Below are 288,358 nucleotides of genomic sequence, written 5' to 3'. Positions count from 1 at the left end.
AAATCCTTAGGACTATAAAACAAACCACCCTTCGTTCCTCTAGGATAGCCTACAAACAAGCGTACTTCTGTACAAGATCCCAACTTATCAACATCTCCCAACACATGTGATGGGGTACCCCAAATCCGAATGTGTTTCATACTAGGCTCACGCCCGGTCCATAATTCTGTTGGGGTTTTAGGTACTGATTGAGAAGGTACCAGGTTCAGAATGTAAGATGCTGTTTCTAAGGCATATCCCCAAAACGAAATCGGTAAATCCGAATAACTCATCATCGATCTAACCATTTCCATAAGAGTCCCGTTTCTCCTCTCTACTACACCATTCTGTTGGGGAGTCCTAGGTGCAGACATTTGGGATGTAATCCCAACCTCTGATAAATAATCCCTAAACTCTCCTAAGAGGTATTCACCACCACGATCTGATCGTAGTGACTTGATACATTTTCCATGACGTTTCTCCATCTCAGCCTTGTACATTTTGAATTTTTCAAAACACTCAAACTTACGATGCATCAAATAAATGTACCCATATCTTGAATAATCGTCAATGAAAGTGACAAAGTATTCAAAACCACCTCTAGCCTGGACAGTCATGGGTCCACATAAATCAGAATGAACCTGTTCCAACACATCTTTGGCTCTATACCCCTTGGCCGTGAAAGGCCTTTTTGTCATCTTACCTTCCAAGCAAGATTCACAGATAGGAAAAGTTTCCACTTTCAATGAACCCAAAGGTCCATCGGCTACTAATCTCTGAATCCTCCTCAAGTTGATATGACCTAATCGTAGATGCCAAAGATGTGTTTGGTTCATTTGAGAAGGTTCCTTTCTCTTATTTGAATTAGAAGATGTGTTATTAATTTCCATTTGATGCACTGTGGGTGGAATATGATAAATGATGTATAAATTGCCTTATAATGTACCAGAACAAATAAAATGCTTACTTTTCTTAATGACTACTTTGTCATTAAAAGAAACAGAATATCCATCCTTAATTGCCATAGAAACTGAAATTAAATTCTTTCTAAAATTAGGCACATAAAGGCAATTCTTTAACACCATAGTCTTATTTCTACCAAAAGATAAACAAACATCTCCTACTGCAACAACCACTACACTACAACAAACTGGTTCTTTAGTGACAAAAGTTTTAGTGATGCTGGAAAAACGTAGGTAATGATTCTATTTGGCGACGTTTACAAGCGTTGCAAGTAAACTTTTGTCACGGTGTTTAAAACCAATATTTGGCAACGTTTTTAATGTCGCTAAAAGTCATAATCCAAATTCTGTAAAATAATAAAATTGAGAGTTAGTTTTCAGCGACGTAATGAGCATTGGCAAAATCTTTTGACATAAGGCGACATTTAAAAACGTCGTCATTGGTGTGGTTTTTACACAACATCGCGAATCTTATAGCTTTTGGGACCAAAATTTCATCAAAAATAATTTAGATCTTGCCACCTGGGTTTTTGTATCTTGCGCCCTCCTTTTGTTTTGGCAGTATAACGAAATAATTTGAATAAAAAAAGAAAATGGAAAAATAGTATATCCGGCCACATAAAAGCATCAAAAAGAAAATAAAGAAAAAAACCTAAAAGCTAAGGAAACAAACCACCACTGTCTCTCCTCTCTCACCGTCGTCTCTCCAAGAAAGGAAACAACACCGTCACTCCAATGAAGTCTCTCAAAGCAACTGGAAAGCACGTCTTTTTCTCTCCTCTCACACCTCGTTATTCTCTCATTCTAGCTAGTCTCACTCACTTGTGAGTTTTCCCCACCCTTAAATCTAGAATATTTTAGATTTATAATTTCTAATAGTTTTGGTTTTAATTAATAGTTTTATTTTTGATTAATTGGTTAGGGTTATATTTAATTGAATTCGGTTTCGATTGTTTGTTGAGATTTCTCTATGGTTAAGTTTATGTTTGATATACTCTACCTTTATCTTTGAATTTGGGTTTATTCGCCCAATCCAAGAATTCTAGTAGCTTATTTACCTTTTTTATTCTTTCAGCTAATTTGTGGTGCTAAAGTTTGGTTTGGGTGTGTCTTTGCAGTTTATGCGTTACTGTTATTAGGTTTTTTTTTTTTTTTTTTTTTTTTTTTTTTTTTTTTTCTGGAATAGAATTTGGTTTCCATTTGGTTAGTCTCATCCTATTTTAGTTTGTTTCAGGTATATATATAGTTGTGACGTTGTAAGGTGAGAATATATTTTACTTTCCATTCATCTTACTCGTTTGCTATCTAGTTAATAATGTCGGCTAATTCTTAAACTTTGTCTCCATGGAAACCAAGTTTTTGCTGAAGAGCTTAGTTCACTTTATGGAGCTTTTTGAGCTAATGGGGTTGGTCTGAGGTATAGACATTTTCAATAAGCGATTTTAGACTTGAACGGAGGAGTTCTTAATTTTAACTTCTGCTAGATTAGTATAATTTGGGACAGATTCTGGTTGCTTATTAAGACTACTTTCATCTTTATATCTAGTGTGGCAGTGACATTTTTGCTTAGGCCTTGTAATTTACTTATCACTTGCACACTAAGGGCGTCACCTCGCCCTCTTGGCTACAAATTGCAAGGTATATGATTGATCACCTTAATTATTATAACAAAGTCTATTGCCAACATGTAACATTGGTGGGAAATTTTCAGGTTGTTGATCTAAGGCTCACACAATCGGTATTATGTTGCTTGCTGGTGTGGCTTAGGAAGTATATAGAGACTACGACTATAATGTTGTTGCTCAATGCTGAGGAGATGAGTGTGTTTAGGGTACGGTGTGTTTAAGAGCATACCCCTTAACCTTTAAGAGAAATGTTGAAATATCTATTATGCTCTTAATATGATGATTCCCTAACCTTTAAGAGCAATGTTGTCCACAGTAAGGCCATTGTTATGCTCTTTTTGTTATTGATGCTTATAAGACGTTGGTCCTCTTCCCCTTGGGTCGTTAATCTTATTTTATATCTAGAACTTTGGCCAAATTCATGCAGTTTGGTTTCATTTTTTCTGTCATAGTTGTCTATATTTACATGCAGTGAGTTGTATTGCATATTTTCATGTAGCTTAACCGTGGAGTAGCTGGCAACTGTTATTCTCTCATTCCTACATAAGTTGTCTGATTTAGGATTCGAACTAACTGAATTTATCGGTTCAGTCTGATTTGTAGATATGTAGAATTTATTGGTTTAGTCAAATCTATGAAGTATTTGGAGTTTCTAGCTACCTGTGCTGATTGTTCTGAATGTTTCTTATCATTAAATTGCAGGTCACCGTTATTGATCCCCGGCGATGTGGATGGCTTACAATATGCCTTTGGATCGAGAATAATGCAAGTGGTCGGGCTTGTGTCGAGAATGTATGTTCTCTATCGCGTGCGTGTAAAGTATCATTCTTATCCGGTGGCAATATTTTATCTCGGGTATCTCTTTTCTTCATTGAATCTCCAACCAACCCATACCTCGGTGTGTTGATATTGAGTTAGTGTCAAAGCTTTGCCACAAAGAAAGGAGCCTGTGTTTGTATTGATGGAACCTTTGCTACACTTGTGAACCGTAAGGCTCTCTCTCTTGGAGTAGATATTGTTCTTAACTCTGCAACTAAGTACATTGGAGGACATAACGATGTGAGTGGTTTAGCCTTACAAACGAGTACTTCTGCCAAAAAGTTATTGTTGTGGACTGTAGAACCTTAGTATAGATTATTAAACAAATTCACCGTTCGTTTTTAGGTTATTGGAGGTTGCATTAGTGGATCTATGGAAGTGATTGCTAAAATCTGTAAATTGCATCATGTTTTGGGTGGTGTTGTGAACCCGGTAAGCTATTTCATATTCTGGAAACACACTTGGTGATGTTCATACACCAGAGTTATATAATTAGTTTTGACTAATCTGCTAGTTAAAAAGCACAGATATTAAGTTATGTTTTTGCCTCCAGATTCTAGAGTATATAATAGGTGTGATTCCTAATAGATGATTTTTTAGGGTAGTCTTTAATAGCTTATGTTTCCCAGTCATTGTTGCTTTTTATGCTTGCATGGATTGCTACTCACATCTCATGGGGCAAGCACTTGATGTATGTTCACCTTTTGTATCGAGAATCGTCGCCTACCATTTCATCCGAGGCATCAAGACAATGAAGACATTACATCTTCGTAAAAAAAAGAAAATTCAATAACATTGGAGATGGTCAAGGTTTTAAAGGCACAACCCAAGGTACTTGATGTTTTGTATATCGTACGGTTCTGTTTTGTACTTCGTTAGTTAAGCTTGAGTTGTACTACTACACTGAAACTTTATGTACACTATGGGCACAGTGCTTCTATTGCTATATGAAAATTATAGGTTAGCAAAGTGACAGACTGGGTTTTAAATTTTCTTTCTGTTTTTGTCAAGTGAGATGGTAAATAATAATTAGCTTGACAGATGCATTCTCTCTGCCTCGTTTAATGGCATTCATGTGTGGTGTGTTTGTGTTTAAGTGCATGCTGAAGCTTTAAAGAAGTTCTTAAAATGTTACCAATTAAAAAAAAATCTAAAATGCTTGGCTTTAAGGTCCTTGAATTGTCCCCGTCCCCCCCGTTTTAGCTAATTAGTAAGTAGTGTTGGTATTGTCTCAAGTTTGGAAAATGTTCTAAATGGTTAAGCACTAGTAGTTTGTTTTCGTAAGTTAACTAAATCGTACTTTTGTGAGATATTTATATTTAGTTGTTTTCTTTTTAGGAGAGAATGGTGGAACTCCAAAATCAACCTATACCGGAAGGTGTAATTTTCTACTATATTGCATTTTGTTTTATTTCACATGACTTGTCCTTGATCTGCATGTTATAGCGTTGAACTACTTGTAACCTTTGCTTTTGCCTGTAAGACTGCTACCGGTCAATGAGCACTTAACTGACACTATTCCAGTGAGTATATGGGCAAAACAAAAAAAAAAATAATATAATCCTTAATCCTTCATCTTTTTTTTATTTTGCCGATTGGATATCAACATTGGCAAATGGGTGTAAGTGTATTTATATGTCTCTTGGTAGTGGTGCTGCATCATGTCTGGTGGCCTACCTTAGTTGAATTCTTGCTTTCTTAGTTTTGTTCACTTGATTTTAATTTTGACGTGATGAAACTATTATATTTTTGGTTTCACATTTTTTTTTTGGTGATCTAATGGATGACATATTAATGTGCAGATAATCTTACGTCAAAAGAGAAGTGGTATTATTTTTTATGAAGAAATTGTGATAAGGAATTGCAAGAGGCTTCCGATGAATCTAAATGCTATTGGTCAATTTTTTATTTTTTTATAAAAACGGTTTCATTCACACTTTACTTGAGGGATGTTTAGAATTGTGTTTGTTTAAGTTAATACTTTTATTAAGATGACTTTAGAAAAAAAAATTATGAAAGGGGATGATGCAACTCTCTTTTGTTTTTAATTGAGTGAATTGACTCATTTTTATTTATTAAAATTTTGTTGTGTATTACATATTATTAAATAATTGATGTTCTAGTTGTTTTATTTTAGGTTTATTTGTTGAATGGTAATTGGATGGGAGGGGGGACAGGTGAAAATTGTACAAATGGTGCAAAATTAATGATAATATTAGTAATGAAAATAGTTTCATATCTATTGCCTCTAGCGACGATTAGAATGTTGTTTAAAACACTCAAAATTCCAATATTTTAGAGCTTTGACGACAATAACAATGTCGCTAAAAGCACTAAAAATTTAAATATTTTAGACCTTTGATGACGATAACAATGTCGCTAAAAATACTAAAAATTCAAATATTTTAGACCTTTGACGACGATAAAAACGTTGCTAAGAATACCAATTTTTCAAATTTTTTGGACTTGTAGCGATGATCAAAACGTCGCCAATAATACTAAAATTTTCAAATTTTTAGGCATTTACCGACGATAGAAACGTTGCTAAGTAAGGCTTCATTATCAATGATTTGGCAAACGTCGCAAAACATTCACCTTTTGCGACGTTATTGTATTGAGAATGCAAAAAAAATTAGCAACGAAATTCGGACACTAGCGATAGTTACCATCATCGCTGAAGATGCCACGTTTAGCGACATTACAAAAGCGGGACTCTATATAATTGCCGACTATATCATTGGCTACGATGTGGAAACACTCCAAAAATTGTCCCTAAATATCGTGGGCGACGTTTTATCAATATTCGGCGACGTTTATTTTTGTCGCTAAAGACCCTCTTTCTTGTAGTGCTACTTTCGTAGCATCCCCCAAAGATATGGTAATCTCTCCAGCACTTAGTTTTCTGGTTTCTTGGAGCCCTTGCATTGAAATGCACACATGGTTAGTGGCTCCTGTATTTACACACTAGGTATTGGTAGATAACACCGCTAAACATGTTTCAACAACTAGTGCATAAGACATACCTCCATTATTCTCTGTTTTGAGAAGAGGACCATCTCCCTTCCAGTCTATGTTATTAGGGACAATAAGTTTGTTTTCCTTAAGAATAATTGCTAGTGGGTTGAAAATAACCATTTTGAAAACCTGAGAATCACATAAAATAACTATTATGTAGGGCAAAAACTTCTTGAGTTAATAACAAAAATTAATTAATTAATCAACCTATCACATGTACCCTCCACATCGAGAAGTAGTAAGCCACGATAGTGTGGACATTTACCATTCTACATTCATGGAAATACTTATCGAGTTAACTTAAAAATTAATTAATTAACCCGTCAGCACCCTACACACCGAGATGTAGTAAGCCACGATAGTGTGGACGTTTACCCTATCTACATTCGTGTAGAGAGGTTTTTCCTATTAGTTCTACTTCTCGTCAACTTAACAAAGACACCACTTTCGTTAGAGTGGACACATGCCATCTAGACAAGTAAAACTAAAATGCTGACCTTCTTTGGTCCTACAAATAATAGCAGTGACTCCGATGGGGAGGATACCATTACTTGCACCTAAGTGTATACCATTACTCAACTTCTTAGTCCATTATTTGTAATGAATCCCTTCAGATGGAGAAGTGAATCTATACATTAATAACTTCATATAGTTGTCCTTTAGAAGTTTGTTCTGGTAATTCGTAACTAGACTCATCCGATATGGAGGAACGCACTAAAACCGACGCGCAAGTATAGTTACATTACCAACAAACCAGTAATGGAGACCGTGGGATTTATACGAAACTAAATTCCCGCTCCCATTTAGTTATTTAGAACTGAGGATCTTTCTATTTACTGGTCAGGCCTATGTCCATGTTATCTATTATTCATTTGGGCTAAGTTTTTAACAAACATCCATAAATAAAAACATGCATATAAAGTGTCCATGTTATCTATTATTCATGTGGGCTTAGTTTTTAACAAACATCCACAAATAAAAATATGCATATAGAATAAGCAAATATGAACAATAAAATGGAAAACAAATTCCCAACTGTTATGGCCCATATTCATTGCTCCATCCTGTTCGCCGAACTCTTTTAGTTTTTATTTTTAATTTTATTTTTATTTTTTATTTATTTTTTAAAGAAATAGTGACCTGTTTCCTTCACTGGAAACCTCACGAAATCACTTCATAGACCCTGAACAACAAACAAAATCATCTAATCTTAGAGAAAAAAAATTATTTTTCTGCCTTGAAGGGCGCGACCCGTGCTCCAAATATACCAGATAGGCGTTGCAGATTTCATACCTTCAATGACTTCTAGGCATCGGTAGCGACCAGCTCCACTTTTTTGTCAAAGGCGTGGCGTGCTCACTTCCAATTTCTCTCTTTCTGGCGTTAAGGGCACGACCCGCGCTCACTTCCAGGCGCTTCAGTGCGACCCACGCTCCAGCGAAAAATTCAGATCCAGATTTCGATCAATCCAAATCTTGATCTTTTTGATCTTTTGATCTTTACAATAGATTACATCAATGATAAAAACAATAACACGATACATATCGTGATTTAGATTACATCCATTGATAATCAAAACTTGTAAAAACGATTAATTTTTCATAAAATAAAAAACGATCAATTTCTTTCCAGAAATCATTCTTACCATAACAGTTGGTCTAGATGCCTGCAAAACCATGTTAGAACAGTTGTACATCTACCAACATCTACATGCTCCGATACCAATTGTAGGAACAGTTATTTCATAACGAATATTTCTACAAACCACGAGAACCCACGCGCAGCGGAATCAATGGGGTTCTCAAGATTTTGGATAGAGAACATACCTTTTGAGAATCGTCTTTAGATGTAATCTCTGAGAATCAAAGCTTTATCAAATCCGAAATCAACCCCTTGATCTTCTGTTGTATTCCTTTAGAATAGATTGGATGTTGTGTCGGCAACGATCTACCAATCCCCTTCTTTCTCTCAAAGCTAGATCCAATTTTGGATCTATCTTTCCTTGTCTCTTTTTCTAATACAGTGAATCGTGAATTTCAGCCAGAGTGAGAGTATTCTATTTATAGGCTACAACAGGGACCATGAGGAGAAATTAGGGTTGGGCCTCCTGACGGGCTTGGGTTTCCCATGTTCGCCCAGAACACACGGCCCAAGTCCGTCAACAAATGACTTATTCAACTAAAGGCCATTGTTGCATTACCGCCCTAATCCCAAATTACGTGTCAGCGTTTATAGGCTCCATATTATATGCTCCTTGATCTCTCCGTGTTTAAGATATGGAATGTCCGTTAATTAAGTCAAGTTACTGACAACTACATTAATCAACTTCTTATGTCCTTGAGTAATACCACTCAACCTCATTGTCATGTCGGAATAAATCCACCTGCAAGGTTTACATGACAATATTTTTGAGCTCCTCAAGGGGACATCATCAACCCGACTTCCTGCGGGTCACGGATTCCTTCTATAATCAACAGCACACCTTACATACAATGTCATTACCCAATCCATCGAGTTTGTTGATTCACAAATGAATCTCACTCATTGATGATTTAAAACAATGTACAATGCACGTAAGTTCCTGTTATTATATCCAGATTAAGAGGACAAGCATCCATAAGAACAGAGGCGTTTGTTCTCTTATATAGTCAGTATAAGGAGAAACAACCTCACTTGGTCCTGTTCAATACACACAAAGTGTACTAGTAGTGTAATCATAATGTCAAGATAGACTAATACCAGATTATACTACAACCGTAGTAATGGTTTGTCCAAATCCATCTAGATAGTGAACGATTACTTATATTTTATAAGGTACTGATGATATGATCTTCTGTATGTCCACACCATATCATCTACAACATAAAGTATTAGACACATGCATATAACTAATAACATATATAATATGCATAACATTTGCCCATATGATTCTCATTCAAAATATAAAGAATTAGAGTTAATACAAAAGTAATGCTTTTAGAATATAACCCTATCAGATAGTTCAACATAGGATTCATTTGGAAGAGGATTCCAAGACTTCTAAGCAACCACAGAGGAGGCTTAATTCGAAGATAAAGGAAGTAGTTTGAGAAAAGGTCGTCAAACTCCTTGACGCCGACATTATCTACCCTATTTCTGATAGTCAATGGGTTAATCCAGTTCAAGTTGTGTCAAAAAAGTCCATAACCACAATGATCGAGAATGAGAACAATGAGTTGATTCCAACCAGGATTCAGACTGGATGGAGAGTTTGCATCGATTACAGGAAGCTGAATAGCGCATCGAGAAAAGATCATTTTCCATTGCCATTCATCGATCAGATGTTAGAAAGATTAGCTGGACAAGCTTACTACTACTTTCTTGATGGTTACTCAGGATATTTTCAAATCCATATTCACCCTGAGGACTAAGAGAAGACCACATTCACATGTCCGTTTGAGGATTGCCTGCACCATCTCTCCTTAGTCCTTCAACGCTGTTGCGATACCAACTTAGTTCTAAACTGGGAAAAGTGTCACTTCATGATAAAGGAAGGGATAGTATTGGGTCACCAAGTTTCAAAGGAAATAATTCTAGTAGATCAAGGGAAAAGGTCTACAGGAAGTAAGCTAGGTTGCTGTAAGAATTGCCATTCTAAAACTTGTCCTGGGTTACAGCCATTAAGAGAAAATTGTTGGTACAAGGTATACTTTTGTCAATCACCTGCTGAGAGAGATCAGAAGAATTCCTACAAAGTGAAACCTAGTGGGTGGGAATACTAGCCTTGAGGATCTGACTATAAAGGACTTAAAAGTCTTGAGAATCTGACTTTAAAAGACTCACATTACGTCTTGGGGATCTAACGTAAAAAGACCGATTTTTTTTTTTCTTGAACTAATTCTGATATTCGGTATCAATGGTAATATCCTACCTTTTTCTCATCCACTTCATTTACTTCTTTATACATTGAAGTCAATGGATGCATAAGTAGGGGGAGGGTGTACTTGAGAAATGAATTTCGAAAATTAGTTTTCAAAAACAAAAATATTTTTGTTTCTATATCAGTAGCATGAGAAAAATAAATTTTAATGATGAGTTTGGGATATATATTCTATACTGCTGAGTGTTGAGTTTGATAGATAGTTGATATTATTGATTTCATTACCGCTTAGACTATTTATTATGCTCGGACATAGTTCTTGTTGATAGAATTCTTTCTCAAGGCAACACCATAATACTTGGTCAGTTTTGTGTACTTTTGCTAGAAGAGAGATTCAAACCCCTAGTAAACTAGAAGTAGAATTTTTAGACTTAGCCCGTGAGACTTGAGCTTTATACCCATTCTTTGGAGAGTTCTTACGAAAAATCCGAGTCTTAGTGACTCAACATCTTTCAATTCTTTATGTTATTGTAATATAGTCTCATTATTTGTTGATTTGGTTAATCACGAAGTGACATCAACTGGGGAGATAGCCATTAGGTCTTGTAGTCTATTCGAAATAGAGTATCATACTGATAAGTCAAGTAGTGAACCTATTCAGCCTTTATCCCACCTAGTAGGACCATCATGTTAAACCTTTTTGAGCCTCATAATAAGCCATTTTCTTTCATAAAACCCTTTACCCTTTACCCAACTCCAGACAAGGAGTATAGCCAAAATCTTTATCAGCCATACTGATAAGAGCCCAAAACTGTAGTTTTAACCCCTTAATAATCATACTGTTAGACCAATTATGTGAATAATAAGTAAGAGTTAATATCTTGATTAAGTGTTTTTATGCATTTCGGGCTTCAAAGTCCATTATGTGCGAAATGTGCCACTTTAGCGAGATAAAGGAGCAAAAGTCGGCAGAACTTCGAATGCCATATCTTTGGACTCAGACTTGGATTGAGGCCTACCTTATGTCAAAACGACCGGCTCGGAAAGAGCTTTGCAATGGTCTAAGCCTTGACCCAATCAGAGGAGCAGAAGTGGACGAAAAGTCTGTGGAAGCCAACTGCAGCTGAAGAGGCCTTTTGATTTGAAAAGAATTGGGTTTTGGGCCTGATTCTCTGGCCCAAACCATGGCTCCAAGCCCATGCACGATTTTTGGATCTGAATGTATAAAAACAAAAGCTTAATTCTTTGTTAATGGTAGAAAAGTAGTGAGAAAATAATAGTTAGCTTAGAATAGAAAGTAGCCATTAAAATAGCTTCTAGATCTAGTTTTATTTAATTGTTTTTGATTAAGTATAGTTTCAATATCTAATTCATTTCATTAGATTAAACCTTGAATCTTGTTCTTCATTTGATTAGATCAATAAAGTAGTATTCTTTATCCATTTCGATTTTGTCAATTCCAATTCTAGATCTAATTTCAATTCATGTCCTTAGTTCAATTTAGTCATTAAATTAGATTTCATTATTGTTTAATTAAATAAATTTCAATGCTTTATATTATGTTTAGTTTTAATATAAATGGAAATGATTGCGGAATGATTCAAGGCTAAACCTCCATTAGAGGGGTTGTGAAGCCTTGATGAAAGCTTGATTTCGATTATCGTAGAGTCGCCGATTTTCTATTCCACTCTAGAAATGATTAGTTCACCATGAGAATGGGTTTAATTGTTCACATGCTAGTTATGAATTGGTAGAAATGCCATGTATAATTAGGGATTAGGAATAACCAATTGTTTGCGGGCGATTCAATTCGGATTCTGACGATTCGTCGTTAGTGGATTAAGTTGAGTTATGGTGGAATCAATCCCCTCTAACTCCTTATCATAGAATCAACGTAGCATTCCCCCTTAGTATTACGATAACCGACTAGTTGCATCTTGTGGGTAGTTGCATCGTAGTATAATTCCCTTCGTAAAACTCTCATAGACTTAAAAACGACTAGTTAGATTAGAAAACATCCATGCTAGAGCACTAGGAGTGGAACGAACTTATCTACTCCACTATATCTCATAGGATTGAGAGTAGAAATCTTTGATAAGTCAAGCACGTAAAAGTATAAGTTTTAGTTTACTTACGGATTGAATTCATCGTTCATTTCGTAGGTAGACTATTCATATTTTATATTTATCAAAGTATAAATACGTCTTATCAAATGGCGCCGCTGCCATCTTAGTTGCACTTTAGCATTGTTTTCATAATAGAATTAGTAATTTTTAAGTCCCATTTCACCCACCCACCCTTGTTTGATTCATACTGTGGTTGCCGTTTCAGTTTTGGAAAAATTCGAGGAAATACCGAAGCGCGCCAGCTTCAACAAGAGAGCGCGACCAGCTATCTTTTTGGAACTCGTTTAACCGAAGCAACGCAGCAAAGAGAGCGACCCGCTAAGTTCTTGGAATTTCGAATTTCGAAGCGCCCAGCTGTAAGATAGAAGAAGCGCGCCCTTAGCTGAAATTTCCGGATTTCCACAGTTTGCTTCGAACTTCGAGTTGTCAAGTTTTTCAGTGTTTTATTCTCTTATATACACTGAACACGCGTACACAAGACGCTATTCATAAGCGAAAAGCAAGGGCCTTAATCAGGTATTCCTTTCTTCCACACCTCGCATCTCCTGTTAGAGGTTTATACTAGTACATCAGAATTGTTTGGAGTGTTGCATGTTTAGTTAAGCTCGACTTAGCCTTGCATGAGATTAAGGTCTGGCCGAACAAAAACACCTAACGTAAATACACAACAACATCAACAATCAAGTCTATCTAGTATACCACACACTACACCTCTAGCTACTATTCCACACACACCACCGAGATAATGGGGAAGAAAGAGAGACTCTCTCTCGGACTTCTACAAAGCCTTGGCGATAGCCCCAAATCTTGCATCGTTCTAGCAAACCCGGTGGGGATTTTGAGAATCCCTCCAAATATTTTTAATTTGTTACCCGCTTTTCATGGTTTAGACCATGAAAAACCTTACCAAACATATCGCGTAGGATTGAACAAGTCCTAACAACATTCCACCATCCTACGGTTGGTTGAACAAATTAAATTAAGGGTATTCCCTTTCACCTTACCCGATAAGGCGGCGTCTTGGTTAACTGCCCAAGCCTAATTACGTGGACTCGTGGGCTAAACTTGTTGTTTGTTTATGGAACATTTTACCCACCCCTAAAGACGGATGAGATGCTTTCCAAGATTCATTTCTTTCGACAAAATCCTCATGAATCATTTTCGAGGCTTGGAATCGTTTCACCGATCCGCTTATAGAGTGTCCACACCATAACTTAGCAAAGACCGTTAGTTCGTGCCTTTTTCAAAGGACTTCAACATCACCATAAGGAAGTCCTTGACATAATGAATGGGGGTAGTTTCTTAAGTAAAGGAGCCTCGGAGGCTTATAAATTTTTAGAGGATCAAACTAAGCGAAATAACAACTGGGGGGGTAGTGATGATATCCCCCGCTCCGCTAGTTCTTCTTCCACAGTTAAGACTACCAGTATGTTTGAGGTTAAATCAGATCCTGAGCTTAAAACTCTAATAGATGCCCTCACTAAAAAGGTAGATGCCATATCTGTACAACAAAAGCCAATCCCCGTTATGAATGTAAATTCAAATCCATGTAGTTTCTGTTGAGTCCCGAGCATCCCGATTCCCATCGGCCCTATAGCCTATGAACAGGCTTGTTCCATTAATAGTGAACCTAACGCCCCTTGGAGACAAAATCCCAACTTCGGTTGGCGGAATAACCAAAACGTCACACCTCAAGGGTACAATAATCAATATGTTAGGCCTACGCAAAGCTTTAACCAAGGCCCACTACGACAAACAAGGGTGGGGGTAATTTTAATAATTATAACAACCAAGTGCAACCTCGACAAGGTCAAGCACAAGGTCAAGGTAATTATAATAATTATAATACTAATAGAGGTATCGTTTAGGTAAATAATAACTATCAAAATCCACCAATAAATAATTCACGAAAATAGTTCGATCCACACCACCCGTGACCACTACACCCACACAGCGGATCGCCTTGACACCTTTATACAAGTGAGGCAAAAACTTTTCCAAACCATGGCTCAATCCAACCAACGGCTTCTACAATCCGTAAATAATTTAACCCAACAGTTGGCTCAAGATAAAGCCCCAACCCAAAGGTGTGTTTCCGTGTAACGCAATACCTAATCCTAAAACAACAAACACAGCCTTTGAGGTCACCGATAATACTAGTAATGAATATGAAAATGTAGGTGAGATAAATGCCATCACCACTCTCCGTTCTGACAGAGTGGTTGATAACAAAGTAACTATGCCTATAGTTACCCCACCAGTAGCCCCTACACCTGCTATATTACTAGATGCGAAAATAGAAACTGAAGAGCCTACCATCGTAGAGGTCCCGATTACAACACAACTTAAGAAACAGAAAGCCACGGTTAAACATCCAGGTGATACCATTGCTAAATATCGACAGAAACCACCGTTTCCACAAAAATTAGCCATGTTAACTAGAGATACAAATTACGAGGAGATTAGGGATGTTTTCAAGAATCTAACTATAAACCTTCCTTTCCTCGAAGCTATAAAAAAGCTACCACACCATGCTAAGTTTCTTAAGGAATTGTGTACTACTAGGCGTAAGACAAATATACCAAAAGACTTTTTTAACGTTAACAATTCCCAACCTTATCGAACATAATGGAATTGTTAAGTACAAGGACCCCGTCGCCTCATCTAATACAATGCACCTTAGGAGATTCCTATCGACCACCGGCGTTATTAGACACGGGGGCTAGTGTTAACTTACTCCCATTTTATTTGTATAGACAAATAGGTCTAGACAAAATGCAACCCACTAAAATGACGCGTTGCAATTAGGCGATCGGTCTATTAAGTACCCTAAGGGTGTAGTCGAAAAAATGTGCTTGTAAAAGTGCAGGATTTCTACTATCCGGCTGATTTTGTAGTCCTCGATACATGGAAATTAACGACTCTGTCCCGATCATTTTAGGGCGTCCTTTCTTGGCAACTGCCAATGCGCTCATTAATTGCCGTGATGGTTCAATGTCCATGTCTTTTGGCCATCTTGCTGTTGAAGTCAATGTTTTTAAAACAAGGACACAGTTACCCGATTCGTCTATGGATGGAGAGGTTAGCATGATCGAGAGCTTTGCTCGAGATTATTTCAACAACACGTTCCCTGATAGTCATATGCCCAAAATTCTTTCCTTTGGAAAGTCAGACTCCAACATTTTCATCCCTACACTAGTCGATACACATATTATTGATGAGGACGGGATAGATGACTTTCTCAAAGATGTAGAGGACTACCATAGTAATGTGGATATGACCAATCTAGATGAGGAATTTGATGAGTTTCTTCGAGTAGGTGACAATTCACCCTATCAAGAACTAACTTGCACAACAACCACCTCGATGCCCCTCCTTCCACCCTTTCAAAGGAATCTCGAAGTTTGCACTTTCGATCCCGTTGTTTTCTTCGCGGCTTCATAATTTTTAAATCCTCCTAGCAAAGCGGATACTTGAGGAAGGACAACCTATTTGACACCTTCATTTTCAGAATTGAGGCAGTCCCTACACACACACAATGAATGAGTTCGATGCTAAAACCACATCCTCATTGTGTACAAGCTGCCTTTCTAAAACTTATCCATATCCACCATATCCTTCACAACCATTCACTTTTCCACACTTATTTACTAGTACACCCACTCATTCAAAAAATGAAAAGAAGGTGCATGATAGGTTACACAATAGGGTTATCCGACTTCGTTTGGATTCCACTAGGTCGTGGTCGCATTTAAATCTTGGTGTTTCATTGTGTTTGGATATGTTTCCTCCGATATTTATTTATGGAATGATCCACAACTATTTAGGTTGTTGATATATGATCAACTGCATGTTCATACATATGTTTTAGATAAAGTCTTGAGTATCCGACTATAAACGACTCAAATTTCTGTGTTGGTGCAATTCCTTTCATTCCAATATATTGGTGAGTGCACCATTAAGGTAACCGGCCCTCCCTATGGAGTGTGTGGCTGTAAGTACGGATCCTAAGTCCACGGTTCACATAGTTCACGCGTTTTCCACTCTTGCATGTTTTTCTCGTTTTTTTTGAGTCATGTTTCTCTATGGTGTGAATTATGTCTTTATTGCTTATTGTTTTTCCTTCTAAAACTAAAATAAAAAATAAAAATAAAATAAACATAGTAATCTATGAAGTCGGGAATCGACTTTAAAAGACCATCGCTAAAACAAATTTTCTAAGCTTCGTTGTCAAAAAATTTGTTTGGGGTCAAGGGGTGTTTGTGTTTCTGTACTAAAATGTTTTATGTCCCATTAGAGTTGCTTAGGCCGTTTTATTGTATTACGATTCGGATTGACATGATCTATTCATTTAGATTTCATTCGTCGCATAACTTACGTCATGCACGCACTTCGAGGCGTTTTCCACTATCTCGTATGTCATCCGACGTCGGAATAGAGTGTTTTATGGATCATTGGATAGGAAATTCTCTCCTGATCATTTCCATATCTCATTCGCAAAAATCGGACATGTAACGAAGCGGGAATTTTGATTTGAAATTCGCGAAAAAAATCGAAAAATCGAAAATTTCGATTTTGGGCTTGGGCCCAACTCGCGCCCACCCGCGCCCATGGAGAGCGCGCTCGCGCTCTTACATTCTCACGCAACAGTTCATCTTTTCCATCTTCCACCGCCATTAACAACCTCCAAACCTAGAAAAATCAAAATTAAAAAGAAATACCATAAACCCACGCCAAAAATCAAATCCCAACCCCAAATCGACTTCAAACACCAATCAAAACAAACTCCACCAATTTAACCCAACAAAAACGACCAAAATTTCAAAAATTTGTTGCTGCGCCGCCACCACTCCACCACCACCACTTTTCTTTAGGTCGGTCAAGTTAAACCACAACTACCACACCCTCTACAAACCCCAAACCGTAATCAAACTCTAAATGGCTCAACGCCGAATCATACCGAAAGAGTTTTCCTCCGGACCATTTTCGCTACCGCTTTTACGGTGGCTTAAATGGCTAGTAGAGACTGGGAGTAGTGCGTGTAATTTCGACCAAGACTTCTACCACGAAGACTTGGTCCGACGGTTCTACAACACCAGGGAGTTGGAGGAGAGTAGGATTTTTGTGATGGTAAGGAAGAAGAGAAGGGAGTTGACTACGGGACTGTTGGCTGAGATTCTAGGCATTCCGCCTAGAATCCATCTCGAGGCCACTCTACAGGAGCCCCGGTTTGACGGGTAGAGCCGTTGATGGGCGTTATCGTCATCAATGGGAGTTACAATCCAAACTCCCATTGTGTGCGCGAGCATCCACGAGGACCAACCCCGGCTGACCCGGTGGATTGGTCGGAATGTCCTAGGGAAGGTCAAGGTCGGTGACATCGGTCCGACTGCCTCCATCGTGTTATGGGTACTCCAGGGCGCGGAAGCACGATTTGTGTATCCCGGAGTTTTCTTTGAGCATGATCGGGGGTCGGAAGGTCTTTGGCACCTCTCCCCGCGGCTTATTACTAAGATCATCTTTGAAGATGAAGGCAACTCCGACTTCGAGAGGATTTACATTACCCCCGCACAAGAACCCGCGTATCTATAGGAGTGTGTCCAACAAGTCTGGTTGAGGGCTGAGGATAGAGATGAAGAGGATCTTTGGAGCTGGGAATGAAGAGGAGGCTGGGGGACAGCAGGATGATTCGGAGGAGGATGAGGAGGATGGCACTTGCTTTGATACGGATGCCTTCGAGGTGTTGGTTCGATCTTTGGCGCATGACTATGCTACATAGAGGCATCGCGTTCACTCAACACTCTCTGCATGTGAGACCGGACCGGACTCGACAGGCGACCATTCACCACAACTTCGAGATCCGCACCCAGAGGGAGGATGAGAGATGGGAGCAGACGAGGGCTGAGATAGAAGCCCAGCGCCAGTTTAGAGTGGATATGCTAGCACGCTTCCCACCTCGGACAGACTCTGCCACTGAGGACACAGCTACGAGACATGAGCGTCGTCGACGAAAAGACGATCTGCTCTTTGGACCTTCTGGAGCCCAGGAGCCACCACTCGAGTCTGTGCCCTCCGCCACCAGTGGCGAGGGTGTTTAGAGAGGATGAGGAGTGATAGTCGTAGTTATTTTTGTTTTATAAGTTGTTGTTTTTTTTACTTTGTTTGTTTTATTGTAATGTAACTTTTATTTCCGTAATTTGAATTTTGTAAGTGAAAGGACCTCCGAATGAAAATTTTAATATAAGGGGTTATTTTCAGTTTGTGTGCTTGTTTCATATTGACCCCACCTTCCCAACTTGTTTGGGGGTGGTTTCATTATGTCAAGTCGTATTTTTATAAAACCCTACTTGTTAGAATTTCATCATGAGTAAGGTGAAAATATGGTAGTTTAGGCATATCCGTGATTGAGAATCATTGTAGGATGAAATCTAGATTAAATAGGTACATTCGGTCATAAAATCCAAATAAGAGATAATGGGTTTGAATTAGAATCCGGAGATGAGTTGTTTCGCTTTTTTCGAGTTTGGAAATTTTAGGATTCCGAAACCGCCGTAATTAGTTTTGGCAACTTTCCGATCCATTCTAGCAACTTTAAACCTATATAAACTTGATACAATCTATCCTCACAACTCACACTACACCTAAACTCCATCACTCACCCTTCACACCCGCGATTCCCGCCCGTCTCCATTTTCACAAAATCGCACCTTCGGGGCGCCGCCTACGCTAGTCTAGTTGAAGGCAGCGCCCTAGACTTTGTCGAGAAAAATTTGCTCGAGCGCCACGCTTCAAGTCAGCGACCAGCTAAGTTATTGGAATTTAAAATACATAGAAGCGCCAGCTGGCCTCTATTTGAGCGCCAGCGCTACCGACTCGACTCACGGACCAGAGAAAATTTCCAGTTTTTGGCGTTGTGCCGGTCGTTTTGCAACTATTCGAACGTAGTTTTGAGATGACATCTCCCATAATAATACCGAACAGTCTCTTCGAAGATTTGTTCCAAAGCACTACTTACTACGGTGCTTGGTTTTCATGAGGTGATCACATACGTTGGTGGGAACCTCTTATGGTAAGACCGGTGAACTTTATTCTCCAAAGACTTGCATTTTATTTTTATAATAACTGCATTTTCTTTGAGAGACCGGATGGAGAACAAGTGTTCTCCATCACCATTGACGATGAACCAATGGAAATTACCAGGTTCTTGCTAGCATTTGTTCTTGGACTTGCTATGCCCGCTGAGATACAAGACCCATGGTGCTATTGGGTCGATAATATGCATGTCTATACTTTATGAGTCTTTGCACGAGGCTTTATGGGGCAGGCATTTTTCAGATTGAGGACCAAGGGGACTATAACGTTGTTCCCTTTGGTAGCCCGTCCATGAACATAGGAACTGTTATGTTTTGGATTATGCTAAACATTTTAGGGGAATGGCGTTTTTCTTCTGTGAATGACGCCACTTGCAGCGTTTTCCTTGCTTTAGCCAATGGACGCCGGTTCTATGACCTTCCCAGGACTTTGATGTCTAGTTTAGCACGAGCCCATACCATGAGGCATAAGTACCTTCTTATGCCTGTTCTAATTTCACGTATTATGCTATGTTTCTTTCCTGTTTTTTGTACACGTTTCACGGATTGGATTAAGGTAGACACGGTGCGACCCACCAATAGTATTATTCGATCTTTCCGTGCAATGACTTGGCATGGGTGGCGGATACAACCTCACCAGGTTGCACCCTACACCCCATCAGACCAAGTGGCACTTAATAGGTTAGCAACCATAGATGATAAATGGCGTGAAGCCTGGCAAATTATCATAGCATGGAAAGACGCGAAGGAACCTCACTTCTTTATAGAAGTAGAGGATGACGAAGATGACGAATAACAACGGGAATGGAGGTAAGTTTTAGTTCTGTTAGTGTCTGCTTATGTCCCAAGCAATTTAATTATGTTAACCCCATAATGGGTAGAACTCTTATAGAGTTCATGGTCAGTTTTATTTCCTATATTAATACGTTCTAACTTTGTTTTGCAGATGTTCCTGAATTTCCACGGCGTTTCAATGGTATTTTTCCTACCCTCTTTATTTAAATGCTTTGAGGACAAAGCATGCTTTTTGTTGGGGGGGGCATAGAAACACGGTAATTAAGACATCCGTTACGATATAGATAGACATAATATGCATTTGTTTTCTAGTTAAAATTTCAAAAATTTAAAAATATAAATAAATAAGTCATGCTATACACTTAGGAATATTGGTATTGTTTCTTTCTCCATGCTTTTAACAATCTAGAAGTCACACATAGGCTGTTGCATCGGAATAATTGTTAGAAACTTAGGTTAATCGTAGGTAATAATCTTTGCATCTATCTATAAATATATTACATGAGTATCTATGATTGTTAGCAGATGAAGTTTTTGGAAATCTAGGCTAGAGTACTTATTCTACAAATCCCGTGGAGAATATAGCCTAAAGCCTTATATGAGCTAAACATTTGAGAAATGACACAAGGGAGAAGTAAAATCCGGATAGAGAAATCACACGGCCCACTTGCTTGATCACTAAACCATATCCTAAGTGAGAATTTAGGCCGCTTCTTTGGATCGATATAGCCAGTAAATTCAAACCTATGAATTATTTTCCGCTAGTCGCCACTGAGCCTTTCATTAGCCCTTCCATACACCACAATTCCTTTACCCCTCGTTACAAAACAAAACAAAATAAAATAAAAAAAAAAGAATAAATCAACCTACCCAATTTAGAATAAGTCCGAGAATAGAATGAGTGAAGAAAAGAAGAAGAGAAAACCACGTGGAAAAAAAAAAAAAAAAAAAAAAAAAAAAATTTGTTACTTGCTTAGAAAATAAAGAAAAGAAGTTTCCATCCAAAGAAAAAGAAAAATAGAAATAAAATAAAAACTCCAAAAAAATAGAATAAAAAGGAGTCAAAAGCCAAGGAAAAGAAAAAAAAAAAAAAAAAAATACTAAGGATGGAAACAAAGTGTAGAAGCAAAAGAAAATAACAAGGTTTTCTAAGTTAAGTTAATAATCTGAAGACTCTATTATCTCAGACTTGTCCTTTTGAATATCCATTTCCTTCCTTCTTAAACCATCTCCTAATCCCGTAACACCTAATAAAGACCTCTAGCTCAATTAGGAATAGGTTAGTGTGATAGTAAGTGGCAGATGTGTTTGATCGACCCCGGCTTCCTTGTTGTCATTGAGATTGTAAGGTAAAGTGTACCCACTGTATTAATCGGAGTAGCTTAAACTTGAGTGGAAAAATCAGAGTGTTGTTTCTTGACTATTATTGTGAGAACCTACTTAAGGACGCTTATTCGAAGTTTTTAAAACAAACCCGCTAAACATTTGATAGTACTACTCATTGTATATATGTTTATTGTAGATGATTGATTATTACGCATATATTAACTTAGGGTTTTGACTGGTTATTCTTATGTAATTGCTAGAGAGATGTATAGATAGTTGAGCATGAATAAGGAAACAATAGTTTTATTTTCTTAGTCGCCAGTAGTATAGATGAAGTTTGTGAGTACCTTCATCGGAAAACTCTCACGAGGTTATAACTCGGTCCACTAGGGAATTCCTAGTGGTTTAAGGCCTTGTTGCATATGGTCAATGCAATCGCACTCAAATAAACGAGATTAGGTAGAACTCCATTTTGGTCACTTATTCTAATTTCTCATCTTTGCTTGAGGACAAGCAAAATGTTTGTTTGGGGTGGTTTGATAAGAGCCCAAAACTGTAGTTTTAACCCCTTAATAATCATCTTGTTAGACCAATTATGTGAATAATAAGTAAGAGTTAATACTGATTAAGTGTTTTTATGCATTTCAGGCTTCAAAGTCCATTATAATGCGTAAATGTGCCACTTTAGCGAGATAAAGGAGCAAAAGTCAAGAGAACTTCCAATGCCATATCTTTGGACTCAGACCTCGGATTGAGGCCTACCTTATGTCAAAACGACCGGCTCGGAAAGAGCTTTGCAATGGTCTAAGCCTTGACCCAATCAGAGGAGCAGAAGTGGACGAAAAGTCTATGGAAGCCAACTGCAGCTGAAGAGGCCTTTTGATTGAAAAGATTGGGTTTGGGCCCCGATTCTCCGCCCAAACCATGGCTCCAAGCCCATGCACGATTTTTGGATCTGAATGTATAAAAACAAAAGCTTAATTCTTTGTTAATGGTAGAAAAGTAGTGAGAAAATAATAGTTAGCTTAGAATAGAAAGTAGCCATTAAAATAGCTTCTAGATCTAGTTTTATTTAATTGTTTTTGATTAAGTATAGTTTCAATATCTAATTCATTTCATTAGATTAAACCTTGAATCTTGTTCTTCATTTGATTAGATCAATAAAGTAGTATTCTTTATCCATTTCGATTTTGTCAATTCCAATTCTAGATCTAATTTCAATTCATGTCCTTAGTTCAATTTAGTCATTAAATTAGATTTCATTATTGTTTAATTAAATAAATTTCAATGCTTTATATTATGTTTAGTTTTAATATAAATGGAAATGATTGGAATGATTCAAGGCTAAACCTCCATTAGAGGGGGTTGTGAAGCCTTGATGAAAGCTTGATTCGATTATCGTAGAAGTCGTCAGATTTTCTATTCCACTCTAGAAATGATTAGTTCACCATGAGAATGGGTTTAATTGTTCACATGCTAGTTATGAATTGGTAGAAATGCCATGTATAATTAGGGATTAGGAATAACCAATTGTTCTTGGCGGCGATTCAATTCGGATTACGACGATTATCATTCGCCGTTAGTGGATTAAGTTGAGTTATGGTGGAATCAATCCCCCTCTAACTCCTTATCATAGAATCAACGTAGCATTCCCTTAGTATATTCGATAAATTTAACTAGTTGCATCTTGTGGGTAGTTGCATCGTAGTATAATTCCTTCGTGAAAACTCTCATAGACTTAAAACGACTAGTTAGATTAGAAAACATCCATGCTAGAGCACTAGGAGTGGAACGAACTTATCTACTCCACTATATCTCATAGGATTGAGAGTAGAAATCTTTGATAAGTCAAGCACGTAAAAGTATAAGTTTTAGTTTACTTACGGATTGAATTCATCGTTCATTTCGTAGGTAGACTATTCATATTTTATCATATTCATTAGAAATACGTCATTTTACATTTATCACATACCCATATGTTTCTGAGAATACGAGGGGCACAAAGAAGAAGAAATAGCACAAAAGGAAGATTACAAGGAAATACTAGAGAGATACAATGAAGACCATCATTCTGTTCTAAGTGAAAGAAGCTAGTGGAAAACAAGCATATCCAGTACTAATCAAGGATATACCAATGAGCTAAAAAAAAGAAAAAATAAAAAAAATAATAAGTTGAACAGAATGGATGGAAAAGCTAAGACAAAGGAAGAATTTTCTCTGCAATACAGAATTTGAAGAAATCTTCCAAAGAAAGAAGCGAAACCCTTAGTGTTTTCAGAAACAACCTTAGAATCCTTTTTACCTTTCCTTCATAAACCAATACCCAGGCCAAGTTACAACCCATGACTTATCACTACAGTATGGTACGTTGTCTAGAATAGGTGAAAGGATGCTAAAGTGAAGGACCCAACACTTCATATGTGATTGACATTCTTTCCATGAGACTATTGTTATCTAGAAGTCTGTTTTTCAAAGTAGTATGTGGGATGTTCATATTCATTATTCTTTTCCCCACATACATGAGGTAAAATAGTATACCATCTTCTGAGAGATTCTTTTCTGAAAGTATGACCAGTGAGGATTGAAAGTTGAGATTATCTGTCTAAAAGTAAACTAGGGATTCCATTTCTTAGATAGGAGAGTATAGGAGATTGACTAAGTACACACATAAGCCTTGATTGAGAATTTTGTCAATTTTTACTATCTCCCATCATAATCTATGAGTCTTTGCAAAGAATGTAGTTAGCAATGGAGACCGCCTGTTGGAGTAAGCACTAAGTGGGTAAGGAATTTCTCTCTGAAAAAAAATACTATCATTCTTGAACATGCTATTGATAGATTTTGTGGGTATATCACCTGAAAACCCTCACGAGACTATAACTCGTCCTTTTTGGGGAACTTAAAGGTTTAAAGCCTTGTTGCATATGGTAAATGCAATCGCGATACCTGCGAAAATGAGTTAAGATTTTATTATTAGGATGTGATTTTGATCACTTATCTATTTTTTATCTTATTTGCAAAGAGACTAGCAAAAGGCTAGTTGGGAGTTGTGATAAGTGCTCAAAAATGTAATTTAACCCTCGATTATGCCTCTTGTTTAGCCATCTTAGTGGACTAATAGTGTTTGTATGTTATGTTTTATGATTCTACAGGTGAAAGAGAGAGTTTTGTGGAATATTAGAGGAAAATGGGTAAAACGGAGCAATTCGGAGCATTAAGGATCACATGGGAAGCCCGTGGACAATCATGGAGAAAGCCAAGGAATTGAAGCTATTAAAGATGCGACTTGGACCTATTTTAAAGCCTATTTGGAAGCCCAAGGCCAAAGGATTTGTTGCTTGGACCAAAGCCCATAAAAGATAATAGAAGGATAGAGCAGAAGAGATAAAATAGAATTCCGCGTCTGGGACGCATGGATCGCGCGTCCAAATGCATTGCTCATATTTGAGATGCATGGATCGTGCGTCTAGACGCATAAAACGACATTGTAGAAAATTCCTTTTCAGTTTTGGAGACGAAATTGGACTCTGAAAGAAGTCTATTTGTATTAGGAAACAAATGCCAGTTTGGAATGCTTCTAGAACTCATTGTAACCCCTATAAATAGAGGACCTAAGTGCATCATGTAATTTGCCAATTCACTTATATTCTTGTCTCCAGAACTTGAGGCAGAGAGAGATTAATAATAAAAGATTTGGTTTTAACTATCCTAGTCTTAATAAATTAGTCTTTTCTAGTCTTATGTTCTTCGACTCTCCTTCTTCTCGTTTTTCGTGTTCTTCCTTCTTTATGGAAGACTAATCTTCTCCTTCAAGGGAGGAGATGAAGCCAGTGCTTAAGGTTTAATGATTCTTCTGGTTCATGGTGTTATTCAATCAAGTTAGTTCTTTATGTTTTTAGTTATTAGTTCCATTGCCCACACTAGGGGATGGAAGTATAGAATAGGGTTTATGTTTTGCAATATTAATATCATGCTAGTGTTCTTTACTTTTCTTCTAGTAGTATAGTTCTTTAGAGTTAGGGAAGTATTCTTTGTGTTGCCTTAGAATGGGTAGCTCAAGGAGTGGCTGCCTAGGGGAAGTACTATTTGTATTTGCCTTAAGTGGTGATTCATTGAATAGCCGCCCTATTAGGAAGTACTCCTTGATGTTGCTCTCGGTACTACATTGAATGGCTGCCCGAGCTTACATAAAAGGAAAGAAGATATTAATAGCATAAACATAGGAACAACCTTAAGTAGAGTTAATTAGTAATGATGTTTCGTCTAATAGGGCATCGACACTCGCTCGATTGCCTAATTGTAGTCTACTTGTAAGAATAACCATGAAGCAGAAGGTCATAGATTAAAAGTATTGGTGGATTCTAATCTCTTGAATTCTCTCTCTTATAAATTCTCAATAGTTTAGTTAATTTAGTTTAGTTTAGCATTAGAATCTAAAATCTCTACAATCATAGTTTTTAATCCCTTAAACCCCATTTCCAGTCCTGTCCTTCACATAACATACACTTAAAAGTGGAACGATACCTTACTCATCCTTTACTTATTAAGGGATAATTAGGTTTTGATATGCTTCTATTTTGTTCAACGACCATCACCTATATACATCATTTATCTATATCATCCACATCCCATATACCATCTCATAAACATAAAAAAAAGGCAAGGTCATGCGCTTAGAAATTGCCTAGGTAGGGTGCGAGTCCCACTCTTGCCTGACTCGGAGTCCAGGCACTTTAGCGCGGGGTGCGCTTCAAATTTTCCTAACAAGGGCACGGGGTGCGCTCTTGCCTTGGACATTGTCCATGCACTTTAGCGTGTGGCACGCTAAGAAAATAGGCCAATGAGGCGCGGGGCGCGCTCAGTGTATTTATGTGAGAAAAAAAATCAATTCTAAAGCAAACAACCACAGGTAGAACCAAACAAGGGTGGGTGGATTTAATGGGACTTTGGTAGGATTAACACTACTTAAGGGAAATGTAACTAAACACAACTAAGATGGCAGCGGTGTCATTTGATAAAAGGGAAAACAATAGTTTTACCTACGAATAAGTGATGAAACTCAAATGTAAGTAAAACTAGAACTATTTTTATGCTTATATATCAAAGTTATCTACTCTCGTTATCAATGCAATATGTTTAGAGTAGAGAATTCATTCCACTCCTAGTCCATTTAGACATGAAGTTTCCTAGTTCGTGTAAGCTAACAAAGTCGTGAGAGTAATGGATTGAATTTAACTACGATGGTGAATCAACAATCAAGATGATATAAATCAAACTACGGAAATACTAAATTGACAATATAAGGAGGAACTAGGGGAATTTGATTCCAGCGTAATTCGACTTAATAAACTAGCATAGGATACGTTGTAATCCTAATCCATACGTTTTCACATAAAGGTTGGGTATTTCTAATCCCTCTAATGGAGGTTTTTGCCATGTGTCATTATACTATCATTTCTAAAACAAGAACAATAAAAATAAGTCATTATTGAATAAGTAATTAAACTTTATAAATCTAATTGAACAATAGTCTAACTATTGAAATGAATTAATATTGAATTAAAACTAATTTAGAACTTGAGTTTATGACTAAACTAATTATGAAATTAAGACAAAACTAAAACTAACTAAGTATTGAATTAGAAACTAAAACTTGAAATATAAACTAAGTAATTGATTTTAAAAACTAAAATTCTTGTTCTAAAACTAATTTATTGCTAATTAACTAGATAAAAACTAAGTTTTGGAATGTAAAACTAATTACTATTTATAAAACTAAAAACTGATTCTACAAACTCATTCCTTTATCTAAAAAACAAATTTTTGGAATGTAAAAACTAATTCTATGAATTATGTCTAAGTAACTTAAGAGCTAAGGCTTAGTCTCTTTTTATAGAAGAGTCTTGATCCACAATTTCGTGCATGGGCTTAGGAGCCATGTTTTGGGCCGGGAAATCAAGCCCAAAACCTCATTACTTTAGTCCACAAAGAGGTTTCAGCTGGAAATGACTTCAACAACTGTTTTGTCCACTTCTGCTCCTCTGAATGGGTCAAGGCTTGGACCATTATAAAGCTCTTTCCAAGACGGTCGTTTTCATATAAGGTAGGCCCAATTCCAAGGTCTGAGTCCAAAGATACGGCCTTCGAAAGTTCTACTGACTTTTGTGCCCTATTTCTGCCCAAGTTAACTTTGACTTTTCAGCATTGATCGGGTTTTAAAAAACTTTTTTTCCTTGAATCTTGGCTTTTAATCATAGAAATTCTTAGCAACCAACCTTTGCTCCTATAGCTCGCAAAAAGGACGCATTTCTGCACATATTCGACTCCAATGCCTGAAATACATAAGAACACGATAACAGTACTAACTCTTACTTATTAATCACATAATTGGTCAAAAACAATATTGTTAAGGGGTTAAAACTACAGTTTTGGGCTCTTATAAGTATTCCTTTACAAAAAACACAACTGTCTTATGGTCATTAGTACGGCAAGCCATGGCCTCTATCCATTTGGAAACGTAGTCCATGACAACAAGAATATAAATAAAACCGTGGGAAACAGGAAAAGGACCTATGAAATCAATGCCCCATACATGAAAATTTTCTACTACCATAATGGGATTTAAAGGCATCATATTACGTTTAGTGATACGCCCAAGTTGTTGGCAACGAACACACATCTTGCAGTGAACTTGGGCATCTTTAAAAAGGGTAGGCCAATAAAAACCACATTGAAGAACTTTAGCTTCCGTTTTCATACCACTAAAATGGCAACCACACTCTTTGTCATGACAGAAGGATAAAATCTCATTATATTTCCACTGGGGAATGCAACGACGAATAATTTGATCCACACAATACTTAAAAAGGTAGGGTTCATCCCATTAGTATAGCTTAACTCTGGCAAAAAATCTTTTACGATCATTTCTTAACCAAACATCAGAAATAATATCAGAAGCTAAATAATTCATAATGTCGGCATACCAAGGTGCAGAAAAAAAAGAATAAAGATGCTCATTAGGAAAAGAATCAGGTATGGACTCAGAATCACTATCATTGTCATTAGTTAGTCTAGATAAGTGATCGGCAACTACATTTTCGACCTCTCGTTTATCCTTAATCTCGAGGGTAAACTCTTGCAGGAGAAAAATCCATCGGATCAATATATGTTTTTCATCCTTTTTCGCGAGAAGGTACCTAAGAGCTGCATGGTTAGTGTAGACTAAGGTCTTGGAACCAACCAAATAAGGGTGGAACTTATCTAAAGCATAAACCACAGCTAAAAATTCATTTTCCGTAGTGGTGTAATTTCTTTGAGCATCATTTAAAGTTTTACTAGCATAATAAATAACGGTGGACTTATCATCTAGTTTCTGGCTAAACACAACACCAACAGCATAATCGCTAGCGTCACATATAAGCTCGAAAGGTTTAGACCAATCGGAAGGCTATATATTCGGTGCAGATATTAAAGCGGTTTTTAAAGTTTCAAAAGCCTATTTGCAGTCATAATTAAAATCAAATATGACATCTTTTAAAAGCAGATTAGTTAAAGGCCTAGCTAATTTGGAAAAATCCTTGATAAAACGTCTATAAAAACCTGCATGGCCTAAAAAGGCTCTAATGTCACAGATAGTCCATGGTATAGGTAGAGACGCTATTTTATCTAATTTGGCCTTATCTACTTCTATGTCGTCGCTATATACAATATGACCTAACACTATTCCTCTTTTTACCATAAAATGACATTTTTCCCAATTTAAAACTAGATTCTTTTCCTCACACCTCGTCAACACCTTGGACAAGTTTGATAGGCATTCACTGAAAGAGTCTCCATATAGAGAAAAATCATCCATGAAAACTTCCATGAAGCACTCTACCATGTCACTAAAGATGTGAAGCATACACCACTGGAAGGTACCAGGAGCATTACAAAGGTCGAAAGGCATTCGTTTATAGACATATGTTCTATAAGGACATGTGGAGGTAGTCTTGTCTTGGTCGTCAAGATCAATAATGATCTAAAAATAGCCCGAGTTGCCATCTAAAAAACAATAATAAGCATGACCAGCTAGACGTTCGAGCATCTGATCTATAAAAGGTCAAGGAAAATGATCCTTTCGTGTCATAGCATTTAAGCGTCTATAATCAATACATATCCTCCATTTCATGGGAAATTATGTGAAAACATATTCACCCGTAGCATTACGTATAATGGTAACCCCCAATTTTTTAGGAACTACATGAATGGGGCTTACCCATTCGCTATCGGAGATGGGATATATGATACCCACATCGAGTTACCGTAAGACTTCTTCCCTGACTACATCTTTCATGGCAGGGTTCAAACGATGCTGAGGTTCGCATGAAGTCTTCGAATTATCCTCCAAATGTATGCGATGTGTGCATACACTAGGGTTAATCCTCTTAATGTCTTATAGGGACCAACCGATCGCAGAACGATGTTCCCTAATCACCCTAATCAAACATTCCTCTTCATCAGTAGATAATTGAGAAGATATGATCACCGGATGATTACCATTCGGATCAAGCTGGATATATTCCAACTCAGCAGGAAGAAGTTTAAGCACAGGGGTGGGAGGAATGGGGAAAAAGGCTTTCGGAGGGTCCTCGTCTTGAGTAGCGAAGACTTGTTTAGGTAAAAGGTCTTCAAACTCGGAAGATGGAGCTACATAAGGATCTAAGATAGGAGTAGACTCGAAAAGGGCGTTGACTTCCTCTAAGTAGGAGTCATCGGTGAAGTCGGAACTTCCGAAGGAAAGGAATTGGTGCATCTGAGATTTTGGAAACGTATTGTTAAAATAATCCTAAGTTAAACTCTCGATCATGCTAACTTCTCCATCGATAGTCCTATCAGGTAACTGTTGCATTATTTTGAAGACATTTCAACAGAAAGACAGCCAAAAGACATTGACATCGACCCATCGTGGCAGTTTATGAGTGCGTTGGCAGTTGCCAAAAAAGGACACCCTACGATGATAGGAATATAGTCGTTAGCAACTTTTGTGTCGAGGATAACAAAGTTTGTAGGGTAGTAAAAATCTTGAACTTTAACCAGCATATTTTCAACCACACCCTTAGGATACTTAATAGAACGATCAGCTAATTGCAACATCATTTTACTTGGTTGCATCTCCTGTAGACCTATTTGTTTATATAGATAATAAGGGAGTAAGTTAACACTCGCCCCCAGGTCTAATAGTGCAGTCGTCATGTGTCTATCCCCTAAGGTGCATTGTACAGTAGGACGACCAGGGTCCTTGTACTTAACGATTCCATTATGTTCAGATAGAGTGGGAAATTGTTCAGTTAAAAAGGCATCTTTTGGAATGTTCGTTTTCCGCCTAGTAGTGCACAACTATTTTAGAAACTTAGCATGTTGTGGTAATTTTTTAATACCTTCAAGAAAATGTTGGTTTATCGTTCAATTCTTAAAAACTTCCCTAATCTCATCAAAATTTGTATCCTTGTTCAACATGGCTAGTCTATGGGGAAACGGTAGTTTCTCTCTATATTTAGCATAAGGATCAATAGGAGTTTTAACCTAGGCCCCTTTTCTCTTGGGTTGTAGTTTAACTGGTACCTCTACAGGAGTAGGATCTTCAGTTTCTATTTCGGTATCTAGTAAATTTTCATTCGTAACAACAGGCATAGTTACGGCGTTATCAACCACTCTTCAAGAATGGAGAGTGGTGATGGCATTTAACTCACCTACGTTAAAATTATCATTACTAGTATTACCAGTTACTTAAAAGGCTATATTTGTCATTTTAGGATTTGGGATAGCTTGACCTAGAAACACACCTTTTGGTTGAGCTTTCTCATGGGTTAACTGTTGTATGGATTGTTGAATCTGTTGTAGGACCTGTTGTTGAGCTTGCATGTAGGCATTGAAATAATTCGGTTACGGATGTGTAGTGGCCACAGGTGGTGTGACTAAAACTATCTCACATTGATAATTAACGGGTGGGTTGCGATAGTTGTTATTAATCAGAACGATACCTCTATTATTATTATAATTATTACAATTACCTTGTCCTTGTCTCGGTGGAGCTTGGTTGTAATTGTTCGCTGGCCTAACATTTTGATTATTAAACCCCAGAGGTGTAACTTGTTGATTATTTCACCATCCGAAGTTTTGTCTCCAAGTTACGTTAGGTTCTCTATTAATGGAGCAAACATTATCCGGCTGTGTAGATGGGTGTTCATAGACGAGAGGACAATAGGAGTCGGTGTGCTCAAGGCTGTAACAGAAATTACATGGAAGAGAGTTGATGTTCTTGACAGGAGCAGGCTTATGTTGAATAGAAATGGCTTTGACATTTTTTGTGAGAGATTCGATTAGAGTTCTAAGCTCGGGATCAGATTTAACCTCAAACATACTGGCAGCCTTAACTGTAGAAGAAGAATTAGCAGAGCGGGGGATGTCATTACCCCCCCCCCCCTCCCAGTTATTATTATGCTTAGATTGATCTTCTAAAAACTTATAAGCCTCGGAGGCTCCTTTACTAAGGAAACTACCCCCAGTCATTATATCAAAAACCTCTTTATGGTGATGTAAAAGCCTTTTGAAAAAGGCACGAGTACGCTTGTCTTTCGTAAGGTTATGATGTGGACACTCGATAAGAAGATTAATGAAATGATTCCAGGCCTTTGAAAAGGATTCATGAGAATTCTGACGGAAAAAATGAATCTTTTAAAGCATTTCATCTGTCTTTAGTGGTGGATAAAACTGTTCCATGAACAATTGAACAAGTTTGGCCCATGAGTCCACAAAATTAGGCGTTTAGGTAGTTAACCAAGATGTTGCCTTATCGGCTAAGGTGAAAGGAAACACCCTTAGTTTAATTTGTTCCGATCTTACGGTAGGATGAAGAAATGTCGTAAGAACTTGTTTTATCCTACGCTTATGCTAATAATGCTTTTCGTGGTCTAACCCATGAAAAATCGGTAACAAATTAAATATATTCGGAGAAATTCAAAAATTCCCTATTGGGTCTACAAGAATGATGCATGACTTAGGGATATCGTTTAGGGCTTTGTAAAAGTCAGAGAGAGGAGTCTCTGTTTCGTTAGCCATTAATGTAGGTGTAGTGTGTGATATTCTAGATAGGAGTGTGCATTGACGTTTACGATAAATAATAGAAGATGGTTTACTCTTACCTAACCTTAATCTCATGCAAGGCTAAGGACAATATGAATACAAACCACTAACAGCAGTCAAACAACCCTGATATGCTAGAATTAAAAATCCTCAAACAGAAAAGACGAGTAAAGGAAAGATTACCGGAAGGCCTCCTTGCTACACGTATGAATAGCATCCTGTATACGCAATCCCAGTGTATTTAAGAAGTTTAAAACACTGAATAGTAAAAATAATTTGAACAAAATGAGAACCGGTAACTAACCTGCGAAAATCGGGTTATTCTTCAGAGGGGCGCGGCCGAGCTCAAAGTGCTGTTCGCAAATTTTTTTCCAGTAACAAGAGGGCGGGCGCGCTCAAATGATAGAGTTAAGAGGGCCCGGGCACGCTCCGAGTACTATGTCGAGAAAAAATTTCTAGAGAAAAACCAACACATTCAGAACCAAACAATCGGGTGGGTGGGTGAAATGGGATATTGCTAGAATTTTAAACACAACGAGAAACTAGTCTAACAAACTAAGATGGTAGCAAGGCCATTTGATAAATGTAAAAACTATTGTTTTACCTAATCTTAACTAATTATGCTAAGAATAAGTAAATGCATGAATTTACCCTTGTTGTTATCAAAGTTTCTACTCTCGATTATCTTGCGATATGGTGGAGTAAAGAATTCATTCCACTCCTAATTTCTTAGACGTAACAATTTCACTAAATTAACAATTCTATAATATCAACGAGAGCAATAATTAAATTATACTAATATGGTGAAAATAGCTGATTACGATATGCAAATTTATACTATGGCAATTTGATTATAAGATGTGAATGAGAAGAGAGGTAGTAGGGGGATTTGATTCCACCTTGATTAAACTTTAATAAGCTAGCATAGATTTGTTGTTATCCTAATCTTTATGTTTTCACATAAAGGTTGGGTCTTTTTAACCCCTAATTATTTATGGCAATCTTTACCAATTAATAATTAGCATGTGAGGCAATTTAAACCCATTCTCATGGTGTATTAACTACCTTCTAGAATAGAATAGATTATTATAACTTATTCTACACTAACACATCAAGTACTCATCAAAGCTTCATCAAACCCCTCTAACGGAGGTTTAGCTAAGATTCATTAGACTATCATTAATAAAAAAAATAAGAATAAGAATAAGACATAATTGAAACAATATAAATAACTTGGCTTTATTAATGGTGATTAGGCTAATAAAATAATAACTAGGGTTTTTACTTAAGAAGAAAACTAATTTATGATCTAATTTATTAACTAAGAAGGGTTCTTTTGAGTTTAGCCTTAGTCCTCTTTATATAGGAGAGGGATAGGTTTACAATTTCGTGTATGTGCTTTGGAGCTATGTTTTGGGCCATTCAATCAAGCCCAAAACCTAATTACTTAAGTCCAAAAAGGGTTTCTCTACTTGAAATTACTGCAATAGCTTTTTCATCCATTTTTTTCTCCTCTGATTGGATCAAGTCTTAGACCGTTAGAAAGCTCTTTCCGAGATGGTTGTTTTGACATATAGTAGGTCCAATTATGAGCTATGAGTCCAAAGATACGGCCTGTGGAATTTATGTTAACTTTTATGCTCTGTTTCTACCCGCGTTGATTTTGACTTTTTAACTTTGACTGGGCTTTAAAAAGGCTTTTTTCTCCTTGAAACTTGGGCTTTAATCATATAACTTCTTAGCAACCAACCTTTGCTCCTTTCTCTCGCAAAAGTGACATATTTCTTAACATATTTGACTCCAATACCTGAAATACACAAAAACACATAAACAATACTAACTCTTATTTATTATACACATAATTGGTCGAAATATAATATTATTAAGGGGTTAAAACTACAGTTTTGGGCTCTTATCAAGGTGCCAATGCTCTCTTCTCCTTGTCCAAATATATTGTCTCAGCTAGTCCAGTAGAGATGCTGGTTGGTTTGAAAGGTTTGGTTGAAGTTGCCAATCGTGAAAATAACCAATCTCATAGAGAAGCAAAGAAACGGGATATCAACAAATCAAGTCCTTCTTATGTTCACAGTGGTGTCTCTAGAGACACCAACCATCTGCGACCTTTTGGGCTTCATTTGGGTAAAAGGAAGAAGGTTGGTTTAAGATCCAAGGCTCTTAATCTTAGTGGAAAAAAGAAGCTAGAAGTACCAACAGAGACAAATGCTAAAAGAAAAGGTACGTATGATATTGTATGTATACGTATCATTTTTTTTAGGTTATTTAGACTTTGGTACCATTTTTTAGACCGATATTAGGAGATACTACCACATTTCAAATAAATTTGGAAATAGTACCAATTATGTTAGTTGACCGAGTTGACCACCGTCAAACTGTTTGGATTTTCACATTGTCCACAATACCCTTTCAACGTGCCTTTCACTTAAAAAAAACATAGGGTTTTTTAGGTTTTGGTACAACTTTTAATAGTGACATTAGGAAATAGTACCACTTTTCAAATAAATTTGGAAATAGTAAAACTTCCAGAAATATTGTAACCTAGAGTTTATGCAAGTTGCTTTCAGCTCTCCAACCACGGATCTAGAAGAAATCATTCATGGCAAGCTAAGAGCGTACGTGTATCGATATCTGTTACAAGTTCCAAAAAAATACTTGGTGTACATAGAAAATAACTAACCCCATGGACATCGTTTAATCAATACTAGCAATAATACACGTGTTCTACATGTGGGTGAAAAACATACTAAAGAGTAAACTTTGAAATTGATCAAGCTAAAACTATATGAACTTATATGAAATGATAAAAATATATACCAAATTTGTAAGATAGGATATGATTCTTGTTTATAGAGTGATGACTAGAAAAATATTACAAAAGCTGCCACGTTGTTCTAGAGGTGGAGCCATGGTTGGTCTATAAAAAAAAAAAATAAGAAGTGAAAATATAGAATTGTGTTGTTGTCTAGAGCCAAAGTCTTAATAAAATAAATAAATAAGAAATAAGAAATACCTCATAATGAAGTTTGTGTTTTCTTGTCAATGCATTTACAGGTTTCAGAACATAAGAACGTAGGTGTTGAGCTAAATCAACTATTCATAAAAACATCATACATAGAACACCAATTGTTATCCACATCACCTAAAACTCTATTTGTAACAGACATAAACCATATTATAAGAACATCACCCATTTAAGAAAGTGTCGAATTCGTAATCATCTCTTTATTAACTTTATACAAACCACTTCCAAATCACCAAGCTTGAAATAACAGTAGCGAAGATACTTGTTGTAAGAAGACTGGTGCTTATGGCCGGCCAAAGGTGTCAATTCCTTTGAACACATTTCCCATTAGCCTATAACCTACTCTTACAAGTTACAATTGAACTTCTACTACATTTGACGACATTTCCCATCTAGTAGAAACTATCAATCAAAATGTTGTAGCTATGAATTCTGCAACTCTTCTTTCTTCCATAAGTGTCATAGGTTCACTTACCTCTTATAAATCAATCGGCACACATCCATCATACACAATGAAGTAGCTCTCACATAACCATTAACCACCAGGCCATCATTAAAACTCCATAGATGCTACAGTTAGTGTCATTTAGAAAAAAGAACATTAGAATACTATGATCCTATAAGACAAAATCTTCCAAATCTTATTACAATTGAGTAGATAGAAGAAAGCTCTACTAACTTCATAAAAAGAAAAGAATGAAAAAAACTTATTAAAAAAACCCTGTAAGTACATAATGCATTTCCAATAAGAAGAAGACATTTCCAAATCTTATTACAATTGAGTAGAAAGAAGAAAGCTCCCATAACTTCATAAAAAGTAAAGGATGAAAAACACTTATGAAAGAAAGCGGCCTATATTTTACTAATCTACATATACGTGATGCAAAACAGGAAACAAATGTCACTTAATAATCTACAAATTATTTCTAAAGCAGAAAAAAGTTTGGTGTTGAATACCTTTTCCAGGGGAAGTTGCAGAGATATATAAATCGGATGCAACCGCCCACATGAAGAATGCCAATAGCGGTAAAATTTTCAAAAAGTTCAGAACCAAGGGCATAAGAAAGGGGTTAGGATTCAGTTCGATTAAAGTCACTGAAGCGCGTTGAAACTAAACAATGCACCTATAAAGTCTTAACATAATTTTACACTTTGTAGAGCTCAATAATGAAGGCTCTTATAATGATTTTCTCTTAAAGGTAAACCTTTGGTGTGTCAATTGAAAATGGGAGGCGGCCCCAAAGCTACACCCTTGGAACTTGGTTTTTTATGTTCAAACTAATTCCAAATCAGTTTTCATCAATTGGAAAATTCAATATTAATATGAAGCTTCCAATTTTCAGTGATAAAACCCAATAGGCTGAAAAACACCATCATGGCAGAGAGAGTTGGGCCAAATGATGAAGTTATATAAGTTGCAAAGCTACAACAAAAGGGATAGCATTTTGATAATGTGAATATACCTTTTGCGAAATTGTTCCATTTGAGAAGATAACACAAACTGATGTTGTTCCAAAACCAAAATGATCATTGTAAACAAACACTCTAACTCTATTGATTGACGTTGTACGTCACCGGCCTGTAGAATAGAAAAACATAATTAAGGATGTGGAGTTCCAATTTCCAGCAATAAAATCCACCATCTTCTAAGAGAAATTAAGAACAATCTACAAATCAATAATAAAAACTAATTGATAAAGAAGATAAATGATACCTGTTGGTAAATGCCAGATTCAGACATTTTTACTCCAACGAAAATACCCTGTGAATTTGGAAAGTGTTCTGAAAACTTTCGGGTGGTGTCACAAATCCGATCATATCACTCGATAACTTGAAGCCTTTTGCCAATTGGAAGGGTCGGCATCTACAATCTTATGCTCTTATAAGAAGCACGATAAGACGAAATGTTAACTGGGAGTATTATTCATTTATTCATATAATTCTTAAACAATAATGAGGCAGGTATTACCTCCAAGTGAAGAAGATATAGATCTGAGTCTAGACTTAAGTTTCATCCGATATGATCCATCTGTTGTGGAATTAATTGACCAATCCAACCCCGTCCAATTTTGATTTGATGTTACCAGTGCTAACCGGAACACAGATCAAAATCAGAAGAAGTTGACGCCCTTTCGCAATTTTTAATGGCTCTTGAATAATGCAAAACAGAAGTATAAATGTGGATAATAAAATTGTGAGATCTTCCTTAAGTAAGAGTAATTGAGATCATTGAGATATTAAAATGTATTACTTCTTTGATACTCCCTAAAAAAGGATCCATTGCTTAAACCAAATTTTAATTTGCACAGAACACACAGGGTGGTAGAAACTTGCTAGAAACTCTTTCTTGTTAGTAGATAAACCATTTATATCTAATGTTTTCACATTTGTCTCTAATGGCCTCCCTCTTTCTATATCAGCCTTAAGTGTGCAAGAAACTCATTTATTTGTATATTGACCTAAATAGCTACTAATCTATAGAGAATTATGAAAAAGTTAACATCAACGCCGAGTTTTTAAAACTATAAAAGTTAAAAAACTCAACAAAAAGAATGTACTGTTTCAACAGAAAATCCTCATGAATCATTAAAACCGAATAGATTAAGTCCTACTACTATGAGATGTAAGTAAAAGTGTGTTTTTTGGGTAAACTCTAATGACCGAGAACTAAGATCCGTAAGATCAAATCCCACCTTCAACGGGAAAAGGAACTTTATTAGGGGAATAATGTTGTAACTATATAGGGTATCAAACTAAGTCAAAATTTAAATTTATGGAATGAAAACTTACCATATCCGTGTAGTCTTTGAAATGGTATAAAGTGAATACGATGAGGGTCTGAGAAGATCACATGCCAGATGGAGGAAGCTCTCTTTATTCATATTTACTAATAAGGAACGTTTGCTACTTCGTTTGCAAATCTGTAGCCAAGTTAGTGAGCTCTTCCTCACATAACAACTTAAAAAATATGAGTTGGTTATTCTCTAATGGCAGCAAGCGTTTGAATAAAACATTTGGTTTATAGATCCAACACTTATGAGAGAATCATCATAAGACAACATCTAACAGGAAATGCACTAACAATGTTTTGACTTCCCTAAGCCAATCGTTGATTACTTCCTCAACCCTTAAAGTGAATTAAAAAGATTCATAAATATAATAAAGTTTGAAATGATTCATATCCCTATCTTGAACTACTATTTATCATCAACTAAGAGGTATGCTACGAAAAAGGGCGTAGTAGATACTCTAAACCAAGCACCAAAACAAATTAGGAACACAATAGACTATAAGTCCTGAAGTCTATCCTTCTCTCATTACACTTAAAATGACAAAATAGAAGTCTGTAACAATATATGCGACATTTTATCAACAAAGTGATGCCTCTCTATATGGTTGATGTCTTTAAAGTAGACAACCCCTTTGGTCTGTTAGTGTACTTGAGTTTCATGGGAGAAGCTCAGTCATTGTCCTCTGCTAGCAGCCCCCTTCCCTTCTCGTTTGTGGTCATTTTTCGGAATCAACGCCGAGTTGGTTCCCAGAAAAAGAAAGAAGAAAGAAAATGAACCATAATTTGTTTCTGAAAGGAATTAAAGGCATGAAATAAAATTATGTAGCCCTGCCTAGTGCTTACTATATTCATCATGCAATGCCTATACTGTTAGTGAACATTAAGGTAAACTATATATATGATGAACTTGGAATAGTTGGAGAAACAAAAACAGTTGGAATTTGGACATAATTCATCATTCAAAAAGAACAATCCAGTCACTAAAAACGTCAAAAATCAAAACTTCAAATTTGAACAGTTTTAATTAGAGGTGATACCATGTATTGCAATCAAATTTTCATCATATTAAACAGTTTCTAAACAATCCTTATATAATTCATTTTTACATACCTCATATTTGTGTTTGTTCAATTCCTTTCGGAGTTGCACCTTAATAGAATATACCATAAGGTCGACATGCAATCATTTCCCTTGTTTAACACATCCTTTAACCAACAAACAATAATAAAACATTAAGATCCTCCCTGAAAAATTCATGAAAGAAGGATTGAGTTGTCTATATCTAGTAGGTACTCACCAAGCACCGTAGAGATGAAGTCTTACAAAAAGTGAGTCGGTCGCTATATGTAAAACTTGCAAAAAGCCTTCAAGCAATGAAACCAACGTATTGAAGCCAAAAATAATACAATGAGGAAACTACTTTTGAGTAAAAAAATATAGTGTGTTATTAACCACAAAAAGAACATAAAGACAAAAAAAAATGTTCTTCCATTTCAAATCTAACAAAAGCAAAGAATCTTAATGGCATCAATTGTCATTTAAAATCTGTAGACTCGTCACTGCTAAGATAGCTCATGGTCATTTTTGGTACTGATTAAAGGACCAGGAGTAGTTTCAAAGAAGAAACTATGGAAAACAGAGCACTACATCAAAACGAAGCCCAAAACATGTAACTAATCTGACCACAAGGAAGGTATGGATGACTAAATGTATATTTTATGTTACCCGTTTTGGTATCTTGGATCGAATAACTTTCAAAGCTACCTGAAAAAATAATACTACATACAACGTACATGGTGAATAAGTTATCCGATGTGGATGCAATCTTGATGTAATTAGCCAAAAGAGATCAACTACTTTTATCTACCTCCCAATTCAATGGATCAACCGATAGATAAAAACAACAAAGGACCTTATGATAGTGCTTCCATGTTATGGTTATGGAGGGTGGTGACTGAGAGATTAACCAATAGATTGTACCCTGGAGTATAGGATTCTGCCCCATGATCAAACTAATAGATATACCTCATCTGTCCATGAATTGGTCTTGCATCCACCAACTCATAGAGGATGAAACCTCCACAAATCCTGTTTATATAATAACCTGTCAGAAGCAAAGCTTTCCTCCTACTACGATTATGCAATCATCAAGATATACGTGCAGCTGCTAGTGCATAAAGAACAAAGTAACAAACTATATGATATTTTAGGCAAATTATAGACTCGGCCAAACGGAAAAACCATTGCATTAAATATAAACATAATAGGCTCAAGTGAAATTGAGATAACCCATCATCCTAAAAGAAAATATATGTATTTGTGTTGAAGGCTAAACTGCAAATATAACAGGTGCATTTTGAAAAAAATTCAAAAAATGGGAATGACACACAAACACTTTAAAATGGCAAGCTTGCTTTTGAATCCCCAAATCCATCCTGAACCACTTGTTTTAGTATTTGGATGGTGTTAGTGGTAGGTATTGAAACATGAATAAACTACCTCTTGACGGTTGCAGTGTCTTTTCGAATGGAGGGAGAAAGATATTTGAGGGCACTGGAAGTAGAGGCAACGTTGAAGAAATTTCATTGTAAAGAGGCATTAAATGAAAACAACCCTTTGGGAAGATGCACAACCCAAGCAAATTGTCCATTACTATTATTTATTTTTTTCGTTTCTTATGCACTGATCTTTTAGAAACCCAATGTTAGCACATTTACTCGAATGTGTAATGGTAGGAAAAAAATAAAACAAAGATAGAATAACCAAGAACTTTAACTTGAGCTCATAGCATCCCTTAAAAATGGTATTTTGGAAGCCGGAAACTAAGGTAACCTAATACCACATCACCTTAATTTATTGAAGGGGCATAGAAAAAATACCTGGGCTTGAAAGAGTGTTAATGTGAAGTTGTTGTATAAAGCGCGGTAGCCAATCAATCAACTATGATGCTTTTCCCATTTTTGCTAATCCCTATAACATGTAAGAATTGAGACAAATAGTTAAGCACATTATGATATAAAAAAATAAAAAATAAAAATAAAAATGAATGGATGTGAAAATGGCAAATAGGTGTGAAAGGAGCACTTGTTATGCTGCTTAGTAAGGCAGCCAAAGTAGACATCCAAATATCGTAATAGAACATTATTCTGGCTAAAGTATTTGCAATTTGTTCAACGCAAGTTAGGAAAGAAAGCCACAAATTTAAAAAGGGGAAAAAATGGAAAAACTAACCAAGAATTTGTTTGCACTCGAAACTGATGAAAAACAATCTTATGCCAAAGTACAGAAGTGGTTGCAATGTTGCATTGTTATCTCTACTATCATCTATATCAATTCTCAATCAATTAGGTATAATTGATTCAAAACCACAATCTTATATCAAGATATATCATCTCTGACAATATGGAACTAAACTAAGTAAGTTTTCCCCAGAAATGATAAAAACCAAAGAACATAGTCATAGGCATACTTGTACTGCAATATGTAAGATTCAATCTCCTTGATCTGACCAACCCTTGTTTTGAAAGAGGAAGCACTCACTTGATCCTATCCAAAAACCTTCTGACCTACAAAAAGTTTTAAAAAATACAATGAAATCATCAGAAATCTTGTTATTTATGAATAGATCAGTCGACTTACCACCAACGAAAAGGTCGTTGTGTCTAGTTGATTATTATTTCCTATATCAGCCTAGGAATTTCCAAAGATGACCATTCCTGAACCTTTTGCTCTAGCATAAACAATGTAAAAATGGATTTGGCAAAAGAAGTCATAGCATGGCACCATCGTTGGATGATATGTCAAATGCTTTTAGAAATGTATGCAAATGAACTACTATGACTAGTAGGCATTAAGGGCCTAAAAAAAATGATAATAAGCTTAATGAGTGGTGTCTCAGTAATAGTTCCACATAATAATAAAGTAATACATGTCTAACTTCATACACATCTGATTGAATGGGCAATCTCCCTCAGTCCCTTGTATTCTTGAAATGAACATGAAGATCAAAACCCTTAGCCTTGCATGATTTGGTAGGATCATCATCAAGCTCCTTCGAGTACTTCACCATTGTTGCTTTTTTTCTTCTGTCTGTCTTATTCTCTCACTCTATGTACAATGAGAATTCAGAATTGAAGAAGAATTAGATGTATGTTGATAAACTATAGTAATCAGAAAATTTTACAACTAAAATGTGATAGTTTTAGTTTCTTTTGAACTATATATATATATATATATATATATATATATATTTGTTTGGTAAGCCTGTTTTAAATGAGATCAATAACTATTTGATGCTGGCGGGATTCGAGCCCCAGACCTCTGGTATCATCACCCAAAGATTTTACCGACTTTGCTAGTTGGCACCTGCAAAACTAAAGTATAGATAACGCATGTCAAGAAATTTCTTTTGAACTATTAACCCAAGGTTTTATTCTTCCAATTACTAATTTTTTTTGTTCTAAACCCACCCCACCAATTTTTACCAAATTCTTTAACCATATAATGTACGAACTTGTCACACTTAAAATACTGCAAAATCTGCACTTACTAATTAGAGGAGCCATAATCCAATCCAATAAGGTTCAGAAAAATTGAAAGCGTCTCTACCGAATGATAAAGGTCATTTGACTTCTCGTTCTTCAAACTCCCAATTTTATGAATAGCACATAACTTATAAAACTTTTAACACGGCAATTCGATCGATCACTACAAAAGCATATACTTAGAAACTTGGCAGATTATAACATGCATGGAAATTCAAACGTATAAGATTATTATATTCACAATACATCTCAAATTCAATTCAACGTATATGCTTTGTTATCTAAAACTTACTTTTCAAGACTTCTTCAATAGTAATTTCCTCCGATTCCTCTTTTATGCTATTAATTTGCTAAGGATAATGATAAATCAACTTAGGCATACATGCCTTTGTTATCTTTTTCATAAGAGTTCAAAAAGTATACTCTAAGACTTTAACTAACTGTTTTTGGAGGAGTTAGATAGGGCATAGGCGCAACATGATTTTTTGCTTGCACTTGCAATGCTACGTAGGTAACTGAACTTCGGGTGCTGGAATTAGCCTAATGTCTAGAGGCTAGACCCAAAACACCTCTTGCTTAGCGAGCATCATCATTATAGATTAACAATTGGCCTTGCATGTATGGGGCAAAAATCAAGAACGCAGACAACAACAATCATATTCCATGGCCAGAAAAAATAATTTTCAAGTAAGAAATAAGAAGTGAATGGCCAAATCAGATAGAAAACATGAAAAATATTTCATTATAAAATTCAAAGACAAAAAGTCCAAAAAAACAATAATGGAACCAAACCTGGGGGTGCTACAAAGTGGCAACGACTCCATAACAGTGGCAGAGGTTGGCCAGCTTTGGTACATATGTGGAGTAGAAGACCACTGCGAAAATGGGCAAAAGCTAACCATTGAAGTACTTCCATAATTAGTAAATGCGGTTGAGTTTGTTACTTTACAAATAAGATCGAAGTGTTTTGCACTGGCAATGACATAAAGAGCTCTAACAATTTACGAAACTAGTTAAAATATGTCTATTTTAAGAAAGCAAACCCACACGGCCACACACACGCGTAGATAAGTTCCAATCTAATTATGCACACTGACTTTTGGGGGGTTAAAGAAAAAAAAATCGCATATTTCTGATAAATATTTGTAACCTGTATGACCAGGATGGACCAACCAGGCATCATCTTCCTTTCACCTCATTTGCTATCTTTCACATGGACATACACTCACGCACACACAAAAGACATACAATAATGATTTAAGAATGTGATCTTGAATGTCTTACGGCAGGTTGAGTTGAGAAACCATGGCATACAATCATGATCAAGAATGTGATCTTGTTTGGCTATAATAAGTTCTGACAATTGATTAGTACTGATAAGCATCTAGACAAACAAAATGATGATCCAGATTAAACCAAATTAAATCAATGCGTGAAGGCAGTGAAGCATACATCTAAACTGCTTTTTTTAGTTGTAGGAAAAGGAAAACATCATTACATAGTTCAAAATACAGCCAACACAAACCTTGAGTCTGCTAAAGACCTCACCAAGCAGCAGCAACAACAGCTATTAACCCAAACAAAAGACTTATCGTATTCACCACAATGCACTGTGTGAGCATGTCATTAAGGGTTTTTAATAGGAGATAACTCTAAGACCAATAAACCTATCTAAAACTACTATAACCAACTTTAACAATGGCCATGGAAGTGTAATGAACTTGACCAAGGTTCAAAAGTCAGTTAATGTGGCTGCATTGCATTTAATCCGATAGGTTGTACACTTGTACCTCTTGAACCTTTTCCCAGCTAATGGCCTCTCTAACCGCTCGAATCTTTGTTTTCCATTTGTAAGAGTCCTAGCCAGTTGAACCTGTAGTTGTAGTGATAACCACAATTCATCATAAAAGAAGTATTTGAATCTTCTTTCCTATCTCCCTTCAACCCTCACAATTAAATTTCAACCATCTACACAGTGCAAGGCCAGAGTTGAGTGATTTCTAGAATTTGCTATCTGTGTTTGGATGTGAGAATAGTTGTGTATATACTCCACTAGGCATTTCGAGATAATTTACTTTGATCTCCAATATCTACTCTAAATGTTTCCCCACTCCAGACATACCAAAGAGTGGAAAACGTTGTTGTCAACAGGACAATTCACCTTCCGTCGACACAGAAAAGGCCGAGCTGATAACTTCATACAACTTTTTCTAATAGGGCAAGACTCATCATATTAGGGCAAAATTTTATCCCAAAACCCAATTTTAGAAACTAACAAAAAGTCATCAAGATATTTCATGCTTCTTATAAAAAAATCATAAATCTTCAAATAATGATTAGAGGCTAGTAGAACGAAACTAACCTTCCTGCCAAAGTAGCGAAATAGTTGCAGATCCTCGAATGAGTAATTTCCAATCTATGAAATTCTTGAATGGGTTAAATGAAATATCTTACCTTTTGAAATAGAGATATTATTAGGGCAGCATTGTTTTTTTTTTTTTTTTGGTTGTTACCTTTTAGGAGAAAGCGAATGAGGAGAGATTTGAGAGAGAAAGCGCCATAAGAAGAGAAAAGAAGAGAAGACGACTGGTTTCCTTACAATAAAGTCGGTATTAATGGCCCTAAAGAAGAGAAAAGAAGAGAAGACGATTGGTTTCCTGACAATAAAGTCGGTATTAATGGCCCTAACTTGCGAACAATTGATATAGTAGCGTGTAGTTGATTTCCGACTTGAATTTACATATACATCCTTAAGGGTACTATATCATCTTAAGGGTATAAATGGTAGTAAAATTTGAAATTACAAAGTAGTCCTTCTTAAAGGCATTGAATAATTTGTTTGAATATTTTATGAAGGGTATTTAGTGGTAGAAAAAAAGCTGGTCCAATTTAAATGTCCATGTTAATTATGATGTACTCTACTAATTGAGATATCTTTCTATGACCTTTAAGAACACCCTCATTTGCGTATTTTGCCAAAGCTTGTCGTGTGACATCAACAAGCTAAGGTCATATATGAGAAGATCAATATATAATAGTCATGACGATCAAATGTATGACATCATAAATTGAATACCATAGATGTGGCTAATCATATGAATAAGTTAATTCCTTCACATGCCATAATTAAACGTGATATTAAATTTGATGCTTTTCATTACAATATACATCTTCTAGTGAAATAGAGAAATTGATCAGCATCTGGAAATGCAACGATCCCATCTTTGTTATTATTTTGTTCAAAATATCAAGAGAAAGAATCATAACCATGATATTATATGTTCTTGTTAGGAAGAATTATAACCATGATATTGTATCCTATATCTTTTCATAAGTTTTAATTCATAAACCAGATGTAGGAGACTACATTCTCAAATTCCATTGCACTGATGATCTTAAACCATGCAATTTCGTGATTTCTAATTCTAACATTGTATATTATATGCATCAATTTCCTGCAAGAAAAATGAGATGAAGTTAGTTAAGGATATTTAGATTGAGTGTGAGGTAGACGTAGTTGTATTGCATAGATCCTCAAGTACCAAAGACAAAACATTTATGATAAACACATTTTTATGATATGGGCGTTTTCTTTTAGGCTAAATTGTATTATATAGTTACTACTCAAAAGTTGTACCAAAACTTAATTATTTCTTAAAAAGTGGCACTAAAACCTAATTACTTAAAATACGTTAGATGCACGCTGAGGGGGTAATATTGCCATTTTGAAAATACTAGCGAATTGACCGTGGTCAACTGACGGTCAAGAAAAAAAGTTGTACTATTTCCTAATTTATTTGAAATGTGGTAGTATTATCTAATATCGGTCTACAAAATGGTACCAAAGTCTAAATAATTTTTTTTCTTTTTTTGCTAAGTAGGCTGAGAATTGTATTAAGTATAGGAAAAAAAAGGGGAGGGAAATTACAAAAAGTGAAGGTGTAAAAGAAAGAAAAAAGAAAACCAAAATCATAGAGTGAAATTTTCTTAGGCATTAATACTTGAAGAAGTGAATTGCAACCCTACTAGGTATCATCATCCTATCAAGTTATTGAAATTTGTAACAATTTTTGATTTTATATGTTTAACTTTCAATTTCTACAGCTGGTATTGGTGCATGATAAACACCCAAAACTGTAATATAAAATCCTGTAGAGACATAACATGTTGGTTAATTATGTGTTTAATAATCATGAAATAATTGTATTTTTCGTATTTTTACAGGTTTTCGCACTCAACGTAAAAATAATGATAAAGCCAATATTTAAGCACGGTACTCACAAACTTCACTTATACTACAACGACTCGGTAACAAAGACATGTGAATTGTTTTGATCTCTTGCCTTTGTGTCATACTAAGTTGGAGGTCTTACGAACTGCCTCAATCAAGTGATATCGTGTGAGTGCCTTGACGAAATAGTTGCTCATCGAGGTTGCTAGTGATGAGAAGTCCAATGGTAGGTTTACCCATGTTGAAATTGCAAGCCGAAATAATCATTGCAGATCAACTACAAATATTCATAATAAAAAATATAATAAAAAAAAGAGAGGTAGAGAAACTTATTGTGTTCAGGAGGTGGTTTTGTTCTGGCAATTGGAATTTGATCATGGAGATTGTGTTGGCAATTGGCATTGTAGCCCTCGGTGTGCAAAGCAATTGAACTTAAATCTCAATTTACTCTAATGAGATTCGGTGTTGTACTGTTCTCTAACCAAGCTGCTGGATTAATGGTTTGAACGATTTGCAAAGGAACGAACTAGCGAGTCGTTCAGTTGTTGGTGTTTAAATCGGTTCCCAAAACGATAGGAATTGAATTTTGCACTTCAAAGAATGAACGACTTGAGCAAACAGTAAATTGATGCCTAAATCAGATATAGATGAATGACGCTCTGAGCAATCAAGTTAAAATCAAGTGACGAGATATCGAGTCATTTGGACGTGTTCCTCCTGCATACTTCAAAAACTGTATGCAATCTTCATATAACGGCAAGCGACGGTAGAACGTTCTGAGAGGGCTTATGAATTGCCTTGAAAAATAAAATCAACTTGAACTCAATAAAATGCGAGCTGGAGAAGGCTTACGAATTGCCTTGATAAATTGCGAGCTGGGAAGGCTTGTGAAGACTGTAGTGAGTCGAGAGAATAAATCAAGAGTGTAGATTTTGTATATCTCTGTGCATGGTTGGTGAAGTTCTTTGATCATGAGCTTGTTTGAATTTTGCTAGATGTATGGCAATAGACCGAACGAGGGCTTACGAATGCCTCGTAGTGTGGTGCATATTTTGACGGAGTGGCATGTTGCGCTTAGTTCGAAAGTTGATTCTCGATCGTGTCTTTTGTGGTCAGGGTGGTTTGCGCGGCTGTAATTGAGTGAATGCCTTGAGCAAATAATGTCTCTTTCATGAGGAGAAGCGCCTACAATTAATTGAGCTATACTAGAAAATATCACTCATGAGAACAGCTAATTTGGTTGGTATATAGGACGTCAGTAGAATAAGATAGTGCAGGATGTTAGTGTTTCTTGAATAGTAATTTTAGAGTATGACGTTGGTGCTAAACAAACACATTTTAGAGTAGGTGATAAGAGCCCAAAATTGTAGTTTTAACCCCTTAATAATATTACATTTAGACCAATTATGTGTATAATAAATAAGAGTTAGTACTGTTTACGTGCTTTTGTGTAATTCTGTGGACTCATGGGGCAAACTTGTTCAATTGTTCATGGAACAGTTTTACCCACCACTGAAGACAGATGAAATGCTTCAAAATATTCATTTCTTCCACCAGAATCCTCATGAATCCTTTTCAAAAGCCTGGAATCGTTTCACTGATCTTCTCATCGAGTGTCCATATCATAACCTTGCGAAAGACACGCTTGTTCGTGCCTTTTTAAAAAGGCTTTTACATCACCATAAAGAGGTTCTTGATATAATGACTAGGGGTAGTTTACTTACTAAAGGAGCCTCAGAGGCTTATAAGTTTTTAGAAGATCAATCTAAGCGTAATAATAACTGGGGGGGGGGGGGTAATGACATCCCCCGCTCCGCTAATTCTTCTTCCACAGTTAAGGCTGCTAGTATGTTTGAGGTTAAATATGATCCCGAGCTTAGAACTCTAATCGAATCCCTCACAAAAAAGGTAGAAGCCATTTCTATTCAACATAAGCCTACTCCTGTCATGAACATCAACTCTCTTCCATGTAATTTTTATTACAGCCTTGAGCATACTGACTCCTTTTGTCCTCTTGTTTATGAACAACTATCACAACCACCATCACATCCGGATAATGTTTGCTCCATTAATAGCCAACTTAACGCACCTTGGAGACAAAACCCCAACTTCGATTGGTGAAATAATCACCAAGTTACACCTCCAAGGTTTAATAATCAAAATGTTAGGCCAGCAAACAGTTACAACCAAACTCAACCAAGACAAGGACAAGGACAAGGACAAGGGAATTATAATAATTATAATAATAACAATAGAGGTATCGTACCGGTTAATAATAACTATCACAACCCACCCGTTAATAATCAACGTGAGATAGTTCCAGTCACACCACATATGGCCACTATACCTTCACAACCAGATCGTTTTGAAGCCTACATGCAAGCTAACCAACATATTTTACAATCCATTAATCATTCCATACAACAGTTAACCCAAGAGAAAGCCTAACCAAAAGGTGTGCTTCCAGGTCAAGCTATAATTAATCCTAAAATACCAAACACAGCCTTTGAAGTAACCGGTAATACTAGTAATGAAAATTTAAATGTAGGTGAGTTAAATGTCATCACCACTCTCCATTCTGGCAGATGGGTTGATAATGGCGTAACTATGTCCATTAATCCACCTCTAGTGGTCGTAGAAAATAAAAACTTACTAGATACCGATATAGAAACTGAAGATCCTACTCCTATAGAGGTACCAGTTAAACCACAACCCAAGAGGAAAGAAGCAAAGATTAAAACTCCTATTGATCTATATGCTAAATATAGAAAGAAACCGCCATTTCCCCAGAGACTATCCATGTTAAACAAGGATACAAATTTTGACGGGATTAGGGAAGTTTTTAAAAATCTAACAATAAACCTATCTTTTCTTGAAGCTATTAAAAAATTACCACAACATGGAAAGTTTCTAAAAGAGTTGTGCACTACTAGGCGGAAAACAAATATACCAAAAGATGCCTTTTTAACTAAACAGTTCCCAACTCTATCGAAACATAATGGAATTGTTAAGTACAAGGACCCTGGTCATCCTACTGTACAATGCACCTTAGGGGATACCCACACGACGACTGCGCTATTAGACCTGGGGGCGAGTGTTAACTTACTCCCTTATTATCTATATAAACAAATAGGTCTACAAGAGATGCAACCAAGTAAAATGACGTTGCAATTAGCTGATAGTTCTATTAAGTATCCTAAAGGTATTGTTGGAAATGTGTTGGTTAAAGTTAAAGATTTTTACTACATAGCCAACTTCGTTATCCACGACATAGAAGTCGCTAACGACTCTGTTCCTTTCATTTTAGGGCATCCTTTCTTGGAAACTGCCAACACGCTCATAAACTGCCGCGATGGTTTGATGTCCATGTCCTTTTGGCCACCTTTCTGTTGAGGTAAATGTTTTCAAGATGATGCAACAGTTACCCGATACGACTATCGATGGAGAAGTTAACATGATTGAGACCTTAGCTCAAGATTATTTCACAAATACGTTTCCAGAGAATCAGATGCACGAATTCCTTTCCTCCGGAAATTCTGACTTCGATGATGACTCCCTTGATGCCATAATAGAAGAAAAAAAATTCACCCTCTTTCCCAGTGATTCTTCTAACCCACCTATTAAGGAATGTCTTGCATATCTAAAAGCGTCTGATGCACTAGAACTGAGAGCACTAGCTAAGCACCATTGACACACCTCACATCATCCTGTCACTCACTCACCTACAATCAATGTTCCCTATCCTCCATCTTTTCAAAGGAACCTTGTGTTTTCACTTGACCCTCTTGCTTCTCCTATGCTTTATGATTTTCTAAAATCTCCTAGTAAAAGAATACTATCCAAGAAAATATTAAACAAGCTAAATAAACAACCACCTGACCTTTTCATTTTCAGATGTGTGATTATACCAACCCACGCCACCAATGAGTTTTGTGCTAAACCCACATTCTCATTTTTTCCATTCCTTACTTCTAAAACTTATCCATATCCAACATATCTTCCACAAACATCCATTTTCTCACGATCATTCACTTGGCCACCCTTTCATAAATTTAGATTTCTTTTGATCACATAACTTATGTCATTCACATACTTCGAGGCATTTTCCATCTTCTTATATGTCAACCATAGTTAGAACTGAGTTTGATATAAATCATTGGATTGCATTTTCTATGCTGATCATTTTCATAGCTCATTCGTAAAAAACGAACTGTTAACGAATTGGGGATTTCAATTTTAAAATATACGAGGCATGGGACATGATAGGTATTATCTGTTTTGTTTTAGGCTTGGGCCCAAAAAAAAACCCATACCAGGTCACGTGCCACGCACGTGACCCTTTATTTAAATAAGAAACCCATGCATTTCTTCTTCTTTTTTCACCTCCATTACTGAACACCTACTGACCTTAAAATCTTTGAGCATGCACGCCCTCTGACTAGGACTAATCAAAGCACACCTGCACCCTTACCTCTACACAGCTGCCCCCCCAAATTTGAACCGAGTCATTTTCATCCATAACACACCTTTACCATCACCAAAAATTTCAATTCCAGATCGTCATGAATCCTCAAACCACTAAAATCCTTCCCGAATAAGTTTTTATCAGTGCTCAGTTTACACCGTTTTTTTATACAGAAATGCGCATTAGGAAGTGGGATGGGTTGTGGAATTCGACTGAGGATTTTTACTATCCGGATTTGGTCTTGTCTTTTTACAAGAACAAGAAAAAGAAGATTGAAGGTAATAGGGTTTTTGTGGATTTGGATGATGGTTGGAGGGAATTAACTAGAGGGAGGTTGGCTGAGATAACTAGCATTGAGGAAAGAAATGGTGTAATCACAATGCAACAATCTAAGTTCGGGGGTATAGGATCGCTGATGACGGAGACAGTCTTGGAAGGACATTACAATGTGGGTTCGCATTGTGTTTGTCAATCGTCTCTGAGGAGGAACCAGCTGGCTATGGCTCAGTGGGTTGGTAGGAATGTCATTGCCACCATGAAAGCCAGTGACATCAGTTCGAATTGTTTGCACATTCTATGGACCCTGCAGAACAGAAGTTATGAGTTTTGTTTGCTTGAGTTTATAATGAATGAGATTATCGAGTTGGTGGTACTACTGCCCCTTTCCCTATTTTGATAACGAAGATAGTGTTGTTGTGGGGATGTGTGCCGGGTTCGGGTAAGGTTAAGTTGAAGGTGCATTAGAATGCACAGATTTATAGAGAGTGTGTTCAGAAAGATTGGAATATGCCTGAGGTGTTAGCTGCTGAAATGGAGTCGGAGGAGGAGGACGATGCTGCCTGTTTTGATGTATGATCTATGGAGTTCGCTACTACTGATAGAGCCCGTTTCTCCTTACTTCACCGAGGCCTGGAAACTCTCTATACTCAGTATGAGGCGATTTGAACAAGCCAAAGTTCCCTGGATGACCTCTGTGAGGCCTTTCAAACTAGGTAGGGTACCATTATCAGTAACCAAGTTAAGTTGCAGCAGAATAATCAGTTGCTCAGTGATAGTCACCAGGATATCCAGGATAACATGGAGACTCTCACTCTGACTAATAAGGAGCGTTAGGAAGCCATGGATGTTTTAATGGAGCAATAACACACGTTTCAAGAAGAAGTTCTACAACGCCTAGCATCTCACGATGGTTCTTCATCTTCTGGCTCTAGAAGGCGTGAGTGTCGTAGACATAGGACGGATGGTTCTGGACCTTCCTCAGCACGTGGCTAGTTCATTTGTATTATTTTAAAGATATTTCCCTAATTTAGTTATTTTTATTCCCAGTTGTAGTTAAGTAGTTAATATTGAATTCTGTGTTTGTTTAATATTTAAATTTAAAGTTGGACTAATTTTCAGCATTTGTTATGTTGTTTATCGTGAATCCCACCCTTCTAACTTGTTTGAAGGTGACATTATTAATTTAGCAATGTGTTTAATCATATCCATGGATTTTTTTCAAATTATTATTGCTTGCTTGATAAACTATCGGTTGTATGCGCACCATGCTAATAAGAAATAACTAGAATTAGATATTCTTGGGTTGTGCAACCTTAAGGTTTCGAAATTGGATGATTGCTATTTGTAATTCCAGCCGAAAAGCTATCAGTTTGAATTCCAAGGTTGCCTCTTGTCTGTTTCTATTTTTGGTTTTAGAAAAATTTTCTTTTTCCATCATCTTGCCTTCACAATTTGGGCAACTTGTGGAACTTAGATTAAGATACTTGAGTGATATAAATATGTGGGTTGCTCTACACATCACACTACACCCCTATTTTCCATCTACACTTCACACCACCCCTTATTTGCATTAATATAGAGTATGTCTGCCTTTTGTGCCTAGTATCGCATAATTTTTCTTCTGTCAAAGATAGCGCGCCCGCCCTTTGAAAAAGGCTATTCCAAGAGCACACACGCCCTCAGCTCAACATACCACCAGTTCTTTTTTCTGGGATTTTCTGCACTCACTTCATGGAGTCCAGTATTGTAATTTTTTTATATGAAATCTCCTCAAATCATACCGGAGCAGTCCTTTGACGAATTGCTCGGTAGTAACACGTATGGATATTAGTTCCGCGACTGGATTGTGTAGTCAGGATGGCAGAATCTACTAGCAAGTGCCAATGACTCTTATTATCCTAAACTTACTGCATATTTCTATGATCATTGTAAGTTCTTTTATCAACCAGATGGGGAACAAGTGTTCTCTGTCACCATTGATGATATAATAATGGATTTCAGCAAGTTTTTGGTAGCCTTTGCTATTGGAATGTATATGTATGCTCCACAAAACTCATGGGGCTATATGTTTGATAATATATACCTCTATAACTATGAGTATTTCCAAGAGACTTATGGGGCGGGGATTTTTCATGTAGAGGACCAAGGGCATCTTAATGTATTCCTCGGTAGCCTGTCCCTTAACGTATGCACTATCATGTTTTTTATGATGCGGAATAACTTAGGAGAATGGCGGTTTTCTTCTATGAATAACGTCGCCAGTGACATCTTCCTTGCTTTAGCTGAGGGACGTATGCTATATGACATTCCCCGGACCCTAGTGTCCAGTTTAGCACGAGCCCATAGTATGAAGCATAAGTACCTTCTTATGCCTGTCTTGGTTTGCCGCATCATAGTATGTTTCTTTACTGATTTCGCATTCCGCTACACGGATTGGGTTGGGGTATGCGACCCACCAATTGCATTATACGATCTTTTCGTGCTATAACTTGGTCGAGATAGAGGCTACAACGTCATTGGGTTGCCTTTAACACCCCATCAGACCGAGTAACACTGAACAGGTTAGCAAGGGTTGATGATACATGGCATAAGGCCTGGCAAATTATCATGGCCTGGCAGGATGCAAAGGAACCTCACTTCTTTATAGAACAGGAAGACAACGCTTAAATGATGGATATGAGGTAAATTTTACTTTTTATTAGTGTCTGTGATAAGCACGTAAATATTACATCATTCACGCCCAATTTTATAGTAGTTAGTCTGTTTATTTTATTTGTTTGATTTAGTTAGTGTATTTTAAGTGATTTTGCAAGAATTGGAGTTATTGATTAAAAGTGTTGAAAGGATCGAGAATCGGGATGTCGCATGAGTTTCCCTAGTTTGGTTGGCCTAACAAAGTTGTGCAGTTCAGTGGAGGTGCCCGAAACAGTATTAGTGACCTACTGGGTTATTATTTACCTTTGGATGGGCTTGTGATATTAGACCGAATTATGAAAAGAGGCCAGAAAAGAATATGGGCTTAAGTAGTCACGTGAAGACATTACCATGATTCTCTAGCTTGGACAGATGGACCTTTGGTACCCACGTGGCCAACAGCTAAATGGAATGCATTGGTTTTGTTTTATGCTCATGAACATAAGAACCTGCATAGAAGGACCAGCACCCAAATAAAGCTTGTTTGCTTTTCACTTGTTCCAGTGCTCACCATTTTATACCCAAACCCGCACCACCTGATCAAGGTAAAGCCCACTATGTTTTCATAGCTTCAATTCTCACGTAGAGGAACCCGAAAAGAAAACAAACACTTCACCAGTTACAATACCGATCCAAACCGAATCTCTCGTCACTGAATTAGACAATTCCAATTCTAATCAAACACTACCCCATACCCTATCCGAACCATATATATACAATGGAAAAAACCAAGCTGGAGAGGACAGAAAAGAGAAAACAGGGAGAGACAGAAAAGTGGAGCTCGAGTTAGTATGCATATTAAAGCTTAGGGACAAGACGAATTGGAGGAGAAGACTTCAACGCGAGACTACGGTTTTTGCAATGATTAATTCTTCTTTTGATTTCGTTTTTCCATTCATTGTTATGTATAGCTAAACTCAAGTCTAGGGCAGATGAAGCCTTAGGCTAATGTTTGTGTTTTTTTGGGATTAATTTCGATGATTTCCAGTTAGTTTAAATTGCTATATTCTTCTAGCTTCATGTATTGATAGCTAGCTTACATCTTTCATATAGTATGTCATGCATGCTTTATAGTTCGATATTCGTTGCTATTAGTTAAGCTTGTTTTAACTGTTGACGTCAAATTTAGATATTATTCGTGCCGTAAAATGACGAGTAATCTTTTAAGTTTGATCTGTGGTGCCGAAACTTTAGAAGATACATGTTTACTTAAGAGTTGTCACGATCATATTTTCGAGAAAGAAAGGGTTACCTTTCCCTCGTACTGCTCGTATAAAATCTGGAATATTAAAATTACTCCTAGAAATATAAACAGAAATCTAAGGTGGATTCAACAGTCCTAGAATTCTCTCCATTTGATAAAACCCAATTATTTTGTTTATAGTTTTCGTAGTTTAAATAGTTTAGTGAGTAGTAATTCAATTTTCCATAAAAAGAATATTGTCTGAATTAGTTAAGTACAATTTTAATACTCATTTGTCTAAAGTAGCAATTCCTGTGGGATCGACCCGTTCACCGCAACTGTTTGCAACGAGAGCTGTGCGCTTGCGGTTTAATTATAGGGTTAGATTAGTCTATTAATTTAGACTGACTAATTTCCTATCAGTCTGCTTATGTCCCAAGCAATTTAATTTTTGTTATTCCCATAACGGGTGAAACTCATATAGAGTTGCGTCTGTTTTTATTTATCTATATTAGTATGTTCTAAATTTGTTTGGCAGGTGTTATAAAATTTTCAAGCGTTTCCATGGGATTTTCTATCCTTTTTATTTATGTACTTTGAGGACAAAGCATATTTTTGTTTAGGGGTGGCATAGAAACAAGTATAATTTAAGGCACCTATATATATATATATATATATATATATATTTATATATATATATATATATATATATAATATAATATATATTTATATATATATATATATATATATATATATAATATAATATTTTTTATATATATATATATTATATTATATATATATATATAATATTATAATATAATATATATATATATATATATAAATATTATATAGTATATATAATATATATATATATATATATATATATATATATATATATATATATATATATATATATATATATATAATATGCACTTTTTTCTAGTAAAAATAAAAAAAAAAAAAAATATAAATAATAAGTATTTATACTATGCACTTAGGAATATTGGTATTGTTTCTTTCTCCATGATGATATTAGTCTAGAAGTTTCACGTTAGCTCTTAAATTAGAATAGTTTTTAGAAATTTAGGTTAATATGTAGGTAATAGTCATTGCATCTTTCCATAAATATATTGCATGAGCATCTATGTTTGTATTGGCAGCAAGTTTTTGAAATCTAAGCTAGTATTCTTATTCTACAAAACCTGTGAAAATATAGCCTAAAAGCCTTATATAAGTGAAATATTTGAGTAATGACACAAGGGAGAAGTAAATTCCGAATAAAGAAATCACACGTCCACTTGCTTGATCACTATACCATATCCTAAGCGAGAATTTAGGCCCTTTTTGGATCGATATAGGCAGAAATTCAAACATATATGAAATTATTTTCCGCTAATCGCCCCTCTAAGCCTTTCTTTAGCCTTTTCATAAACCACAAATCCTTTACCCTTTTATAAGAAACAAAACAAAATAAAAATCAGCCTACCCATTTTTGAATGAGTCTGAGAATAGAGATGGAAAGAAAAGAAAAGAAAAGAGAAAGACCTGTGGAACACCAAGAATTTATTAGTTGCTTCAAATAAGAAAAGAAAAGAAATTTTCCATCCAAAGAAAAGAAAATAAATAAATAAAATAAAAAGTTAGAACTCCAAAAACATAATCAAATGAGTCAAAAGCCATAAGAAAAACAAAAAAATGGCTAAAGATGGAAACAAAATGTAGAAGCAAAGTAAGAACAAGGTTTTCTCTAGTTACATATTTTGAAGACTCTATTATCTCAGACTCATCCTTTTGAATATCTATTTCCTTCATTCTTAAACCATCACATAATTCCTGCAACACCTAATAAAGACCTCTAGCTCAATTAGAAATAGGTTAGTGTGATAGTAAGTGACAGATGTGTTTGATCGAGTTCGACTTCCTTGTACGTCATTGAGATTATAAAGTAAAGTGTGCCCACTATACACTGGAGTGAGTGAAACTTGAGTGAAAAAATCTGAGTGTTTTTCTATTGACATAGATGTGAGGACCTACTTAAGGACGTTATTCCAAAGTTTTAGAATCAGACCTGTTATTTCATTTCATTATATATATATATATATATATATATATATATATATATATATATATATATATATATATATATATATATATTTATCCGTAGATGATTTATTATTATGCACGTATTAACTTAGATTTCGAATTGATTATTCTGTATTCATTCCTAGTGAGATATATAGATATCTGAGAATAAATAAAGAAATAGTAATTTTATTTCTTAGTCGTTGTAGTATAGATGAAGTTTGTGAGTACCTTCTCTGAAAAACTCTCACGAAGTTATAACTCATCCACTAGGGAATTCCTAGTGGTTTAAGGTCTTATTGCATATGGTCAATGTAATCGCACTTGGTGAAACGAGATTAGTTAGAACTCCATTTTTAATCACTTATTTTAATTTCTCATATTTGCTTTAAGACAAGCAAAATGTTATTTGGGGGTGGTTTGATAAGAGCCCAAAACTGTAGTTTTAACCCCTTAATAATATTACATTTAAACCAATTATGTTTATAATAAATAAGAGTTAGTATTGTTTATGTGCTTTTGTGTATTTCAGGTTTTGGGGTTAAATATGTGAAGAAATATGTCACTTTTACAAGAGAAAGGAGCAAAGGTTGGTTGCTAAGAAGTTCTATGATTAAAGCCCAAGTTTCAAAGAGAAAAAACATTTTTTAAAGCCCGGTCAAAGTTGAAAAGTCAAAGTAAACGCGAGCAGAAATAGAGCATAAAAGTCAATAGAACTTCCGCATGCCGTATCTTTGGACTCAGACCTCGAAATTGGGCCTACTATTTTTCCAAACGACCGGCTTGGAACCAATGGTCCATACCGTGATCCAATCAGATAAATAAAAGTGGACAAAAAGGCTATTGCAGTAATTTCCAACATAGAAACCCTTTTTATAGACTTAAGTAATTAGGTTTTGGGCTTGATTTAATGGCCTAAAACATAGCTCCAAAGCCCATGCACGAAATTGTAAACCTAGCTCTCTCCTATATAAAGAAGACTAAGGCATAACTCTAAAGATGTAGTTTTTAGTTTTTATATTCTTTCCCATTAATTAGAACTCTCTTAATGAAATTAATTTCTCTCTTTCTCTTTAGTTTTAACCTAGTTTATGTTCTAAAACCTAGCCTCCATTAATAAAACCAAGTTATTATTATTGTCTTCATTATGTCTTACTCTTATTCTATTAATGATAGTCTAATGAATCTTAGCTAAACCTCCATTAGAAAGGTTTGATGAAGCTTTGATGAAAACTTGATGTGTTAGTTAGAGTTATTGCTTAATTGAAGAGTTTCAATCTAGAGGTTAGTTTATTCACCATGAGAATGGGTTAAACTTCCTCTCATGCTAATTATTAGTTGGTTAGAGATGTCATGAATAGTTAGGGATCAAATACTTAATCTTTATTGGTTAAGGTTGCAATAATCTACACTAGCATATTAGGAATTTATTTAGGTGGAATCAAATTCCCCTAATCCCTTCTTCCCAATAAAAATCTTCGTAGTAATTTGCCATAGTATAAACTAGACCATTAAATCTTTGTAATTAGTTATTTTTATCATATTAGTAAAATTACAATCCATTGTTCTTACGGATATACATAGAATTGTTAAAATTAGTGAACTGTTACGTCTAAAAAACTAGGAGTGGAACGAAATCTTTACTCCATAATATTGCATGATACTTGAGAGTAAAACTTTGATCTAATTGTAGAATCTAACTATCTTATTCCTAGCAGTAAATCAAATTATTATTAGGATAGAAAAGACGATTTCTAGCTTATCAGTAGGACATTTTAGTGTGGTCTGTTTTCCAAGTAGTTATTCGCAAGCAACGTGCTGAAGTGCTAAGGGGCATGGGACTGACTATTACAAATCATGTGTAAACACAAAAAATAATGTGAGTGGCGGATCAAATTAACAAGAAGAATAAAGAACTTATTTGGTAATGACCGATCTTTGAGATAGCAGTGGCTTAAATAATGCAGTATCTTGAACGCCTTATATTTATTCTGCGAAAACTGGTCTAAGCAAAAATATAATGTTGTTGATAATAGGAGTTAGATGTTCAAGGTCACTCAAGAGGACAAGAGAAAGCTAGATAGGACTCCATAAAAGTCAATTAGAGTCCTTAGTTCTTTACGGTTTGCTGGTACTATGGTGTTATATCTTGTCATCAGTCTGTGAGATGTTTATCTTATATAGGACGCTCCTGCAGATCATTCACACGATGGATATGGTATGTGGGTGATTATACATGCCAGCGAACAAAAATGGAAATTGAATTCTAAAGTAGGACGTGCTGGAAAGAACTCAATATATAGTGTGTTGAAAAAATAGAAATTGATCTCTTGAAACATATCAAGAGTAAAACTATAAAGGAGAGGACTTAGGTCATTCAAATAGACCTTAACAAGAATGTGGTATTGCATAAGACGTCATATCACACACAGAACAAATAGTCAAACCAAAAAGGGGTCAAATACCACAAGCAAAAATTAGGCTCCTCATCTTCTCTGAGTGGTGTTGGAAATAAGGTTGGATAGACGCCCACCAAGATAAGGATAAACCACTGAGTATAGGACTCTATCCTATCAGATATTAGATGAGTATATGACTCTATCCTATCTGATATTAGATGAGTATATGACTCTATCCTATCTGATATTAGATGAGTATAGGACTCTATCCTATCCAATATTGAGGAGGTGGGAACCTCTATAAATAGACCCCCCACCTCTCACATATTAATAATCTGAACAACAAGAAAAGCTCTCTCTCCTTTAATGGCAGCCTCCAACATTTTCTAAAGTAGAAGCCAGTAATTTGTGGAGATTCCATAGGTGGTATCCTCCCTAGCCATTGTCAGTTCTTGGTTCTTAGTTCGTGAAAAAAAAAGGTTGCTTCCCGTTCGTGGTTGGAACTTGACTCCAGCAAAGTTAAGAAGAAGAAGATCTTGAGTGTGCCAAGAACATCTTCTCCTGTAGATCAAAGCTTGGAACTTCAAATTGAAAGTTGTGACCAAGGTAACGATCTTTCTTTTCGGCTAGCTATTTTATGCATGTGGTATAACGTAATTGTATATATCGTAGGAATCATGCATGAGATATCAATAAAATCCTACATTGGCATCGAGCCAGTTTTCCATGGTTTGCATGCTTTTGTTTGCGGTTTTGATCTTGTGATCTACAATTTTTGAAAAACTGCGTTTTTTTCAAAATCTTTTAATTAATTTTTAAATAATTAGGTTGTTTAAAATTAATTAGATATTGCTTAATTTTTTTGCAAAATAAATTATTTATGGGAAATAATTAGTGGAAATTTTTTTCTTAGAAATTTTTACATGGAAATTTATTTCTGAGATTATTTCTCTATAAATTTTAGGATTTTTTTCCACATGTATTTTTCCACAATTAAAAATTGACATTAGGATTTTTATTTTTACCATGCAATAATTATTTGAATCTGGATTTTTACTATTGCATGTATATAAAATTGTTTGTTTTCTATCAACGGTCATATGAAAACTAAGGCACAATGCCTAAGTCACATAGACCCGAAACTTGTAGGAAAACTAAACCAGATCTTGGGAGACGGGCTTCTAAGAAACGCATGACTGCTAAGTAATATAGGAGAACTTTCAAGAGTACTGTCTTGAAATCTGATAAGATAGAGACAGAGCCACCATCACACCAGAATATATACCAAAGAGCCCCAAAGTCCTATTCCGGGATAGGAATGAGGCTCGACCACTTAAATCTCTCCTACATCGATTATGGGACGATGCTAAGGAACCAAATCCATATGATGTGTCATCGGGGTTTATTTTCCCACCTCACGGGAAACAGAGGAAGTGGCTAGTAATTTTCAAATGGTCGATAGTATTTGTGAGGATGAGGATGACTCCCAGGCACCCGGGACGCTTCTATGTTCATGGTTGACTAGCTCTGTTTAGTTCTACATTGTTTTTTGAAAGATAGTAAACTCATTTTTGTAGAAACAATTTTATGAAATGGAAATTTAAGTAGTAGATTTTTTTTGCATATTCTATGTTATTGATAGTCAAATGCATTGATTTTATTTAATGGCTAGAATCTTGCTAGTAGATTATCATGATCATCTCATATGTGAAAATGTGGATTACTTAGATTTAATTTAAGAGATGATTCTTATTAAGTAGTATCTTATTTTTGGAATTCAAACTTGATAGAATGGCACCCGATGGAAAATCCCGTTCACGATGCTACCGAAAAGGACTTGTTAAACGATAAGAATTACGAACTTTGGTCTAGGAAAGTTAGGCTAATTTCGCAGATAGGAAGGTCATTGATGTAATAACCGAGAGGCGAGCGAGAACCTACATTTGAAGGATTAACACAAGCTGCTTATACTGCTGTACTTAAAAAGTACAATGAGTATACAAGCAAAGATAAAGTTGCCCGAATTGCCATACTTGGCACCATGAGGAATGACTTCATGATGCGGTATGATGGCCTTGGATCGGCTAAAGAGCTATGGGAAGTAGTAAAGGCGGACCTTGGGGGTAGGACTACTGCACAGCTGAGGAGGCTACGAATGAGTTTTGACAAATTTATCAAGCTGCCCCATACCTCTATGACACAACATTGCACGGTGATGAGAAACATGGTTGCTGAGTTAGCCCAAGCAGGACAGGTCCTGTCAAATGAACAACAAATTCAAGATGTCATTAGGTCTTTACCTAAAACTTGGGAACAATTTCGTCTTATCTTGACGCATGACGACAGTATCACAAACTTTGCACAGGTGTAAAGGAAATGTGAGCTTGAGGAACAAAGGCTTCTCAATGAAAAGCCTGTTGTTCAAACTGAAGCAAATATTGTCAACTCCAAAAAGAGGAAGGCTCCTTGGAACAAGAAAAGTGGAAAAGGGAAAGGCAAGGAAAAGGCCAAGCCTAACCCACGACAAAAAGAAACCTAGGAAGTCGATAGACATGACTAGTGTTGAATGCTTCCGTTGTCATCGGATGGGACACTATGCTAGGGCATGTCCTTCTCCGAGGTGAGTTTTACTTTTAAGATCATGTCAATGTGATAAGTATCGGCCATGTCTTTGTCGATTCATCACAATATTGGATTGTAGATTCAGCAAATGACACACCACATAAGCGGGATAGGTCCCTGTTTGAAGATTTCCGAAAACTTCCATAAGGAACTCGGAGAGTCCACATGGGAAACCAAAGTGTAGCTGATGTTTTGGGCACAGGCACTTGTAGGTTGGATTTTGCGAGTGGGAGATCCATCCTTATTGAAGAAGTACTCTTTGTACCCTCAATTAGGAGAAATCTTTTATCAGTTTTGAAATTACTTCAAGAATCCTATGTGTTTAATTTTTCCCACAACTCGCTTGAGATATCTTTAAATAACAGTTTGATAGGTCATGCTTATTTAATGAATTCTTTTATAACATTAAACTAAGCACAAAGTGAAGTTTTTATGTCTAAAATGGTTGGTTGCCAATTGTGGCATGCTAGACTAGGACATATTGGACACAGTAGGATAGACCGCTTAGCAAGGGGAGGATTGTTAGGTAACTTAACCTCTGTTAAAATGGAAACCTGTGAAAGTTGTCTTGCTGGAAAAGCCACCAAGAAACCTTTTGGGAAAGCCCAAAGGGCAACTTATCCTTTACAACTTATTCACTCAGACATCTGTGGACCAATGAATGTAACAGCAAGGCATGGGGCTTTGTATTTCATTACCTTCACAGATGACTATACACGTTATGGGACTGTGTACTTGATGTCTCACAAATTAGACTTTTAGACTGTTTTTAAAAGTACAAGAACCTAGTTGAGAATCAACTTGATAGGACAATAAAGGCCTTAAGAACTGACCTTGGACGTGAATATCTTTCGATGAGTTTAAGGAACTCTGTGAAAATAAGGGTATAGCTAGAGATGCCTAACTATTCCTTATACCCCTCGTGAGAATGGTGTCTCGAGAGAGAAAGAATAGAACCCCTTGGACATGGTTAGATCTATGATGGCTCAAGCTAACTTGCCTATCTCATTTTGGGGTGATGCATTGTTAACGGCCGTACATACTTATACTTAACCTAGTTCCTTCAAAAACTGTTGACAAAACACCCTATGAACTATGGACTGGTAGACAACCCGTTTTGAACTACCTTAGACCATGGGGGTGTGCAGCTTTTGTCACTTCTCAAAATCGAGAATTTGGAAAGTTGAGTGCTCCTGGAAAGAAGTGTATCTTTATAAAGATCACGATTGAGACTTCTAAGGGGTATGTCTTCCTAGGGGAGGATACTTAAGGGCATGTCACAGAAATAGAAGCACGTAACGTCAGATTCTTAGAGGATCAATACCCAATGAGGGGTGAGGTTGATAAGGATATACAACTTTACGAAGTTGATAACCTTATAACTGCTGATGAACAAGGCTTAAGATGAAACTTTCATCAACCCCGATTCTAGTAACAATGGCATTGGTCAAATGATTGATCAATCCCAACCTCGTATAAGTGTTAGAGGCCATATCCCCAAACGCCGGTTTGAGATTGAAGGGAGATAAATATGACCAATGCACTTACAGAAATATCTGATGAACCTAAAATGTTCAAGGAGGCTATTTCTGGGTCCAATACAAGTAAGTGGATGGAAGCTATGAAGCAAGAATTGGAGTCGATGAAGAAAAACAAAGTATGGGACTTAGTTGATCTACCTCCAAACAGGAGATCTATTGGGAACAAGTGGGTTCTCAAGATCAAGAAAAATGCGGAAGGGAACATAGACAAATTCAAACCTAGGCTTATTGCAAAAGGTTACACCCAAAAAGAAGGAATAGACTATGAGGACACCTTCTCACCAGTAGTGAGATTTGCCTCCATACGTCTCCTCTTGTCAATGGTTGCCCATTTAGATTTAGAGCTTTACCAGATGGATGTCAAAACGGCTTTTCTCAATGGAGAATTACAAGAGGAAATCTATATGGATCAACCCACTGGTTTTTCAATCAAGGGTCAGGAACACAAAGTGTGTAAACTGAACAGATCCATATATGGTTTAAAACAGGCCTCTAGATAGTGGAATTTGAGATTCCATGAAGCAATGCTTCAAGACAAATTCGAAATGGTGAATGAGGACCATTGCGTATATGTCAAGACATCTAAAAATGGTTTTGTGATTCTATCTCTATATGTGGATGACATTTTGTTAGCAGGTAACAATAAGGCATTGATAAATTCCACTAAGGAGTGGTTGTCATTAAACTTCGAAATGAAGGACATGGGTGAAGCTAGTTATGTCTTAGGAGTTAAAATAACTCGTGATCGGCCCAAACGCTTGTTATCTTTGTCTCAGGAGACATATATCAAGAAGGTTTTGGAAAGATTCAACATGACTGATTGTAAGCAAGTGGATCTCCCAGTAAGTCTAGGAGAGTCTTTGAGTTCTAAAATGTCTCCCAAGAATCCTACTGAAACTCAGGCTATGAAAAATGTACCATACTCAAGCGCAGTCGGAAGCCTTATGAATGCAATGTTGTGTACAAGGCCAGACATCTGCTATGCAGTTGGGTTAGTATCAAGGTTCCAAACAAATCCTGGGGTCACACACTGGAAGGCTGTCAAGAAGATAATGAGGTATCTAAAAGGCACCGTGGACTACTTACTTGTCTACCAAGGGAAAGATCTTAAGTTGATTGGGTACTTTCGGATGCCGGATCGGGTCGAGACCTTGATGAGAGGAAGTCAACTTCAGGATATACCTACATAATGAATGGAGGTGCTATATCCTGGAGTAGCAAGAAGCAAACTTCCATAGCACTTTCAACTATGGAAGCTGAGTATATTTCATGTTGCTCTCGCCCACCGTGAGGTCGCGGTGGCTCGGACGATTCATCAAACACTTGTCGGTGTTCTCAAGAGTCTTGAACCGGTTCACATCCGGATCGACAAAGATGGCTGCTCTTGCATATGCTAAAGATCCAAAGTACCATGGAAGAACCAAGCATATAGAGTTAAAATACCACTACGTACGACAAATGATACTGAAGAAGAAAGTGGTTCTACAACATATATCCACTGATCAGATGGTTGTGGATCCATTGACCAAACCTATTCCAAAGGAACTCTTCCTTGCACATGTAAAAATGCTTGGGTTAAAGAGGATGTGATTATGTTAATAACACTTTGATGGTTTAATAAATAAAAGTGCATTCTTTCCAGATCGATTGCATTCTCATTATACTGTTTATCATCTCATATGTATGTCAGTAGGGTTGACTGGTTCACTCACATGAACAGTCACTTCCATTTTAAACAGTGGGAGTTTAGCTTGGCAAGTCACTAAACCTTATAGGAAGGGTGGACCTAGTGCCGAGTCATGCCCCTTCTTATAATTGGATAAGAAGAAACAGGCTTCATAGGGAAGATTCTGTCTAAACCTACAAACCGTTGTTGCCAAGTGGGAGCATAGTATCCTTGGAATTGTCATTAGGGATGACAACACTTGCATGGTATGAGTGGACATACAGATATCTATTGTTGAGTAAACAAATTAGATACTCTTGCCATGACATGTTTTCACACAACATGTGTATAATTGACCACCTGAGAGCAAGAAAAGAAATATCCCTAAAATTCTTGCTATGTGAGCTCTATTGATATATTTTTTGTTTAAAACATATCAAATGGTACCCTCCTTGAACTTTTGACCTTGTCAAGAAAATAAGAGGACTACTCGTAACTTTGGTTTGCTCCCCACAAGCTTTTACTAAAAGACTGACTGGATGCATACTGGGAAGTTGGTAGAACTCTAACGACAATGACTTGCGTGCAAAGGGTAAAAGAACTGAAGGTTTATCACACAATCACTGGGATTCTACCTGGCCAGGACAATTGATGATAATTGAGAATCATGTGATACGTTTTTGACTTTATGGTGTGGACTCATAGGGATGAGTGCTATTTGTCAAAGTGATGAAACAAACAGATCTTGGGGTATACACACACTCTCCGGATATTAGGTTTTTGGATTCATCTTCTTTAAGATCACTTTCATGGTAGATCACTATGTCGTGCTTTTCATTGCGACTTGCTACTTCACAGATATTATGATACGTGTGCTAGGGTCACATGAACCATTTGTCTTGTGAGACACACGAATGGCTGAGCATTCTACTTAAACGCTTCTCTTAGAAACCTTCTTCGCCGTTGTGGGCGAGTGGGAGATGTTGGAAATAAGGTTGGATAGATTTCACCAAGATAAGGATAAGGATAGGAATCCTATCCGAGTATAGGACTCTATCCTATCGATATTAGATGAGTATAGGACTCTGTCCTATCAGATATTAGATGAGTATATGACTCTATCCTATCTGATATTAGATGAGTATAGGACTCTATCCTATCCAATATTGAGGAGGTGGGAACTTCTATAAATAGACCCCCCACCTCTCACATATTAATAATCTGAACAACAAGAAAAGCTCTCTCTCTTTTAATGGCAGCCTCCAACATTTTCTAAAGTAGAAGCCAGTAATTTGTGGAGATTCCATAGGTGGTATCCTCCCTAGCCATTGTCGGTTCTTGGTTCTTGGTTCAAAAAAAAAAAAAAGGTTGCTTCCGTTCGTGGTTGGAACTTGACTCCAGCAAAGTTAAGAAGAAGAAGATCTTGAGTGTGCCAAGAACATCTTCTCCTGTAGATCAAAGCTTGGAACTTCAAATTGAAAGTTGTGACCAAGGTACGATCTTCTGTTTCCGCTGCGCTATTTTATGCATGTGGTATAACGTAATTGTATATATCGTAGGAATCATGCATAAGATATCGATAAAATCCTACAAGTGGTGATAAATATCTAGGTAACTAGAATATTTGAGGTAGCTACAGGACAGACCCGAACTGACCAAAAGGTAAATGATTATAATGTTGATCAATATAAATCTATAAGTCGTTGTTAGCGTAAGAACTGTAGTTATGCTGCTATTTGCATTAGAAGAAAATGATTAAGAGAAAGAGGCTTATATTTGGTTTGAACTTGTGCGATGGTGGCGTTGTGAGTAGCCCTGGTAGCATAGTTCGTTGTATATGTGTATGCGAGTGGCATTGTATGTAGTTTTCATGTCTCGGCTAGCGATGGGAGAACGTTGCCTCTTATAGCGGTATGAAACCTTTCAATGGTTAGAATGTACACCAATAATTCTGAAAACACGACTTGAACATAACTTGCGATAGCATGTGATAAACACGATTTAAGTTCTGGTGGAGGACGTGCTATCATTTCGTCTATAGCAATGTTATAACAACAACCAAACCTTTAGTCATAGAGTACGCAAGCATAAAAAAAAATGGGCGTGCCAAATTAAAATCAAATAATTGTCAGCTAGTGGAACAGAACGAGATGAACATTCCAGAAACCGTGGGTGTGTATAAAGAAAGGTGGAAACTTATCTTTAGAAGATGTTGTCAGCACCCTTCACATCTGTTTCAGCTTTTCTTTTGTGTCACAATTGTTTAAAGAGTTGGTGAAAAGACTCCAATTCATAATCACTACAATTTATGGAGTTGGTTTGCTTGAGAAGACGATTAGGGTTAGTGAGAAGATTAGCATCGGTACTTTAGTTGTGAATGACAAAATTAAGGTAATGAGGGAGATTCATTTTTTTTTTGGATAAAGAAATGAAGGATTTCTGAGAAATGAACTGAGATTCATCATTTGTTGTTGTTGAGCCTGTAGGAACCGTTATGGTTTCGCCGAATGATTTACTACGAACAGCGAAACACCCACGCGCAGCGGAATAAGGGGTGTCATAGTTTGGTTAGAAATTTACCTTTTAGATCAGCTTCTTAATATCTCTGAGAATCCAATAGCTATGAAATCAACAACCTTTTGATCTTCTATTGTATTCCTATGTACAGAGTGGACGTTGTGTGGGCAACGATCTTCCAACCTCTTCTTTCTCTCTTGGCCTCTCTCTCTCTCTCACAACCTTAGAACCGAATTTTTGGATCTGTTTTTGCTTGAGTAAAACCTTGAGAGCTAAGTGTCAAAAAACAGCCAGAGAAAGAGGTTTCTTTTTATAAGCTACAACAGGGACCATGAGGATTAGGGTTGGGCCTCCTGACGGGCTTGGGCTTTCCATGTTCGCCCAGAACACACGGCCCAAGTCCGTCAATAAATGGCTTATTCCACTAAAGGCCATTGTTGCACTACCGCCCTAATCCCAAATTACGTGTCAGCGTTTATGGGCTCCATATTATATGCTCGTTGATCTCCCTGTGTTTAAGATATCGAATGCCCGTTGATTAAATCAAGTTATTGACAACTACATTAATCAACTTCTTATGTCCTTGAGTAGTAGTACCACTCAACCTCATTGTCATGTCGGATCAAATCCACCTACAGGGTTTACATGAAAATCCTTATGAGCTCCTCAAAGGGACATCATCAGCCCGACTTCTTGCGGGACACAGATTCCTTTTATAATCAACAGCACACCTTACATACAATGTCATTACACAATCCATCGAGTTTGTTGATTCACAAATGAATCTCACTCATTGATGATTTAAAGCAATGTACAATGCAAGTAAGTGCCCGTTATTATATCCGGATTAAGAGGACAAGCATCCATAATAACAGAGGCGTTTGTTCTCTTATATAGTCAGTATAAAGAGAAGCAACCTCACTTGGTCATGTTCAATACACACAAAATGTACTAGTGTAATCTTATAGTCAAGATAGACTAATACCAGATTATACTACAACCGTACCAATGGTTTGTCCAAATCCATCTAGGTTGTGAACGTTTACTTATACTTTATAAGGTACTGATGATATGATCTTCTGTGTGTCACCACACACCATATCATCTATAACATAAAGTATTAGACACATACATATAAGAAATAACATATATAATATGAATAACATTTGCCCATATGATTCTCATTCAAAATATAAAGAATTAGAGTTATTACAAAAGTAATGCTTTTAGTATATAACCCTATCAGAGCCGAAGGTCGTTAATGTTGGATGGAGATTTATATCTCCGGGTTGTCGAAAGACGAAGACGGTGAGTACCCTCATACGCCATCACAATCGGTGGGGGTGGTGGGTGACGAATTTTCGAGAAATCAACCACAGACGATGCCAAATGTTAATGTCAAATTTTACCCCTAGAGGTTAGATTCAACATTACACCAAAGATAATTTGAGGTATTGGTGATTGAGAGGAGAAGGTGTTTGGATGTTCGTTGGGGGTTGTTCTTTTCTGTGGGGAAGATGCCTACATATCCGTTTCATAAGAGAATATGGAATCAAGCCCAAATGGGGTTGGCTTTTATAGGTATTGTAAACAAGTAGTTGGTAAGACATGTGTAGTGGTATGGACAGGTATGCTTGTTAAGATGAGCGACATGTCCTTACTAATTGCATAGGGGGAGAGTAGGATTAAGGGTGTAATGATGGCGCTGATTTGAGTGTTACGGCGGGTAAAAGCTCGATGCTAATGATAGCAATGATGAGGGTAGTAGGTGATGATGTCACAAGATAAAGTTGAGTAACTAGTCATGAGATGAAGTAGTGTATTGAGTATTTAGAGTCGAGTCAATCTCGAGAGTTAAATGAGTGTAATGAGTGTGTGGAGCCGAGTCGACTTCGAGTGTGGTAAGTATATCCAGAATTGAGTCGATCGTTACATACGAGTTGTGTTAGGGTGTCGTGTGCATATCACGTGGGTATTATATAGGACATCCCTTACAATCGACATCCAACTATCCAAGCACACGACCTCACCACTGGGGAGTGTAAGTACCCTCCTTTCTGCACTACAGTACACGTGTCCATACACCAGGTCGTTCTCCATCAGTTCGTACCACTCTATAAGAACGTACCAACGACCCGAACCCAGGTCATCCCCAACATCAGTTACAGCCATATATGGAAGCAAATCATATAGCGTAATCCTGGAGCTCAGTCAACTCAACAATCAAGGAGTCATTTACTTTGTAACATCAGAGTAAAGACGAATCATCAAGATAGCACACAAGGTGGATCTACACTTCATAACGGCCTGGAGCAAATAAGGAAAGTTAGCTCAAACATCTATAAGTAGATAGAGATGAACTATGTAAAGCTTGATTCAAGTTTACCCCAAGAAACTTGATGCGTAGGTGTAGACACCCCATTTTTGCACCCCAGGCATTATTCATTCACGATTTTGCCTTGAATTAAATTTGATCATATAAGGTGATTTGCTTTCTAGAGTCTTCATTTCTACATCAAACTTCTTTCTTTTCATCTTCTTTTAGCATCTTTAGACTCTCCTCATCATGTTCTATCTATGGCTGAAGTTTCGATGCTTTCTGAGTTTTGAGCTGAAAATGACCAAAATGCCCTTGTGGGGAGCCCAAATCTCATTTTTTTCACTCTTTCTTTGGATGAGATTATTTCATATTTGAATTCCCCTTGAAAAATCCTTTGAAGTGAGTACAAGCTTGCCTAGGTTCCTTTTAGATTTCAGAAACCCTAATCTTGCCCTATCCCGTTTCAGCCCGTTGTGTGCACTGTTGAGTGCAACGTTTTTTTGGAGTAAGATTTTGACCCAATAGTATTTTTAAGAGTTTATAGACCTTACTAATGGATTCATGAACAACTTTTGTGAAGAAGAGTTTGCCTAATTTTGACCCGGTCAAAGGGGATTTGCAGCATTGAAAATATGCTCAAAATGGGCCTTTTTTGTGATTTTTGGACCCGTGCTCGTGGGCTGTGGATCCAGCTCGTGTCAAACCTTTTCATTAGGGTTTATAGACCATTCTCAAGCCTCTAAAAACCTATATAACCTTCCTTATTTGTTTGATTTGATTTGATCCCAAAAATCAAGAATATTCTAGATAATATGCCATTTTGGACTCATGTTTGGAAACCCTAAATTATGGGCTCATCGAGGAAGTGTAGGGCTTATTTTTTTCCCTAATCCATCTAAAAGATCCAAAACCAAGGGCCAAGATCGCACCCCTTATCCCACCTCTTGAATCAAGGGCCAGATTTAGGAGGTGCAACCAAAAAGATATCAAGCCATTGGATTTTTCTTCATCAACACTCAGCCATTGGATCAAACTCATTACCATATTGATATCCATCCCAAAAAGCTATAAATATGTGTCTCATTCACCCATAAAAAAACATATGGAGCTAGTATTTCGGAGTTAATAATCTAGAACTAGTTATTCAGAGCTAATAGCCTAGTAGTCTTCTTTTCTTGAGTGTACTTCTTTTTTCTTTTCTAGTTCATCATTTTAGGGTATAATTTCTTTAGTTTAATCTTGAGTTGAAGATAAAATTTCAACTTTGAGGTTTTTCTAATGAAGTTCATCGTCTTGAGTCTTTTTTTCTCCTAGTTCAATCCTGAGTTGAAGCTCCATTTCACCAAAAGTTGTTTATTCTCCCAAATCACCTGTTTCAATCCAAAAATCAAAGTTGTCAATTCAAAATCAAATTCATCATCATCATTCATCAACAATCAATCAAGATCAACAATCAGTCAATCAATCTACAATCAAGTATGAGGCAACATTCCAAACAAGGTGACATATTTCTTTCCTCTTTTGTTTCATTTAGCATTGCATATTAGGTTATTTTTTTTAGTTTTATATAGCATATAGTTATTAGTCTTTAAATAATTTAGTGAAGATCATCCAACTTGGTAGGTTAATTATCAAGCTTTCTCCGTTCTCCTATCTCAAAACTTTACACCTCAATAGAAGTAAGGCTAGTTTTTACCAGGCGAGTGTGGGTGCCTAACATTTTCCCACATGATACCTTGACTCTCGAACCCAATAATCATCTAGTTTCTAGGGCTAGTCCTTCACATAGGTTTTACTCAACTTTTCCTTAATAAAGTTAGAGGCGACTCTAAAATTAATTGCATAGACCTAGGTACACATTTTTGTGCATACAGGTTTTTTGGCGACTCTGCTGGGGATATCCCTAGAGAGTCAAACTTACGTTTTCTTTTGAGGTGTTTCAGTTAAGATAGGAAAGAAGAAGGCTTATTTGGAAGCCAGTTGGAATAGAAAGCCAGGGTTAAGGTTATCTCATGCAACCGTTAACTCGCTTACGGAAATAGAGAATCTACCAGCTAATTCTCCTCAAGGGTCTTTTCCACTAGTGTCTCAGCTAATGGTTAGTTCCCCGCTTATCTCTCAAGGTGAACAATCACTATCTAGCAATAGACAACCACCCCAAGGAGGTGGTCAGAGTGTAATATCACCCCCTCCTGGATCGGAAAAACTAATGAGACAAGCAATGGAGAGAATGCTTCTAGAAATGCTACCAAATTTCATGAACATGGGGAAAGGACAACTGTCTCAAGGGCCATCCGCTCCACCACCACCAAGGTTTGATCTTAACCTACCTACTCCACAAGCTCAGCTGCCTACTAGGAATTTCATACAGCAATCCACCCACCTACAACTTCCTATATCATCTTAGACTCCAAACCAACCAATCTATCATATCGACTCAACCTACATGGCTCGACCCACCGTTCACCATTCATACTACAACCCAAACCAATATACATCCACACCCATGTTCACCCCAAATATATCACAACCCATGAGCTCCACACCATTCATGTTCCCTCCTCCATACATCACACAGACAACATAACCTACCACCTACATGAACACCCAAAATCAAAATCCTATAAGCCAAGATCAATACCAAGGCCCAGTGGTAGACAGATTGAAAAAGATTGAGGAAACATTGGCAAAGATCAAAGCGGACGAGTTTGACTTGGATAGTCTCTGTCCATATCCACAAATCAAGGTTCCACATGGTTTCGAATTCTCTAAGATGGAGAGATATGACGGAACTGGGTGTCCTAAAGCCCACGTGAAAATGTATGCTAGCTACTTGCAGCCTATAGGGATCGGGCAATAACTATTGGTCCAATTATTCCAGAGGAGTTTAAAGGGTGCAGCACTAACTTGGTAGATGAACACAAATGCTCAGAAGATGAGAACGTGGGCTGAACTTGCAACGGCTTTTATGACCCATTTTTCATACAATACAGACATCCAGATGGGTCAAAGACAATTGGAGGCACTCAAGCAAGGTCCAACTGAGATATTCACCGAATATGTAACCAGGTGGAGGACCAAGGCAGCTTATATTCTATATAAGTCGTCAGAGACAGAACAAATTCGAATGGTGGTAAAAAGTTTGAACTCAAAATATGCAAATCGTTTGAGTCTCAGCTATCATCTATCTTTTCAGGCTTTGGTTTCGGTAGGGACTCAAATTGAAGATGCTTTAGCTTGTGGAACTATAACCTCAATTATATCTTCAGGTTTAAACGATGCTTAGAAGAAGAAGCCACCTTTAGTTAATATCAATAAGCAGAAGGACACACACGCCATTGCCACACATGTACAGTCTCAGCCACACACACAGATCCAGGCAGAGGTGACAGCTCATCCTTCTTCTAATCAGGTCATTTTCCCTCCAAGACAGCAAGACATGGGTTTTCCCAGGCAACAGAGGCAGTTCACAGAATTGGGCAACCCATTACAAGTTATTTTTAAGGCTTTAGTCCAACAAGGCATGCTTACTGTAAAGCAGCCAAGGCCTCCTCCAAATCCACTACCATATTGGTATAATGCTTCTAAACATTGTGATTTCCATCAGTCTATTAGACATCCTACAGAAAAGTGTGGAGCTCTCAAGCATGCAATACAAGATTTGATCGAATCAGGGGGAATTGATGCATCACATCTTGGTACTCCAAATGTTGTGATGAATCCATTACCGTACTGTAATGGAGAAGTTCACACATTAGAGCCTGTCAAGAAAAGTCTGGCCTCATTCATTACCCCACTCGAACAAGCATCCAAGGTTAATTCCATGTCGCTCTTCAAGCCGTTCATTTTCCAAGATGTAATTAAAGATTACAAGGCACAGACACAAGCAAGGCTCAAGGCCAAGGCTATATTGTTGGATGAAAAAGTGGCACCTCTGTTTGCTGAATCACCAACTAAGAAGACACCATCACCGGCTCCCCCTTTGTTGCATGTTCTAGATAAGGAGTTTGATAAGCCCAAAGATAAGGTATATACTTCACCATTTTCTTTATGACAGTTGAAAGATTGTGAGCCAAGTTTGTTAGAAGACCAAGAGGTCCAAAAAGTGGTACTTGAGAAGCATACCAAGTCTATGTTCAAACCGGGTGACCAGGATTCTCAAAACATCTCCCTAATAGATGATGCGGAAGATTATGGTATCAAGCTCTTTGACATGTTTTGTCCTCCCATTTTTGATAAAGAAAAAGATTCCATTTCTACTATCAAGATCACTTCACTAGAATACAATAAAGAGGACTATAGTGATGCTTTCGCAGCACTTTTCTCTAAAGACCAGCTCATAATGGCTAAGCCAGATTCCAATGTTAGGCATTTTGAGAGTCTTACTCCTAGTCCTAAAGACTTGACATCTTCCTCACACTTGGAAGACCAGATGCCGAGCTCAAGAAAATCAAAGTCATTTGCCATTGCAATATTCTGGCAGGTTATTCTTCTAATAACCTTATTGGTATTTAGTGAACGTGACTACTCTATGTTTGTCTCTTCAAGATCTAGTTCTTATCAAACCCAGAGCGAGTTGACAATAGAGAGGTTGGGAAACACCACCAGCCATGGTCATATGAAATGGCCATTCGATCATCACCACTACTTCCAAGCTAGGGGCACGTCTAGGCACTCAAGTGTCTTTGATAGCATTCATGCACTAAACCCAGGATGAAAAGCTGACTTCATAGGGTGTGTGGCGTATAAATCACAAAGCATCAAGAAGTTTGATATGTTGCTCATGGAGATACCGCATCATTCAGGAAATTCATCACTCATGCATGGAGCTGCAACATTAGTTGATGGGTTCTGAATCAATGTATCTCATATATTTGATCCTGGTTCGTTGCTCAACACAGATAAGTTTTCTACTCTCAATTAGTTTGTTTTGTTCTTTTATTTGATGAAAAAATAAATAAAAAAAAATGTTTTCAAAATCCCACAGAATATAATTTACTGACTTGCCTTAATGCAAGATGATTTAATGACTTGTGTAGGTTATTATGATCCCCTCTCTCCTGACAATGATGAAGAAATGGACAATGAAGCTACTGAGTCCATTCTTTGTCAATAGCAATATGAGGATTGATAGACACTAGTCATTATGGAGACAAAGACCATCAACCTTGTCACCACAGATGAACCACATTATATGTGCAGATTGGTATAACCTTGATCCCCTCTGAGTTTTGGAAGCCTGAACGAGTTACTGAATAAATTTAGTGAAGTGTTGAGAGCCACAACAACCAAATTATCGCAAGGTGGCATATGATTTCCATTGGTCGAAGATGAGAGAATCACTCACCGAGAAGAAGAGATTGAGGAAGAAGAAATTTCAGCGGTTATGTTTGAGAAGATTTTTCAAATGTCTAAGATCACCAACATCAACATCAGCATTCAACATTATACATTTACCCTTGTGAGGAGGGCAAAACTCTACAACATCATTTGATCAACTACCCTACTGAAGAAGGGAATATTATGCATTCCATCAATTAATGGCTACTTAGCCAATCAACCAACCAACTACCCTATCGTGGAGAGGGCAAATCCCATATTGCATCATTAGCCTCAATCGAAGACATGAGAGCTTGCTATCAAAGAAGTAAACTGAGTCGAATCTAACTAAATCAAATAGCAGAATGCTGAGAGGAGTTCATCTATGATCAACATTCTTGAGAGCCGAGATATATGAAGGAGGGCATTGATTTTCCACTGGGACTTAGATACCAATGGAGACAGATTGTTGCAAGTAAAGTTGAGCAAGCGAACAGTGAATGTCCATTCACTGTTCAAACCGAACAGTGAATGTCCATTCACTATTAAGATTCTACATGGAAAATCCTACCAATGCCGACCAATTAAAGAGGTACTAGTTTTTACCCAACTTTGTTTATTTTAAGACGGAGAGTATAGTGGAAATCTTATAAAGATGATGGAACAGGCCATCTTTGATTGTTTTGTTTTTAGCCTCATAAGCCCACCTAATATCATATGTTCCCAATTGAAGCCCATTTGAGCCTTAGCATATTCTTTTGTTTCCCACAATATAAGCCCATATCTTTTAGGAAGCCTAATAAATCCTTAGCCTACCCATAGATTACCCAGACCCACTCTTACAGCACTTGTCATAGTCCAAGGGCATCATTTAATCCATCTTTGATCACGAAACAATCACCCCTATGTTATTTATCCCAAGAAGATGTTGAAGAAAATCCTAGTGCAAGGGAAAAAAAAAAAAAAACACCCGTCAGAACTCAAAATGCTTAGAGTTGTACAAAATAATCAACATCGGTCCAAAATGGAAAACCTAGACAAGGGGCAGTTTCATTTGAGATTTGGGATCCGTATCATCATCTCACTACCATCATTCCAATTACTCATCCTTTTATATGACAAGTTCTACTCCAAAAATAATTTTTTGATCCTATCCCTTCCTTCTGAGCCCATCACCTAAGCCTACATTATAGTCTTATGAAAGTCCGCTCTTGATCTCTAAGTCCACTATATCTCCTAGTTAAGAAGTACTCGGAAAAAAAAAAAAAAAAAAAAAAAAAAATGGAAGGCATTGGAGGATTCACTACTAGTGATTGCGATGTATGAGGAAGTTGTCTCCAAAAGATTAGTCCTATGCTTTATGCTCTATCTATTTTGGAAGAAAGTTTTTGGGTGTTGTTCAGTACTTTGTGAAGGTCAAGCAATCAAAGGGAAAAGAATATCATCTAATTCATAGGTGCCAAGTTTGATCGTACTTCTATCCTATGGTCGTCTTCATGCTCATCTTTATGTCGGTAACTCATTCCCCCACCTTCACTTGTTATTCAATCATTTGTGGTGTTTCTTGTTCTGTGGATAAAAATTGTTTTGTTTTCCATTGTTTTCAAAATGAATTTCAAAAAAAAAAAAAAAAAAATGATTTGTTTTCGAAACCTTGGTTTGCTTTGGGATGGCTTATGATGAAAAATCTAGGATGACACTACAAATACATAGAAAATTTTGAAGCAATATATCCTAACTAAACCATGTACATTTTGTACTAACATAGCATTCAAATAATTTGGTTCGTGTATAATAATCTCCAGTATCTACTCACTCATGCATATTCCACTAATAACATAGTTGCATTATAGTTTTATGATCATCATGTATATTGTACTAACCTGTTATGGAGAGAAATAATGTCCATGCCTTTTCTTTGCCAAGAAATTCCTTTTCTAGTCTCACAGGTTGTCCAACAAAATTCCAAGATGCGAGATTGAGGGTAAAGCTACGAAGTATGGATAAAGTAAGTGAGATTCCATTATATGTTGAGCAAAGACTCACTGTTAGTTCGAAAAGAGAAAAAAATGCATTGGCTTACATGGCATAGCGTCACCTTCTCCTTCTCACTCGCTGGAGAGAAGAAGGAAATAATAAATAACGTAAGTGGTTTATACCTTTGCTTGGTGGAACTGTCGCCGCCATGACTTTATTTGTTTCTTCCTTGACGACGGTTAAGGTACGACTCTCCTATTCTCCTTCGCTCTGGACGTTGGCAAAGGCACGTATATTTCCTCCCTTGTTTATAGAGTCTTGGTTTGGATGGCTTAATTAGAATGTATGATGAGTGGTGGATTTTGTTTACAAAAAGTGAAACTGTTCGTTTTTGTCCGTTTTTGTTGGGCTCTAGACATTTTCAGTAGTGTGCTTTTTTTTTTTGAGAAACACCAAAATTTTCTTTTGATATTACTCCATTTTTTGTGACACGTCAGATTTTAGTATATTATGGAAATCTTATTTCTCTTTTTTACCCTTTCCTTGTAACTACTTATTTCTTTCGCACACCAAATAAGAGAGAAAAAGAAAATTCTTAACCGTAACCACAATGCTCTTTTATCCCTCCCAAAATAAATTCAAACCAAATTTTCAAATTTGGCTATGTTTTTTCCCATCATACTGCTGGAGTATCATAGAATTTCATACTTCTTTTTTATTTCAACTAATACATGAATTCTTCTTGAGATATCATATACCATCTAATTGCAGTAAAAAAAGAGGTAAATTGTTAGAATTCAATCTACTATTGTTTGATTTATTTTTGCTTATGTATATATCCTCATCCATATTCGTATTTACAATTTCTTTTTTTCCTTAGACTTTTTCTTGTTGTTTTGTTAATGGACTTTTCGGTGGTTGCGGTGACATTGTATAAGAATGAAAAATTTTCTGTTCGAATTGGGTTGGATTCTAGGATTACTGAAGTTAAAAGCATTATATGTACCAGATGGCTTGATTTTACTCCAATGACATGTAACTTATATGTGTTTCGTGAAGAAAAAAAAATGTTAATTGACACTAATTCTGATCTACAATCTCTAGCATATTTTATTTATGCTAAAGGATATGGTTTTGTGGAGGTGTATGTTGGCATGGTTGAACAACCACTTAGAATGTTGTCTCATGGTAGTGGTAGTAGTAGTGTTACACAGATGTGTGATGTGTCTACTGCAATTCAGCAGCCTTCGAAGTCTTTTGTATGGGCAACATTGATAACTGGAGTTGGTCAGAGGTTTTGTGGTGGTTCTATTGAATTCAAGACTACATTACTAAAATACTGTCTTGAAAATGGGTATTCTTATTTTCTGGAGAGGAATGATTTTATGAGAGTTACTACTGTGTGTACCAAGAAGAAGGAGATGGGATTTCCTTGGAAAGTGCATGCATATGCAAGGTTCAAAATGCTTCAGTTATTTGAAATTATGGAAATGGTTCCTAACCATACTTGTGGTGCTTGGTTTAAGGATGCAATGAATCCCAAGATGACAAGTCAGCTTGTGAAGAGTGTTATTATTGACCAAGTGAGAGCCAACCCTTTGTTGAAACCTATAGATATTGTAAAAGAATTCAAACGTGATTATAAGTTGAATTTGGGTTACTATTATGCTTACACTGGGAAAGAACTTGCTATGAAGGAGATATATGGTGATGATGCTTTGTCTTATGCACTTTTGAACTAGTATGAGGATAACTTGAGGAGAACCAATCCGGGTACTTATACAGACTTGGAGGTGAACAAAGTGACTTGTAAGTTTGAGAGGCTTTTTATTTCATTTGAGGCGTGCTATAATGGGGTTAATTATTGCCGACCCATGGTTTGCTTGGATGGTACTTTTTTGAAAGCAAAATACAAAGGGTGTACGTTATCTGCAACAGCTAAAAATGCCAATCAAGGTAAGTTTTTTATACATTTGTGCGATTACCTAAGTTTCATTTTTTTAGAGAAAATGATATGTCAAATAAATTATAATATGTATTTTATTCTGTATTCATAGATTTTGATGAATCTTTAGTATATTGTTTTTTTTTTCAATGAAAATGTTATTCTTCATAGACACTTTTGTTGTATTTGTAGATTTATTTCCTGTGGCATTTGCTGTAGTTGTGTCTGAGGATGATGGAAATTAGGCTTGGTTCCTGAAAAATTTGAAGAAAGTTGTTTCGCCCGATAGAAGGCTTACATTTATTACTGATAGGCATCATGGGCTGATGACCTATATCCCAATCGTGTTTCCTGATTCCTACCATAGCTTTTATCTTTGGCATTTAAAGAATAATATAAAGACGGTTGTGTCCAGTAAAAGTTTCAAACGTTCTTATGTTCATAAGTTGCTCTCTGATTGTGCTTATGCTGCAACTAACACTTAATTTGACGAAGCTATGGGTGAGCTGAAACTTGTTGGTGGAGATGAAGTCGATAAATTTTTGGAGAGAGTGCCTTATAAGCATTGGGCAAATGTATATTTTCAGGGGAATAGGTACTCTCTATCCTTTTTAAATGTTTTATATATATATAGATGTATATATATTTGGTGGTATAATGTTCGTTGGTGTAGGCTTGTAACGTACTAGTTCTTATTCACATATAAGTCAGACATGGTATCCTTATTGGGAAAACTTGTTAGTTGTACATATGACCTTCTTCATTTGTTTTTGTCAGCCAACTGGAGTTGTTGCGCTTTGTTTTGGTTCTTTTGACTTAGGTTTGGGAGATGTGGTCTAATATTGCCGAGAGTTTTAATTCTTGGATAGGCAAAGAACGATACATGCCGATTACATCAATGTTAGATACAATCCATGTTAAGATAATGGACATGATGACGAGGCACCGGGAAAAATGTAACAAATGGAAATCAATGATGTGTTTGAAAATGGAGAAAAGGCTGGTCGAGAGAATTCAACTTGGTCGGACTTGGAAAGTAACAAAGTCAGCTGATGATGTGTTCGAGGTTCATTCTGACAATATCCATTACGTTGATTTAAAGCGTTTCTTCTGCAGTTGCATCGTGTGAACCATTGAATCTTTTCCTTGTAAGCATGCTTTACAATGTATACTCAGTATTGGTGAAGACGTGCACAACAAGTCGCGGACCCGTATCTTCTTTGTTTTGTGCTTTTCGTGATTCTTACTCACAGTTGATTAATCATGTTCCTGATATTGACAAACCAAAAGGGAAGCCTGAAGGGTCATTTATACTGCCACCTGATACTAAACCTACTCCAGGACGCAGGAGGAATAAAAGGAAAGAGAGTATGGGTGCGAGAGAGAGAAAATTGCGTAAGTGTAGCAGGTGTAATTTGTATGGGTACCATAATCGTTCAACTTGCACTGCGGGCTACTAGAGACAACCATAGTTTGCTGATTTTTTCATTTCTTTTACTATTTTTTTTTCATTTTATATTTCTTTTTAGTATGGATTAATTATGTTGAACCAATGATTTTTATTTATTTCCATTTCCTTTTCATATTTTAGACTTGCAGTTTTGACATTGTTTGTTATGGCTTTTATGGGCCTGTCAGCCTGTGTCATGAAAGTGTGTTCTACTAGCTGAACAAAGCAAAACTTGTGACCAGTTGTTTGTAAAGATTTGTCTCATTCCAGTTTGTCCAAAATCTAATTTCCTTAGTACGTTTTGTCTGAAGATCCCAGGCTCAGTTTCTGAAAAGATGACAAGAAATGTAAATACAAGTTGTTAAATTAATGGTACCTCTTGAATTGAATGCTTTTGCACATGAAATAAATAATAAATAAAGTTGAATAATTAAAACTTAAAAATAATAAAACAATGTGGATGGATGTCTAGCATTATGATTATTATCCAATTGGAGGAACTGATACTCAACTGTATGGAATATTGACAAAGTATTATCTGACACAAGTCCTTCAGTCATGCCTAAAGACAAAGTAAAGTGTCTTGCCAAAATTGACAAAGTAGACACTTCAGGAGCTACCTGTCAAGCACTTGTGTGTATATGGAACTTTTGGGCATAGCATAATAAGCACCACAACTATCAGAAATAGAAGAAAACCAACTCCAGGAAAGATCGCTGCTAGCACTTGATGAGACTGCTATCATGGGGCCATGCATGATAACAGCAAAAGAAACGGAACACAAAATGTGAAATAATTTCACACAGTTTTCTATCTATAATTCTACATAGTCTTAGTCTATCTTGAAATTTAAAACAATCATTAATCTTTGAGATGTGGTATGGCATGTTGGAACAAACATCTCTGCAGAATGATTCCATGATGCCTTATTCACACTTTCATTGCCTAATTGATTTAAGGGTTTAGGGGTTAGGGTTGATTTTCTAAGGGTTTAGGGGTTAATGCTTAAGGTGTAGGATAATTGTTCAAGGTTATTGTTTAATGAAAGATGTTGCAGGAAAGGCATTGTGTTCAGAGTTTCAGAAAAAGCATCGGCGTTTGCAGAAAAAGTAGTCATTTCCTAGCTGTCTCTTATCCTTCATTGTTTTATAGATTCACTAGAAAAAAACAATAGATTAAGGATAATAGAGGTTATTTGTGCGCAATCATCACTGCAGAAATTGCGGGGATATTTTCTATGACAAGTGTACCCCTAGTAGAATTGCTCTCATTGCAGAGGAAAATTCTCAGCAAGTGCGAGTTTGTGACAGATGCTTGGCAGAAGTGACTCAGAAGCCGAGTAATGCAAAAGAATCTGCCACCAAACCTGCATTGTTTGTGTGAAAACCTTATCATTGGTATATTTATGTGTATCTGATCTTCCATTTTGAAGTATAATACACTTTAGTTGAACAAAAAAAACTAGATTAAGGATAACAACAATTACCATAAGAATACCAACTACTCCGTTTCCAAAAAAACATTGAAACTTGAATCAATCTGCCAAGTGCAAATATTGAACATAAGACTTAACTTCCCAGTGCATATATTGAACTTAAAACTTAACATCCAACTGCATATATCTGTCCAATCCCCTGTTCCTCCGGACACACAAATAATAATAAGAAAAAAAATTTAGCTACATCCTTCTTTTCAAATCTCATTGCTTTTATTTGACTTTGAAGGCCAACTTCTGTACTTGTAGGCAAATTTTGCACGAGTCTTTTGGATTTTTTCTTCAAAGTTGCCTTCTTTGAACAAGAACTTGTTTTTTTCCCTCATATGACCATTGCATGAACTTGCATACATAAACTGCACTGTCTTCCCTGTGAAGAAATTGATATTAAGTCCAGTTTAGAATAAATATATTTTAATTATAAAGTAGTTTCGAGTTTATCGCCTTACGGTGAACATTGTTGTGGGCAGTCCATAACTTGAATTGGGGAATCTGTTGGCAACAATTTTTTGCCTTCTCTATAGCGTTGTTTGTTCACCAACTCAGTCACTTTATCTCTCTGTAAATTCAATTATTTAGTTAGAAGATGAAATAATACAAGAAACAAATAAGTGAATCTCTATTTATTGGGTTCAAGTAGGAAGGACTTGGTCACATGATTCGCAAGGAGAGGCTAAAAACAAACTATTTAGACTTTGTTAAGATAAGTTTTGAATGCAATGCTTTAAGGTTAACACAATGAAACATAATAATGTATTTAGTTACAATGTTAAACCACGCAAGAAGAAGCAAGTAGAGGTGCATTTAATAAGGTCACTAACCATTACTTTAGAGTCTTTTTTGTATTTGTCTTTTGAGGTCTTTCCTGGTAGCAACGCATTGAAATAAATCCACTCCCAAGTGTCATAGTCCAATCTCATAAGTGTCCAATGGTAGTTGTCCCTTGACCTTTTGTTTTGGGTGTGTTAATCGGAAAGAAATAGAACATGACATCTTCTTCAATTTTTTCCAAAACATCTTCTAGAAAGGATCTCACATTTTTTTGGTTCTCATCTGTAATAAATGTCTAGAAACAATATGTAACTATTTTAGTTTACCCAAAAAAAAGGAAAAGAAGAAGATAACATAGATTAAAAAAAAATATGGGATTGGTAGTTAACATTTACCTTACACATTGAATGGAAGAATTTGCTCTTTGCATTATTTGTGTTGTTTTCTCTCAAATTTGACATGAACCAGTCAATGATCTACATGATTCATGTAAACAATAACAAGCCAACAATAGTTAGTGCTTTTGTGATTAATTGCTAATCATTTTATGGGAAGTTTTACTATAATGCATTATCAAACATACCTCGTTACTTAAAAATTTATTAAACATTAGATCTTCAAGTACAATTCCTTTAATGTTGAAATCACCTCCATTCCATGCTACTGTGCTGCCATAATGATTGTTCACTATAATGTTAGAAAGTATTTATAAACAAAGGAAAATAAATCCAATAACCCAAAAATGGCAACACAAAAACTGAACATGGTACTCCTTATTTTCTTTGTCTATGTTATCCTTCTTTATGTTGCTTAAGATTACTGACCATATATGCAACAACATTGGCTTTGCATTACATGGACTAGGCAATCCTTGGAAAAAACTGAATTTGGATCCTCTAGGGACCAAACCAAGCTAGGCCAATTGCTCTACCTCTAAGGCTCTCGGTTCTCTATTGTTTACAACTCTTAATTTGTTTTTGGACTCATTTACGACACACAAGCTAAAATAAATGAAAGAATTATGACTTAAGCAAAAGTAGTTAAAGCATCATAACCAATCAAAAACATGCAATAACAAGGTAGATCTTTAAAATATATAAAGCCAACCTAGAAAAAATAAAAAGCCTTCTACATAATATTGTATTACTAGCTGAAATAATAAAAGGGTATGCCATTTTTATTTCATAAACTACTATCAAATACTTTTTAGAAGCTTGATTGAAGAAAGTTTGCACCACAACCTTTTGGTCATCATCCAGAAATTTCCATAGTGGGCGTGTAGCAACGTCTCTCAACTTGTCTTTTGTTAGATTCTCCAATGACATCGATTCTGAGTCAACTTTTATTGTAGTTTTCTTTTCTTTTCCCTTTGCATCTGTAGGGTTGTCATTTGTATATTCTTTTCTACATGTTTGACACTCAAAGCCTAGATAAATATTGTCTATTTCTTGTCGCTTCTTGCCCATTCCAATCATATTTTTAGTAAGACTTTCTTTAGCGCTCATTGCACCTTGTTTGTCTTTCAGCTCCATTATTTCCTCATGGCATAATTTAAGTTGTTCTATCAACACGTGCTTTTGGAATTGCAATTTTCCAATAGTAAGTTTCAATTCTTCAATATCTCGATTGTCAATGTCTTCTTTTATTGTCTCTCTTTCCTTTTTAACATCTCCTTTCATTTTATCCTCTTCAACCTTAATCTTTTGTTTCTTTTTTTTTCCAACACATTCTTCAAAATCAGAGTCAGAATTGCATTCCTCTTCTCTGTCAAATAATAAAATTGTCTTAAAAAAAAAAAAAGCCATTTGTCCTTTCACAATTTCACAATTTGAATTACATCAAACAAAGCTTAAACATGCTATTCAAAATTATCAAAGATGCATTTTAAATTGCTAAAGCTGTATTGAAATTAGTTGTAATCAACATACCTTTTTTCCGTTTTTGAAGTTGATGTTTTCCACATTGTTTTGGTCTCCCCAGAAATTCATTTCACTTTTAATTGGAATTTTGTAGATTTCGGATGAATTTTAGTTATTTTGATTAACCCGCTACTCTTTTGGTAACTGATTTAGTCCGTAACTTTTTTTTTGTTGGTAGTTGGCTTCTTTAGTTGAGACTAATAAAAGAGGTCAAAATTGTTAAAGTCAGTCTGAAATTTGAGACAGATGTCAAATTTCAATTTCTATGGAGGAAAAACAAAAAAAAAGTTTGCTATTTCCTCTGAACTTAAGAAATTTGTGTCTGTGTACCTATACCCAATTTTCTGGTTTTTGTTTACTAAACCAAAACAGTCTAATTTTAGAAAAGGACGAAACATGTCTGATTTTATAAAAGGATGGAACAGTTTGATTTGGGGAAAATATTCCTTCCTTTTTAAAAAATTGTTATAATTTAATTATATGGTGCCCCTGACCTATTTTGTCATCAGGTTTGGTCTTGTTCAACCCAGTTTGGACAAGTCTGACCCGATTTTCACCAGTTTGACTCCATTTTGACTGTTTGACCAGTTTTCACAGTTGACCAAGTTGGACCCAATAAAAAATCTTTCAAAAAAATCTTTAAAAAAAAATGATGAATACTAGTACCATGGGGTTCTTGCCCTCCAGTGTGAGAAAATATTCATCAAGTTTTGTTTTTCATCACACTATTGGCAACCACTTGATCATTAATATCATTTCGGTAACTCCATTTGTGCAACATTAAAATTGTTCGCGAGAACAATGTCAGTATTTACTGACGGCCTCACGGATGGATCAGCCTGAACTTACAGTGGCATTATTTTCCAATCCAAGTATACTTGAATGTAATTGATTGATTGATTGATTGAAGTTGAATATCATCATCCCCAACATCCATCCTTCATCTCTAGCACATCTTTTATCTTCCCCAGCAGTGTTTGTCTATGTCTTTGTCCATCTTCTTTAGAATCTCCTATCCCCAGTGGATCTTCTTGCTCTCCTCGGTTAGTTTTTCCTTTCGTCAGTGTTTGGTTATCGCCATTATATGAGAATATTTAATCTAAGTCAAAATCATGAATGAATTTATCTATCCATTTAATTTCACCAATTTTCCTAAATGAATTTGAAAATATCAGATTTCAAAAAAATAATAATAATAATTGTCCCTTGATTTCAAAAAGTTGTTCATCCTTATCCATCACCATTTTTGGCCTAAGCGCCACTATCCTAGTACACACTGATGTAATGTAAGGCGTAAAATACACGCATTAGAAGGTGTGATACTTTGGTTGAGTACTGAAAAAATGTAAGGCGTAAAACACACATTTGTAAGGTACGATACCATCCTCTCTTTAGTGACAACCATTTTCAACTGTGCTTTCACAAACAACTTGAAAAAAATTGAGGATTTCAAATATCCAGGGAAATGCCCTATTTCAAAAATATTTTTCAAATGAATTTTCAAAAATTGCATGAGATCTTTTGGATGGAGCTTGCCAAAAATGGTGTGTCTCCATGGCTTTGCCGTTCCGTTGCAAGCAACCTCCGCCAAAGAGGGGCAACTGTAGACACCCCATTTTTCCACCCCAGACATAATTCATTCATGATTTTTCCTTGAATTAAATTTGATCATATAAGGTGATTTGCTTTCTAGAGTCTTCATTTCTACATCAAAATTCTTTCTTTTCATCTTCTTTTAGCATCTTTAGACTCTCCTCATCATGTTCTATCTATAGCTGAAGTTTTCTTGCTAATGGATTTTGACCCAAGAGTATTTTTAAGAGTTCATGGACCTTACTAATGGATTCATGAACAACTTTTATGAAGAAGAGTTTGCCTAATTTTGACCCGGTCAAAGGGGATTTGCAGCATTGAAAATATGGTCAAAATGGGTCTTTTTTGTGGTTTTTGGACCCGTGCTCGTGGGCTGTGGATCCAGCTCATATCAAACCTTTTCATTAGGGTTTATAGCCCATTCTCAAGCCTCCAAAAACCTAGAGAACCTTCCTTATTTGTTTGATTTGATTTGATTCCAAAAATCAAGATTATTCTAGAGAATATACCATTTTGGAGCCATGTTTGGAAACCCTAGATTATGGGCTCATTGAGGACGTGTAGGGCTTATTTTTTGCTCTAATCCATCTAAAAGATCCAAAAACCAAGGGCCAAGATCGCACCCCTTATCCCACCTCTTGAATCAAGGGCCAGATTTAGGAGGTGCAACCAAAAAGATATCAAGCCATTGGATTTTTCTTCATCAACACTCTGCCATTTGATCAAATTCATTACCATATTGATATCCATCCCAAAAAGCTATAAATATGTGTCTCATTCACCCACAAAAAAACATCTGGAGCTAGTATTTCGGAGTTAATAATCTGGAACTAGTTATTCAGAGCTAATAGCCTAGTAGTCTTCTTTTCTTAAGTGTTCTTTTTTCTTTTCTAGTTCATCATTTTAGGGTATAATTTCTTTAGTTTAATCATGAGTTGAAGGTAAAATTTTGACTTTGAGGTTTTTCTAATGAAGTTCTTCGTCTTGAGTTTTTTTTTCTCCTAGTTCAATCCTGAGTAGAAGCTCCATTTCACCAAAAGTTGTTTATTCTCCCAAATCACCTGTTTCAATCCAAAAATCAAAGTTGTCAATTCAAAATCAAATTCATCATCATCATTCATCAACAATCAATCAAGATCAACAATCAATCAATCAATCTACAATCAAGTATGAGGCAACATTCCAAACAAGGTGACATCTTTCTTTTCTCTTTTGTTTCATTTAGCATTGCATATTAGGTTATTTTTTTAGTTTTATATAGCATATAGTTATTAGTTTTTGAATAATTTAGTGAAGATCATCCAACTTGGTAGGTTAATTATCAAGCTTTCTCCGTTCTCCTATCGCAAAACTTTACACCTCAATAGAAGTAAGGCTGGTTTTTACCAGGCGAGTGTGGGTGCCTAACACCTTCCCACATCGTACCTTGACTCCTGAACCCAATAATCATCTAGTTTCGAGGGCTAGTCCTTCACATAGGTTTTACTCAACTTTTCCTTAATAAAGTTAGTGGCGACTCTAAAATCAATTGCATAGACCTAGGTACACATTTTTGTGCATACAGTAGGCAACTCTTATCCAAAGAAGAGTGCGGCCATTCCTTATCACACAAATCATCGGTCGTTGTCCAATAAACACCAAACCTCTACATTGGCGTCGTCTGCCTGTTCGTTTCCTTAAGCACAGAACACACACTCTTTTCTCAAGCCCACGAAACTGGTCAGAAAAACCACCATGGATCCCTTACTTCAGATGTTGGCAGATCAAATGAAGACGCTCCAAGAAGCCTTCCTCACCTTGCAACAAGAGAACCAGACGATGCGGGAACAAGCCACCTCTAACTCCAACAACGACACTCCAGACGCAGTGGAGAACAACGCCGTCACAACACTCACAACCACCACTAATCAAATGTTAGAAGACTTTGCGCAAAGGTTAGAGAAGTCGAATGACAAGGCAAGCACACATCAGATCACTTAAAAGATACTCAAGACGTACAAGGTGTCACCATTCAGAGACAAGCATCCTCCTTCAGAGTTCATCCAACCAACGTTCCCATTGTACGACGGTAGCTCGTGTCTAGGCTAGCACGTAGCTCGTTTCAGCCAGACTCTCACACTCTACAGCGCTCCAGAGTACGACTACCTAAAGTGCAAACTCTTTCCAGCCAGCCTGAAAAAAGAAGCTTTAGAATGGTTCTACATGCTCACTCCTGACTCAATCAGCAACTTCGACAAGCTAGCTGAGACGTTAGCCACAGAGTTCATCCACAACAGGAAGAAACAAGCTGACCTGGACTCCTTGTTTCAACTAAAGCAAGCACATGGCGAGACAATCCGCAAGTTCCTAGGACGTTTCAAGAAGGAGCTCCTCTTAATGGAGCCAGGCTTAAAGGATAGCTTTGCAAAGTCTTCATTCACTAACGCTCTCCTAGATGACTCCAACCTAGCAGGATCTCTGATGTGCAACAAACTAGAACGCCTAGACGATCTGTATCACAGAATTGACAAGTACATCAAGTTAGAAGAGTGGCGGGCCTAGCGCAAGGGCAAAGAAGTTCTCACAGTAAGCGACAAGCGATAACCCAAAGAAAACAAGCACTACTCAGGCAACAACAACAACAACAACAAGGGCTCTAACTCCCACAAGCCCTATTATACAAAAAGGGAATTCTCCAACTTTTCCAGGATGCCGAGCCAGATCCTGAAGAAGATCTATATAGCACCATACTTAAAACCTAACATCAACAAGGTGATCGCCATACCAGAACGTCCATACTGCCATTTTCACAAACTCCACCACCATGACACCAACGAATGTTGGAGCCTCAAGCACTACGTCCAAGATTTAGCTGAGGAGGGAAAATTGAAAGAGTTCCTGCTAGAAAGCGACCTCAGGCATAAGCTGGATGCCAAACACCATGGAAGCAGGAGCCGCAGCCACGAACGTCCTGCCAACAACAGAAGCAGAAGCAGCACAGTCCGACGATCTAAATCTCTAGGTCGGTCGAGACACAACACGAGACATCACTCCTCCGACAACGATGAAAAGAAGGTAATCAACATGATTACTGATACCTCTAACGATGAAACCTTAGGTCGGGGAAAGCGCAGAAGGGTAGGAGTGCTTCAGGAAATCTACCATCTCTCCCACAAAGCTGAGGTCATCACTCCTACCAGCTCTCAATCAACAACCTCCATAACATTCACGAAGGACGATCTAGACAAGGTGTGCCTACCACACATTGATGTCCTGGTAGTGCACGTCAAAATTAATGGGTGGACAGTCAAAAGAGTCCTAATCAATCTAGGCAGCTCGTGCGACATACTTTTCTATCAAACATACAAGGACATGCACCTGCAAGACTTGGTGATGATAGAATCAAATGCACTGCTCTATAGGTTCAACGGAGATCGCACAGATACCGTTGGAGACATCATCCTACCAGTCTCCATTGGCGGAAAGGAGGACATGGTCAAAACTTCAACACGCTTCAGTATGATTGATGTCAAGTCGTCCTTCACTGCCATTCTAGGACGCCGATAGATTCACAAGATCCAAGCAATTCCATCAACCCTACACCAGGTCCTGCGATTCCCCGGACCTCGAGGCATCATGGAGCTCAGAAGCAACCAACTAGAAGCTCACTGATGTAATCACGTCAGCACAACAACCACACCAAAGCCTTAGGTTGTCGAAAGCAAGGACATCCCAAAGAAGCAAGATCCTCAAGCTTCCTGCCCTCCACCAGCCGTAGTAGACAAGCTCAAAGGGAAACAAGCACAAATAGAACCTCGAGAAAAAGTCAATCTAGGCACAAATGATGACCCAAAGTTTGTCTATGTCGGGGCTAATTTAGACCCCAAGCTCAAGGAGCAACTTGTCAAATTTTTATCTCTCAATAAAGATGTTTTTGCTTGGTCGTATATCGATATGTCTGGAATCGACCCACAGGTCGCTTGCTACAAATTAAATGTCAATCCAAATGTAAAGCCTATCAAACAACGACCTCATAAACTGGCTCTCAAATTTTAAAAAGCCATCAATGAGGAGATAGAAAAGCTCAAAAATGTGGGATTCATCAGAAAAGTCGAGTACCCGACTTGGCTAGCTAACATCATAGCCGTTCCCAAGAAGAACGGCCAGGTACGACTCTGCATAGACTTCACCAACGTCAACAAGCACTACCCTAAGGACAGCTTCCCCCTGCCAAGAATAGACGTTCTGGTCGATCAAACATGCGGTCACTAACTCCTTTCATTCATGAACACATACAGTGGATACAATCAAATACCACTGGCAGAGGAAGACCAGGAAAAGATGTCCTTCATCAGCGAGCGAGGAACGCGTTACGCTACAACGTCCTACCATTCGGCTTGAAGAACGTAGGCGCGACTTACCAAAGACTGGTCACAAAAATGTTTAAAGACTTGCTGGGCGACACGATGGAAGTCTACATAGACGATATGGTAGTCAAAAGCGAAAAAGCTAGAGATCACATTTCTCACCTACAAGAAGCCTTTGAAAGACTGCGCAAAAACAAAATGAAGCTTAACCCAACAAAATGCGTATTCGGGGTAGCTTCAGGGAAATTCCTAGGATACCTCGTCTCGACAAAGGCGTATCAAAGCAAACCCAGAACAGATACGAGCTCTCCTCGAGATGCCAGAACCGACCTCCAAGCAACAAATCTACAAGTTATCTAGCATGGTCTCAGCCCTTAACAAATTCATCTCACGTGCATCTGACAAGTGCAGACCATTCCTGCAAATACTGAAGAAGGGCACAACATTCACATGGACAGACGAATGCCAAAAAAGCTTTCAACGACCTGAAAGCTTACCTATCAACTCCTCCCATCCTATTCAAACCAACAGAAGGATAGACATTGGGGTTTTACCTTGCGGCTACCGACTTTGCTATCAGCTCGGTTCTCTTTTGCGAGCATGAAGGAATCGAAAAGCTAGTCTACTTCACCAGCAAGACATTGGCTGACTCAGAAAAACATTACTCCCCAATGGAGAAAACAATGTTATCTTTGTTGTACTCAGCTCAGAAGTTCTGACCTTACTTCCAGGCTCACAGGATCAAGGTCATCACAGATGTACCCATCAAATAGGTCTTAAGTTCTAGCAACAAAACAACTTGCATGGCAAAATGGGCTGAAGAACTCGGAGAACATCACATCGACTTCATTCCTAGAACGTCTCGCAAAGGTCAGATCATTGTTGATTTCTTGGCAGATTTCCCAGTCGAAGATGTCAATTGGGAACCCGAGCCAATTACTTCATTTCATCAACCATCTACCCCAGACATATGACACCTCTATGTAGATGGAGCATGCAACAACAGCGGTAGTGGACTGGGGGCTGTATTAACTTCACCAAAAGGAACACAGCTACAAAAGTCAATCAAGATCGACTTCGCAACATCCAATAATGAAGCGGAGTACAAAGCAATAATCGCAGGCCTCCGCATGGCATGACAACTACAAGTCAATAAAATCAAAGGTCACACTGACTCACAGCTAATCGTCAAGCAGCTTACCAAAGAGTATGTAACAAACGGAGCAAACCTGGCCAAATACGCCTAGGTCGTCAAGGACATCATCAGCTCATTCAAAACATTCTCATTAGAACACATTCCTCGAGAGGACAACAGACATGCAAACAACCTAGCTTTCCTAGCCTCGAAGACCCAAGAGACATGTCCAAACACAATCTACATTGACATCCTGGAGAGGCCTGTATACCAGCAAGAAAGTGTCAATAGCCTCACAGACTTTCAGCCCTCATCCAAAGAAGAGATCACTCAATCTTAGATGGGCCCATGTCTGCAACTTATCCTACATAGGGAGCTCCCAGCGGAAGCAAAGAATGCTTGTGCCATAAAATTCCGAGCTCCCAGATACACCGTAATCAACGGACGATTGTTCTGTAAATCCGCATGTGGACCGCACTTAAGGTGCATAACTCCACATGAAGACCAACTTATCTTTGAGGAGATTCACAAAGGCGAATGTGCCAACCATGCAGGAGCAAGATCTCTGGCTCACAAAGCAATCGCTCAAGGGTATTATTAGCCAGGCATGCACATCGAGGCAAAGACATATGTTCTCAAATGCCACCAATGTCAAACATTTGGACACAACCATCTGACTCTAGCATGAGAGTTGATCAACATAGCCAGCCTATGGCCCTTTCATGTGTGGGGACTAAACATCATGGGACCATTTATCCCGCAAAAGAAAACATGACTCAAATACGTCCTAGCAGCTACATATTACTTCACCAAATGGGTAGAAGCAATCCCACTGGTCCAAGTCAAAGAGGTCCACGTCATCAACTTCATTTGGACCAATATCATCACAAGATTTGGTCTTCCCCACACCCTTATCATGGACAACGAAATCAATTTACTGGCTCACAAGTCAAGGCATTTCTGCAAAAATGGTGAAGTAATGGTCATGTTCTACACCTAGATATGCACAAAGCAATGGTCAAGCAGAGGCTACCAACAAAGCAATCAAGGAAAATCTCCAAAAGAAGTTGGAAAGCAAGAAAAGTCAATGGCTGGAGCAACACGAGAACATTCTATGGGCTTATAGAACAACAACCAGAGCCAGTACCAAAGAATCTCCTTTCACACTTTGCTTCGGAACAGAGGCAGTCATACCATTAGAACTTACAATCACAACCACATATTCTAACATCGTCGAAACAGGAGATAATGACACCATCTTGGCAAAAGAAGTCAATCTCCTAGAAGAGCAAAGGGAAACAACTGCAATATCCCTAGCTCGGTACCACCAAGCAATCCAACAATCTTACAAGAAGAAGGTCGTCCCAAGATCTTTCCAGCCAAGATCGACCCAACATGGGAAGGCCCCTACTGTAGGAACCGTTATTTTCAGAACGAATATTTCTACAAACAGCGAGAACCCACGCGCAGCAGAATCAATGGGGTTCTCACGATTTTGGATAGAAAACATACCTTTTAGATCCGGTTTTGATAACTCTGAGAATCCAAGCTTTATGAATCCGAAATCAACCCCTTGATCTTCTATTGTATTCCTTTAGAATAGATTGGACGTTGTGTGGACAACGATCTACCAACCCCTTTCTTTCTCACAAAGCTAGATCAAATTTTGGATCTATCTTTCCTTGCTTTTTTTTCTAATCCAGGTGAATAGTGAATTTTGGCCAGAGAGAGAGTATTCTATTTATAGGCTACAACAGGGACCATGAGGAGAAATTAGGGTTGGGCCTCCTGACGGGCTTGGGCTTCCCATGTTTGCCCAGAACACACGACCCAAGTCCGTCAACAAATGGTTTATTCCACTAAAGGCCATTGTTGCACTACCGCCCTAATCCCAAATTACATGTCAGCGTTTATGGGCTCCATATTATATTCTCGTTGATCTCCCCGTGTTTAAGATATCAAATGTCCGTTGATTAAGTTAAGTTACTGACAACTACATTAATAAACTTCTTATGTCCTTGAGTAGTACCACTCAACCTCATTGTCATGTCGGAATAAATCCACCTGCAGGGTTTACATGACAATCTTTTTGAGCACCTCAAGGGGACATCATCAACCCGACTTCCTACGGGTCACGAATTCCTTCTATAATCAACAGTACACCTTACATACAATGTCCTTACCCAATCTATCGAGTTTGTTAACTCACAAATGAATCTCACTCATTGATGATTTAAAGCAATGTACAATGCATAAAAGTGCCCGTTATTATATCCGGATTAAGAGGACAAGCATCCATAATAACAGAGGCGTGTGTTCTCTTATACAGCCAGTATAAAGAGAAACAACCTCACTTGGTCCTGTTCAATACACACAAAGTGTACTGGTGTAATCCTATAATCAAGATAGACTAATACCAGATTATACTACAACCGTACTAATGGTTTGTCCAAATCCATCTAGGTTGTGAATGATTACTTATACTTTATAAAGATGCGATGATATGATCTTCTGTGTGTTCACACCATATCATCTACAACATAAAGTATTAGACACATGCATATAACTAATAACATATATAATATGCATAATATTTGCCCATATGATTCTCATTCAAAATATAAAAAATTAGAGTTAATACAAAAGTAATGCTTTTAGTATATAACCCTATCACCTACATCGTTGACAAAGTCGTTGGAAATGGAGCATACTGGATCAAAACATAACTCGGTGATATGCTTCCTCGACCTTGGAATACAGCTCTACTCAAGCGATTTTATCAATAAGTTTAGTTCCAGATGTATCAGTCAATATGAAAAAAATTTCATTAACATTCCGAGTACAAATGCCATCTTTTGCATTACATGAGTACCAGGCATCTCGCACTACCCAACCCAACCTAGGACATTACGATGTCAGGTCGTACATCAAAAAAGGAGTCAAGAACGACTCAATTACAGTTACCACGTAGTGGTAAATTATCAATCAATCCAACCCAAGGTCCCCTAAAAGGACCTTAAATCAACTTAACATCAATGCATGGCCAGGGTTAAGCATGATTCAACTATAAATTCCATGCAATTATCAGTCAAATTCAAATCTATGGGACCACCAAAAGGACCCACAGTCAACTTAAGGACTTTGAACAGGGTTAAACATGGGTCAACTATAACTACCAATCAAAGGCTAGTTATCAGACAATCGGAGTTCCACCAAAAGGAATGACCCAATCAAACGCACAAAAGGCGACCTAGGTGACAAATATGATCATCTACCATAGTACAACAAGTCATCATGACTACCACTATGCAGTACAGGTCGTCATACAACAAATCAAATAACGATAAAAGCAATCACATCCACGAAAAAAATCAAAGACAACATCAAGGCAGAACAAGTAAGTAATTTAAATACTTTACTACTTACAAAATTTGGTTGGATACTAGAGTCCCCCAGGTTATTTTGAGAAAACTGTAGGAACCGTTATTCAGAATGCAAATATTTCTACAAACCACGAACACCACGCGCAGCGGAATTAATGGGTGTCCACAATTTGTGATTGGAAAACATACCTTTGAGAATCGGTTTAGATAACTCTAAGAATCCAAGATTTATAAAATCCAAAATCAACCTCTTGATCTTCTATTGTATTCCTTTAGAATAGATTTGGACGTTGTGTGGACAACGATCTACCAACCCCCTTTTTTCTCTCAAGATCATAAACGAATTCAGATCTACTTTTCTTGCCTCTTTTTCAGAACAATGAATAGTGAATTTCGGCCAGAGAGAGAGTATTCTATTTATAGGCTACAACAGGGACCATGAAGAGAAATTAGGGTTGGGCTTCCTGACGGGCTTGGGCTTCCCATGTTCGCCCAGAACACATGGCCCAAGTCCGTCAACAAATGGCTTATTCCACTAAAGGCCATTGTTGCACTACCGCCCTAATCCCAAATTACGTGTCAGCGTTTATGGGCTCCATATTATATGCTTGTGGATATCCCTGTGTTTAAGATATCGAATGTCCGTTGATTAAGTCAAGTTACTGAAAACTACATTAATCAACTTTTTATGTCCTTAAGTAGTACCACTCAACCTCATTGTCATGTCGGAATAAATCCACCTGCAGGGTTTACATGACAATCTTTTTGAGCTCCTCAAAGGGACATCATCAACCCGACTTCCTGCGGGCCACAGATTCCTTCTATAATCAACAGCACACCTTACATACAATGTCATTACCCAATTCATCGAATTTGTTGATTCACAAATGAATCTCACTCATTGATGATTTAAAGTAATATACAATGCACATAAGTGCCCGTTATTATATTCGGATTAAGAGGACAAGCATCCATAATAACAGAGGTGTTTGTTCTCTTATATAGTCAGTATAAGGAGAAAGAACCTCACTTGGTCCTGTTCAATACACACAAAGTGTACTAGTGTAATCTTATAGTCAAGATAGACTAATACCAGATTATACTACAACCGTACTAATGGTTTGTCCAAATCCATCTAGGTTGTGAACGATTACTTATACTTTATAAAGATGCTCGATGATATGATCTTCTGTGTGTTCACACCATATCATCTACAACATAAAGTATTATACACATGCATATAACTAATATGCATAACATTTGCCCATATGATTCTTATTCAAAAAATAAAGAATTGGAGTTAATACAAAATTAATGATTTTAGTATATAACCCTATCAAAAACGACCTTAGCAACCCTCTTATCAAAAAATCAAAGTTATCAGTATCAGTTATCAGTAATAACCAAAGCAAGCGAGAAAACATAGTTCATCATCATTCAAACACATTAATAGCAAAGAGATAAAAGGCACAGTCAGAGGACACGGGAAAGATTCTCCACATTCAAAGGCTCCAGTGGGCCACCCTCTTCACCAACAGGGCCCCCAGTTGAATCACCACTCACATTAACAACTTCTGTGGAGACCTCTTCAGTTGGCTGAACGGCTGGAGCAGCATCAAGGTCGGATGGTAGATCAGGTCGTTTACTAGTATCTATAATAGTACTTTCCACAGTTACTGTTGCAGCCCCACTTTCAATCGACCTCTTTAGGGTTTTGTACTTACGTTCTTGCTCCAGGAACTCATCCACTAGAACATAAGTATCACCACTTTCTACCAGGTCGACTATGTCGTTATATTCTTTCTGAGCCCTTTCAGCAATGACCTGTGCATTCTTGTACTCACCAATCCAGTTCTGCACCTCCACTTTTGAAGCATCAAGAGATGGTTGCAACAAGGCCACCTTCCCAGCAAGATCGCCGACCTGCGACCTCAGCCCAAATATTTCAGCTCGTTCCACCTCATGAACAACGAGTAACTTGTCATAAGCCTCCTTGGCAGCATCCAACTCCTTCTTGTATAAGTTAGAGATAAGGGCCATCTCTTTCAGCTTCCTATACATAGCGGATCTGACAGCAAACAAAGTAAATCACAAAGTAGTAAAAAGAAAAAAACAAGACAACGCCCAGAACAGAGAGGCACTTACAAAGCACAGGGAGCGATCCATATCTTTAATGTTCATCCCAAGTCCTTCCCAGTCTCTAACTAGTGCCTATCTCTATCCAGGGAAACACTCTCCAGCAACTAAATAGTTCTTAAAACTGCAATCCCCATTCTTCACAAACTTGCTCAACCCACTCACTGGGTCCTCATAGGTGACAAATGATAAGAGCCCAAAACTGTAGTTTTAACCCCTTAATAATATTACATTTAGACTAATTATGTGTATAATAAATAAGAGTTAGTATTGTTTATGTGTTTTTGTTTATTTCTCTTGGAGTCAAATATGTGAATAAATATGTCACTTTTGCAAGAGAAAGAAGCAAAGGTTGGTTGCTAAGAAGTTATATGGTTAAAGCCTAAGTTTCAAGGAGAAAAATCCTTTTTAAAGCCTAGTCAAAGCTGAAAAGTCAAAGTCAACGCGAGTAGAAAAAGAGCAGAAAAGTCAACAAAACTTCCACAAGCCATATCTTTGAACTCAGACCTCGGAATTGGGCCTATTATATGTCAAAACGACAAGCTCAAAAAGAGCTTTCTAAAGGTCAAAGCCTTGACCCAATCAGAGTAGTAAAAGTGGACGAAAAGGGTGTTAAAGTAATTTTGTACAGAGAAACCCTTTTTGGACATATGTAATTAGGTTTTGGGCTTGATTTCATGGCCCAAAATATGGCTCCGAAGCCCATGCACGAAATTGTAACCTAACTCTATCCTATATAAAGAGGGTTAAGGCTCAAACAAAACTTGGCTACTCCCACTTTAGTTTAATATAGTTTAGGGTTCTCTCTCTCTCTCCCTTTGTAGTTTAGTTTAGTTATAGTTAATTAGTTTAGTTTGTAGCCTCCATTATATTAATAAAAGCTAAGTTATTGTTCTTCATTTTGTTTCCTTTTTATTATTCTATTAATGATAGTCTAATGATTACTAGCTAAACCTCCATTAGAGGGGTTTGATGAAGTTTGATGAAGACTTAATATGTTAGTTAGAATTATTGCTTGTTAAGAGTTTCACTCTAGTAGGTTAGTTGATTCGCCATGAGAATGGGTTGAACTTCCTCACATTCTAATTATTAGTTGGCAGAGATTGTATGAATAATTAAGGATCAAATACTTAATCTTAATTGGTTAGGATTGCAATAATCTACACTAGCATATTAGGAATAAATCAAAGTGGAATCAAATCCCCCTAATTTCTTCTCCATATTTTATTCAAGCCATATTAAATTTCTTAGTTAAATTAGTATAAGTTAAATTCATATATTTAGTTTCATAGTATAAAATTCACCTCTATAAATATTACTTTCACCATTGTTTCCTTGTGTTTGATTAATTGGATTCTATTTAGTCTTGATAGATTAAGAGTGGAACGATTCCCTACTCTTTATATTACTTCTTATATGTGAGAGTAGGAAATAAATAATTGATACTGTAAGAATAAAGCTAGAGTAATAATCTAGTTGAGTTTTTACATTTATCAACAAGCCTATCCAGAACATCATCAGCACTCTTGCCACGAGGGGCCGTACTCCCCGACCCCTTCAATTTTTGGGCAGCTGGCTCCTTCTCACTAGCCTTCTTCTTACCCCGAGTATCAGCAACCCCCACATCAACAATAAGCTCTTTCAGATCCATCCTATTCAATGGAGCCCGACCTGCAGAAGAGTGACCTCCACCAGTACTAGATCGTTCCTCAGACTCATCTCGGGACTTCTTCGACCCCTCCATCTCAACCACTTCAGAGCGCCTTTTCAAATTAGGCCTCTGGAACTGAGTGGATGCATCACCACCAACAACAACACTCCCACCACCATGACCAGAACATTCACCATCACCTATTTCAGAGCGTTTGGATGCAGAACGTTCAACGTCGCCCACTTCATAACGTTTGGATGCAGAACGTTCAACATCATCCACTACAGAGCATTTGGATACAAAATAGCTTTCTGCAGCTCCTCCAGATGTCCTCACTAAAGCAGAACGGCTATTAGCAGCTCCTCCAGTCGGTCTCACTCCAGAAATAGGTCGTTCTTTCTGGCTCTCCCTCTCCATCTCACTGTCTGAGCTAGAAACAGAGATGTCAAAAATGAGCTTACAAGCCCCCTTCTTTTGCTCCACCTTCTTCCGGTTGATCTTCTCCCCTCCACACTTCTTAAAGTAGTGAGAAACATCCCCCAAGATAGCTCGTTTCTCCTCCCAACTCAAATAAGCAAACTTCTCTACAACGTAAAGCTCAAGACGATCTCGAATGGAAACCTCTGCACAAAAGGAAACAAAAACATCAGAACGTGCAACATTTCAAGTACAATACTTGTATATGACCTACAAAATAACTACCTACCAACCCACTTTACAGAGCAGGTACTTAGCTCACACCCAGGGGGGTGTAATTACCCATAACCAATGAAGGATTATGCCCCCAGTCCTCCTTACTCACCCCCACAATTAAAGACGACTTCCCCTTTATGACCTACAAACTAAAATTCAGTGCAACCGATCTCTTCATAGAGAAATGCTCCAACACATCTCCTAAGCGGATATTATAACCCCGCTCATTCAATAAATCCAACACATGGAAAACCCTCCAACTATTCCCTACGAACTGACATGGGGCTTTTCCACAATAGTTCAAAACCTCAACAGTAAGACGAGAAAACGGCAACCTCATCCCAGCCTTCAACTGCCCATAACAAACCACCACTCCTCCATCTGGAGGAACATAGTCATTATTATACAACCTCCCCTCTCCACTTAGGTCGTATATGGCCAGGCCGGCATTCACCCAACCAAACTCCTCCTTCAGATTAGCATAAAGCGAACTAGGCCCCACCTTCTTAGCCCACGTCTCCAATGAAGAAGACGATGAAGCCCCATCTCCACTACGAACCCTAACTTCAACATCATTTCCACTCAAAGTTCTCTCTCTCCACTGATCAACCTCAGCTTCCCCACTCAAACTATCACTGGTAGTAGACATTACGAGTTCAAAAATAAACAAAAGATCAAATTTTGCAAGATCAAAAGACGCACCTGATACCAAAGATTGGAAAAGTTTTTTCTTTTCTTTCTTTCTTTCCTTCGCTTTGCTTTTTCCTAGATTGAAGAAATGAGGAAGTGAAACAACTTAACACGTCAAAACCCCTCAGCTGCCAAAACCGCGAGAGAATACAAACTGTTTTGTGTTACCACATAATGCAATCATCACTCGCCCATAAATCGCCGTGATTTTGGGCCCACGAATCTAGCCCAACAGTTTCCGCACATTTTTCAAAAGCCAATTAAACCTAACAGCTGTCTGACACGTATTTTAAAAAGAAAACTTTATTTTACCCTTCCTTTTTACATCAGAGTTATCCAAAGAACGGATCAAATAAAGGGGGTTGTATAAGTACCCTCCGTTCTACACTACAGTACATGTGTCCATACACCAGGTCGTTCTTCATCAGCTTATACCACTCTATCAGAACGTACCAACGACTCTAACCCAGGTAGCCCCCAACATCAATTACAGCTATATATGGAAGCAAATCATATAGCACAATCCTGGAGCTCAGTCAACTCAACAATCAAGGAGTTATTTACATTGTAACATCAGAGTAAAGACTAATCTTCAAGATAGCACACAAAGTGGATCTACACTTCATAACGGCCTGGAGCAAATAAGGAAAGTCAGCTTAAACATCTATAAGTAGAGAGAGATGAACTACGTAAGGCTTGATTCAAGTTTACCCCAAGAAACTTGATATGTAGGCAACTCTTATCCCAAGAAGAGTGCGGCCATTCCCTATCACTCAAATCATCATGTCGTTGTCCAGTAAACACCAAACCTCTACAGGGAGTTCGATGACAGGTGCAATCTTGATTTCGATATTTTTTCCCATATTGAACTTGAACCACTGCAATCAACTCCTGTATCAACCGGTTCTCCCAATAGAAATCGATTCCTTCCACCCTTAAAGCAAGTCTAATGGGGTGCTAAAAGCCATATAGCACCCCAAAAACCAAATAACCATATGGGGCTGCTAGAAGGGTCTTAAATTTGGCTGCTGTGATATACCCGGCTAAATTTATGACCTTGTCTAGCAGCTGCTAAAAATAAATTCCAGGAGATGGACTCTGCCATCCGTGTGTTGAGTTGCAACAGATGGGTATTCTTCACTATTATTGTTCAACGGAAGACAGACTTTCTGTCATCTGTCACTATTTATGATACTATTCACGGTCACTGTTCAATTACTGTTCATTTTGAAGTAATTAGTGATAGAAGACAGAAAGTTTGTCACCCATCCACCAATCACACAAAATGCTAAAAAAATCCCATTAGATTGGTTTTTCATGTTTTGGCATGCCAAAATTGGTTGGGCTACTAAAAAACCTAAGTCATATATGGTAGTACTATATATACACATTCCCTCCATTGGACTTGCTCGTAGAGCAAACTATATAGGGTGCTAAAGGTCATATAACACCCCAAATTCCAATGGGGCTGCTAAAAGGGTCATAAATTTGGTTGGTGTCATATACCCCACTAAATTTGTGGCCTTGTTTAGCAGTTGGCATAATTAAGTTTCGGGAGATAGATAACACAATTTCTGCTATCCGTGTCAAAAAAAAATTCAACTAAAGTTTGCAAGTAATGGACGGATGACATAAATTGTGTCGTCTATATCCCTTTAGCACCACCATCTTTAACACCTCCATAGGAACTAATTTTGAGTTTTTTACCTCTCAAATTTATTTGGGCAGCCAAAAATGCTAAAAATTCTACGTGGTGGTATTATAGCAACTCGCCATTGGACTTGATGACTAACTCTCAAGTTCAATAGAGAGGTGCTAAAAGGGGGTTCTTTAGTACGTACTACCACATCGGATTTTTAGCATTTTTGGCTGCCCAACCAAATTTGGTTGCCCAAAAAAATTTAAACCCCATTCTAATGGCTTGTTAAACTTTGAAGTGCTAAAGAGATACGGACGTCACAATTTCTGCCGTCCATCTATTACTTGCACACATAAGTCGAAATTTATGGGACAAATGACTCAATTTATGCCGTCCGTCGAAACTTAACAGACGGACGACAAAAATTGTGTCCTCCATCTCCTGGAATTTAATTATGGCAGCTGCTAAACAAGACTACAAATTTGGTTGGGTTCATCATACCAGCCAAATTTAAGACCCTTCTAACAGCCCCATTAAAATGGTCATTTAGTGTTTGGGGGTGCTATATAGCCTTTAACAGCCCATATAGCACCCCATTGGACTTGCTCTTATAATCTTTTGAGCATTATTGTAAGACCAAAGAATAATATCCTGACATGGACCAAGTCCAACTCCTTCACTGGCGCAAAGACCACTTGCTGGATGGAAAATTATGTCATAACGTCTCTTACCAGAAACACAGAACCTATGGTTGTACAACAAAAGATATAAACATGCTGAAAATGAGGTTTTGTTACATACACCAGTTCTAGCATGCTATAAATTTGAGAAAAATGTACCTTGAAAATTTGCACATTAACATGTTGGGTGGTGACGTCCCACAAGTTAATCCGTTAAAACCAAAATAAACATATGAAATAAAAGTATGACAGGTTCAACATCGTAGAAGACTGGCAAATTAAACTGTAGTACAAAATATCGTGATATATTGCGATATCTATTGAGATTTCAGGAAGAGAAATATAAATATCGTGAAATGTTTAGAAATATATAAGACGGCAAATATCGGCAATATTTACGATATTTGGAGATATATGGTGATATTTTGGGATATTTAGCGATATTTTGTTTAGATAACAATTTTATTTAATATTTACCATTATATTTTAAATAAATCTAAATGATATATCGTGATATATCAAGAAATATTCACAATATCTATAATATTTGTTGATATTTTGGATATATCTACGATATTTGCATATAAAACAGTATAAATTATCCTTAAAGAGGGAATATATCCACGATATATATCACAAAATTGAATATCGATAAATACCCATATCCCGATATTATATATGAGGGATCAAACCTTGATTAGAAATGATAGAAGAATCAGTTTTGTTCATGAGCTTCCTTTTTCATGGATTTTGAAGTTGGCGAATTCTGATGCTAGGTAATATTATACTATGTAGAAGTTCGTTACTCCGGCTATCAAAGACCAATATTATTAAGCAGTGAAAAATGCTTTCAAGAAACCACACCAGCACTTTTTTTTTCCAAAACTATGACACGTCAGTTTTTTGTTGAGTTGAAACTTGAAACCCACACCCTCTTTCCCTCTTTTAAATTGTTCGCCCCCAATCCAATAAAACACCCCCAGGAAAACAAATATGAAAATATCAGAAGAGACTGAATCATCCATCAAGGAAGCCGAATGTGGTGGTCTCTCACCATCATCAAATCGTCGTCTTCTTCTTCACAAACTTTAATCGATTTAGGTATGTAAGGGAGTGATATCCTCCTTCAGGAATATCAGGGGCGTACTCAACATGATGGAAATATCATCATCTACAAGTTAAGAGAACGCTGACAAGCCCTCTTTTTTGTGTATGTAGATGGTATATGGATGATATAGATAGATGATGGTCGTTGAACAAAATAGAAGCGTATCAAAACCTAATTATCCCTCAATAAGTAAATGATAAGTAGGGTATCGTTCCACTTTTAAGTGTATGTTTATATGAAGGACAGGATTGGAAAGGGGGTTTGAGGGATTAAAAACTATTATTATATATTTTAGATTCTAATGCTAAACTAAACTAAACTAAACTATTGAGAATTTATAAGAAAGGGAATTCAAGAGATTAGAATCCACCAATACTTTTGATTCAATGACCTTTTGCTTCATGGTTGTTCTCACAAGTAGACTACAATTAGGCAATCGAGCGAGTGTCAATGCCCTCTTGGACGAAACATCGTTAACGAATAACTCTACTTAAGGTTGTTCCTATGTTCATGTTACTAGTATCTTCTTTCCTTTTATGTGAGTTTGGGCAGCTATTCAATGAATCACCATCTAAGGCAAACATAAGGAATACTTCCTTTACTCTAAAACACTACACAACTAGAAGAAAAGTAGAGAATAATAGTATAATATTCAATTACAATAAATAAAACCCTATTCTAACATTATATTCAATTGCAATAAATAAAAGCATGTTACTAGCAAATATTCAATTGCAATAAATAAAACCCTAAACTAGCATGATATTCGATTGCAATAAATAAAAACCTTAATCTATACTTCCATCCCCTGGTATGGGCAATGGAACTAATAACTAAAAACATAAAGAACTAACCTGATTGAAGAACACCATGAACCAGAAGAATCATTAAACCTTAAGCATTGGCTTAATCTCCTCCCTTGAAGGAGAAGATTAGCCTTCCATAAAGAAGGAAGAACATGAAGAACGAGAAGAAGAAGAGTCGAAGAACATAAGACTAGAAAGACTAATTTATTAAAACTCAGCTAGTTAAAACCGATCTTTTATTATTAATCTCTCTCTGCCTCAAGTTCTGGAGACAAGAATATAAGTGAATTGGCCAATTACATGAGGCACTTAGGTCCTCTATTTATAGAGGTTACAATGATCTCTAGAAGCATTCCAAACCGTCATTTGTTTCCTAATACAAATAAACTTCTTTCAGAGTCCAACTTCATCTCTAAAACTGAGAAGGAATTGGCTATAGTGTTGATTCATGCGTCTGGATGCTCGATCCATTCGTCCCAGACGCGTAAGCCTATTTTGTCTCTTCTGCTCTATCCTTCTATCCTCTTTTGCGGGCTTTGGTCCAAGCAACGAATCCTTTGGCCTTGGGCTTCCAAATAGGTTTTAAAATAGGTCCAAGTCGCATCTTAATAGCTCCAATTCCTTGGCCTTCTCCATGATTGTCCACGGGCTTCCCATGTGATCCTTAATGCTCGAATTGCTCTGTTTTACCCCATTTTCTCTAATATTCCACAAAACTCTCTCTTTGACCTGTAGAATCATAAAACATAACTTACAAACACTATTAGTCCACTAAGATGGTTAAACAAGAAGCATAATCGAGGGTTAAATAGCACTTTTTGAGCACTTATCAAACGCTCCAGCACAATTCACGCCAGCATGCAAACCAGGCTATGGCGTGACTCAGCTTATCTTCTAGAAGCAATCATGAACAGAGATGCACATGCACAAATCACTGCCACCACCTACTGACCACTGCCGTAAGCTACTTGCCCAGACTACTAATCCTTGTCATCACAGTAGACCTATAATGACAGTTCTCACACGCCTCCTTAATCTAGACCCCACGTTTGTGATACAATTTACACGTGGTGGGCGAGGATTCACTCTCAACATCTATAAATACCCCTCCTATGAACTACGCCAGACCTGATTCTTCTTTCCCCTCATAATCGAGAGCAAGATACGTAGGCAGTTCGCTCCTAAGCTAAATCACACCTTTACATTGGCGCCGTCTGTGGTCTCGATTACTTGAGACACCATTTTCACACAACCCAAAAACCAAAAACCAAATATCTCAAGCCCACTAAGCATGGCAAGCCTCGAAGCTCAAGTTCAAGGCCTTGCAAACCAGCTAGGCTTAACCAATGAGAGCATTTCCTTGCTCAGGCAAGAGAATGCTGCTCTTCGTGCACAAGTTGACGCTTAACAATAGCCAGCTGGTAATGTTGCTGAGAACGGCATCAACAAAGTTAACCAACAGATTACCGAGCTGTTGCAGTGGATCGACTAGAGCCCAGTACGCAAAGACGCAAGCCAGATCGTTTAGAAAATGCTCAAGACTTACTGCGCTTCCTTGTTCACAACAGAGGTACTCAGTAAACCCTCTCCCCAAGATTTTGTTCAGCCACGTTTCCTAATGTATGATGGCAGCACATGCCCTGACCAACATGTAGCCCACTACATTCAAAGCCTGACCCTTTACAGCTCCCCGGAGTTTGACCATCTTCACTGTCGGCTTTTTCCCGCCAGTCTCAAAGATGGCCCACTTGATTGGTTCTTTTCACTTGAGTCAGACTCGATCAAGACCTTCGAGCAGCTCACTGATCTGTTTGCCAGTCAGTACGTGCACAACAGATGTAAAAAAGCAGATCTGGATTCACTCTTCCAGTTATCATTTGGAGAGGATGAAACCATCCTCCAGTTCCTAGGTCAGTTCAAAGTCGAACTGTTATGCACCCCAAAGAGCCTTTTGCCATTGGCGGCATTCTCCAGCGCACCGTCGGTGCGTAATACGGACCTCTCGGTGGTGATGAGGTCGCGATCCGTAAAACCCCCCGAGCCGATGCGCTCTTTCGGGTCGACAAATATATTAAGCAGCAAGAAGGTTTGCGACACCACAGTCTACCAGACGACCAAGAAGTCGCGGTGATCTCTGACGACACTCCACCTACCAAAAAGCGGTCCAGGTCGCAAGCACCCAAATCAGGCAACCGCTTGGATAACAACAGAGAGTCAGCTGTCTTGACACGCTCTCCCAGTTACATATTGGAAAAGATCAAGCGAGCTTCGTATTTCCAACCTAAAGTAAGGCAACCAGCAGACCGACCTGACAAACCCTACTACGCATTCCACAAAGTAAAATGTCACGAGACCGATGCTTGCTGGGGGCTCAAGCATTATCTCCAAGATCTCATAGAAGCGGGACAGATCAAACAATACACCAACATTGCCGATGGCTACTTGCGCCATAAGCTTATGGCCCACCGAGTGGGTAGCAAATCTCCACCCCGCCAGGAACGCCAAAGCATTCAAGCTCGCTCCTGCAGCAGAGGACGCCCCATAAACCGTTCTCGTCATGATCGACCCCCGCACTCGTCAAATTGAGACAACGGCAAAACCATCCATATTATCACTTTCCCTAAATGATTCTATTACTTCTTCTAGAGAGAAACGAAGGCGTGTCGGTGCTCTTCAAGAAGTGTATCATTTTTCTTCACAAGCAGCACATGCCCCGCGACATTCGGGTCGCCATTCAGGGGATATCACCTTCATAGAGGCTGACTTCAACAAGGTCTGCCTCCCTCACAATGATGCGCTTGTCGTCCATGTCAATATCAGCGACTGGATAGTTAAGCGTGTCCTAATAGACCCTAGCAGCTCATGCGACATTTTGTTCTACCACACCATTCAGGAGATGAACCTACCCAAGTCAGTCTTCATAGATTCTATTGCTCCTCTGTATGGGTTCAATGGGTCCAGAGCCGACCCAATCGGTGACATTATATTCCCAGTTTTAGTGGGATCAAGAAAGGATAAAGTCAGCTTCAATACACATTTCAGCATCTTGGATATCAAGTCATCCTACAACGCCAACCTAGGACGACGGTGGATTCATCAGATGCAGGCAATACCGTCTACACTACATCAAGTCCTTCGCTTTCCGGGCCCCCGGGGCATGATGGAGCTTCGCAGCAACCAGCTCGAAGCCTATCATTGTAATCAAATCCTCTCAGCGAACAAGACCGCTGAGGCCCCCATCAGCATAAGAAACTAGCCCACCAGTTACATCATGGCCAAAGGCTTGGTCGCTGAAGTCAGAGGCAACGCACCAACTTAGAGCTCTGGGACTCCAGCAAGAAGGTTTATCCATCTATACAGACCCTAACAGTCGCCAAGGCAGTTAATGATTTACTCATCAGGACCACCCCAAAGGTCGCTCCCGTAATTAGTGCTCCACCTGTTCAGACCCCAGAGGTCGCCCCACCAGATCCCATACAGCCAAAACAGCTTCTGCAACGTACTCCAGCCTCTGTTGTCATGACCACAGAAGTTATCCCAAACCTATGGTCGTAACCACAGAAGACGCTCCGGATCCTGTAGCAACTCCCATCACTCATCAGACCAACAACGCATCCACAGAGCTCAGTCCCCCAGAGGACGCTCTCCCAACACAAGCTGTGGCACCAATTGAAGAGAGGCAGCAAGTGAATCTAGGAATGAAAGACAACCCTAAGTTCGTCTATGTAGGGGCTAACCTCGACCCCACACTCAAAGCCCAGCTTGTAAACTTTTTATCCATGAATAAAGATGTTTTCGCTTGGTCGTATATTGATGTGCCAGGTATAGATCCTAACGTTACATGCCATAAGTTGAATGTCAACCCTAGTGCCAGACCAGTTTGACAGCGACCTAGGAGACTATCACTACGTTTTCAAAAAGCAATCAATGATGAGGTCGATAAACTCAAGCAAGTCGGGTTTATCCGGAAGGTCGACTACCCAGATTGGATCGCTAACATCATAGTTAAGTGATTCGAGCGAAACTCGAATTCTTTCGAATTTCGGTTTTTCCAAAAATCGAAATTTTAAATATAGTGTCGAAATAATCGAAATTCCGAAAGAATTTGAAATTCCGAATTCTATAGGGTCGAAATTTACTGAATTTCGGTTTTTGGATTTACCGAAATTCCGAGAATTCCGAAATCCCGAACTATGGCTAACATAGTGGCAGTTCCAAAAAAAATTGGCACGGTCCGCCTCTGCGTTGACTTCACCAATGTCAACCAAGAAACACCCAAAGACAGCTTCCCGTTACCAAGGATCGACCGACTTGTGGACCAAACCTGCAGTCACGAGCTCCTCTCCTTTATGGATGCCTATAGTGCGTACAACCAAATACCACTTGCTGAGGAAGATCAAGAGAAAACATCCTTCATTATAGAACAGGGAGTTTATTGCTACAACATCCTCCCGTTTGGCCTCAAGAATGCTGGAGCGACGTATCAACGAATGGTAACTAACATGTTCCAGGACATGTTAGGTGATACCATGGAAGTATATATTGATGACATGGTCGTCAAGAGAAAAAAAGCAGGAGACCACCTCACTCACCTTGAACAAGCGTTCTCCAGGCTATGCCGGACCCGCATGAAGCTGAACCCAGAAAAATGCCTTTTCGAAGCGTCTTCCGGCAAATTTATGGGCTATCAGGTCTCATAACGTGGGATCGAAGCTAACCCAGATCAAATCAGAGCATGGTCGACCCGAAGACAAAGAAACAAATACAAAAGTTGTCAGGCATGGTCGCTGCACTCAACCGATTCATATCCAGGGCATCAGACAATGCCGACCGTTCCTACAACTCCTCAAAAAAGGCGATCAGTTCTCATGGAACGACAAATGTCACCAGGCCTTCTCCACTCTCAAAGAGTATCTCACAACACCTCCCGTCCTAGCCAAACCAACGGACGGCGAAACGCTGGGGCTTTATCTAGCAATATCAGACTTTGCTATTAGTTCAGTTCTCTTCAAGGAGGACAACAACTCAGAGAAGCCAATCTACTTTACAAGTAAGACCTTAACTCCAACCGAAAAAAACTACTCTTACATCGAAAGAGCAGTTTTAGCACTATTATATTCTCCAAGCGCACCCAATCAAAGTACTCACCGACCTCCCGTTGAAGAAAACACTTCACAAGGAAAACAAGACAACTCGCATGGCGGTTTGGGCTGAAGAGCTCGGTGAACATCACATCGAGTTCGTCCCACGCACCTCGCAGAAAGGACAAGTCGTGGCTGATTTCCTTGCCGACTTCCCTATGGACGATCTACATTGGGAGCTAGAGACAGATGTCCTACCCCACAAGCACAACGACAAGACTGTTTGGTCTCTCTTTGTAGATGGTTCCAACAACCCCGGCGAAAGTGGCGTTGGCGTCGTATTAGTATCACCCGTCGGAGCGGTGATGGAGAAATCATTTCGCATCGACTTTGCGACCTCCAACAACGAAGCAAAGTACGAGGCAGTAATTATGGGGCTTAGAATGGCGTTACAGCTCAGTGTACAAGAGTTGCAAGTCTTTAGTGACTCGCAACTGGTCGTTCGCCAGATTGCTAAAGAGTACACTACCCACGAAAGTAACTTTTCTAAATACCTTAAAGTTGTTAATCAATTACTTTTATCTTTCAAGATATCCACCATGCACCACTTTTTGCGCGACGAGAACCGTCACGCAGACAGTCTAGCCTACTTGGCTACTCGAACACCGAGCTGCGCCCTGAGACAATTCCTTATTGAAGTAGTTAACTGACCTACCTACCAAGTAGAGCACATCTTAGAAGTCAGTGACCTATGCCCACTCTCTGAGGATCAGATGAGCCAGACATGGATGAAGCCCATCATAGAGTACATTCAAAAGGGCACACTACCAGCAGAACATAGCAAAGCCAGGCAGATACCATATCAAGCACGTCACTATTGTGTTATGAATAACAAGTTGTTTCGAAAATCTGCTAGAGGACCTCACTTGAGGTGCATAAGTCTAACTCAAGGTCAATTGATTTTTGCTGAGATTCATGAAGGAGAATGCGGCAATCATGCTGGAGGTCGTTCTTTAGACCACAAAGCAATCTCTCAAGGATACTTTTGGCCTCTGATAAACATAAAAAGATAGTCTTACTCACAAATAAAGCTATGAAACTCTAAACGCAAGTAAAACTATAAACTGAACTGTTACTTATCAAAGATATTTGTTTTCTACTCTCGAATCTATTGACGTAGAGTTGAAATAGAAGATTCGTTCCACTCCTAGTCCTTTAGCATTAAAGTTTTCTACAATTGATGGTCTATCCAAAGTCAATGAGAGATTTACGAGGGAATTTATACTACGATATGAATTCAAATAACAAGATACGAATAACGAAATGACAGGATGCTAAAGGTTTGAATTTAGATAAAGAAATAAAGGGAATTGAATCCACCTTAACTCGACTTAATCAACTAACAAAGACTCATCGTGATCCAAATTGCAATGCTTCGCATATCAAAAATGGTAATTCTAATCCCTAATTATACATGGCATCTCTACCAATTAATAACTAGCATGCGAGGTCGTCCACCCATTCTCATGGAAAATCAATGACCTTCTAGAGTGGAATAAACTCTCACGATGATTTCTAAGTTAACAAAGATCAAGTTTCATCAAGGCTTCTTCAACCCCTCTAATGAAGGTTTAGCCTTGATTCATCAAGCTATCATTTCCGATTAAATTAACACTAGACATAATATAAATATTTGAATTTTACTAATTTTGATTAAACAATACTTCAAATCTAATTAATAACTAAGAATTAAATAACAACAAGAATTGAAATTAGATCTACAAATTTAAATGACAAAATCAAAATGAACAAGAATAAACTATTTTATTTATCTAATCAATGAAGAACAATGATTCAAAGAATTAATCTAAAATAAGAAATGAAACTAATTAATTTAACTAATTGAATTCAAAAACTAGATCTACAAACTATTCTAATGGCTACTTTCTATTCTAAGCTATCTAACTATCTATTCCTTAAGAGCTAAGTCTTGTTTTATGTAAAGAAGGAGACCAGATCCACAATTTCGTGCATGGGCTGAGGTCTCATGTTTTGGGCCAGAAAATCGAGCCCAAAGCCCAATTTCTTCAGTCCACAGAGCCTATTTCAGCTGGCTTTGACTTCAGCAGACTTTTGGTCCACTTTTGCTCCTCTGATTGGGTCAAGGCTTAGACCATTGGAAAACTCTTTCCGAGCCGGTCGATTTGATGTAAGGTAGGCCCAAATCCGAGGCTTGAGTCCAAAGATATGGTCTTCGGAAGTTCTTCTGACTTGTGCACTGTTTCTGCCCGTGTTGACTTTTTAGCTTTTGACCGGGCTTCATAAATGCTTTGTCTCCTTGAATCTTGGCCTTTATCACAGAACTTCTTAGCAACCAACCCTTTGCTCCTTTATATTGCCAAAGTGGCACATTTTTGCACATAATTGAGTTTCATGCCTAAAATACATAAAAGCACGTAATTAGCATTAACTCTTATTTATTACTCGCATAATTGGTCTAAAAGTAGTATTATTAAGGGGTTAAAACTACAATTTTGGGCTCTTATCAGCCTCACATGCAGATCGACGCCAAAATATATGTGCTCAAATGCATCAAATGCCAAACCTTTGGCCACAACATCATCCAACCGGCTCGCGAGTTGATCAGCATTGCAAGTCCCTGGCCATTCCACATGTGGGGCATGGACATCATGGGACCATTCATCCCACAGAAAAACACCGGGTTCCGCTTCGTTTTAACTACAACCGATTACTTCACTAAGTGGATAGAAGCAATTCCTTTGGCACATGTCAAGGAGTCACATGTTAGAAACTTCATTTGGACTCACATTATCACTAGATTTGGTCTGCCACACACCCTGGATATGGACAATGGTTCCCAATTCAAAGGCAAAATGGTCAAAGATTTTTTGGCCAAGTGGAAGATAGTTCACGCATTCTCCAATCCACAGTACGCTCAAAGCAATGGTCAAGCCGAGGCCAGCAATAAGGCCATATTAGAAAACTTAAAGAAAAATATTGAAAAGAACAAGAGCCAATGGCCAAACCAACTAGAGAACATTATATGGGCCAATCGCACCACAGCTCGCTCCAGCACAGGAGAATCACCATTCTCCTTATGTTATGGCACAGAAGCTGTTATTCCCACCGAACTGACAATCACAACTACTAGATCCGAGCTTGTCGAGTCAGGACACAATGACTCAGTCCTAGCCCGAGAGGTCGATTTGCTGAAAGAACGCCGAGACCTGGCAGCTATCAGAGTGGCATCGTATCAACAGATTCTAAAGAGGTCCTACAACAAATGAGTACACCCTAGATCCTTCCAACCTGGTGATCTAGTTCTGAAAAAGACACAGGATGACTCCAAACTAGCAGCAACATGGGAAGGACCGTACTTAGTAGACCGAGTTATAGGCAATGGGGCTTACTGGATCAAGACGCAAGAAGGGAAACCACTACCACGACCCTGGAACACTTACTTGTTAAAGAGATTTTATCAATAAAGATTTAGTCTTGTACACAGTCATGTTTTTAATCTTTGTCAATTCGGATAGTTTAGTTATATTTGTATTGTCAACCACTCTATTCGAATACTTCTACGGTCAACACCGTGAGAACGCTCTCAGTGAGTAGTACGCCCTCAAGGGCTATAAGCGCTCTCATCGAGCAACATGCCTTCAGAGGCTAAATACGCTCTATGCGAGCAGAATGCTCTCAGGAGCTTACAGGCTCATAGCCTCTCCAAATCTACAAACGCTCTCAGCGAGTAACACGCATTCAGAGGCCAAATACACTCTTCGTTAGCAGAACGCTCTCAGGAGCTTATAGGCTCATAGCCTCTCCAAACCTCGCTAAGTTGAGGACCTATACTTCTAGGATCAACTTCGTGTGAACGCTCTCAGTGAGCAGTACTCCCTCAGGGGCTATAAGTGTTCTCTGCGAGCAACACGCCTTCAGAGGCTAAATATGCTCTACGCGAGCAGAACGCTCTCAGGAGCTTACAGGCTCATAGCCTCTCCAAATCTACAAATGCTCTCAGTGAGCAACACGCCTTCAGAAGCTAAATACACTCTTCGCGAGCAGAACGCTCTCAGAAGCTTACAGGCTCATAGCCTCTCCAAACCGCGCTAAGTTGAGCACCTATACTCCTAGGGTCAACTCTGTGAGAACGCTCTCAGGAGCTTACAGGCTCATGACCACCCTAATTCTCGCTAGTCGGGGACCTATGTCTCTAAGATCAGCTCAGAAAGATCGCTCTCTTAAGCAATACTTCACAAGCATAACGCTTTCTTAAACTAAATCTCAGATTCCATAGCCACTATACACCACAAGCGTCATAAACAGAATAATAACTACAAGCAATCAAGCAAAAAGATGGCATTACATATACATTCACCAATCGAACTGCCCGGCTAAGGCCACGAAGCCAGTTTCAATCCACCGATCTGCTGGGTCTACCCAGAAAATCCAGATCGGTTCTTTGAACAATGGGAGCAAAATTAACGAACTGCCACTTTCGTGGAAACCAGTTCTAAGTATCAACTAAGGCGAACTGCTCAGGCAAGCCTGAAAACACAGCTCTATTGTTTAACTCTCATAGAGAGGAGAACAGACAAAACAATCATCCAATTTAAACATTTTTCAAAAACAAGACGAGAAGTCACCATCAAGGAGTAGCCACAACATGTTTATCCTTTGGGGCAGCATTAGTCGATGGAGTGTGCCTTGCAAATCTCAGCACAACGGGCATACCCGTACCTTGGTCCCCATGTGGCTTCTTCAACTAGAAGTATTTCTCATCCAGTTTGGCATACTGAACACAGGCCGTGGTATACGCATCTTGCGCTTTGCGTGCGACCCCCTGACATTGCTTGGCGTACTCAATGACTTCCACTAACTTCCCTTGCAGATCAGTCATCGCCGCAACAAGCTTAGCGTTCTCATCAGCAGCCGCACGGTACTTATTTGTCATCACATCTAGCTTCGTCTTGTCAACTCCCCACGCAGCTCGCAGACATCGGCTTCGACTTCGGGAGTTGACATCGATATCGAAGCCGCGCGCGGCATCGCCGACTTATCTTACCCCGCCAGAAACTACAAGTAAAAAATCAAGGTCACGATCCCTTACGAAACAGAGCAACAAGCCTAACAAATAATAACTCACCAAACAAGTAGCCATGTCCATGGTTCCTAACAGCGTGTCCATATCTTCATCCTCAACCTCAGGTTTGTCGTCGTCCAACACGATCCCCTTCAGAAGACTGGTCGCTATGGGCGCCGAGTGGAAGCTGCAGTCAGAGCGTTTCACAGCACGCTTCTTCCCCGTCCTCTCCATATAGTAGAATTCGCTCCCTACATCCCCGATACGAGGAGGCGAACTCTCACCAGCGACGTGGTGACCTTACCCCAGGTCGTTAGCTCCCTCAGCATCCTGATCGGTGTCATCAACTTGCCGAGGCAACCTAAAGATGATGCCACCCGTCGAGCGACCTGAACTCCTGGGTCGCTTGTTGCTCTTGACCCCTGAAGCTACAGCCTTTCTTTTGCCACGATCTCCATGCACATGCAGGTGGAACTCCATTTCCTCCATTATCAGAGGGGAGCTCTCTCTTAAACTCCCCTCTCCCGTAACATATTTGCGGCACCTGGCCATAAGAAAATCTACGCAAAACGCAAGTTAAACAAACAAGCCACAGGTTTCTTTTCCAAAAAAAAAACAAGAAAACGAAAGCAAAGAGATGCCAAAGCGTGCACGAGTAAACTGACTAAGCAAACGACGCACCACAGTGGCGAGAAGAGAAGCGGCAGCAAGAAGAAGAGCAAAGGAAGAGCAAATGCCTTTGCTCTTCCAAAAACACTCCTACTTATGGTGAAGTAACGCATCTTCCCAAAACAGGTCATGATAGCATCGAGACGCCAAAATGGCAGGCCACCTGGCAGCCATCATTTCATGTCTCCCGACCACCCATATTCCTACACGTGCCATGCACGCACTAAAGCTCAAGCAGCTCCAGGGTAGAGAACGCCCCTTGCGTCCTCAAGAAATGTGTGACCTATAAAGTTTACATCAGATAACAAGCACAGCAGAGCAGAAGCTCGACAGATCAGCAAAGACACAGGTCGTCGAGACCATACCCTCCGTATGACAAGTCGCAACAGCATACACATGCTTACAGAACACAAACACACATATCATACACAATCCTACTTGAATAAAGCAAGACAACATATTTCACGTTCATGAAAAGGAGTGAACTGACGACCTCTGTAAAGCCCCAGTTCGCAGACTAACCGAGCTGCTGAGAATAATCAAGAAATCCAGCACAGTTAGCCATTATTCATTGTTATCATAAACATAAAAAACGTCGAACTGCCCAGGTTACCCCAGGAAACTAGCTCTATTGTTTCAGGCCTAAGGCCACATACAAACACAGTTTTTACGACCACTTTTAAACAACATGGTCAAAGCTTCCACTGCCAGGAGCATCCAAAACTTGCGACGAGCTCGGGTCACCTGAGGTCGTTCGGTTTTGCATTGGTCACGGTCAGATTATCCGGTTCGGTGTGATCTTTGGAGGCTGTTTTCAATCAACTGCATCGATAGAAGAAGGAGGCACAACCGCAGAGGAGCGATTATCGCGATCTTGGCGGCTCACCCCCATGACCAACTAGAGTCCCGCATTCCTGCTCCTCTTGAAGATCAAAATATTTCTTCTCCAGCTCCTCTACCTCAACTCGGATGACCAAATAAGCGTCCTTCGCTTGCAGCGCGGTAGTTTTACACTTTTCAGCATAAGCATTTGCGGTCGCTACCTTCTTTTTCAGGTTGCCCACCTCATGCTTCAGCCCGATCGCCTCATTGACAGCGGACGTCTTCTCCAACGACAACGTTACTAGTTCCTTCCTCAAAGAATCAAGTTCTTTTTTCTCAGACTGCTGCACATCTCGAAGAGCCGAGAGCTCGTCCCTCAATGACTCGACCTCCGTTTTTTTCATTTCAATAACCGAGCGATTTGTCTTCAAACTTTCGGTACCCAAAGAATCAGTGCGACAACTTCGACAATTATATCACGTTAACGTCAAACAACAGCATATAACACAATAAAGCAGACAAGTAATAGCACAAAAGTTACTCACCAAGCACATCGCCTTATCCATCCCCCTCAGATTCGACTCTAGCTCCATCGCATCCAGGTATTTCCTATCACCGTCCAGTGTCATCCCCTCTAGCAAACAAGCAACTATGGGTGCGAACTTGTAGATGCAATCCGACCTCCTCACATAGCGTTTCTTCCCAATCACTTCATCTACATATATCAGGTTGCACTCCAGCTCATCTTTCCCAACACTGGAGTGCCCCTTACCAGTCTCTTCCATACCAACCTTCCCCTTCATCTTGCCGAAAATATCTCCAACAACCCTAGTCAGAGCAACCTCCGGGGCATCCTCACCCAGAATGCTGAAGTCGGGCATCGGCCTCACTCTCGAGCTACGAGCCGCCCTTCCCCCGGTTTGCCTTTCACCACCCCCCCCCCAGTGCGGTCTCAGCTACCCTCGCAACCTTGGAAGGTCGAGACTCTGGGTCGTTACCCTTCCTCGTCGACATGCGAGGTTCAGGGATTTCAAAGAGAGAGTCCTCCAAATCGAACGGACCGTCCTCTTGACCCTGCCCAACTCCAGACCCAGACGCACCAGCACCTCCAGCGGGTCGCTTCACCCCAGTACGACCGCGGTTCTTATCTTCCTAGTCACCAGATCACTCCTACGCTTTTCCATCACAGGCTTTCTCGATGTTCTCCCGCTCACCTTACCCCGCGCCTTGCTCTTTTGCACCTCCCTCTTCTCCCTAATCGCAGGTCATCCCCGTTCTTTAAAGAAATGAGCAACTTCCGGAAGCTTCGCTTGTTTTTTAGCTCTAGTTAACCAAGAGAACTTCTCAATCACCTTTCAGCTTGACTCCTTTTCTAGGGGGATATCTGCACAGACAACAAAACAGTAATATCAGTACAAACTCAACTAACGCAAGATCAATATTCTCAAAGAGCGTACTGGTACCCACCAGTAAAGTTGCATATTTTATTTTCCACACTAAACCCGCTCGCAAAATAGTTTCCAACAAGTAGAAATGGTATTTTATCCCAAGACTCGTTACTCACACCATCTAGAACGCTCGACAGCTTAGCTCGGGTTTGCAAGCTAAAGTTAAGCGACCGAGATCGCTTTAATGACTAATGCTCAATAATATCGGCGACCTCTATACGGTATTCACCACTGGCGTTCAGCAGGTCAAACACCTTGAACAACCGCACGTGTTACCCATAAACTGAATAGGCGCTTTGCCACAGCGGTTCAAGAACTCACAAACCAGCTTCGAGAATGGTATCGTCATATGCGCCCTCAGCTGCCCCTCACAGACAATAACACCATAGTTCGGTGGGGTATACCTATTACTATAGACCAGAGCATTCTGATCGGGCTCATGGATCTCCAAACCGCTTATGGTTATCCCATATTTTTTCCTTAAATAGGAGAACACCCTCAAAGCGTGTTTGTCCACGACCCAAGCGGTGACCCGCTAGACGCGTCGACCCTCACAAATGACTGAAGTGCTTCAAAGACCCATGACGCAGCGGTCGAGCCTCATCCTCCCCACTTCCAGCCTCCTCAACTGCTTCATCTTCATCACCACCCTCACTCACCCCACACACCGCCTCATCTTTCTCTTCCTCCTCATCATCCCAACCAAGAGAAACTTCGTGAACCTCATGCGATCGCGTATCATCTGAGTCAGACATCTCTCCTTTCTCCCTAACAGTTCTAGCCACTAGTCACTAATCGAACGTCCTAACAACTCTAGAACAAAGACTAAGCACAAAGCAAGAAACAGGAGTTCCACAATGGCAGAAAACTAACCTGAGGGTTGTTGCGGTAGTGAAGTGTTTTCTACAAGGCGAAGCAAGAAAGTGATGTTTCAAAAAACGCAAGCGTAATCTTTGAATAACAGCCCCTCCAGTTTCCAAGGTATCATGATTACACCCTAGCCCTAGCCGCACACGACTTCCAACAAACTGGCCTGTCTTCTCAAATCCCGAAAAAATTGGGCGGCACGTTTTCCCTGCAACTGCTCAGATCCTCTCATGTGTCGAACACGTGTCGAGTATCTACGCCCACCAGCTCACAGGATTGCACAGATCGTTCTCCCCAGCTCGTTGGATATTTCCACATCTAGTATGATCCATACGCGCTACTATTTTTTCTCGGTCGGTCTTCCTTCTACCGACCCGACGCCCGCTTGAGAGGGGTGTAAAGGGAGTGATATCCTCCTTCAGGAATATCAGGCGCGTACTTAGCATGATGGAAATATCACACCAACCTGTGGAACCAGATCGCGTCTATAAGCTAAGAGAACGCTCCAGCACAGTTTGTGCCAGCACGCGAACCAGGCTATAGTGTGACTCATCTTATCTTCTAGAAGCAATCATGAACAGAGATGCACATGCACAAATCAATGCCACCAGCTACTGACCACTGCCGCAAGCTACTTGCCCAAACTACTAATCCCCATCATCACAGCAGACCTATAAAGACAGTTCTCACACGCCTCCTTAATCTAGACCCCACGTTTGTGATACACTTTACACGTGGTGGGCGAGGATTCACTCTCAACATCTATAAATACCCCTCCTATGAACTACGTCAAACCTGATTCTTCTCTCCTCTCAGAATTGAGAGCAAGATACGTAGGCAGTTCGCTCCTAAGCCAAACTCAGTCCCTTTGATCATCCATTCCAATTCCCATTCAACTGTGTATGTAAAGGAAAACTAAATCACATCTTTACAAGGTACACCATTTATTAAATCCAATCATTATTCCCATTTAAATTTGTTTTTAAATCAGATCGAGTCTGTTAATTTTTCTTTTATCAGTTAACTGTAAAATTTAATTTTTGTACTCTAAAATCTTCCACTGTCTTGGTTTAATCAGTATCAATGCTTACAAGTACTCCTGTGTCTTGGATTCAAAAAAATATGAGTTGTATCACCTGACTCCATAATTAACACCAAGTCTCTTTTTTCTTCACTCTATATTTCTTAAATATTAGTTTCTGCTAAACACAATGGTCTGATTTTTTTGCAAGAGTGAGTTTCGATTTCACCAATTCACCCTATATTGAAAGTCATTCCGGTCTTCGGTTTTAGATCAGTTCAAATGCGAACTCAACTATTTAGAGGTAGTTAATTATGGAGTCAGGTGGTCAAATACAGATATGGAGCACCAGTGAAGGCCATTTATTTTCATGTGGCTGTTTGTCAGAATACATAGTAAACGTGTGCTAGCTAAACTTTGTGTTGGATAGATTTACAAAGAAAACAAAAGTGTTCTAAATATATGGAAATTGAATTTCGATTTCATACTTACGTTGTCTTACATAAAATTTAAAGAGTTTATGTAAAGTTTAGTTTCTATTTTACAGGAACCGAATGACTTAACTCCGATATAGTTTATTCCGAAGCGCTTGATGACGACCCCATTGACCTCCTTCTGTACTTTTGAATTTGGTTTCACATGCTAATCAATAGTTTATTAAATTTAGGTGGGGCTTTGATCGACTGAAAGTGGCTGGCGTCAAAGAAGCAGAAGTAAGGAACGATATCTCTGCCCTCCAGAGAGAGTTGGAAAACTTGAGACTGAATTGAAGGTGACAACCACTAATAAAGAATCATTACAGAGAGAAGTTGCTAATTTGGAGAGTATGATCCAATTTCAAAGAGGGGTGGCTGACCAAACTCGAATTTTGCATGAGAAGGCCGTGGATGAACTAAGAAAAGAGCTTGAAGCAGAGAAGGAAAAAGCCTTAGCCCAGATCAAGCAGCTGAAGCGGAACTTTTACGCAAGAATCAATATGAAAAGTTCCAATCAAAAGCTGCTAGCAAGATAAAAGCTCATAAGATTGCCCTCCAGAAAAAGATGACTTCTTCTGCAGCTTCAAACAGGTGTTCCGTGACCTGCAGGAAAACTTCTTTAGTAACTGGAGATTCAATTCGACATTTATCACATTGGTTCCGAAAGTGGATGGAGCAGCTACGTTGGCGAAATACAGACCTATCAGGTATACAAACATATATATGATACCGTGTTCTGTTTGAAGAATGATATTATGGTTTAAAGACTGATAATCTATTTCAATATACTTTACCTATGGTTTTTAATGTTTATTTTCCATTTCTACTCTATAAACAAATACAAACAAATGTAGCAACCATTGTATCTCTTAAATATTTCCAGGTGATTTTTCATTCCCTGTTAATTTTTGTTAGGAACAGGTCTGTGGTCTGTTTCACTACCTATATCTAGGAAAAATCTAGGCGATGAATCTAAATGAGTCAATCAAAAACTTCATTGTAATTTTGGGAAATGTAATTAGGATGAGCAGCCTTTGATAGACTGACATGAATTACTTCGAGACCCCTTGAATGATTGTGTCATTCCCATTCTTGAAGATCTTCGAAAGGTGATTTCCACCTATTAATTATTTTCAGAAAGTGATATGAAAGAGCACCAAATTGTGAAAACTGTTATTAAAAGGGGGGAATAATATGGTATTGCGTTGAATTTTTTCTTCACATTCCTTTTTGGTTTTAAGTAAAGTGGAAACTCGGATGATATGTAGCTGTTTAAATCAACAATACCATGCCTTCTTATTTTTCAATAGCATAATAGAAAATTTAGAATTCATTGAAGTAAGACTCTACTATATGCTTTACCATCTTTTATCTACACATTGCTAGTTTATCCTTAAGTATCTTACTAGCTCTCGCAGATTCATTCATTGTTGTTCTGAAGTGCTTCTGCAACTTGGTGGAGACCTCCAAACTGATGAGAACTTCCAAGTTCTTCTTTTTTACAAGATGTATTAAGCTTTTGTGATCTACATTAGAGAGAATCACCTAATTATTATTACCATTGTTGCTACTGCGTATGTAAAAATCCAATGAATGGTTGGTTCTTCCTTGCTACAATCTCTTGGTATAGAAAAAAAAAATAGTTTCACTGCATATATTGTTGTTGAAATTCAAGAACTACCTCATAATTCTAGGAATCTCTGATTATTAGGAATTAATTAAACCCCCTTTTCCCATCAATCATATTTGATTGGTGCCCTTGGAGCTATTGTAATGCAGCAAGGAAGTGCACTATGGGTGCGTGGCAGGGGTTGGGAAAAGTGTTATAGCCACTGCCTATTGTATTCTTAACGACGCTAATTTGGATTAAACATGGAAAGAGAATGTATGGTGAAGAGTTGGTTTATGGAAAATATACTAGAATGAAGAAAAAGCAAATGTTAGAGTAAAGAATTTTTGTTGTATTCACACACTCCTAGACTGAATGGATGTTGTTCTTTAAAATTGTTGAAAAAGCCACATATTATCTTTTCAAAAAACAATGTTTTGATTAGCAGGACTTGAGTTCTAGATTCGAGGATGGGTGTGCCTCATTCAAAGTTTTATTCTTTCTTGCAGGTTGCAAAAGGAACTGAAATCGCACTCGCACGTCCATCATATTCTCTGCACAAATTTCTACAAATTTCTCCTCACTCTCTGCCTTCCCTCCAATTTCGCCTCTTCTACGCCAAACTTATACAACACTCCTAAAAAACTCCTCTCTCTCTTTTTCTCTCTCTCGACTACATCTCATCTCCCATCTCTTTAACACCCCATCTCTCTCAACTACTCAGGTTTGGTTTGTCTCACGAGGAAACGCCCTAACATGGCATCAAGAGCATAAGTTTCGGTCTTGGTAATTGCAAAGGGGATAGTGCACTTGATTGGAATTGCAAAAAAATTGCTGAAAGAAGTTTGATTCAGTCTGTTGAGAAATAGAGATTTTGTAAAGTCAGCATCTTGATACCGAATATGGGTGGCATAACCAGCAGCTAGATACTGAGAAAGCGAGGGATTTTCCAACAACAAGTTACTGAGCCGAGCTTGATATTTCGGTATCCAAATACAGAATTTTTATACCCAGTAAATAAGAGAAAATAGAGAGAGTGTAATAACTTTTTCTTTGTGAGATAGTTGGATCTAACTTTTTCTTTGTGAGAAAGGAGAGAACTTAACCTAGAACAAAAGAGAGATTTGAGAGAGAACATTCTTTGTGAGTGTTAGTGAGAAATCATTCTTAGTGAGTGTAGTGAGAGCTCCTCTTATAATCATCTATCTTGTTCATCTAGTAAATCATTGATCTCGCCGAGTGGACGTAGGCACATTGCTGAACCACCTTAAATCCTTGTGTTGTGGTGTGTGTTATTTACGTTCTCTCTTTATTTGTTGATATGATGCTTGTTTGTTGATATTGTTGTTGGGTTAATGCTTGAGGTATTTGTTGGAACATTTGTCTTGTGTGAAAGATCACACCTTTGTGGGTGATCTAGTTGTTGTTGTTAGCTTTCATGTTTGTGCACAACAATTGGTATCAGAGCGAGGTCTACGACCTAGGGATTTTGAGTTTTGGGTTAAAACCATAGTACTCAAAATTTATGAAGACAAGGTGTTTGATAAAATTCTCAAGTGAATTTCTTTGTGTATTACTTTGTGTGATTTGTAGAAATGGCTCCCAAGATATGAAATGCAAGGTTTGAACTAGAGAAGTTTGATAAAGAAGCACAAGAATTGACGGTAAGAGTCAGGTGAAATGAGAAGACTTCCACAAGAAAATGGAAGGGTAGTTCAAAGAAGCCTTTAAAACATGTACGGTGCTACAATTGTAATGAAAAAGGACATTATCTAAGTGATTGCCCTTGCCCGAAAAAGAGTAATAAGATGAGTGGTAAGTTGGAGAATGAGGATGTTAGTGAAGCAAGTCTTGCTTCCGGCTTCGATGGGGGATGATGTAAGTCTTTCGGTGTCTACACAAGACGACTACATGACCGATAAGTGGATTCTTGATTCCGAGTGTTCCTACCACATGTGCCCAAATAGAAAGTGGTTTGCTACCTATGAGAACTTGAGTGGAGGTTTCGTTTTAATGGGTAATGATGTTGCTTGTAAGACGGTAGGGATTGGAACTATACGGGTCAAGATGCATGATGGTGTGGTGATGACTTTAACCAATGTGAGGCACATTCCCAAATTAAAGAAGAACCTCATTTCACTTGGTACCTTAGATTCCAAAGGCCATAAGTTTGTGGGAAATGGTGGAGTCCTAAAGATTATTAGTGTCTCTTTAGTCATTATGAAGGGTCAAAGATATGGAAACTTATATACTTTGTTGGGTAGTACAGTGACAAGCGATGTAGCAGTGGGTACATATGGTGACAACTCTGAGTGCACAAAATTGTGGCATATGCACCTTGGGAATATGAGCCAAAATGGATTGTCTGAGTTGTGCAAGTGAGGGCTACTGAAAGACTTGGAGAAAATAAGTATGGAATTCTGTGAGCATTATGTCTATGGCAAGCAGTGCAGATTCAAGTTCAATACAAGCAAACAAAAGACGAGAGGCATCCTAGATTATGTGCATTCCAATGTGTGGGGACCCTCTAGAGTGATTTCTAAGGGAGGTAATCAGTATTATGTCTCTTTCATCGATGATTATACATGTTATGTGTGAGTATATATCTTGAAGTCCAAGGATGAAGTTTTTAAGACATTAAAAAAGTGGAAAGCAATGGTTGAGAAACACACAGAAAGAAAGATGAAGACTTTGAGGTATGATAATGGTACTGAGTATACCTATGGTCCTTTCAAGGAGTTCTGTGTGTAACATGGTATTGCTAGACATTGGACAGTGAGGGGCACGCTGCAGTAGAATGGGTTAGTGGAAAGAATGAATCACACATTGCTTGAGAAAGTTAGGTGTTTGCTTTCCAATATATGCCAATCTTGGCAAAGAGCTATGGGCAGATGTAGTGACCATGGCGAGCTACTTGTACAATAGATCACCAGTTTCGGCGATAGACTGCAAGACACCTAATGAGGTGTGGATAGAAAAACCAGCTAATTATGATATTTTGCGTGTGTTTGGATCTAGTGCTTACTACCATATGAAGGATAGTAAGCTTGATTCTAAAGCTAAGAAAGCTATATTCTTAGGCTATGCAAAGAAAGGAAAAGGATACGAATTGTGGTGTCTTTAGAACCACAAATTCTTGGTCAGCAATGAGGTTACCTTTGATGAGACTTTCGTGCTACATTTTACTAGGCCGAAGAAGGCTGGAGATAATGGTGATTCTATAGAATCTCAAGTGATTGAGATGGAACCGTCAGAGGATGCTATAGAGAGTGAGGTTCTTAATGAAATAATTATTCAACAAGAATTAGAGCTACAACAACTTGAGCAGCAAGCTTTGGCTAGATCAAAGCCAAAGAGAAGTGTGAAATAAGTTACGAAGTATGGGCATGATAAGCTAGTGAAGCTTTATGGTCGATCGGACTTGGTTGCATACGCACTGAATATCAAGGTGATGTGCCAAACAACTTCAAAGAAGTTGTTAGAGATGGTCATTGCAAAGATTGATCGGTGGATTTGCAAGAAATGGTGGAGGCTCATGACAAGTTTTGTACTTGGGAATTTGTTTCATTTCCTAAGGGCAAGAGAGCTATTGGTTGTAGAAGGTTCCCTATGGAGTTGAGTTCTAACATTGGTTGGAGGTACTCCGGATCCACTTCTTGTATTGTTGATTGATGCCTTTCATAGGCATGGCTCTTTGTCGGCATTATTGCTCTTTGTGAGCATGACTCTCTGTGAAGATAGCTCTTTGTGGGCACGACACATCCTTTGTGGGCATGACTCTGTGTGGGTGGCTCTTTGTTGGCAAGACTCTTTGTGGGTGGCTCTTCGTGGGCAAGACTCTTTGTGGGTATGGCTCTTTTTTAGGCAATTGGCAGCGAGTTCGAGATGTGGTTTGAATGCTAGTGATTCTTGATGGATAGTCTGATTGTGTTCGGATCCGTTTTATGTGTTAAAACCTCACCGAGGTGGGGAATATTGACAAATATAGATTTCATAGAGTCAGCATCTTGATACCGAATATGGGTGGCATAACCAGTAGCTAGGTACCGAGAAAGCGAGGGATTTTCCAACAACGAGTTACTGAGCCAAGCTTGATATTTCGGTATCTAGATACCAAATTTGTATACCCAATATATAAGAGAAGATAGAGAGAGTGTAATAACTTTTTCTTTGTGAGATAGTTGGATCTAACTTTTTCTTTGTGAGAAAGGAGAGAACTTAACTTAGAACAAAAGAAAGATTTGCGAGAGAACATTCTTTTTGAGTGTTAGTGAGAAATCATTCTTTGTGAGTGAAGTGATGGCTCCTCTTATAATCCTCTATCTTGTTCATCTAGTAAATCATTGATCTCGCCGAGTGGATGTATGCACATTACTAAACCACCTTAAATTCTTGATCTCGCCGAGTGGATGCATGCACATTGCTGAACCACCTTAAATTCTTGTGTTGTGGTGTGTGCTCTTTACTTGTTGATATGATGCTTGTTTGTTGATATTGTTGTTGGGTTGTTGTTTGAGGTATTTATTGGAACATGTCTTGTGTGAAAGATCACACCTTTGTGGGTGATCTAGTTTTGTTGTTAGCTTCAACGTTTGTGCACAACACAGTCTCATTCACTTCGTTTGTATGAAGACTTGTTCCTTTGGAGCAACAAGGTACGATCTGGGTTTGTTATTTGTGAAGAAAATTGTGTTGGTTTGTTTGCTTTCTTATTGATTTGCATTTTATTTTGGGGTCAATATAGTAAATTCTTATTGGGCTTTTGTTGAGGTATTCATTTTGCTTGAGAATGAATGGAAGTTAGTCTGTGGTATTTGGTATTTGATTGAACTTGGCTGCAAGTTGTTTGAAGAAATATTTACAATAACATTTACACTAGGTACTTTGTGTAGTGTAGGACAGGTTGATTGAATAACCCTTCAATTTGGTAGTGTGAATTGGTATAGGTCATGCAAATGTGAGTGATGACAGTAGCATTTTTCTTCCACTAGTAGTCTAATTTGGTAGTGAAATTCTCGTGTCCCAACAATAGTTTGAAGTTATTTGGTGTACATAGTGTGGTTATTTGCATCATAATCTTGATGGATAGTAATTGATAGTTGTTTGTACTTCAAGTTGAGCCTTTGGGAAGATCAACTTGTATGGGTATGTGTTATGTATCTCTTCCGCTTGAATGATTCTCTTGGATAGTAGTTTTCTTTGCCATTTGGGCTTTATGATTCTCATATGTTGTGATTGTTTTAGTTCATATTACGATTTCTTATAATTCTTTGCTTTTTCTCTCTCTCTCTTCCAACCGTCTGTAAATTTTGTTGCCTAACCATGGCATACGCAAGGGCTCCGCTCACTCCCCACTGCTATGCAGTTATACTAGTAGCTAGGGTTTCCTGTTTTGCCCGAAAGTCACAACCTACATTTGGAGAAGAGGATGGGAAGCTCAAGTACCTTGAATTCTCTATGGTATAACATCACCCAAGAAGAAGAAATGAGGAAAACAAAATTCAGTTTTGGAGCAGGTATATGGGTTAGCGTGTGATTTTACTTTAAACGTATCCAAATTTCAATTCAAGTAGAGGTAAATCTGCCCACCTTCTTGTGAAGAACAAGGGATGATTATTGGGCGAATTGGATCAGGTAATTGTGGACACCAATACATGAATTTTTCTGCATGCACTCACAAGTATTAAAGGCAAGTCTTCTCTACTTGTTTGCCTACTCTTCTAGGGCGTAGTGCTAAATTTTGTGTGTATAACCTATCTTCGTTTTTGAAGTAGTATGTTATTTTGGATTTTCATGTTCTGAGTGATATTTTTATTGAGTGAATGATGATGGAACTATGCTATTTTGTGTTCAAGTTTGGCTTTGTCAATACTTGGATACTATATTATGGGAATTGTTTGTTTAGGATGTTGATTTTGCCTTGTATTGCATAGGCCGGTGATGATTTGTATTATAAAATGTATTGGTTGGAAATGGATAATAATATGTTGTATTAAGAATGTCTAGATGTCGTCGATCTTGAATTGATGTGCTTATATCTTGACCAATTAACTGTGACTATCCAAAAACAAATAGTGTGTGAATTGTGATATCTGAAATAGTTGGTAGTGTCCTTGATAGTGTCTTCCTGTGATATCGTTCTGGTTACTCTTCTCATTAAGTATACTATTATCTTTGAAGGTGTGGTTAAATACAAACTTGTTGCTTAGTGAGGACTTCCATTGTGTGAGTATGCGTAACGTTGCTTGGACTGGTTGTTTAGTGCTGATTTTTCTTTTATAAATTTTTTTTTCAAAAGATAAGCTAGGGTTGGGCTGACCTTCACCTGTATTAATTAACCTAATCTTACATAGGTAGTACCTCGTGCATCCTCCTCTATTAATTTTTGCAATTCTCTATCTAGATGAGGTATAAACACTGACAATTCATTACAATGAGAAGGACTAAGTCCAGCAAGTAAGTCTGCTGGCTTGTTAGCTTCCCTAAAAACATGCGAGAAAGAACAATATCTAAATTTCGCAACTAAGTTTGAAATATGAGATTCCAAATCCAAACATGTCCATGGTGGTTTTGCGATCTTGGTGATAATTTTCACTGCTGTAAGGGAGTCGGATTCAACTTCCACTTTTTGAACTCCTATCTCATAGCATATCTCGAGCCCAATCACAATTGCTTTTAGCTCCTGATATAGCACAACCTGATTATCACCACTTCCCGTATAAGTTGACAACACCTCTCCATTACTATTTCTGATGGTACCTCCATGACCAGCTCCCTTGTCCGTCAAAGCCCCATCTGCATTCAGCTTACCATTCCTTGTTCCGGTGGAATCCAGTTGCAATGTTGCATCTTCATAGCTCTTAACTTAATTTGTATGCCCAACGACTGACATAGATTTCTAGCTTCTAGGGAATCTGCGATTTCAGTTACTTGAGTCTGGATGTACGCTTTGGTTTCTCTGATGATTCTCCTTAAAACCACTATAGTTGGTCTAGAATTATTCTTGAATCTGTGCCCATTTCTTTCTTTCCATATCCTATCCACTGCTGCACAAATGTAAACCTTGTAGATTTCAGCCACTAAACTAGAACCTTTGCACAATCTCAACAGTGAGGACCATTCCCTATTCGAACTTCTACAATCGGTCATAATTCCCATAGCAGTTTTTATACCATTGATAATCTCACGCGAATATGTGCAATCAAAGTAAAGATGATTAGAGAATTCTCTACTTTGATTACACAAGCAGCAGGAAGAGAATGAAAGGATCTTTTTGTATACCAACCTATCTTGCGTTGATAAACTGTTGGAAAACAACTGCCAGTTAGTAAAAGAATGTCTTGGTATAACCAATCTGCCCCAAACAAGTCTCTGCCATCTTACTTTTTCTCCTTTTCTTCTGAAAGCTTCATATGCACTGCTCGATGTAAACTTTCCACTTTGGTGAGGCTTTCACACTACTCGATCCTGATCTAGATGTTTATTGATTCTTATGTTCAAGATGTCCTCTCATAGCCTGTTACATTGGATGTTCTGTACCACTTCATTCCAATTTCCTTCTGATAGGAGCTCATCCATTGTGGCATTGATTGGAAGTTGGAGTTCAGCTACTGCCTGTGCATTGAACAAGAGAGGACTACTATTACACCAACTATCATGTCGTAATAGCGTGTCTCTGCCATTAGAGATAGAGTACAGAATTAGATCTTGTGCTTCTTTTCTGCTCTGTAAAATGTTCCTCCATGACCATGAACAGTCTTGAGGGATTGTCATGGTCCACAAGAATTTGTTAACTAGCTGATTCTTCCATACCCAATCAACCCAAATACTACTATCCTTGGCAGCTACTTTGAATAACAGCCCACGATAAGCTCCTTTGTTCCATACATCCATATTCATGATTCCCAATCCTCCTTCTTCTTTTGTTTTGCAGATGGTTCTTAGACTCGCTTGATGCACACATCTCTTGATATCAATTCCACTCCACAGAAAAGTTGCACATATCTTTTCCACATTCTCTAGAACAGTTTTTGGTAGAATGAATGTTCTAGCCCAATATATATGTAATGAGCTAAGCACTTATAAGATCAGTTGTAGTCTACCTGCATAAGAGAGTAGCTTGGCTTTCCAGTCCTTGATTCTGCTTGTAACCTTATCTATCAAAGGTTGACATTCTTTGACACCAAGTCGAGCAGAGAAGAGAGGAAGTGTTAGGTATCTTAATGGAGGAGTTACAAGTTCGAGCCAAATCCAACGAGTCTTGTTATCCCATGGCACCAGTCATAATAGTTGTCTTGTGCGAATTTATCTGTAGACCAATCGCTGTGCTGAATTCCACCAAACAATCTCTGAGAGCGTGCATAGAATTCAGTTCACCTTTGCAGAAAATTAGGACATCATCAACAAATGCCAGGTGCGTGAGCTGATTTCTCTTATATTTAGAGTGGTAATGGATAAGCTTGTTTTCAATACTCTCTCTAATTAAACAACCTAGAACTTCCATGATGAGCACAAACAAATATGGAGACATGGGGTCCCCCTGTCTTAATCCTCTACCTCCGGGAAAAAAACCTTTAGGAGAGCCATTTATGAGTACATAATAAGTAGGTGAGCTAATGCACATCTGAATCCACATTTTCATCTTCGGAGGAAACTAGAATCTATCCAGCATGTAGAGGATGGACTGCCAACTCACCATATCATAGGCTTTTATGATATCCAGTTTCACTGAGCATCTGGGGGTGCCGTGTTTTCTCTCATAACCTCTCAGAACTTCATGGGATATAAGGATATTATCTTGTATAGATCTTTCTGGAATGAAAGCAGATTAATTTTCATGTATTATCTCAGGCATCACCATCTTCAACCTATTAGTAATGACTTTGGCCACGCCTTTGTAAACCGTGTTGCACAAAGCAATAGGTCTGAATTCTTCAACTTTGGAGGGTGAAATCACTTTTGGGATTAGATAGACAAATGTTGCATTAGTACCCCGAGGCATCTTATAAGTTCTAAACACATTCTTGATGGCGTTCATAACATCCACCTCTACAGTGTCCCAACAATATTTGAAGAAGAAAGGGTTATATCCATCAGGTCCTTGCACCTTGTTATTTTCCATCTCAAAAAAGGCTTCCCTGATTTCTGTGTCAGTCACCTCAGCTTCCAATATAACACTCATACCTAGATCAATAGTATTTCTGACATTCAACTCCATGAATAATTCTCTGTCACTAACTGGTGGAGCTGTAACACCCAACATCTGTGTGAAGTATTTCACAATACTCTGTGTTACTTCTGCCTGTCCATGAGCTGTACCACCAATATCATTCTCTATCGCCCATATTCCTTTCCTGGCTGCCTTTTCCTTTAAAGGAGTTGAAGAAAAAATTTGAACATCTATCCCCTTCTGTCATCCATTGGGCCTCAGACTTTTGGGTTAAATCTATTGCTTCAGCTCTTGCTAGATCAATATATTTCTTCATAACCTACTTTTCACATTGTCCCAAACCCACATCCGAAGAGTTATTTTGGAGGAGTATCTGTGCATCTTGTAATTGCTGCCTTGCTGAAATAACTTTCTCATGTAAGTTGGAAAAGTTTTTCCTCGCCCCAGGTCTGATCCTCTCCTTAAACATCTTGAGTTTTTTTAATAAGAACATACATAGGATTTGCATATATCCTTGTATTCCAAACTTCTTCTAATATGAATTTGAATTCTGGTTGATAAACCCAAAAGTTACAAAATCTAAATGGTATTGGAGCCCGACTAAAATCATTCCATGTGAGGAGCATGGGAGAGTGATCAGAAACTCCTTGAGGTAAGAATTCGGCCCCTGAGTTTGGATATGTTGTTAACCACAAACTGCTCACTAGGCATCTATCTATTCTTGACGTAATACTTGCAGTACCAATAGATTTATTCCACCAAGTATAGAAAAATCCTCTAGAGTTGATATCCGTTAGCCCAGCATTCTGGAGACAGAGTATAAAGTCATGGGCTTATCTTGGATGCATAGGATGACCACCTATTCTTTCATTAGCAGTCCTGATATTATTAAAATCTCCCACTACACACCACGGTTTATGGATTGAGCCATGCAGCCTTATCAAATCTTTCCACAATACTAGCCTTTCTTGAAAAGAATTACTCACATACACTACTGTAAGAAAAAATTCTTCTGCCTTGGGAAGGTATTCAACTCTACAATGAATGAATTGCTCAGACATCTCAAGTTTCTGTATCGTCACAACAAAAGGATCCCAACATATCCAAATTTTTCCTGACAAAGATTTCTCATAGTTATTCTCATGCTCCCAATTAGGGCAACAAACACTACGAATGCTATCATACTTCTCCTTCTTCACTTTTGTTTCAAGTATCCCAATCAAGCATAATTTCTTGTCTATTCTCACCTTATTTATTTCCTTAGCTTTCAAAAGGTCATTTGCTACTTTCACATTCCAAATACATATAGGACCTATCATTAATGATGATGTTTTTTATTCTTTGCTCCCTTGGGTCTCCCTTTGTTTTTACTACCTTGCTTTTTTTTCCCACTGGCTACTTGGGTCTGTTTGCCTTGACTTTGAGTCACTACTCCACCTCGAGGTGTTAGAGTTTGAGACTCTTTAGACAAAGGTAGAAGATTTTTGTCTTCGAAATAGGCAGTTTCTTCTTCAGACAATTCTTCTTCAGACAGCTCCCCAAGTCTTGTGCTTTCATTGATGTTATTGTATTCATCATGTTCCACTTTGTAGTGCATCAAAGGATTGAATCCTATAGCTTGTTCAAGGCCCTGTGTAATCTCCATGTAAGGCACTAAAGCATTATCATTCTCTCCCAATTCCACCACTGAGTTACTCACCCTGTTCACATTATTAACCATACTAGTATGCTCCTGTTCCATTCTCGAGCCACTATCATACTCTGGTATCTCAGTGTTTTGGTCATATGCCCTGTCTGACCTTGTCTGAACCCCCTGATCCATCTCACAATTCCCATCTCTGTTCTCACTATTCTTAACTCTGTTGTGTTCAGTCCCTCTATCAACTTCAACTTCTACTGCTACCACTAACTTAGTACTGACCACGAACTCAGATTTTGTCAGCGTTTCTGCACTATTTTTGGTACCTATTACTCTCTCTAGATTCTCTGTCTCACTACTCAGAACTCTGCTGCACTCAGTCCCTCTATCAGCTTGGTCTGCTACTGCTGCCACTACCTCTATTTCTGTTATCATTTCTGCACTATTTTCAGTAACTATTACTCTCTCTGGGTTCCCTGTACCCATTTCCTCATTGACGATGTTGTCTATCAACTCCTCACTGTCTGCTGGTAGCTCTCTAGGGGCCTGTCTTGCTGTAGCATCAGGAAGACTTGTAATTTCTTCCCCTACTTCATTTCTAAACATACTACTCTCAGGTATGGTGACTGAATTATCCGCCAGCACCTCCTTTTGTCTCTCAGTTCCTATTATGTTATCTCTCCGCAAACACCCATCAGTCTTATGCCCAAACTTCCTACAATGATCACACAACTTTGGTATCCAACCATATTCCACAACAATCTTTCTAATATCCTCACCATCCATATATATATCAAAGGTATCAGGTAATTCTGCATTAATCTCTACTAGCACATTAACTTTAGCAAAAGCCAATCTTTTCCTTGTGGCAGTTGCTTCATCCATCCTCTGAGGTTCCCTTATTCTACTTGCTAAAAACCCTAATCCTTCACCAGTCCATAAATCCTTTGGCACATTGTATAGATTCACCCATATCGAAATAGCCTTAACTGTATTTTTCCTCTTCTCAACATCTTGATACCATTGGGTCACTATGAAACACTTTCCTGCCATATAGATTTGAGCCATTCCCAGAACCTTTATATTATCTTCTTCATTAGTAAATTTGAAGTAGAAAAGATTTGAATCCGGAACCATCTCATAATCCCCCTTTGTTTTCCATTTTTTCCTGAGGAATTCTCTGACCACTGGATATGGAAGTTTTTGTTCCAAAAAGAACCCCACAACATAATCTTTCCAGATACTACGACCTTTACAAATTAAATCCTCTGGTACTTGCGTAACACCCTCAACTATATTAAGATTGAACTGTTTGAGACCAGTTTCTAATGGAGTTCCTTTATCTCCCTGGAACAGTTCGTTCCAATTCCATGGTTGCGCTCCTGGATTAGCTTCATTTACTCCTTGAGTACGGTCTCTATCTTCTTTTATAAAATTGCTTGTGTTGCGAGTTGTCAGTTTTATCAATAGTAATAGATTGTAGTATATTTGGCATATGTATAATTATATTTCCCCATGGGGTTGGAATACTGCCGAGACTATGTACCATAGGTTTGAGGAATTACATAAGTTGATGTATATTTGTATTTGGTGCTTTTAGCGGGTTAGTTGCTTTCTCCTGCTAATTGCGAAGTGCCCCTAACATGTTAAATCTTGCATCTTTGCACTAGCCCTATACCCTAAAAATATAGACAGGCTTGTCGAGTTGGCTTGCTGGGAGCGTGGTTTGTACGCCTTTATAGGTTGTTTTGCAAGTATTATATGCTTATGCGAGAGAGCTGACTAGTTTACTTGCTTAGAGAGTCTGTGGACATGGACACTCAGAAGTTGACTTGGGATGTTTTTCCTATACATTTGTTTAGTTATACATTGGAGTTGTAATTTTGTAACCTTTCATGTTGTATCATTGTAATTTTATCATTGTAGTGGTTCTATATTATTATCTTATATATAAAGTGGATACTTACTTTTTCAATTAGTTCCTGTATTCCTGGTTTTATTCCAAAGTTTTTAATCAAAAGGGTACCGGAAAGTTGGACAACCATTTTCTTTTTGCTCTTCACACAAAGGGTAAATTGGTAAACACGCTTCGTCCTTTCCTTCCCTTAAATTACAACCGAGAAAAACCGAAACAAACGTACCCTTTCCATTTTAACGATAAAAAAGAGTACCCTTTCCATCGCTCCTTAAATCACAACGAAAAAAAAACGGCTTAAATCACAATGGAAAAAGAAAAACAGCACACAAATGATTTTCAATGCTTTTTCATTATCATCCAAAACTCTCTCACCCACAAATTCTAATTCAATGTTTCTTTTTTGTTCGTTTTGTTCTACCAAATTTTATTCATTGTCTCTCTTATTCTCTCATCGGTTTAATTTATTTTCATTTAGTCAAAGTCCTAATGTTAGAGGTACTTTATTTGTTTTTTCTTCGTTTCAATTAAACAATATTGCTTCCTCCGCACTTTCATTTTTACTCTTTCGTTTTTGTGTTTTACAGAACCAAAATGTTTCACATCGGCAACGCGGAACTAGGCGAAGAAGAAGAGGTCTTGAAAATGGACAACAAAGACAAAACGTTCTATTAATCGTAGAAATTGCTAAAAAAAAACAGATCAATCAACAACGCTTATCTTCTAACGTTAATGAAGGTTCAATTTTAACTTAATCCGTCACTAAAAGTTATCTCATTATGTTTATAACTTTATTCTTTGCCTCGGTCTAACTTCTTCTTCTTTTTAACACTTTTTTTTAATATCAGAGTCCCATCAACAACCTGATCCCGCGAACACACGCCTGTGACTAACAAACTCACTGCGAATAGCTAGAAACAGAAACTCGAATTCAGGTGCCGTCTTCGTCGATTTATTTATTTTATAATAATTTTTTTTTGTTTGTGTTTTGACACGTTAAGATTGTTGCTTTTCGTTCTTCTTCTACGTCGTTGCCTCCAACTGTCAAATTCAAACATAGTAATAAATAGTTTGTTTCCTTCAGTACAGTAGGAGTTTTTGGATTTTCTTAACATTTCTTTAAAGCTTTACCTAATTTAAGAAAAAAAGTTCCATGCTATGTCACTCAAAAGAACTTTTTAATACCTTATACGCTCATCTCTTTACTTAATCTACACTTATCAACAACTCTTCCATCTTCAAGACCGTCAAGGATATGTAATGGGTTTTATAGATGTGCAAGAGGTTTTGTTTTCGATCAAAACTTCGAGCCTTACATGTTACCCAAACCTACAATTTGTCACTACTATGGAGCTAAACAATTCATTTATGAGACATCTGAGATATGTTGTGCAAGAGGTAGAATAAATCTTCCTAGGCCATCGGCGCCACCCAAATTAGTGCAACTATTTCATGATGGTGGTGAGCTTGGGAAGCATTTCAAAGAGAACATCCACTCCTACAATCATATATTTGTGTTTACTTCAATGGGTGTTGAATTTTATCAAGATCTTGCAAATGGTAGAGATGGCGTCTTCTCATTTCGTGCAAGAGCTTTTATTTATCATAGGATTGGAAGTTTGTTCCAGGGCCTGGTAGGAAACCTAGATATTTACAGATGTACATCTATGACATTGATCATGAGATTGAGAATCGAAATGCTGAAAACCTAAAATTATGAGTAGATGTTATGTCTACGTTGAAAAATATCCTAGATAATTGTAATAGTCCCTTTGTCGGTGTTTTTAGACAACTTCGATAGAGAAATGATTTACAAAGTTGTCGACTAATCACCAAAGAATTAAGGACTGACCGTAGGGAGCATGCACTACCAACAACATCGCAAGTGGTTGCAGTATTGATTGGAGATACTAATCCAAAGAGAATGGAAGCGAAAGATATTATTGTTCAAACACTAACGGGTGAACTTTGACCAATTCCAGATACCGCTAATCCACCCCCTTTAGAGCTTTCAAAAAAGTGTCTACCATTTTGTCGCCCTTTCTCCATATTCGTACCTTTCTGTTGTAGAGAAAAAAAAACCCTTCGATATGATCCATATTTGAATTCAAGATCAGGTATGTCATATAAATCTTTTACATGATCTCTAAAAGGGAAAGGAAATGCGTTCCTCCATTATTTGGATTGGAAGAACACACTGAATTGGACAACAGGTTGGTCTTTGCTTGCTTTTTTGTTACAATGACCATCAACTAGGCTTAATGTTCTTCACGGTATAATAAATCAAGTGAGTATCCGTAAGACCAGTAGTTTTAGTGATTTATTCGGTTCTGCTTCACTATTTTTGTCTTTGTCCTCCCCGGTAGTATGTATAGATTGTTACTATTTTGGTTTGACATGATTTGGTTAAACCTAAGTTACATTGAGATACAAAGTGGTATGACATTGAGATACGTATTCAACACAGATGAATTTCAAAATATGGCATTTCCATGTAACATAGGTTTAAACCTTATTCAATGATTAAAATAAAAAACGATTAATTTTTCCTCCCTTTTTTATTCAATGACATTGCATTGTTTCATTAACTATTCGCTAGCTATGCGTTCTTCACTTAATATTGACCTTTTTATTTGATCTGATCGTGTTAACTGATTTTTGATATGCTACTGGACACGAAAACTTCATAGAATCTTTGCTGCGCGCAAACATTTGAGAAAATGAATTATGAAACATGAGGAGAAAATTTCTGAAAGATACTCTTAGACATATGGAGCAGGCCGAAAGTTGTATGTACGTACCAGTTTTTGGTTATTTCTTTTTATAATTATTAATTTATGGCATATACCTTTTCATTCTTTTCAACTTTTATAGTAGTGGTTAAACTTCCATCTATTCCTTTACATTACTTATAGCGTGTACCCTATAAGATTACATTGGGTAGCACTTTTACATTCCTTTAACATTGATTTATAATTCTTTTAAAAATATGTGTTTTAATGCATTGACAAACACAACTCATGTAAGGTCACGTGCAAATGTTTGCTTATGATATATATGCGTTTAACTTAGAAATGAAAGGAAGTGCATTCCTTCATTATGTGAATTGGGAGAAAAACACTAAATTGAACATCAGGCTGGTCTTTTATTGTTGTTTAAAATTTCGATTTAACTTTTTCTTACAATAACCATCAAGTAGACTTATAAGGGTATATAATAAAACTTTGCTCTATTGTGTTAATCCCATTCTTTTAAAATAATAATAATAATAATAATCAAATCAATTGAGTATCTGTTAGAGTAACAAAATAAATTTTCTCCACTTAGATATTTTTTTTATTTATCGTTGATAATTTTCTTCGGTTCTTTTCTATGGACAGAGGCATGATATGTGGTTACCTCTTCAAAACATTAGGATGGGATGAATTCATGTAGTAGTCACTATGATGAGATGGTAAAAAAAGTAATTAATTGCTAAAAAATTAGCTCTGAATGCACCTTAACACGTTTTCTATCATTGATGACATCCTCTGTCAGGCATTGATATGACTATTATTGTTTAAAAGTGGTATGTAAATATTGTATGTCTTATGGACTTGAGATACTTTAATAATGTTGACCCACAAACTCATTCAAAGTAGATAATTTGAACATTGGTTTATGGTTTGAGAATCCACTTTTTATTATACGTCTTTCGATATACCTTTCCTTCTAGATACCAATCCTCACATATATGTTTATTAATTATTATTACGTTAGAAAAAAAAAAAAAAAAAAAAAAAAAAAAAAAAGGGACTTAGTTATCTTGGATTGCCATTGGTTTGAATTCCACTTTAGTTAACTTTAATGACATTTTAGTTTCCACTTTCAGGTTACTATTTTCTTTGATATTGAAGTGAATATCTTGTCTTGGTTATCTTGACAAATGGGAGTTGAAAGGATTTCTCCCACTTCTTTTCGAACTTCATTTGAAATCTTGACCGATTGCTCTGTAGCAATGTTATCATGGGAAGGTAAGTCAACCTTGTTGTCTATCTCCAATCCTGATCTAAGAGTAGTAACTAGACTGACATGATCATGGAGGTGATCAGTACTAGAAGTTGTCCCAATGTGGCATACATCTTCACTCTTCGATATTGGTTCCAATAAGCTAGGTTTAATGGCTTGTGTCTTTACAGACAAAGCAGTAGTGAGTTGGTCGACCTTAGCCTCTAGAGACTCCATTTTAGAACATTGACTTGCCTGAGATTGCTGGAGATTGAGCTGAGACTGTGCAAGAAGCTCTAAAACACTTTCAAACTTCTGATTTTTCTATGATAGCAAAGTAATTGCATTATCCAGGTTGGCAAGTGCGGCATAATTTCTTCTAGGATCAGTCACTAACTCTCCACTTCTATTGGAATTCTGTTGAGAGTATAATTATTGTTGAGGAACCAACTGTGAAGCTTAACTTGTCTGTGGAATATAACTTTGATCTTGAGAACCTGGGGGTCCAGCATTCTGTCTCCAATAATTGCTTTGAAAGTTATTACCACCTTGGTTGGGCCTCTGAAATGAGTTTATATTGTACTCTCCAACTGATGCATGTTGATAGTAACCAGGACATTCTAGAGTTGCATGAGAAGTATCAGAACAGACTTCGCAGTATCAGCTAGCTTGCATGACTGGGAGAGATTTAGCTTGAGAATTGTTGATCTTAGAGGGATTCATAGAGAACCGGTTGAATTTCTTACTCGAGTTTCATTGTTGGTGGCCAGGCTGGCTAATGTAGACTTCAGTTCTTGATCTGCTTGTTCATGTGCTTGGTAACCAAATTGCTTTGGCTCCCCCTCCATGCTAGCGACATCCTCGTTTCTAGTAGTCCATTGTTGTGTTTCTTCAGCTAAATTCTTGAGAAAGTTGTAAGCTTCCTCTCCATCCATTGATGTAAACTTGCCTTTCTGCATTGACTGTATCATCTGCTTGTTCATCATCGAGAGTCCTCGATAGAAAAAATGAGCCAGTGTGCTCTTGTCGTATCCATGATGTGGACATGAAACTAGCAGATTATTGAATTTTTCCTAGCTTTGATGATATTCTTCAGTCACCTTCCCTTTGAAATTACTGATGGCTTGCTGCATGGCATCTGTCTTCTGGGGTAGGTAGAACTTGTTCATAAACTTCGTTCTCAACTTCTCCCAATTATCTATTGAATTGATCGGCTGTGCAATTAACCATTCAGATGATTTACCTTCGAGTGAGAGTGGAAAAAGAATTAACTTGATACTCTCATCTTTGATATTCTGGTTCTTGAAAGTTCTGAGGACTGATAGAAATTTGTTCATGTGGACATAAGGCTGAACATTGTCTGAACCATTGAACTTTGGAAGCATAGAGATTACTGATGCTCTCAGTTCAAACTGGTTAGCTTCTATCTCTAGAAAAACAATACTGCTGGGTGGGTCTCTAATGATTGACGAATAGAAATCACTCAGCTTCTTCCTCTCTTGTGCTTGCATGGGTGGGATAGCTTCAGGATTATTGATGTCCATAACACCTCCATCATTGCGTGCGGCCATTATATCAATCTTGTCTAGTATTCTTGCTATGCGAAGATGATGAAAAACTATCCTACTATGCTTGAATGCAATTAAACTAATATGCAACTATTCTAAATTATACTAATATGCAAAACTACTTTCCTTCAACTGGGTTGGGCTTTGCAGCTAGTATCTCGCCCGTTATCTAAAGCTGTCTCTTCTAGGGTTATGGTGAATCACTTGGATTGCTTAAGTACCACGGCCCATAGACGATAGTCCGTTTGCCAAGATTCAGACAAGAAACACTAGGGTTTGATGTTTCGCTGTGTTGGCTTATAACTTCAATTGTTGAAAAGGTTCTAATTCCAATTATACTAGAAAGCAATAAAACTAAACTACGATGCAACTATACTAAGAATGAAATAAAAAGAATGAAGATTCGACTAACCTGGATGGTAGATCTTGTTTTCGAGATGTCCTTCAAACTTCTTTCATTCTTAAAAGGATGGATGATGCGGCTAAAATTACCTCAAGATCCAAAGTTCTAATATTGAAAGAAAACGTTAAACATAAACAACTTAAACCGGTAGCGGCGCCATTTGATCTTGCCTCTTTTTGTGTGTGAGATTGTGGATGGATGATGTAGATAGATGATGGTCGTTGAACAAAATAGAAGCATATCAAAACCTAATTATCCCTCAATAAATAAAGGATGAGTAGGGTATCGTTCCACTTTTAAATGTATGTTTATATGAAGGACAGGAGTGGAAAGGGGGTTGAGGGATTAAAAACTACGATTGTAGAGATTTTAGATTCTAATGCTAAACTAAACTAAACTAAACTATTGAGAATTTATAAGAAAGGGGATTCAAGATATTAGAATCCGCCAGTACTTTTGATCTGTGACCTTCTGCTTCATGGTTGTTCTCACAAGTAGACTACAATTAGGTAATCGAGCAAGTGTCGATGCCCTCTTAGACGAAACATCGTTAACGAATAACTCTACTTAAAGTTGTTCCTATGTTCATGTTACTAGTATCTTCTTTCCTTTTATGTGAGCTTGGGCAGCTATTCAATAAATCACCATCTAAGGCAAACACAAGGAATACTTCTCTTACTCTAAAACACTACACAACTAGAAGAAAAGTAGAGAATAATAATATAATATTCAATTACAATAAATAAAATTCTATTCTAGCATTATATTCAATTGCAATAAATAAAAGCATGTTACTAGCAAATATTCAATTGCAATAAATAAAACCCTAAACTAGCATGATATTCGATTGCAGTAAATAAAAACCTTAATCTATACTTCCATCCCCTGGTCTGGGCAATGGAACTAATAATTAAAAACATAAAAAAAACTAACCTGATTGAAGAACACCATGAACCAAAAGAATCAACAAACCCTAAGCACCGGCTTCATCTCCTCCCTTGAAGGAGAAGATTAGCCTTCCATAAAAAAGGAAGAACACAAAGAACGAGAAGAAGAAGAGTCAAAGAACATGAGACTAGAAAGACTAATTTATTAAGACTCAACTAGTTAATCTTTCTCTGCCTCAAGTTTTGGAGACAAGAGTATAAGTGAATTGGCAAATTACATGAGGCACTTAGGTCCTCTATTTATAAAGGTTACAATGAGCTCTAGAAGCATTCCAAACCGCCATTTGTTTTCTAATACAAATAGACTTCTTTCAGAGTCCAACTTCATCTCCAAAACTGAGATGGAATTGGCTACAGTGTCGTTTCATGCGTCTGGACTCATGATCCATGCGTCTCAGACTCGAGAAATGCGTCTGGACACGCGATCCATACGTCCCAGACGTGAGCATTGAGTCTAGACTCACGATCCATGAGTCTCAGACGCGGAAGTCTATTTTGTCTCTTCTGCTCTATCCTTCTATCCTCTTTTGCGGGCTCTGGTCCAAGCAATGAATCCTTTGGCCTTGGGCTTCCAAATAGTCTTTAAAATAGGTCCAAGTCGCATCTTTAATAACTCCAATTCCTTGGCCTTCTCCATGATTGTCGACGGGCTTCCCATGTGATCCTGAATGCTCTGAATTGCTCTGTTTTATCCCTTTTTCTCTAATATTCCACAAAACTCACTTTTTCACCTGTAGAATCATAAAACATAATTTACAAACACTATTAGTCCACTAAGATGGCTAAACAAGAGGCATAATCGAGGGTTAAATTGCACTTTTTAAGAACTTATCAGTAGTTTCACTAAATCGTACCCACCCCAAGTTATCACTGAACAAGTCTATTGTACCATTCATTAATTATAGTCTTAGTGAAGTATTTCCTCATATTTCCTTCTTGATATTGTTTATTTTTCGTTAATGCTCTGCTTTGTTGTTAATATGTAGCTGCAATAAAATGTCTGAAGAAGAAGAGGCAATATGAGCAACAAATTAAGAAACTTGGAGATTTTGAACTACGTGTTCAGGAACAGGTTGCAATGTTAACTTTTAGCTGAGTTTATAGTTGTTTTCTCTAGTTACACATATCCGATAGTCTTGGAAATGCTTGATGGATTATATTTTGAAAGTTATGTTTTCGGTTTAGATTATTTTTCTCGACGGTGCAAAAGCCACAATTAAGATTGTTGATGCTTTGAGAATTGGTGCAGCCGCGAAGAAGGCTATTCTGAAAGCATCGTATGTCCTATTTAACATTGATGATTTAATTTCTTAACTTTAGTATATATATATATATATATATATTGTTATTGTTCTGTTGTGTTTTCTTATAGTGGAAATCCCCTCTTTGATTGAGTCAATGGAGTACCAATTTTTGCTCGGATAGTCAGAGGCAATCTCACGCACTGGTGTGGATTCGACTACCGGGTCTGGGACAGGAGTAATGGGATCCAAAAGCTCTAATGTCGATAGCTCATGGTGTGGGCTACCTGATGCAAATTGATAACAATACTCTAAGAAGAGAGAATGGTCATTTTGCTAGATTATTGGTGGATATATATCTTTCAAAACCTATTCCAGATAAGATTTATGTAAAATCCAAAAATGTCAATTTTTGTCAAACTGTTGAGGTTGGAAAACTGCCAAAAATGTGCACCCACTGTAAGTTTATAGGCCACCTTGTGACAGAGTGCAGGAAGCTCAAAGGAGTCATGAACTTAAATAAAGAGAAAGCAAAGGATGTTGTAGTGGACTCCACTCCACCAACTAAAGCACCAACTCAAGCTCGAAGGAATAACAGGAGAAACAAGCAAGCTAGTTAGCCCAACATATGCTATGGGACTGCACTAAAACTAAAGAGTTATGGGCTTGAATCGCTAGCCTGTTTGAGCTTCAACTCACCGAACTCAACTTCATGACTCTCATATGACTCTCCAAAGGTCGAAGCTCCATTATACAAGATCTCTGGAATGTCGCTGTAATTCACCTTATGGTGCAAATCTGGAAAATTCGTAACAAAAATCACTTCGAAGACCTTCCAATCAACTTTTGCCATATAAAGAAGTCTATAGTGCAGGGAATTAGAGTGTAAGCTTGCTTTCTAAGGGCAGAATGTACAATGGTGTCCTAGACCTCAAAAATCTTAAAAAACTTCAAGTGAAGAGCAAAGGTACCCCACTACAAGGTATCAAAAAGTACACTGGTATCCACCTTTAGGCCCGATCATCAAATGCAACACTGATGGGTTAGTCCTCGGCGTCCTAACTAGAGGGGGTGCTGGTGTAGTTTTCAGAAATAAGGACCTAGCAATCATGGGGGTTCTTGCAATTGGGCTCGGCGAAGTTACCTCATTTCAGGCTGAGTGCATAGCCATTGTCTATGCAGCAGAGAAAGCTAAAGACATGAATTGGAATAGAATATGGATAGAGGCGGACTCACAGGCTACGGCCACGACATTCTCAAGGAATGACATACCATGGTCACTTAGATCTCGTTGGAAGGATGCAACCAAGGACTTGCAAGAACTAAAAATATCACACATCTAGAGGGAAGGTAATTTTGGAGCTGACTCGGCAGCCAGGAAGAGTTCTTCAATGTCTTTAGGATGTATTTCTTGGAGTTTGAGTAGACCCAATTATGTAACTCGCATAGAAACCCTTTTAGGACTTACTATATGTTTAAGTAATTTCAGTTGTAAAATGATGTACCTCATCCTCATTTCTTTCTAATAAAATTCCTTATTTGCGGGAAAAATAAAAAGTAAGCTAGTTGGGGCGGTCTGGCAGCCAAAAGAAACTGAAAAAGTAAAGGAGAGCGATACTACTGCAACAAATGGAAATAGATTTGAGGTGTTGCATTGGAATCGCTGCAAGAGGCAAACGACAACGAAAAGGTTATAGAAGTAGTTAATTTAACTACTGAGCCGGCCATTTCAACCATAGTAGAAGAGCATAATCAAATAGTGCTTTTTACTAGAACAAAGGAACAACAAAAAAATGATGGCTGCAGTGGGCTCACAATGGCGGAAAAGGCACTACAAACATTCCTGATCCCACTGTCAACAACTCTTTTAATTTTGATCATGGTGGGGTTTTTGAGATAGTCTTAGAGATTCAGTAACTATAGGCTAGAGACTTAACACAAGTTGATGGTACAAAACAAGCTATCAAAGGATTTTAAAAGGTAGTTCTAGATACAGATATGGCACTAACGTTGATGGAAAGCCAAAATAGAGAGGGACAACTTCAGAGTACCACTCCACAGAGCACAAGATGGTCAAACTTGGCTGATGATAACCAGGAGGAGATCACAGAGCAAGAATGGTTAGTGCAGACAAAGAGGGTTACAAGCCAAGGTGGCAACTACAGGATAACACTCCACCTCATACTAGAGCTAAGTCTAGGAAGGAGAGCACCTCCAAGTGAGTTTTACTCACACACAATAAACTCTATTTGCTTTTATGAAGGTATTATTTTGGAATCTAAGAGGAATAGCAAATGAGAAGATACAAGATAAACTATCAAGGCTTGTCAATAAATGGGATCCTGAAATCATTGGAATTACCAAGCCAATGATTAACGCTGATTCTCTACCAGTAAACTTCTTGCACAGACTGGGGTTATATTCTAGTACTCTTGTTAACTACAGCAATAATAGAGTGATGAGAAACAGTCGAGCATCAAGTAGATTTGCGTCCTAATCAAGAGAGCTATAATCATAGCATACCACATGTCGAAGGGAAGCATGGATGAAAACACTTTAGATCTTGAAGTGTTGCATGGACTGAGGTTGGGCACTAAACAAGGAAGGGCACCAAGAATTCTGGAATGTTATTGGGTTGATCCACCTCAAGGAATCATTAAGCTAAACACAGATGGCTCTTCTAGAGGGAACACAGGGCCTAGTGGTTGGGGAACATCTTTTAGAGGAAAAAATGGGGTGTTTTTAGGAGCCTATGCATGTGGTATAAGAATCACTACAACCTACGTAGCAAAGAGCCATGCTATAGTGGAGGGTATAAAAAAAGCATTAGAATGGGATGTCAAAGAATATAGATTCAATTAGACTCAAGTGCTGCTGAAGCTTTAAATAGTGGTGGTAACTTTAAAAGAGTTTGTTTTAGAAGTGAGGTTCATCATAAATTGTTTAGAGTTTGAGTGAGGGAGATGTGAAGAAGAAAGGTAGATTCTTGTATGGATTAGAATGGTTCTAAACTAATGAAAACTTGAAAGCTTTAGTTGTTGGTATTGAAATGACTTGATTACATGGAAGGAAAGATTTACTAAAACTTGAAATAAGAACAAGTAAATGAGATTGAAGATTGAAACAAGAACAAGAAAATAACAAGTTTTGATTGAAATAAGAACAAGTAAATAACAAGTTTTGATTGAAAGGAAATAAAACAACAATAAAGTAAAAACATGAATTGAAAAACTAGACAAGAAATTAAACAAACCAAATGGTTTGGATCCTAAGACAATAGTGGTTTCTTTCTCCCTTACTTTTGGGTTATATACCTCTACTTTTACCTTTTACATATTTGTCCTTCTCCATTACAAATTAGACACCTCACACTTCACTTTTGCTTTTGCTTTTTGGTTTCTTCTTGACAAAGGTAGGTTTTGGGAGAATGTCTTATTTCGAGATAAGGGCCACCATCTCTGGTCTTCTGATTTGAGGGCTTTGACCTTTGACCTTGATATTTGACTTTAACCGTTGACTTTGACTTTTTTAGCACTTTTCCATAGCAGCTACTAGTCTTCATAATAATCGTGATTAAGGTTCCTTTTTGTATTAAGATGCAACTTTTATGATAAGTGGTCTGAAATACTCCATAACCTGAAAAAGGCAATAAAAGCTATGAGTTGTCTTTTCGTTAAGCGTAAGAAAGGCTGTAATGTAGCAATATACGGATAATAAAATGCACATTTGGGAGTTGGTCATCACCCCCAAATAGCATCTTGCTTGTCCTCAAGTAAGGATGGGAGAAAAAACTAAGATCACAAATAAGTGATTTATTATAAGTTATAATAATCTTGTTTCGTAGGGTGTGATTGCATTGACCATATGCAACAAGACCTTAAACCACTAGGAATTCCCTAGTGGATGAGCTTTAAGTCTCGTGAGAGTTTTCCAGTGAAGGTACTCTCAAACTTCTTCTATTTAGTACAAAGGGTCTTGTTTCCTTATTTATTCTCAGAAGTTCATACATCTCATTAGCAGTGAATAAGGACAAGCTCCTTTGAACTTAGAATAACATATATATAGTAATTTAATCATCTAAAGATAAATGTGCAAAATATGAGCAATAAAATGCAAAAGCAAAGTTGTTTCTGAGGCTTTTGGAGAGCTTCCTAAAGGTGGGTTCTCACAAGAGTGTGCTGCAATCACAACTCTCTGATAGATTCACTCAAGGTTCATTCTCTCAAGTGTAGCATACACTTATATTTCTCACATACTCAAATAACGTCCAAAGAAACCGGGGTCGATTGTTCACGCTTGCCACTTACTATCACACCATCATATTTCTAATCGATCTAGAGGTCTTTTATTAGGAGTTACGGGGCTAGGGTGATTGTTTAGAAAAAAAAGGAAGGGAAAAACAAAATCTGATAAGTCGAGAAACTGGGTCTTCAAGATATTTGTAACTAGAGAAGAACCTCATTTTGTTTTTTTTCTTCTGCGAATTGTTATACATTATTTTAGCTATTTGGCTTTGTGACTCCATATGATTTTGAATTTTGGAAGTTCTAACTTTTCTTTTGTTTCTTTTTTATTATGATATCATCTCCTTTCGATTTTGAACTTTTGGAAGATTCGATTGTTTCAACTCCTTTGATTTTTTTGGAGTTTTGGTTTTTGATGGGTCTTTCATTTCTTCTCTCTTCTTTTTTTTTTTTAAGCAAATAATAGTTCTGTTTTTGTATAAGGTCTTCTATTCTCTTTTTCTGATATCCATCCAGTTCTCAACTTGTCAGTTGGGTAAGCTTTTTATTATGTGTTGTAACGGGTTAGGAATATTTGGTGAAAAATAAAAAGGCTTTTAGAAAGGGTGAAGGCTCAAGAGGGGTAACTAGATAAAAACAATCTTTTTCGGTTTTTAACGTTTATTTGGTTGTATCGATTCAAAAAGGGCCTAAATTCTATCTTAGGATATGGCGTGGTGATCAAGCAAGTAGACGTGTGGTCTTTCTATCCGGACATCCTTTATGTCATCACTCAATAGTAATTCAGATGAGGCTTTTAGCTAGATTCTCACAAGATATGGAACTTAATTGTTCTAACCTTGGCTTTGAAAACTCACTGCTATATACAAACAAATGCTGATGCATGTCATTCATAAAAAGATGCATAAACTATTGTATGTATATTAGTCTAAGTACGAAGAACAAGTCCTTGCTCTATTTCTATAATGAGACTTCTAAACTTTTTATTCATCATAGAAAAAGGAAACAAGACTTTTTAATACTAAATGGAAAATTATATTTGGTCTTTTTCGAAAAAATTTTAGAAAGGAAGAAATATACTATTATATCTACTATATAGAAAATGCCTAGTTTTTGCAAAATATTACTATACCACCCCCCAAATAGAATTATGTTTTGTCCTCAAAGTATGAAGTGATAAGGAAAGAGATTACCATATAAACATGAGCAAAAACAGCGATACACCTGTATTCTATTCTTTATGATGAAAATACGCCACCCCCAAATAAGTTTGGGGTGTGGGTTGTTTGATATGGAACGAGAAATACATGGTTTATTATACTAGGGATATTTATTCTACTATACAATCTTTTTGGGTTTTCGTATTTTTGAAAACATATATGAAATGCATGAAAATCTAACATGCATGCATGACTATTATTACACTAACAAGTGAAGGAATAAAAAGTGTGAAAATGTAAAGTATGTAAACAACTATCTATACAAACACATGAAATGTGTGTGTGTGTGTGTGTGTGTGTGTGTTTTGAATAACTGTTTTTCTCATTCTAAATGTATCTCTAACCATATAGAAATTTTGACAAGAAGATAAAATTATACATTGATCCGGTATCATTTTGGTTACTCCAAGGAGTATAATTTTCATTTTTACTTCCTCTAGTTTTGAAAACTATGGGGAGATTTTTTTAAATACTCATACTCAAAAGTAGTGATTGAAAAGAAACCGCAACAGGTATCTCAGGCAACTTTCGTGTTAGTTCTTTATTGAACCCAATCCAGTCAGACTGTGGCTTCAGTTATGTGTGTTGGGGGATTTACTGCATAAGACATGATGGAAGGGTTTAGCTGATTGGACATTAGTGGGTGGTGGAACTAGGTCTTTTTGGTAGATTTTGGTAGTTCTGGTTAAAATGGGATGGGAACCAATGCTTTGTTCTGATTGTTGTAAGTAATTTTTCCTTGTCTGAATGTATTTGATGGTTGACATGATGATATGTTGGTGAGCAAGGGGCAATTGTTATCTATATGGTTTAAGCTGAGATAGAAAATGCAAGGTGATATGGGCAACCCTTAGCAACACATAACTGATTCTCAAACCGCCCTTAGAAGAATGGAGATTGTGTACTTCTAAGGGTTGGTCTATATGGAATCCATTGCCTGTTTTCTTTTTGGAAAAATCACATGACTATTGATGCATAAAAAAAAAATCATAATGAGAATGGAGAAAAATAACTATTTTGAAAAATAAATGTAAAATAAAGAAAAAAAAATTATACTCACTCCATATGATCACACTTACTCAAACATCGAGTAAAAAGTATTTTACAAAGAATATGTGAGATATACGTGGACTAAGGCTCCGGCACATACAACCACACACTCCAATTGGAGTAGTTCGGTTACCTTAAGGCCAGATACACTACTATGAAATGCATCGAGAAAACATAACATGAATCTTTTATAGTCAGATATTCAAGACTATATGTGTGGGGTTGTTTTAAGTCAGATTCCCCAAGACTATGCATAAGATGGATGATATGTTGTTAACTATATACTAGTAATCTAAATAGTTAGGGATTTTTATAGAAAAACATATGAAAGCATATACACCCAAATAGAATGAAATGATATATTTGGAGTGTAAGATGTAGAATGATAAGATATTATTTGTGTAACCCATCATGGAACTTATGCAATAACCCGTCATGTTTGAATTGTCCAAAAGAGTGAGAGGTTGGTAGTATATGTCCTTCATGCAGCTCAAATGATGGGGAATAGGACATACCAGGTTTCTCAACTACTAAAATGATGGACTCTTGCGTTTGTATATTGGGTGAAGTCTTTTTACTAGGAAGGTTTAGAAAATCATGAATGATCTCAAAGGTAATTGGCTTAAGTGTGAATCTGTGGTTTCTTTGAAATGGTTTAGTGGTGCAGTCCTCATAAATTAGTGGATTTTCGATGAATGGAGGTTGGATTTCAAGAGGTGTTAATTTGAGATGGTGATGGTTGGGTGGTTGTTCTTCACATGATCTCGAGGACTTACAGAATTCTTCATCTAGTTTTGGCGTTTTCATAAGATTGTGGTTCATATCTGCAATAGTAAGGATGTCACAAATTTGTTCCATTGATAAGTCTTTAACAGCCAAACTAAATTGAAATCCACTTTCCACCATAGATTTAATTTCTTCTTTTCCAAGCACTTCATTTTCTTTGTCCTCTCTGCCTAGATCTTCATAAAATTTCTCAGTGCCATTTTCTAAATATGTCGAGTCTAATATATGCTCTTGAGTTTCTTCTGCCGGAGTTTTCTCATTTATGGGTGATGCTGCATTAAGGCATGTGAGAGAAATTGTGACTTCAGACATATAGTCATCTTCATAAGATCTGGAATTCACATGATAGTCAGGTGGATAATAATGGGTTTTTAACTAGTCATGAATATCAGGATGGGCTTTAGCAATGGGCTTTGTTATAGTAACACCTTTTTTTCTCTTGTTGGTTAGGTTCTAAACTGGTGGGAAGAATATTAGTCTCAGATGTGGTATCTTTTGAATCGGATTGGAGAAAACATAAGGTAGTTGCTATTTGCTGAGTTAGTATTGCTTGCTTGGCCATTTCCTGGTAGAGTTGGTCTGTGATGGATGGTGGAGTGGAATATGAATTTGATATAGATGGTGATGTGAATGGTGATGGGTTTTGGGTTTTGGGTAAAATCATACTCTGACTGACCATATGGATATTAGAATGGTGGTGTACTATTTATGGTGGAACTCCATGAATTGTTGGCGTGACTGGAAAACTCTTGGGTGTATGGAGTAGTAGGGAAGTTTGAAAATTGAGGTTCGTAATTGAAAAGATTTCCCATAGTAGATTCAAATTCGGTATATATGGTGGACAATGAGATAACCAGTGATAAGGACTACCACAAAAAGAACAAGGTTCTGGGTTTGCATTGTAATTCCATGACGGTTGTGATGCATATTGATAAGACATGAATACTCAATCAATGATGATGCACAAACAGTAGAAATTCATTTTTTTTGGCTTTTTGAAAATATTTGCTTAGGTCTATAATTTACTATGCCCTGTTTAGGGGAACAATTAGGCGCATGACTAGGATAGCTCTACTACACGTCTTAGAAGAGTAGGCAGTCACTTCACCAAGTGGTGTGCTACCAAGAATCTCACTCACGATGAATCTAGGGGAGGGGAGTGAGGAAGGTAGTTGGTCTACCGAAATCTGGTAACTAATTACTCTGAATCCTCACAGCTATATTTTTGTCCTTTTCTAGAGGAACGTGACTACTTTGGGCTCTAGTTGATTGATTTTAATTCATTTTTGTGGTCTAGGGCTTTCAAGAATCAAGCGATTTACAATTTACATATATTGGGTAATGACTTCCTAATGGTGGTTATGTGGCTCGGGTTCAGCCTTATGCGCGAATGTAAATTGTTGTGTGGAAAGTAAATTTCAAATAATCATATAAGCATGCTTGAACACACAAGGTATCCTCTTACTTGGGCTTCGAGGAGGTTTAGAATTTACCTCTCAAGCCGTGCTTACACGCTGCTTGAGGAGAAGGCGACCTCGGTTGGCGCGTGATCTGAGAATCAGGCCCAACCTTTCGAGCTTTACCCTGTTTTAAGTTACAATAAAGGCCCACTTAAAAACCCCACAAGTTGGGTTTTTGACAATTTATACAACCTTGCCTTCAAGGGCCCAAACTTAAAACTAAACTAATATTATACTAATCTAATTAACTAGTTTTAGATTGATAAGCTAGATTAGCTAGAGTCAAATGGACTTAGAGTGTTGATTACCAAGTTGATTCATGGTGTGTGAGCTATGATCCACAACTTGCCTCACACACTTGAACTTCCCAAGGCAATTAAAACTATAATCCCTTGGTAAGTATATAACTTAAACCAAGTTTAACTCATGTTCATCATAGAGAATCAATAAAAAACCAATTTTTCCTAATTTTTTTCATTTTTCTTTTTATCTTTAACTATTACAAACAAGCCACTGACTTCTCCTACTCTATTACGAAAAATAGAGAAAAATAGAATTGGAGAGATGAGAATGATGCTCCATTCTTAGATTCTCAACCAATCACTCTTACTCATTCAATCCATGATGGCGGCACCATTTGAAGCTTTAGATAGTGGTGGTAACTTCAAAAAAGTTTGTTTTAGAAGTGAAGTTCATCCTAAATTATTTAAAGTTTGAGTGAGAGAGATGTGAAGAAAAAAGGTAGATCTTATATTGATTAGAATGGTTCTAAGCTAATGAAAAATTAAAATCTAGCTTTAATTGGTTGGTATTGAAATGACTTGAAAACATGGAAAGAAAGATTGACTAAAACTTGAAATAAGAACAAGTAAATGAGATTGAAGATTGAAACAAGAACAAGTAAATAACAAGTTTTGATTGAAATAAAAACAAGTAAATAACAAGTTTTGATTGAAAGGAAATAAAACAACAATAAAGTAAAAACATGAATTGAAAAACTAGACAAGAAATTAAACAAACCAAATGGTTTGGATCCTAAGACAATGGATGGTTTCTCTCTCCCTTACTTTTGGATTATATACCCCTATTTTTGCCTTTTACAGATTTGCCCTTTTCCATTACAAATTAGACACCTCACACTTCACTTTTACTTTTGCTTTTTGATTTCTTCTTGACCAAGGCAGGTGTTGGGAGAATGTCATATTTTGAGATAAGGGCATCCATCTCTGGTCTTCTGATTTAAGGGCTTTGACCTTTTGACCTTGACTTTTGACTTTGACTGTTGACTTTGACTTTTTCAGCACTTTTCCACAGCAGCTATTGGTCTTCATAATAAGCGTGATTAAGGCTCCTTTAGGTGTTAAGGCGCAGCTTTTATGATAAGTGGTCTGAAATACTCTATAACCTGAAAAAGGCAATAAAAGTTATGAGTTGTCTTTTCATTAAGCGTAAGAAGGATTGTAATGTAGCAATATATGGGTAATAAAATGCACATTTGGGAGCTGATCCGTTGCCATTAGAGCATTTCAATCAAACAAAGTCCACTGGAGCATCAAAGGGCTTTAGAATCATGTGAAAGAAAATGCTGAATGGTTAAACATCACATGCATATGGAGGGAAACTAACTTAGCTGCAGACAAATAGCAGTGAATAGAGTAGCTGACTACCTAGCAGGACTTGTTCATAACCTTGAGTTGTCTACGGTCCATTTTGCTAGTCCTTTAGATTATGAATTACAAACCATTGTAAATGAGGATGCAAATGGAAAAATTTATGTAAGGAAACATTGAGTTTAATACAAGTGGGGGTCTGCCTAACCCTAGCTTATTTGTTTTAAAAAAAAACTTAGCTGCAGACGCTTACACTAGATTTGGAGCCAAATTAACAAAGGGCACCAAGCAATGGTGGGATGATAAACCACCTTTCATGCATCATATAGAGAATCAACACCAAACGTACTACAGATTCATGTAGTAATGTAGTGAGATTCAAGCTTCATGTAACTTTGGAGATGTCTTCACAAGACACTCAACTGATACAAAAGTATTTTTTCTTTGTTATTAATACAATTACCCATTTAGCAAAAAAAAAAAAGGAATATGTGTGGAACAATCGCTTTCTTTTCCATTTTGGTTGACTTAGACCTATTTATTGAACTGCTCAATTAAGTGCAATGTTGCTATTTTATCCACGCAATACGAGCATGTTGTTCATATTATAGATAAACTGCGTATACTTGCTCGTGTCTACAATCATTGCATATCATTATCAAGTTTCTCTTTGCTAGGTGTGTATACATCGTTGGTGTGAATGGTGTTTCACTGTTTTGTTATGATGCCACCTTAGGTTTTCAGTAAACCTTACCACTAGTGACCTGTTTGGATTTTAGCCATTACTCTTTAACTGTTATTGTGGTTCTAGTAGAATCATGACACTAATGACTAACCTCATGTAGAGTGATCAATGTAAGGGGAGAAACCCTGCACGAAGATTGATCTAAGTCAGAGTTTAGAACTCTATTTTTGTAGACTTTAACTGTATGATGGGAAAAACATTGTTTGTTACTTATTGAGCTGGTTTGTGTAAAGTTTTTGGCCTTTGGCCCATCTTTTCTTTTGTTTGCTTTTGTATTATAGGGCATATAATCCTTTAACTATTTCCCCCTTCTCTGTTTTAGTACAAATTTATAACTTTGACGAAAAATAAATAAATAAAATTATTGGAAAAGGTTGATTAGATATGATGATATGGATCTAGAAGTTTCACGAAGCCCGATTCTGGTCTGTCTTAGTCACTCTGGTTCTACTGCTCCCATATGTTGTGGTCTTTTACTCATCTGGAAGAACTCGATCTAGCATGTATCGTGAGTTTCCTCTAAATGATTTAGACATGGTTCCTTCTTTTTGTCTTCCTTTGGGTAGTAAACCATCTGAAGCTACATCTACAGAAAAGTTGTTCAATCTTAGTACCCCCTGGCCTCTTAATGATTATGTGTAACATCCTCAAGCACCCCTCTACGTGCACACACCCACTCACATATTGACATACATATTGGCATTGTCATAATTTGATTTATGAAGAAGCGTGGTGTTGCCCAAGCACTGCAATCTCTACTATCCTAGAAACACTCAATTGATTTGTTAATTACAATCTCTACAGTCTTGCACAGAGTTATTGTGATCAATTATTGTTTCATGGCTAATTATATCACAAGTTTAGAAGCAGACTATTAACCATGTGTATCCTCTTAGAGCAAGATTAAGCAATTTCTTCCTTCATAGTTATATTGTGTGTGGCCAATCTCGCATCTTGAATACACTTCCACAATGTTTATGCTTCTAAACTTTTGCCTGGGGCTACCTTTGGATGTTAATAAATATCTCAACCTTTTAGTTTAGTAGTTTTTGTATTTTCAAGAGGTTTATCTGACGCGCATAACTGTTTAGGTATTTTAAATGACTGTAGAGATTATAATCTTTTTTCTTTTCTCTTCCTCCAGTAACATTGATGATGTTTACAAGACAATGGATGAGATCAATGAGCAGACAGAGAATATGAAACAAATTCAAAATGCATTGTCACCTTCAATCGGTGCAGCTGCAAATTTTGATGAGGTTCTTCCATTCTCTAGTATTTTATGCTTCATTTTGTATCATTTTGTCTGCAAAATATTCTAAAAGTTATTGTCATTACGAATGAGTTGGAAGCGGAACTTGAGGAACTGGAAGGGATCGAGTTGGATGAACAACTTCTTCAACTAGCAATAACCACCCCTGTAGCATCGGAGTATGTTCCGGCAGGAAGGCAACCAACTCGTCCTATTGCCCAGAAGAGGACAACTAAGGAAGAGGAATTTGCTGTTTTTTACGATTGTGAAGAGGAATTTGCTGCATTACAGTAGAGAGCGCATTTTAAAGACATTTGTGCTTGTTCTATTATACTTACTGTATGATCACATGGAAGAAGTCGATATGATAATGTTGGATATGTTAAAAAAAAAATTATGTTGATGTTATTGCCAACTTAATCTTCTACTATGGTGAAAATCTTATGAAAAAAGTTTTGAACTCATTAGACATATGTTTTTTCACTTTTTGATCTGGCCACATGTTTTTCTTCATCATTTGCAGGAAGCTACTGAGTTAAAGATATTGTGTAAAGATTGCTTCAATTTTGTGACGAAGTCTGCTAGTTGCTCAATTACTTGAGTCACACGTCCTAGCGTGCATTCTTAAGTAAGGATATTGATAACTATAAAATGAATAGTCTACCTACGAAATGAACGAATTCAGTCCGTAAGTAAACTAAAACTATTCTTTTACACTAAATTATCAAAGCTTCTACTCTCGATGCGAATTGCACTAAGTGGAGTAGGAAATTCGTTCCACTCCTAGTTCCCTAGCATGGATTGTCTTCTAAGTCTAAGAAATCAGTCTTAAGTCAATGAGAGCTTTACGAAATATTATGCTAACAAGACGTGTTAATTTAAATAACAAGATATAATATAAACTAAAGTTAATCTATGGAAGCTACGGGAATACGATTGTTTGACTCTAGATAAAGAAATAGAGGGGAATTAAATCCACCTCGAATCCAACTTAATAACCTAGTATAGATTGTCGTATCTCGATTCTTACGTTTTCACGGCAAGAATTTCGAGTCTAATCCCTAGTGTTCATGGCATTCCTACCGGATACTAACTAGCATGTGAGGTCGCCCACCCATTCTCATGGCTTAAACACGACCTTCTAGAGTGGAATAGATTCTACAACCAATTCTATACTAACCACTAAGTTTTCATCAAGGCTTCATCAACCCCTCTAATGGAGGTTTTAGCCTTGAGTCATCAAACTAACATTTTCCATTGAATCTAAACTAAACATAATGTAAGAAATTGAGATTTACTTAATTAAACAATAATGAATCTAATTTAATCATTTGGAATGGAATAAGAACAAGAATTTAAATTAGATCTAGAATGGAAATGACAAGAACGAAATTGAATAATAACTATTTTATTTATCTAATTAATCAAGAACAATCATTCAAGAATTTAATCTAAAACAAGAATTGTAATGGAACTAAAACTTAATTAATTAATTAAAACAGATCTAGAATTCTATATATTAATTTAGGTCTAACTAGCTACCTAACCTAACTGCCATTAACAATGAGGCAAGCTTTTGTTTTTATACATCCAGATCCAAAAATCGTGCATGGGCTTGGAGCCATGTTTTGGGCCAGAGAATCAGGCCCAAAACCCAATTATTTTCAAATTCAAAAAGGCCTCTTCAGCTGCAGTTGGCTTCCACAGACTTTTCGTCCACTTCTGCTCCTCTGATTGGGTCAAGGCTTGGACCATTGCAAAGCTCTTTCCGAGACGGTCGTTTTGACATAAGGTAGGCCTCAATCCGAGGTCTGAGTCCAAAGATATGACATTCGGAAGTTGGCGACTTTTGCTCCTTTATCTCGCTAAAGTGGCACATTTCTGCACAATAATGGACTTTGAAGCCTGAAATGCATAAAAACACGTAATCAGTATTAACTCTTACTTATTATTCACATAATTGGTCTAACAGTATGATTATTAAGGGGTTAAAACTACAGTTTTGGGCTCTTATCAGATATGATTAGGGGTGTTCATGGGTCGATTCTTAATTACATTTTTCGGTTTCAGTTCAATTTTTAACTGTTCCTATTGTGTTTCGGTTTTTTTCTTATATTTAAAAAACCCGGATCCATACCCATTAATTATGTTGGTTCGATTAAGATTTTGGTTCCTTCTTGGGTTATACATTATTATTGCGAAAATTACTTTTTTACTTAACACCGATACTAAAAACCAACTTTAAATCATGGTCATCCATAATAATATTTGCCACTGATATTTTTGTCCTCTCAAAGGAAGTTATGGTCCTAAATTCAAGGGTTTGTTTTTATTTAACCCCCCAAAGTTTGTACCCTCTTTTGTGAAAACCCCCCATTTTCGAAATCACTAGCGATTGCCACCCACTCTGTCAATTTTTTGTGTAAGAGTTGTTGGTATTTTGTATATTGGCAAATTTGCTCCTAAGTCAAATTTGTAAAAACCCCCCATTCAAATTTTCCCCATTTTGCAATCTCCCCAACATTTTTCAATTTCCCAATTCAAGCAATGTCAGCTAAACTAGTGAGTTCATGTTTAGGGATATATACTACCTTTCACCACTCTAATAATAACAAGTAACAACAATAACAACACCTTCTCCACGTTCCAATAAGGCCAGTCCAGGCCATAGGCTTGTTGTGGTTAGCCCGAACGCTAGTCCCTAAATATGTTGCAATTGAGTGAAGGGGTATGTACATATATACATTTGTAGTTAGTCTGACTTCAACTTCATATTAGAGGGTTTTTGTTTGGCATCTGCTCTGCTTTCTTCTTGGATTTCCATGGCAAAGATAAGTAGAATTTCTTCTTGTATTCTCTCTCCACTTTCTTCATTCTTTCGTTCCAAAACCACCAATCTCCTTCTTATGTCAACAATGACTCCTTTCATTTATTAGAGAATTTGGTTAGAGATTGTTGTAAAATAGGAACACTTAAGCTTTGACGAGGCATTGGATTTCTTTAATGAGTTGATTCGGTATCGATCCTTGCTTGCTTCCATTCACCCTTTCAATCAACTGCTAGGAGCCCTTGTCAAGACCAAACACTATTCTACTGTGTTATCCATGTACATTGCAATGGCTTCTACTGGAGTCCAACCAAGTATTGTGACGACGCTTAACACTCTGATCAATTGCTACTCTTATATGGGTTGGATGGATTTCGGGTTTTCTGTTTTGGGGACTATTCTTAAACGTGGGTTTGAACCAAATGTGGTTGCTTTCACTACTCTGCTCAAGGGTTTGTTTACGGAGGGAAAATCAGCACCAGCTTTGGAATTTTTCGACAAAATAGCCCAAGATGAAGTCACTTATGAGGTTGTCATCAATTGGTTCTACAAATCATTAAATTTAGATACTGCCGTGGAGAGTGTACTGGGGTGTACTGGTGGCCAGTGGGGGCGAGCTGATGGTGAGTGGACCAGAGGTGGAGGTGAATATACTAAAGATGGGTGGAGTTGAGTGGACTAGGGGTGGAGGTGAGTGAACTGGAGGCGGAGAATGAAAGGGAGATTGCAAAATGGGGGAAATTTGAATATATATGGGTTTTTACAAATTGGAATGTTAAAAATGGGGGGTTTTTAATTTACAAATTTTACTTAGGGGCAAATTTGCCAATATACAAAATACCAACATTTGTTATACAGAAAATTGATGGAGTGAGGGGCAATCACTACTGATTTTGAAAATAGGGGGTTTTCACAAAAGAGGGTACAAACTTTGGGGGGTTAAGTAAATAAACCCCTAAATTAAATAGTTTTTAAAAAATTTCTAAAAATTTTAAGTATCTATCTAATAAGAAGGCTTAGTGTGGGGGCCGCAGGGCCCCATCCGGCAGCTACAAATGTTTCTCACAAATTATGACATGGTAGATCCAAAGTCTTATAGGATATGTGCAGTTTAAAATGTTAATTTGAAAGTTAAGAGTATCATTGTTGATTTGGTCAACAATAATGGCTGCTTTGTAGGATGGGCTTTTATCGTTTGGTTGGTTGGGGTTCTTTTGGGCCTAATTTGAAACAGTGTCGTGGGCACGGGCTATATACTAGTATCTAATAAATTGTACGTACACGTATATTTTACAAACAAATGTACATTATACTATACTACTATACATGCATGCGTCATATATATAATAAATACATGTATCACAATTATATTGTTAGTAAGCATTGCATGTATTTATTATCCTATATATACACATGTAATATATCAAGCATGTACACGCATATTAGTTAATATATATAGTGTATTAGCTAATTCATAGTATACGTGTAGACGTTGACATTATTATTAACATTATAATACATGTGTTTAATGTAATATTATAAAACATGCGTTTAATAGCATACATTAACTATTATGTTATATATATTTAGTAGACTTTTACACTTAACAAACAAAAACTATATATTATAATGTTTTGATTTGCCTTTATTTAGTGTAATATAATACTAAACTTTATATATCAAAATCATAATAATCGGTTCCGGTTTCGGTTCGGATACCCATAAGTTTTTTACTATTCGGTTCTAATGGTTCTAGTTCTTTATCAGTTCGGTTCTTGAAGACCAGCCACTTTTAATGGGTCTAACATTTTAGGACCCAAAATTGCTATAAATGGTTCCAGTTCCAGTTCGGTTTCGGGTAATTGGGTACCATACACACCCCTAGATATGATTGTATAGGTTCCATAAAGCGAACTGCCTTTTATAATTTGTATCCTGCTAGGAGTTACTGAAATGTGTTTTTATGAGTTCTTTGTTATGTTTCATGAAGTGCCTCTTTACTCGCCTAGTTTAGGACGCAGCTTGACCATTTGAAATTTCAGAAACTGACAAACTTATATGCTGAAGTGTCAAGGATCTACACATTTGGGAGATTATGTATTGAATATCAAATAAAACCTTGTTTCTAAAGAATTGTAGCTACTTAGCAATTACAGAGACCGTGTAGTATACTTGCTAAGAGCATCTTTAATGGTGAGACCTCTTGAGCACCAAACACCAAATGCTTGAAAATTTGGTGTTTTTCATCTTTAATGGTGAGACCTCTTGAGCCCCGAACCAAAAAAACATCAAACCAAACACCAAATCGGCTAAAATTTGGTGTTTCCTTTGGTGATGAACCAAATGTACTTTGTGGTTTACCAAACACCGCGTGGTTTTGCGAACACCGCATGGCTTTTAGTGAATTATGTTCTTTTATGGCGCGGTTTTCTAAAATCAGCATGGACTTTATATTCTGGCCCACGCAGTTTTGATAAACCCACGCGGTGCATTGAAAGCAGCGTGCTCTGATTCAAAAAATGGTCAAAACACGACAAAAAATTGGCTGAAAAATGGCTATATTTCTCATTCTTGCACTATAATTTCATGCACTCCAAACTCTCTACTCTCACAAACTCTCAACTAAACCACAAATCCACAATGGCTAATGAAGACCAAAGATCCAAGTTTAGAGGGGCTTCATGGATACTTGAAGAAGATGTTGCTCTCACCAATAGTTGGCTACAAGTTGGTCAAGAGGGTATAGTAGGAAATGAACAAAAGTCAAACGACTTTTGGAGTAGGATTCTAAATTCATTTCACGCAAATCTTGGAAGAATGACCGAACGCAACTTCACGAGCATGAAACACCGATGGTCTACCATTCAATCCAATATCAACAAGTTTCATGCTATTTTAACTAAGATTCAAGCATCTCCTCTAAGTGGTTATAGTGAAAATGACATTGTAAGTATCATTTACTTTATATTTATTTTTTTTATTCACAATTATATTTTTCAATTCTAATTTAGTTTTTTGTTAATTGGTAGGTTGAGGAAGCAATAAAAGCCTATGCAATGCAAAATGGGGTTAAGAAGGATCCACCACTCTCTTACACCATGTAAAGCTGATCTAATCCGGTAGTTTACTACTCTCTGGTGTTATAAAAAAAATGCATATAAGATAAACAATTAATTTAAACCTAAATACTTAAATTAATACGTAATATTCAAAATATTTAATCCAAACTAATTACTTACTTGAGAATTAGTCACTACACTCGACACGTGTTTTGGATCATATATAGAAGACATTACTTGCATATCTACCATTTCATTCGTATGAAATTCCCAATCGAAGTCAGCTCTGCTTCCTCGTATTCTTCTCCCTCATTGTCTTTTGCTTCCTCGTTTTCTTCTTCCTCTAAATCATTTTGTTGTATGTCATCACCAATATCATTTGTGTAATGTCAATATTCATCATCACCATTGAAAGGTTCAAAATCATTAGGATCCATAGAAAAAATTCAAGAGTTTTGGTAGTATTTTTTTTTTTTGGTTTTTTTGGGCTAAGGAGAGGAGTTTACTAGAGAAGAATGTGAGAAATAAGGCAAGCCACGTGGTTTTCCTAGCCTATAAGGTGATAGCACGCGGCGTACCCAACACCGCATGGTTTATAGAACATCGCGTGGGTTTGGGCCTGTTCTTTGGGCTTATATTGCGCGGTTTTTTGAAAGCCACGTGGGCTTTTTCTCGTGGTGTATCCAAAGCAGCGGGATTTGATGTCGAATATTTGATGTTTGGGTTGAAGATGTTTGGTGTTTATTTGCTCAAAATATTTGGTGTTTTTTAGGTCTCACCATTAAAGATGCTCTAATAAGTAATAATATTGTCCTAGAATGCTAGTATAACCCCAGGATGGAAAAGATACAAATAATCCAGAATTAACAATAAACTACAATTTGTCTATTAGCATAATTATAACGACTAGTATCAAATTATCAATCGTTCACGTAAAAGTTTTAGTCAAATAATTATCTTGGACATAAACATGTTGTGCGACTGTGCTCTGAGGGACTTGGCCACTGAGGGTTAAGCTATTAAAACCAAAACCAAAACCAAAATAAATATATGAAATAAAATTATGACACGTGTAGCCTCATAGAAGAGTGGCAGATCAAAACCTGGAAGTAGAGAAGAATCAATTTTATTCGTCATCTTCCTTTTCCATGGATTTGGCAGTTGACGATTTCGATCTGATGCTGGGCACAATATTACTATGCAGAACTTTGCTACTTCCTATGCAAAATCAAAATAATATAAACAACGTGAGAGAAGTCCTTTTAACGGTGTTCCAACCATAGACATAAAACATTCATTTAGTACCTTTTGTAAAAAAAAATGCAAAATGCAATAAGATTGCGGGGATTGTGTCTCCAGAGTCCCATGGTTTTACGACTCGTTTGAACCGGAGTCGGTTGTAGGGATTATAATGATGACTTGCCTTGTGTCTTCAATAGTCTCTTTCTTCAGATCGCTTTCTTATATCTCTTTCCTCCAAATCTATCTATCACCGGAGCCGTCATGTTTACGCAGATACGTGGAATACCTAATCAGGAAACCAATGTGTTAACTTTGCTGGATAAGTTAAACGAGGTACGATCTCCTTTTGATGATCAAGCTTTTAATTAATTATTTATTACTCAGTAGAATTTATTTGTTGGATTAGATGAATTGTTGCCATTATCTATATTATTCTGTGCGCGTGTAACTTTTGTCTAGATAAGTTGTAAAGAAACTTGAGCTTAAAGTTTTTATATAACTTGAACAGTAGGCTTTTTTGTTGTTTTTTATTTTGTTTCCATATTTGCTTGTTGTTGTGCAGACACTTGAAATGCAAGAGAAAAAGGTGGATGTCCTTTTAAAGAAGGCATCTGAAGAGGATGATAAGGCCAAAGAGTTTACCAGAGCAAAGAACAAAAGAGGTATAACTAAAGAATCTAGTGTGCTCACTTCAATCGTTGTTGGCCTTTTTTTTTTGAAATATTTAGAGGGTTAAGGCAGACCCACACTATTACATTGAAGGACCCTAAGCCCGAAGGCTTATGTTGCCTGAAGACTCATCAACCCCAAAGGGAACCTTGCCCGAAGGCTCTCGCCGATGTGCCATTTTGAGTAGACCCAACTGCCTCCACTTTGTCCATGAAGACTTGCTTTCTCTCCTTGGTCCACCCATCGTAGTAGCACCCAGTCTCTAGCCCGAAGGGTCACCTAGCCCAAAGGCCCATCACATAATTACACAAGAAAGGAATCCTAACCAACACTTGGTGGGATTCGAACTTGCACCCTCTCCCATAAGGAGAGGGTGTAGAGGGTGTAGAAAAAGTTTTTTGTGACTGTTTTAAAATGTTATTTGTGACTATTCTATTTGAAACGGTCACAAATGGCAAAAAAGGGTTTTTGTGACTGTTTTAAAAAGTTTTTTGTAACGTGTGTTTTCAAAACGGTCACAAATGGTTTTTTTTTTCTAAAGGTATATGTGTGGAGAACTATTTGTGACTGTCATATCTAGAAGTGTGACAAATGGTTTTTTCTAGGTTGTAGAGTATAATTTGTGACTGGTCTTAAAAAACAGTTACATATTCTCCGACTTTATGTGACAATCCTAAAGACCCGGGTATTTTTTGCTCCCCCAACTGTAAGAGCCCAAGTTACCAAAAAAAAAAAACTGCAAGAGCCCACTAAGTAAAAGTAGTTAGAAACCCAGGGCTCGGTTTCCCCATTATTCCAAAACCTCTAGAAACACTTCTAAGTACGTGCCTCTACCCAAAAAAAAATGCTCGATCTCCCACGACTCTCTCTCTCTTAATTTCGGCCGTTAGGTTTCCAATAACTGTGTCAAAGTCCCTAATCAGTGTTCATTGGCTCTTCCTTCTCATCTCTCTATTCGATTTTGGACTAAAAAGTTTTCGTATTTTGATATCTATGCCATTTTTCTTTCGGGAACAGGAGGTTGGTTGAATCATCAATGCCTTTACTCCCGGGCCCTACATCCGGATCTTCCTGGTGCTAGTGAGCCCCAATGCATCCAGTGAACCCCTTATTAGCTAACAACTCCTTAGGGCTACTCCGAGGAATCACTTCAAACAAACTCTAATACGATATAGGCCCGGGGATAGATTCGAATACGGGGTGATGAGGGCTTGTTGGGAACAGATTTAATTTGCCTTATTAGCTGGTATAACATGAATTGGTGGCCCCAACTTGGTTCCAATAGGTGGCGATGAGAGATTATGATTAACATCATTATTAATGCAAGGGCCAGGTTGGGACGTATCCTCAGTATCCGGCAAGCAATAAATAAGGGTTAGGGTTGGCAGCAGATCCCACCTCTCAGTAAGACTTCTGTCTGTCTAGAAGGGTTGAATGCCATTTATTTCACCCCTACCTATGCCCTTCGCTGGAGAATGTATGTGGCGATCCACCTCCAACGGAACAGCTGGGAATAGAGTCGCGGTCTCCTACTGGGAACGACGAGGGTGAGGAATTGGAAGTACACGGGGAGGCGGGCGGACTACCTGGCACGTCCAAGCTTCGTATTAATTAGGGAGGTGGGGGAGAAGAGTAGGAAAGGAAGTTAAAGAGTTTTCTTTTTTTTCGAGAATGAAAAGAGTGGTTGGTACAGGGTTGGCGGGCAATAGGAAGGAGACCCATTTTGCTAGTAGGTACTTGGCTTGATTGAAAAGTCTATTTTGCCTTCTCAATCAGGAAGCAGAAAGCCATCAAGGAGTAAAGTCGTATAGTATTGAGTGATAGCGAGGATTGAAATCTTTCTGGTAGCAAGTACTTGGTCAGTCAGCAAGCACTTGCTTTGATTTACAAGTATCTTTTTGTCTATCAGTTAGCAAGCGAGTAGATATTCCCCCTCGAGGGTTAGGGGGGTAACAGTCCACTTAAGAAAGCGAGCCGAGCAGGAAAACTGTCACTAGCTTCGCAACGCAAAGAAAGAAAGGCAATCTTGCTTTCATAACAGGGTAGGTAAGAGCGCCTTCTACTCAGTTATAGCTCTAGCATAGACAGACAATAGAAAGGATGATCCAACATGATTGAAAGGGTGAACCACCGCATGCTATAGGAAGATGCTCGTGGGCTATAGCGCGCCTAACTCTTAGTGTTCAGTTAGTAGGCACGCAGTTCTTCTTCACTAGTAGGTAGTGCGTCTGCCTTATAGTACAGAAGCCCGTAGGTTATTGACAGACCATAATCAGTCTTTGGGGAAGTAATGGGCCTCCTTGGTCTGGGAGGTACCAGTCTAGTAGAAAGAAGAATCAATAGACTTTTGCGGCGGTTTGACAGCGGATTTTTTCTATATAATCATAAGGCAATGCTTACGTAGTTTGAATCGCATTCCCGATGAGAGATGTCCATTGAAAGCGATCTTGTTGATCAGTGGCGGGTCTAAGGGAGCTCATCTGACTGGAGACCGGACCATGCCAAGAGAAGCATCCGCTACAAGAACGACTAGAAGATTCAGATTGGATATAACCACCAGAGTGGATCCTCCTATCTCTGGGAAAGTTGGCAGGAAGTGCAAGATTTATTTCAAAAAAACATCAGCTTCATGATCAAGGTGTATGATTTTTACGTGTTCACACCTATTCTACCTCTTAGACGACAATATCCCCTTTAATCGACCAAGGCATGGGTTCTCATCTGATTTTGTTAGGGAATTCACAATTATCTTATAATAGTTAGTTAAATTATCAAAGAGGGCTAAATCCTATAGACCAGTCATGATTAGCTATCTCGTTAGTAACTGGATCCAGTCATGGTTCAGTTCTCAATTCTTTTAATTGATCGTTTGTTGTTGATTCTACTCTCCCAAGTTTCTTTCCATAGATTGTTAATTCGTTTATGATTTGATATCCTTGGAAGAATAAAAATCAATTGCTTTGAGCGAGGTGTTAAAGCTACCGTCTATCTTGGTTAAGTCTGTTCAAATTTCTGCTCATCTTTTTAGGCTTTGGTTTGTTTTCATTTGTGTGTCTACACGCATGTTAGCTTGTGAATCATTTGACTGTGTAATGGATTAAGGGATTGTGGGTGCTTTCAGATTAACTTTAGGCATGGGCGGTGATAATTTCTTCTTAAATAATCAAGCAACATTGAGATGTAGTGTAAATTGCTGACACAAACTTGGATATCTGTTACATATCGAACTCTCAAGTGCTATAACTTAGTTTGCTGGTATAATTTGGTTTTCTTCTTTGTCCATTTATTTGTAGTTTTTTTTTGGGAACAATCAACCTTCTAATTCTTGCAAAAAGTGACAAGCTATGCATGTATGAGGTAAAATTACTTATTTGTTGTATTCATGTTTTGTCGTGTGTCGTGGTTTGCTACTAAATGTCTTTGTCTGTTGATAAATGGTTGATTCGAAATTATATTTATGTTCACTGTGCGACAATGGAACACTTTTTCTCTTCTGTGCTAAAGGTTTTGAACTTGTTAAAGTTCCTTTAGCACCTTCTGTTGTGCAATGGCTACTACTCAAGCTATTGTTGTTGCACAAGCACTTCAAGCTCACTGTTGTTCGGATGTCACAAGCACATAACCAAGCGGCAAATGATACATCTGGTATGGCTTTTGTAGATGGTAATTGTGATGGTACACTGTGGGCTATTGTTACACCCCGTGTTTGGTCCTTGGTGAGGTTTCGTCTTTGTTCTATGGTTAATTAAGGATCCCCCATTGTCCAACTTTTACAAATGTTGCTATCTGACTTTGTACAGCCTTATTTTCTTATTCATTAAAGATTAAAGCAATTGTTATATGGATTTTATTTGCATGTTTTGCAGTTCTCTTCACTGGAATAATCATTAAAGTCAGGTAATTAAATGATTTTTTTGTCATTCACTTTATCTTTAGTATTTTTAAGATTTGGTGGGATCAACAATGGTCGCTAGGTATTCAATGAAGATGACCTAGTACTGTAGTGTGGCAGCTGCCCAAGCCTTGTTTTGATCTTTTAGTTCATTAGTTTTTATTTTTTTATTTCTTATAGTTTTAACTTTTGCAGATCAAGAAATTAAACTTTCTAGCCAGCAAGAAGACTTCTACCTCGGATAGATGTCAAAGCTCTTAGTTTTTTCGGTGCCTCTAAGAATGTCTTTCGAACTATGATGAAGATTAATCACGAGTATTTGACGTGAATGTGACTTGGTCACAATTCTTTCTAATCCATTCATTTGTATATTATTAAGTACTTATTTATTGATTACCTAAGTCTTATGTTTATTTTTGCTATTGGAATGTTCAGTGGAGTTAGCATTTATGAATGCTATTTGAATTTGAATGGATTATATTTCAGGTGTATCCAGGTCCAATTCAATGTGAAATTTCTGTTTTCAAATATATACAGGTTTTTTTTTTAAAAAAAAATTATACCATTTATCACGGTTTTGCTAGAACTGTCACCAAAAATATGTTTTTTTGTGACAGTTTTTGAGCAGTTGTTACCATTTTTAATGGCTGAGAGAGGCTAGTCTGGAGCAAATATTTGTGACGGTTTTGGAAAAAAAATAAATGACCCCCACTCCGTCACGGTTTTGGAAAAAAAAAACAGTGACAAAAGACTTTTTGTCACTATTTTAACAGTGATATAAAACCTTTTTTTTTTGTAGTGCAGTATACAACCAATTAAGCTAGAATTTCTTGTGTATATGCAAATTAAGTCTGTAATTCACAAAACAATAAAATAGGTTATGTTTCCAAAGTTCAATTAGTGGCTTTGATTTGAATTCTAGAAAATACACGAGCAATATCCTAGAAATTGTCTATGTGAAGTAGGAAAATAGGTTTTCCCAAAAAAATTATGTATTAGTTTGCTAATGTTTATTATTATCAGTGGAAAATGTGGTACATTGTAAGGATACCTCATCTTACTGTTTATATGTTTTTATATTATTATATCAATAAAATATCTATTTACCAATAAAAAGAAAGAAAGCAGTACATGCTTATATAGTCGATTGAAAAAAGACAATAGTGAATAATTAGGTGGATTGCGTGGAGTATTTTGGATATATTATCCAGTGAAAGTTTGGTTTCTTCTAACTTTTAATGGTAGCAAATTACCAGCACTGCCTTTACATTTTCTATAAAAGCAGTTTCACTAAATCAGAGCCACCCCAAGTTAACCATTCATTAATTATAGTCTCAGTGATGTGTTTCCTCGTATTGCCTTCATGATGTTGTTTATTTTCGTTAATGCTCTACTTTGTTGTTAATATGTAGCTGCGATACAATGCCTGAAGAGGAAGAGGCTATATGAACAGAAAATTGAGCGTTTTGAAAATTTTCATCTACGTATTCTTTAGCAGGTTGCTATGTTAACTTTCAGCTGACTTTTTTAGTTGTTTTCTCATCACACATATCCGATACTCTTGGAAATACTTGATGGATTATATTTTGAAACTTATGTTTTCGGTGCTTTAGGTGATAATGCTCGAAGGTGCAAAAGCCAAAATTGCGACTACTGATGCTTTGAGAACTGGTGCAGCCACGATGAAGGCTATGCTGAAAGCAGCTATGCAAAAAGTAGCGTATGTCCCGTTTAACATTGATGATTTACTTTTTACCATCAATTTCTATATATATATATATATATATATATATTTCTATTATTGTTCTTCTTGTGCTTTCTTATAGTGGAATATATGTGTAGCAACTCGTTCTCTTTTCTGTTTTGGTTGACCTAGGCCTATTTATTGAACTGCTCAATTAAGTGCAATGTTAATATTTTATGGTGATTCCATTGGGCACTCATCAAATTGGATTGGGCAACCCCTCAAAAAAAAAGAAATTTTACAAATTTGCCATATTACAAATTTACCATAAAGCCCAAGCCCAGCAACCAATTCAACCGGTATTGCCAAAACGAACCCTCCGGGTCGTTTCGCATTTCTACTCAAACGACACGACACCATGTCGCTGCGAGTGTACAAACTCAAACGACTTGGCGAAGTCGTTTTACGTTTTAACTCAAACGACGTGGTGGGTAATGTCGTTTGAGTAAAGCGTAAAACGACAAACCATGTCGTTTAAGTGAAACGACCATGTCGTTTAAGTGAAAACGAATGGTTACGTCGACTTCGCCAAGTCGTTTGAGTGTATGAAACTCGCACGGCCATGTAGTTTGATGCTCAAATGTCGTTTGAGTATACACTCAAAACGATATGGACAAAGTCGTTTGAGTGTTACTCACACTAACATCAAACTACTGGCGGCCATATCGTTTGAGTGTACACTCAAACTACGCGGTCATGTCGTTTGAGTGTATACTCAAACTACATGACAAAAGTGTCGTTTGAGTGTATACTCAAACGACATGGCCGCGTAGTTTCAGTGTTAGTGCCACTCAAACGACTTGTCCATATCGTTTGAGTGTACACGACTTGTCCATATCGTTTACTCAAACGACTTGGCCATCTAGTTTGAGTGTAACTCAAACTCAAAGTAACACTCAAACGAAATGGTCATGTCGTCTGAGTGTACACTCAAACGACTTGGACATGTAATTTGAGTTTACACTCAAACGACTTGGTCACGTGTTTGAGTGTACACTCAAACGACGTGGACACGCACTCAAACGATTCCAAATGCACTCAAACGATTTCAATTGAATTAGAAAAATTGAAATCCGATTTAAAAAATTGGGTTAGAAACAACACAATTACATCAATAAAACTACATGCACTCTACACTCTTTATACATTTATGACATAATATCTTTATAACCAAGTTAAAACATGTAATCAAACATGCTATAAAATCTAAAATAATAATTTGTTTTATATCTAAACTTGTTATTATTATTATTTTTTTCAATTGTGAATCATAAACTAGTTTGGGGTTTAGAGTTGAGTTCAAGGTTTAGAAATTTCGTACCAACATATTTCACTTAATTATTTGAAATAATAATTTGTTTTATATCTAAACTTGTTATTTTTTATTTTATTTTTAAAATTGTGAATCATAAACTAGGTTGAGATTTAGGGTTTAGGGTTTAGAGTTGTTTACAAATTTCGTGCTAACAAATTTTACTTAATTATTCAAAATAATAATTTGTTTTATTTATAAACTTATTATTTTTTATTTTCTTTTTCAAATTTTGAATCATAATCTAGTTTGGGTGTTTGGGGTTTGGGTTTAGGGTTTAGGGTTTACAAATTTCGTACCGACATAAAAAAAAATTTAATTTCAAACATATTTCACTAAATTATCCAAATCTAAAATAATAATCTGTTTTATATCTAAACTTGTTATTTTCCATTTTTTTTTATTCAATTGTAAATAATAAACTAGTTTGGGGGTTTACAAATATATTTCACTCAATTATTCGAAATATATCAAAATTTCAAATATATATAGAATACTCATTCTTTCGGTTTAGAGTTTAGGGTTTACATAGAATACTCAAGTTTCTCTACATACTCAAGTTTCTCTACACACTCAAGTTTTCTAAATGGAACATGAAGATGAAGAAGAAGTATTTGAGGTAATGTTTGATGTACAACAACAAATTAGAGAAAACAACAAATTAGAGAATGAGAAAATAGAAGATATGTTGAAAGTGAAGAAGTGGAACAAAATGTTGAAGGTCAAGGTGAAGAATTTGAAGATCGACAAGTCGAAAGCAAATGAAATTCGAGAAATCGTCGACGACAAAATGCAAACCTAAATAATGAGGTAACACTTGATTAAAATGAATACAAAACACTTGATTGATTGAATGAATGAATGAATGGATGCAAAATGAATGAATGCAAAACCCGAGCCCAAACGACATGGTCGGGTCGGTTTGGTAACACTATCAAAACGACATGGGCCTGTAGTTTGAGAACTGAACGACATGGCGGTGTACTGAACGACATGGCGGTGTAGTTTGAGAACACTACTTGAACGACATGGTGGGTCGTTTCATTACACTATAGAACTACATGGCCGTGTCGTTTCATTACACTATAGAACTACATGGCCGGGTCGTTTGGACTCTTGATGAAACTACATGGCTGGGTCGTTTGAAACTAAATGCATTGTTTGAGACTCTTGTTTTATTCTTCTATATGTAGAATTCTTTGCCGCTATCCGGGAACCGATCTTTACGCAAACTCGAATGATGTGGATTGTCAACCGATTTTAAGTGATACAACAGAAATTTTTACTACAGAAGAGGTATGATTGAGTAGGCATTGATTTCATTTTTTTTTAAATTTTCTAAATATAATTTTATTAGTGTATTAATAATAGTTGTTGTTTTTTATGTGTTTAGGTCTTTTTCATACATCGTGAGCGAGGCAATCGATTGGGCAACCGCTAGAGGAAGACAAGTTAATGTTGTTGTGGTCATTGAAAAGTGAGTGTGCCAAAGGAAACCGAAAGTAGCAAGATTGAATTTGGCTTTGCGAGTGCTCGGGTGTGTATCGGTCACACAAGAAGGAAAGAAGAGAAGGCTAATAAGAGAAGGTCGGGGAACCAAGAAATCGGGATGTCCATTTAAGTTAAAAGGTATTTTCCAACGCAAGCAATCGTCGATAGTTGGAAAATTGTTGTTCTTAATGGTGTTCACAACCATCCATTGGCGAAGACCCTTGAAGGACATGCATTTGCTACTCGACTAACCGTTCTAGAGTTCGAAAGTATTTGTCGAGATGAGTAAGTGTGGAATAAAACCTAAACAAATATTGGATTCCATCAAGAATAGGTATCATGATAACATCTCTAGTATATCCCAAGTCTACACCGCAAGGCGTAGAAGGAGGAAATTGGATATGAACGGTCTCACACAATTTGAGATTGCGTGAGTTGTTAGCAAAAGAACATTATTTTGAGGAGTTGAGATATGGGATGAGAATACCGAGGAGATAACGGATTGTTATGGGCCCATCGAAGGTGTTAAGTTGGCTCGGACTTTTCCAGCAGTTTTTTCATGTTAGACGCTACCTACAAAACTACCGGTATCGGTGGCCTTTAAATACGTTTGTTGGGGTGACTTCAACATGGAAATCTTTCACCGTGTGTGTCGTCTTTCACCAATCTGAAACAACGATCGACTATGAGTGGGCCTGCATCATTTTAGTGGCTTGCTTGGTGACATAAGTCCATCGTGATCGTGGTCGGCGGGGACTTATACGATGAGTGCCGACCGAGTTTTTCCTAACGCACACAAGCATCTATGTAGATGGCATATCGCTACGATGTGTCCTTTCAAAATGTTACGATATTTTTCCAACTCTGAGAACTTGTAGAAGGCCCGGTTCTCGTGGAACACGTAGTCAAATCGAAGACAGAGGTTATTTTTCAGTAGATGGGATGCTTTGGAAAAATATTACGGGGTTGAAAGTACTCCAATTTTGTTTGTTATTTGCGAGACTTGGTTTCCTCACGGGGATCGATTCGTATGTTGTTGGGTGACCAACACATTCACTTTGGGGAGTACAACGACCAATAGAGTTGAAGGGTCTCATGCTCGGTGAAGCGTGTACTAGGAAATGAAAACCTGTCATGATTTTTGAGTATGTTTAGCTTAATCCACCCGATTCTAGAGATCCGGATGTCCGAGATTAGAGCTACCTTCGAGAAGTATGATTGTAACTTCAAAGCACCACCACCGGATTCCTTTGTTTCGTGAACTCGGAGGCCTTGTCTCCGCTTGAAGTGTTTAGACTTGTTATTTGAAGAAATAGATACCAGCGTAAAAGCGTGTTAAAGATGGAGAGATAAGGTGTTGGTGCTATTTGGCGCACGAAGTCATGGACTGCCATGTGCTCATGAATTAATTGAGTTTGAAGAGCAAAGCGGTCCATCCCTTTGTCCGCTATCGACCCCTTTTGGAAAACATTGTCCGCTTCTCCCAATGTGTCGTGGGTGTTGGTCCCGATGTTGCACCTTCGATGGACTTGTTCATGAATAGGTTTGCAATGGTTTCAAGAAGAAGAGAGGGTTATGATTAGGAAGCTTATGGAGATTGCCGCATCGAAAGTACATGGCTAGTACCGCCTTGTGAGGAAGCAAAACCAAAGGTCGGCCGAAAGGTAGCTGCAGCGTAAAAGCTTCAAACTGGAGATGATAACTCTTCAAAGCGAGATCCATCTCATTTTGAACATTCTCAAGCGTGACCATGAAGAGTGGGTCTCGTCCACAACCAAACACTACGCCCACCCAAAACAACCACACTACACCAAGAAAGAAGTCTCTCCAAAACTACCAACCCAAAACATCCACACCACACCAACAAATAAGCCTTCTCCAAAACACCAAAACAACCACACCAAGAAATAAACCTTCTCCCAAAACACCAAAACAACCACACCACGAAATAAGCCTTCTCCAAAACGGTCCACCACGAAATGTGAGAGATGGCTTAGACTTTGGAAAGACAAGGGGTCCTAAGGATTACGGGTTGGATATTCCCGAAGAAATGCATAAATACATTGTTAGAGTCCATGACCCGTTGGTGATGGCAAGCTGCGGTTATAGAGCTTTCTGCATTGCATTAGGAAGAAGTCAAGAAGAATGGCCACGAGATGAGAAGGGAGTTAGACGAAGAGCTTATCGACAACCTCCCCTTTATTGTACTTTGTACAATCAAAGTGAGGTTTTGTATTCGATGAAGGAAATCCTACATGAAGAAGGTTACGCACCCTTAAATAAGTGGATGAGCATGCCTTTTCTTTGGATACTTATTTGCTTCAAGATTTAATGTTGTCCTTATGCATTTAGGAGCTCGTCGGTGCTTCCTTCTCATGCCGAGAACCCAAGCAAATCCCGAGAGAGTGACCCAAGTGTTGGGTGGTAGCGCACATGTTGGTGGAAATCATTTTGTCAATGTTGAACTTGTTGAAGATTGTCCGGTTCCTCCAAGAATCGCTTCAATGGCTTAGAGCTTCGATATGATATTGCTAAAAGTTGGAATTTGGCCTTGACAAGAAGGCAATTGCAATTTATGGCATTGAACATTCCCAATTTAATATGGGAAAATGAGCTCGTTGAAGACCAACGATTACATGTTATCGACTAAGTTGTTTTTGTATGTTGTCGATATGATATTTTGATGTAATTTGTATTTTGATGTAATTTGGAACAAGTGTAATTTGATTTGATTTTTATGTTATCAATGTTAGGGCTTTTATTTGATTTGATTTGGAAATCGAAAGTAATCGACTAAGTTGATTCGGACGGCAAATTTTGAAATCGAGCGATCGACTAAGTGATATATTGATGTAATTTGATATTTTGATGTAATTTGGAACAAATGTAATTTTATTTTATTTTTGTTATTTGGAAATAATGTTAGGGCTTTTATTTGATTTGATTTGGAAATCGAAAGTGATCGATTAAGTTGATTCGGACGGCAATCGAGTGATTTGGAAATAGAGCGATCGACTAAGTTGATTCGGACGTCAATCGAGTGATTTTGAAATCGAATGATCGACTAAGTTGATTCGGAAGGCAATCGAGTGATCGACTAGTTGATTCGGACCGCAATCGAGTGATTTGAAATAACGTTCGTATGTTGTCAATAATGACCGAAACTACACGGTGAGGTCGTTTGGCTTTAATACAAAACGACCGGCCCGGATCGTTTGGTCTAAAGGGAAAACGATGTGGCCATGTCGTTTGGCCTTTAGACCAAACGATGTGGCCATGTCGTTTGGCCTTTAGACCAAACGATCTGGCCATGTCGTTTGGCCTTTAGACCAAACGATTTGGCTGGGTCGTTTGGGATTAAAAGCAAACGATCTGCCGTGGTCGTTTCGTATAAAGGAAAAACGATCTGCTGAGGTCGTTTGGCCTTTATGCCAAACGATGCGGCTGGGTCGTTTGGAAGAAAATTTTTTCAAAATTCGTTTTGTTTTTACAACACTTTCATATTCATCAAATTCCACTTTTCCATTCAAACATCAAATATCAAACACTCTCATTCATCAAATTCCACTTTTTCATTCAAACATTAGATATCAAACACTCTCATTCATCAAATTCATCCATACATAAAATTCCATTCAAACATTAAACCCTAAACTTAAACAAATTACATTCAAACATTAAACCCTAAACCCTAAACATTAAATTCCATTCAAACATTCATGCAAACATCATATCCATCAATTCATTCGAAGTTAACAAAATTACAAACCCTAAACTGAAACAAATTACATCCATCAAACTAAATTACAAAGTTACAAATCCTAAACCTAAAACAAATCAACTATAGTGCCCACCAATGTACTTGCACCTAGTCAAGTTATGCGCTTTGTTCGAATGAGGACCTTGCTTCCTCGGCATATCATTCCCAGCCAATTGCAGACCTCTCTCTAGCAAGCTTATTTGGGTTTCATCGATGACGCCGTTCGTCGAAAAAAGAAAAATCAAGATAAGTTACCAATCGAATGCAAAAAAATCGCGGTTAGAGAAAACTCAATTAAAAATCACAATACTTACAATCGGTGAACGCAGGTTAAAGGTTCTCGGGGGGAGGGATGAATCGGAAGAAGCTCGGGGTTCACCAAAACTACATGAGAATTCCTCGATACCAAGTCATGTAGTTTTGATGACACTCCCATGGATAAGATGAAATAGGTCCCGGTTGCGAGTTGGATCATTGATTCCGCCACTCGATAAAAGTGGCCCAATATTGGTCCGGCTCACCTCATACCCAGCGTCCGCCATAGTTCTTGTTCTCCAATTTGGCATTGGAGGATCTTTAGGTACAAGTTGCACGTGACCCAACCGACGCACCACCCTTTGCGGCAGTAAAGCTCGACAATATTGAAAAACATAGCAATCCCTCAAAAATGCAATGTCATCGATCGGGTTTGTATCTCTCGATATTTTGTAGGGATGCCAAACAACTGAAACAAAATCAAATGTGTCATTAACAACTCTAATGATCAATTACTAAAAAATAAATATAAACAAACTTAAATACCAAATTGTCATTGAATTTAATACTTACATTGAACTCATTCAAATCATCAATTATCATTTCGATAAAACTGCAATGCATACGTTAGGTCGTAATAGTGTGGAGCGGCGGGATGTGTCTATGAGCACGCCGGGGTGAGACGAGATATAGTTGAAATTTGGATTTGTCATGAATATCGGAAAATACTCATAGATCCATGCCTAGATATACACAAATAGTTAACATATTGATAGAGTAATAAAATTAACATTAAAAAAAAATAAACTCTAAAATACTCAAATTTTAACTGTAGAAAGAGTCATATAGCACTGTAACCCCTTTCACCTTTCGCAGACATGTGGCGGCCCGGAGACCTCTATATAAAAACGCCAAAATTTCGCACCCCATGCATACTCTTCTATCTCTTTGAATTTCAACAACGGCCTCGGATAACATATAGGCACTCGGTCCCGGACTTGTCGATTAAAAACGGCACATCCAAAGAAAAACAGAATAAAAGCTCTAACGGTCCGTTGAACATCCCGGAAACTTCGAGGCCTTCTCTACCACATTCCAAAAGCGTCACATATAGGGCTATCATGAATCTTGTTCGCAAAATGCTTCGGATGAATTCTAGCCTTACTTTTTGAAGTGAACCTCGCTAGCTTCCATCTCGCCCTAATCAAATCAATAGGGAGCCCTGCACCAAGATGTAAAGAGATTTATCAATTGTTGTAAGTTGACTCACTCATCGGCCCCTTGCAGACCGCTCTTTCCTCTTAATGTGACTCCCAGATTTGGACAACATCGTCCAAAGTCGATCATCTCCCCAACTGGCATATGGAAGGTGTTGGTCTCCGGATGCCATCTCCACAAACGCCGAGATCAATGGTGGATCCATATGCTCGTGATAACCTTCCACGAGATCAAACAACCCAGTCCTTCTCAATCGCCGCGGCAAATCTCGGAGACCTTTCACATTCATTTTGAAATTCCATTGGGATAACTTCGCTAAGTGTGAAACACACTTCAACGCTCCGCGATCCTCACGAAACAACCGAAAGCACGCATTAGATATATATGAGCGAAACAAAATATTTTGTAAAAGAAAATCAAAGTACACAAGAAAAACAAAATATTACCCTTCTCTCCCAAACATCGCGGCGACATGCACCGCATATAGTCATACAACAACTCGACTCATACGGGCCTCCCCATACACACCTCTTTGAAACTCCAAATCATCATTGGATTTTCTTACGAAATCCAATGAGGAGGTGCTTCTTCCCACGGTGAGTGCGTCTTCTACCACATATTCTTCAACATCATCATCCCGCTCATCCTCCTCCTCACTCTCCTCCTCACTCTCCTCCTCCTCTCTCTCCTCTTCTACTATACTCTTCCCTTTGTCTAAACCTACATCTAAACCTACATCTAAACCTACATTAGTATCACTATCTACACTATCTACATTATCTTCACTATCTTCAATAAACTCTCGGGAACCTCAAGAACCTCTTTTTCCAAATGGTCCCTCTACGCTACCGATGCCGTTAAGCCGTCTGCCCTATGTCTTTTTCTTCCAAACTATCATCACCGCTAGAGGAACCGCCACCAAACAATTTCTTAACACCCTTTAATGTAGTTTTCGCTACATTCTTCACATTCTTTGATCGAGGACCCATCGCTACAAAGAAAAATAAAACAAGTATTAGTAAACCATATTTAAATAAACAATGTACAAAGAAAACCACTAGAAAAAAGAGATCATCCCACCGTAAAAAACTAATAGACTTATAAGCTTTGCTATGATAACTCCAAGTATATATGAAGAAATAGAATGAGGCGTTCGCTATCCAAATTCTATCGAATTTTGGGCGAGAGTTTCCTTTGTTTGGTCAACATTTCGTTATACTTAAACCTGTCATAACCTGGAAATCAATAATGACATCCTTCCAACAACCATATGTACATACCACCCTATAAAATATTCAACCCACAATACAATTTCTGTCCCTCGTCAAGCATAGGGGAAACCACCCAAAAAAACCACCTTGATTGTACATTCAGTAAATTTGATAACCAAAAAAAAGCTTCTCACCTATAATGCTTTACCGCTTCAGGTTTTGTTCCCCGTATCCGGACCTTAAGCAAGTACTCGTAAAAATTTGCATGTAATCAAGGTCATTACTCATTAGTCAAGACTCAAGAACATAAGCAATATAAAAGGTGAGTAACGGAATGTCTGAGAAGGTCATTATATAGTGTATTTGATTATTAGCTTATATAGTGTCGATTCGTTAAACAAATTAATAAGATCAGTAAACTAAAAGGTTTTGAGACTACACTTGTGTAAGCTTATGAAGATATTATATAAGTTTTAAATTTAACACGCCCATTTAAGAGAAAGCTTGATACCTACACTATAATATAAACACATATTACAATATAAAGATTCTCAAATACTAGAACTACTATATTTTTTTTTATGTCGGTGACTAAGGAATGAGCAAGCATTTTGTTGCCCATCCCACATGACATGATATGAATGGGCCTATAACTAATAAACACCAAAATTCAACAGTATCCAATTATAATATGGATTCATAGGCGGAAATGGATTGAACTCACAAGTTAGATAAAGTACCATATCATAAAGGAAAAAGCGGGCTTTTAAAACCGGTCGCTCTTCTATATGATCAAATATACATGTTTACCGTATTTGTTTTACAATATTGTTTTGGTTTAGTATTAATTTTCCACATTGTTAACTAGCTTATTGTGTATATGTTCTACTTAGGTCTTTGGCGGTGATGGCTTTATTGCTCGAGACATATCCTTTGTCAATCTTGCCGGTCCATCTAAGGGTCAAGCGATCGCTTTTATAGTCACTGCAGATAAATCGTGTTTTATCGATGTTCCATTATTGGTTACCAAGACACTTTGTACACCCTCTCGAATCGACAATTTTACAGAGACCGATATCTATGGAACTAAAACCTAGTACACTTGAGTTCACTTTAGTTCACACAATCGACATTTAGTACACTTTGTACCCTTAAAAAAAAAATCTTTTGTTGTTCACTTTCAATGCATTGATTCTCTTTTTTCAGTTTCTATCGAAGAAAATATATAGGAAATTGAGCTCATTTTCTCATACTATATAAAGATGAACAAGACAAACATCACATTCCCATAACTCATCACATTCCCATAATATATAGGAAATGCGATTTGGGCTTGGGGCTGCCCAATGTAATTCGGTGGCTTCAATACAACACTCAATAAAAACTTGGTGTGTGGCGGTTTAAAAGGTAAGTGTCTTGACTGTTAATCGTGGGGCAGAGGGAACGGGTAACCCTAGTAAGTATATAACAACCCTACTCCAATTGTCATGACTCTTTGTTAGATATTATATAGACCCCAACGCTAAAATGGCGGTGGTCATTATCAAAATATTCCCACAATAGAGATATTGAAAAGAGATTCGGGATCTCGACATCTTCCGTGTGTACTAAATAAACTCCATATTTAATAAAGAGTAAAAGTGTAAAACAAAACAATCCCTATTTCCTGGAACCCGTGCTATTAACGAGCCCTTCCTTTTAGACTTCTCAAAGTATTGGATTTGCATTCGAGACCTACCCTAGTGCAAACCTTTGTCTTTGATTCTCCAAGATCGCAAAAGGCATTTCAATTATAGACCTCTTTTTATCCTTTTTCCACCAAATGGTGGTGAAGGCGACCCCTTAGCGTTTTCTATAAATACTCGTTGAGGTAAGGAAAATAACTTCCAAAATCCAAAGCTTACCTAGGGCTATCCACCTTTCTTCATCCCTCTTTTTTAGGTATTCTTTACACGGTCCTATACTCTTATCTAGTTTTGAGCTATGGGTTCGGTACCACAAGCCTCAGACGGTCTTGGAGTGCGGCAGATGATGAAGGGTAGGAAGGTTACCAACCTATCAAAGGATGGGTCGACAGATTTTATTCTCATCCAACATCTCCAGCAAGCAAGAGGTGAAAGACCCTTTCTATGTATTGGACTCGGGAATTCTAGTGAGCCTAATGGAGAAATGGGTGGCATACCATGCCCATTGTCCGTCCCTTTTATGCTGTCAAATGCAATCCTGAGCCTGCCTTCCTAGGTGCACTTGCGGCTCTAGGAGCGGGCTTTGATTGTGCTAGCCGCGCTGAAATTGAAGCCGTCTTAGCACTTGGAGTTTCACCAGATCGAATTGATCCGAGACAGTCAGAGGCCAACGCAACTCTTTTGGTTCCAACTTTTTAGCAAAGCAGCAGTCCTTGCTCTATAGCTCTAACTTGTAGGTAGAGAATAAACTTTATTCCCGTAGAACCAGTATCAGCTATTAGAGTATTACCCTCCATATCTCTTAAGATACCACCATAGCCACAGCTCTCTTGTGTGACAAGCGATCCATGTGTCCATGTGCATTTAATTCCCTTTTAACAATTACTGAATATGGCTCCATTGTGCATTATAAAATTTCTCTATCCGTTTACAACTAGTGAAGTAATTGTTGATTTCTTTGTGATTCTCCAAAAAAAGATGGAAAAAGGCGAAAAAACACTGCTGTGATAAATTCACAAGGGGCAGAAAAACCCAAGTCCTAAATTATTACTTTGCTTCCGCTATAGGCACTGCAAAAAAAAAATTGGAAAATAAGAACTGAGAACGTTTCCACAGAACTTTTCACCGTGGCAGGCGGTGGCTGCACTACCTAATTCTTGAAGTGTGTTAAACTGGAAAGTTTAGATCCCAACGCCACATGCTATGACTTGTTCCAAGTGTTTATTGGATGATAAGTAAACATGGCCTCTTGTTGGAAAGTAGTTCATCCTTAATACTAAAAACATTAAGGATGGGTATTTTAGCATGCAACTGTGAAGGCTACTCCTTTAGCATGCTCATCTAGTCGTGCTAACCCAACATGTCGAGGGACTGAGGACATATGAATCAACAGTTTTGGACCAACATGTGATGCACTAGACACATTGCTCACTTTGGATTTCAGCTGCCGGAACTCGGTGAACGACTGGTTAGTGTTTCCCAACATGGGAGCCTACATACAGCTGCGGCGGGATCCAACTTCAACGGATTCAAAACATCCGCTATCTCCACTTACCTCGCCTTTTCCACTCCAACAAGAAGCTAACATATGAAGCAGTTCAAGTAGGCAAAAACATTGTATCGGGGTATGAAGCAGTACAAGAATGGATATGAAAAATCATTTCGTAGTATCCCTCCTGACATCCTTATGGTGAGCCTTACAATAACAGCTCTTCATGTATTCTAAACCAACATATTCAAAATAAAACTTAAAGCAAAGCACGATTACCTTTGACAAATCTCGGTTCAATTTCTTCACAGTAACATTCAACGAATCCAACATCAGAAAAACTCGGAATCACAGTAACATTCAACGAATCTCGGTTCAATCTCGGTTCTTTTGACAATTTAACCTACAAAAAAACCAACCCAACATCAGAAAAACTCAATTCCCAAAACCCCCAAATTCAAAAAAAAAAAAAACCGAACTTTTCTCACATTTTCCTCAACAACAAGCCTCAATCTAGAATCCGCTTCATGAAACCATCGGGCAACTTTTTTTTTTTTTTTTGGGTTTAGACTCGCGATGGCGATAGAGATGACCGGTTAGTTTGGGTTTTCCCGGTTTCGCGATTTGGTGGGGGGTGTATTGGGCTTTGTTGTTTGGGCTTGGATTGGAGGCTGCCCGATCTAATTTTAGTGGTGCCCAATACAGCACCCTATTTTATCCACAGAACATGAGCATGTTGTTCAGATTGTAGATACATAGTTTATACTTCAAAGTTATTTTTCTACAAACATTGCACCTCATTATGGCCTTTGGCCTGTCTTTTGTTTTGTTTGAATCTGTATTATAGCCTCATAGGGTATCTCATCCTATAATTGTTTCCCCTTTCTCCATGTTAATACAAATATATAACTTTGAAAGAAAAAAAAAAGAAATTGGAAGACGTCGATTAGATCTGATGATGTGGACCTTGAAGGGTTACAAAGCCGTGATTATGATCTTTCTTAGTCTCTCTGTTTTCACTGCTCCCATATGCTGTGGTCCTGTATTCCTTTGGAAGAACTCTAGCATGTATCGTGAGTTTCCTCAAAACGATTTAGACATGGTTCCTTCTTTCTGTCTCCCTTTGGGTAGTAAACCATATGAAGCTACATCTACAAAAAAGTTGTTCAATCTTGGTACCCCCTGGCCTCTTAATGATTCAGTGTAACATCCACACCCCTCTACTTGCACACACTCACACACCCACTCACATACATATTGACGTTGTCACAATTTGATCTATGACGCAGCAGGGTGTTGCTCAAGCACTGGAATCTCTACTTTCCTGGAAACACTCAATTGATTTGATAACTATAATCTCTGCATTATTGCACAGAGTTCTTGTGATCAGTTATTGTTTTACGACTAATTATATCACAAGTTTAGAAGCAGACTATTACCCATGTTTATCCTTTTAGAGCAAGTTTAAGCAATTCCTTTCTTCATAGTTACCTTGTGCGTGGCCAATCTCGCGTCTTGAATACACTTCCACAATGTTTATGCTTCTAAACTTTTGCGTGTGGGCTACCTTTGGTTGTTAATAAATATCCCAACCTTTTAGTTTAGTAGTTTTTGTATTTTCAGGAGGTTTATCTTGCGCACATATTTTTTTAGCTATTTTAAATGACCGTAGAGATTAAAATCTTTTTTCTCTTCTCTTCCTTCAGTAACATTGATGATGTCTACAAGACAAAGGATGAGATGAATGAACCGATAGAGAATATAAAATAGATTCAAGAAGCATTGTCAACTCCAATTGATGCAGTTGCAGATTTTTATGAGGTTCGTTCCTCCATTCTTTAGTATTTTATGCTTCATTCTGTATCATTTTGTCTGCAAAAGATTCTAAAAGTTATTGTCATTACAGGATACGTTGGATTCAGATCTCAAGGAACTGGAAGGGGCCGAGTTTGAGGAACAACTTCTTCAGCCAGCAATAACTGCCCCTCCAACATTGGTGTATTTTCCAGCAGGAAAATAACCAACTTGTCTTTTTGCCTAGAAGAGAACAGCTGAGGAAGAGTAATTTGCTACATTTTAGGCAGAGATGGCATCTTAAAGAGGTTTGTGCTTGTTCTCTTATACTTCACATGGAAGACGTCGATATGAAAATGTTGTGATATGTTAAAAAGCATTTTATCTATTGACGTTATTTCCCACATAATTTTCTGATATGGTGAAAATATTTTGAAATGCCTACCAAAAATATATATATATATATATATATACTTTGATAAAAGTTTTGAAATCATTAGCCATATGTAGGTTTTTTCACGTTTGATTTGGCCACATGTTTTTCTTCATCATTTGCAAGAAGTGACTTGATTTAAAGATATCGTGTAAAGATTGCATCAATTGTGTGACGAAATCTGCTGGTTGCTCAATTAATTCAGTCACACGTCTCAGGGTGCATTTGTAAATTTCAGAAACTGATGATCTACCCGTTTAGGAGATTATGAATTGAATAAAACAAAACCTTGTTTCTAAAGAAGCCTAGCTGTTTAGCAATTTTGTTACAAAAACCATGTAGCATACATGCTAATAACATTGTTCTAGAATGCTAGTATAACCCCAAGATAGAAAAGATACAAATCCAGAATTAAGTATAAACTACAGTTTGTCTATTAGCACAATTATAATGACAAGTATCAAATTCAGAATCATTCAGATAAAGTTTTAGTCAAAAAATTATCCGGCACATTAACATGTTGTGTGACTGTGACGATAAATATATGAAATAAAATTATATAACACGTTCAGCCTTGTAGAAGACTGGCAGATCAAAGCTTGATTAGACGGACAAAAATGATAGAAGAATCAGTTTTCTTCGTCATCTTCCTTTTTCATGGATTTTGAAGTTGGCGCAATATAGTTGCAGAAGTTTGCTACTTCGGCATGGCTTTATTTAGACCATAGCAAAGAGATGCTGCTACATGTCAGAATGTGTTTCAAAGATACCATAAATTTACTGAAAAGGTTGGAGGGACAAGAGAGATTCTGATATTGTGAGTGGATTTTCATGAAAATGGAACAGATTTGCATTCTTATTCTATGGCCATGCACTCGGCTACATAATTTGTCTCTATTCCCAGCCCACCTATATATGCTCCTAGTATAACACCATGGTTGTCTCTAAACAGTGATCCCCAACCTAAATCGTTACTTTTTTCTTTTCTAATCGTTTCTGAGTAAAGTAGAATAAGAGTTGGAATTGTCATAGGCATTCCAACTGTCACAAAATCGTTACTTGCTAAATCTATAATAAGTGAAGTCTGGTCTCTCAACTTCATGTAGAAAGTCAAGCTTGGTACTCCACCATTGATTGTTACCCTTTGGGAGAAGTACACTTTTTTAGCACATGCATCTACTCCAAAGTTTACCTCTCCAGCAAGATGAGATCAATAACCAGTCTGCCTTGTCCTTGTAAGAGTTCCATAGGGCCCTTACTCTCCAGTGCACCTGACTTGAGTCAAAGGCCTTCACTGCTGAACTTGAGTCTGACACTATCCAGATCTTCTTCCATCCTAATTGAATTGCCTTGGGTAAGCTAAAAGCTATGCCCATGCACTCGGCTACATAATTTGTCTCTATTCCCAGCCCACCTATATATCCTCCTAGTATAACACCATGGTTGTCTCTGAACAGTGATCCCCAACCTGCATCACCTGGATTTCCCTATGAAGATCCATTTGTGTTTATCTTAATGACATCAAGTGGAGGTGGCAACCAGTAGCATTCAGTCATCTTTGGGGTTCTCCTATACTTCATCTACAATCTCATTTTGTGTAGGATAGCCAAATCATGAATTGGGTTGTCCATAAATCCTTTAGGCATATTATAGGCTATGTATATGGCTTTCCAAATCTGTATGCAGTAGAAAGGATATAGCTGGACTGCCCCTTGTCATTTAGGACTTTATTCCTATTTTTCCAGATTGCCACAGTTTTCATATAACGTGTAAGGGAAAGGACAATACAAAATGAGAAAAAAGAGTAAGGGTTACATAGTCCCCTTAAATAAACTACAAAGAATGAGCAAATCAATTACAAAACAATGAGACTAAAGGCAACTAGTCTTTCTATCCATCTGTTTATCTTTGTTCTGAATCTTGCTAGTGAATGATATACGCTATCCCTTGATCTATCGTAACCCCTGCAACCAGAAGACTATAAGCAACATGAGAGAAGTCCTTCTAACAATGTTCCAACCACAGACATAAAACATTCATTCGGTACCTTTCGTAAACAAAATTTGTGCCGACTGCAATAAGATTGTTTCTCCAGAGTCGATGCCCTTGATCAAACATCGAGGTGTAGGAACTTCTTTGATTGTATATTTTAATGGATATTAGTTGGCATCATATTAAAACATCGAGTGGAAATTCTACTGACAGCAGCTAGCACAAATAGGCCATTTAGGTGCTAGGTGAGCATTAAGAAGCACATCCATAAAAGAAGCACAACAACATCCATAAGGGACTAAGTTGAAAATTCCTAAATAGTATTATATATATATATATATATATATATATATATATATATATATATATATATATATATATATATATATATATATATATAATACTATTTAGGAATTTTCAACTTAGTCCCTTACACCTTAACATTGTTGTGCAAAATATATTTACTTTTCTCTATGGGACTAAATTGAAAATTCAGCGAAACAAAAAAGACTAAGTTGAAACAGAATTGCAAAATTCAAACCAGTTTTCATATAGGGTGTGTTTGGAATGCTGGATTTGAGGGGAGAATTCAGAATATATTTCCAAGAATTAGGAGTTATCTCGTTTGGCAACATTTAGTGCGCTAGAATGGAAACTCCAAAACCCCAAAATAAAGGAATCGCAAGTTTCTATGGGGGGCAGAAACTTGAGATTTCCGTATTCCACAATTCCTTGCGGGTGAAAAATTATCGGGTAAGATATATTTTCTACTTCTTTAAAACCTCTCGTATATCCCACTCGATCTCTCTACCAACACTAGTCGAAAACTCGACCATTTTTTCTCTGCAACTCGTCCAAGGTGCGCACTCTCTCACCTCATCTCTCATCCCTCATTATTCTTGTTGTTGTTTGCACAGTTCTATAATTCTTATCTTTTTTCTTTCTACTTTTTATGCTTTATATTAAATTTCTAGTTCTCTTGATTATGTATCAATGGCTTACTGTTTTGAACATAAGGTTTAATCTTGATTATGTATCAATGGCTTACTGTTTTGAACATAAGGTTTACAGACAACTAAGGTACCTCAAAACATTTTCCATAAATAATCTCTAGTCAAAATTTCTTTCGACAGAATACAAATTTGTGATTTCTTCTCATTCTAGTTCTTTGTGGCTACCTTTTCCTTGGCCTTTTGAATCTTCAATACCTTCTTCACAATCTTTTGCTCTTCGACTAAAAAGGCTCGGATGATCCTTTCTCTTACAGCACCACCTGACAAAACACCACCGTAAGCACGGTTCACAGTTCTTCTATTCCTAGATAACCTAGACCTCTTGTATTCAGCAGGTCTCGGTGAGGAATCCCTTGGATTCTCTTTCCAGTAACAGGGCACTTAGGTCCACTAGCCCTCTTCTTAGTCGTCTGGTAAACAAGCTTTCCACCGAGTTTTTCAATTGTCCTTGATGGAGAAGCAGCTCTCGCTACCTAAGGCAGAGTTATTTCGTCTACTCTTAAAAACGATATCACATTTTTTTGATTTCGCTAGTGAGTTGTTTGAGAAATCTATTTCACTGTATTTTTCAACGAAAATGTTCAAACATTTGACACTGAACTAGTAATAAGCTTATAAACCCAATGAACCATAGAACTTTTAACGCATACCGCCATACTGGTCCCTCTTTCCTTTCTATATTAATTGGTTTCATATAGCTGGATAAATTAAGTTGTGGATAGTGTAACTGTATAACCACACTCTTTTGTGTATACTCTAGGTAACAAACGTCACTACTGTTTTGAAACTTTGTATAAATCGACGACATTTAACCTATTGACAGAGCCGAAGTCTTGTGGTTGGTTTTATCATTATTATACCAGCTAAGTAACAAGCTCACTTTGTATTAACCAAGTTATAAAAATTCCAATTTCTTCATTATGCCAAGAAAAGAGGAGAGCTCCATTAGCTTTTTGCCACGGAAGTAGATACAATGACAAACCATGGGTGCATCAATGGAACGATGGGACGATTGCCAAATATTCTTCTCGAAGGCTTTGTTATTGGCTTGTACATAGCTGCAGCTTCTTCAATTTGTATGTTGCTAATGCTTTATGATATTGTAGCCGGATTTCGTAGTAGGAAGCCGTGGCTACCTTTCTCTTACAGCACCACCTGACAAAACACCACCGTAAGCACGGTTCACAGTTCTTCTATTCCTAGATAACCTAGACCTCTTGTATTCAGCAGGTCTCAGGTGAGGAATCCCTTGGATTCTCTTTCCAGTAACAGGGCACTTAGGTCCACTAGCCCTCTTCTTAGTCGTCTGGTAAACAAGCTTTCCACCAGGGGTTTTAACGACCCGATTCTGGTTAGACTTAGTAGCATAGCTATGCCGCTTTCGGTACGTTAGCCTTTGCACCATTTTCTCTCTCTCTCTGTTTTGAGTTGGCCGCTCTCTAAAATAAGAAGCCCCCGAGTACATCATTATTACTTTGCTTCTTCGTGTGTCATTATTTGAGCATGCATGCAAGCTGTTTGCTAAGGAAGTAAGGATGACAATGGATTCGATTGGTATACTAGTATCTTGGTATTTGAAACCGATAGAGAACATAGTTAGTTTAAAACCTTGTTTATAGCATGAACGGCTTTCAATAGGGCCACAATTCGACCTTTGGCATTTGTAGTTGACGAATGCACTATTTATAGCTGCGGTATTGGCTTTCAAGGAAGGCAAAATCCCTTGGCAACTGAAGGCAAGATGGAAAAGAGCGACTCAGAAACTATATCATTTTCAGGAACAAACCCATTACATGCAAATAAATTATATTTTATAAGACTGCAAATAAATTAAAACACGAGTATTATGAGTCGCTACTAAATTATATTCATTTATAATAAGATGCTACAAGACCCATAATAAAAAAAAAAATGTATCATAGGTTTCAGTTTGTGGATTAAGGGTTGGCAGATCTAAACTCAAATACTTTGCCTTAATCAATCTATAATAGTCAGATTTGAAATCAGTATAGTACACCTGCGATGTATGTAGTGACGGGGGTTATGTATATTTATGCATTTTCTTTGCATGCATGTATTGATGAATAATTTGATGCTTATAATATAGATGGAAAATCATACATATGATACTGACGATGAGAGTATGGATGTTGTTGTAGCTACATGTGTGGCTACAACGTTGTGTGCTGTAGGATGGTACCACGATACATATATAGATAAATTTCCTACATCCAATCTTGATATTGAAAGAGAGAAGTTTATGAATAGGCTAACTAATGGGAATGATAACGATTGTCGCAACATGTTACGGATGAATAAAATCCAATTTCTTAGTTTGTGTGATTTTTTGCGTCGAAAAGGAGGAATACAAGATTCAAAGTTTGTCTCTCTAGAGGAACAGATTGCATATTTTTTACATACCATTGCACATGATGTAAGAAATCGAGTAGTGAAATTTGGTTTTAATCGTTCTGGGGAAACTGTTCATCGTCATTTTAAGCGAGTTTTGAATGCAATAATACGTGTGTATAAGTATCTTGTTAGACGACCTGGGGGACTTCCATATCCACAAATTGCTGAGAATCCAAGATTTACATATTTTAAGGTAAATTTATATTTTTTAAATATGTGTTGTTTGTGGGAACAAAAAGTTTTGTTCTTATTCATCTAAAACTTTTCAACACGGGATATTAGGATTGCATGGGAGCACTAGATGGAACTTATGTCCCTGCAAAAGTCCCACTTGCAGAACAAGGAGCTTATCGTAATAGGAAGAAACAAATTTCACAAAATGTCTTAGGTGCATGTACAATGGACATGAAGTTCACATACGTTTTAGCCGGTTGGGAAGGATCTGCGGCAGATAGTAGAGTACTACAATCTGCATTACGGAGGCAGGATCCACTCCCTGTTCCAATTGGTATGTTCTTTACCAATTGCTATTAAAGGACGATATACATATTCATTAGAAATCGATCGACTAATGAAGTTGTCATTTTAAATAGGTAACTATTACCTTGTGGATGCGGGATATGCCAATGCCCCTGGATTTCTTGCCCCGTATCGTGGTGTTCGCTACCATCTCAATGAATGGAGGGGAGGCAGAAGACCACAAAATTTTAAGGAACTATTCAATCATAGGCATTCATCGCTACGCAATGTGATTGAAAGGACATTTGGATTGATAAAAAAACGATGGGCGATACTAAGAAGTGATCCATTTTATAGTTTTGAGATGCAAGTGAAGATTGTGCTTGCTTGTTGTGCTGTTCACAATTATATAATGGCCATAGATCCAGATGATCTTTTATTAGCTGAGGTTGATATTGAGTTGGAAATCTTAGGGCCAGAGACAAATGAGTTGATCACTGAAATTAGTTATGGCAATGATGATTGGAATGTAATGAGGGACCAGATGGCACAACAAATGTTTGCTGACTATATGGCGTCGAGAAATCGTTAGATGACTTGGTCTTATAGCTTTTCTACTTGAGAATTGAAATCGTTAAATGACTTAGTCTTATAGTTTTTCTACTTGAGAATGTTTTATTTTCTAGTCTATGTTTGGTCTGTTGCAATGTTTCTTGGATTGAATTTATGTTATTCTTTATATTTCTAATTAATAAGCATTTATATCATGTTGCATGGGAGCTCAATGATAATTTTTGTATGTAACTTCTGAACTGTTAGAAATAGAGAACAATCAATCACCTGAACAACCAAAAAGCACCAAAGCAAAAGGAAACTATGTGGTTTGGACAATTGAGATGGATCGTGTATTAACCGAGACATTTCTTGACCAAGTTCAAAAGGGAAACAAATCTGAACAAGGTTGGAAGCTTTGTTGTTTGGATCAGAATCGTATTGATGCCATCAAAGAAAAATGTGGAAAAGCAAAGTGACAAAGGATAATGTTCAAGCTCGCTTTAAAGACTTGGACTAAGAATTTTAATATCATGGTCGAGCTTGAGACCAATCGGGATTAGGTGGGATGACAATCGCAAGATGATTGTGGTGAGGGATGATGTTTGGGAGAACTATGTTAAGGTAATTTTTGTGTAATATAAATTTGCCTTTTATTGTCAAGGTGTTTTTTCTTAAATATTTGTTAAATAATTTACAGTCACATCCCGATGCCAAAGGGTTTAGGTATAAGCCTCTCACAAACTATGATGAGTTAGCAATTATTGTTGGGAAGAATAATGCAAAAGGAGTTAAAGCTTAACAGGAGGAGAACTTGATAAAGCAAGAGAAGAAGTTGAAAACAATGGCAGCAATGAGAATGATGGCCATGAGGACATTAATGGCGAAAATGAAGGAAGTGACAAGCTATTGAAAAGAGGTTCGGATGAGAAACAATCTACAAATAAAAAGTTCATACGGGGAGATGCCATTGCAATTTGTGACTTCCATGACTGATACATTGAAGTCTATGGTAGAGACCAACTCACGTGCACGTCTTCCCACTGTTGATGTGAACAAGTTATGCCAAGAAGTTAATAAAGTTCCGAATTTTGATCGTTCTCTAACACTACGAGTTGTTGATTTGCTTGCAGCTGATAAGACTAAGGAACACGTCTTTTATGGGCTTCCGGATGATTTTAAGAAAGAATGGCTGATGATGCATCTCAATGTTTAGAATAAGAGGAGGTTTAAACATTCAAAAATAAAGTTTATAATAATTTGGTCTGTAGACCTGTTGGTTTAGAGTACATTTTTTTTTTGAATATATCAACTTTGGTTTGGAAATTTTGAGTGGCCAAACAGTTGATTTGAGATTCTGTGGAATTTGGAAATGAATTCCGTTGTGCAACTAAACATAGGAATTCCAATTTGAGGAATTTTAACTACTTGAAATTGTAAGTCTTGAAATTATATTTTCAATTCCAATTCCACAGGAAAACTTCCAAACACACCCATAAGGTGTAAGGGAAGGGAGAGTACAAAATGAGCGAAAAGAGTAAGGGCCCCCTTAAACAAACTACAAAGAATGAGCAAATCAATTACAAAACAATGAGACTAATGGCAACAAATCTTTCTGTCCATCTGTTTATCTTTGATAAGAATCTTGCTAGTGAATGATATAGGTGAGCAACAAAGCTGCGAACATCAGTACATACGCTATCCCTTGATCAATTGCAACCCCTGCAACCAGAAGATTATAAGCAGCATGGGAGAAGTCCTTTTAACAATGTTCCAACAATAGACATAAACATTCAATCAGTCCCTTTTGTAAACAAATTTTTTGCAGAATGCAATAAGATTGTCTCTCGAGACTCCAGAGTCAAACCCTTTATCAGTTGAGGTGTTCGAATTTCTTTGATAGGCATATCTTTATGGAAATTAGTTGGCATCATATCACAACATGAGTGGAAATTCTACTGACATGAGGAGCTAGTACAAATAGGCATTTAGGTGAAGTGACTAAGTGAGCATTAAGAAGTACGACAATTTAGTTACCAAAAAAAGAAGCACAACAATGTAGTAGGACTTTGAGAACCGTTTTTGTTAACTAAGTGTGTAACTGCATTGCCTCGTAGACAGGTGAAAATCGTGATCAATTTTAATATACATTGTAGATTGTAATCTATAATCAAAATGAGAAAGTTTTAATGGAAGGACATGGTATTGTTCTTGGATGTTTAAAGAAGATTTTCTTGTAAAATGATAGACACAACTCATCACAAACAAAATAAACGAAAGGGTTATTTAGGGATAGGTCCTAAAATTATCGATTATTAGGGATTGGTCCTACTTCTATCGATTGACCTTGAGTCGTCTCAGTTGACCGTGGTCAACCCATTTTATAATAATAAAATTTTCGTTTTTTATCAAAATGGCCAAACTACCCTTCACATGTGCTTTGCATGTGACTTTAGAGAGACGTTTAAAATGGCCACGTGTCAAAAATCTAAAGCATTTGATCCAATGGCCAAAATTATAGAGTCGTTGGAAGTTGTCTCTTTGCTGTACTATAAGAGAAGGCGTTCAACACTCACACTCTTCACTCAACAACTTGAACACTGAAGCAAAAACATGGGTGGAGCTCCTGTTCAAACTTTCATTGTACCAAAGGTATGAAATCAACTTAAATGGTAAATTCACCAAAAGTATTTCACGAACTTAAATTGAAACTCCTTTAATGGCAGAAAAGTAGGATGAAAGCCTAATTAACTCAAATCTGAGGAGGGGTTAAATCCTAAAAGACTAATTCTATGTTGTATCAAATTCTAACTTTTTTTTTTTTTAACTTGGTTTATTGGCCGGATCATCGACTATGTGAGCAAAAAGGCCACCTTTGCTCCAACTTGTCCCTACCTTAATAGGAGAGATGGGGAGGATAATTGCAAAGGGGATCATGTATTTGTTCAAGAGTTGGGATAAAACAACAGGCAAAGTCATTGGAATGTGGTTGCAATGCATTTGGGTTGGATGTTTTAGTAGGGAGATGCAATACATTGACTCGCAACCAACCTATCTTTGCCTCTTGAAAACAAGACTACACTTGTCCTAGATTGTAATCGTGTGGCAATGAGTGTTGTTGTGTTATTGAATAGGGTATCCCAAGTGAGGTTCTATCTGATGTAAGGCCTCATTGAAAAGGATTCAAATAAAGGTTCTTGGTTATGAAATAAAAGTTCTTGGTTATGAAATATAGATTTACCTACAACAATTCAAATCTAAATCTTAAACTCAGCAATGTCACTCAGACAATATTCACAAGGGTACCAAAACAATGTCAGCATCTGATAACAATCAAAAGATATATATGGACACATACATAAACCTGACCCAAAATGAACAACATCATATAGACCATTTCTCAAGTATATGTAACACAAAACAACCCAAACAACAAAATATGGACAAATATTCACTGACAATCCCCAAAATGATTCAAAAACCAACTATTGTGTAAGTGGCTCTCCTGCTCTCTGATTTGCATTCACTGGAGGAGTTGATGGAGTTTCTACATTGTCATCACCAAACAACAAGCCATACAAGCCAGAGAATTCTCTACCCCTTCCCCTTCCATTCCCTCCTCTTCCTGTTCTGCCTCCTCTTGGTCTTCCTCTCCCTCCCCTGCCTGGAGCTTGTGGTTCTTGCACTGGAGCTACCTCTTGCACTAGGGCTCCTCTTCCTCTACCTCCCCTGCCTGGGGGTTGTTCTGCTTGTGGTTCTTGCACTGGAGTTGCCTCTTGCACTGGGGCTCCTCTTCCTTTCCCTCCCCTGCCTCTCCTTCCCCTACCTTGTGCTGGTGCCTCTTGTTGTTGTTGTACTTGGGGTGGTGGCTGTTGCTGACTTACTTCTTGCTCTGTTTGGGCACCTGCTCACTTATTGAATTAGTGTTTGCATAAGGTAAGGTTTATGCAGTCATGCACTAACCATACTCATGCATTTTGCTTTCAATATTCAACTAACATACCTTTACTTTTCTTCCCTTTTCTTTGCTGCATTGGAGGTGCATCTTCTTGCATTGGAGGAGCTTGTTGTTGCATCTGAGGTCCATCTTCTTGCATTGGAGGAGCTTGTTGTTGCATCTGAGGTCCATCTTGCAGTCCATCTTGCACTTGGGCTGCTGTGACATCATGAGTATCATTAGACATTGAAGGATACATCACAATCACATTATAACCAATTATGACATCATGAGTATCATTAGACATTGAAGGATACCTTTTCTTTTCTTCTTCTTGCCAAATTCTCCTTTTTTCCTTGCATCACATGATCTGGAATTGTGACCTTCTTCTTGACACTTTGCACATTTCTTTTTGACTTGGGCATTTCATCTTCGCCTTAATTTCTGCTTTCTTGGTCTTCCCGGTTGTGTGGAGACTTGAGGAGGCGATACCAATTCTTTGTCCAAAGTGCGTTAAGAAAAAATACATTACAAATTACATACAAATAAAATAAATAAATTGCTAAATAACAAAAGTATTAGGAAAGGGGCATCACTCACTATTTCTGGCCAATCCTCTATATTATCAAGTGGATACAAATAACTTGCATAAGTTGCTTTGAAGGCCTCAGCACTAAAATAAGGACTACAATACCGCCATATAATGAAAAAATGTAAAGAAAGTACCCCAAGAGAATGCACATATAGACACAAGTATAGACACAAGTGATTTACCTAGACCATGGTTCCCTCCTTGACCTGAGTACTGCAACTGCATGCACACAGGGCACTCCTGACATTTGCCACTCAATGCAAGAGCATTCTTGCTTTTGGATTTCCACATTATACTTCTTCCGGTTAGGTGGCTTATTGCTAAATACCGAGTCTCAGTTACACCTCTGATCTCATAATTGTTATACCTCTCCTCTCTCTTCTTAATCATGTACAAAACATTTGGAACAACACCATGTTCAAAAGACTTCATTGACAACATTCTCCTATCATAGATGGACTTCAACAAAAGCAGGTTATACATGTCTATAAAAACTGGACCAAAGGTTTATCTCTTATTTTCAAAATCCATGAGTTGAAAGACTCACTGAAATTGTTAGTCAACTCATCACACTTTGATGTCCAATCAAAGTGTGCTCTAGCCCAACACTCCCTTGGCTCATTATCTAACCAATCCAATGCTGCACTATCAGTTTTGTTTATGGTTCCTAAGATCCTAGTCAATTTCGGTAGCTTGTATGTCATTCGCGACTTCCCAAGCAAGACTCTCCCATAATTCACCGGGAAACTTAGCTTTTAAAATTTTTATACATATGCGAAACAAAATCTGCAACAAGAAATACATGTACAAGTTAAAACAACATTATAACAAAGTCCGAAAGAACATTGCAACAAGAAATACACATGTCTGAAACATTAGATATGGCTTGATGAGATTTATAACAAAATGCATGTATAAGTTAAAACAACAACCCGTGATTAGAATCACGGGAAGTGATACGCAATAATTTGTACCAACCAATCCCCTTTGTCACTAATGAATGTCAACTTTTTCCTTGTGCTTGATGAGATGTGGCTTCAATTCGGACAAAAAAAGCCTCCATGTATCTTTGTTCTCACCTTTGCACACATAAAACTAATAGGGAAAAGCCCATTCATGGCATCCGATCTATAGCGATCAAACAACACCCACCATACTTACCTTTGAGAAAACAGCCATCAAGCCCAATCATCGGTCTACACCCGGTCACCCACCCATCCAGTGAACCCTTGAATGCAATGACTACACCAACAAATGTCGATTGCTATCTTTCACAAACCATTTAGCAAGGCTACCGAGATTGGACTTCTCTATCTGTCTACACATCTCGGGACTACTTGATACCCAACTTCATAATTTCCATTAATTTTTCTAGCATCAAAACTCTACTAGACCGGGCGGTCAATAAGATATACTAACTCCAAACTCACAAAAAATCTTTTCACGTATATCCCTTGGTTTGTAATCGGGATGATCTCTCATTTTGTCAACAAGTGTTTTAGCTACCCATGGTGATGTAGCTTTGTGCATACTTGTTTTCATCATCGAGCCTCACATGTATCTTTGGTCCAAAACTTCGTAAGAATGAATGTGTGATTGTCTCTTTTTGGTAACAGAGGCACTTACTTTCCAATCGACAATTGAAATCTTTACATTCTAAAATGAGCCTCTCCTTGTCATTCTTCGGATGTCTATAGCTAAACTTCTTTCTAATTGCCAAATTTATGAAAAATCCCTACAAGCCTCAATTGTTGGCCAAGACATTTTAGGCTTCAAGTCACACACAAAAAACATTCTCAACTTTTGGTCCCGCAAGTTTAGCCATCTCCTGCGCCTCAAATATGTTTGTCTTGACCCTCACAACACTAGAGTCACTACCTTGTATCTCTTCTTCTAAATTTTGTACTTCTTCCTCCATTGGCTCCATGTCATCCAAGGCCTCATCATCGGTACCACATCCGAGTAGTCACTATCGAAGGATTGTAGTTGTAATCTTCTTCATCCTCATCTTCAACACTCCACTCATCATTATTTGTGATGATTACCAAAACTGGTCCAAAACTATAACCATATTCATACATCTTGTCACCTCCATCATCACTTCTATCCTTGTCATCTAATGCATCACCATCACCATCGTAAAAGTCTCACCTAAAGTAACCTCATCAAATGTTTTGGATCAAGTGAACCCAATACATGTTCCCAATCATCCACAACATCATTGGATGATGTAAGCAACTTCGGGTTCAAGAACTTCCACAACATGCTCAACTTCAACTATTTTTCTACTTCATCATCGAAGAAGACACAAGGTCCAACATCAAAGTCTCTCCATTAGGGCCTACAAGTGGTTTCAACTTCTGCGACCCCTACCCGACCTTCTTAAAGGTTTTTCTTGCTTTTGGTAGGGGTTTCCACGGTAGAGGGTTTCACACTAAGGGGTTTCTCGGTAAGGGGTTTCTCAAGATTGGGTTGGACATTATTTGAAGAACTTTGGTTGTATCTGAGGGGAACGGGTTCCCCGAGGGATCTTCTAACTCTAACCGCCTCACCCATTTTTATACTTTTGTTGGGGGTTGTTGGAAGTCTGAGAAGTGGTGATAGTCTTACTTGGTGGTGGTGGTATGGGACTTGGTGGTGGTATAGGAGTTGGTGGTGGTATAGGACTTGGTGGTGGTATAGGAGTGGTGGGAGTAAATCTAGGGGATTTTCTAACACTAGCACTTACTTGGACACTTTTCTTTTTGGGGGTAGTGGGTAATGGGTGGGCCTTTCTTGGTGTGGACTTAGCTGGGTGGGCCTTTCTTGGTTGAGCTTTTTCTTGGTTGGGCCTTTACTGGTTGGGCTTTTACTGGTTGGGCCTTTACTGGTGACTTCATTGGTGGGAGACTGTTGTCGAAAGCGGTGGTGGGGATTTTAGGAGCTCTAGTGGGTTTAGAAGTTGTTGGATTTGGAAAGACATCTGTGTGGTATTTTTTGTCTCTATCGGTTTAAGCTCATGCCACATATGTAATAGGTGTTCATCTTTTGTTAACCCGCAAATATACCCTTGAATGATACTTGCCATTTGAAATTCAACTCCCACACCAACCAAGTTTTGCACATCCCTTTTTCAAATCAAACATACAAAATTCATCCCCATCAAATTCCATAGTAATCGCTTTGCTTCCTACCACCTTTGTAATCACTACCCTTAATCTTCCCAGGGGTAGTTGTCCCCCAAGAACCCCCATAATGTACAACAAACTGTTTTACACCTAGCACCGTACTGGCCATAGTTCATAATAGTATTGGACATAACAAAGCAACAAAAATGTTGACATTATACACTTATCACAATAAAATAGTCCTACTTTTAAGAACATGCAATAACAAGAGTACCCTAAGAACAAAATACATGCATATATATCCACCCAACCACCCACACAACAATCTTCTTACAAAAAATGTTTTTTAAACATAGGGTTCAATCAATACAAACAAATAATGGAATAAAAACACAACTTTTTTAAACAATCCTAAAGATCCATGCTTTTCACTTTAAAACACATGTTTTGACATGTAAACGCATACAAAGTTTGAACCGACTTACAATGAGCAACTCAAAAAAAATCCCGACTACCACAAGAGAGATGTCCACGAACAAAATTCGGACGACAAATTAGCTAACACTCACAATTTCAGGTTGAAGTTTTTCAAACATTTCAGGTTGAAGTTTTTCAAAGCAAACAATTCAGGTTGAAGTTTCTTTCTAAGATTCGTGAGTGAAGGTTAAAGCGTTTGGTAGCAAACAAAGAGATCTTCAAGTTATCATTTATAATGGAGAAGATTAAGACTAAGATTAGGTGAGTGAAGACAAACTATTGTAACTAAGATTCGTAAGTGGACAAAATGGGGGAGTGTGTAGATTTTTCCCCTCTATCTCACTTATTTCCTCGAGATCTGAATCTGAAATGATCGAAAGGCTTACATAATTTCATTCCTCAACATTCGACCGTGGTGTTCACAAACAATTCAATATAATGTAGCGTGTCAAGCATTTGAAGGGTAGTTTGGCCATTTTGATAAAAAACGAAAATTTTATTATTATAAAATGGGTTGACCACGGTCAACTGAGACGACTCAAGGTCAATCGATGGAAGTAGGACCAATCCCTAATAATCGATAATTTTAGGACCTATCCCTAAATACCCCTAAATAAGTAGGACCAATCCCTAAATAACAAGCAAGTTCAGTTCAGGCAAACAAACCACCACTAGACGGAGCAACTGCAGGTTCAGGGCTTTGAGCAATAGCAGTTGAGAAAACCAGAGCCAACAAAAGCCCATAAAGCCATGACTGGAAAAGAAATTCGAAGAATCTGTGAAAGCTCCCAGACTGGCTGACAACTAATATAAGAGAGTTTTACAGCTTTTCAGCTCATAATGAACAGTAGATAATTGTCACGTGTACGGTTGATATTAGCAGCATGTTCTTAGTTGTTATTGTGACGGCCTAGTTGTTAATGGCCTAGTTTGTTAATGATTAATCTCACATGCATCTATGATTGGGAGAATCTTTATTCTATGAACAATTCAAATTTCAAAACGGATAGATATGTTCTCATTTCTTTTCCTTAATTACTTTCTAGCCATTTGTAACATTCTTATGACTGTTTTCATCAAGTTGTAACGTACAAATGGCAAGGGTCCTAAGTTATGAAAACACCCCATCTTGATGTTTATCAAAACCTGTTCAGGTAAATGCATGGAATGAAACTAAGCTGATTCAGGTTCCTTGAGAATGTTACATAAGCAAAACCTGTTCGTTGAGTCCGTTAAAATTTCTTAAAAAACAATACATATGCCCTCAAACTGTCACGGTGTGTCCTGATATTTTAGATGCAAGTAAGTTTGATCTGCACTAGACATGGATCATTTCCTTTTTCTTTTTTTATTGGCAATACATGGATCATTTCATCCCACATGTATCATTTCCTTTTTCTTTTTTTATTGGCAATGCATGGATCATTTCATCCCCGTTCTTATTATGGTCGCTCTTGTTGTAGCTGTAACGATTTTAAACCATTGACTAGTAGGGTCACACTTATGATCTTTTGTGAGACATCTGCATGTGTTAGTGACAACACTTCTGAAAGCTTCGGATCTAGCATGCTATAAATTTGAGAACAATGTACCTTGAAATGGAGGTTGGATAGTCTGAATGCGCTGCAAAAAACTTGAATTCCTTATGCTACTCGAGTCTCGGCTCTCGGCTCAAAACTCCGTACATCTCTTCCATTCCTCGTTTCCCTTCGCTCAAGTAGTAATCCCCTTGTAAAGTCCTCAAAACCCAATCCATATCTAGATCAGCTATAACACCTAATATGCAGCTGAAGTACCTATTGCCATTCACATTGCCACCTCTCTGATCTAGCCTAAATTCGCTGAGGAAAACTGGATAGCCTTGTTATAGTAAAAAACCAAAATTATTCATCATTTTCTTCATGAACTTCCCACAACAGTCGTTAGCATTATGCTTCGCCCAATTTTCTTGATCTGTGAATCCATACTAATGCCCCTCGAAGACTAGCTTTCTTGTAAATGATAATTTCACCTGTTTGTTTCTTAAGAAAGTGAGGTTTTTATCAAATTCTAATCCAGACATTATAACAAGGATGTCTACTGCTTCGGCTCCTTGTTGCATGTACCTATGTTACAATATTAAGTAATTAGTTGTGAAGAGTCGTAATATATAAATTTGGTGATGTTCATAAAGTTAGTTCTAGAATGATGCATACAAATTCGTTAGTTTGCAACCCTTAACATGCTGTTGCAGATGCATAATTAAATGAGCTATATGGTTCAGATGTCTACTTGTACCAAAAGCCCACATTCAGATTTTTTTTCTCTTAGCTCATTTCTAAGCCTCATCCCTACCACATTTCGGTGCCTTTGAACATGGTGGCCATCGACTGAGTCCTTGGATCCAAAGTTTTGTGTCGAAGTCTTTATCGGCTTCAAACGACATTCTGGATATAGACAAGCATTTTAAAAAGAAGAACAAAATTTTTGTCAGAGCCACATCCGTACCGACATAAGAGATTCTTGTAGGTTGATGCATTTTTCACTATAGATATCTGTTTTTGTTTTTGTGGTAATTATTATTGTTATTATTACTATAAATAGAATAGAACTGCAGATTTCGTTGTGAGCCTTACCTGTGCTAATTACTTTGAAGCTGTTAATTACTTCGAACCTGAGATTACAACTTTAACATGTTTCCTACTTCTTTTTACACGTCTACTTGATTTCCCACCAAGTGTTTTTGGATAGAATCAATGAATCATAAGAAGCACTAAAGTGTTAAAATGCTGAAAGATTGTAAAAACACATGGAGGAAAAGGAGTTCGTTACAGTCTATAAAATTTTGTTAAACATGTTAAGAAATAGTATCACGTCGTTGCCAGTGTGTTTATCAGTTTATTCTTTAATTTAAAATGATATTTTACCTTAAAAGCTTGGGGGAGGGTCATATTGAGGAATTTTCCGTTGTTGGCTCGGATCCCAACAAGAGATTTATGGAGGCCTAGACTCTTGAATGAGTTTTCAACAGTCATCGATGTTATTGTTTGGTTATTAACCATAGCCAAAGGCCATGTAAGTCGAACACAGTTGAACCCCATTAAGCTTATTTTATTTGAAATCACGTCTACTGGTTGCCAGCTCAACCCCATTAAGCTTGTTGGGGATTATATCAATACCAATCGATTCCCCCACTACACAGATAATTTGTATGAACACACTTCAACTCCAGATAAATCTCAAATATCACAAACTACATATACTAACATGCCCAACTCGCTAAACAACTATTAACAACAGATAATAATGTAAAGCAGTAAAAGCAAACCACAACACAAAGATTTACCGTGGTTCGGCCAATGATGCCTACTTCCACAAGAGCCGGTTCTTAATAAAATGGGAAGGAAGATTACAATCTCTCCTACGGTCTCTCACCTTACTAGATCATTTCTTATCTCTTTCTACGGGGTTATCTCGTAAAGGTTCTCTCTTTGTTTTAGTGCGGATTCCAATCCTTCCGACTTGTTAGGTTAGATTTTCCAAAACCTTGATCTTGGTTTTATCTCCAAAACCAAATTCGCGGTATTGAAGCAAAGGCCCGCGAAATTAGACTGGCTTGGCCCCGATGGCTGAAGTCGCTTAAGACACTGGAAGCCGAAGTGGTCGCCCCTCTATGGCGGTCAGCCCTATTCTATGGAACTCGGCCGAAGTCGCCATCTGGCGCTGGCCTCGGCATTTCCAACCCGAATTTGCGTTTACGTCGACTGCTTTTTCTCTCCTCATGTGAGGGATAACTCGACAATCTCCCCTCGAGCGGTGAGGGGATACCTCCATGCAATTGCCAAATCAGCGGGAGGAGTGTGTCGCCATTCCGCAATAGCACAACAAACATCAAACTTACCTTTCGGTAAGACTTTGGTCATCATATCCGACCCGTTCTTGTCGGTATGGATCTTCTCGATACACAAATGCTTGTCTTCGAAAGTACTTCTCTAATCAATGATAACGCGCGTGTATGTGCTTGGATCTAGAATGAAAACTTCGGATTCTTGCTCAAGTGGATGGCGCTCGACCGTCACATGTAACTACAAACCTGTTTCGCTTTAGCCCTAGTTCGTCGAAGAACCTCTTCATCCATAGCAACTCTTTGCAACACTTCGGTGGGTGCGCAATATAATACCTACGTAGTGGAGAGGCAACACACTTTTGCAACTTAGATTGCCAAGAAACCGCTCCCCCCGCAAAAGTAACCGGATAACCGGAGGTGGACTTCATCGAAGTCAACATCACCGCCATGTCCATCGGTGTAGCCTTCAAGTAAGGGCTTACTTCCACCAAAGCACAAACATGATTTGGAAGTGCCTTTGAGATATCTCAATATCCACTTAACACCTTCCCAATGTTCTTTACCCGGATTTGATGTAAATCGCTTACAACCCCAACGGCGAAAAGCAATATCCGGTCTAGTACACACCATGGCATACATCAAATCGCCCATCGCGGATGCATAAGGAATCTTTTCCATCGACTCTGCTCATGCTCACCCTTAGGACACATCTCTTTGGTCATGCTGAACCGCCACCAAGCGGATAACCGACGGGCTTCGGCTTGATCCATGTTGAATCTCTTCAACACCTTCTCAATGTAGCTTTCTTGAGAAAGCCACAACTTTCCACTCTTTCATCACGGTGATCCGCGATCCCAAGTATCCGCTTTGCTTGACCCAAATCCTTCATCTCAAAGGACTTACTCAAGTCTTTCTTCACTTGGATATCTTGTTGATGTTTGGGCCAACTATCAACATATCATCCACATACAATGATAACCACAATGAAATCCCCATCCGAAATCTCACGAACAAACACACAATGATCGAAGCGGACTTCTTGTATCCTTGCTTCGCCATAAAGGAATCAAACTTTATGTACCACCGTCTCGGTGCTTGCTTCAACCCATACAAGCTCTTTATCGGCTTGCATACTAGGTGCTCCTTGCCTTTGACCTCAAAACCCCGTCGGTCCATGTAGACATCTTCTTCAAGGTCTCCATGAAGAAAAGCCGTCTTAACATCTAGCTGCTTTCAACCTCTAGGTTCATACTTGCGGCCATACCCAATACCACCGGATAGAAGTCATCTTTACTACGTAGGAGAAAATCTCATCAAAGTCAATCCCTTTTCTTTGACCGAATCCCTTCACTTAACAAAGGCGAGCTTTATGCCTTGGGTGAGGATTGTTCTCCTCATGCTTGACTTTGTATATCCACTTATTCTTGAGAACTTTTTCTCCCCGTGGGTTTCTCAACTAACTTTCAAAGTGTGATTCTTATGCAAAGAATCCATCTCGTCATCATGGCCTTCAACCACTTTTCTTTGTCGTACCTTCAAGTGCCTCTTGATAGTACATAGGTTCTCCACCATCCGATAGTAGCGTGCATTATGTGGTGGATACTGGTTGAAGCTATTCTCCTGTCGGACCTCCTTGCCCCATCTGGCGGTGCCTCGGGGAGGTTGCACTTCGCTTGCTTTCGGTGGTGGTTCATGCATCTCATCCGCATCTTCTATACCAATAGGTTCTATCCCATCATGAGCAATAGATTCTCATCATGAACTTCAAACTCATGGTTCTCTGCATTCTCAATGCCTTCCGCGACGTTCCACGGTAGGAACTTCGGTTCAATCAACAAGATCATTGGTGAAAGCCTCAGCTTCTCACCCTCCTCAAAGTCTGCTATGGTTTGGTCTTCTAAGAACACAACATCTCGACTTCGGATTACCTTCTTGTTAATCGGATCATAGAGTTTGTAACCAAACTTTTCATCTCCATAACCCAGAAAAATGCACCGCTTGGCTTTGTCATCAAGCTTGGATCTCTCATCCTTCGAATATGCACAAATGCCCCGCACCCAAAATACCCAAGTATCCATAATCAACATCTCGCGACCATACTCTCTCCGGATAATCACTATTCGGAGGCTTTGCGGCGACAGGTTGATCACATGCACGGTATGACGATTGCTTCTACCCGGTAGCTTCTAGGTAGCTTAGAGTGAGATAGCATGCATCTCATCCTCTCTACAATGGTGCGGTTCATTCTCTCGCTATTCCATTCATTTGCGGTGTCTTGGGAACGGTGCGCTCATGGCTTAATCCCATGACTCGGCAATACTCTTCAAATGGCCCAATGTACTCACCCCCATTATCGGCGAATACATTTCAACAACTTCCCGGTCTCTCTTTCCACCATCTTTGTGGAATTTCTCAAACACGCCAAGTACTTCATCCTTGGTCTTCGGACTATAGGCCCATACCTTTCTTGACGATCATCAATGAATGTCAAGAAGTCACGGCTCCCGGTGGGACTTCACTCTCATAGGACCACATAAGTGCAGTGTGCACTAGCTCAAGGGGCGATTGTCCTTTTTCGTGAGCGGGAATCTTTGGAAAGACACCCCGTGTTGCTTTCCTACCAAACGAGTGAGTACATGTATTTAAATGTGTACCTTTAATGTGCGGCATGGCCTTTTGCTTAGCAAGAACTTCCATCCCTTTTTATGCCAATGTGACCGCGGTCTCTTGTGCCCGCGGTTAGGATGAAGCTTCTTCTTACGCGCGTTAGATTCGCTTCGCTTTACACAAACTAGCCTCGTGTTTTGTAAAGAGAGCAAGTTTTCTTTCCTCGGCTGCTCAATGGAACCTCGCTTTCGGTTTCCATACCCCGTTACCAAACGAAGTTTACAAAGTCATCGTCATCTAATTTCCTGCCGAAATTAGGCTTAACCGTATGTCGGGGACATGTCTTTACATCCTTGAGTGTCAAGGTGTAGCCGACATTGGTTTCTATATGAACATCTCAATGCCTATAATCTTGAGGGCCCAGCGTTACCCATCCTCACTTCACCATATTCACCACGGTTGTAGGTAGTGAAGAATCCCCGTCGCGGTGTGGCGTGATAGGATGCTCCCTCAGTATCTATCACCCACTCGTATCGACATGAGGTACTAAGGCAAAGCACACACCACAATCGACACAATTCCCACTAGGTCGCCGACTAGTGCGGTAGTATCTCGCCGTGTTTCCGTTCCTCGCACCATGTCTTCATGTACCGCGGTTATTCTTCTCATCCCTCTTCGATTTCGCGACTCATATCCGAAGTGGCCTTTTTGTGGCACAATAGTAACATTGCCTCTCCGCCTTAGGAGTTCTAGCTTCACCCCTAGATTTATACGTCATCACCTCTAGAGCGAGATGGTTTTGTGTTTTGACCTCTCCCCCCGTTTCTCGTGAAAGGATCTGCGAGTGAGAAGAGCGCTTCTTGCACTCCTTCTAGTCTCCTCATTCAACAAAGGCGTGGTAGCCATCTCCATGGTAACAATTCCATCCTTGGCTGCTCCATGTAGAGAAACCGCTAATGTCTCCCAACTTTTCGGTTAGAGCCTAATAGAAACAAAGCCTCAACTTCATCTCCCAAATTGATCTTCATCAAATGCATCGATTGATGATATTCTCGTACTTCATTAAGATGCTCGGACATTGAAGAACCTTCTTGGTACCGCGGTTAATGCAAACTTCTTAACGACTAGCACTTTGTTTCCACCCGACTTCCTCATAAAGGTCTTCGAAGTTTCTTCCATAGACTGAAGGTTGTAGTCTCTTGGGCCACATGGTGAAAACACCGCCGTCGTCAATCCATTTGTCGAATGTATCCAATCGGCTTTTCGTCAAGCTTTTTCCACTTTCGGCCTCATTCGATTTTCTACGGTTTTACTCCCTCATTCTCGATGGGAAGTGCCAAGTCCTTGCAAGGTATAGCAAGTCTTCCATCTTGGCTTTCCGGATGGTGTAGTTCTTCCTATTCGGACTCATCATCACAGTGTTCACGGAATGGTCCATCTCTACAAGTTATTTAACCTCAAATCTTTCTCGGGGAATTTAGTCAAACACCGCCCGACCAAGATTTGGATAACACCCAGGCTATTTTAACGGCTCGATACCACTTGTTGGGGATTATATCAATACCAATCGATTCCCCACTACACGGATAACTTGTATGAACACACTTCAACTCGGATAAATCTCAAATATCACAAACTACCTATACTAACATGCCCAACTCGCTAAACAACTATTAACAAATGTGATAATAATGTAAAGCGGTAAAAGCAAACCACAACACAAAGATTTACCGTGGTTCGCCAATGATGCCTACTTCCACAAGAGCCGGTTCTTAATAAAATGGGAAGAAAGATTACAATCTCTCCTTACGATCTCTCACCTTACTAGATCACTCTTATCTCTTTCTGAGGGTTATCTCGTAAAGGTTTCTCTCTTTGTTTTAGTCGGATTCCAATCCCCGACTTGTTAGGTTAGATTTTCCAAAACCTTGATCTTGGTTTTTATCTCCAAAAACCAAATTCGCGGGTACTGTAGCAAAGGCCCACGAAATTAGATTAGACTGGCAGCTTATGTAGCGTGAAGTCGCTTAAGACACTGGAAGCCGCTGGTCGCCCCTATCTATGGCGGGTTGCCCTATTTCTTTGGAACTCTCTGAAAGCGCTCCATCCGAGCATGGCTGGCATTCGCATTTCCAACGCCGCCCGTTTGTCGGCTCTGTTTTCTCTCCTCATGTGAGGGATAACTCCAACAGTTTGCAACCCTTAACATGCTGTTGCAGATGCATAATTAAATGAGCTATATGGTTCAGATGTCTACTTGTACCAAAAGCCCACATTCAGATTTTTTTTCTCTTAGCTCATTTCTAAGCCTCATCCCTACCACATTTCGGTGCCTTTGAACATGGTGGCCATCGACTGAGTCCTTGGATCCAAAGTTTTGTGTCGAAGTCTTTATCGGCTTGAAACGACATTCTGGATATAGACAAGCATTTTAAAAAGAAGAACAAAATTTTTGTCAGAGCCACATCCGTACCGACATAAGAGATTCTTGTAGGTTGATGCATTTTTCACTATAGATATCTGTTTTTGTTTTTGTGGTAATTATTATTGTTATTATTACTATAAATAGAATAGAACTGCAGATTTCGTTGTGAGCCTTACCTGTGCTAATTACTTTGAAGCTGTTAATTACTTCGAACCTGAGATTACAACTTTAACATGTTTCCTACTTCTTTTTACACGTCTACTTGATTTCCCACCAAGTGTTTTTGGATAGAATCAATGAATCATAAGAAGCACTAAAGTGTTAAAATGCTGAAAGATTGTAAAAACACATGGAGGAAAAGGAGTTCGTTACAGTCTATAAAATTTTGTTAAACATGTTAAGAAATAGTATCACGTCGTTGCCAGTGTGTTTATCAGTTTATTCTTTAATTTAAAATGATATTTTACCTTAAAAGCTTGGGGGAGGGTCATATTGAGGAATTTTCCGTTGTTGGCTCGGATCCCAACAAGAGATTTATGGAGGCCTAGACTCTTGAATGAGTTTTCAACAGTCATCGATGTTATTGTTTGGTTATTAACCATAGCCAAAGGCCATGTAAGTCGAACACAGTTGAACCCCATTAAGCTTATTTTATTTGAAATCACGTCTACTGGTTACCAGCTCAACCCCTCAGCAAGAACAGGTTGAAGGTGAGAAGGCCAATTCACACATGCTAGCTTAACTATCTGTCCATCCTTGTTTAATATCCATATTGATTTGGTGAATAAACAACGTTAACCAGAGTCTTAAACAAAAAAAAATAATAGACACATTCTAAAGAAACAAATGAAACACCATAATTTACAAGTAGCCAAATATATATAGTAATTTATCAAAATATCTAATAAAGTTAGACTACAAATCTATTTAAAAAGCAAAACTACTTAAACGGTATTTTGCGGGTCTTGCGGGTGTCAAAATCATCTATTACCAAATCCAGATCAATATCATTAGCAAAATCACTTTCAATGTAGATAACCATTAAATCTGCAAGAAACTCATCCTCCATCTTGTTTCGAAACTATGTTTTGATAAGTTTCATGGTTGAGAATGCCCTTTCTGTAGTTGCTGTAGATATGAAGTGGCCCCAATATGACATAAGCTCGTCGGATCTCGTCACGCTGATTAATATGATATTTACTTATTTGACGGCGTAACCCTGGGTCACGTACCAAAGAACTAGTAACACCGGTTTGACTAGATTCAATCCCTTGAGAGTTAGGACGAACTTGTTTAATGGGTTCAACTCTTTGGAACTTTGAACGGCCTTGATCATCCTTTTCAATAATACTAACAACATTGGATGTGTCGGCCGTTTATTTTGGTTTAAAAAAAGAATCTATTTTTCGCACTCCCTTCGACATTGAACGTCTAAAAAAAAAATCACACATTTATCTATAACTGTTTGATGAGAACTACATGGTTTCAATACACTTGCACAAAAAGATCCTACCCAGTACCCATGGGAAAGGCAGAAATGGTTTTGCAATTCATGAAATATCTTATTCACCCAATTTTAATTCAAACAACCATAACAAGATTATACTATAATCAGGCCAACTCATGCAACTGAAATCTATAAAAAAACAACAACTAAACCAATATAACACATGAACAACAAATCTAATTACCTTCCAATGAGCTAATCTCGACAGCAAAATCACCATGAATAGTTTCAGGAGCAGACTCAGAAAGGTTAGTTGCTCGTTGCTCCAATAATCTTTCGACCAGTAAGATAACTGTAAGATTAACAACAACATTCAAAATTCCAACCATATATATTGTAATAATAATAATAATAAGCGGAACATACCTTCGAAGTTTGAACGAGTCAATGTGTAAAAGCTTGAGCCAATGAGCCTTATAATCAATATCTGAGAATCATATATCTGAATAGCATAATAGAAGAATCAAGATTTAAGAGACTGAAGAAAGAGAGAGAGCGGGGGTTCGTACTTCATAGTCGTAGAGTCAGTAGAGAGAAAGAATGGGGTTCGTAATTCGTAGTCGTAGAGTCGATCGTGTATATATATATATATTTTTGGCTAATGGGTTTTTAAGTTTAAAGTGCAATGCATAGTAATTTTTTTTTAAGGAAACGGACTCCGGGCTGAAGCCTGGTGCAGCCCTCTCTTGGGTCCGCCCCCTAGAGCCAACGCTTCTTATTGTTGTAGTGCATCAGCACTGAGACATATAATAAGAACCCCAAGGTAAAATGTTTAAGGAGAAGTTGTTCTTCATGGTGAAGGGTGGTGTGAGTTCTTGTAGCTAAAGCTATATCTTTGTAAAATGAAAAAAGACTAAAGAATTGCAGTTTATTTATAACTAAACACACACATGACTCATGGTTTACTCTCAACTAATACCTAAAGAATAAGGATGACTATAGACCAACTTTCAGTTTCCTAATTTGTAGCTAAAGCTCTTGATTGAGTCTATCTCTAATTTGTCCACCACCTAGTTATGCTACCAAAGACTAAGTGGATACGCGATGTAAACAAAGCAGGTTACTAATAAAACTTTTTTTTTTTTTTTTTTTTTTTTTTTTTTTTCTAAACGATATATATGGAAATAATTAAAACAAAGATGTGCCAATATTTTCGTCCACAAAAGATGCACTCTCTTTTCGCCCATAAAACTTATCTCATTCTTCATCTCCTCCAATAGATAATATCAAGAAACAAAGAAGATGATATCATTATCTTTAGCACACCAGATAATTGAATTAGCCATTATTATTAATCTCTTTTTTATTGACATTACTATTAATCTTTATGTAGTTAAGACATTGTCAAACACTATTTATGGAGGCGGAAAATTCTTCCATTCGCCTACTTTTAATGGTGCTTAGGATTTTTTTATCATTTACTGTTTGACTTGCAGTAAGATGCTTTGGCTTTTAGGATAACTTTGGGATGAATTCTCGCTTGTATGTGATTATTAGAAATTTGGAATAGACTTTCGGTTCCAAGCCATGTTTAACCTTCTAGATTCAGCCATTAAGTCCTATATTTCTTCGTCTTCTAAAGCATGACAGTATTAAATTTTTCCTGGAATTTTCATTAAATTTCTATAGACTTGGCCTTTTCTAAGGTGCAACTTAAGTATCAGCACATTATACACAGTTGAGTAGTCGAGAGAGTTTGAAACTAACTGTCCTTTCTTCCTTTCACATGGTCTCCGGCAAGTGTTGAAAACAAAAGAATGTGTTAACTGAAGGTCTTCAATAAATGTTGTAAACTTTTAAAAAATATGATTTCTCTATAAGTGCATGTTCCCGCCCTCTGTGTTTCTAACTACTTGTCTTTCCTTATTGGAAACTCAAAAATTGAAACCTTATATATATATATAATATTTATATCAAAGACCATTAATACTGAGTAGTTGAGAATGCTCCCAGTGACCCACGTCAGCCCTATTTTTTTCTCTCATACTGACACATCAGATTTTATCTAAAAATGAATTCTACGCCCTATTTTTCAATTGTTAAGAGCCCAAAATAGTTAAAACCTATCTCTATACTTTCAAACTCTCTCTCTTATTCTTCTTCCAAAATAATTGAACTCTCAAGAACAGACAATAATTTCTTCTGAGAAGCTACCACAAATACAAAGATCAAGTGATGAAGAAGAATGCGACTTTCAAGTAGTTACTCGATGAAGAAATCAGTCTTGGAGTGTCGTTGATCTTCATCAATATAAAGTCTATAAATTTCGACGAAGAAGAAGAACCATTATAGAAGAAGAAGAAGAAGATGAAAAGATTAGATGACGCCTTTCTCAGAACTTTTTAGGAACTGCAAGTCCAACAGTATTAATGGTCTGATATCTCCACCACCTTCATCTTCAAGTCCAAAACACTAGAAACATTAATTCAAACTCTCTCAAGATGACGCCTTTCTCAGAACTTTTTAGGAACTGCAAGTCCAACAGCGAGCACTTTTGAAGAAGCTTCCTTCTACTACTCTTGGCGAAAGTATGAAAGCATGAAAGCATTATTGAAGGTGAAAAAAGTTCCTGTGCCTTATAACTGGTATTGCCCTGATTCAGTGATGCGCACTTATCGGCCAATTGGATGCTCACCTATGTACCTTATGCTCTTTAAAAACAACGATTCAACTTCTTACGATGACAAAGGTTGTTTGAAGGGTCTTAACACTTTTGCTAGGTATCACAATCAGTATCTACAAAATGCCTTGCAACAGCTTCTGAATGGGTTCTTACCAATGGTCCACAACTTGGTAAGTTTATACACTGAATATGTCTGAAGCAATGTCAAGTGCTAATGAATTAATTCTAATATTAACTTCGTTTCTTTTTCTGAATTTTAGGATTTGAAACAAAGTCTATTCTAAAAGTATGTTGCGGAACTGGAGGTGACTACAACTTTAGTTTGATGAGTATGTAATGGGATGGAAGGAGTTTATGCATATTCGATCCGGATCAATATATAAATTGGGATGGAGTTCACTTGATGTAGAAAAAGCATATCGAGTATGGTGATTGGCTTATTAAAAGTCAAGTGTTCGAGTGCATTGTTTAGGACTTCAAGTTACAAAGATTTAGTCCTTTGTTTATGGTTTTAGACAATATTTAATTTATCATCGTGTTAGGTTTTAACTAGGAGCTCATAGTAGTTTGCTTCTGATTTAGGCAATGATGTTTCAAATCTCTACTAATTTGTTAAGGATATTTAAGACCTTCAAATTGTTTGATCTATTTTAAGAACGTATGGTTTTACATTATTAGTGATTTATATGATTTACATGGATGCATTAGTAACTCTTTATGATCTTAGAGGGTGCGTTAATTGAATTAAGGAGATGAACTTTATGTTCGCAAGATTTCACACTTGATAACACATTTCTTGACCATTCTACACAAAAGGCGTACCTGCTGATGCTTGGTATGAAGCTGCCAAAAGAGGTTCTTGGGTCCAAGTAGATATAATTAAGATGACATGCCTGATTTCATTGGGTGTGTGAATTGATGGCAGTTGAGCATGTGAGGGAGAGGCCAAACTTTTAAGCCAAGAGTATCGAGGAGTTATGATGTCTTTAACAAGAGGGAGACTCTTTATGATATAAAGATGGAATTGTTGCATGAGGAGGCAGAAAAGAATGATCAAGAACCTTGAGTCGGCCAGTTAGGTCAAGAGCAAAGGAAGGTGGGTTTGTCATCCGTGGAATTCTTGAGTTATTCATAATCCTGCTCATTCGAACCAAACAAGCAACGGTTTGATGAAGTATCGAAAGGTTTGTTTGGTGATGATTTTGTTTCTTGAAGAATGGGGAATTTGGACAGTCGTTTTATGGCTATGGTCCCTTTTCCAATTGGTATCTTGGCGATGATGATTCTTCCTTGGCTGAACTGGGAAAATATTATAAGGAACCAGGAATCTGTCAAGTGCTGGGGTGGTTGCTGGAGATGGTTATGTGTGAACCACAAGCGATTTGGATAGGGTATTCTTCTCCACCCTATCTTATTGCCAATTAGACGTAGACACTTGCGCACGCCTTTGCTTTTCAGGTGTTACAAACGATGTTTACTCATTTTCTTCGGATGAGCCTTTTTTTTTTACTGATTTTTCTATGTTTATTCCAAAGGATGGATGATTAATATATTGATATGTGCTGTAGATACATGCTTAACATCAGTATATTGTGATAATGACAGGCCTATACCAACCAACTGGAACATGAAGTAGCATAACTGAGGAAAGCCAATAAGATGCTCATGAATGAGAAGGTATGTATGTACTTTAACTAGCAAGTTAGAAATGTCGAATTGTTCTTCCATCGAAAATGCAACCATTATTGTACTAAGTATACAATTTACTGTAGTGCAGAAGTGTGAGCTCTATTCTATATACAATATACTTGGGTAGAAAAACTCCCAAACTGCAATGTCATGCATGAAAAGTTTGATTCCTCTTGATTTTAAACTAAGTTCAATCTACGTTTATAAAGTTACAATGCTTTCAGCTTCATGGTATCAGTAGTTTTCTCTAAATACAGATTGTTTTTCATCAAATGTGGTCATTATCTTTTCCAAGCTCTCTAGAAACCGAAGGAAGGATGTATGGATAGTGCTCATTCCTCTTGATTTTAAACTAAGTTCAATCTACGTTTATAAAGTTATAATGCTTTCAGCTTCATGGTATCAGTAGTCTTCTCTAAATACAGATTGTTTTTCATCAAATGTGGTCATTATCTTTTCCAAGCTCTCTAGAAACCGAAGGAAGGATGTATGGATAGTGCCCCAAAGAGTTAGCGCACGGGATTGTATATGATTAACTTATCTTTGGATATTGTTGACAGGAGCTTGCGGCACTGTTTCCTTTGGATCCGGCAAATCCTAAACACCAACTCCGTCGAACCAGCTCAGCAAAGTTGTGAAAGTATCTATTTGCTTACAGTCATTCAATTCTTTAATTCTTTTTGTTATTTCAGTCTCTAGATCTTTGCAAGAGCATTAGTTTATTGGTAAGTCGTGTCTTCCCAGGTAGCCACATCTACTCCGCATTTCCTTCATAAATCCTAAAACAAGTTTTAAAACCTCAGCTGATATATGTATAGACTCCTCTGTTAATAATAGAAATGATGTGCGACAGTGCACATTCTCCCTCTTTTTTGACCAGCCCGAACAGTTTTGATGGGCATGGAAATTCTAGCATTGGTATGCGAGATTTACTTTTGACCTTACAAAAAGGGGGGCTTGGATTTTTTCATATATTCTGAAAAAGTGCGATGTGTTGTAGTAAAACCAAGAACAGAAAATTGGTTGGTTACTTGGTAGTTGTTAATTACTTTAGTCGTTGATAACTTACACTTAGTCACCTGGGCCTAAGTCCAAAACTACCCCCAACAAAGCAAGGAATAGTGAGTGGTAAGTTGGGTGTGGTGGTAGGTGGAAAGCACCTGACATTACAGCATTGAGCATTCTCATTGCAACCAACCTCATCAGTTCCACCACACTTATCTTCAAAACCAGAACCCTTTTCTTCCTTGCAGAGATTTGTTTGCTTGAAACTGTTTTGGGTTGTCCCAATGGCACAAGATATTGCATTCCCAGATGATCAGGTACTTCCCTTATTTATTTTTTCAATATGTTTAGCATTGTAGTTGGTACAGAGTCTATGTCTGCCTTCCCTGTTATTACTTGCTTCCTCGGTGACCTCAAGATTCTCAATTGAGACTTGGTCGTCTAGCCTCCTCTTCATCTTTAATATCGATATCATCCATTCGGTGGTTTCTATTGTAATTTTAAGATTAGTTTCATGTTCAAAGGCAAAAAACATTTGCAAATACCTTAGGATCCATAACATCAGCTGCTTTCTTGCTAGCCATTCTTTGTGTTTTGGTCCGGCAAAAGATTATGGGTCATCAAAAGACTCAGCGAGGAAAACCAGTCAGGGAAATTTACCTATGTAGTTTTATTATGCTATTGCTAGCATTTACATTTGTCAGTCAGATCACTGGGCAAGGTTATGTAATGGCAACATTTATATTCGGTTTGGCTATACCATATGGACCAATTACAATACATTTGAACAGGACAAGGTTATTGTAATGGCCTTTGGCAATTTGTTTCATTTTTGCCTGTTTGTAGAAAGGATTTGTGTCCCGTGAGTACAGTAACACACCAAGGTACTGTGATGACCTAATAATAGTTTCCTTTCATTTGAATAGGGGAACTCCACAGATTGAAGTGACATTTGAGGTTGATGCCAATGGTGTCTTGAACATTAAGGCTGAGGACAAGGCCGGTGTCAAATCAGAGAAAATTACCATCACCAACGACAAGGGTCGTCTAAGTCAGGAGGAGATTGACCGTATGGTTCAAGAAGCAGAGGAATTTGTGGAGGAAGATAAGAAAGTCAAGGAAAAGATTGATGCCCGAAACAGTTTGGAGACTTATATCTACAACATGAAGAACCAAATCAACGACAAGGACAAGCTTGCAGACAAGCTTGAATCTGGAGAAGGAAAAGATTGAGACTGCTGTCAAGGAGGCTCTCGAGTGGCTTGATGAAAACCCGGTCGCTAAAAAAAAGGATGATTATGATGAGAAGCTCAAGGAGGTAGAAGCCGTATGCAACCCAATCAATCGCTGCTCGTGTTTACGGAGATCCGGTGGGGTGTAGGTGTTGGATCGGGAGAAGGAGAAGATGAGGATTCTCACGACGAAGCTATAGATGATAATTTCAATTTCTTTAAATGTCAAAAGAGATCGAAGAAGAGAAGCTCCCCATGTTGAGGATGTCTTGATGCATCACAAGTCTTGGTGAGCTTGAAGAGGCCAAGAAGGCTTACCCTCGGTATGTTACAACAGAGCAATGGGAAGATCATGCATCTGTTTAGGGAAGAAGAATAAATCTGCACGGCGACAATGCTAGGAAAACAATGCTTGATTAGCGGACGCAGCTTGGATGAGAAAAATTGCAAAAGGAAAATGAAGGGGTCTTTGTAATGAATCTGCGGGCAAGATGCCGAGAATGTATCTTAGTTCGTTTATATATTTTTGTTTTGGTAGATGAGTCACAAGTGTTAATAGTGAAGTAGAGAGAGTTCCTCCGAAAATCTTCAACTGTTTTAGTATGAACTTAACTTCGGCAATTAATTAAATGTAAATGTTAATGTTTTATATTGTAATATATTGTAATGAACTCCTCCCTTGCAAATCCAACTTCTTTGCGAATTCTGTCAACCACTTAATTTGCATGTGCAAACGTTTAGAAATCCAAGTCCAGCATCCATCACAGATTTAAATTGGTCCATCACAGATTTAGAAATCCAATTTGAAGGCAGGACAACGGAAGCTCTTGCTGAGATAACTTATTGTCCTGTGAACACTCATCTTCATAGAAAATTCTTGCAATAAAATCGTATAAGATTCATATAACTATATATTTTAGGATAATATCATTATCTGATAGTCGTACTTTCCATATATGTAATTAAAAAGACTTCTAATTACAGTCAAATTACCAAACAAAATGGTCTCTTCATCCTATTCCTATGCAATATATATATATACCAAACACTATATGTTTTTTATTAAACTACTATAATTAAAAAACGCAGGTCATGGAGAATCAAACATACAATAGGAAGATTGTGGAGTACGAAACAAAACACAATGTTTCACTGAAGAGTGCACTTACAGAAATTCTCAAAAAAGAAAAGATTTATGAAGAACCAATTTACAGTTCAATATTTGAGAACTATCAGTATGCAGCGGATGTCGCAATCAATGTGCCTATACTAAGAGAATACCATAAAGATCCAAATTATCCTATTATACAAACATCATTTGGAACATATCAAACCAAGAAAGTCGATTTCGAGAAAATATTCTGCGAGGAAATGCCATACGCTATCCACAACATATATACAAGTTTGAAGTACTAGATGTGAACTACAACGAACTCATGACTAGACGTGAAGAGCTCTACGAAGCAAATATTCAAGTAGAAGAACTTCATATCTTGATTAAAGCATTGAAAAAGATAATGCTTATTTAAAGGGAATAAACGAATACTTGCTTATAGGCGGACCAAATATGGAAATTGACGACCTAAGAATTCCCGAGTAAATATTCACAACCGATTGGAAGATCCAGTGTTAGGAAAACAATGTGATTCTTAATATTCATGTTCTTAATTTCGCTTGATGAATTTTGTTATTTACATCCTAATAATGTTTATTAATAAATTCCATCTCTTTTGATTACTCCTTTGTTTTGTTTGTAGTTTTACATACACAAGTTACACAACCAGGTATATTAGCTGGAATAGATATTGAAAGTAAGCAGAGAATAGCCCATTTCAAATTGAAAGTAAGCAGGGCAGAAGCATAGAGTCGACTTTTATATATTAGAAGGTTACAAGGTCGACTTCTACTTCTTTAGATGTGAAAAATCTTACTTTAGGAGGATGCATCCCAGCAATATGTAGTGTCTCTGATATGATTAGCAAATGATTTGTTCAATGATATGATTAGTAGAGGAATCTCAGCAGATTTGCGATTGTATAATATGTTAATAGATGGTGGGTAGAGGTTGCGAACCTGATGCTTATAGCTATAACATGTTCAATTTGAGAAGCAGGTGGGTTTGTCATCTGTGGAATTACTGAGTTATTCATAATCCTGCTCATTCTGAACCAAACAAGCAACGGTCTCAGCCTCTAACGCTTTTTATTTGAATTAACATCAGTATATTGTGATAATGACAGGCCTATACCAACCAACTAGAACATGAAGTAGCACAACTGAGGAAAGCCAATAAGATGCTCATGAATGAGAAGGTATGTATGTACTTTAACTAGCAAGTTAGAAATGTCGAATTGTTCTTCCATCAAAAATGCAACCATTATTGTACTAAGTATACAATTTACTGTAGTGCAGAAGTGTGAGCTCTATTCTATATACAATATACTTGGGTAGAAAAACTCCCAAACTACAATGTCATGCACGAAAAGTTTGATTCCTCTTGATTTTAATTGTGTAGCACTTTTAAGTAACAGTACTTATTGTAACGTGTAAAAAGTCGGAATATTAACTTCCATTAATATTTTTAGCCCGGCTAAAAACCTTTAGGACTATTTTTTTAAAGGTTAAGTATTTATGTATCTTATTTTGTATAGTCATGTTTTTTTTTTTCGTTATTCTATCTGGTATTATTTTTAGAATTGTAGTTCATTTGATTCTCCACTGCACTTTGTGTTTTGTGTGTATGTGTATCTCATGAATATTCAACCGATTATGTATGCACTATGTTAATTTTAAAAAAAGGGCGATCTGTTACATAGTGTCTTGATCTGTTTTCATTTAGTATATGTCGTTGTTATTTGCGAACTATATAAAACTCAAATAACTATTGATTTGGACTTAGACAACAAATGCAAGTATCTACAGCACACACCTTATTATTTCTCCTTTTCATTTTATGGGTTTGACCTTCATGATTGCAGAGCAACAAGAATCCTCCGCTAGCAACTAGATAGGACCTGTTGCCAAAATGTCACTTCCGAGCTATAGGTAATATCTCTAAGATTAACTTTGTGTTTTGATGAGATGATCTGAATCTGAGGTTTAACTGATACTTTTTGTGTGGCTGGATTCTTTGAAATTATTGGTTACATTTCAGATGTGCATCTGTTTCTTTTTGACATAGTAACAATTTTCTTATATTAAATTGCTAGGCAGGTTTTTGCAGTGACGAAAAAGCTTAGAAAAAGACTGAGCACGACAGCTGATCGTTCCGCCCACCCTCGCTTCTCCCAACCACTGACAAAAGTGCGTAACTTCAAGCCAGGTGTATAATCATTATTATACATCCTATTTTTTTCTTCCACTATGAAAGGTTTGGCTTGCTAGGCATTTGTCCTTAAGTCCTTCAAGGAGGCCAGTTGTTCGTGTTGGAGAGAGCGCTCGACCGTCGCCACAACTCTACTTCGGCTGAGCTTCTGAACTCTATTTCTTCCTCTTTTAAGCTCTTCCTTCTCTTATGGGACTTGAAGCCAAGTATGAAGATGAGGCTTTTCTCCCCTCGATAGATCTGACAAAGCATGCCTTACTAAACAGGGGCACTTAGCTATCCCTAAAATGATTCAACCGAAAAGCGAAGGCCAAGGACAGGGGATCGTGGAAGTGTTTCGAGCCAAGTGCCTAGACGAAGTCTGACCAATTTTTACTAATAGTCTTAATGTATCTCTCTCTCTCTGGATCATTTCTTTAAGTCAACATAACAAATCAACTGATTGTTCTATATTTATTTGTGTCTCATGGTACTGATCCTACTTTTTTTTTTTTTCTGTAGGCTATGGGATCTTCTTTTGAAGTTTGTTGATCGCACACGTAAGTGTATTTGTCCATCATATCCAAAAGATGTTTATACCAGAGGCTGTGATGGTGTTGTGAATGATAAGCATAGAGTTCGCATGTTGAAGGGTCTTCAAAGTCATGCCAAGGACAGGGGGTCGTGTTAGTGTTTCGAGCCAAGTGCCTAGACGAAGTCTGACCAATTTTTACTAATAGTCTTAACGTATCTCTCTCTCTCTGGATCATTTCTTTAAGTCAGCATAACAAACCAACTGATTGTTCTATATTTATTTGTGTCTCATGGTACTGATCCTTTTTTTTTTTTCTGTAGGCTATGGGATCTTCTTTTGAAGTTTGTTGATCGCTGCGTAAAGCGTATTTGCCCATCATATCCAAAAGATGTTTATACCAGAGGCTGTGATGGTGTTGTGAATGATAAGCATAGAGTTCGCATGTTGAAGGGTCTTCAAATTCATGCCAAAGGGAATGATAACATATTGGTAATATTACTCTGAATTTCTTTGTGCATCATAAATTATTTTATATTGCAATTTAATCGGACAAATAGAGTTAAATAAATTGTTTCTTCTTCTAGTGCAATGATGAGAAAGAATACTACTCTGTTACTTTTGCTCCTCAGCCAGTTTCTTCAGATGACATTGAGGTTTCTGAAGGTTCTCAACGTCGGTCGACAGGACTCATTAACTCCAGAAATGGAATCAATGATGGTGATATATTTTGAAGAAAGGAAAGTTTTTTAGTTGGAAGGACCAAAAGTGCAATACTTAGATTAGATAGGAATAGTTGTGTAGGGGATTGTGGAGAAAGGTTGGTTCTTTTCTGATCATGCTATTAACAGAAGTGTAGGTAGTAGTAATGGTGCAAAACAACAATCTAATCGGCATTCGTTACGTTCAGGTACTTATTGGTTTGCCCAAGTTGTTTATATATTTGTTTTTAGTTCTCTTGAAATTAAGTCATTGTTATTGCTTATTGTTGTAATAGAAAAGCATTCCAGCAGTTTTGGTAGAAATCATCATTATAGGGACTGTGATGCACAACGGTGAGAGATCAGTCCAAGGGGGCTACAGAGATCATTATTCATATAGAGATCCTTATCCCACTGCTTTTGAGGTGTCCAATTACTTCACTGGTAGGAATGATGCATATAAGCGTTCACAGTCTATGGTAGTATCAGGGAAAAATGGTGAGTTTTGTTCTCAACAAAAAGCAAATGATTCAAGAAAAAGAGTATAACAACAACTTGGTTTGGGGCAGCCGTATTTGGAAGTATTCAGAAGAAGGCTGTGTTTGAAAGCGTTTTCCCTCTCTTGAAGCTGAAGAAAGGCAAGTAAGTCCTGATATATCTAGAGTCCCATCTCCTAGATTGGGCTCTCCTAATAGTGCCGTCCATGATTGGACTTGATGGGTTGGCTTCTTCTATGGCGAAGTGGTGGCCTTAACTGGAAGCAACAACACAGTACACTCATCTGTTCAACAGAACACTCCTCTCATCAGCAGCTGTTGCATGCCACTTGCATCCATCAATAACTGTGCCACCCCTGCTCAAACTAGCATGGTTGCACCATTCACTGGCCTCAAGTCCACTTCGGCTTTCCCCGTTACCCGAAAGGTCAACGACATCACCTTTATCTCTAGCAATGGAGGAAAAGTTTCTTGCACGGAGAGAAATATCAACACCACCCAGCTCAAGTGGGAATTTAATCTTCTTGGTAGGCCAATGGATGTTTGCGACTTTAATCGTCGTGATTGGATTAATGGGTCGGAAAGGAGGGTAGCTCTGGGATTTATTAAAGGGGGTGATTCGGTCGTTTGGTCGAGGAAATTTTCTGATCAGGTCTGTGATCGTTCGGCTTTACAACATGTACTGGAAACTATATGGGGTGCAAAGAGAATGATAATAGGTCGTACCATTCAAGAGACGGGAATTAATGGTGTTTGCGATAACAAGGCGATTCGAATTGATGTTGGTATGTCCAAAGGGTGTGGTGATGGATTGCCTTAGGTGTTGGAGATTGATAGCAATTCGGAGTTGCGTGTTTTGTCGTGAAACCATTGCCTCGAAGAAAGAAGAAGCGATCGACGAATGTCAAGGAAGGGATTGGAGTCTTGAAACCAGAACATGGAACGCAACAAATACAAGTTGAAGCTTTGGTCAGTTTCACTTCAGTATCTCATATGATGCAGTCAGGAATTGAATTGGTTGCTAGACAAGTGATTAATATATTTTAAATCTTTCTTACCATATATTACTAATCTTTATTGTAAAAATGAAATGACGTTTTTGAGGGTCTGCTAGCTCTATGACTGGATTCCCTCTCTGAAGTGGTAGTAAACTTTGGTAATAGTTATGCTTAATTTGAATTATTTAGAAGCCAATGCTCAGAGCTATTTATTTTCATAAAAATGAATCGAGGGGATATACAGATACGCCTCACTTTCACTTCCACTCCCCAAAACCAATACTTCCAGCACTGCAGACGTTAAAGTTGTTCCATGATGATAGAGATTACCAATTACGATGTTCAAGAAAATATTATTAGTTGAATTAAGGATGACCAACTGATAGGATGATTAATATCTCAGTAATTTCTATTATGATGTTAGTTGGTTAGGTTCACTCTTAAATAGAAAGTGAAACTGATGATGAATTTCAAGATGAAATGAATCTTAGGAACTATAAATCTTCTGAAATTGGAGCAAAAGATATTCACGCCGAACTCAATACTTAACGCCCCAAAACTATCTAAATGTTGTCTTGCAGCACCTATATATTATCCACAACAACTGATGCGGCTGAGCTTTATACTTGCACCCCATAATTATCTAGACATTATCTTGTAGCACCTATATCATCGCAGAGGCTTATTTTGCAGTGAAATCTTAACACGAGCTACCACAAACATGAACAGAGCTATTATATAGGATCTAGGAATAGGATCCTGTTTTATCTTGATGAAACTAGGAATTAAATTAAATACACACAAATTAAATAATGTTATCTTACTTGCATAGAAATTCAACTCAAATGTCCAAGGATAAATTTAAGAAGTCTTATACAGTTAAAACTCTAAAGCAAACTCAGTTATTACACAATTACAAATCCTATAGTGTCACATATCTTAAACTCCCCAACGCCCTTAGCACCTCCAAGAGTTTTAACACCCCAAGCACAGCTGACAATATAAATAATTCCCCCAAACACCTGCAACTTAATCATAGCACTGATAAAACCCATCACCAAGAAGGGCACTGGAAGACAACCCAAACGTGAAACACTCTCGGCGTGACAAGGTAATCCACTGGGTCAGTACCAAGAACTCTCAATGTATCAGTCTGCTCCAAAACTTGCATTGTTCCCAACTTCGATGCAAATGCGCTTCCAATATGACCCAAAGGTTGCTGATACAATCAAGTAAGTGCTGTCAAAGAAGACAATTTCTAAATCATTATCAACTGCAGTGAATAAGAGCAGCAGCTATAAGAAGAGTTAAAGCTTTAGCCAAAGAGAGGAAGAGTTGTTCAGGTTTACCTTATGGATGAAGAAAAAATATATACCTCCAGAATTGCTCGGTACAATAGGCGATGTATTCTTGCACTGAAAAGGAATAATGGTACAAAGTGTTAATTTTTATTTTACACACTTTATAAATATTCTAACAAAATAATATATTGAAGGGTCTAACCTTATGCGAATATATTGAAGGTTCTAACCTTATGCGTCATAGAAGAATTATGATGTCTGCAAATACAAAGAGCAACCATAGAGAAAAAAATTTAAAAGAGCATAGAAGAAAACATCCACAACTAATGGAATATCAAAGTCACACTGGTATGTAACTTGAGAAATAAAAAAAATACCGTTTTATACTCTCATTTGATTTTAAGATATTGTATAGATGTAAGTAATCGATATCTATATTTTTCTTTATGCCTTTATTCTGAGAGGAATTGATACACACACACAGGAATTAAATGAGCAACAGAGCAATCATTTAAGTAATAGTCTTGGTATGAACTTTACCGATTTTATAATGACACAACAATTTTAATATCCTTTCCACAGGAAATGCCTAAAGTTGACCCTTTTTGGTATAATTCTCAAGCAAATCAATGTTGAATCTACAAAGGAACAGATTTGCTAAAATAGCTCGGCTTAATCGAAGTCGTTTGTTGGCTTTAAAGAAACGTAATCATTTGTTGGCATCCAAGGAACACAACTTGCGTTCAAATAAAGGTAAAATTGTATTTTATATTTGATTGAGGATTAATTAAAGTTTTTGAAATTTCATATTTTTTATTACACAGGCCAAATAGGTACTTTGAATCTTACAGATGCTATGCGTCGTATAATGACTTCAATATCTCAAATCTCAAATATCAGTGAAAGGAATAAACGATTGCAAAAGCAAAAAAAAATTCATCGTGATCTAAGCAAGTATACTAACAGTGATGGTATGTGTTTTCTTCTTCAATTTTGATATTTTATTCAAAATGTTTGCCAAATTCACAATTGATTTTTATATTTTAGGAGTTCATGACTTTGGACCACCAACTGAAGAATATATGTATTGTGGAGCAATTCTTTGGGAAGAAGAAAGAAACAACAAAGGAAAATCATCTGTTCCAACATTCTCTATATGTTGTGGAGAAGGAAAAGTTTAACTTCCACTATTTGAGGCTGCCCTTGAGTTTCTTAATAAACTCTTAGACTTGAAAGGAGGAATAAGATCTACTAAATTTAGAAGATATATACGGACATACAACTCCATGTTTCAATTTACTACAAGGGGAGGGAAGATAGATAAGACTATCAATGATGGAGGAGGTCCTTTTGCGTTTTCAGAATAAGTGGGCAAAATCATCATAAAATTGGGTCTCTTTTTCCATTCGAAAATAAGCCTCCTCAATTTGCTTGATTATGTATCTGATACTCAAAATGAATTGAAGAATAGGATGCAAATATTCAATGAATATAATGAACTTCCCCGATCCCCGCAATTGTTGATGGATTGATCAAAATGTTTGATCAACACAATAAAGTTATCTGATCTTTTAGGATGGCTAGAGGCAGATTTAAAGAAGATCAAATGATTGATGTCCGCCTAAGACTTATTAATTCTCGACAGTGATGGAAGACAATACAATCGCCAACCGGCAATGAAGTTGCGACTTTAATTGAAGGGGATGGATTTAATGTTAATGATTTTAGGGACATAATTGTTGAAACTAGAGGAGGTTTGGAGAGAATAAATGAATTGCATCCTAAATTCATGGCTTTGCAATATCCTTTAATGTTTCCCCCGTGGTGAAGATGGCTATAGACACAGGATTCCTTATAGAAGATTTCCTAATAGTGAGGAAAATGAAAGAGTTTTTAATATAGATGATCATAAAAGAGATACGGTTAGTATGAGACAATATTGGGCTTTTAGGCGCAAAGAAGGACACTAGAAAGTCGCCTACTACTCGGATAGGTGGGCGTTCGTCAAACAGTCATTGTTGATGGTTATACATGTATAGAAGATCAAAGAATGTGTTGGTATCGGACACACCAAGAAGAAATTAGAAATTTTGAGTTATACAAACAATGTGATGGATGCAAAGGGTAGCGGTATATAAGTAATATTATTTAATTTTTAAATTTTATTTCCATTAGCTTATAATTTGTTTTAATCTATCAATAACCTGTTTTAAAATAAACACAGGTGATACTACAGCAGCATCAATTGGTAAACGTTTGATCCTTCCATCAACATTTACAGGAGGCCCTAGATACATGATAATCTGAGACCTACCAAGATGCTATTGCCATATGTAGATGGGCAGGACCACCTGATCTTTTTATTACTGTGACTTGCAATCCAAATTGGAATGAAATTCTTAGTTATCTACAAAAAGACCCTGGACTATTGCCTAATGATGTTCCTGACGTTGTGTGTCGAGTATTCAAAATGAAGTTGGAGTGCATTATGAAAAGATTGCATTATGGAAATCATTTCGGCAGAGTCATTGCAGGTTATAATCACATACATTTTTTTTTTTTTTTTTTTTTTATATAGAATAGATAATGTCCAGTAAGACTATAAATTGACGTAGAGGAAAAACCTACAAAATGTGAAACAATAGTTAATAATTTATTCATAAATGTGAAATTCATGTTTGCTATTAACTGTAAAATGTAAATTTATGTGTTTTAACATCCTATATTTAGACAGGGGAGAACACACATACTAACTGTTATTATTTTGAAGTCTGAGCACCAATTGAGCTATGTGTTTTTTATGGAAAACAGTGCATTGTGGCTAAGATAATATATAGTCAAAGTTGTTAAAATAAATAAATAAATATATCATGTATGTTAAGTCTACCTCGAACGCAATTCACTTGAACTATTTGATGTACTTGATTTGTAGATTGGATTATTCTTCAAGTACACCTATATATTTTCTTTTTTTCTGGGATTGAGATATTGATAGAACTCACAGAAGAGATGTGTGATCCCAACGTTGCTCAGAAATAGAGCCTAAGTCTCTTTCAGGACAACCTCACACAGCTACGTTTGTAGTGTCCCACTTCAACCAGGGAAAGGGCCATTTTCTCTCTCTTTTTTGTTTTGTTTTTATTGATTCAAGAGGTGTGGGTGTGAGTGAGGTTTTTGAACATATTTCACAGAAGATAGGAGTTAGGTAGTAGGATATGATCAGCAACGTACACAAGCACATTGTCCACATAATAGATAGATAGAAGAAAACTTAAACCAGTTAATACATGAAATTATAGCCTTACAATGAAGTTTATCAGGACCACACAGGCATATTATCTGCATTATACGTACAGCATCCCATCCGTAGTTTTCTAGGTTACTTGGCTTCTTCTGTTCGAACAGTTCACACACATAACTTCGAATATGATGTCATGTCAGAACTCATTTTACTTTTACAGCACAAACAGATTTTTATTTACATACCAGAACACTGACGCAGGTTCCATGTCCCAAACAGTAAATCCGTGGGCCTAAGACCAGAAGGCACCTGGAAAACTGGAGTGAGCAGCTTCTTTCCCTGTTTAGAGGAAGCCTTGCTACAGTCGATTGCATACCAGTTGTGAAATTTTTCTTTCCCACTCAGGACGAGTATATACGTGCCAAAACCTTTGGTGGCATTTGCTCATTATCCCTATCCATCCTCCTATTGCTTGCTTGCTTGCTTCTCCTGTACCTCTTATCAAGAAAACTTAGAAAGTTAGAACAACATTTAAACCTTACTTGCTAATCAAGTAATTACACAATTACTGAATAATAAATATGCCAAGTATATTGATGTGCTAGAATTATTGGTAGACTTCACGAGTGCAGTTTCCCATGTTAACTTGGCACGACTTCTTAATCTCATTTTCTGGAAAAAAAAAAAACTTGGTTCTGTACTTCTGTGAGTCTGACACTTCCAGATATAGTCTGAAACCAAAAACACTGAGCAAAACACAAGACAAAATCTTCCACTCCAGTAAATTGTAAGGTTAAAATGGTAGCTCCCGAGCAGTAAAGAGAAATCAAACAGAACTTTTCTGTTATTCATGTGTATTACTCCCTCACCCTAAATGTAGTAACGGCCAAAATTTAGTCTGTAGCTGACAGGCTATGAAAGGGCCATATAATTCTGAATTTTGGCTGAAATAGTCACAAGGAAGATTTCTACCCATGTTACCCCACCCCAATACTCTGCAACATTTATCTATCACTCCCTCTTTCTTCTATCTCATTTATCTTCTACACCCTTCTCTTTCTTATGAAATTAGCATGCCTCAAACATCCATGGCTTCTACCTTGTCTTCTTCTACACGTACTTCCGATGACCGTGTAACATTAAATCACCAATCCATTCAAGTAATTGTAGTTCAAGTCAATGAACATATCCTTAGATTCCTAGAAGACCAAGAGACCTGTGAGTCTCTACGACAGAAATGCACCTCCAAGCTCAAGATTCAGAAGCAGGAGTTTTTTGAATTCTCTGAACACTCGGTAGTCTCTAATCTGTACTGGGGTATTGAGAGCGTCGAGGCTGCAATTCAGGCAAAATGGCCAGAGGAAAGAATATCCAGGCTGCAGAGTTCTGAAAGAATGCTTCAAGTTCCAGCACTGGTTGAAGAACACGGCAGCACAGGAGGGATTCAAAACCAATACCTGATTTGCTGCTCCTACTTTTACCTCTCCCACGACCCACAAGATGGGAGGAAAAAAGAAGGAAGCTACCTTCACCAATGAAAAAACACACTAACTGTTATTATTTTGAAGTCCGAGCACCAAATTTTAGAAGTAAAAAGTCCTAGCACCCACTCAAGAATAACTCCCCAATGAAATGAAAACTGTCCTCATAGAACTCAGCCACAAAAGCAGAACTAGCATCCATCTAACAGAAAACTACCCATTTTTTTGTTGTGTCCAGGTGTCATTTACTTAGTTAATGTACTTTAGTACCCTTTTAAATTCAATTTGTTAAGATTGATGCTTACGGTTTGTCTCATTTTCTGAGTGATCCATCTATTTCACTTCTTAATAGGAAGATATATTTCTTACTTATTGATAAGATCATATACCTTTATAATTATTTAAAGACTGCTACTAAATAAATTTTTCTTTGTTGTGTACAGTATTGTATGTTATTGAATTTCAAAAACGAGGACTGCCACATGCTCACATTTTATTGTTTTTACATCCGGAAGATAAATAAATTTTTCTTTTTTGTGTGCAGTATTGTATGTTATTGAATTTCAAAAACGAGGACTGCCACATGCTCACATTTTATTGTTTTTACATCCGGAAGATAAAGCTAAAAGTGCTTCGGATATAGACAAGATGATATCAGCTGAATTGCCAGACAAAGCCAGTGAACCTCTACTGTATGATATTGTAGTCCAAACAATGATTCATGGTCCGTGTGGTGAGAAGAAAAAGGGTTCTCCATGTATGGACACTAAGAAGAAGAAATGTACAAGGAAATTTCCAAAGGATTTTTGCAGTGAAACGACATTTGATGAGAAAGGTTTTGCAGTTTATCGAAGGTGAGATAATAAAAGAACTGCAGTGGTGGGCCGTAAAAATCCGGTTGAAATTGACAATCAGTGGGTTGTTCCTTACAACCCTGAACTTACCAAAAAGAATTTGATTGTCACATCAATGTTGAACATTGTAACCGTTCACGGATGATTAAGTACTTATTCAAGTACATTTCAAAAGGGCAAGATCGAGCTACAGGTATTGTTGAAGAAAATAATGTCTATGACCAAGATAACCAGAAGCGGGTCGTACATCAAGTTGATGAGATTAAGCACTATCTAGACTTTAGATATGTATCTGCATCAGAAGCAAGTTGGAGGATTTATGAATTTGACATCCAGTACAGAGATCCTTCTGTTGAAAGAATGAGTTTCCATCTTGAAAATCAGCAGAATATTGTTTTTCGTGCAAATGGGGATCCAGCTGAAATTGTTGCAAGTGAAAAAAGACAAAAAACTATGTTCACTGAGTGGATGCGTATTAATGAAAAAGACCCGAGTGGAAGACATCTTACATATGTTGACTTCCCTTTACAATTTGTGTGGGACAGAAATGCAAAGGTTTCAATACATTACAATTTCCAAAGAAAAATTTATATTTGAAATTACATATAAAATTTATATTTATTCATAATATACATATTTGTTAATTTTTTCAGGAATGGAAAAGAAGAAGCCAAGGATTGAAGATTGGAAGAATATTCTATGCTCAGCCAACACAAGGGGAAAGATACTATATGCGTATGCTTCTAAACATTGTAAAGGGAGCTAGAAATTTTGAAGAAATCAGAACTGTTAATGGTACTCTCTATGATGATTACAAGTCAGCTTGCCGTGCGCTTGGTCTTTTACAAGATGACAATGAATGGCATCTTGCCATTAAAGAAGCAGCTGAATGGTCTTCTAGTCCGTCATTACGCCAGTTATTTGTAACACTCTTAGTGTTTTGTGAGTTATCCAATGCTATTGATATGTGGAACTGCCATTGGGAGTTACTATCTGATGATATCTTAAGGGCTAATCCAAATTTATCTAAATAGGAACTGGAAAGGAAAACACTTCTTGAAGTTGAAATTCTAATGAACGAGAATGGGTGGAGTCTAAAAGATTATAACTTTGATATCCCAGAAGCAGATGAAGCTGAGAACAGAATGATACAAGAGGAACTAAATTATAATTGCAATTTACTTTCCTCATAGTACTTACAGCTTCATGGTGGATTGAATGTCGAACAAAAAACTGTTTTTGATGCTATCATTAGCGCTGTTGAAAGTAATGCTGGAAGTCTCTTCTTTGTATATGGAAGTGGAGGAACAGGAAAAACTTATCTATGGAATACAATAATTGCAAAGTTAGCTCACGAAAAAAGAAAAATAGTTCTACCTGTAGCATCATCAGGCATAGCATCTCTTTTATTACCAGGTGGTCGAACTGCCCACTCGAGGTTCAAAATTCCCATTCGATCAGATGAATCTACAACTTGCAATGTTACACTAAAGATGCACTTGGCAAAACTCATTCAGAAAACAGATTTGGTCATATGGGACGAAGCACCAATGAGTAAGAAAAATGACTTTGAGTCTGTTGACAAGACATTTAGAGACATAATGTCTGTGATTGATAAAAGCTTGAAAGATAAACCATTTGGCGGGAAAACAGTTGTTTTGGGAGGTGACTTCAGGCAGACACTTCCAGTTATAGAAAAAGGCTCAAGAGAAGCTATTGTATCAGCTTCGATAAACAGATCCTACTTATGGCGTCACTTCAAGGTTTTTCGTCTTTCCATAAACATGCGTTTGAGTAGAATAGATTCTACATCACCAAGTACCCAATCCGATGTAGAATTTAACAATTGGATATTAGCTATTGGTGAAGGAAAACTGCCCGATCAATCATTATGCGAAGGGAAGAACCATCATGGATTGAAATACGAAGATCTAATTATTCGATTCGGAAGGAGATGGGATAGAAGAGATTGTAAATCTTGTTTATCTGAGAACTTTCAAGGAACTACAAAGATGTAGAATACTTGAGAAGTCGATGCATTCGACACCTACTTAATGCTTCCGCAGATGAGTTAAACAAACACGTTCTCTCATTAATTCCGGTGAAATACATGAATACTTGAGTGCGCAGACACATTAAGTGCGGCATCTGATAAAATCGCAGATGAAGACATTTTGTATCCTACAGAGTTCCTTAACACTCTTCAAATATCAAGGATTGCGAATCATCAAATTCAACTAAAAGAGGGAGCTCCTATCATGCTTATTAGAAACATAAAACCCGAGTAAGGGACTTTGCAATGGTACTCGGATGAAAGTGACAAAAATAACAGATTATGTCCTAAAAGCAGAAATCATTACTAGAGTACGAAGTGGAGATGAACACACCATTCCTCGGATTGTGATGAAGTCAGAAAATAAAAATTGGCCTTTTGTCTTTAACTAGCTAAAGATTCAATAAAGCTTTGTTATTGTATGACAATAAACAAAAGCCAAGGCCAAACTCTAAGTAGTGTTGGAGTATATCTCAAAAATTCAGTATTTTCGCATGGGCGTTATATGTTGCAAGTTGTCACGTGTGACTCATCGCCGGCTTGAAGATTTTATTAAACGACAGAGAAGACAAATTGCATCAGCATACCAAAAATATTGTCTTCCAAGAAGTCTTCAACAATCTTCCTTGACATTCTCTACTCATCACTGTCATTGTAAGTTTTTTTTTATTTACCTTTCTCTGCGCTTAAAAACAAACAATTATTTAGAGTGAACATATCTCATATATCCTTAAATTCTGGATCATGGTTAGTTATAATAGTGTCCTTTTTATTATTCCTGTCTCATTTTCAATTATCTACTTTATTTAAATTTTTGTATCGAGTCATTTTGAATGTTCTTATGACACATTTCTTTAACATACTTTTACACCTCTATTGGTAAACTAATATTATTTCATCTTTATCGAACAATATTCTTTATTCTAATATATATATTCACTTCCAAGTAAAAATTAGGCCACCTCATTTAAGGCAATCAGGTGTTTGTTTTGACTTTATTTCCTATCTCTCTACAGTAAAACAAGAAGGTGGAAGCATTAAATCAACTACAATAACTACCACAGCTGAAACTCAAGTAGCAACTCCAAAAGAAGAAACCACTACTTACAATGCAAGAGATGGAGAAGGAATTGCTGTTGTTGTTAGTTGCGGTGGTGGAGAAAGTAGGAGAAGATATAGCGGAGTAAGACAAATCCCCTGGGAAAAATTGGTAGCAGAAATAACAACACCTACAGAGTTCTAATATAACTAGAGACTATATTCAGTATTCCCAGTTTCAGCAACCGATTCGAAATATCATATGAAATGAGATAAGAAAGCGTCATGATTATACCTCTTTCGGTGGGAGGAGTGTTTTCATAGGAGTGGCACTTTCTGTGTTGCTATCTGTTCTTCTGTTTTGGTTTTGTTGCCTTCGTAGACTAATAAGCTTCTAGCTAATTGATGTATCTGTTTGCATCATATCAATAGATTAGAAAAAATTGGATATTATCAATTTATTAAGTTTTATTGGTCGAAAAGATATATATCATTTATGTTTTATTTTCTTCTCATTATGTTGACAATTGCTAAACTCCATATTCTACTTACAGCAACTACCCAAAAGTCCAGAACATACAAGAAGCATACCGCATTCAACTTACAGACCACACTCACCCCAAAATACGATAGCCCTTCTACTTACAGTTCATATAACAAGTACTTGCTGTCACAACAGAAATACGCTTTTACAGTTTGACCACATTGTACTTACAGTCGCCATATAACAAGTACAAGATGCTTGCAGCATTTTCCTGACGCTTGAACCAAAAATAGGATCAACGCAAGAATGAGGAACCCATTAACGTGTCAACAAAAAGACTAGAGTCATCTGATTGTATCTTACATCTTCCTCCTGTCACCACTGTGGTGAGTCCAAATATATTCCGCTAAACCATAAGTGGAACACTATATACGCCCATTTGTCAAACCAGATGTAATTAATCACTTTTGCCGAGGGCAAAATTACTATCATTTTTTGTGCCATTTCTTAACGCCCAGGAACTGTTCTTTGCCAACCATGTTCCTTCAGGAACACCCCTACCTCTTCCGAGGACTTCATTTGGTGCGTGTACTATCATATTAGACTCAGGAGTTTGATCTCTCCATAACACTATATGCTCCTTGCCTCTCACTGGGACATTCTTTGTACTGGCAATAGCTGAACCAGAAAAGGCCTGCATCTGCCCGGAATCATAAATCCTGCTCCATTGATGAGCCAATATCTTTTGCATGTGCCAAAGGTAGGTTAACTCCCCTACAAGAATCAGAATTTCGATTCCATGATGATTGGATATCATCCATCTCTCCACCTCTGCCCCACTTTCCTATTTCAAATGAGGAGCTATATGATTTTGTAGGTCTCATATTGTTTGCTGCTCCATTTCCTCTGCCATATCCACTTCCCGCAGGAGAACCATGTAAAGACTGAATCCTCCTACACAAGTCGGGAGTTCTGTTCCATTGTGATTCCAGAGTCTTTCCTATACCTCTCCCCCACTTACCAATTTCCAATACATTATTCGCTGCTCCAATTCCTCTATGAGAGCAGTTGTGAGTAGAGTAAATTGCTTCTATATTTCCTCTTCCCTGCCTCTCCAAGCAACACTGTATCTTTCTTGATTTTGCAAAGCTGGCGATAGCGGTGAAGAAGTCCCGAAACCCTATACTGCCTTGGTGTCAGGCTGACGGTGGAATGTTACAAAAACTCAAATATTCAGAGGAAACTTACTGAATACAATCGTATTAAAAATCTTTAACTATGCTCCAATGACTTACAATCCCACATGACTTGATGCATAAGCCGGACATATACCTTCACATAAGCACTTCCAAAGTTTATGGAAAAGTGATTAAGTTATCCATTTTGCTTCTTTATGGTAGTCCCTTTTTAATGTCCACATTTTTTTTTTAGTTCCCACTTTTGATTTTTGTTTAAATTATTCTAATATATTGTATGACTTTTCAGTCTTTAATCACAACAGGACCAATTTCATTTACAAAATCTTCTCTATTCACATACTCTACTCTAAAGAAAATTTCATTTTTTTGGGATTTAGTAATATGTAATTTATTTTAATCAATTTCTTTAAGTTGGCCCACTTTAAATTCATTTTTAAAGATATATGTCTGCATAAATATTAAGCATCAATATGACTATCACAAGTACAAATGATATAGAAATATAAAGTTTATCTCAACTCACATAACTTTCTATGAATACATACCTTTGTGTACGCTATATCCTGCTTTTTCACATCAGTGTTAAGAAACAACCTTATGTTGCTTCATTGGTGGTTCAGATTCTTATGTTGAGTAGTTATTACCCTACATAAAAAGATAGTTACAAATATGATACAAATGACACATCAAACAATGGAATTTAGAAACACTGAACAGGACCGACTTTAAGCTTATAAAGAAGACCAACCTGTCCTTATACAGACAAAAATCTAGACAAAAGAAGGCCAGGAAGTAAAGCAGAAAATAAACGTAAAAAAAATTCGGAGTTTACCACCACACTAGCTAAAATAGGCCGAGAGAACCCAACACCAAGCCTCTCAGTTATATGATGCTCAGTAGCTCTTTTATCAGTAAAGCACCGCACCAGGACTGCAATTCCAACCCCCCGCTTTCGACCATGAACTGAGAAAAAGAAGTCACCGTTCAATTTTAGCTACAATACAAGCCTCAAGAAGTTATAGGAAAGTAAAGCATCAAACCTATGTTACTCACCCAAAGAAGACTAAATGCCAATAGAGACACAAATGTGATGTAATTTTTCCTCCAAACGCAATTATTCAACCACTGCACAAAACACAGGGATTTTGCATTTTTCATCAAATTCCAACAAGAAAATGATATACATCGGATAGGTGGTAGAGAAAGGCAAGCATAAGAGGTTTTGCCAAATAATAGTCTGATAATTGTATACCATCCACCTCCACCGCCTTAGTTAACTTAACTGCTTGAGCACCTTCATAATTTCCACCAAGTTAATTTTTATTTTTTTGTGGTAAATATGCAAGTGCATTATCTCAACATTTTAACATTGTTCACTTTAGAGATTACTTCCTGTATCTTATTAACCACTCAGAGTCAACTTAATGCCACATAATATGTGTCTGTGTGAGTGTGTGTGTAACAATCTTATTCATTGATTTTGACAAAGGAGATCTTAATTTGAGCTGTAGCATTGGTTTTCACCCTACAGGAAGCAAGTTCCAGTAATTAAGGTGATTACATACCCGACAATGATGATCAAATCCATCAACACATTTGTCAAAACTTCTGCAATGTTCGCTGAACTTGCGCACCTGCAAAAATAACGAAGTTACTACCCTGTATAAATTATATCAATATGGTGTCTACAACCGATCATTTCATTGGATTTATTTCCCAAGGATATCAAACTTATTATTATTATTCATTTGAAAGGAAGTATTTGAAGGCTTCTGGATTGAGGAAAGGATAGCCACTGGTGACCGGCTCAATAAAAACCTTTGGATTCGGAGATGGTTTTTCATCCTCCTGTCACTTGGAAATATGTTTTCTGCTCTATGTTATGATGATCATCATGACCTTACTTGAACATGGTCTATTCTATAGGCTCATACATCTCAATCCTTGAGAGTTGAGTCATAAGGAGACCGTAACCAAAGCCTGGTAGATGAATCAGCTGGGTCGTGCCATGATTAATGGCTGGGGATTGTGATGGGGTCCCTTAGCTGTAGAGGATCATTCTCAGCAGCTTTCGGGTTGCTGGGGTGGTCGTGCGGTTGTCTGATAGGCTCACTGACAATCAATCTAACACAACTTACATCTTGGTTGTACATCTGTAAGAATCGTTTTATGATGGTAAGAAAAGAAGTTCAAGAAAGAACACTTTTGAGGGTTTTGTTTCCTTACAGACAACGTTATCATATCCATCATACAAACAACATTACTATATACATTGGGATTGTTTTCAAAAACTTGAAGCAGGCATGTCAAACTCAAAATCAACCGGTGGCAAAAGAAGATTTCCTCCAAACCAAACCTAATCTGCAAAAAAGAACAACTGGCCAAAGACTGAAACAAACTAACAGATATCCACTTTTCTGTTCAAAGGGACTCAGAATTTAAGAGGTCTTGAGTCATCTCCACACATTCTTGGTGAATCGGCAAGTCCAAAACAAGCCATTTTTCTTCAGTCTACTCCACATGTCATTTCTTTAACCAGATAAGTCCTTACCAATCTCAACACAAAATACATTATTACTGTTTCTTCCTGCATTCCTATCTGACTACCTAAACTCTTGCCAGTGGAGCACTGGCCATGGCCAAAACATTTACTCTTAAGTTGTTTTAATCATGAAGAAACGTGGTTAAAATGTTATGAGCCACAGATTGTTTTGTTAACCGTATTTAATAAATAATCTCCACAGAAATAAGAAGTACAAAAGATGGCAAACAAGGTTATCATGGGAAACGAATCTCAAGATCACCTATCCCCTAGCTTTTGAACCCGGGCTAACATTATTAGAAACTTAGATATCTGATGCCATTAACAATGGGTATGGCTCATGGGGTCCCTTATTCGGTAAGTTGTTCTTCGCTTTCTGGGTGATTGTTCACCTGTATCCTTTCCTCAAAGGACTGATAGGGAGGCAGAACAGGACTCCCACTATTGTAGTCCTTTGGTCTATTCTGCTTTCCTCAATTTTCTCCTTGCTTTGGGTCCATATTGATCCATTCTTGCCTAAGCAGACAGGACCGATCCTTAAACAATGTGGAGTGGAATGGTAATCATTTTGTTCTTTACTTTTATTTTCGCTCAATTGCGCTTCTTCATCTTACTTATTTGTTTCTACACGTGCTTGGAATTGGAAGTGTGTATTTTGTAGATAGAATGTTACAAGCATGGGATCGCATGTATAAGATAAATTTTGTTCCTATTTGAAATGAGTCATTGGGTATGTAGTACTATTGTTGGTAAAGAAGAAATGACGTTAATATGTGTTCTGTTGTATTCAGTATTGATGAACATTCTCTCGGCGGGGGCCATCCGTCCTATAGTGAAATTTCTTAGGAGCTGCTAAAAATCATCAAAAACAGCTGAAAAATTCTTCTAATATGCCCAAAACACAGCTGCCGCCACCGCAACTAGAACCTAATCCAATATCCAGAGTGAGATTAGTACAAAATGAAATATGAATTCTTCTTTTTGTTCTACGAAGATCAGGATGACAGGTATAGACTCAAGGCAGCAGCCATTTCCATAGCGCAGAATCTGACTAAATGGGGAAAAGGAACGGTAGCAGTTGTTGACACATAAAGAGGACTAAGCTCTTGGTTGTGGTATTTAAAGAAACACACTCTTCGCATGCAACCTGTACCATCCTTGCAGAGGCATGTCCCATACTCTGCAGGGTGAAGCCAACACTCAAACAACACAACTGTAGTGAAACTTCCTTGGGTATCTTCTTCTAACATTTGGTCATGAGAATATGCCCTTGAACAAGATCTTCAAGAAAAACTTAATGACTAAACCATGTGATGGCTCTGCCTTGGGTTTATTTATCATTCTTTACAGAAGAATTACGCCTATCAGTTTTCAAAGGTCACACAAAAGTATGCTGTAGAGTTTTATCTGAAGTCTCATTTGATACAGTTCAAGCTCTAGGTGGACACAAAACATGTCACAGGGTTTCCCCAGTACCGGTCAAAAGTCCCACCACTACTAACTTCGGTGGTGAGGTCGCGGAGTAGTTGAACATAGTCGACAACGGTGTTTGACCTCAACGAGCTTCCCGATATTAATGAAGGCGGAGGAGTTCATATTGAGTCAGTCCTCTGCTACCTCTTTTTGCATAAACATTCGAAGCCGGTTAGCCATTTTTTGCCGAGATCAAACTTTGGCAAAAGGCAAGACGACTTAAGACTTTTTATTGGATTCTTTAGGTATGTTTACTAATTTATTAAATCTGAAATTGTTTTGCATAAGCATTCTCCAAAGACTGGGCCCAATTTTGCGGCACCAAGATCAAACTATGGCAAAAGGCAAGATAAACATAACATACATGCCTGGGGTCGTAATTGTTATGTTGAACTCCAAAGGCGTTAGCATGACACTATTATAAGGTGCTTTCTTCATTCACAAGTAATGCATATTATACTCTTTTCTCTTACAAAGATGAACCACCTTTTGTACATCGACCCATGTCCTAATTACAATTCAAATCTATCATTAAAAAGAGACCTAACATAAATACAATTCCAAATTTAAGACTTACTTAAACAAACAAACTACTATTACCAAAAAATATACCTTACTAAGTTGGATTCCTAAGATTACATCGACATGTCCTAATTACAACTCAAATCTAACGAAGTTATCATTAACAAAAGACCTAACATAAATACAATTCCAAATTCAATAGAAGTTTACCAGTAATAGAGTTTCTTAAAAAAAAAATACTAATAAGACGATATATAACACATCAAGAAAACCTGAAATTTTTCCATCGACCTTTTCTCTTTTCCAAAATCAATTTTAAAGGTATTTCATTAGTTTTTAAAAATTTAATTATTTTCTTATTTTATGTTCTTTACTCTAACTTTTATGAAATTGGTTACATGTTAAGATTATGACAACTGAATATCATTCATTGAAAACGATCACCAAAGCAGATACTCCATGGAAAATTCAAGTTAGAGTTACCAGAAAGTGGAATGACCTATTCTTCAATGATCTTGCACTTAAAAGCAACGACATTTTACTAATGGACGAACAGGTTTTATTTAAATATTTATTTAACACATATATATTATTATAAATTGTTCATCATATATTATTATAAATTGTTCACTTATATATTATTCATTGTACAGGGTCATGAAATTCAAGCTACATATTCATTAAAATTAACAAAGAAGTTTGAAAAATTCATTCAAGATGACAATGTCCTAATCATTTAAAAACTTCAAAATGAAAGAGAGTCGAGGAAAAATTCGTCTTTGACACATGAGTTCAAGATTGAATTTGATGATAAAACAATACTGAAATTAGCAAGCAATCAGGACGTTGAAATTCCAAAGGACCTTTTCTTCTTCACATCCTTCACAAATATTCATTCAAAAAAAAATAACATTGTTACGATAGGTAATACATTCATTGGAAATTTTTATGCTTACTAACATATGGTGTACATGTATACTTAATAATCTTTTACATGCAAATGATGTGATAGGTGTGCTTATAAAAGTCAAGGAAATTGAAACGTCCGGTACGTGATCCTGGCGATGAAAGACAAAGGCGAGACATTATACTTGCAGATACAAGGTATGTAAGAAACATGTTACAAAATTTATATATTTAAATAAGTCAATAATAGTATCCTACTTTTTAACTGCAACAAATCTACCATGAGAATAACTTTATGGGGTAACACCATGGACCAAATTCCAGCTGATTTCATTAGATCACCCCATAAAAATTATGTCTTAATTGTTACATCAACTTCATTCCAAAATTTTAGAGGTACATATCTCTTACTCACCCAAATTCAAATAATTATATAAATATTGTAAATAAATAAAAATACTACTGTATGATTACAGGTGATTATCTCCAGTCAACATTTGCTACAAAGGTGTATATAAATAAGAATATTCCTGAAGCTACATCTTATTTGGAAAGGTAATATAAAACTACTTTTCAGTCAATTATTAATTTATGTATGTTCCTCCATTTCAACATATATTTTTATTTAAAAAAAATATACAGAGCACAGAGATCAAAGCAGATGCACTCGAAAACGAACAAGACACCATCAAACAACAAGTAAGCAACACAACAGAAGAATACCGAAGTTTAGCTGACATATTATTTCAAGAAAATGAGGTAACAACTAATGTTTATTAGTCTGATTTGCTATTAAATTTCAAAATATACATCTTTATTATCTAAGTTTATCTTAAATTTATTGTTCTATAACAGGTAAATCATACATGTGCAATTCAAAGGTTTGAAAGTTTTCAATAATGAAAGAATGCCATGTTACTATAAAAGTTGCCCAAGTTGTAAAAATAAGCTTGAAAAAATCAATTCAAGATATTGGTGCAAAAAGTGCAAAAACCATTCAGAATCTAAGCTCAGGTATCAATAATGACAATTTTTACAAATATATCATATATGGATATGCAATCTTACATGGTTTTCTTTAATATGGAATGTACGGATACAAGTTAAACTTTGAAATCTCTCGATGGTAAATTATGCAAGCACAATAGCATTTGGGAAGGCAGAAATAATGATCAAGCACACTGAAAAAGAAATTGCTGCCATCGAAGATAAGGTAAAATGGCAAATGAGAAATCTACTATTTTTACAATTATATATTGTTGACTTTCAAATTTGCAACAGGACAATGGAAACGAATTGGTCAATCAGATTTTACAGAGTATAGTTGGAAAAGAATATTGCTTTCGCATTAAAGAATCTGCAAATAACAGTAACTATAGTAGAAAAACGTACAATATTTTGTACGTCTCTACCATGAACACCAATGAAGAAGTAAGTACACTTAAAGTTAAAGTAATATTTTAATTTTATAAATTTACATACTACTACTTCCAAACAAATTTTCAGGTATTGCAGCAGACTATACAATCAACAGCAAAGGAATCACAAATGGAAGAGTTTATACAAAATGTACAATTAAAAATACATATATATGTAATTCTATATATTTAAAATTCAATTCATAATATCAAATTCTAATAATTTTGTTTCTTAATACCAGGAAGCAAGTACAGAGAAATGTGTTACAACTATATCAACACCAAGTGATCTAACAGAACAGGTATATCTCTTACTTCACAATAATAAATACACATTAAAAAACATTTTTGTAATACTAAGGAACTGCTACTATTCATCTATACAGGAAGATACATCCAAAATAAAAAAGAATCGCAGCAACACCAATCTTTCAAATGAATCTCCAAAAGCCAAAAAAGCTTGCAAAAGTTTACATTTCAAGGTAACTTTTCAATTTCCCATCAAAAAAAAAAACCATTATTGGTGATGTACATTGTTTATAGATGATACTAGATACTAATGTTAATTCCTTTTTCAATACTGGGGACAATGACTCGAAGCATGATGCATTGGTTCTTAAACCTTTGTGGAAATTACCAGGTTCTTAATAAATGGAAACTGTCATTTTAATATTAAAATTGCAAAGTCTACTTTCATTGTTTTCAATAGTTGGTTGGTTAACATTTTATCTATATAATTAAAAATTCAATGGTCTTTCATCTTAGCATAAAAATGAAACCACTAGAATGAGTGTCTGGAATTCCGTGGGCGGGACTTTATATGAGCTGGTGTTACTTGATGGGATGAGATTGATTTTGTAGGACAGGAATTGTATGTTCATTTTGAGAAGTACTTATTGCCTGAGTACTAGGAAATTTTGAGATTAGATATGTTATTGATTATGAATATGAGATTATGATTGGGAGTGCGCAATGACATTAGAATGTGTGTCATGGAATCTGTCAAAATAATAAGGTTGAGAAGGTGTCAGAAAAGTATTCTGAGTTTCAGTGATAGGAGTTTGTCAAGTATTTGAAATCTGAGGAATGTTGTTTTAATATGAAAAAGTATGAGAAAAAATGTTAGAGTTGAATGATGGTTAAAACATCTTTTCACAGTTGTGTTGCTGAGGATGATGGTGTAGAATGCTGGAAAGCATTTTCAAAGGGACTTGAGGAAGTAATTGATTGGGGGTGGGAAGATTCAACAAGAAGGTGAAACAATCCACTATCGAGTTTCAAGCAGTAAGAGTCCCTAAAACAATTCAGAGCTCATGTGGAACTTAATCAGCTATGATGCGACATGACACTTAATCTATTACTTATTAAAAAGTGAATAACGAGTCTTGGTTCTAAATGGTTTAAGTAAATTATTTATTGTTTTGCCACCTGATTTTCATGATTAGTATTTGATAACTGTACTATGTATAGTCTACCTACGAAATGAACGATGAATTCAAAACGTAAGTAAACTAAAACTGGACTTTTACACTCTATTATCAAAGCTTCTACTCTCAATGCGAATTGCACTAAGTGGAGTAGGAAGTTCGTTCCACTCCTAGTTCCCTAGCATGGATTGTTTTCTAAGTCTAAGAAATCAGTCTAAAGTCAATGAGAGATTTTATTTAATTACTTAACTAGACTACGATGCAACTACCCACCTAAATGCAACTAGTCGATTATCGACAACTAAGAGAATGCTACGTTGATTCGATGATAAGGAGTTAGAGGGGGATTGATTCCACCTTAACTCAACTTAATCCACTAACGACGAAGTCGTCAGAATCCGAATTGAACCGCTACAGAACAATCGGTTTTTCCTAATCCCTAATTACACATGGCATTTCTACCAATTTATAACTAGCATGTGAACAATTAAACCCATTCTCATGGTGAACTAATTATTTCTCGGGCGTGGAATAGAAATTCTTACGGCGACTCTACGATAAAGCGGGATCAAGCTTTCATCAAGGCTTGTCAACCCCTCTAATGGAGTTTAGCCTTGAATCATTCATAATCATTCCCATTTAGATTAAAACTAAACATAATATAAAGCATTGAAATTTACTTAATTAAACAATAATGAAATCTAAATTAATGACTAAAATGAAATAAGAACAAGAATTGAAATTAGATCTAGAAATGGAAGTGACAAAATCGAAATTGATAAAAAATACTACTTTATTGATCTAATTAAATGGAGAACAAGATTCAAAGGTTTAATCTAATAAAGGATTTGAAACTAATTAAATAAAACAATTAAATCTAGATCTAGAAGCTATTTTAATGGCTACTTTCTATTCTAACCTATCTACCTAACCTAACTGCCATTGACTGCCATTAACACTGAGTCAAGCTTTTGTTTTATACATCCAGATCCAAAAATCGTGCATGGGCTTGGAGCCATGTTTTGGGCCGAGAATTAGGCCCAAAACCCAATTCTTTTCAAATTCAAAAGGCCTCTTCAGCTGCAGTTGGCTTCCACAGACTTTTCGTCCACTTCTGCTCCTCTGATTGGGTCAAGGCTTGGACCATTGCAAAGCTCTTTCCGAGCCGGTCGTTTTGACATAAGGTAGGCCTCAATCCGAGGTCTGAGTCCAAAGATATGGCATTCAGAAGTTCTACTGACTTTTGCTCCTTTATCTCGCTAAAGTGACACATTTCTGCACATAATGGACTTTGAAGCCTGAAATGCATAAAAACATGTAATCAGTATTAACTCTTACTTATTATTCACATAATTGGTCTAACAGTATGATTATTAAGGGGTTAAAACTACAGTTTTGGGCTCTTATCAAACCACCCCCAAACAGCATTTTGCTTGTCCTCAAGCAAAGATGAGAAATTAGAATAAGTGACCAAAAATGGAGTTCTAACTACTCTAGTTTCATTTGAGTGCGATTGCATTGACCATATGCAACAAGGCCTTAAACCACTAGGAATTCCCTAGTGGATGAGTTATAGCCTCGTGAGAGTTTTCGATGAAGGTACTCACAAACTTCATCTATACTACAACGACTAAGAAAATAAAACTATTGTTTCCTTATTCATGCTCAACTATCTATACATCTCTCTAGCAATTGAATAAGAATAACCAAGTCAAAAACCTAAGTTAATATATGCATAATAATCCATCATCTACGATAAACATATACACAATGAGTAGTACTATATAAAATGTTTAGCGAGGTTTGTTTAGAACTTCGGAATAAGCGATCCTTAAGTAGGTTCTCACGATAATAGTCAAGAAACAACACTCTGATTTTTCCACTCAAGTTTTTCAGCTACTCCAGTAAGTGTACAATGGGCACACTTTACCTTACAATCTCAATGACACACAGGAAACCGGAGTCGATCAAACACATCTGCCACTTACTATCACACTAACCTATTCCTAATTGAGCTAGAGGTCTTTATTAGGTGTTACGGGGATTAGGAGATGGTTTAAGAAGGAAGGAAATTGATATTCTAAAGGACAAGTCTGAGATAATAGAGTCTTCATATTATGTAACTAGAGAAAACCTTGTTATTTACTTTTGCTTCTACACTTTGTTTCCATCCTTAGCCATATTTTTCTTTTTCTTTTCTTTGGCTTTTGACTCCCTTTTATTCTATTTTTGGAGTTTTTATTTATTTCTATTTTTTTTTTTTCCTTGGATGGAAACTTCTTTTCTTTTTCTAAAGCAACTAACTAATTTTTGTTTACACAGGTTTTTCTCTTCTTCTTTCTTCACTCATTCTATTCTCAGACTTATCTTAATTGGGTAGGTTGATTTATTATATATATATATTTTTATTTTGTTTTGTTTTTGTAACAGGGTAAAGGAATTGTGGTTTATGGAAGGCTAAAGAAAGGCTCAGAGGGGCGACTAGCGGAAAATAATTCATAGGTTTGAATTTCTGGCTATATCGATCCAAAGAGGGCCTAAATTCTCGCTTAGGATATGGCATAGTGATCAAGCAAGTGGACGTGTGATTTCTCTATCCGGATTTTACTTCTCCCTTGTGTCATTTCTCAAATGTTTCGCTCATATAAGGCTTTAGGCTATATTCTCACAGGATTTGTAGAATAAGTACTCTAGCCTAGATTTTAGAAGAACTTACTGCTAACAATCATAGATACTCATGTAATATATTTATAGATAGATGCAAAGATTATTACCTACATATTAACCTAAGTTTCTAACAATTATTCTGATGCAAAAACTATGTGAGACTTCTAGATTGTTAAGAGCATGGAGAAAGAAACAATACCAATATTCCTAAGTGTATAGCATAACTTATTTATTTATATTTTTAAATTTTTGAAATTTTAACTAGAAAACAAATGCATATTATATCTATCTATATCCTAACAGATGTCTTAATTACACGAAGTTTCTATGCCCCCAAACAAGAAGCATGCTTTGTCCTCAAAGCATTTAAATAAAGAGGGTAGGAAAAATACCATTCAAGCGCGTGAAATCGGGGAACATCTGTAAAACAAGGTTAGAACGCACTAATATAGGAAATAAAACTCCACACAACTCTATCCGAAGTTCTACCCATTATGGGGTTATCGAATTAAATTGCTTGGGACATAAGCGCATACACAATGTAAACTAAAACTTACATCCACTCCATTTGTTATTATTCATCTTCGTCATCCTCTACTTCTATAAAGAAGTGAGGCTCCTTCGGCGTCTGCCATGCTATGATAATTTGCCGGGCTTCATGCCATTTATCATCTATGTTTGCTAACCTATTAAGTGCCACTTGGTCCGATGGGGTGTAGGGTGCAACCCGGTGAGGTTGTATCCGCCACCCTTTGCCAAGTCATTGCACGCGGAAAGATCGAATAATACTATTGGTGGGTCGCACCGCGGTGTCTACCCTAATCCAATCCGTGAAGCGTGTACAAAAAGCGGGGAAAGAAACATAGCATAATACATTGAAATTAGAACAGGCATAAGAAGGTACTTATGCCTCATGGTATGGGCTCGTGCTAAACTAGACATCAAAGTTCTGGGAAGGTCATAGAACCGGCGTCCCGTGGCTAAAGCAAGGAAAACGCTGCAAGTGGCGTCATTCGCAGAAGAAAAACGCCATTCCCCTAAAATGTTTAGCATAATCCAAAACATAACAGTTCCTATGTTCATGGACAGGCTACCAAGGGCAACGTTATAGTCCCCTTGGTCCTCAATACGGAAAATGCCTGCCCCATAAGCCTCGTGCAAAAACTCATAAGTGTAGGCATGCATATTATCGACCCAATAGCACCATGGGTCTTGTATCTCAGCGGGCATAGCAAGTCCAAGAACAAATGCTAGCAAGAACCTGGTAATTTCCATTGGTTCATCGTCAATGTTGATGGAGAACACTTGTTCTCCATCCGGTCTCTCAAAGAAAATGCAGTTATTATAAAAATAAGATGCAAGTGCTGGAGAATAAAGTTCAACCCGGTCTTACCATAAGAGGTTCCCAGCCAACGTATGTGATCACCTCGCGAAACCAAGCACCGTAAGTAGTGCTTTGGAACAAATCTTCGAAAGACTGTTCCGGTATTATTATAGGAGATGTCATCTCAAAACTACGCTCTGGAACAGCTGCAAAACAACCGGGTACTACGCGCGAAAAACTGGAAAATTTCTGGTCCACGGAAGTCAGGGCGCGAGTCGCGCTCTTTGTATTTTGGAATTCCAGTGTTTTAGCGCGAGTCGCGCTTGACTTGGGCAAATAGCCGAGCAAAAATTTTCGTCGAGTGGAAGTGTAGAGCCGGGCGCCAGCCCGAAAGTCTGATTTTGCAAAAATGAAGTCGAAACGTGGGAATCGCGGGTGTGAAGGGTGAGTGATGGAGTTTAGGTGTAGTGTGAGTTGTGAGGATAGTTTGTATCAAGTTTATATAGGTTTAAAGTTGCTAAAATGGATCGGAAAGTTGCCAAAACTAATTACGGCAGTTTCCGGAAATCCTAAAATTTCCAAACTCGAAAACGGAAACAACTCATATCCTGGATTGTAATTCAAACCCAGTATCTTTAGGTTGATTTTATGATAGAATGTACCTATTTAATCTAGATTTCATCCTACAATGATACTTAATCATATTTCTGCCTAAACATCCATATTTTCACCTTGACTCCACAATTAATTCTAATAATGAGGGTTATACAAAAATAATGCTTGAATTGATAAAAACCCCCCAAACAAAGTTGGGAAGGTGGGGTCAATATGAAACAACCATGCATAATGAAAATAAGCCCTTATATTAAAATTTCATTCGGAGTACCACTACAAAATTCAAATTACGGAAATAAAAGTTACATTACAATAAAAACAACAAAAATAAATAAAACAACAACCACTATCAAACCTCGGACTTCTAAACACCTCGCCCATTTGGTGGCGAGGGCACACTCTCTAGTGGTGGCTCCGGGCTCCCGAAGGTCCAAAGAAGATAGTCTTCTTCGTCGACGACGCCATGCCTCGTAGAGTGTCCTCGTAAGCAGAGTCCAGATGAGTGGGAAGCGTGCAAGCATATCCAATCTAAACCGGCGCTGGCTTCCATCTCAGCGACCTCGCTGTTCCATCTCTCATCCTCTCGGGTGCGGATCTCGAAGTTGTGATGAATAGTCGCCGCTGTCGAGTCCGGAGGTCCAGACAGATAGTGTTTAGTGAACGATGCCCCTATGAAGCACGTACCATGCGTTCGTGATCGTAACCAACACCTGCGGAAGGCATCCGCATCAAAGCAGTCAAGTCTTCCTCATCCCTGAGGCATCCCGATGTCCCCGGCCTCCTCTTCATTCCCAGCTCCACCATCCTTCTTCTTCTTCTCTATCCTCAGCCCTCCCAAACTTGTTGGACACACTCCCCTATAGATACGCGTGTTACGATGCGGGGGTAATGTAAATCCTCCTCGTGACCGGAGTCGCTTTCATCTTCAAAGATGATCTTGGTGATTAACACAGAAGAGGTGCCAAAGACTTTCCGACCCCCTAATCATGTTTCAAGAAAACTCCGGTGATACGTAAATCATACTTCCGCTCCGGAGTACCCATAAGACGTGGAGGCAGGTCGGACCGATGTCGCCGACGTTGTCCTTCCCTAGGACATTCCGACCAATCCAATCGAAATGTGAAGCCACTGGTTGGTCCCGGAGGATGCCTGGCGCATACACAATGGGAGTTTGTATTGTAGCTCCCATTGATGACGATCCACGCCCATCAGAGGCTCTACCCCGTCCAACTGGGGCTCCTGTAGAGTGACATCCAGATGGATTCTAGGCGGAATGCCTAGAATCTCAGCCAACAGTCCAGTAGTCAACTCCCTCCTCTTCTTCCTTACCAACACAAAATCCTACTCCCTCCAACTCCCCCGGTGTTGTAGAACCGCCGGACCAAGTCTTCGTGGTAGAAGCTTTGGGTCGAAAGTACCGAGACTATTCTAGTCTCTACTAGCCATTCGTCACCGTGAAAACGGCGCTGAAGTGGTCGGCGATGAAAACTTTTCTCGGTGATAATTCGGGCGTTGTTGAGCCATCTAGTGTTTGGAATGGAGTGAGGGTTTAAATATGATGTGGTGGTGGTGGTTTAACTTGACCGACTGAAAGAAACAATGGTGGTGGTGGAGTGGTGGTGGCGGGTGAGCACCAAATTTTTGAATTTTCGGTGGGTTTTGTTATTTAAATCGGTGGGGGTTGTGGTGGTTTGGTTTTAGAGAAGATTTGGGGTTAGGATTTGATTTTGAAGTGGGTTATTTTGTTTTCTTTTAATTTTTATTTTTGTTAGGGTTTTGAGCTTTGTTAATGGCGGTGGAAGATGAAAAAAAAAAAAAAATGAACCGTTGTTGAGAATGTGGGGGAGAGCTACTGGTCGTGGTGGCTGGTTGGGCCTAAGCCCAAAATCGAAATTTTGATTTTTCGCTAATTTCAAATCAAAATTCCCGCTTCAAGCATCGGGTCCGATTTTTTGCGAATGAGATATGGAAATGATCAGGAGAGAATTTCCTATCCAATGATCCATAAAACATTCTATTCCGACTTCAGATGACATACGAGATAGTGGAAAATGCCTCGAAGGGCGTGCATGACGAAGTTATGCTTAACGAATGAACTCTAAATTAATAGATTATGTCAATCCGAAGTCGTAATACAATAAAACGGCCTAAGCAACTCTAATGGGACATAAAACATTTTAGTACGGAAACGATTTAACACTGACCCCAAACAAATTTTTACAACGAAGCTTAGAAAATTTGTTTTAGCATTGGTCTTTTAAAATCAGATTCGAGACTTCCTAGATTACTATGTTTATTTTTTTATTTTTTATTTTTATTTTATTTTTAGAAGGAAAAACAATAAACAATAAAGACATAATTCACACCATAGAGAAACATGACTCAAAAATCCGAGAAAAACATGCAAGAGTGGAAAACGTGAACTATGTGAACCGTGGACTTAGGATCCGGTACTTACAGCCACACACTCCATAGGGAGGGCCCGGTTTCCTTAATGGTGCACTCACCAATATATTAAAGTGAAAGGAAGTGCACCAAACACAGAAATTGAGTCGTTTATAGTCAGATACTCGAGACTTTATCTAAAACATATGTATGAATATGCAGTTGATCATATATCAACAACCGAAATAGTTGTGGATCATTCCATAAATAAATATCACAGAAAACATATCCAAACACAATCAAGCACCAAGATTTTCTACGACGCAGCCTAGTGGAATGAAAGCGAAGTCGGATAACCCTATTGTGTAACCTATCATGCACCTTCTTTTTCATTTTTGAATGAGTGGGTGTTCTAGTAAATAAGTGTGGAAAGGTGAATGGTTGTGGAGAATATGGTGGATATGGATAAGTTGTAGAAAAACAGCCTGTACACAATGAGGATGTGGTTTTAGCACCGAACTCATTCATTGTGTGTGTAGGTTCTGTCTCAATTCTGAAAATGAAGGTGTCAAATAGTTTGTCCTTCCAAGCATATCGTTTGCTAGGAGGATTTTAAAAAATTATGAAGAACAGGGAGAAACAAAAGGATCGAGTGCAAACTCGATATTCCTTTGAAAGGGTGGAAGGAGGGGAATCGAGGTGGATGTTGTGCAAGTTAGTTCTTGATAGGGTGAATTGTCACCTACCGAAAAAACTCATCGAATTCCTCATCTAGATTGGTCATATCCACATTACTATGGTAGTCCTCTACATCTTTGAGAAAGTCATCTATCCCGGCCCTCATCAATAATATGTGTATCGACTAGTGTAGGGATGAAAATGTTGGAGTCCGACTTTCCAAAGGAAAGAATTTTTGGGCATATGACTATCGGGGAACGTGTTGTTGAAATAATCTCGAGTTTAAGCTCTCGATCATGCTTACCTCTCCATCCATAGACTAATCGGGTAATCGTGGTGTCCTTGTTTTAAAAACATTGACTTCAACAGCAAGATGGCCAAAAGACATGGACATTGAACCATCACGGCAATTAATGAGCGCATTGGCGGTTGCCAAGAAAAGGCCCCTAAAATAATCGGACAGAGTAGCTTAATTTTCAGATCGAGGACTACAAAATCAATTTGGATAGTAGAAATCCCGAACTTTTACCAAAGACATTTTTCGACTACACCCTTAGGATACTTAATAGACCGATCGCCTAATTGCAACGCCATTTTAGTGGGTTGCATCTCGTCTAGACCTATTTGTCTATACAAATAAAATGGGAGTAAGTTGACACTAGCCCCCAAGTCTAATAACGCGGTCGTCAGATAGGAATCTCCTAAGGTGAATCAGACAAAGAGATCGAATTGTGGTCCTTGTATTTAACAATTCCATTATTTTCGATAAGGTTGGGAATTATTCGTTAAAAGGCGCCTTTTGGTATATTTGTCTTACACCTAGTAGTACACAATTCCTTAAGAAACTTAACATGATGTGGTAGCTTTTAATAGCTTCGAGGAAGGGAAGGTTTATAGTTAGATTCTTAAAAACGCCCCTAATCTCCTCGTGAATTTGTATCCCTAGTTAACATGGCTAATTTTTGTGGAAACGGTGGTTTTGTCTATATTTAGCAATGGTATCACCCGGATGTTTAACCGTGGCTTCTGTTTTTAGGTCAGGTTGAACCGGTACCCTCTACGTTGGTAGGCTCTTCAGTTTCTATTTCGGTATCTAGTAAAGTAGTAGGTGTAGGGGTTATTGGTGGGGTAACTATAGGCATAGTTACCTTGTTATCAACCACCACCGTAACGGAGAGTGGTGATGGCATTTATCTCCCCTACATTTTCATATTCATTACTAGTATTATCGGTTACCTCAAAGGTCGTGGTTTGTTGTTTTAGGATTAGGTATTGTGTGACCGGCAACACACCTTTGGTTTGGGCTTTATCTTGAGCCAACCAACTGTTTGGTTAAATTATTAACGGATTGTAGAAGCCGCCTTGGTTAGATTGAGCCATGGTTTGGAAAAGTTTTGGCTCACTTGTATGAAGGTGTCAAGGCGATCCGTTGTGTGGGTGTAGTAGTCGTGGTGGTGGACTGGAACTATTTCACGGAATTATTTATTGGTGGATTCTGATAATTATTATTTGACCGAACGATACCTCTATTAGCATTATAATTATTATAATTACCTTGACCTTGTGCTTGACCTTGTCGAGGTTGCACTTGGTTGTTATAATTATTAAAATTACCCCGACTCGCCCTTGTCGTAGTGGAGCTTGGTTAAAGCCGCTGTTGGGCCTAACATATTGATTATTGTACCCTCGAGGTGTGACTTGTTGGTTATTTCTCCAACCGTAGTTGGGATTTTGTCTCCAAGGGCGTTAGGTTCACTATTAATGGAACAAGCCCTGTTCATAGGCTATAGGGACAGTGGGAGTCGGGATGCTCGGGACTCCAACGTAAACTACATGGGTTTGAATTTACATTCATGACGGGGATAGGCTTTTGTTGTACGTAAATGGCCTCTACCTTTTAGTGAGTGATTCGATTAGAGTTTTAAGCTCGAATCGTGTTTAATTTCAAACATACGGAGGCCTTAATCGTTGAAGAAGAACTAGCGGAGCCGGAGTAATCGCCACTACCCCCAATTATTATTTTGCTTAGTTTGGTCCTCTAAAAATTTATAAGCCTCCGAGGCTCCTTTGCTTAAGAAACTACCCCCATTCATTATGTCAAGGACTTCTTTATGGTGATGTTGAAGTCCTTTGAAAAGGCACTAACTAACGGTCTTTTCGCTAAGTTATGGTGTGGACACTCTATAAGCAGATCGGTGAAACGATTCCAAGCCTCGAAAATGATTCATGAGGATTTTGTCGAAAAGAAATGAATCTTGGAAAGCATCTCATCCGTCTTTAGGGGTGGGTAAAATGTTCCATAAATTTGAACAAGTTTAGCCCACGAGTCCACGTAATTAGGCGCTTTGGGCGGTTAACCAAGACTTTATCGGCTAAGGTGAAAGGGAATACCCTTAATTTAATTTGTTCCGCACTCAACCGTAGGATGGTGGAATGTTGTTAGGACTTGTTCAATCCTACGCATGTGTTGATAAGGTTTTTCATGGTCTAAATCATGAAAAACGGGTAACAAATTAAAAATATTTGAAGGGATTCTGTAATCCCCCACTGGGTCTGCTAGAACGATGCAAGATTTGGGGCTATCGCTCAAGGCTTTGTAGAAGTCCGAGAGAGGAGTCTCTTTCTTCCCCATTATATCGGTGGTGTGTGTGAAATAGTAGTTAAAGGTGTAGTGGGTGGTATACTAGATAGATTTGATTGTTGATGTTGTTGTGTATTTACGCTCAGTGTTTTGTTCGGCCGGACCTTAATCTCATGCAAGACTAAGTCGAACTTAACTAAACATGCAACACTCCAAACAATTTCGATATACTAGTATAAACCTCTAACAGAGATGCGAGGTATGGAAGAAAGGAATACCCGATAGGCGTCCTTGCTTCGCTTTTATGAATAGCGTCTTGTTTACGCTTTGTTCGGTGTATATAGCAGGTTAGAACACCGAAAAATATGAAAGATCAAAGTTTGAATCAAAACCGTGGAAACCGGAAATTTTAACATGGCGCCGGCTTCGCCAGATAGAAGCCTTGTCGCTCCGGTAATTGTCAAATTACAGTGTTTTTAGGTATGGTCGCTCCAAATGGGGCTGGTCGCGCAGCAGAAGTCGAAGTTCCAGTGTTTTTGAGCGCTGGTCGGTTTTGGTATGGGCGCGGGCGCGCTCTTTGGTAAACGAAATTCCAGTAACTTAGCGCGGGTCGCGCTCTCCTTGAAGCGGAAGGCCGCCCGTGTATTTTCTCGCGAATTTGTCAACTGAACCGGGCAACCACAAAGATGAAACAAACAAGGGTGGGTGGGTTTAATGGGACTTAAAAATGACTACTTCTACAAGGAAAACAATGCTAAAGTGTAACTAAGATGGCAGCGGCGCCATTTGATAACTGTACTATGTATAGTCTACCTACGAAATGAACGATGAATTCAAAACGTAAGTAAACTAAAACTGGACTTTTACACTCTATTATCAAAGCTTTTACTCTCAATGCGAATTGCACTAAGTGGAGTAGGAAGTTCGTTCCACTCCTAGTTCCCTAGCATGGATTGTTTTCTAAGTCTAAGAAATCAGTCTAAAGTCAATGAGAGATTTACGAATTACGAACTAGACTACGATGCAACTACCTACGAAATGCAACTAGTCGATTATCAGACAACTAAGAGAATGCTACGTCGATTCGATGATAAGGAGTTAGAGGGGGGATTGATTCCACCTTAACTCAACTTAATCCACTAACGACGAGTCGCCGTAATCCGAATTGAACTGCTACACAGAACAATCGGTTCTTCCTAATCCCTAATTACACATGGCATTTCTACCAATTTATAACTAGCATGTGAATAATTAAACCCATTCTCATGGTGAACTAATTATTTTTCGGCGTGGAATATAAATTACTTAACGACTCTACGATAAACGGGGATCAAGCTTTCATCAAGGCTTGTCAACCCCCTCTAATGGAGTTTAGCCTTGAATCATTCCGCAATCATTCCCATTTAGATTAAAACTAAACATAATATAAAGCATTGAAATTTACTTAATTAAACAATAATGAAATCTAAATTAATGACTAAAATGAAATAAGAACAAGAATTGAAATTAGATCTAGAAATGGAAGTGACAAAATCGAAATTGATAAAAAATACTACTTTATTGATCTAATTAAATGGAGAACAAGATTCAAAGGTTTAATCTAATAAAGGATTTGAAACTAATTAAATAAAACAATTAAATCTAGATCTAGAAGCTATTTTAATGGCTACTTTCTATTCTAACCTATCTACCTAACCTAACTGCCATTGACTGCCATTAACACCTGAGTCAAGCTTTTGTTTTTATACATCCAGATCCAAAAATCGTGCATGGGCTTGGAGCCATGTTTTGGGGCGAGAGAATCCGCCCAAAACCCAATTCTTTTCAAATTCAAAAGGCCTCTTCAACTGCAGTTGGCTTCCACAGACTTTTCGTCCACTTCTGCTCCTCTGATTGGGTCAAGTCTTGGACCATTGCAAAGCTCTTTCCGATCCGGTCGTTTTGACATAAGGTAGGCCTCAATCCGGAGGTCCGAGTCCAAAGATATGGCATTCGGAAGTTCTCTGGCGACTTTTTGCTCCTTTATCTCGCTAAAGTGGCACATTTCGCGCACATAATGGACTTTGAAGCCCTGAAATGCATAAAAACACGTAATCGTCGATTAACTCTTACTTATTATTCACATAATTGGTCTAACAGTATGATTATTAAGGGGTTAAAACTACAGTTTTGGGCTCTTATCAGTATTGTCGTATGCTTCACTCATATGAAGATGTATTTCAGGACAAATCATCTTACCACATTACAAAGCAGTGTTTTCTGGCGTTTCCGTGTTTTTTGATACTTCATTAGCTTATGGGATTCTCATGGGCAGTCAGTGAGCTTCCTGTTACTTGGTTTCCATAATTGACAAGAATTTTATAGTCAATGTTACACTGCTGTGGAAAAAGGAAGTGATTACACACGTTTCCACAAAAGTGCAAGGATGGGGTTGGGTTGTTGATTGGATAGCTAAGACACTTATCTTTGGCATTGCACCTTAACTGAGACCTTACGAAGGTTTAAGGACATTTTTTCTCATCAATGACCAGAGTTAGAGAGAAACAATATGGACGAATAATACAGTTCATACCCAGATGGCTGCGATAGTCTACTTGGTGAATAATTCGAGATAAAAAAGAAAATTTAGCGAAAATATTGATCAGTCTTAACCAAATTTCTGCCTCCTCCAAATCACCAACAAGCAAAGCTACATTATAAAACCTCAAGCTATAAGACCGAACTTACCTGGACAGGAAGAGTAATCAAGCCACCCAAACAAACAACAACGAAAAAGCAGTCAGCTGATATCCCCTACATAGATAAACTCATCCGTTTCAGCAGAAATGATTGATAGGACAAACATAGATGCCACAAGTCCACAACTCCAATAAAAATAGAACTAAAATAATGCAGAAGTGTATTAAAGGGAAAAGGAATCTGTTTACGTAAAAGTTTGCTATGTGCTCTGATAAACTAATTTCGTCATTTTAGTGCAATGCAGATCATGTAACTTTACTTTAAAGATGTGAACTCAAAGATTCTTATCCCACATGAGCATAACTTACCAATGATCCTGCCAAGAACGCCGTTGGATTTCTCACTCAAATAGAAAACCGTTCCACTGCAAGAGACGGTGTATACGTTAACGAAATTAGTTTATGAGAGCACATAGGAAACTTTTATGTATTTTTCCAAAAAAGTCACTTGATTGCTTGATAGTCTGCTAAAGTGGATAAGGAAGTTATAGGCTAAACTGTTCCCCTTTAATGATATAAAGAAGCTCACTTAAGATGTGCTTTGTTTATTACTATCTTTTTAGCACTTCAATACATTCTATTGTAGTCCTTAGACTTAGCATTTTCTACAAAAATTGAACCTTACACCTCGAACTACCCCAGTATCCCTCACAAAGCCAAACTGCCCTAGATCTGAGTGCGACTTAGGGGTGAAACACCCTTTGCCTGGGAGTTATTTAAAAGAAATGGTGAGGGTGAAGTTTAAAAAGAAACATTTACATTGCAACAACTGTGTTCTCTTGATTTTAGTCTTCCCCTCCCCCGACACACACAGCCCATTTCCATTTCAACATCAATATGTGAAATAGAATAATAAAATAGAATAAGTAAGACAACATGGACTAACCAATTGTCTTTCATTAGTTGATGATATGTTGCTGCTGGGAGTAGTAACCAAAGCAAGTTCCCATCCCGAGGGATCCAGTTCTTTCCTTTGATCTAGGCTAGAATTATGTGAATCATCTGTAAGGGAGGGAAAATTTGTCCTTTTGGTAAGCAATGCCAAGAATCATACATCAGAAATTTGTCAAGATTACAGAAATATAGATAAGAATAACTTACTAGATGGAATTATTGCTAGAGCCAATGCATTAGCTTCCTCTATAACAAGGTAGCATCGGGGATATGCAAGTAGAATGTAATCCCTACATACTGAAGAATAAAATAAAGAATTGACAACATAACATAATATATCTATATACCACTAGATGAATACAAGATTTACCGGTAGATCTCCAAAGATCGGCTGATCTTGAGAAGCGAGGTTCTTATGAGGAGGGCCAAGCTCAAAGTCGGAAGAAATCTCATCGCCAGAAGTTGGGTCACTCACGAGATGGCTTATTTTCATCCAAGTAGAAGGAACTTCTTCCGGTTTGTATGTCAAAAGTAGTCGTTCCGTAATTCGATTCGGGATGTCCAACAAACAAAATGAGGATGAAATATATGCTCAAAAAATACGGACATGTCATCATGATAGGTTTTTCTTTCTTTCCGCTTAAAAAAAACAAACAATCAAAATGAAATCGTCATGAAAAAATGTCCCGTGAATAGTCTATCTCATCGCGACCAAGGGCTCTCGGAACAGAAACCATGCATGGTGCCTCTCTTATGTACTCCTCCATGGTTGTTAGAAATGACCGAGGTGGCTACATAAGGAGAAAAAGCACCGACTATATCAAACCGCCAAGTATAGTGAAAAAGTAAAATCAACTAAACCCCTATTCTCTGTTAGCATTTAGCACCATTACCTCTCTCAAGTCCGAAACCGGAAATTCCTAGCAAATTCTAACCCCCGCAAACTTCATAGAAATCGAGAAAGGGCTGCGAACCCGCAATTAAACCCAATGCCTTTAGCAGAAGAAAAGAAACCAATTGAGTTCAAATATGACATGTTTATGGAATACGTAACGTGTTAAAATACTTAATATGACATGTTCTCAAGCTACTCTACAGAGCAAACGGAATACTTAACATCTTAGACTTAGCACACCCTTTGCCTGGGAGTTATTTAAAAGAAATGGTGAGGGTGAAGTTTAAAGATAAACATTTACATTGCAACAACTGTGTTCTCTTGATTTTAGTCTTGATCTCTAACAACTACAAAGGCTTGATCCCAACTACGTTTAATGGTTTATAGGACTTGAAACCAGTCTCTCTGCTGAAGCGTGCCCTGGAAATAATGGTTGACAAAACATTGTCAAGAGGATACCTGAAACACTGCTCCAGAGCATCCAGCATCATTACTGCTGTCCCAAGATGTTTCCCCTATCTAATCTTCCACCATGCCTTATCCAAACTCAACAACTTAGTGCGACACCCTATCCTTGCACAAACGAAAGGTAAAAACTGTACAAGACCTCCCTTATTCACAAAGTGATCATAGCAACTCCAAAAATAATCCTCAACCTCCGACTTCAACCCATACTTTAAATTGGCCCCAAAATTTCTGTACAAGGGACTAGCAGTCGCAGAATGGTTATAATTCTTCATCTTTACACTACCAGGCCCATTAGGAACAGCCAACCTAGACAGCAAACCAAGTGAGGCATGACCAGACTCTAGCGTGAAGCACCCCATAAGTAGTCTTCATGGAGTCCTCATGGCAGCTCCTAATTCCTAACCTCGCCTCCCTCCATTACCTTGCGAGTGGCCTCCTCGAATTGGCTGCAAGCTACTGGGATGCTCCCCCCCCGCATGCCCCTTCAAAAATAAGTTTTTTAGTTTGGGCAAATGCCATCCCGCCTTCAGTTTAGATTAAACCATTTATTTGAACTTCCTAAGAAACAGAGAACAATGTAGTACAAAACATTATATATAAAGCTAGGTTACATTGACACGGGTAGGTGTGTCCGTATCGGACACAGATACAAATTGTTGGGCACGACCAAATATCAAAATTCAAGGTAAATTACATACATTATGTGTCCGACACGGACACGTATTTGACACGGATTTTTTTCAAAATATGGCGTGTCCATGTAACCTAGATATAAAGCAAGACGATTGTCACATGCATGACCATCATTCGTAATTCTTCTCAGATTCATCGACAAGGCCATTTGTCATTAAGTAAGACTTGATCATGGATTTTTTAGGCCAGCAGAGGGTTGCTTCCAAGTTCCAAAGAAACAGTTACATAACAACAATTTGAAAAAACTGCAGAGCTCCTATAAGATCTTGAATATAATAATATTAGGCATTGCGATGGTTTATATAAAATGTCAATGTTTGAACATGGGGTATCCTTTGCGGCAAGTTTCAAATTTATCAAATGGATGTATGTTGATCTGATTATAGTAGTTACACTAACACTTAGAATATGCTTTCAGAGTATTTCCAAGGATCAGTATCTAATAGTTTCAATGGCTACTCCGCGTTGTACTCTTAAATGTTTGAAATTTGCTACGAGTACTCGATCTGATGTAGCTTTACTGGGATTATTTCCAAAACAATGTGGTTGCGATGGATTCTTTGAAACATGGATGAGAAAAAGCATAGTAGCTAACGAAAATGAAAACGAGAATTTTATAAGAAGAGAGCCTCCACTGTTGATCGAGTCATATTAATCGCTTTACGCATTACACGAGGTAACACTATAGCATAAAAACTTATTCGTGAGTCAAACACATCTGTGTCTATAGATAATTATCTAACTCATGAATTGTTGATAGGGACAATATCCGACGAACAAAATGCATAACATTGAAGGATATGGGCATCCAGAATAACTTTCTGATGAAGATATATTGGAGCACCTCACACAAGTCAAACTGGAAATATACCAACAAAATGAGATTGAACTAGACCTTGAATGAAGGCTTTCTGTCAAAAATGAATATCGATTGAAAATGCTGCCGTGGAAGAGATTATGATATAAAAGACTTTATTCAATTTAGAAAGAAATTTATGAGATTGTCCAAAGGTTCTACCATTTGGAGTCCCTGTTAATGGACAAAATCTAAATTTATGTCTTACTATATCGATTAATATGACTCGATCCTGCTTTTTTAACACCCGGTTGCTTGGGTTGTTCTTTAATTTTCACTAAAGTCAATTTAATCAGCCAAATAAAAAATATCAAGGTCCAAGTCAGCCACGGACACCTAAAGGAGTTCAAGCTAAGTTAACTCATTCAACTTTAATCACACATATATTACCGAAAGGTTTTAAAAATGCCTACTCTTTAAGAACAATTACAGCATTCAGATTGTTATTATGAAAAGATTACATCATAAAAAAATGCATCAATAAACTCCTTATCTAACGATTTGAATTTGTCCATCTCTAGCCTTTGAAAGCTATCATAATCCTCTTATCTTCAGTTCTTAGACAATTAAAAGTCTTATACAATTAAAAGTCTAAAACTAACACAAGACTTAGAGACTTAGAAATCTTAAAACTCTATTACTATCTCAATACCTACTTAATCTTTATCCAAAAAACTATAAATCACAAACAAACACCGTGACTCCACTAATCTCCAAACCTTCTCTCCTCCAAACAAAGGTATTATTAGAAAACTAAACTACTATACATATAATAAATTCTACAATTTATCAAAATATTTTGATAGTTTCAATTCTTCTTTTTGTATATTGCGTGCTATTCTATTATTCCAAGAAAGCAATAAATGACAGGTACAACATTTTCCTCTTATTTACACAATTTATAAAGTAACAGATCATATTAAATTAAGAAAATTAGTTGATTGATTCTTTCATGTTTGTCAATTGGGAATGTCATTTTTTTATAGACACAGCTAAAGTTGAAGAAGAGAGCAATCTGTTATGTCTCTCTCACATTAATGTCATGGATTTTCTATACATGATATGTCAAATACTCCTACTCCCTATCAAACTATATATAACTTATGGTACTACTTTCGCTTGATACATTTTATCACGCATTAATGTAAATTATCATTAGCTAACATTAAAAGTCTGTGTCTTATCGTAAGGGTGTAACCATAATTAGTAAAGTGCATAAATTTAAAGAACCATATATTAAATATCATAACTTTACCCTTGATATATATTTTTTTGACATTTATTATTATTAAATATTGCAGGATATGGATTACGAATATAAATACTCTACGTCACAAAAAAAAATGCTTGAGGAAATACTTGATTCACTTCACATAGAAGAAGCAATTACACCTCAAAATTTGAAGACAATCTACATATATCTCAGGTTACCATATTTGATGACTCCAAAAAGAAACCATATCGGAATTCCATCAACAACAAAAGAAAAGTCTGAAAACTCAGCAAGCATGGAGTGCAATCAATTACCTAAAAGACAAAAACCTTTTTTTCACATTGAAGACTTCAACTACAAGGAGCTGAATGAAAACGCCAAGAGATTGAAGAACAACAAAATGAAATCTCAGAACCACGTAAAATGTGATACTATCATTATGGGCTAAAAAGAAAAACTACAAGAAGAAGAAATGATAAAGCTCCGATCAAGGGATAAAAGACTCGAGGAAGAGGAAGCAATATGTTATAGATTTATGCATTGACGAAAATAATGGATAATTCATACAACATTTATGATTAATTTATTATTGCAAACAAAATTTGTTTCTTATTTATAGATTTATTTTTAATCCGTTTGTACTTATTATTAAATTCGGACTCCTTTTTAGGCTGAAAAATAATTGCAAAGAAAATGGATTATCAAAGTGACAATGAAATTGATGGATATTCGTATGTTCACTTTCCAACGCAATATGTTTGGAACAACAATAATAAGGTTTGTGATATTTAATTTTAGATATTACATGTTTATTTGTAAAAAAATTATTCATTAATAACTTCTCAAACATGTTAATATTAAACAATTTTTATATTTTCAAATGTTCAGATATGGAAAAAGAAAAAGATCATTCAGGAAATTCAAGGTAATAAAATTTATTTTTTAAATTTACAATATGCATTCAAATTTATACATTCAATTTTATAGGTACAACAGGTCAGTACAACAACACAAGGACTATCAAGTATCTGTTTGAATACATTAAACAAGGGACAAACAAAGCAACTCTGAAAATCAATGACCTATTTGAAAACAAAGAAACAAACGATAAAGGAACATAGTAAGAAAGAAGGAAGAAAAAAAGGGAGCGACAAAAGAGCAGTACTTCAAAATAATGCCATCATTTTTTATTTTTTTATTTTGTTAATTGTGATCAATCACATTTTCTACATAGAATTTTCCTTCTCAAAGCTTTTTGTTTATTTTTCATATTTTATTTTATTGGTTTACACCTACTCTTCTGATTCATTTTATGTTTGAGAAAATTAAATAAAAAATTATTACAGGTCAACTACATGGATAGTATAGATGACGATGGAAATTGTAACGGAAGCACAATCATCAAGAGTGAATCTCCACTGCAACATTATGCAATTACACTTGCACAGAAAAAAATTGATATATCTATCATATTAGAGCAAAATCGATTGCAATACTACACAATGAAGAAAAATACAATTCTCAAAGAAAACTATATGGGATTATCAAATGTGCAGGAAGATATATTCTGAAAAAAAAGAGATTGAATATGTCGGCAATTATGAATAGGGAATGGGAATAGTTTTTAGAATTAGTTTAGTTATTTTAATATTGTTAGTCAATATTTATGTGAACTTGTTTCAAGTATCAACAAATTTATTATATCTCCTGATTGTTTAGAAGGACTTTCATCCGCCTAAGCCCGAAGTTCAACACCTCCAAGAACTGAAATGGCACCTATGTCAAATTTTCATTATTTTATACAAATATGAGTTCATGTGAAAATAATATTACCTCAAGATCCTCGAAAGTTAAGCCTATTTTGGAATTGTGCCTCCCCGCCTCTTTAACACATACTCAAAATCCCCGCATTGCATTTGAAAATCTACAAATTCACTTTCCAATGGCTGTCGAGAAATATGATAGGATATTAGTATATATGAATATTAATATACAGGTTTCAACTTTAGATACACATAAAATTGTGAATTAGGGGCTCCAAGAAATACCAGTATGTAACGATAGATATTCAGGATGAACTGGTCCTCTTCATGACTCATACAACTTCGGAAATGGTTACTCCAACATCTGTCTGTTGGTTGTATCTGAGGTCCCTTTGTGGAAATGCAACAAAATATCAAGCTGTTTGACCGGCTCAGACAACCTGGATTGTTCCTTTGCACCAATGTCCGCAAAGAATAAGAAATTATTACTCAAGTCATATGGATGTACAATCAAGTTCTATGTATACAAAATCAGATTCTCAGATCTATGTCTTATTCATATGAACTCCATTTACACACTATACAATCACAAGTTATGCCATTGTGGAGTAGTTAAAAATGTCCCTCTTCCACATATACAGCAACCACCCCAACAACAACACTTGCAAATTGTTCTTTAATCTTTCTACATTAACCTTCACATTTTTTTTCCCATTTGAGTGAGAGAACATCAATCCCAAATCTATGGTGATGGCTTTACTTGAGAAAATTTGACTATATAAGAACACACACACACACACATGAAGAACACCTGAGATGTATTCACGGTGTTAAAGAGTGTCGAATGGAATACAACAACTAAGAGTGGTACCTGAAACAGAGAGTGAACAATGAACAAACTAAAAACATTTTCTTTCATAGATAACCCCCGACGAACAACCTTACATCAAGCTACCATTGAATGAGAAAGAACTACATATTCAATTTCAGTAACAATTCTGAACAAATTTATTGTACCTTTATGTCGCTTCCACAGAAGAGTATGTACTAGGCAGACTCTTGCAACTCATTTGCCAGCTCCACCAATCTCCTTACTTAAGTTAAAGTCTCCGATCTTGGGGTGTGGGAGTGTGTTTCTGTAACTTAATTTGAATATAAGTTAACGATACAAATACCCGCTTAAAATTTGAATATAAAATATGTTGGACCTAGGCCCAATAGTACACGTAGAACTAAAACTAATGTGAGACATTTCCCTTTTTACTAAAAATGAGAGAGTTTACTGACTAAGCTCTCGGAGTGAGACTCTGATTGTGAGATGGGGGTTTGAGGTTGCTGCTGCTGCTCCTTTGTTTGAGAATAGTTTAAAGGAGAAGAGAGTATTGGGGCATTGGATGTTTTTAGTCTTTTGTGGAGTTTGTTTGTTTACGGGTGTTTTGAAGTTTTGTGCTAATGGTTGGTTTGGATCTGCTGTTGAAAGAGCTGGAGGATCTTCTCAGATAAATTTATATATTTTAACGTAAAAGGATTTATGGTTGGTTTTTATTTGTGTTCTATCTCTTTTTCTTATTATTGATATGATAATGTTCATATAGGCGTTTTTCCACACTTGATGGTAGTTTGATAGTCGTAGCTTTTTTGGGGATTGGTAGATTAATTATATTCTGTAGAGCAAAGGTTTTTAGAGAAGAGAGAATTTATTGGGGGTGGTGGTGATATATTGCCTCTTCTGGAGTTAAAGATGTTGGTAAGCCTGGAGAATTAGATGTGGATCAATATAAGGTTGACGCCTTGAAGGAGCTAAGCCCTCTGTCTTTAGTTTGTCATATCTATTCTTAACACAGTCTTGATCTAACTTCAAATTTGCATTTTGTAGTGCAGGTAGTCAGCATTTACTCTGATGGTGTGCCTCCTCTGCGTTGGTATTTAGCAAAGAAAAAACTACAGCCCAGAAATTCACAGTTAGTTCAGAAAAATCACGTCCATCATCAACCAATTGCTCGAGAAGGCGAGAGGATCCGCACAATATTTTCTCTTTGCGAAGGTAAACTCCCAATTGATTTCTAATGATTTTAGTTAGTTTGCAATCTAATTTAACAAAGCCATAGCTTATAAATGTTTCATTTGTGCAGCCAGTTATGGGAGCAAAAGAACAGTCTTGCAAGAGCTGAAGGGCTTAAAGGAAGAGTTGCAAGCACGAAACCGTGAACTTGAGAAGAAATTGTTGGCGAATGAAGGGGTGAGAGTAGAGACGGCTGTAATTAGATTAAAAAGGCAAATTTCATCTTCTGGTATTGATTCAATCCTGGGAGTTCTTAGATGTTTGAATAATATGGGACTGAAAGTAAGAACAATTCGATCAGAGTTCTATGTTTCAGAGTTTTTAGCAGCTCTAGAAATTGAACCAAAGGTTAGTATACATTGCTATACTTAAATATATTGACATTACTGCTTACTATTGATTATGGTAAATGTATATATGTACTTTGGTGTTGTTTTGAATTTAAAAGCTATTGAAGAGTTCCAAGATCTTATCATTGACCTTAGACTTGCTGATTTGGGTTGTATTGGACTAAAGTTTACTTGGTCCAATAGTAGGTGGGGAGTATCTAATATCAAAGGGTGAATTATTGGTTGCGGTGGACGTTGAGTCTGAATGAGGATTTGATTGATATAGGTCTTGAGGTAGCTGTAGGGTCGCAATATTATATGGCATTTGGGTGAGCGGATCCTAAAAAGTCAGATTCTGAGCTAATGTACCATGCTGATGTTGCTGTCAAGGGGTTTACTGAGGAAGGGATGCCTTTTGCCGATGATTACTATATAACCAAGTATAGTGAGTGTTTGATAAGCAAGGATGGAAAAGCTCAGGGTCTTTGCCTGGATCAAAGGATGAATTATTGGTTGAGGTGGACGTTGAGTCTGAATGAGGATTTGATTGATATAGGTCTTGAGGTAGGTGTAGGGTCGCAATATTTTATGGCATTTGGGTGAGCGGATCCTAAAAAGTCAGATTCTGAGCTAATGTACCATGCTGATGTTGCTGTCAAGGGGTTTACTGAGGAAGGGATGCCTTTTGCCGATGATTACTATATAACCAAGTATAGTGATTGTTTGATAAGCAAGGATGGAAAAGCTCAGGGTCTTTGCCTGGATAGTATCTATGAAGGATCTAATCCAGTTGGGTTGGTTAATAATATGAGGTTGTTTTATGGACATAGGAAGGATGGTGTGTCCTTTATTCGGTATCAATGGCCTTTGGATACAGTCAATGATAAGTATGATATACCAGTGAATCTTACTGCTAATATGACTGTTATATGGGCTTTAGGGTCTATACGCCCCCTGACACCCTTCGCCCATTTTACCTCCCTCAAAACCATGGCGGTCCTTTGTTTGAAGCTTATGGGCACCTGGTTCTCAATGTCTCTGAGCGCATCATGATGTTGCTCTGTACATAACTTCTGATCCAATTGGTGGGAATGCGACTCTGAGAAACATGTCAGAGACCACATATGCCGGAGGTCCAGATACTGAAGGTGTTACTGCCAATCCCACAGAGTTATGTTACTACATTCTATGATAGACTTCTTGCAGGAGAGAGTGGTATCAGTCTAATTGATAGGTTTGATGCTTCTACTTTCTCGGTTCGGTTTGCTGGACATATATGTGATTTCTCCTCAGAAGGATACATTGATGGGAAGAATGACCGTCGCCTTGATGATTGCTGGAGGTACTGCATTGTTGCTGGAAAGAAAGCACTTGAAGATGCTAGCCTTGGGCCTGGAGTCTTGGACACAGTAATTTTACACTTTTTATCAACATTAATTTCGTATTACACTAACACCATACTGATCAAATACTGATATGAATTGTTGATTTCTATGGTATTTACATGGACAAATCGAAAATTGGAGTACTGGTTGGTATAGGCATGGGGGGCTTATCCGCTTTCAGCAGTGGAGTTGAATCTCTTACACTAAAAGGGTTAAAAAAGATCAGTCCTTTCTTCATTCCCTACTCCATCACCAACATGGGATTAGCGCTATTAGCCATTGACACGGGACTAATGGGCCCTTTTAACTTCAACATTCTCTCCTAAAACCATTAATACGTTTACCACTCACATGCTTCAAAATGTGGGTATATCTTGGGACCATGTTGATAGCCAGACTATTACGATATGTGACTCGCTTCTCAACCTTTTCCACTGGTTTCTTATTAATCCCCCATCAGGCATCCCAGATTGGACCGTGGTGTGTGCATTTTCTGATTTTTTGGTATTTGGTATGTGTCGTTTTGTATTCCCCGATGAGTTTGTTGCGACAAAGCTTGATATAGCTAAGATGGCAGTTGAGTGTTCACGCAAGCAAAATGTGTACATGGCCAAGTTAGCTGGACGGGCTGGGCGGAACGAGGAAATGCTCAAGTTTATAAAACAGCTGCAGAATCTGTGGATGTTGATGAGCTTATTCCTGTTGCTGGTGGTTCGTTTTCGTTTTTTAGAATTGAGTTAGGTGATTTTGTTGCTTTTATTGCTGCTGGAATTATTCTGTTAGAGGCAGTAGTTGGTGCTGCGGGTTTAGCAAGATCATGGACTTCTTATTTTGCAACATTTATTAATCGTCAGCCTGATTCATTGCGCTTTCATGTTAGCGCGTTTGCGGATGGATTTAATTTGGTTGATGGGGGGCTTTCAAACATGTACATCAACAGTGTTTTCCCTGATGATCAGCAAGTTACATTATTCTGGACATTGTCAGAGGATTCAATAACTATAGCTGCCCGAGGAGAGAAAAAAGTGGTTATCTGGCAATTGGATTTGCCAGAAGTATTTCATTCCAGATATTAACATATTTTTCTCCTGGTCAGAATACTCCGTACCAAGTTTATTATCAGTCACTCTATGGCCAGAAAATGGGCTGGAAAGTTCAGGTGGTTGATGGGGGGCTTTCAGACATGTACATCAACAGTGTTTTCCTTGATGATCAGCAAGTTACATTATTCTGGACATTGTCAGAGGATTCAATAACTATAGCTGTCCGAGGAGAGAAAAAAGTGGTTATCTGGCAATTGGGTTTGCCAGAAGTATTTCATTCCAGATATTCACATATTTTTGCCAATATTTTGGTTAAACTTGCCTATGAAACATCATTGTACAGGTGACAAGAAATGAAAATAACCCATGAAGCAGTCATCGCTTTTGTGGCAACATTTGTATGTAAACAAAAACTTGCAGATGGCAGTATTCAAAAATAAAAGCCATTCAATAGTTGTTTATCAAAGAAGAAGAAGAAAAAAAAAAACCATTCAATAGCAGGGTGATTAATTTTTAGCGTTCTGGTGCGAGGGCATTGCGCAAACAGTACTACACAACATCAGTTTCTCCTTTAATGACCTTTTTTAGCTTCAGCCCGCAGGTATCACATTTGCAAGTTGTTAATATAAGTGTATTAACTTATTTTTTCACTTTGTACCCTTAAAGTTGCCCATGGATGATGTGATCAGAAATTTCACAAACCCAGAGATTCTGATAGAGCACAAGACCAACCAGCTTTTCACAGGCATATAATTGGGTAAGTGCAGTCCAAGAAGACCAAATTCTTAAAAGCTAAGAAAGCCAGGCTGGAATGTTGTACCATGTGCACCCCCTATGATAAGGCTCCTTTTAGAATAAGCTAAAGCAGTTCACCTCCACCTGCTGTTGCTAATAGAACCAAATATCTTCAGACCTCAAATCACAAGGCCTGCAGCAGTTTTGCCCTCAGTTGCTAAGAAGCAAACATCTTTCGTATTAGGGGTGGTCTGACAGATTTTAGTTCTGAACTTCTGTAATTTTAGTTTTGAAAATTCTTTTGTGTAATTTATCACATAGTAAGACCGTTTAGATTGAATGTGAAATGGAACTTCTGATCAAGTATGATATTGGTAGACACTCCATATTTTAGTTCTGACATATATCAGAACAATAGAGTAGTTAGTTCTGAAGCTAAAGGAATTACCAATGGAAGTAACAAGCACAACTTTTTGAATTGATGCATGAATAAAAACTACATAATCACTAACTAATCAGGATGGTAATCATGGTTTGAAAGTCATCCAGAAGATAGAGCATTCCTAATGGCTGCAGTCTGCACTAATAGCATTTTCTAATAAGAGAAATCTGATTCGATTGGAACAAATTCGATCAGCAACAATTTTATTTCCAAACTAATAAAATTAGTAAATCAAACTTGTAGTCAAACTTAAAAATGAGTAGAAGTGATCTCATTTGAGACAATAATACTACTACAATTGATCTCATTTGAGTCTATGTCTATTGAGATTACTGAATCCTTGAATCAACACCATTGCATGTTCTCGCTCTATTACTTCTCCTACTCGATCTTCTTTCTTAAGTGTCCTAACCACGAAAATGTTTCCCTATACATACTCTGCCATTTGACTCCGAATGCAGGTTAACTACCAAACCTGTCAAATCAAACATAAAACATTCAATTCAACAAAAATAAAAATTACGAGAAAAACAAAAAACGACGAGTAGATGATATAAAGGGAACAACCTCTTCATCAGATTCATCCAAATCAATATACTTCGTAAGAACTTCAACCAAATATTCAATATAGTTCAAGAAACTTAATCCTTCAAAGTTTTCCCTATAATACGCGCATAAATTATCCGCTTCATTATTTAACCAGAACATCTTTATAGCATACGAACGAATACCAATACTTCACAAAACAATAAATTAAAAATTAAAATAATAATAATAATAATAATAATAATAATAAACATCAAATTAATAACATTATAAGTAAATAAATTACAAATAAAAAAAAAAAAAAAAACTTACTCATCTAATCTGCTCCTCATCCTTAGAACCGATTGATGAGTTTCACTATATTCAGTAAACATTAGATTCACCACGGTGTATACAACACTTCTTCTGCTTGATTTTTTTAATGAGATATTCAAAAAACCAAAAAAAAGTCATACACTCATAATTATATCGAAAGCATGCGATTTAAGGCACCATTTGTCTTTTGGAGAACAAAAAAAATTACTTAAATTTACAAGAACAATCACTACAAAACATTAAAAAAAAAAAAAAAAAAAAAAAAAAACAGAGAAATTAGTAATCATAACAAATATAAACATGTAAACATAAAACAAAAATAACTCAACTTACACTTCCATTTCGAACAAATTGCAAGAAAACCTGAAGAAAAAAATGGTACATTCAATATATCATGTATCAAAATAAACACATACAAGTATGTATTGAAGATTTGAACAAAACCGAGTTGGGTAGAAATCAAGCCCCAAACCCACTAGAATTTTATTCAAAAATACAATATAGAGTGCATGTTTGCCATTCAATTTACCGTGTGTTTGATTCAGCCCATTCTAATTCGGACATTCAAACTGTGAACACAGTGCTTTACCTTAAACAAATACAACTCAACACATTATATTTGAACAAAAAATAAACACGAAATTTCAAAATCCACTTTTCTTACTATATATATATATATACATATTCTTATAGTTCTAATATTCCATCACTCTCATCATCATCATCTCAAAGCTTGATCAGCCAAAAAAATTAAAGAAAACCCTAGCTCCATTCAAGAACAGTACCTGAAAGAGATCGAGTTCTTTGGTCAAGGATATACTGAAGAGAAGAATAGAAGATAGAGGAAATCGGAAGAAAGAATCCCAACAATATTTGCTTCAGACGACTAATGGGTTATCTAATGGGCTTTTTATGGGTTTTTTGAAAAATAAACAATGAGGTCCAAACAATTTAAAAAGTTCAACAAATTAATGGACTATATACACTATTCGTTTTTACTATAAACTACTGTGCAAAACTTGGTGAACAAACACACGACGCCGCGGCGCTGGTCACTTTAAGAACTACAGAAAATATTAGCAATCGAGAGATTTGAGATCGACGAAGTGTATAAATTTGAAACGAAGGTTGAAAAAGATGAAGTAGTAATGGCCGTTGAGCAAAGAAATTGTGCAATTATTGGAGTGGTGGCAAATTGCACCGGGACAACTGCCAATTATTACAAGAAACTCCAGTGCAAGTTTATACATGAACAAAAACTTATTAATAAATAATACTTTTACCAAACACTTGCAAAGATGCAATCACATTTTTTCTTCATGCTTTACAACTTCAATTTGATACACCTAAATAGTAGATAAATAATAGTTCAATTAATAATAAAAAAATCGTTCTAATTCGTTCATTCTTTTTCCATCACAACTTAACGTTTTGAACTAAAAGTTCTTAATGGATTTCATAAAATACATACATATTTAAAAAATTTATTCAACCATATATTCATCTATCAAGGTAGCAGGCCCGACCATAGGTCGGGCTTAATGGCTAGTATATATATGCGAGTAAGAGTAAATCATGAGTGGAGAACAGGAACGGAGAGAGAGAGAAGTTGTAAGGAACTTCTTTTGTGGAGATCGCAAGATTTAATGGAGAGAATCTTGGAACAATTTGATTTGTTAAAATTAATAAAACAAAATATAATAAAAAGGAAAAATGGAAATTAATGATAGCTATTTGAGCTGGACACGTGGGCTACTAGTGGTTCTACTAGGCATAAATGGCTGGTGAATAAATTTTGACTCCCTAAACAACTACCCACTCATCAATTTCATCAGTTCCTATGTTGCTTACAAATTAATCTCAACAGTTGGTACAAAATTAAATCAGGTTTGCATATATCATGAAAAAATGGCAAATTTAGTAAAAAGTGGTATTTTCAATAGATAAAGTAAACCAAAGAGGGACATACTTCTTTTAGATCAAAGATTATTGGTACAACACACATCCTCATCCGGTTTGAAGAACTTCCACAATTTCAGGTCCACATACAAACTCATACTATAAACAAACTCATCTTACTCATACTATAAACAAACTCATCTTATATATAATGGGAAAACTTGCCTCTATTTATTAGTCCCCATATTTTCGTTTTTAACCCAATCTTTTGGTCCAAAAGAGTACCCAAAAATTTCACCTACAAAATTTCCTACACGTTTAAAGGGTAATCTTATATATCTTATATATAATGGAAAAACTTGCCCGTATTCTCGCTTTTAACCCAATCTTTTGGTCCAAAAGGTACCCAAAAATTTCACCCACAACATTTCCTACACGTTTAAAGGGTAATCTTATATATAATGGGAAATTTGCCTTCGCTTATTAGTAGTCCATGTATTCTAGCTTTTAACCCAATCTTTTGGTCCAAAAGGGTACCCAAAAAATTTCACCAACTAAATTTCCTACACTGCAGCACACCTAAATTTCCTACAAAAATTACACTTGAAACTCATTTAAAGTTGGAAATTCTTGACCAACGGACCGCTTAAGCCTACAATTTTCATGAATAAACGGATCATCCACCCCTTTCATAATTCAAAAAAGGGCCTACACAAATTCTCTAAACTCTTTTTCATCGTCATCCTAATTCTCTAATGTTTGCGTAATCCACACCGCTTTGGCGATATATCCCAATTAAAACATGTTCCTCTTCTTCTCCAAATTTTTTAATAATAACAACATTTCAAACTCTCACCCATGAATCTATTTTTTTGTTTTCCACCATCTCTTTTAATTAGTTCCCGTGATTTTCCCAAACATCTTCTTGCATCCGAACCGAAGCGAGAGTTTTTTTTTTTTTTTGGTTGGTAGTGGCGATGGAAATCACACCAATGCCGATCCAGCTTGTTTATTACCACAAGCGCCATGCGATTCATTTAGAAGTGATCGTGATTCCGTTCGGATGTCGCGAGATGTAGTGCCTGTTCATAGGGATTCAATTTCGGAGTTCGAAAGTGTTGATGTGTAGCTTAAATTGGAATAGACTCAAACCGGGATTCTTGGGGTGGGATGGCAATTTTTCTAATCGATAGGTGGGATAATAATAGGACCGATAGATTCGTCCCTTTTCACTTCCATTCTCTTGGGGTTGGGTTCCTATAAGGGTTTATCGTTCCGCTTCTCTTACTGGTCTGGTGGTTCAGATGCCAAGGTCCGCTGGTGAAGGGAGTTCATTTGCTGTTGTGAAGTCAAGAGGTCGCTGTTGATGCTGCGAGCTTTCATTGGTGCTGGAGGAACAGAAAGACCGAACTGGTTTTGGTTCACTCGTTCTTGGCACTAGGGCTTGGTCTTATTTGATATGCTTCACTTTTGAGCCAGCTAAATACAGGACCTTGGTAAACGCAATGATCAACAAAGAACAAGAAGAACGGGGGTTATGGCAAATAATAGGAAGAAAGCTACTGAGGCCCTTAGGCCAGTTAAGAGAGTTAGTCTTCTTCAGTATCCCATCTATCTATTAGTCAAAGTAGAATCACAACTGTCTCACGAAAGAAGGGCCTACAGCGGTGTATTCATGGTCACTCCAAACATAGGATTTTTCATCTAGGTAATCTCGCTTTCCTCATACAGGTATTTTATTGCTCTGATTTTTTTTTTCTTTTCGGTTTTATTTTTTGCTTCTTTTCCCACCTTAAGTATTCGCTAATATCGCTACTCTGCATGTTACAGGCTTACTGTGGTTGCGCGTTTCATTTTCAGTACCATACTCAAAGGTGAGTTTAGTTTTTAAGGGATTGTTTCAATTTAAATGATGCTACAGTTTCTTTGAAAGACATTCAATGAGCACAATGTTAATACAATATCTTTGTAATTTGTTGGGACTAGATTATGAAGCTAAGAAGAATTAAATCAAATCTTATATATAAAGCCGATACTTGCTTCTTAACTTGGTTACAATCAAGTCTTATATATTAAATCAAGTCTTACTGTTCTATTCTAATATATTGGTTGCAATTAGTTTTTTGGTATTAGTTTTGTCATGCTTTGAATTCTTTCTCATAAAGGTTTGGCTTTCTTATTAATAAAGTACCAGAGAACGAGAAATAAGCAAAAGCAGACGTCGATAACGAACGATGCATGATGCTCAACAAGAACAGAATCGTAAGGGATAATCACTATTAAAGAAGAACCTATCAATACATTGCCGATGATCAAGTACAAAGTACAAATTTTCTCACCTTATCAATACTTAGTTTAACTTATTGGTTTTTTTCATTTCCTAAACAAATTCAAGGGTATATTGCCCATGCGAAGACTGAATCAGTAGATGATTAAGAAAGAAAAATGAGTAAGTAGTGACTACTTAAATTCAATTCAATATTGAATTCGGTCGATTCCACCTACCAGATGCTGATATGCTAATGTATATGTGTAATAGGTACTAAAACTTTTGTGTAGCAGTTTTGGTAAGTGATAACTAAATAATGAATAGTTTACCTACGAAATGAACGATGGTTCCACAACGTAAGTAAACTAAACTTCTACTATTTACGTGCCTAAGTTATCAAATCTTCAACTCTCGAATCTATCGAAATATAATGGAGTACGAAGTTCGTTCCACTCCTAGTGCTCTAGCATGGATGTTTTCTAATCTAACTAGTCGTTTTTAAGTCTATGAGAGTTTTACGGGAATTTTACTACGATGCAACTACCCACAAGATGCAACTAGTCGGTTATCGTAATACTAAGGGAATGCTACGTTGATTCTATGATAAAGGAGCTAGTAGGGGATTTCCATTTAATCGTCAGAATCCAAATTGAATCGCTTCAGTAACAATTGGTTATTCCTAATCCCTAATTATACATGGCATTTCTACCAATTATAACTAGCATGTGAACAATTAAACCCATTCTCATGGTGAACTAATCATTTCTAGAGTGAAATAGAAAATACGACTCTCTACGATAATCGGGGACTCAAGCTTTCATCAAGGCTTCACAACCCTCTAATGGAGGTTTAGCCTTGAATCATTCTAATCATTTCCATTTAGATTAAAACTAAACATAATATAAAGCATTGAAATTTACTTCATTTAACAATAATGAAATCTAATTTAATGACTAAATTGAAATAAGGACAGGAATTGAATTTAGATCTAGAATTGGAATTGACAAAATCGAAATGGGTAAAGAATACTACTTTATTGATCTAATCAAATGAAGAACAAGATTCAAGGTTTAATCTAATAAGGGATTTGAAACTAATTAAAGAAAACAATTAAATCTAGATCTAGAAGCTATTTTAATGGCTACTTTCTATTCTAAGCTATCTACCCTAATTCTCTACTATTTAATCTACCGACCGCCATTAATGAAGAGCTAAGCTTTTGTTTTTATACATCCAGATCCAAAAAACGTGCATGGGCTTGGAGCCATGTTTTGGGCCAGAGAATCAGGCCCAAAACCCAATTCTTTCAGTCCAAAAAGGCCTCTTCAGCTGCAGCTGGCTTCCACAGACTTTTCGTCCACTTCTGCTCTTCTGATTGGGTTAAGGCTTGGACCATTGCAAAGCTCTTTCCGCGCCGGTCGTTTTGACATAAGGTAGGCCTCATTCCGAGGTCTGAGTCCAAAGATATGGCATTCGAAGTTCTCACGACTTTTGCTCCTTTATCTCGCTAAAATGGCACATTTTCGCACATAATGGACTTTGAAGCACGAAATGCATAGAAACACGTAATCAAAAGATTAACTCTTACTTATTATTCACATAATTGGTCTAACAAGATGATTATTAAGGGGTTAAAACTACAGTTTTGGGCTCTTATCAAACTACTCCCAAAACAAGCATTTTGCTTGTCCTCAAGCAAAGATGAGAAATTAGAATAAGTGACCAAAAATGGAGTTCTACCTAATCTCGTTTACTGAAAGAGCGATTGCATTGACCATATGCAACAAGGCCTTAAACCACTAGGAATTCCCTAGTGGACGAAGTTATAGCCTCGTGAGAGTTTTCCAGTGAAGGTACTCACAAACTTCATCTATACTACAACGACTAAGAAAATAAAACTATTGTTTCCTTATTCATACTCAACTATCTATACACATCTCTAGCAATTACATAAGAATAACCAGTCAAAACCCTAAGTTAATATATGCATAATAATCAATCATCTACAATAAACATATATACAATGAGTAGTACTATCAAATGTTTAAAGGAGGTTTGTTTCGAGAACTTCGGAATAAGCCCTTAAGTAGGTTCTCACAATAATAGTCAAGAAACAACACTCTGATTTTTCCACTCAAGTTTCACATCCAAAGCAGTACAGTGGGCACACTTTACCTTACAATCTCAATGACAACAAGGAAGCCGGGTCGATCAAACACATCCGCCACTTACTATCACACTCACCTATTCCTAATTGAGCTAGAGGTCTTTATTAGGTATTACGGGATTAGGAGGTGGTTTAAGAAGGAAGGAAATGGATATTCAAAAGGACAAGTCCGAGATAATAGAGTCTTCAGATTATGTAACTTAGAGAAAACCTTGTTATTTTCTTTTGCTTCTATACTTTGTTTCCATCCTTAGCCATATTTTTTTTTTTCTTTTCTTTGGCTTTTGACTCCCTTTTATTCTATTTTTTTTGGAGTTTTTATTTTATTTCTATTTTTCTTTTCTTTGGATGGAAACTTCTTTCTTTATTTTTGGAAGCAACTAACAATTTTTTGTTTACACGTGTTTTTCTCTTCTTCTTTCTTCACTCATTCTATTCTCGGACTTATTCTAAATGGGTAGGTTGATTTATTCTTTTTTTTATTTATTTTGTTTTTGTTTTTGTAACAAGGGTAAAGGAATTGTGGTTTATGGAAGGGCTAATAGAGTGGCGACTAGCGGAAAATAATTCATAGGTTTGAATTTCTCGGCTATATCGATCCAAAGAGCGCCTAAATTCTCACTTAGGATATGGTTTAGTGATCAAGCAAGTGGACGGTGATTTTCTATCCGGATTTTACTTCTCCCTTTGTGTCATTTCTCAAATGTTTCGCTTTCATATAAGGCTTTAGGCTATATTCTCACAGGATTTGTAGAATAAGTACTCTAGCCTAGATTTCGTAAAATCGCTAACAATCATAGATACTCATGTAATATATTTATAGATAGATGCAAAGATTATTACCCACGATTAACCTAAGTTTCTAACCATTATTCTCGATGCAATGCAAATTGACTATGTGAGACTTCTAGATTGTTAAAAGCATGGAGAAAGATACAATACCAATATTCCTAAGTGTATAGCATGACTTATTTATTTATATTTTTAAATTTTTGAAATTTTAACTAGAAAACAAATGCATATTATGTCTATCTATATCGTAACAGATGTCTTAATTACACGGTTTCTATGCCCCAAACAAAAAAAGCATGCTTTGTCCTCAAAGCATTTAAATAAAGAGGGTAGGAAAAATACCATTGAAACGTGAATTTCGTGAACATCCGCAAAACAAAGTTAGAACGCACTAATATAGGAAATAAAACCCACACAACTCTATAAGAGTTCTACCCATTATGGGGTTAACATAATTAAATTGCTTAGGACATAATAGGCACACTCAACGTAACTTAAACTTACCTCCACTCCGTTGTTATTCGTCATCTTCGCCATCCTCTACTTCTATAAAGAAGTGAGGTTCCTTCGGCCCCGCCATGCTATGATAATTTGCCGGGCTTCACGCCATTTATCATCTATGATTGCTAACCTATTAAGTGCCACTTGGTCCGATGGGGTGTAGGCTTAAACCCGGTGAGGTTGTATCCGCCACCCATGCCAAGTCATTGCTTTGAAAGATCGAATAATACTATTGGTGGGTCGCGACCGCGTCTACCTTAATCCAATCCGCGGAAACGCGGTACAAAAACAGAAAGAAACATAGCATAATACGTGAAATTAGAACAGGCATAAGAAGGTACTTATGCCTCATGGTATGGGCTCTCGTGCTAAACTAGACATCAAAGTCCCGGGAAGGTCATAGAACGGGCGCCCATTGGCTAAAGCAAGGAAAACGCCGCAAGTGGCGCCATTCACGTAAGAAAACGCCATTCCCCTAAAATGTTTAGCATAATCCAAAACATAACGGTTCCTATGTTCATGGACAGGCTACCAAGGGCAACGTTATAGTCCCCTTGGTCCTCAATACGGAAAATGCCTGCCCCATAAGCCTCGTGCAAAGACTCATAAGTATAGACATGCATATTATCGACCTAATAACACCATGGGTCTTGTATCTCGGCCGGGCATAGCAAGTCCAAGAACAAATGCTAGCAAGAACACCGTAATTTCCATTGGTTCATCGTTCAATGTTGATGGAGAACACTTGTTCTCCATCCGGTCTCTCAAAGAAAATGCAGTTATTATAAAAATAAGATGCAAGTGCCGGAGAATAAAGTTCACCGGTGTTACCATAAGAGGTTCCCAACCAACATATGTGATCACTCACAAACCAAGCACCGTAGTAAGTAGTGCTTTGGAACAAATCTTCGAAAGACTGTTCGTATTATTATGGGAGATGTCATCTCAAAACTACGCTCCGAATAGCTGCAAAAAACCGGCACGACGCGCGAAAAACTGGAATTTTTCTGGTCCAGAAGAGCTGGCGCGGCATTAAGATAAAGGCGCTGCGCTTTTGTATTTTTAATTTCCAGTAACTTACGCTGGTCGCGCTTTGACTTTGAGCGCTGGCGCGCCTCGAAAAATTTTTCCGACAGAAGTGTAGGGCGCTGAAGGCCAACTAAAGGCATGCGCGGCCCTCGAAGTTGCAGCTTTTGTGAAAATAGAGACGAAATGTGGGGATCGCGGTGTGAAGGGTGAGTGATGGAGTTTAGGTGTAGTGTGAGTTGTGAGGATAGATTGTATCAAGTTTATATAGGTTTAAAGTTGCTAGAATGGATCGGAAAGTTGCCAAAACTAATTACGGCAGGTTCCCGAAATCCTAAAATTTCCAAACTCGAAAAACGGAAACAACTCATATCCCGGATTCTAATTCAAAACCCAAGATTCTTATTTGGATTTTATGATGAATGTACCTATTTAATCTAGATTTCATCCTACAATGAATGATTCTCAATCATAGATATGCCTAAACTACCATATTTTCACCTTTTACTCCAAAAGAAATTCTAACACTAGGTTTTTATATAAAAAAATACGCCTTGAAATAATAAAAAACCACCCCCAAACAAGTTGGGAAGGTGGGGTCAATATGAAACAAGCACACAAAATGAAAATAAACCCTTATATTAAAATTTCATTCGAGTATCACTACAAAATTAAAATTACGGAAATAAAAGTTACATTACAATAAAGACAACAAAATAAATAAAACAACAACTTATAAAACACAAATAACACGACTATCATCGCCATCCTTCTAAACACCTCGCCATCGGTGGCGGAGGGGCCTCGAAAGTGGTGGTGGCTCCTGGGGCTCCGAAGGTCCAGTTAGCCGCCCTTCGCCGACGACGCCATGTCTCGAAGTCGGTCCTCGAGGCGAGTCCGGCTCGAGGTGGGAAGCGCTAGCATATCCACTCTAAACCGGCGCTGGGCTTCCATCCATCTCGCCGCTTCCCATCTCTCATCCTCCCTCCGGGTGCGGATCTCGGTTGTGGTGAATGGTCGCCCGCCGAGTCCGGAGGTCCGCACAGAGTGTTGAGTGAACGATGCCCCTATGTAGCATAGTCATGCGCCAAAGATCATAACCAACACCTCGGAAGGCATCCGTGATCAAAGCAAGTCCCATCCTCCTCATCCTCCTCCGAATCATCCTGGCCGTCCCCAGCCTCCTCTTCTTCTTCCTCTCTATCCTCAGCCCTCAACCAAACTTGTTGGACACACTCCCCTATAGATGCGCTGGTTCCGTGCGGGGTAATGTAAATCCTCGTGATGCCGGAGTTGCCATCATCTTCAAAGATGATCTTAGTGATAAGCACAGAAGAGGTGCCAAAGACCTTCCAACCCCCGATCATGTTCGGCAAAAACTCCGTGATACAGAAATCATACTTCCGCTCCCCCGAGTACCCGAGGACGCGGAGGCAGGTCGTCGACCGATGTCATCGACCTTGTCCTTGCTCTTAGGACATTCGACCAATCCACCGAAGCCAGAAATTGGTTGGTTGGTCCCGAGGGGAAGCTTGCTTAACACAATGGGAGTTTGGATTGTAGCTCCCATTGATGACAGTAATGCCCATCAAGGGCTCAACCCCGTCAAACTGAGGATCCTGTAAAGTGGCATCCAGATTGATTCTAGGCGGAATGCCTAGAATCTCAGCCAACAGGCCCGTAGTCAACTCCCCTTTCTTCCCCGACCATCACAAAATCCTACTCCCCTCCAACTCCCTAGTGTTGTAGAATCGCCGGACCAAGTCTTCGCGGGTAGAAGTCTTCGGTCGAGTACCAGAGACTATTCCAGTCTCTACTAGCCATTTCGTCACCGTAAAACGGCGCGAAATGGTCGGCAGTGAAAACTTGCTCCGGTATGATTCGGCGTTGAGCCATCTAGTGTTTGGATACGGTTTGGGGTTTAAATATGATGTGGTGGTGGTGGATTAGCTTGACCGACCTAAAGAACAGTGGTGGTGGTGGAGTGGTGGCGGCGCAGCACCAATTTTTATAAATTTCGGTGGTTTTTAGTGCTTAAAATCGGTGGGGGTTGTGGTGGTTTGGTTGTAGAGAAGATTTGGGTTAGGATTTGATTTTTTGGCGTGGGTTTATGGTATTTCTTTTTAATTTTTATTTTTCTAGGTTTTGAGCTTGTTAATGGCGGTGGAAGATGGAAGAACGATGAACTGTTGCTAAAGAAGGTAAGAGCGCGAGCGCGCTCTCCATGGGCGCGGGTTGGCGCGGGTTGGGCCCAAGCCCAAAATCGAAATTTTTGATTTTTTTCGATTTTTTCGCAAATTTCAAATCAAAATTCCCGCTTCGTTACCGGTCCGATTTTTGCGAATGAGATATGGAAATGATCAGGAGAGAATTTCCTATCCAATGATCCATAAAACACTCTATTCCGACTTCAGATGACATACGTGATAGTGGAAAACACCTCGAAATGCGCATGACGAAGTTATGCTTAACGAATGAAATCTAAATTAATAGATTATGTCAATCCGAATCGTAATACAATAAAACGCCTAAGCAACTCTAATGGGACATAAAACATTTTAGTATGGAAACATTTAACACCCCACCCCCAAACAAATTTTTACAACGAAGCTTAGAAAAATTTGTTTTTAGCAAATGGTCTTTTTAAAGTCGATTCCCGAGACTTCCTAGATTACTATGTTTATTTTATTTTTTATTTTTTATTTTAGTTTTAGAAGGAAAAACAATAAGCAATAATGACATAATTCACACCATAGAGAAACATGACTCAAAAAAAATCCGAGAAAACATGCAAGAGTGGAAAACGGAACTATGTGAACCGTGGACTTAGGATCCGTACTTACAGCCACACACTCCATATGGAGGGCCCGGTTACCTTTAATGGTGCACTCACCAATATATTGGAATGAAAGGAAATGCACCAACACGAAATTTGAGTCGCTTTTATAGTCGGACTCAAGACTTTATCTAAAACATATGTATGAACATGCAGTTGATCATATATCAACAACCGAAATAGTTGTGGATCATTCCATAAATAAATATCACAGAAAACATATCCAAACACAATGAAGCACCAAGATTTCCTACGACACAGCCTAGTGGAATCCAAACGAAGTCGGATAACCCTATTGTGTAACCTATCATGCACCTTCTTTTTCATTTTTGAATGAGTGGGTGTTCTAGTAAATAAGTGTGGAAAAGTGAATGGTTGTGAAGGATATGGTGGATATGGATAAGTTTTAGAAAGACAGCCTGTACACAATGAGGATGTGGTTTTAGCACCGAACTCATTCATTGTGTGTGTAGGGGCTGTCTCAATTCTGAAAATGAAGGTGTCAAATACGTTGTCCTTCCTCAAGTATCCGCTTTGCTAGGAGGATTTAAAAAATTATGAAGCTACAGGAGAAAACAAGAGGCTCGAAGTGCAAACTCGAGGTTCCTTTGAAAGGGTGGAAGGAGGGAATCGAGGTGGATGTTGTGCAAGTTAGTTCTTGATAGGGTGAATTGTCACCTACCGAAGAAACTCATCAAATTCCTCATCAAGATTGGTCATATCCACATTACTATGGTAGTCCTCTACATCTTTGAGAAAGTTATCTATCCCGGCCCTCATCACTAATATGTGTGTTGACTAGTGTAGGAATGAAAATGTTGGAGTCCGACTTTCCAAAGGAAAGAATGTTTGGCATATGATTATCGTGGAACGCGTGTTGTTGAAATAATCTCGGCAAAGCTCGATCGATCATGCTAACCTTTTCATCCATAGACGAATCGGGTAATCGTGTCCTTGTTTTTAAAACATTGACTTCAACAAAGAAGATGGCCAAAAGACATGGACATTGAACCATCACGCAATTAATGTTTATCGCATTGGCAGTTGCCAAGAAAGGACGCCCTAGAATGATCGGACAGAAAGTCGTTTAGCGACTTCGTATCAAGGACTACAAAATCAGCCGGATAGTAGAAATCCCGCGACTTTTACCAACACATTTTCGACTACACCCTTAGGATACTTAATAGACCGATCAGCTAATTGCAACGCCATTTTAGTGGGTTGCATCTTGTCTAGACCTATTTGTCCATATAAATAAAATGGGAGTAAGTTAACACTAGCCCCCGTGTCTAATAAAGCGGTCGTCGATAGAATCTCCTAAGGTGCATTGACAAGAGGATCTAACCGTGGTCCTTGTACTTAACAATTCCATTATGTTCAGATAAGGTTGGGAATTGTTCGTTAAAAGGTCTTTTCGTATATTTGTCTTTTTAGTAGTACACAATTCCTTAAGAAACTTAGCATGATGTGGTAACTTTTAATAGCTTCGAGGAAAGGAAGGTTTATAGTTAGATTCTTGAAAACGCCCCTAATCTCCTCGTAATTTGTATCTCTAGTTAACATGGCTAATTTTTGTGGAAACGGTGGTTTCATCGATATTTAGCAATGGTATCACCGGATGTTTAACCGTGGGCTTTTGTTTCTTAGGTTGTGTTGTAACCGGTACCTCTACAAGTGGTAGGCTCTTCAGTTTCTATTTCGTATCTAGTAATATAGCGGTGTAGGGCTATCGGTGGGGTAACTATAGGCATAGTTACTTTTAGTTATCAACCACTCTGCCGTAACGGAGAGTGGTGATGGCATTTATCTCACCTACATTTTCATATTCATTACTAGTATTATCGGTGACCTCAAAGGCCGTGGTTTGTTGTTTTAGGATTAGGTATTGGCGCTACACCGAAACACACCTTTGGGTTGGGCTTTATCTTGAGCCAATTGTTGGGTTAAATTATTTACGGATTGTAGAAGCTGTTGGTTGGATTGAGCCATGGTTTGGAAAAGTTTTTGGCTCACTTGTATAAAGGTGTCTAGACGATCCGGTTGTGTGGGTGTAGTGGTCACGGGTGGTGTTACTGGAACTATTTCCCGTGAATTATTTATTGGTGGATTTTGATAGTTATTATTAACCGGAACGATACCTCTATTAGCATTATAATTATTATAATTACCTTGACCTTGTGCTTGACCTTGTCGAGGTTGCACTTGGTTGTTATAATTATTAAAATTACCCTGACCCTGTCCTTGTCGTAGTGGGGCTTGGTTAAAGCTTTGCGTAGGCCTAACATATTGATTATTGTACCCTTGAGGTGTGACGTTTTGGTTATTTCTCCAACCGAAGTTGGGATTTTGTCTCCAAGGGCTTTTTAGGTTCACTATTAATGGAACAAGCCTGTTCATAGGCTATGGGGACGATGGGAATCGGGATGCTCGGGACTCCAACGTAAACTACAATTTGAATTTACATTCATGACGGGATTGGCTTTTGTTGTCTGAAATGGCATCTACCTTTTTAGTGAGGGATTCAATTAGAGTTTTAAGCTCGAGGATCTGATTTAACCTCAAACATACCGGGTAGCCTTAACTCGTGGAAGAAGAACTAGCGGAGCGGGGGATATCATCACTACCCCCCCAGTTGTTATTTCGCTTAGTTTGATCCTCTAAAAATTTATAAGCCTCTGAGGCTCCTTTACTTAAGAAACTACCCCCATTCATTATGTCTAGGACTTCTTTATGGTGATGTTGAAGTCCTTTGAAAAAGGCACTAACTAACGGTCTTTTGCTAAGTTATGGTGTGGACACTCTATAAGCAGATCGGTGAAACGATTCCAAGCCTCTCAAAATGATTCATGAGGATTTTGTCGAAAAGAAATGAATCTTGGAAAGCATCTCATCCGCCTTTTAGGGGTGGGTAAAATGTTCCATAAACATTTGAACAAGTTTAGCCCACGAGTCCACAGTAATTAGCGCTTTGGGCGTTAATCAAGACGCCGCCTTTATCGGGCTAAGGTGAAAGGGAATACCCCTTAATTTAATTTGTTCAACCAACCGTAGGATGGTGGAATGTTGTAAGGACTTGTTCAATCCCACGATGTCTTTGGTAAGGTTTTTCATGGTCTAAACCATGAAAACGGGTAACAAATTAAAAATATTTGAGGGATTCTCAAATCCCGGGTCCGCTAGAACGATGCAAGATTTGGGGCTATCGCCAAGGCTTTGTAGAAGTCCGAGAGAGGAGTCTCTTTCTTCCCCATTATATCGTGGTGGTGTGTGTGATATAGTAGCTAGAGGTGTAGTTTGTGGTATACTAGATAGACTTGTTTGTTGATGTTGTTGTGTATTTACGTTAGGTGTTTTGTTCGCCGCACCTTAATCTCATGCAAGGCTAAGTCGAGCTTAACTAAACATGCAACACTCCAAACAATTCTCGATGTACTAGTATAAACCTCTAACAGAGATGCGAGGTGTGGAAGAAAGGAAATACCGACAAGGCCCTTGCTTTCGCTTTATGAATAGCGTCTTGTGTAACGCGGGTTCAGTGTATATAAGAGAGTAGAACACGAAAACTTGACAACTCGAAGTTTGAATCAACCTTGTGGAAAACCGAAATTTCAGCTAAGCTGGCTGTTTATCTATCTTGGCTGGCTTCTATGTAAATTCGAAGTCCAAGAACTTAGCTGGTCGTCGCTTTGCGCTGGGCCGCCAAATTGTATTGATCAAATTCCAAGAACATAGCGCTGGTCGCGCTCTCTTTGAAGCGCTCGATTGTATTTCCTCGCTGAATTTTTCCAAAACTGAAACGGCAACCACAAAGATGAATCAAACAAGGGTGGGTGGGTTTAATGGGACTTAAAAATTACTAATTCTATTATGAAAATAATGCTAAAGTGCAACTAAGATGGCAGCGACGCCATTTGATAACTATATAATGAATAGTTTACCTACTTAAAATGAACGATGGTTCCACAACGTAAAGTAAACTAAACTTCTACTATTTACGTGCCTAAGTTATCAAATCTTCAACTCGAATCCATCGAAATAGAATGGAGTAGAAGTTCTCGTTCCACTCCTAGTGCTCTAGCATGGATGTTTTCTAATCTAACTAGTCGATTTTTAAGTCTATGAGAGTTTTAATGAAGGGAATTTTACTACGATGCAACTACCCACAAGATGCAACTAGTCGGTTATCGTATAATACTAAGGGAATGCTACGTTGATTCTATGATAAGGAGCTAGAGGGGATTGATTCCACCTTAACTCAACTTAATCCACTAACTTAATCGTCAGTAATCCAAATTGAATCGCCTTCATAACAATTGGTTATTCCTAATCCCTAATTATACATGGCATTTCTACCAATTATAACTAGCATGTGAACAATTAAACCCATTCTCATGGTGAACTAATCATTTCTAGAGTGAAATAGAAAATACGACTCCTCTACGATAATCGGACTCAAGCTTTCATCAAGGCTTCACAACCCCCTCTAATGGAGGTTTAGCCTTGAATCATTCCGCAATCATTTCCATTTAGATTAAAACTAAACATAATATAAAGCATTGAAATTTACTTCATTTAACAATAATGAAATCTAATTTAATGACTAAATTGAAATAAGGACAGGAATTGAATTTAGATCTAGAATTGGAATTGACAAAATCAAAATGGGTAAAGAATACTACTTTATTGATCTAATCAAATGAAGAACAAGATTCAAGGTTTAATCTAATAAGGGATTTGAAACTAATTAAAGAAAACAATTAAATCTAGATCTAGAAGCTATTTTAATGGCTACTTTCTATTCTAAGCTATCTACCCTAATTCTCTACTATTTAATCTACCTAAACCGCCATTAATGAAGAGGTAGCTTTTTTTTGTTTTTATACATCCAGATCCAAAAACGTGCATGGGCTTGAGCCATGTTTTGGGCCGAGAATCGTGCCCAAAACCCAATTCTTTCAAATTCAAAAGGCCTCTTCAGCTGCAGCTGGCTTCCACAGACTTTTCGTCCACTTCTGCTCTCCTCTGATTGGGAAGGCTTGGACCATTGCAAATCTCTTTCCGCGCCGGTCGTTTTGACATAAGGTAGGCCTCATTCATTCGGAGGTCTGAGTCCAAAGATATGGCATTCGAAGTTCTCACTGACTTTTTGCTCCTTTATCTCGCTAAAATGGCACATTTCTCGCACATAATGGACTTTGAAGCCCGAAATGCATAAAAACACGTAATCAGTATTAACTCTTACTTATTATTCACATAATTGGTCTAACAGTATGATTATTAAGGGGTTAAAACTACAGTTTTGGGCTCTTATCAGTAAGCTTTAGAGAATATGCTTAAAAGTTAAGAGCGTTGTGGTACATATTCTTCAGCATGCCTTTCCTTTTTTCCTATATTTCCACACGCCCTATTGACAAACTTTGGGGCAATGTATTCGATGCATATTGGGCATGTATTATGTTTTTCCTTTTTTGTTTGTCTAAACGAAGCTAACATTGGTCCTTGAGCATTGCCTTATACTGACTTTTTTCAAAAGGTTTGCAGACAGTGAAAGAAAAGTTCATTCGTTGTCTTAAGCGATCAATCAATGGCGACTACTTCAGCTTAAGTTTTCAATCCAGCATTAACTTCAAATAAGCACCCGAAAGAACCATCGCATGTCGCAAGCTTGGATATCATGCCCTCATTGGTCTTCCCTCTACTTATGAAACTCGATTCATTGAAACAGGTGAAGTCAAATCTAAATTGGAGGAGAGAATTTTGGTTGTGGGTCATCGAGGGAACATGCCCCTGTTGCACTTGGTGCTGCAGGGGTCAAGGTAGTTGTGGAGGAGTCTTATGCAAGGATATTCTTTAGGAATTCAGTTGCGATGAATGTTCTACTACTGGAATCAAAGGGGAGGTTGTGTGATGAGTGTTCTACTGGTGATGTTGTTACTGTTGAGCTTGCGGAGAACCTTCTGATTAATCATACTACTGGAAAGGAATATAAGTTGAAGCCCATTGGAGATGCAGGGTCTATTATTGATGCTGGTGGGATTTTCACTTAAGGTTTCTTCTACAACACCTTCTTAAGGTTTTACTAAAGCCCACTGTCTTTGGTTTCTATGGATGTTTACTAATGAGCATGAAAAATATTGGGTTCTATTAGTTTCTCATTTTGGTGATGTTCTTTATTGCTCTTTTTAAGCTTTTGTTTATAGACTCCAAGGGTCATGCTTTTTGTAATACTAAGTGTCTTTCATTTTAAAATACAATTTGTTTGTGTTTTTGTATTTTTGGAGTAGATGCATAATAAATGCATTGGTTTGTATTTGTTCTGCCTATGCATTTTTCGGATTATAATTTCTTTGTCTATGTATGTTCTGCATGTGCACGTATTGTTTCTTCACATTCTTGCCTCTTCTTCTGGACACTTGGGCTACATATATAAATTATTTCAAATTTGGGGGATGCACTTCTTAGTCTGCTACTGTTCTATTGAATATATCAAAATATATTGCCTTAAGTTATCAACATTGTTTAATGGTGGAGAAAAATATATACAGATTTTCATTCGATAATATAGAGTAGTTGGAGGTAAAAATAACTCAACTAAGGAGTTCACGATGGAAATGGAAAACTCAGTTAGGTGAAGTAGTGAATATGTCAATCATTAGGTGAAGTGTCACCCTGTTTCTTTTGTGATTCTCTTTGTAATCTTTAACCTGAGTGAAGTTGCTTAATGATAAGAGCCCAAAACTGTAGTTTTAACCCCTTAACAATAATACTTTTAGACCAATTATGCGAGTAATAAATAAGAGTTCATGCTGATTACGTGCTTTTATGTATTTCAGGTATTGAAGTAAATTATGTGCAGAAATGTATCGCTTTGGCGAGATAAAGGAGCAAGGGTTGGTTGCTAAGAAGTTCTGTGATTAAAGGCCAAGATTCAAAGAGAAAAAGCCCTTGTAAAGCCCGATCAAGGCTGAAAAGTCAAAATTAACGCGGGCAGAAACAACACACAAAAGTCAGTAGAATTTCCAAAGACCATATCTTTGGGCTTAGACCTCAGAATTGGGCCTACCTTATGTCAAAACGACTGGCTTGGAATCAGCTTTCCAATGGTCGAAGCCTTGACCCAATCCGAAGAGCAAAAGTAAATGAAAAACCTGCTGAAGTCAGATCCAACTGAAAAGGGCTCTGTGGACTGAAGAGATTGGGTTTTGGGCTCGATTTTTCAGCCCAAAATATGGCTCCTCAGCCCATGCACGAAAATGTGGACCTGGTCTCCTCCATTTCAACACACAAGACTTAGCTCTTAAAAAATAATTAGCTTAGGTAGAAAGTAGCCATTTGAGCATAGGTTTTAGATCTAGATTTAGATTTTAAATTAATTAGTTTTCATTTTACCTTGTTTTAAATTTAGTTATTGAATTATTGTTATTGCTACTCATTAGTTCAATAAAGTTAAGTAGTTCTTGATAATCTAGTTTCATTTTCATTAAATCATTATAGTTTCAATTCATAGATTTAGTTATTTATCATTATTAGTTTTAATTAAATCTAGCAATTTTAGATTTCCATTCGAGTTTAATGACTTTATAATCTTTATATGATGTTTTGTTTAAATTCAATTGGAAATGATAGTTTAATGACTCTAGGCTAAACTTCCATTAGAGGGGTTTGAAGAAGCCTTGATGAAAACTTGATTTCGATTAACGTAGAATAGTCGTGATTTTCATTCCATTCTAGAAAACGATTAGTTCACCATGAGAATAGGTTTGATTGTTTCACAGGCTAGATGTTAGTTGGTAGAGATTACCATGAACGACTAGGGATTAGGAAGAACCAATTGTTATAGCGAAAGCAGTTCAATTCGGATTACGACGATTCTTCGTTAGTAAATTAAGTCGAGTTAAGGCGAAATCAATCCCCCCTGATTCTTTATCTAGAGTCAAACCTTAGTATTTTCGTCATTTTATTATTCGTATCTTGTTTAGTATTTGAATTGACATCATAGTATAATTTCGTAAAACTCTCATTAACTTTGGATAGATTGATAATCTTAGGAAACACGAATTCTAAAGAACTAGGAGTGGAACGAATCTTTTACTCCAACTCTATTTCGATAGAATTGAGAGTAGAAAATCTTTGATAATTAGACACGAAAATAGCCTTAGTTTTACTTGCGTTTAAGTTTAATCGTTTCTTCATAGGTAAAACTATAATTATTCGTATTATCAAATGGCGCCGCTACCATCTTAGTTCCCTTTAGTATTGTTTTCTTTATAAGAATTAGTCTTTCCAAAGTCCCATTAAACCCACCCACCCTTGTTTAATTCTAACTGTGGTTGTCTGTTTTAGAACTAAAATTTTCCTTATAGGATTACACGGAGCGCGACCGCGCCCTTGGTAGGCAAACTTGGAGCGCCACCCGCGCCCAAATCACTAGACATTAGTGAATTACATGGAGCGCGCCTGTGCCTCAGTGGAGCACCACCCGCGCCCAAATCACTATAACTCGAGTGAATACCAGAGCGCGCCTGCACCTCAGTGGAGTGCCACCCGCGCCCAAATCACTGGAACTCGAG

General features: G+C 37.5%; 7 protein-coding genes, 4 long non-coding RNA genes, 1 other non-coding gene and 4 pseudogenes across 30 annotated transcripts; 8 read left to right on the top strand and 8 right to left on the bottom strand.

Annotated features, from left to right (window-relative positions):
• The first annotated feature begins 120,809 nt into the window (after positions 1-120,809).
• LOC147509856 (uncharacterized) lies at positions 120,810-122,972 on the top strand. Of its 2 annotated transcripts, none has more exons than XR_015216658.1 (2): positions 120,810-122,026; positions 122,738-122,972. It is a non-coding gene; the product is annotated as an uncharacterized LOC147509856 (long non-coding RNA). The 2 variants fall into 2 exon arrangements; XR_015216659.1 differs by having other exon boundaries at positions 122,729-122,972.
• A 7,465-nt stretch (positions 122,973-130,437) lies between these two features.
• Positions 130,438-130,821, bottom strand: LOC147509855 (uncharacterized). The gene has a single exon (XM_086597937.1). The coding sequence runs from the start codon at positions 130,819-130,821 to the stop codon at positions 130,438-130,440; it is 384 nt and encodes a 127-aa protein (XP_086454063.1).
• Positions 130,822-131,755: 934 nt separating this feature from the next.
• Positions 131,756-134,873, bottom strand: LOC147509854 (uncharacterized). The gene is made up of 3 exons (XM_086597936.1): positions 133,472-134,873; positions 133,084-133,379; positions 131,756-132,295 (listed from the first exon to the last, which is right to left on the bottom strand). Exons 1-3 carry the CDS (start codon positions 134,871-134,873, stop codon positions 131,756-131,758), a joined length of 2,238 nt encoding a protein of 745 aa, XP_086454062.1.
• Positions 134,874-139,648: 4,775 nt separating this feature from the next.
• LOC147509853 (vacuolar protein sorting-associated protein 32 homolog 1-like) lies at positions 139,649-156,458 on the top strand. Its single transcript, XM_086597933.1, has 5 exons — positions 139,649-139,664; positions 143,543-143,628; positions 143,742-143,833; positions 156,057-156,172; positions 156,253-156,458. Exons 1-5 carry the CDS (start codon positions 139,649-139,651, stop codon positions 156,456-156,458), a joined length of 516 nt encoding a protein of 171 aa, XP_086454059.1.
• Positions 156,459-163,491: 7,033 nt separating this feature from the next.
• LOC147509852 (vacuolar protein sorting-associated protein 32 homolog 1-like) lies at positions 163,492-186,489 on the top strand (annotated as a pseudogene). Its single transcript, XR_015218628.1, has 6 exons — positions 163,492-163,625; positions 163,855-163,954; positions 169,266-169,351; positions 169,467-169,573; positions 183,725-183,839; positions 183,925-186,489. The product of XR_015218628.1 is annotated as a vacuolar protein sorting-associated protein 32 homolog 1-like (transcript).
• Positions 186,490-186,749: 260 nt separating this feature from the next.
• On the bottom strand, positions 186,750-187,906 carry LOC147509851 (large ribosomal subunit protein eL34z pseudogene; annotated as a pseudogene).
• Positions 187,907-188,349: 443 nt separating this feature from the next.
• Positions 188,350-188,707, bottom strand: LOC147509850 (large ribosomal subunit protein eL34). Its single transcript, XM_086599258.1, has one exon. It carries the CDS (start codon positions 188,653-188,655, stop codon positions 188,383-188,385), a length of 273 nt encoding a protein of 90 aa, XP_086455384.1. The 5' UTR covers positions 188,656-188,707; the 3' UTR covers positions 188,350-188,382.
• Positions 188,708-200,355: 11,648 nt separating this feature from the next.
• LOC147509849 (glycosyl hydrolase 5 family protein-like) lies at positions 200,356-208,713 on the bottom strand (annotated as a pseudogene).
• Positions 208,714-209,182: 469 nt separating this feature from the next.
• On the bottom strand, positions 209,183-209,721 carry LOC147509848 (uncharacterized). Its single transcript, XR_015216657.1, has 2 exons — positions 209,518-209,721; positions 209,183-209,424 (listed from the first exon to the last, which is right to left on the bottom strand). It is a non-coding gene; the product is annotated as an uncharacterized LOC147509848 (long non-coding RNA).
• A 5,359-nt stretch (positions 209,722-215,080) lies between these two features.
• LOC147509847 (luminal-binding protein 3 pseudogene) lies at positions 215,081-215,962 on the top strand (annotated as a pseudogene).
• Positions 215,963-218,514: 2,552 nt separating this feature from the next.
• On the top strand, positions 218,515-267,358 carry LOC147509842 (uncharacterized). Of its 15 annotated transcripts, XR_015218615.1 has the most exons (8): positions 218,515-218,745; positions 218,910-219,003; positions 219,527-219,751; positions 219,860-220,028; positions 263,323-263,485; positions 263,574-263,851; positions 264,020-266,861; positions 266,950-267,358. XR_015218615.1 is itself a non-coding variant. In XM_086602024.1 (7 exons), exons 4-7 carry the CDS (start codon positions 219,981-219,983, stop codon positions 264,065-264,067), a joined length of 537 nt encoding a protein of 178 aa, XP_086458150.1. In that variant the 5' UTR covers positions 218,515-218,745; positions 218,914-219,003; positions 219,527-219,751; positions 219,860-219,980; the 3' UTR covers positions 264,068-267,358. The 15 variants fall into 15 exon arrangements, 5 of the variants coding, with proteins under 5 accessions (XP_086458150.1, XP_086458151.1, XP_086458149.1 ...); XM_086602024.1 differs by having other exon boundaries at positions 218,914-219,003; positions 264,020-267,358; XM_086602025.1 differs by having other exon boundaries at positions 264,040-267,358.
• LOC147509843 (uncharacterized) lies at positions 222,683-255,805 on the bottom strand. 2 transcript variants are annotated; one of them, XM_086602028.1, is made up of 10 exons: positions 255,761-255,805; positions 255,546-255,661; positions 254,969-255,024; positions 254,649-254,714; positions 226,520-226,763; positions 226,339-226,426; positions 225,596-225,657; positions 223,264-223,293; positions 223,082-223,147; positions 222,683-222,971 (listed from the first exon to the last, which is right to left on the bottom strand). In XM_086602028.1, the coding sequence occupies exons 5-10, from the start codon at positions 226,646-226,648 to the stop codon at positions 222,873-222,875; spliced, it is 474 nt and encodes a 157-aa protein (XP_086458154.1). In that variant the 5' UTR covers positions 226,649-226,763; positions 254,649-254,714; positions 254,969-255,024; positions 255,546-255,661; positions 255,761-255,805; the 3' UTR covers positions 222,683-222,872. The 2 variants fall into 2 exon arrangements, 1 of the variants encoding a protein (XP_086458154.1); XR_015218626.1 differs by lacking the exons at positions 222,683-222,971; positions 223,082-223,147; positions 223,264-223,293; ... (2 more) ...; positions 255,546-255,661; positions 255,761-255,805 and having other exon boundaries at positions 225,592-225,657; positions 226,036-228,649.
• Positions 228,723-230,627, top strand: LOC147509846 (uncharacterized). Its single transcript, XM_086599618.1, has 3 exons — positions 228,723-229,164; positions 229,263-229,619; positions 229,803-230,627. The coding sequence occupies exons 1-3, from the start codon at positions 228,751-228,753 to the stop codon at positions 230,625-230,627; spliced, it is 1,596 nt and encodes a 531-aa protein (XP_086455744.1). The 5' UTR covers positions 228,723-228,750.
• LOC147509845 (small nucleolar RNA U3) lies at positions 235,278-235,493 on the top strand. Its single transcript, XR_015219734.1, has one exon. It is a non-coding gene; the product is annotated as a small nucleolar RNA U3 (small nucleolar RNA).
• Positions 240,034-240,731, top strand: LOC147509844 (uncharacterized). Its single transcript, XR_015216656.1, has 3 exons — positions 240,034-240,257; positions 240,333-240,395; positions 240,487-240,731. It is a non-coding gene; the product is annotated as an uncharacterized LOC147509844 (long non-coding RNA).
• Positions 267,359-267,613: 255 nt separating the features above from the next.
• On the bottom strand, positions 267,614-269,389 carry LOC147509841 (uncharacterized). Of its 2 annotated transcripts, none has more exons than XR_015216654.1 (4): positions 269,084-269,389; positions 268,632-268,661; positions 268,005-268,173; positions 267,614-267,912 (listed from the first exon to the last, which is right to left on the bottom strand). It is a non-coding gene; the product is annotated as an uncharacterized LOC147509841 (long non-coding RNA). The 2 variants fall into 2 exon arrangements; XR_015216655.1 differs by having other exon boundaries at positions 268,005-268,098.
• Between the last annotated feature and the right edge of the window lie 18,969 nt (positions 269,390-288,358).

The sequence above is a fragment of the Coptis chinensis genome, chromosome 3 (assembly GCF_015680905.1).
Source record: "Coptis chinensis isolate HL-2020 chromosome 3, ASM1568090v1, whole genome shotgun sequence".
In the NCBI taxonomy this organism is placed as follows: Eukaryota; Viridiplantae; Streptophyta; class Magnoliopsida; order Ranunculales; family Ranunculaceae; genus Coptis; species Coptis chinensis.
Note: the sequence above shows the minus strand (reverse complement) of the source record. Positions and strands in the feature narration are given on the sequence as shown.

Coding starts and splice junctions, on each gene's coding strand:
- LOC147509855 (XM_086597937.1), bottom strand. CDS start 130,821: ATGGATGTATGGAACAAAGGAGCTTATCGTGGGCTGTTATTCAAAGTA.
- LOC147509854 (XM_086597936.1), bottom strand. CDS start 134,873: ATGGTTCCGGATTCAAATCTTTTCTACTTCAAATTTACTAATGAAGAA. Junction 133,380..133,471: donor CAGTGGGAAAAAAAAGCAAG/GTAGTAAAAACA, acceptor ATGTGAAAGTAG/CAAATGACCTTTTGAAAGCT. Junction 132,296..133,083: donor TTTTTCTTACAGTAGTGTAT/GTGAGTAATTCT, acceptor ACTCCTTTAAAG/GAAAAGGCAGCCAGGAAAGG.
- LOC147509853 (XM_086597933.1), top strand. Junction 143,834..156,056: donor AAGGCTATTCTGAAAGCATC/GTATGTCCTATT, acceptor CTCTTCCTCCAG/TAACATTGATGATGTTTACA. Junction 156,173..156,252: donor AGCTGCAAATTTTGATGAGG/TTCTTCCATTCT, acceptor TTGTCATTACGA/ATGAGTTGGAAGCGGAACTT.
- LOC147509850 (XM_086599258.1), bottom strand. CDS start 188,655: ATGGTGCAAAGGCTAACGTACCGAAAGCGGCATAGCTATGCTACTAAG.
- LOC147509842 (XM_086602024.1), top strand. CDS start 219,981: ATGTTGAAGGGTCTTCAAATTCATGCCAAAGGGAATGATAACATATTG. Junction 263,486..263,573: donor AATATTTTCTCTTTGCGAAG/GTAAACTCCCAA, acceptor TCATTTGTGCAG/CCAGTTATGGGAGCAAAAGA. Junction 263,852..264,019: donor CTCTAGAAATTGAACCAAAG/GTTAGTATACAT, acceptor ATTGGACTAAAG/TTTACTTGGTCCAATAGTAG.
- LOC147509843 (XM_086602028.1), bottom strand. CDS start 226,648: ATGCAATCGACTGTAGCAAGGCTTCCTCTAAACAGGGAAAGAAGCTGC. Junction 226,427..226,519: donor GAACCTGCGTCAGTGTTCTG/GTATGTAAATAA, acceptor CTGTTCGAACAG/AAGAAGCCAAGTAACCTAGA. Junction 225,658..226,338: donor TGGTCCTGATAAACTTCATT/GTAAGGCTATAA, acceptor CACATTTTGTAG/GTTTTTCCTCTACGTCAATT.
- LOC147509846 (XM_086599618.1), top strand. CDS start 228,751: ATGATTAAGTACTTATTCAAGTACATTTCAAAAGGGCAAGATCGAGCT. Junction 229,165..229,262: donor TGTGGGACAGAAATGCAAAG/GTTTCAATACAT, acceptor TAATTTTTTCAG/GAATGGAAAAGAAGAAGCCA. Junction 229,620..229,802: donor TATCTGATGATATCTTAAGG/GCTAATCCAAAT, acceptor CTTTCCTCATAG/TACTTACAGCTTCATGGTGG.